General features: G+C 43.7%; 5 protein-coding genes across 11 annotated transcripts in view; 2 read left to right on the forward strand and 3 right to left on the reverse strand.

Annotated features, from left to right (window-relative positions):
- Positions 1-10,141, forward strand: part of tpst1 (tyrosylprotein sulfotransferase 1) — a 101,644-nt gene extending 91,503 nt beyond the window's left edge. For 2 of the 3 annotated variants that reach the window (XM_083637005.1, XM_083637004.1), the window contains 3 exons: positions 3,326-3,376; positions 7,165-7,232; positions 9,665-10,141. In XM_083637005.1, the coding sequence (XP_083493131.1) occupies positions 3,326-3,376; positions 7,165-7,200 (87 nt within the window). In that variant the 3' untranslated portion in view covers positions 7,201-7,232; positions 9,665-10,141. The remainder of the gene's footprint in view (positions 1-3,325; positions 3,377-7,164; positions 7,233-9,664) is intronic. The other variant, XM_083637006.1, reaches the window with a different exon arrangement.
- Positions 10,142-19,821: 9,680 nt separating this feature from the next.
- LOC310776673 (GTPase IMAP family member 8-like) lies at positions 19,822-42,874 on the reverse strand (the record flags this gene model as incomplete). Its single annotated transcript, XM_083636835.1, has 8 exons — positions 19,822-19,860; positions 20,793-21,523; positions 22,988-23,047; positions 24,899-25,007; positions 37,618-37,685; positions 40,750-40,864; positions 41,657-42,336; positions 42,817-42,874. 8 exons carry the CDS (start codon positions 42,872-42,874, stop codon positions 19,822-19,824), a joined length of 1,860 nt encoding a protein of 619 aa, XP_083492961.1.
- Positions 42,875-50,983: 8,109 nt separating this feature from the next.
- Positions 50,984-195,928, reverse strand: sgsm2 (small G protein signaling modulator 2; the record flags this gene model as incomplete). The annotated part of the gene is made up of 24 exons (XM_083637253.1): positions 195,809-195,928; positions 171,139-171,214; positions 116,773-116,941; positions 104,666-104,836; positions 101,044-101,111; positions 97,929-98,077; positions 97,657-97,791; positions 95,243-95,367; positions 93,335-93,402; positions 92,469-92,632; positions 88,450-88,585; positions 87,331-87,465; positions 81,035-81,206; positions 77,729-77,793; positions 76,866-77,011; positions 66,242-66,370; positions 63,271-63,453; positions 62,078-62,440; positions 60,101-60,225; positions 59,931-60,013; positions 57,822-57,931; positions 54,100-54,196; positions 52,318-52,485; positions 50,984-51,072 (listed from the first exon to the last, which is right to left on the reverse strand). Exons 1-24 carry the CDS (start codon positions 195,866-195,868, stop codon positions 50,984-50,986), a joined length of 3,186 nt encoding a protein of 1,061 aa, XP_083493379.1. The 5' UTR covers positions 195,869-195,928.
- Positions 122,760-155,100, forward strand: LOC310777393 (hydroxycarboxylic acid receptor 1-like; the record flags this gene model as incomplete). Its single annotated transcript, XM_083637720.1, has 3 exons — positions 122,760-122,924; positions 153,296-153,640; positions 154,408-155,100. 3 exons carry the CDS (start codon positions 122,760-122,762, stop codon positions 155,098-155,100), a joined length of 1,203 nt encoding a protein of 400 aa, XP_083493846.1.
- A 2,067-nt stretch (positions 195,929-197,995) lies between the features above and the next one.
- Positions 197,996-209,803, reverse strand: tnfaip1 (tumor necrosis factor, alpha-induced protein 1 (endothelial)). 5 transcript variants are annotated; one of them, XM_083637230.1, is made up of 9 exons: positions 209,663-209,803; positions 207,836-207,897; positions 207,362-207,720; positions 206,171-206,251; positions 205,610-205,779; positions 204,583-204,669; positions 202,227-202,279; positions 201,842-202,037; positions 197,996-200,242 (listed from the first exon to the last, which is right to left on the reverse strand). In XM_083637230.1, the coding sequence occupies exons 3-9, from the start codon at positions 207,603-207,605 to the stop codon at positions 200,006-200,008; spliced, it is 1,068 nt and encodes a 355-aa protein (XP_083493356.1). In that variant the 5' UTR covers positions 207,606-207,720; positions 207,836-207,897; positions 209,663-209,803; the 3' UTR covers positions 197,996-200,005. The 5 variants fall into 5 exon arrangements, with proteins under 5 accessions (XP_083493356.1, XP_083493354.1, XP_083493355.1 ...); XM_083637228.1 differs by having other exon boundaries at positions 197,996-200,263; XM_083637229.1 differs by having other exon boundaries at positions 197,996-200,263; positions 207,362-207,738.
- Between the last annotated feature and the right edge of the window lie 2,697 nt (positions 209,804-212,500).

A 212,500-nucleotide genomic window follows, 5' to 3' on the forward strand; every position in this document is an offset into this window, starting at 1 on the left:
ACCTCCAGATGTGGTCAGGCAGATCTGTTCACGATGCATTTTCCTTATCCAGATAACATCCAGTCAAGATAACTTATCCAGATATAGATCACATTTAAAAACCAGGTGTCAATGGGGTGATACAGACCCAGGCCCAGCTCCTCTGCACAGGAGGCCACAGCATCTGTATTAATCCTCAATGATAATAATGCTGTTATGTCCAGAATTATTCATCTCTTTTTTTACAACTTTATTTGTACGTTTTTCATCGCAAAAATACTGAAATTGGACTGTGTGCAGACTGTGCACAATCATGACATGAGTGTAACCCCACCCACCACCCCCATACCAGGTGACCAATCAGGGTTCTCAATTAGATTGCAAAAGTGGAATTATAGTACAAAGATATTCATCCAAATATAATAGTAGAAAAAAAATCGAAAATAACGTAACCTAAAAATGTATAACACAAATACATACAGAAGACAACAAACTAAAAGCAAAATAAAAAACACTTATGATATTAAATTCACAAAGTTGTAGCTCTTGTAGTCATCATATCATTGTCAGATTAACATGTGTTGTCCCTGTTTGCCTTCATCAGCCAGGGCATCTGTCACCAGTCTGGAGAATACTGGAGCAATTCATGCTAGACACGTCTTCCATATGGATGTTCTATCCCTCTGCACCACGTACAAAGTCCCTCACTTTCTCCTCATTCAGCAGTAGCATGGCCTACAGTAGGTAGGAGGAGACCTTCTCCAAAGGAGGCGTTTTGACTTCTGTGATTTTGTGACATCACAACGTAACACTCATTTAATTTGCCCACTTACAGCGCCGCCCCGCCAACTGAATGTGGAAGACCAAACCTTGTTGTCTGTAGCAGAGCTGTGTAGAGTGGAAACAAATACAGAAAACAATCAACTGCACCAACAATGGATCTATCCCAACAGATTATCTGATCTGATCTGATGTTATTTGATGTCATCTGATCTGATCTTATCAGCACATAGTTAATGAGGGGAGAAACAGAGCAAATAGAGGCTGCACATGAGTTTTTTAACCTTGTTTTAAAGACCCAGGAGACGTGTTTTATACAGTTAAAAACAGCTATGGGACCTTTAAGCAGTAGAAGACGGCGAGCGAGCAGTGATCCAAATGCAAGTGCATTTTTATGGAGCCTTTCCCGTTCTTGAGTACGGCAAAAATGGCTGTTGGTGGGTTAGAAGGTACTGTCAGTTAGTGCCGTGGGTTAGAAGCTACTGTCAGTCAGTGGGTTAGAAGGTACTGTCAGTTAGTGGGTTAGAAGCTACTGTCAGTTAGTGGGTTAGAAGCTACTGTCAGTGGGTTAGAAGCTACTGTCAGTGGGTTAGAAGCTACTGTCAGTTAGTGGGTTAGAAGCTACTGTCAGTTAGTGGGTTAGAAGCTACTGTCAGTGGGTTAGAAGCTAATGTCAGTTAGTGGGTTAGAAGCTAATGTCAGTTAGTGGGTTAGAAGCTACTGTCAGTTAGTGGGTTAGAAGCTCCTGTCAGTTAGTGGGTTAGAAGCTACTGTCAGTTAGTGGGTTAGAAGCTAATGTCAGTTAGTGGGTTAGAAGCTACTGTCAGTTAGTGGGTTAGAAGCTACTGTCAGTTAATGCGTTAGAAGCTCCTGTCAGTTAGTGGGTTAGAAGCTACTGTCAGTTAGTGGGTTAGAAGGTACTGTCAGTTAGTGGGTTAGAAGCTATTGTCAGTTAGTGCCGTGGGTTAGAAGCTACTGTCAGTCAGTGGGTTAGAAGGTACTGTCAGTTAGTGGGTTAGAAGCTACTGTCAGTTAGTGGGTTAGAAGCTACTGTCAGTGGGTTAGAAGCTACTGTCAGTGGGTTAGAAGCTACTGTCAGTTAAAAAAAAAACTCTCGTAACAGGACAAGCCCCGTCTTTTATTGTCACACGAACACCACAACACATGCATGCGGCCACAACACACTCATGCTGACAGTGGCCGGTGAAAAGTGTCCTCTGCATTTAACCCATCCAGGCATGTCCTTTCCTCCGGGGGGCAGGCCAGGAGCAGTGGTCGCTTTCTCGTACAGCGCCCGGGGACCAACTTCGGATGTTGTCGTCACTGGTCGGATGACGATGACGATCTGATCTTCTGCATGTTTTTGGTGGAGGGGTTATATACGGAGGAACCCCCTGGGGGAGCACGGGGAGAACATGCAAACTCCACACAGAGAGAAGGGCCCTTACGACGAGATACCCCACCTGGGCAGTGGGCACTGAGGATATGGGGGGGAACACAACCACAGCGCCCACAGTGTCCCAGGCGAGAATCGAACTCAGGACCTTCTGACTGTGAGGCGACAGCTCTACCACTGAGCCACCGTGCCCCCCCCCCCCCAGTTAGTGGGTTAGAAGCTACTGTCAGTGGGTTAGAAGCTACTGTCAGTTAGTGGGTTAGAAGCTACTGTCAGTGGGTTAGAAGCTACTGTCAGTGGGTTAGAAGCTACTGTCAGTTAGTGGGTTAGAAGCTACTGTCAGTTAGTGGGTTAGAAGCTACTGTCAGTTAGTGGGTTAGAAGCTAATGTCAGTTAGTGGATTAGAAGCTACTGTCAGTGGGTTAGAAGCTACTGTCAGTTAGTGGGTTAGAAGCTACTGTCAGTTAGTGGGTTAGAAGCTACTGTCAGTTAGTGGGTTAGAAGCTGCGGTCAGTTAGTGGGTTAGAAGCTACTGTCAGTTAGTGGGTTAGAAGCTAACTGCTAACATGGAGTGTTTTATTCTTTTTGTTTATCATTTTGGAAATAAATTGTAATCCCCAATCTTTCCAAGTACCCCCTGCAATCTGCTCAAGTACCACTAGGGGTACACGACATACCCCTGGTTGGGAATCACTGATCTAGGGCATTCTGTGGTGACATTAGGATATATCTTGGCTAATTAATCAGCACATTGTTTTTTTATACACAATCCAGTCTGTCTTGTAGCTTTGCAGTCCACATATTGAATGAAGGTTGATGCTATGTAGCTTTGCAGTCCACATATTGAATGAAGGTTGATGCTATGTAGCTTTGCAGTCCACATATTGAATGAAGGTTGATGCTATGTAGCTTTGCAGTCCACATATTGAATGAAGGTTGATGCTATGTAGCTTTGCAGGCCACATATTGAATGAAGGTTGATGCTATGTAGCTTTGCAGTCCACATATTGAATGAAGGTTGATGCTATGTAGCTTTGCAGGCCACATATTGAATGAAGGTTGATGCTATGTAGCTTTGCAGGCCACATATTGAATGAAGGTTGATGCTATGAAGTTGTGGAGCGCGGCCTGATGTCTGCAGCCTCTAAAACCAGTGCTTTGTTTTTCCAGGTCTTTAAAGGTGAATTTCAGCTACCAGATTTTCTAAGAGAACAGTCACAGGTACAGTAACACTCCTGCCTGTTGTTCTGGAAGCTTGGTTTAGAAACGCAGCTTTTCATTTTATTATTTTATTTTTGTACGTGTCTGATTTGAGTGTACCCATGGAAGATCAGGTTGCAAATGTCCATCTTGCTCCTAGTGGCTCATCTCTTGTTGTTTTTGGCTCTGCTGCCTTCCACCTGTTTCCTTGTCATCTTAACGTTAGCAGCCTCTCGTTGTGTTCGTTTTAGCCTTTGCGTTCATGTCTTCTGCTCTGTAGCCATTAGCTTGTGCATTAGCCTCATTTCTGTTGTCTTGTTGTCCATTTGTTTAAGAGCCTCTTTACATGCCTGTGATCTGTGATCTGTGCTGGTGCTTTCATTCATGGCATTTTCATTCATGTTCATCGAAATGGGGCCTTCAGCAAGGAAATCAGGACTATTGTGATTTGTGACGTCTTTGACCCGACTTGCTGCGAGTCACCTACTTTGGTGTTTGAACAGGGTACCCGCGGGGTCTTAAAAGTATTTAAAACGGCGTTAAATTTTATATTCTCAAATAAGGCCTTAAAAGTATTAACTTTTGTTTACAAAATACTGAATCAAATAAACAAAGGTCTTGCATTTTTCTTGTCCCTTCATAGGATTAAATAAATACTGTAATGTCATAAATAACTGTCCAATGTATACATACATACTGTAGTCTTTTGAGAGCAGTGAGTGTGCACTCGGAAGTGTTCGTCTTGTTGACTCCGTCCTCGCCTGACTGCACTCAGCTACTTTCGTCTATTCTCCGTCATCTCAAAGGAACCTTGTGATGAAGCTATGTTAGCCCTGTCGCTAATGTTAGCTTTGATTTAAGTTTTGACAGTTTGCTAACGGACTTATCTGCACAGTTTCTTGTGCGAGCTCTGCCTGCAGACCACCTCCACTGTCAGGCCAGCTCCACCTCAGGTCTCTTCTTGTCAATTATTTTGAACTCCCAGTAACGTTACCGTCTCAGACGTTCTGTCAAACTCACCACAATTTCAGCTCCAGTCTCATTAAATTAGATGTAAGCTCCAGTCTCATTAAATTACATGTAAGCTCCAGTCTCATTAAATTACATGTAAGCTCCAGTCTCATTAAATTACATGTAAGCTCCAGTCTCATTAAATTACATGTAAGCTCCAGTCTCATTAAATTACATGTAAGCTCCAGTCTCATTAAATTACATGTAAGCTCCAGTCTCATTAAATTACATGTAAGCTCCAGTCTCATTAAATTACATGTAAGCTCCAGTCTCATTAAATTACATGTAAGCTCCAGTCTCATTAAATTACATGTAAGCTCCAGTCTCATTAAATTACATGTAAGCTCCAGTCTCATTAAATTACATGTAAACTCCAGTCTCATTAAATTACATGTAAGCTCCAGTCTCATTAAATTACATGTAAACTCCAGTCTCATTAAATTACATGTAAGCTCCAGTCTCATTAAATTACATGTAAGCTCCAGTCTCATTAAATTACATGTAAGCTCCAGTCTCGTCACAGAAGTAAAGAACAGATTCAGATTCAGACAACTTTATTTATCCCAGAAGGGCAATTCAGCTTCACAGCCTACCCAACACCTTCAAAAGCTCACAGTGAGCTACAAACTTCAGACATGACATGACGTAACGTAACAGCATGACATAACATAAACAAACAAATCATGTCAGAGATAACAGGTCAGTTTAATATAAACATGAACAAGAAATAAAAAGTCTACATATATTTCTATATGTAAAGACATGAGAACATGTATAAGAAATAAAAGATATATATCTATGAACGAGCCTAACCTGTTCTTCACAGACAGGATACGTACAGCCTGTTGTGCGCTCATATAAGCGAAGGCATTCATTTAAAATGACTACCGTCTGTGTTTAACAGCCTGACAGCTGAAGGGAAGAAAGACTTGGAGTACCGGTTAGTTCCCCTAGGGGGCGCATGGTAGCGCCGGCCTGAGGGCATCAGAGCAAATTCACAGGGTTGTGAGTGGTGAAGTGTCCTCTAATTAATGATGTAGCAAAATGTTTAAAGCCCGCCTCCACTGTATCTTGTCAGTTTTAAGATATCTCATGTGTAGCTGAGTCCTGACCTGCTCTGCTGATTAGCCACAGTGCTCGTTAGTGTATTTTGGGCTCAAAGTCCTAAACATAAGCTGTTGGTAAAAACGGGTAATGACGTCAGACATTGTAGTGGTCTGAATACCGATAACCGATATTAACATTGTTGTTATGGCCGATAACCGATATTTACCGATGTCGATATGATCTGTATAAAACCACATTTTTATGATCATCACATTTTGTACATACTGAAAAACACATCTTAACACTGGATTTGAAAACGTTATGCATTTCTTTATTTGCAAAGCCTTTGGAAAAGCCCATAAATCATAGATTTACTGCATTATTTCATATCAATGTGAAGAATTTGGCTGATAATGATAACCGATATTAACATTGCAACATCTGACCTATACCGATATGACCGATATGTTAAAAAATGACTAACATCGGCCGATACCGATATGATTGCAGATATATTGTGCATCCCTAATTCAGATAATACAGTACAGTATACAGCTGGTGTTAGCTAGCTGTAGCTGCATAGCTAGCTACGTTAGTTACGTGGGTGTAAAACGCCACTGAATGACCAGTTTGATATAACTGTTTCCATAAAGCCCACCAGCTTTATATCTGTTGGCTACTTGTTGATATTATAACAATATTGGGGCTTTAAACTAACGTTTTCGGGAGATGCGGGCAGACTGTCATATCCGTGAGCGTTTCCGGTATTTCCGCTCTGGGCGCAGACAAAGAGTTGAACAGAGAGAGAACAGCGCTGAAGTCATTATGCTGCAGTGGAATAATGAGTGGAACAAGCTATTACCGGTAGCTTCTGTTCTTATCAATGTAAGTTCTTTAGTGTAAGTGATGACGTGTGTTGATACAGCACACACACAGGTACGTTTCCATAGAACATCAATGGGTGTAGCCTACACAGAGATGCAATATTAGAACAATAGAAGTTGAGGAAAAGGCACTGTGAGGTCATGGAGAGTTGGGGACTCTTAATGCAACAAATACACATTAATTTGATTTGATGTTAGATTACACACACACACACACACACACACCTCACAAAGTTATTGTGTATTAAATATGAATTTATTATAATAAAATGTTTTATTAAATTGAATTACTTGGTAAATATTTATTTTATAGGGCTTAGAATCCATAGGCTACTGACTTTCCATTATATCCTTACCTTCACACTTTTATGGCAGTGAATTTGCCATTAAATGTCATTCTAAGTGGTATTAAAAAGGTCTTAAAAAGACTTAAATGTAACTTGGAGAACCCTGGGGTGTACCCTGCTGAAGACAATCAACATGTAGTCCCAGACTTTGCTAAACAGATCCCAGATGGTCTCACCCACTAGTTCTCAGCCTTTTTCATGTCAAGGAGGCCCCCTTAACTGATACAAATTAGACTATGGACCCCTATTTAATAAGATTCTGTCCCAGGGTCCCCCATCTGATATTTTTGTTGTTGCTTTTAGATGTTGTATTACAGTGTATGAAACCCATGACCAAAATAGTCAGTCATGTATTCTGTAATTGTTTTATTTATGGATGGAATTATAGTGAAAATAAATGATTCCCCTTTTTGCTGGGGAGGCCCTGGAACCCCCCTCAAGGACCCTACTTTGACAAACACTGATCACTGATCTAACCTCTCTGCTGTCTGTGTCTTCTGTCTTCTGTTACTCCTCACAGATCCAAAAGTCTGCAGAGAGGCCAAACCCCAGTTAGGAGGAGGGACGTGCCATCACCACAACACACAGGTAAGACTGTACAATATGAACCCACTGAAGTCTTCAAATAAATCATCTATATCTAAGGCCATAAACGGTCTTAAATCCTCTTATTAGAGGTGGTTTCCCTTGTATACTCTTAGATTGTAAAAGATGATGCACGTCTCTCCATCAATACCTGTCAGTCAGCAGTCAATAAAAACACAGGAATCAAACGTCAGCAGCACACGCCCAGCTACGCATTAATCAATGTGCGCCACCACAGTTGTCTTGTAGAAATGTGGCTTTTCAGCGGTGGTTTGCAGATATGATTTGTGTTATATGGATGGAGAGACTCAGGTTCCTGAGGACCAACTCACTTGCGATATTTTTATATTTCTGGCCTACCTCGACGAGGTCAGGGACGGCGGGAGATTCGCCTGGCTGATCTCCCATGGACTTCCCCTGTGCAGGATCCCATTCATAATAACATCTATTTATTTTTTTATTTTTTTCTATTTTTACAAGCACGTTCACCATGTTGTAGTATTGGTGTGTGTGTGTGTGTGTGCACGTGTGTGTTTTTGTTTTGTTTTTGTTTTTTGTTTTTGTTTTGTTCCTGTCTGAGTTTGTTTATTTTTGTATTTTGGCGTTATAAAAAGGGGGGGGGGGGGAGAAATGTCAAGAAAGTGACTTTTTATTATTTCATAATGTTGATTCTGTGATTTGTAAAATGCTAAATCCCAATAAATATAAAAAAATAAATGTCAACATTGAACTGACAAAGCTCAGCAAGAATCCAGCCCTTCAGCAAAGTGGAATTTATGTGTCTGGAAAAACATCCAAACAGGAGGAGAATGTGACCGTGGCTAGGGAACAGGCATGGAGATGCCAATTTTGCGAGAGGTATCGTCAAACTATTAATTAGCCTCTACTAGCATTTAGCATCTATACTGATATGATCATGTAGCATTTCCATTGGTTGTTATCAGACGTCGTCATAGCTGTCTGTCACCTTAAATTTCGGACAGTCAGAATTCGTCCTAGAATATCTTTTGTCGCTTTTGTTGCTTTTTTATTTTGGGTGTCTGAAATTCAATTCCACTTTGCATTTAAATAGCCTATTTGTCATATTTAGGCAATTACCGGTAGTTGAAGTCTCGGTAGAAAGGAGATGAGAAAATGCAGAGAATAGATCTCATAGGTTACTGGTTTATAAAAATTGATCTCATAGGTTACTGGTTTATAAGAATTGATCTCATAGGTTACTGTTTTATAAGAATTGATCTCATAGGTTAGTTTTATAAGAATAGATCTCTTTGATTCTACAATTTCCTCCCCAAATACAATATGTAAATGACACACACACAAAAAAAGAAATCAGCTGTTTGTTTTAAGAAGCAGCAGGTTAGTTAGTATAGTTCTATATAGTATAGTACATTATAGTATAGTATAGTATAGTATAGTATAGTATAGTATAGTATAGTATATTATATTATAGTACAGTACGTTATAGTATAGTATAGTATAGTATAGTATAGTACAGTATAGTATAAAATCTGTGTCAGCCAGCAGAGCTCTGATCCATATTTTTACATGGATTTGTGGAATGCTCTACATAATTGTCAGTCCTGTCCTACTGTAGCAAACACTGCAACAGGAAGTGAGCTGGGGTTCAATTTAGAATGTTTATGTTAAGTTAAAACCATCTATATTCTGATTGGCCAACCTACCTGAGGTGTGTTGCTGTTGACTAACAGGGCACCGGTCCATTTTGTTGATTTGAAACCAGATGAACTGGCGCCACCTTGTGCCAAAAAGACATTACTGCACACATTCCTGTTGGATCATGTTTTTTGGCCAAAGCTCGTAAATTACTTTAGTGCGTATTAATAATAACATAATTTAATTCTTCTTTAATTCTTGAGGAAATATTCCAAAACAAATGAAGACTCACTGTAACCTTCACGCTAACACTTTCTATGAAGGTCATGTCTATAATGCATTATGAGCACATTCATAAGAATGTATTACGTTCAGCATTCATAATGCTTTATACCTCCATGCCAAAGTGACAACAGTGTTTGAAAGAGGAATATTTTTTGTTTTACACTTTACTTGCAGCCAGAAAATACTGCTCACAAATCCTCATCACTGTCTTATAGTATCATATAATTGCTAATGACCTTATAATGCTGTCATTTTACTTACAGCTCACAAGTCCTGCTATAGCATATTATTGATGTGTATTATAATACATTATGTCCACCACTTTATAAACCTTGTTATAAGTTGCTATGCATGATTATAAATGTTTATAAAGCAAATGCATTACAGACATGACTTTCACAAATTGATCATTCTAACCTTAATTTGAGTGGAAAACATCAACAAACCAGGAGAGAAGAAACCTTTTTGGTGATGGAATGACTATGACTGAACAAAAACTGTTTAATGACACAGCACATTTTGATCTGTTTCAGAACATGACTTGGTGCAACAGGAACAGAAGCTGATGGATGTGGATGTGTTTTGGACCTCCTCAGGTCCACTTTAACTGGACAACGTCCTCACCAATGTGAGCCCCTCCGCTGGGGGCTGCCACCACTCTGTCTATATGGACTCTTTGCCTTCCATGTTGTTACTGTAAATATGTTTGTCACAACGGTGACCACAGAATGTCTGCTGATTTCTATTCTTTTTTTCTCATCACATCACGCTCATCTGGACTTTTAGAAATGATTTCCTGCCTATATAATGAAAAAAACAAAAACAAATCTGTGATTCTGTTGTAAGAAACTGCAGTGAACTTAAAAATCGCAAGAAGTATTTATGGATGAAAGTTAGCTTTTTGAAGATGCAATATCTATTTTAATGTTTAATTTTTTCATGCCTTTGTATTGTGCAATGTCATGAGTACTGATGTACAAGATCAGTTTGGAGTATCGACCGTGATAAACAATGGCTTTTTTTTTAACCTTTGTGTGTCATTTTTCCTCTGCATGAAATATCTTACTTTAATCAAAGACAAATTGAGAGTTTTGTCCATACGGGCACAATTGGCCGTGTCTGCGGGTGGGAAACCATATTAAGGGTATGTGTCCTGGTTGCTCCACTTTGCTCAATGTCGCATCACTGATGATGTCATAGACATTGTGACATTAGGGGTGTCACGATACTCTCAGTTCACGATACGGTAACGATGCGATACGATATTTTAACAATATTTTTTTGCTATCGATTTGTAAGTTGAGGGGGCATCCTCCACACTAATTTGAGTAATTTCACCATTTTCATCCTCGTGTCTGTAACGTCCCTCATCTGTTCAAACAAAGCAATGAAAAGGAGAGCGAGCATGCAATCACATGCAGATCATTGCCACCATGTTCAGCTTATTTTTATCGTGATATGAGATTTCATCTCAACGATACATATTGTCACGTTTTGATATCGCGATATATTGTGGGACGATATATTGTGACATCATCAGCTACATCATTACTGACCAAAATCATCACAAATCTCACAATGTGGCACCAAAAACGTGACCAAAATCGCAGACAGATGCCACATTGTCAATTTTATGTATGACGATGACGATTACAAGCTGGTTATAAGTCAGTCGAGGTGGTCATTGTATGCTTTAAGTAATGTGAAACATTTTCAAAAAAAGAACACAAAACGTAAAATGTATTTAATTTTTCAACAGGTAGACAGACTATTTTATTTTACATGATCAACAAATGCAAATCTCTTGTAAATCTCTGTATATGTTCTTTGTAACAAAGTGCTCTTGCAAATGAGAGTTCGCTCTCAAGGACCCTCCCCTGTATAAATAAAGGTTAAAAAAAGGGGGGGTATCAACTTTCAACCTTAGAGAGATAAAGGGGAGGGGGGAGAGTATCAAATCAAATAAGCAATTTGATATATGAGCCATATACCTTCAGGCATAGACCATCATTGCTGGGGGGTGCGTGGTCAGCATGGGGGAAACCATCTGACTGTCATGACACCTTTCTGCCATTTCCCCCCACGGCCGACTGCATAGCCCATATTAAATACATATTGAAAGCCTTTAAGTTCTGCCAACAAAGTTATGCTAAAATGTAAGGTTTAGTATTACATTGCCTGAGCTTTAATGCAGTGGTGTGGACCCAGATGATATGTACAGGTGTAGTGGTGTGGACCCAGATGATATGTACAGGTGTAGTGGTGTGGACCCAGATGATATGTACAGGTGTAGTGGTGTGGACCCAGATGATATGTAGAGGTGTAGTAGTTTGAACCCTATCTTATTTCCTGTCACCTATTGCATTAGCAAACATTGCAACAGGAAGTAAGCTAGGGGCAATTTTGAATGTTTATTTTGTCAAATTAAAAGCATCTATACATTAACCCGTGAGGCACCTCATATGACATTAACCCCCGAGGCACCAGCTCATACCACATTTACCCCCGAGGCTCCAGCTCGTACAACATTATCCCCAGAGACGCCAACTTATATGACATTAACCCCAGAGGCGCCAGCTCATACCACATTAACCCTGATATGCCAGCTCATACAAATTTAACCCCCGTGGTGCCAGCTCGTACAACATTAACCCCCGAGGTGCCAGCTCATACCACATTAACCCTGATATGCCAGCTCATACAAATTTAACCCCCGTGGTGCCAGCTCGTACAACATTAACCCCCGAGGTGCCAGCTCATACCACATTAACCCCGAGGCACCGCTCATATGAAATTAATCCCGGAGGTGCCAGCTCATACGGCATTATCCCCAGAGGTGCCAGCTCATATGAAATTAACCCCAGAGGTGCCAGCTCATATGACATTAACCCCCAAGGCACCAGCTCATATGACATTAACCACTGAGCTACCAGGTCATACAACATTAACCCCCGAGGCGCCAGGTCATATGACATTAACCCCTGAGGTACCAGCACATACAACATTAACCCCCGAGGTGCCGCTCATATGAAATTAACCCCAGATGTTCCAGCTCATACGACATCAACCCCCGAGGAGCCAGCTCATATGACATTAACCCCCGAGGCGCCAACACACAGACACACAACGGGCCAACAAGAGTCCCACCAAACTAGGCTTGAAGGATGTGTAGCGGCCTGATAATCTAGTTATATTATATTTATACATATCGCCGCTGTCGTTCCAGGACCTCGAATTTCCAAAACAGATACTTTTCAGGAAGTAAAAAAAACCTGTTTGCTCTTAAACTACTGAACCAAATGTCGTCCAAGTTGGCACATGTCTTAATTATAGTTAGTTTCCCGCTGAATGTGTCATTACTTTATAAATATCTTACCTGGATAAGCTCAAATGATGTTGTTTATATTATCAGTCCGACTTGGAAGCGCTTTCTCACGGCCAGTCAAGCGGGAGAGAGTCACATACTCATGCACGAGCCCCCAAGCTCCAGGCCGCGGGGGCGCGCGCAGGGGCAGCAGAATTGCCCCTCGCCTCTCATGGCCGAATGGGGGCTTTCGCATGGGGTGAGAAATAGTCTGACATAACGTAACGTTAACGTTACTTTATTCTCGTCAGAAAGCACTCCGATTTGCATGTTAAAACAAGTTTGCAGCCTAGGAATAACTGGAAAACATTTGATTGATATATTAACGTCAGAGGAAGCCAGGATTAGTCAAAACGATATGAGAAATACACAGCGCGTCTGCCGTGTGTCTTTTCCGGGTTTATTGTCCTGCGTGGGGGGGTACACACGGAGGTAGGGGGGGAATTTCGAGGTTTGACTGACAGATTGAGGGCGAATGGCGTTACGAGATTTACTCACAAGCTCGTTTTAATGCTTTTCCATTGGTTGCATTTGTTAAAAACCACACAGAGACGTGAAGGGTGACCAATGGCATTGATTCATGACAAAAAATAAAAAAGTGAAAAAAGGCACATTCGAGGTCCTGGAACGACAGCGACGATATATTATATTAAGCATAATTGTGCTATGAACATGAGACTTCATGTCTATGTTATCATTAGTATCATATATACTGGTTTTATATAGTGATAAGCAACCAAGTGAAGGATCAAATTGAAGTTACTGTCTTTTTGCTTGGTATCACCCCTTATTATTTTGCAGACAATGCAAAGCCAGAGTAAGGTAACTTCCAAATAAGGGTCAAAGGTCAAGTTTGAGATAAAAAAAAAGTATGTAGATAAATAACTACATTAAATAAACAAATAATTAACACATTTCCAGTTTTCTTCCTACAATACATTTGGCTGGACAACAACAAAACTTTAAAGTCATTTTTCTCAGTTCTACACTCTGGCGAGTTACCCCCTTTTAGCTTTGCAGGGCAGTGTAGTGGTGTGGACCCAGATGATATGTACAGGTGTAGTGGTGTGGACCCACATGATATGTACAGGTGTAGTGGTGTGGACCCAGATGATATGTAGAGGTGTAGTGGTGTGGACCCAGATGATATGTAGAGGTGTAGTGGTGTGGACCCACATGATATGTAGAGGTGTAGTGGTGTGGACCCAGATGATATGTACAGGTGTAGTGGTGTGGACCCAGATGATATGTACAGGTGTAGTGGTGTGGACCCAGATTATATGTAGAGGTGTAGTGGTGTGGACCCAGATGATATGTACAGGTGTAGTGGTGTGGACCCAGATGATATGTAGAGGTGTAGTGGTGTGGACCCAGATGATATGTACAGGTGTAGTGGTGTGGACCCAGATGATATGTACAGGTGTAGTGGTGTGGACCCAGATGATATGTAGAGGTGTAGTGGTGTGGACCCAGATGATATGTACAGGTGTAGTGGTGTGGACCCAGATGATATGTAGAGGTGTAGTGGTGTGGACCCAGATGATATGTAGAGGTGTAGTGGTGTGGACCCAGATGATATGTAGATGTGTAGTGGTGTGGACCCAGATGATATGTAGAGGTGTAGTGGTGTGGACCCAGATGATATGTACAGGTGTAGTGGTGTGGACCCAGATGATATGTACAGGTGTAGTGGTGTGGACCCAGATGATATGTACAGGTGTAGTGGTGTGGACCCAGATGATATGTACAGGTGTAGTGGTGTGGACCCAGATGATATGTACAGGTGTAGTGGTGTGGACCCAGATGATATGTACAGGTGTAGTGGTGTGGACCCAGATGATATGTAGAGGTGTAGTGGTGTGGACCCAGATGATATGTACAGGTGTAGTGGTGTGGACCCAGATGATATGTACAGGTGTAGTGGTGTGGACCCAGATGATATGTAGAGGTGTAGTGGTGTGGACCCAGATGATATGTAGAGGTGTAGTGGTGTGGACCCACATGATATGTAGAGGTGTAGTGGTGTGGACCCACATGATATGTAGAGGTGTAGTGGTGTGGACCCACATGATATGTAGAGGTGTAGTGGTGTGGACCCAGATGATATGTACAGGTGTAGTGTTGTGGACCCACATGATATGTAGCGGTGTAGTGGTGTGGACCCAGATGCAGACAAAGGGAAGAAGCAGGCAAGGTTTCAGGAGCAACAAAGGTCTTTTACTAGAAACTTTAAATACAAAATGACAAAATACTACTAGCTCACAGCTAGGCGATAATGATTTCAGACGGGCTGCCGTCTGAAATCATTAGAGACATAGCAAATAAACCTTGATTGTTAGGTGTTTTAAAGATAGCTGCCACCACCTTTGTTAGACCGGTCTGGTCCGGTTCAAGTTCAAGTTCAAGTTCAAGTTTATTAGTGTCCCAAAGGGCAAATTGAGTTGCAGCATATAGACATACAAATAAGAACATTGACAAGAAACAACACAAGTAGCATGTTAAATGTTACATGCCTATAGTTAAAATAAATAAAAGGCTAAATAAACATCAAGGACCTTGTTTGTGGCACACAATGACCGATAATGTGCAAGGTAGCATTAAAGTGCACAGCAATCGGTAAAGTGCACAGCGATCGGTAAAGTGCACAGCGATCGGTAAAGTGCACAGTGCACAGCGATCGGTAAAGTGCACAGCGATCCGTAAAGTGCCCAGCGATCAGTAAGGTGCACAGCGATCCGTAAAGTGCACAGCGATCAGTAAAGTGCAGACACGCAGCGACCGGTAAAGTGAGGTAGTAGAATAAAGTGCACGAATGGCCAGTAAAGTGCACAAAGTAAGGAAAGATAAATCAATAGTTAAAAACAATAAAATAATAGAAACCATAAAATCAATAGAAGCAATAAAACAATACAAACAGCGGCGGAGGCTGAAAGTAAAAAATGATAATAAAACACTAAACCATCACTGCCTTCCCTCAGCAGCGTTCAATGCTCGAATGGAGACAGGGACAAAGGAGAACTTGTGCCTATTTTTTGTGGCCCGTGGGGCACACAGTCGACGACCTGAAGGAGCCTGTACTCCGAGCTTAGAGGGTGGGCTGCGTCTGAACGGATGGACAAAGCCTTCTTAAGTACTTGTCTGTTAAAGACATGGTCGAGGCTGTCCAGATGGATACCGGCTACTTTAGATGCCACCTTCACAATTTTTCAGAGGGAATTCTTATCCTTAATACACAGGTTACCATACCAACAGGCAATGGAAAAGGAAATGACTGACTCGATATAGGCACTATAAAACAGTTTCATCAGAGTCTTATCGGTGTCAGGGGAAAGAGAATGTTCAACACATTGAGTGCCAGCGACGCCATATGGCGTCAAGAGAAATTTACCGTAGACTGCCAGCGACGCCAAATGGCGTCAATAACTCCAAATTCATATTTTGACGGGGGAATGTCGATCTAAGCCTCTTACATCGCCTCTTACAATATGGGAGCTGTTGAATGTGTCTAGCCTATTTTACATAACCCTTAGGTGGCGACAGTGCCCTCCCGATTAGACAGAGGCCAGGAGAAAAGAGAGAAGAAGTCATGAGGAAACGGAAATCGCCATTGATATGCTTGAAGCATAACGTTACTTGGCTGTGCCTGTGAACAGCAGTCATCTGCTGCCACGGTTGAGCCCCATCCGTGTCCGCTGCTATGGTCCATCCATATGATTTAGTTGCCGACACGGCGACAGCGGCGTCTTTCTGAGGGGTTACATTGTTCTCGGCTGGGAGCCGAGGACACGCTGTGAAGGAGCGGGGGATGCAGGCAGCGACTTTTCAGTGCAGAATCAGATCAAACAGAGCAAACCGCAGGGGAGACACTTGACTCCTCCCACCACGGAGGAGGGGGAGGAGGGGGGTTGGGCACGCAGGGCACTAACAGCATACAACCATTGACACACACACACCCAGGCAGCAAGCAGCAGGCTCGAACTCAAAGCAGAATTCATTCTGTCACCTTTCTAACATAAAGATGTGATTATCTCAGAAACTAATTTCAGCATGCTCTTTTCGGTCGAAAACACTCTTTTTCAGAGGGGTGTATTTCCAAAATGGAACGGTTTATAAACACAGTTTTTTTTTAAATGAAACAGAAGGGTTCAAAGTTTCATTGAGGCTATTGGTTGTCCATATAAGAGCAACACAAAAAATTATATGGCTATATTAAAATGCATTGCAGCCTATGTGGCACAGTACAGCACCTTTTGCCCAAGGGCCGTGGCACTCAAAGTGTTAAGGTACAAAAGATACACGTTTTATTTGGATACAACAATTCATTAAAACAGCACCCCAGCAATAAGTCCCCTAAAAGGTCAACTCTCAGTAAACTTAGATGGCCCCCCACTTCCCTTTTCATCACAGCACTGCAAGTCAAGCGAGTTAGAATAACTTGGCAAACACACTGCCAGAAACACTGCACACTATAAAGCACAGCAATCCACTGTACACTAATGAAACAGTATGAAAACACAGCACTCTATAAGGGCCACTACAAACTATAGGTCAGTCAAACCACACAGTATGAAGATGCACAACACTCTATAAGGACCACTACAAACTATAGGTCAGTCAAACCACACAGTATGAAGATGCACAACACTCTATAAGGACCACTACAAACTATAGGCCAGTCAAACCACACAATATGAAGATGCACAACACTCTATAAGGACCACTACAAACTATAGGTCAGTCAAACCACACAATATGAAGATGCACAACACTCTATAAGGACCACTACAAACTATAGGTCAGTCAAACCACACAGTATGAAGATGCACAACACTCTATAAGGACCACTACAAACTATAGGTCAGTCAAACCACACAGTATGAAGATGCACAGCACTCTATAAGGACCACTACAAACTATAGGTCAGTCAAACCACACAGTATGAAAACACAGCACTCTATAAGGGCCAATACAAACTATAGGTCAGTTAAACCACACAGTATGAAGATGCACAGCACTCTATAAGGACCACTACAAACTATAGGTCAGTCAAAACCACACAGTATGAAAACACAGCACTCTATAAGGACCACTACAAACTATAGGTCAGTCAAACCACACAGTATGAAAACACAGCACTCTATAAGGACCACTACAAACTATAGGTCAGTTAAACCACACAGTATGAAAACACAGCACTCTATAAGGACCACTACAAACTATAGGTCAGTTAAACCACACAGTATGAAAACACAGCACTCTATAAGGACCACTACAAACTATAGGCCAGTCAAACCACACAGTATGAAGATGCACAGCACTCTATAAGGACCACTACAAACTATAGGTCAGTCAAACCACACAGTATGAAGATGCACAGCACTCTATAAGGACCACTACAAACTATAGGTCAGTCAAACCACACAGTATGAAGATGCACAGCACTCTATAAGGACCACTACAAACTATAGGTCAGTCAAACCACACAGTATGAAGATGCACAGCACTCTATAAGGACCACTACAAACTATAGGTCAGTCAAACCACACAGTATGAAGATGCACAGCACTCTATAAGGGCCACTACAACTAGGCCGGTCAAAACCAACTTTCACCAATAGGAGGCGGCAGAGGAGCCCTCTAATCACTAAGGTTGCCTCCTGGGGCTCTTGGCAGAGGGTGATGAGCATTATGATTTAGATACTGTAAATACTTCAAAAATAAATGCTATAGACTTAAGACAAAAAGACTGACAAGACAACACTCAACATGAAAGTATCTAGTGAAGAGTTTAAAACTGAACTCGCCCCGGGCAGACGAGACTCCCCCGTGGGGGTGGAGCATGGGAGTTCCCGTCACCATGGAAACAGGACGCGCCCACAGCCGCACACTCGCTGCTGTAGCCGGCATACAGACGGGACGGTCAGGCGGTTTGCTTGTAAAGGCGTGAGACCGCGTGCGGAGCTTCTCCGCTGGTCATAACATCCAGACTGCAAGGAATATTGTTCCGGACCTCTAGCTATACAGGCCGTCGGGCAATATTCGCAGCGTCCATTCAGACAAAAGCAGTCGAGACTCTTCCTCCAGAGAGAGCTCTGCAGTATACAGTAACGTAGTGTATCAGGTAAGAACTCTCGTGGCAGACTAACAGGGCACACAGGCAACAGGTGGGAGAAAAGGCAGACTAATTACGAGGGAACATGGGCAACAGGTGGAGGGAACACAGCACACAAGTATTCTACATACAGACAAGAAATAACTGCAGGTTGACTTGCATTATAGTAAAACTACACGAAACATAACCACATATACATATACATAAACATTATATATATATATATATATATATATATATATATATATATATATATATATAGAGAGAGAGAGAGAGAGAGAGAGAGAGAGAGAGAGAGAGAGAGAGAGAGAGAGATAGGCTAGATGATTTTATGATGAAGTCCATGTCACGTGTTATCAGACACCTTTTTTAATCCCAAAATGGGCTCTTAATTTTAGATTTTAGTTATTTTGTTTCTGCCCTGTGTGTGTGTGTGTGTGTGTGTGTGTGTGTGTGTGTGTGTGTGTGTGTGTGTGTGTGTGTGTGTGTGCGTGCGTGCGTGCGTGCGTGCGTGCGTGCGTGCGTGCGTGCGTGCGTGTCACTTTTTTTTTTATCTCATGATTCTGTTATGAGAGGGCTTTTTACAAGGCTGAATGAAGAGCAAACTTTTTTCATATTTTATTCATAACTTTTTCAGATAAGTCATTCATATTGTGCTTGATGAAATGTGCATGTCACCTGTTATGAGAGGACTTTTTATGAGGCTGAATAAACAGCAAAATAGTTAAAAACCAGAATCAGAATCAGAATCAGAAAGACTTTAATGATCCCCGGGGGGAAATTGGGACAAGTTACAGTAGCTCGCTCACAGAACACACATAGCATAAAATAAACAGTAGTAAATGCAATATTAAGCAAATAAGCAGAATAGGAACACAACATAGCATAGAATAACAGTAGTAAATGTGATAGAAGCAAAAATAAGTAGAATATGTCTAAGTAAGCAAAATACGTAGAGTATTCCGTGCCAATTATCATTATTGCACACTGGACTTATATTAAGTCGGCTTGCCCTATACGTTACACGTGGCTCAGCCAGGCACAGTTAACCTATAGGCTGGCTCAGTCTCAGGGAGACCGAGCGTCTCCGAGGTGCTCTTTTAAGCGAGGCATTAAATAGACCAATGGCCACAGGCAGGAATGATTTCCTGTGCCTCTCCGTATTGCATCTAGGTGGAATCAGTCTCTCACTGACGTACTCCTGTGTAAACACGGTCATGTCTTCATATTTAACATCATATGAGAGTTGCCCATCTGTGGAGGTAGAGGGGGTACATGACAGCAGGTTGAATGTTCCAGCTGGTATGACTTCAAAAAGTTTGGGAACCACTGCACTAGGACATCGGTGGGGAAACAACCATGCAAGAGACCTGGATAAATGGCAAAGAATTCTTACGTTCTTGGGAGTAAATATTTTATTTGCAATGTTGTTTTAAATTACAAGATTTTGAGTTTTTGCCAGTTAAAGTTTAAAGGGGAGGAGTGCCACCTAGTCTGACTTAACCCATGTGACTCCAGGAAGTTTTTGAGATCAAAGTACCCAGCCTGGTTTATTGATTCACACATCAAGATATTACACACTTCTTCTTCTTCTTCTCCTCCTCCGCAGCATCTTTTTCAGCCTGAATTCTGGCCTGTTTTTCCTGCCTCTTCCCCTCCCGTCTTTCGCTCTCTCTTTGTTCTCTCTCTTTGTTATCGTTTATCATTTTCTGCGTGAACTCAAACTGCCTTTGTCTCTCCATGCTCTCTCTCTCTCTCGCAGCATCTCTATCCTCCCTCTCCCTCCTCTTCTCCTCATCTCTCCTCTCCTGCTTCCTCTCCCTCTCCCTCTCCTTTTGTTCGCTCTTTTTTTCCTCCTCTCTCTCCTTCCTTTCCATCTCCCTCCCCTCTCTCATCATCCTCAACTCCTCCTGTTTATTCATCATCTCCATCATCTCCCTCATTCTCGTGTTCTTCTCATTCTTCAACCCCTCCTCCCTTTGCTCCTTGTCCCTTTTCCTTTCATCCTCCCACTCCTTCCTCTCCTTGTCCCTGTCCTCTTTCTCCCTCTTCTTCTCCTCCTCTCTCTCATTCTTTTCCCTCTCCCTATCCTCTTTCTCCCTCTCCCTCTCCTCTTTCTCCTTCTTCTTCTCCTCGTCTCTCTCCTCCCTCTCCCTCTTCCTGTCGGCCTCAGCTGCCTCATTCACTTTCCTCGTCTCTTCTTGATATTTTCCCTCTATTTTCTTCTGCAGTTCCTCTATCTGTTTGCGATGTTCCTCCTCTTTCTCTTTCAGGATTAGTTGTTTCTGTTGTTCAATCTTCCTCTCAGCTTCTTGGAACATCTCGCTGGTGTAGTGACATCCTCCGTTCTTCTCTGTTATATTTTGGATCTTCTTGATCAGTTCGGTGACCTGGGAGCCAACCGTCACCACATTATTGAAGACATGATACTGGCCATTACATTTGTCCACGAGTTCCTGCAGGTCTTCGCTTTCCTGCAAAAACTTCTCAATAGAGGTATCCCTCAGCTGGTCACCTTGAGTAAAGAGAACCATGCTGTATTTGTCGGCATCTTTACCAAAGATTTCCTGAATCTTCTGCACTGTCTGCTTCTCTTCATCTGTGTATCTTCCCAGCTTGATCACTACCAGGAACACATGGGGACCAGGGGCAGCAAATCCAATGCATTGGATCATATCTTTAATTGTCTTCCCCTGACCATACCTGGTGTCAAACAAGCCTGGAGTGTCGATAACAGCAATCTTCTGACCATCCACCTCACCGCTGACCTTAGAACAGTCGACAGTCATAGACTTAGCGCTGAACGTAGATTTAAAGGCTTCTCGCCCCACAATGGTGTTTCCAGAGGCACTCTTCCCAGCTCCAGTCCTCCCTACCAACACGATCCTGAGCACCTCATTATTATATTTGGTGCATTCTGTGGGAAAGAATGAATAAAAATATAAGTACTCATGTGATTTTGCACTTACAATTGCTTTGAGAGGGACAACATATGTATGGGTGAGCAGCCACTGAAAGAGCAGGGCCCTTCTTGATCTAACTTCTTTCTCTATCTTTCTAAAAACAACAACAACAACAACAACAACAACAACAACAACAACAACACTAACCTAAACTAAACTTGTACCACTGTTCCTTCAGAGGTTGTAGTTGTCATAGACTGTGTTGCATAGTTGATTGCTCTATTGCTGACAAAAATGTGTTATTGTAAGTCGCTTTGGATAAAGCGTCTGCCAAATGACGTAATGTAATGTATGTAATGTTATATGGTGTCACCAACATGTATTATACCATGGTCTGGATGAACAGCAGCTTCTATGAGCTGAGCGGACTACCTTCCCTGTGCCATATACCGGCTCGTATCCAAGTTTTGTCCTTTTTACTGTTTAAGGTATCCATTGCATGAGAAGCTTTAGGGTGTGAAGATTTAAGGGTGTTTTGTGCAGCCGATTCTATTTTAACTCTGACTCTAAGGGAAATCTTAACCTAAGGTGCTTTGTGCAACTGGGCCCTGGCCAACAAGTCAAAGTTATGGATTGATCTCAACTAACTACTTGAAATTAGATCTTCCTTTTGGGGGGATTCCCAAATGTATCTTTGCAAATAGGCGTTATTTTGAAAAACTGATTGCATATTGGGGGTCAACTAGTTTTTACTACTAGTTACGTTTGACTACTGAAACTATAAAGTGCCAGATTAACCATAGATAGAGCCCAAACTAAACAGAAAGTAAAACGTTGCCTTTGGGGGGGAAATGGAGCAGAGTTTTTTCTCTCTCCCGTCAATGCCGAAATGCATTCTGGGCAGTGTCAAACTATCGTACCAGACAGAGGGTCAAAATGCTATTGGTTTTGGTGGTAAATTATCATACAAATACGATAGTTATCGTACATCTGGTGTTTTGGAAAGTTTTCTGCTGTACACATTGACTGTATATTATTATTACAGTAAGTACAGTAGCCCAAGTGTCATCACAGGTGTAAATCTGCACAGATGGCTTTATAATGCCACCTTTTTCCTCCATATTTCTGCCCTGGGGGCATGTTTTAATTTTGTTTTTTGGGGGTATTTTCATAAGAATCTTGAGTCCTAACTGTAAATAATTTTATTTTCTTTACCTGCACCAGACTCTTTAACCCCTAACTGCTCCTGATGAGCTGGTTAGCACATTGCATGGCTGCTTTGTGAATGTCAGGCATTCATTGTAAAGCGCTTTGAAAAGCACTCTATAAATACAGTCCATGTAACATAAATGCCTGACAGAGGTTTGTACAGTATGTATCCAGGGGTGTAGCACTACATTCTGGTCCCTATAGGAGGTCTCTGTGGGACCCCTTCCTCTCTTGAGCTACATCTTTTAGTTGCCACTATATGAGCTCACCTTGTCTCACGTCCTCAGGAGATGTGGGACCTGTTGCTGCTCCACTCTCTTTGGTTGTTTCTGAAACAGAGGGCCATGTGTTCATGATGTTAATATGCTAGATAATGTTACATGATATTGTTGCTATGATGCTGATGAATCTGTTGAAAAATATATGCTCCAAGAAATCCTGTTTGCCTGGCCTGCCTCCAAACGAAGCATCATACCAATAGTTTTAAACCATTCTTAAACAGTGTTGGAAGTTGTACATCGTACTATACAGCAGTGGTGCTCAACCAACCAGTCAATCGTCATCTACTAGTTGATTGTTGGTTGCTTACAGGTCGATCAACAAATCATTTCTGGATAATGATTGTAACTCATTGAATTTCCTTCAATTTAGCTCCTGTAGCTGTTTCTCCCCACACAACTTTACTCAGGCTGCCCACTTATATTAACGGCCGCTATATTTGGCGACCCGTTTTAGCTTTTAGTCTCACCTCGCTCGCTCAAACTCCTTCCAGAAACCAGTGTTGGGCACGTTACTTTAAAAAGTAATATATTACTCTTTACTCGTTACTCTTTTCAAAAGTCATATTATTACTTTACTAATTACTCCCTGCCAAAAGTAATTCGTTATATTACTTGTTATCTTACTTTTCCGTTACATCCCACAAAATTGGTAGTTATGTCCTTTCTCATCAAAATGCAGATGTTTGATGTGCGTACGTGTGAATATAGGTCTAATCGTTTTGCCGGAGCGCAGGTACAGTAAAGCAAGCTTCAAACTAGCAGTTGTTTCTACAGCCTATTCATGATGTTAATAATATGATAGATAATGTTGATGTAAATCCATAAAAAAAAATCATGTTAATCTACTGATTTGAGAGAATTTGTTAATGAACAATATGAATATAATCCATTGACTTACCGTGTTCTTTACTGGCCATGTTTGGGAGTGCAGACTGCAGAGAAGATGCTGCTGGAGTGTAGGTTCAGACTGAAGTGTCCCTCTTTATATTGTTTCATGGACCATCTCATGCCCATATATGGACCAACCCATGCCCATATACGGTATGGGTGTGTTATGGACAACCAAGAGTTATCTAAAAACGCCCCATCCTGCTCCCCCCTCCCTTCAGCATTTACAAGAAATGGCTGCAATTCTTTTCAATCACAGAAAGTATTATACGCATGCTCTGTTGTCATCACCGCTGTCAAATGAAAATGGAACTACTAAACATAAACAATGTTATCATAGTTCAAGTTCAAGTTCAAGTTTATTTGTATGTCGCAGAAGGGCACTTTTGGTTGCAGCAAAGCAAGGCATAACATCAACAACATCCTGGATAAAAACATAAAAGGATAAAAACATAAACATAAAGTGCAGACAAAGTTAAACACAATGGGAGACAGCTCTCTGGATCCACCGTATGTTTATTCCAATACTCCACACATTTGTTTATTCAAAAGGATTCGCTGACGCCAAGACAACAGCTAGTCTGCCTGGGGTCCAAGACAACAATACACATTACCTGACAGACAAAAGAATAAAATAAAATGCAAAAACAGGATACTATAAAAATAAAAATAAAAGACACATTACATGCTATGCATTGCTTGCTACCATAACCCGGCTAACCATATACACCACCAACCCAGAAACATGTGTACTCTTCAATCCCGCGAGGCCCGGTTACTCTCGTCTCTTAAAGCCCCCTCGGGCAATAAGGTGAATGTCCTTCATTGTCTCTGCTGTGGAACCGCCACACAGTGAACATAAACAAGGTGATCATGAAATCATAAAATTGGTCACTCAATCAATCAATCAAAGAGCAAAACAAAAAATCATACCCAAAGGATATAAACATTGCATAGGTCATAACCCAGACACCCACGGACACAGTTATTTATGGGGACATTGGTAGTTACTCTTCAGGAACTCCTTTACATTGGTTTTAAAAGGCTCCCAGCTACGATCCTGTTTAAGGTGTTTGGGCAGTGAGTTCCACATGTCCCTGTACAGAGAGGGCTGTTTGTCCTAGGGAGGGTTCCCGGAGTGACACTTTGCAGTTCCGTGCGAGAGCAACCTCTGGTGGCTGTGCCCGAAGCCCCCAGAGGTTTTACAATATCACAGAGAACATGTGGTGCCTGTTCATGTATACATTTATAGATGAGTTTTATCTTAGCGAAATCAATTACGTCATCAAAACTTATTCATGGAAGGGGGTCACTGGAGGAAAATAGGGGAGGGTGATGCTTACATACACTGTTTGTTTGTTTAATTAATTAGAGTCCAGAAGAGGGTCATACAAATTGAAATTGATCAAATATATATTTATTTTATTTTAACTATTTATTTTTATTTTTGCTTTTCAGTATTCAGCAACTATACCCAATGACACCCCTCCTGGCCAAACTGTTTGGTATGACCCTATTGTTTCTCATGGAAAAAAAGAACACCTCAAAAAGCTGTCCAGTATATGCACACCGGGACCGACGGGGGGGAGAGGGGGTAAAACAAAGTAGGCTATAACAATATTCAACACACACACACACGCGCGTACACACACACACACACACACACACACACACACACACACACACACACACACAGAAGCACACACACAGAAGCACACACACACACACACATGCACGCACACACACACACACAGCTCGGCTCAAAAATTGTTAAATGGAAAAGTTTTTTATTTTATTTTGAATCCGCCCACAACTCCCATTGACTTCATGCCTGTCAGCTTTAAGCTTCATGCGTCGCGCTTGGAAAATAGGACTGAATCCTGAACGATCGCTTGAGCAAGGCGTGAGCGTGGCTTCAGCGTGGCTTCGGCGTGACACGCGCACGGGTGGTGTGAACGGCTTCGTCTGTTAACAAGGACGCCTAAATGAAACTTGTGGGTTCAGCGTAGGTTGAGCTTAGGTTGAGCTTGTTGAGTGTTGCTTCGGCGTATGGTGTGTGAACGGGGGCTTAGGGTTAGAGCAGGGGTGGGCAACTATTTTTAATTCGGGGCCACATGAGAAACTCAGATTGTTGCCGGGGGCATGGCAACAAATATTGCCATGCTGTAACCAATGGATGGGCAACTTTGATGATAGAGAGGGCCACAAAAAAATGTCCTCACTACCAGATTTAGCTGAGAGCCGAACGGCGCCAGCGCGAAACATTTGGGGCATTTGAAGCCAGGTTTAGAGGAATAACTCATTTTAAATTAACACTTGTGATGTCATTATTCAGTCCTAACCACCAATATTTGATCCTTTTCTCACTCACTCCTTTCACCACCTGCATGCTCTCCCTGCAGGGCTTGAAATTAACTTTTTTGACCACCTGCCAATATGGCTGCTAGATTTTAAAGTTACCAGCCAATTAGTTTTTTCCACTAGCCGAAATGTTTTTCTTGAAATAAACCAGAATATGAGTGGGGGCACGGTGGCTCAGTGGTAGAGCTGTCGCCTCGCAGTCAGAAGGTCCTGAGTTCGATTCTCGCCTGGGACACTGCGGGCGCTGTGGTTGTGTTCCCCCCATATCTTCAGTGCCTACTGCCCAGGTGGGGTATCTCGTCGTAAGGGCCTTTCTGTCTGTGTGGAGTTTGCATGTTCTCCCCGTGCTCCCCCAGGGGGGTTCCTCCGTATATAACCCCCCCCCCCCCCCCCCCCCATTAAAAACATGCAGAAGATCAGATCGTCATCGTCATCCGACCAGTGACGACAACATCCGAAGTCGGTCCCTGGGCGCTGTACGAGAAAGCGACCACTGCTCCTGGCCTGCCCCCCGGAGGAAAGGACAAAGCCAGGATGGGTTAAATGCAGAGGACAAATTTCACCGGCCACCGTCAGCATGTGTGTGTTGTGGCCCTCCGTGCATGTGTTGATGTGTGACAATAAAGACGGGCTTGTTCGTCTAAAATCGTGTTTAATCGTGTTTAATTTAAGCATGTAAGTAAGAGCAAGCAAGTATCAGTACAACTTACTGATACTTGCTACCCGGGATTCTCAAAGCCTGTGTTGCCACAAAAATGCACTCTTGAAGCTAAATAAATCCAAAACCAACGAGTTAATTATTTAAATTTCTACTTCAATGTAGAACAGTAATTTCTTACACATGAGATTACTATTAGCCTTTTAGTCATAAAGATTATTGAAAGATATTCCATATTCTAGACTGAAATGCTATAACATAAGTGGAGTATTGGGCCAGAATGACATTTGGACACTTATTCAGTGGGTATCTTGCATGTTGCGTTCAGGTGCACTGTATTTTTATTTCTTTTATTTTTTTTGCAATTCCATCGTCGGCCGTATTTTGCCCATGTGTGGGTTAGAGGGTCTGAGGTGGTCGGGAAACCACCCGGGGACCCTCTCCCTCTCCCACACCCCATACCCTAACCCCCCACGCCTAAACCTGACCTATCTCACCCCCCACGCTTAACCCAGACCCTAAACCTTACCTCCCCCATTCTCACGCCTAACCCAGACCCTAACCCTAAACCTCTCCCATCCCATCCCCACGCCTAAACCTAACCTCTCCCACCCCTCTCAAAACTGTTTCCATTTAACAATTTTAGAACCAAAATTGTGAAATACAAATGTTTTTGGCTGTGGTCCAATGTTACTATTTCACAATTTTCTAAGAGACTGTGTTGAAGATGCTGGTCCTCAGCCTAGGCATAACGCAGGTGGCAACGGAAGCTCGTTGCACGAGGCTTTGAGCTTTGAGCTTCCCCAAATCAAGTATATAATTTATGACAATGTGGAGGAACCCTGCCTTGTTATATAGCAGCTATAAAATAGATGATTCAAATGAATACTAAACACATTTCCATTTGTCTGATTTACAAGGTGCAAGTCATCCAGACGATAGCAGAGCTGACGATGTCCAAGCCCTCTGAATCATTTGCTTGTCACGTCTACATCTGCTGTTTACCCCCCACTGCAAAAGACTGGCTCCTGTGAACAATAATTCCCTTTTTTATTCAGCCTAGCTGCTAGATTGATCGTTGTTCTAAGCAAATTTGTAATGAAAATCAAAGCTACTTTATGTCCACAGCAACTATGTCTTCTTTTTATAAGTGACAATTTCTCCAGTACAGTTTTACTACAACACACACTGGTATCTCTAACTTGTCTGTCACTATAACAATGCAGACAACAATAGTTGTCAAGATAGAAAACAAGTGGACCCACGATTATGATATTTGAGATGGAGAAAAGGTGCTTTTATAGCAAACCTGTATAATAAATGTTCCATTATCTTAGATGTTTTCATATATGTTTGCTGTCTGCAATCTTCTGTACACAAATAAAGTTGATATGACTTCATCCTTGTCTCTTTGGCCACTATTCTCCATAATCTCCTATCCATTTTGACAGTTGATTGGCCTACTTTATAGCTGAGTGTGTATAGCTACAGTACCGGTATTTGTGTTTGTCTGTATATATACTTTATATAATAGACAGTGTATGTGATGTTTCACAGTACATTTCACTTCATTTATCAGAAAAAATACTTTATTTGCAGAACTAAAATATATAGGTAGATGAGCTACACCAGAATGATGTGACCAGTTCCATCCCTATGCGGTTCTTCAGGATGTCTACAAGATCTGCTAGTGTCCAGGGATCGTAGAACCCCCCCAGCCCTGTTTGAATTGCTTCAAAATGTCCCCATTCTCTCGGGTGGAAGTTTCCCTGGGGTTGTAGAGATTACTTGCAAAACCCCATTTAATGGGTAGGATTCGGGGGTTGTACAGATTACTTGCAAAACCTCATTTAATGGATAGGATTCTCCATTGGCTCTTCTCTCGACCACAGCAGGAAACGCCAGCACACAAAAAAGTATTTTTGAAGGTTTAATACCTGTAGTCTGGGTAGGGCAGCAGCACAGCACAAACAGCATGTCCATCCTCTGAAGAGAGGTGGTGACAGAGACACGGCTCTTTTACAAAGGGAAGCCTTCTGGATACACACCTTGCAAACAGAGCACCCTAAGGGTCTCAATGAAGAACTGCTACTGGGTTGTTTTCTTTAGAATGTGCTCATGTGTGATGCCTGTAATATACAGGCTTATTTTATTTTTCTATTTTTCTAATACTTATATTTTCTATATAAATGCTATGCTCCACCCTGTATTCTCCGTGTCTATAGGTCTGTTTGTGTGCTTTCCTGACCAATGTGCATTTTAAACTTACACAATATGTCCTATAATTGTAAATTGTTTGATATGGGTGTTTTCTTGTCTGTACCCATCTACGTTCAGGGGTTGATGTAAAACATATTTATATAATTGAATGTACTTCCGGTTGTGACTATATTTAACCGTCATGTCCGCCTACGGTGGCACAACACTGAGGAAAGCCTGTGTGCCGAAACTGTTTGTGCTGTGCTGCTGCCCTACCCAGACTACAGGTATTAAACCTTCAAAAATACTTTTTTGTGTGCTGGCGTTTCCTGCTGTGACTTGATAGTGTTTGTGCCCTGCACCGAAGTTATATATATATATTTTTGGAGTGTGCTCACTTTTCACTTTTTCTCTCTTCTCTCGACCACCCTGCCCACCTCTGCAGGCATGGGGAGGGTCTGCTTGGACCCCTGTGTCCTTAGGTTTAGGCTTGCGGGTGGGAGAGGTTAGGGTTAGGGGTGGGAGAGGTTAGGTTAGGTTTAGGCATGGGGGTGGGAGAGGTTAGGGGTGGGAGAGGTTAGGGTTAGGGGTGGGAGAGGTTAGGTTAAGTTTAGGCATGGGGGTGGGAGAGGTTATGGTTAGCGGTGGGAGAGGTTAGGTTTAGGCATGGGGGGTGGGAGAGGTTAGGGTCTGGGTTAGGATTAGGCATGGGGCGTGGGAGAGGCTTGGTGGCGTCTCCGGGGTCCGACCCCTGAAGGAAGGGGGGTCGGAGACGACCCTCGAGACCCCTTGAAGGGGTCTCCGACCCCCCCTTCGGCTCGGAGACCCCCAAAGCGACCCCAGGACCTCCACAGGGTCCTGGGGCCCACCCAGGCCTCGGAGACCCCAGGTTTATCCATTAAATGGGCTTTTTCTGGTAAACTGTGCAAGCTGTCCATTGAATGGGGTTTTTAAGGTAACCTGTGCAAGCTGGACATTAAATGGGGTTTTGCAAGTAATCTCTACAACCCCAGAGAAACTGGGTTGTAGAGATTGTACAACTCCACCCCAGAGAACGGGGACATTTTGAAGCAATTCCTTTCCATTGAATGAGGTGATTCATAGTGCCTGTGAAGACACGATGCATGGCTCAGGGAAGATAGTAGCAATAATAATAGTAAATGATTGCCTGTTTTAAGAGAGCCAATTAAAGTATTAAAGATTTATAACAGAGATACTTGTTTTTGCAGTTCAACCCAGAGGAAGAAAAGCTATGGAAACACCAAATCAGGAGTTCCTTGTGAAAGCGAAAGAGGGGGGGTCCAAGTCTCGATCAAGTGCCAACAGCTTCCATCAGCGCAAGCGGGATAAGACTTTGATATGACTTATTGCACAGTCACAAGCCATAAATAATTTGGACACATTTTTATATGCATGATTCAGCCTCCCATAAAAATAAACAAGATGTATGCAAGATAAAAGATACGTTATTATTGCCACGCAGCAATGTTGCTACCATGCTGTACCATTTTGTTGCCAACTTTCATTATCCAGAAAGTTCATCTTTTTCTTGTTATATTCCATTGACAATTTGAGGTCATTGTCAGAGTTTAGAAATACATGGAAAGCTTGGAGATCCTGTTCAGTTTATTGGAATAGGGCAAATATATCATCTATTATAAAACGGCTCTCTCAAATCAAGCAATCTGATTGGTTCACAGCCGTCCATATAAATCCCGTAACCCACTCTCATAACCCATGGCCACGCAACTCATAACCCATGGCCACGCAACTCTCTTACTAAAAGGCTTTGTTTACCTCAAATGACAATGTAGAAAAAACAAAATGGCGGAGACAGCTGTCAGATCCTTGTGAATCGATCTTCGCTTATAACTTTACTAATACTTCGCAGAAAATTATGTTTTGTACAAGAATAGACGCGGGCTAATGTCTTCTTTGCAAAAAAAAAGGCTGTTAACCCCGCATTTAACCCTGTAACGTTAGTTGGTGTCGGGCTTTGCAGAAAGCTCTCAGCAAGCGCTGAGAATGCAGCGCTGCGCTCGAGCTGCGTGTCGGGCTTTGCAGAAAGCTCTCAGCTTCTCAGCAAGCGCCAGGATTGGCCAATGTCAACTTCAGTCTCCAGAACGATCCAATCAAATCACCCGCACGTCTATCTTCTTGCTAGAGGTCCCGCCTTACAGTAGTGTTTCAACTGACTCTATCAGAATGCCATGCCAGTCGGACTTATAGTATTATTATTATTATTATATTATCATACTTGGAAACCGTTTCATAAAAGCAATATAGCACTCGAGCAGCGTGTGTTGTGGCATATATCCCGCTGCTCAGCAGTTATCCCACTCGGCCTGCGGCCTCGTGGGGTAACAGCTGATCAGCGGGATATATTTGCCACAACACACTGGCTCTCATGCTATATTGCTTAAATATCATCTAAGATGTTTTTGTACAGCAATCTTTTCATATAAGGGGTTTTATGTTCTGTTGAGAATGAGCCCAGCAAACATTGTCTAGACTGCGACATCACCAGACAATCTAATTTTTGGACTCGAGCAGCGTGTGTTGTGGCATATATCCCGCTGATCAGCTGTTATCCCACGAGGCCGCAGGCCGAGCATCCACGAGGCCGCAGGCCGCAGCATCCCACAGTGGGATAAGTCATCCAGCATCCCCACACAAGAAAAGCGTCCTTTCCGTTCCAAATGACTGACTGATGTTGAAATAATAGCGTGTTGACCAGCGTGCTATCACACGTGGTAAAAACAGACTCAGTTGTTCAGAGAATTTGCCAAGCTTTCAGAGACTGTGATGCTTCATTCATCATATGAAGTGGCGTGGTACTTTGCCTGTGCTAAAAAGTAGAGCCCGGCCGATATTGGGCCGATATTTTTTATTTTATTTTGTATTTTTTAAGTCATAGACAACATGTTGTATATATTTGATCTTTTTTCTTGATTCAAGTTATTTTTTTATATTTGTTCTATTTGTGTTTTTGCATTTCTAGTTATTTATAATGATTAAATTCCCAGTTCAGTTTACTGTTTCATTGCATTGATGTCATTTTAGACAATAACGTTTATTGATAAGCTGGAAAATATCCTGCATACATTATCTCAAGTCATGTCAAGTCATAGACTTGTCAAGTGTTTGATATTTGAGGGATCATTGCAAAAACATTGTGTAATATAATGTGTATATTTAATATAAGAATATCGGCCGATATATCGATATCAGACTTTTTTTACTCCCTAATATCGGTATCGGCATCGGCCTGAAAAATCCAGTATCGGTCGGGCTCTACTACAAAGCCAGGTTAGGGTTATGGTTATGGATATGGATATGGATATGGTTAAATAGCAAAAAAGTTCAATGTGACTTTGGGTTGAAATGTAGATTTTGAACATGTGGTGAAAGGTGTTTTACTCCTCCTAATACGAACAGTGTGGCTCTTTGCAGTAACACAGCCATTTTTGGGGCTCTTAGAGCCTGACTGGTTGGCCCCCCTGCTCTGTTAGCATTTAGCATCTATACTGATATGATCATTTCCATTGGTTGTTATCAGACGTCGTCATAGCTGTCTGTCACACTACATTTCGGATAGTGTCAGAATTCGTCCTAGACTAACTTTTGTTGCTGTGACAACGGCCGTCTTTGAATCTCTCGTGAGCGTTTTTGTAGCCACGACCAAAGATATCCCCACGTTTCTTTCACGTTGGTCATCTTTCATCTGGGACAGCCCAAAATCACTTTTCTTATTCTATTCTTTTATAGTTCAATCATGAGAGACTCGTTGGAAAGATGAACATACTTTATTGAACCAATAAACAGTTTAATCGTGGCGTATGACTCCATGAAATGATGACGCTCCTCTTGATGTGAGAGAGGGGGGGGGGGTGTCAGTGCCATATGGGATTATATAGTCCCGGGAGAAAGGCATTTGTGACGTCACCAGTGATGCCGTCATCACCCGGGCAATGGTGACGTCATCAGTCATGGTGACATCATCAGTGACGTCACTTGAGCAGGGAGTTACACCCCCGAATGACATGGGGCATGAACAGCATGGGGTGCACTAAATGATGCTGTAGAGGTCAGTCTTCCATGATTGAAATATAGTCAAGACAACACTTGTATAACTTTCATCAGCTGTGTCCAATCAGAATGAGGCTGTTTTTGCCAGCTTTGCTTCTTAAAGCTTCTTAAAGTCTCAGTAGAAAGGAGATGAGAAATGCACAGACCCTGCAACACAATCCTGCCATCACTTTGTGTTATTAACAAGCTTCAGCAGTGGAACATAATGGAGGATGGCTTGCTTCATTAAACTTAGTTGTTGTTGGACTAAAAGTGCAAATTAATTGTAACAAAGATCTTTGTCACGTGCTTAGTTGGCTTGTGTTCATGATGCCAGCTATGCTCTTTGTGTGCAAGTAGCCTGCTGTCTATATATGTTATGGTTGTGAGGGGAAATGTCAGATACAAAATAAGACTTCTGTCCTTTGTGCTTGTAATTCAGATTGGAGTTAGAAGCGAGCGAATAGATAGGTTACTGTTTTATAAGAATTGATCTCATAGGTTACTGGTTTATAAGAAGTGATCTCATAGGTTACTGGTTTATAAGAATAGATCTCATAGGTTACTGGTTTATAAGAAGTGATCTCATAGGTTACTGGTTTATAAGAATTGATCTCATAGGTTACTGGTTTATAAGAAGTGACCTCATAGGTTACTGGTTTATAAGAAGTGATCTCATAGGTTACTGTTTTATAAGAAGTGATCTCATAGGTTACTGGTTTATAAGAATAGATCTCATAGGTTACTGGTTTATAAGAAGTGATCTCATAGGTTACTGGTTTATAAGAATTGATCTCATAGGTTACTGGTTTATAAGAAGTGACCTCATAGGTTACTGGTTTATAAGAAGTGATCTCATAGGTTACTGGTTTATAAGAAGTGATCTCATAGGTTACTGGTTTATAAGAAGTGACCTCATAGGTTACTGGTTTATAAGAATTGATCTCATAGGTTACTGGTTTATAAGAATAGATCTCATAGGTTACTGGTTTATAAGAATAGATCTCATAGGTTACTGGTTTATAAGAATAGATCTCATAGGTTACTGGTTTATAAGAATGTATCTCAGAGGTTACTGGTTTATAAGAATAGATCTCATAGGTTATTGGTTTATAAGAAGTGATCTCATAGGTTACTGGTTTATAAGAATGTATCTCAGAGGTTACTGGTTTATAAGAATTGAAGGTTACTGGTTTATAAGAAGTGATCTCATAGGTTACTGGTTTATAAGAAGTGATCTCATAGGTTACTGGTTTATAAGAAGTGATCGCATAGGTTACTGGTTTATAAGAAGTGATCTCATAGGTTACTGGTTTATAAGAAGTGATCTCATAGGTTACTGTTTTATAAGAAGTGATCTCATAGGTTACTGGTTTATAAGAAGTGATCTTATAGGTTACTGTTTTATAAGAAGTGATCTCATAGGTTACTGGTTTATAAGAAGTGATCTCATAGGTTACTGGTTTATAAGAAGTGATCTCATAGGTTACTGTTTTATAAGAAGTGATCTCATAGGTTACTGGTTTATAAGAATAGATCTCATAGGTTAGTTTTATAAGAAGTGATCTCATAGGTTACTGGTTTATAAGAATAGATCTCATAGGTTAGTTTTATAAGAATAGATCTCATAGGTTACTGGTTTATAAGAAGTGATCTCATAGGTTACTGGTTTATAAGAATAGATCTCATAGGTTAGTTTTATAAGAATAGATCTCATAGGTTACTGGTTTATAAGAAGTGATCTCATAGGTTACTGGTTTATAAGAAGTGACCTCATAGGTTACTGGTTTATAAGAATTGATCTCATAGGTTACTGGTTTATAAGAATAGATCTCATAGGTTACTGGTTTATAAGAATAGATCTCATAGGTTACTGGTTTATAAGAAGTGATCTCATAGGTTACTGGTTTATAAGAAGTGATCTCATAGGTTACTGGTTTATAAGAATAGATCTCATAGGTTACTGGTTTATAAGAAGTGATCTCATAGGTTACTGGTTTATAAGAAGTGATCTCATAGGTTACTGGTTTATAAGAATAGATCTCATAGGTTACTGGTTTATAAGAATAGATCTCATAGGTTACTGGTTTATAAGAAGTGATCTCATAGGTTACTGGTTTATAAGAAGTGATCTCATAGGTTACTGTTTTATAAGAAGTGATCTCATAGGTTACTGGTTTATAAGAAGTGATCTCATAGGTTACTGGTTTATAAGAATAGATATCATAGGTTACTGGTTTATAAGAAGTGATTTCATAGGTTACTGGTTTATAAGAATAGATCTCATAGGTTACTGGTTTATAAGAATAGATCTGATAGGTTACTGGTTTATAAGAATAGATCTCATAGGTTACTGGTTTATAAGAATAGATCTCATAGGTTACTGGTTTATAAGAAGTGATCTCATAGGTTACTGTTTTATAAGAATAGATCTCATAGGTTACTGTTTTATAAGAATAGATCTCATAGGTTACTGTTTTATAAGAATAGATCTCATAGGTTACTGGTTTATAAGAATAGATCTGATAGGTTACTGGTTTATAAGAATAGATCTCATATGTTACTGGTTTATAAGAATAGATCTGATAGGTTACTGGTTTATAACAATAGATCTCATAGGTTACTGGTTTATAAGAAGTGATCTCATAGGTTACTGTTTTATAAGAATTTATCTCATAGGTTACTGTTTTATAAGAATAGATCTCATAGGTTACTGGTTCATAAGAAGTGATCTCATAGGTTACTGTTTTATAAGAAGTGATCTCATAGGTTACTGGTTTATAAGAAGTGATCTCATAGGTTACTGGTTTATAAGAAGTGATCTCATAGGTTACTGTTTTATAAGAATTGATCTCATAGGTTACTGGTTTATAAGAATAGATCTCATAGGTCACTGGTTTATAATTTACTGAAGTTAACATGAAGTTATTAATGTAAGTACAGATTCACATCCTCATCACACTCCTGCTGACCCACCACTTCCAAGATGATTTGATTCTACAATTTCCCCCCAAAATAAAATATGTAAATGACAAAAAAAAAAAATCAAAATAGCTTTGTAAATTATCAGCTGTTTGAAGCAGCAGGTTAGTTAGTATAGTTCTATATAGTATACTATAATATAGTACAGTACAGTACAGTACAGTATAGTATAGTATAGTATAGTACAGTACAGTACAGTACAGTACAGTATAGTATAGTATAGTATAAAGTCTGTCAGCCAGCAGAGCTCTGATCCATATTATTACATGGATTTGTGGAATGCTCTACATAATTGTCAGTCCTGTCCTACTGTAGCAAACACTGCAACAGGAAGTGAGCTGGGGTTCAATTTAGAATGTTTATGTTCTCAAGTTAAAACCATCTATATTCTGATTGGCCAACGTACCTGAGGTGTGTTACTGTTGACTAACAGGCACTGGTCCATTTTCTTGATTTGTAACCAGATGAACTGGCGCCACCTTGTGCCAACATTACTGCACACATTCCTGTTGGATCATGTTTTTTTGGCCAAAAGCTCGTAAATGATTTTAGTGCGTATTAATAATAACATAATTTAATTCTTCTTTAATTCTTGAGGAAATATTCCAAAACAAATGAAGACTCACTGTAACCTTCACGCTAACACTTTCTATGAAGGTCATGTCTATAATGCATTATGAGCACATTCATAAGACATCATGTTTTTTTATTAGGCTTTATAAAACTGTTGATAAATGTTGAGAATGATGCATGGCAACTTATAACAAGGTTTATTAAGTATTATCAGTGGTGGATATAATGTATTAAGTTCAGCATTAATAATGCTTTATACCTCCAAAGTGACAACAGTGTTTGAAAGAAGAATCTTTTTTGTTTTACACTTTACTTGCAGCCAGAAAATACTGCTCACAAATCCTCATCACTGTGTTCTCGTTAGGGCTGTCCCCGAATACCATTTTTGGGCTTTGAAGTTTCAGTGACAAGTATTCGAATACATTCGAAGCTTCGATACGGGGCACATAGAAAAATCTGACTTCAAGGATTTTCCGTTTTATTGAAACGAAAATGGATTAAAAAAAACGTCAAATAAATTACAGCTATAGGCTAATAGCCCATAAAAACAAATTTGCTCATAATGTACAGTAGGCCCTGGTGGCTGCATGGTCAAACTGTCGCAGTTTCAGTGCTGTAAGTAATGTTAGATGAGAGCTGTGAGGCACAATGTCCTTGTCTAAGAGAATAAGTAATAATAATTAATGTTGATACATAATTAATAATGTTGGATTACTATTTAAAAATTATTTTAAGTAGAAAAACCAAGCATTCGAATACTGATTTGGAAATCGATTACCAATGGCATCGATTGAAGCTTCGAAACTTCAAAGCATTTGGGTCAGCCCTAGTTATAGTAATTGCTTAATAGGACTAGATGTTACAATCCCTGATGAAATCAGCACAACACCTGAGAGATGTCTTCTTGAGTAGGGTTGGAGATGTCCTCTTTGGTGGGGTTGGAACTGGCGATGACCACTGGGAGCCACCAGCACAAAACATCGTCAGTTGTGTACCCCAGACTCACTGGGTGTTTCTGCCTTTTATCACAATACACCCTCGTCCGAGGCTGACCCACCACAGGCTGATCAGGCCTGGGTCTGTGTTGCATGGTTGCTCCATGTGGTCATTTTGCAGCACATGCTGTGTCCTTTCGTTTCAGCCACAGCCAGTGACTGCTCCTTTCAGCAACAGTGGCAAGTTCTTTAAGTTCTGTCAACAAAGTTATGCTAAAATGTAAGGTTTAGTATTACATTGCCTGGGCTGTAATGAACTCAAGGCCTTGATCAAATATTTCTTAAGCAAATACAGAGAGAAGAGGGTCAATGACACTCATGTATGTTGTACTTTCTTATGTGTATCAGGCAGCCAAGGATGCCATATGTGTGGTTTCTTCCCAACCAGTACTCCCATTCAATCACTCTGAGGTTGTCCCAATATGTAGAGGTGTTGTCATTCAATCACTCTGAGGTTGTCACAATATGTAGAGGTGTAGTGGTGTGGACCCACATGATATGTAGAGGTGTAGTGGTGTAGACCCAGATGCAGACAAAGGGAAGCAGCAGGCAAGGTTTCAGGAGCAACAAAGGTCTTTTACTAGAAACTTTAAATACAAAATGACAAAATACTACTAGCTCACAGCTAGGCGATAAACTTGAAACACTGGTAACATTAGAGACATAGCAAATAAACCTTGATTGTTAGGTGTTTTAAAGATAGTGTAATGCTGCCACCACCTTTGTTAGACCGGTCTGGTCCGGTGTCAGGGGAAAGAGAATGTTCACCACAGAGACTGTTAAGGTACAAAATATACACGTTTTATTTGGATACAACAATTCATTAAAACAGCACCCCAGCAATAAGTCCCCTAAAAGGTCAACTCTCAGTAAACTTAGATGGCCCCCCCACTTCCATTTTCATCACAGCACTGCAAGTCAAGCGAGTTAGAATAATTGGCAAACACACTGCCAGAAACACTGCACACTATAAAGCACAGCAACCCACTATACACTAATGAAACAGTATGAAAACACAGCACTCTATAAGGGCCACTACAAACTATAGGTCAGTCAAACCACACAGTATGAAAACACAGCACTCTATAAGGGCCACTACAAACTATAGGTCAGTCAAACCACACAGTATGAAGATGCACAACACTCTATAAGGACCACTACAAACTATAGGTCAGTCAAACCACACAGTATGAAGATGCACAGCACTCTATAAGGACCACTACAAACTATAGGCCAGTCAAACCACACAGTATGAAAACACAGCACTGTATAAGGACCACTACAAACTATAGGTCAGTCAAACCACACAGTATGAAGATGCACAACACTCTATAAGGACCACTACAAACTATAGGTCAGTCAAACCACACAGTATGAAGATGCACAGCACTCTATAAGGACCACTACAAACTATAGGCCAGTCAAACCACACAGTATGGAGATGCACAGCACTCTATAAGGACCACTACAAACTATAGTTCAGTCAAACCACACAGTATGAAGATGCACAGCACTCTATAAGGACCACTACAAACTATAGGTCAGTCAAACCACACAGTATGAAGATGCACAGCACTCTATAAGAACCACTACAAACTATAGGTCAGTCAAACCACACAGTATGAAGATGCACAGCACTCTATAAGGACCACTACAAACTATAGGCCAGTCAAACCACACAGTATGAAGATGCACAGCACTCTATAAGGACCACTACAAACTATAGGCCAGTCAAACCACACAGTATGAAGATGCACAGCACTCTATAAGGGCCACTAACAAACTATAGGTCAGTCAAACCACACAGTATGAAGATGCACAGCACTGTATAAGGACCACTACAAACTATAGGTCAGTCAAACCACACAGTATGAAGATGCACAGCACTCTATAAGGACCACTACAAACTATAGGTCAGTCAAACCACACAGTATGAAGATGCACAGCACTGTATAAGGACCACTACAAACTATAGGCCAGTCAAACCACACAGTATGGAGATGCACAGCACTCTATAAGGACCAGTACAAACTATAGGTCAGTCAAACCACACAGTATGGAGATGCACAGCACTCTATAAGGACCACTACAAACTATAGGTCAGTCAAACCACACAGTATGAAGATGCACAGCACTCTATAAGGACCACTACAAACTATAGGTCAGTCAAACCACACAGTATGAAGATGCACAGCACTGTATAAGGACCACTACAAACTATAGGCCAGTCAAACCACACAGTATGGAGATGCACAGCACTCTATAAGGACCAGTACAAACTATAGGTCAGTCAAACCACACAGTATGGAGATGCACAGCACTCTATAAGAACCACTACAAACTATAGGTCAGTCAAACCACACAGTATGAAGATGCACAGCACTCTATAAGGACCACTACAAACTATAGGTCAGTCAAACCACACAGTATGAAGATGCACAGCACTGTATAAGGACCACTACAAACTATAGGTCAGTCAAACCACACAGTATGAAGATGCACAGCACTCTATAAGGACCACTACAAACTATAGGTCAGTCAAACCACACAGTATGAAGATGCACAGCACTCTATAAGGACCACTACAACTAGGCCGGTCAAAACCAACTTTCACCAATAGGAGGCGGCAGAGGACCCCTCTAATTACTAATGTTGCCTCCTGGTGCTCTTGGCAGAGGGTGATGAGCATTAGGATTTAGATACTGTAAATACTTCAAAAATAAATGCTATAGACTTAAGACAAAAAGACTGACAAGACAACACTCAACATGAAAGTATCTAGTGAAGAGTTTAAAACTGAACTCGCCCCGGGCAGACGAGACCCCCCCCGTGGGGGTCGAGCATGGGAGTCTCCCGTCACCATGGAAACAGGACGCGCCCACAGCAGCACACTCGCTGCTGTAGCCGGCATACAGACGTGACGGTCAGGCGGTTTGCTTGTAAAGGCGTGAGACCGCGTGTGGAGCTTCTCCGCTGGTCATAACATCCAGACTGCAAGGAATACTGCAAGGAATACTGTTCCGGACCTGAGAGATCTCTGAGAGAGCTCTCTCTGGAGGAAGAGTCTCGACTGCTTTTGTCTGAATGGAGGCTGCGAATATTGCCCGACGGCCTGGCCGCTAGAGGTGCCACCTCTGCCACCTAGAGGCTAGAGGTCCGGAAAGAATGAGAATGAGGCTCGTTCGTTTCTGACTGTAAAATCGCCAAGCCATTTCCTTGATTTCCTTCCTTGGAGGAAGCAGCCGCGGGAGGCGGCTGCTTTTGGTTGACTTTATCTCTGTCGGGAGAGGACCGTCGCCACCTAGCTGGTCGGTAAAATAGATTATACACATTCAATACTTCCAATATCTCCATAGGAGACGCGGGGGGCATTGATCCACGTAGCACCGTCAAAAAAATATATATATATTTTTTGACGACTCAACTCGTCGGTGGCAGTGAACAGCTGGATTGTGTTTGACGACTCAACTCGTTGTTGGCAATTAACGTGTTAAATGACAAGATTTTCAGTTTTTGCCAGTTAAAGTTTAAAGGGGAGGAGTGCCACCTAGTTTTACACCATGTGACTCCAGGAATTGTTTGAGATCAAAGTACCCAGCCTGGTTTGTTTATTCACACTTCACAATATTACACATCCCCCCTTCTTCTTCTTTGTTCTCTCTCATGGTTATCGTTTATCATTTTCATCTTTGCCTCAAACTCCCTTTGTTTCTCTATGTTATCTTTCTCTCTCGCTGCCTCTCTCTCCTCCCTCTCCTTCTTCCTCTCCTCCTCTCTCTCATTATTTTCCATCTCCCTATCCATTTTCTCCCTCTCCCACTCCTCTTTCTCCTTCTGCCTCTCCTCCTCTCTCTCCTCCCTCTCCCTCTTCCTCTCTGCCTCAGCTGCCTCATTCATCTCTTCTTGATATTTTCCCTCTATTTCCTTGTGCACTTCCTCTAGCTTTTTGCGATGTTCCTCCTCTTTCTCTTTCAGGATTAGTTGTTTCTCGTCTTCAAGCTGCTTCTCAGCTTCTTGGAACATCTCGTTGGTGTAGTGACATCCTCCGTTCTTCTTTGTTATATTTTGGATCTTCTTGATCAGTTCGGTGACCTGGGAGCCACCCTTCACCTCATTATTGAAGACATGATACTGGCCGTTACATTTGTCCACAAGTTCCTGCACTTGTTCACTTTCCTGCAAGAACTCCTCAATAGAGGTATCGTTCAGCTGGTCACCATGAGTGAAGAGAACCATGCTGTATTTGTCGGCATGCTCGATTTTCTGAATCTTCTGCACTGTCTGCTTCTCTTCTTCTGTGAATCTTCCCAGCCTGATCACTACAATGAACACATGGGGTCCAGGGGCAGCAAAATTAATGCATTGGCTCATATCTTTAACTGTCTTCTCCTGGGCATACCTGGTGTCACACAAGCCTGGAGTGTCGATAACAGCAATCTTCTGACCATCCACCTCACCGCTGACCTTAGCACAGTCGATAGTCAGAGACTTAGCGCTGAACGTAGATTTAAAGGCTTCTCGCCCAACAATGGTGTTTGCAGAGGCACTCTTCCCAGCTCCAGTCTTCCCTACCAACACGATCCTGAGCACCTCATTATTATATTTGATGCATTCTGTGGGAAAGAATGAATAAAAATATAAGTACTCATGTGATTTTGCATTTACAATTGCTTTGAGAGGGACAACATATGTATGGGTCAGCAGCCACTGAAAGAGCAGGTTATGGTGTCACCAACATGTATTATACCATGGTCTGGTGAATACTCTCTTCTGATCAGCAGCTTCTATGAGCTGAGCGGACTACCTTCCCTGTGCCATACCTGCTCGTATCCAAGTTTAGTCCTTTTTACAACAACGTGAGAAGCTGAGGGGATAGTAATGATTGTTCCAGGTTTGTCCATTGTCTGTTTCCCAGGTGTTGCTAGGTAAGAGTTATGGCTTGTGGATAAACTTTAGATTTTGATTGCTAAACTTGCAACAAATATTTGCCAATGCTTTTATTTTATATTGTTGGCAAATGACCATGGTGTAAGCAGGATAATCAACTTCTATCCTAGGTGTGTAATGATTTTAATGTACTTTGCCGATTCAACCATGCTCCGGCTGCGGCGTCGGGTGGTTCTTCACCTCCACGTCGTGTATTAAAATCATTTAACGCACAACTAGGAGTTGATTATTATCCCTTACTTATATGGTGTCACCAACATATACTGTAGGTACAGAATTATGTGACCTAGAACAGAGGTGCCAAACTCAATTTCATCCTGGACCACATCAGCATTATGATTGCCCTCAAAGGGCCAGTTATAAATGTATCTAGCCTACTTGCTATCATATTACTGTACATAATTGCCTCTGACGACATTACAAGTATACAATTTATTAGAAAGAATGAATAAATATACAAGGTAGTATAAGGAGGAGTTTATATATATATATTTAGAAGAAGAAGAAAAAACACCTCCCTCATCCTCACCACTCTCACTCTCACTCTCACCTCTCTCTGCTAGAACGAGTCGTGCTTCCGACTGCTGAAGAACAAGAACCACACGGATCAGGACGAGATAGAGACCAGGGAGAACCTGAACCACCTGCTGCTGGAGAACGTTCTGCCGGCCCACGTGGCCGCGTTGTTTGTCGGGGAGAACAAAAAGAACGAGGTGGGACTCCACTCAAACTCTTTACTTAAAGGAACACTCCGCCCATTTTCAACCAGCTTTGTATCATTAGAACATCAGTAGTATATCAGAAAACTGTAAACTGTTTTGAAGTCTGTCATTTAATTTGACAGTTATTGAGTGTTAAAGTGTGGACCAGTGACATCACTGGTCCACACTAACTCCCAATTAATAACTCATTAACTCAAAAACTAGATGAATGATGAATAGTTTGACAGTTATTGAGAGTTGATTTGAGTTAATGAGTTATTAATTTGAGTTAGGACCAGTGACCAATGACATCACTGGTCCACACTTTAACACTCAATAACTGTCAAATTAAATGACAGACTTCAAAACAGTTTACAGTTTTCTGATATACTACTGATGTTCTAATGATACAAAGCTGGTTGAAAATGGGCGGAGTGTTCCTTTAAGAGAAGCACAAGGTAGGCGGCCCGGGTTACAGGTGGATTTCTGTGACCAACATGCCCCGCCTTCCCTCCCCCCTCCACGTCTCCATCACTCCACTGGCTCTCATTGGCATGTCTGGTGACTTTGACACCGGTACACACGGTTGACATGAAATTGGGCACCCGGGTAGTGCAGCAGTAGATTTCCTGTCTACCTTTTGCTTGGCGGTACCAAAAAAACTTTAATTGCCGATTTGTTGTCTGCGGGGAAGCCTTCCTGCCTGGGCGATAGTTAACACTCCGTGTGCTGTGTCCACGTAATCCTGCAATCTCTCACGTTGTAAAATCCCTTCAAACAGTTAAATAACAACACAGAGACATTTTATTAGCTAATGACTTTATTGGGAAACATTGTGCAAAATGTTTGTACCCCCGTGTGTTTTCTCACCTCTTCTCAGTTCTCAGTTTCCTGGTCTGGACTGAGGAGGCGAAACGGAGGCAGATGGGTCCAACCCATGGTCCAACCTCACTTGTAGACGGGGAGCAGTGGAACATGCCAAGTGTGATTCAGTAGGGGGGTTTAATTGATTACAGTTTTTCACAATTGCTTAAACACATTTCCTGATAGACTACCTCACTTTCTCAAAACCCGAAACACAAATCTCAAAACTCACACACAAAATGCAAAATCCTACACTTCTCTTGCAAAAGCACACTTTGCCCTCAAAACAGTGTTAACTCTTCACTAAATGGTATTTTCTTTTCAAATGACAAACACATACATCATATGAGTAGACATTTCTAAGCACCCATTGAACACTGGTGTGCAGAATGGAAAACACTATATGAATGCTTTATCAGTAGAATTATGCCTTTGCATGTTCAGTTTCAGGTTGTGCACATTGTGTCTAATGTGTTTAAACAATTGTGAAAAACTGTAAAACCAATTTTTGAGGGGTTAAACTACTTGGAGTCATTATAAATGGTGACGTATGGGAAAGTCAATGTAATAATAGTTGTGTTGAAGGGGACTCTTGTTGTATTGTGTGGTTAATTGAAAACTAATTATGTTTGTCTCTGCATAGGAGGGGCTGCATCCTTCAATGGGGGATTCATGTCCCGGCTTCTGACAGGGGAAGGCACCAGGACTGCTGCCTACATACTGTAACTGGACCCATTTGCAGGGGCTTAGCCTACTGTCTGTGTTTGGTTTAGTTCAGTTTTGTCTTGTCAAGTTTTGAATAGTGATCTGTTTATTAAAACAATAAAACCTTTTCGAGTCAAAACAAACAAAACTGCCTAGAGATCCATTGTGGGGGGTGAGAGAGAGGACAAGGCAGGAGAGAGAGAGGACAGGGAGAGAGAGGAAGGAGAGAGGCAGGAGAGAGAGGGCAAGGCAGGAGAGAGGACTTCAAGGCAGGAGAGAGAGGCAGGAGAGAGAGGACAAGGCAGGAGAGAGAGAGGACAGGGAGAGAGAGGAAGGAGAGAGGCAGGAGAGAGAGGGCAAGGCAGGAGAGAGGACTTCAAGGCAGGAGAGAGAGGCAGGAGAGAGAGGACAAGGCAGGAGAGAGAGAGGACAGGGAGAGAGAGGGCAAGGCAGGAGCAGGAGAGAGGACAAGGCAGGAGAGAGGACAAGGCAAGAGAGAGGACAAAGGCAGGAGAGAGAAGACAGGAGAAGGATAGAGAAGCGAGAGGATAAGGCAAGAGGACAGGGAGGAGAGCGAGAAGAAGGCAAGAGAGACGACAACCATCTCCCCCCTCAAAGCCCCCTGTCCTTCCAACTCCCTCCTGTCTCCCTTCCCGTCCTCCAACAAAATGCCCTCCTCTGCCATCTATCTATGTATCTCCCGGCCTCCTTCCTCTCACCCTGTTCGCACTCAACCACTCTCCTACCATCTCTGCAGGGACTGACCCGCAGAGGAGAGAGGGGAGCAGGCACAGTCCCTGCAGAGCTGGTGAGAGTGGTTGAGTGAGAACAGGGTGAAGGAAGGAGACCGGGAGATGGCAGGGGAGGGTGGGGGGAGGAGGGAGGGGGGTGGGGAGAGCAGGGTGAAGGAAGGAGGCCAGGAGATGGTGGGGGGAGGAGGAGGGAGGGGTGGGGGGGGAGAGGGAGGAAGGGGTGGGGAGAGCAGGGTGAAGGAAGGAGGCCAGGAGATGGTGGGGGGAGGAGGAGGGAGGGGTGGGGAGAGGGAGGGGAGAGGAAGGAAGGGGTGGGGAGAGCAGGGTGAAGGAAGGAGGCCAGGAGATGGCAGGGGAGGGTGGGGATGGGGGGGGGGGGAGACGACTTCAAATCCCCTGCAGGAATCGAACCTGCACTTCTCCACATACAATGCGGTTGTTAAGGTGACTGCCTTAACCCCTAGACCATCAGCTAGGTAACTTACAATGGATCTCTAGGCAGTTTTGTTATGGCTTTCCCAATGAAAGACTTGAAAAGGTTTTAGTGTCCGTACCGGGATTCAAACCACAAACCTTTGGGTTGGAAGGCATGGTATTTCACCACTGGACTACAGCCCAGCTCAAACACACAGAACATGCAGCAAGTCAAATAGATGTGGTTAAGATTAGGGTTTTCTTAACCACGACCATACCCTAACCCAAATTGGTGGTGGTGGGGGGCGGGGGGGTATATATATATTTTTTAATATTTTGTTTTCAATTATTAATATTATTATTTTCACATTTACTAATCATTAACCACTCTATTCAGGAATTGACCGACTAATCAACAACTATCTAATGATTAACTAATATATTCACGAACTGACATGTATTAATCATTAAAGAAACAGTTAACTACTCTGAGTCTGCACTGAGTGCTCATAAGTGTCAAAATAGAAAACCAGATTCAAACATAGGCAGAATGGTTCCAGGTCCATGTTTATCATACCAGAATGTTAGCACAACAATACAAAACTCACAGCAACAAGTAGACCAGTAGTGATAGTATTCTGTGACATCACCACACAGACATCTTGGTCTGATTGTAAATCAATTAACAGGTGATTACAATCTAATTACACACAGCCAATGAGCTGTGTGTAGTGTAAAGTGCCATATTGGTGGGAAATGTATGTGACATCATGGGAATACTATGAATAGACAAGTCCAAGTGAATCAGTTGTTATTAAGCTTTATACGAGGTGGACGAGTGTGTTGTGGCCTTCACCTTGTCAGTCTCACCGTGAGCATGGGCTTCACCGTTTACTTACTGTCAATCTCATCAAAGTTTCTGAAGACCATCTCCACGTGATCCCACTCCATAAAGCTGCATTTCCCAATGAAGGGCTGGGCAAACACCACATACTGATACATATTTACATTCAAATACATGTCAATCTTGTGTTAGAATGAGTAAATGGGCATTGACACTGTTTTTATATAACTCTTGATCAATTCTCATTCATCTTTTCTTTTTTATTTGTCTGTAGGCTACATACGTGCACTGCCAAGAGTAGCGGCAGCATTCTAAACCAGAGACCAGACTATATCAAAAACATAAACACACAGTGGCGTCTTTCATGCATGCTAGCAAGCGAAACTGCTGTCTGTCTGATCACAGACTGTAGAAAGAGACGCAGGATAGCCAAGCGAATGTGATTGGATGAACGTTTGACGCTAGGCCAATCACAGGCAGAGAGGGTTGTAAACAACTACGGTGACTCGTAGTGGACAAACATCGTGACATTGCGTAACGTTATAGCCCCCAGATGTCCATCAATTCTTGTGCTTGTTGACGAGCGATTTAAACACAGCGACCGAGCGATTCCAAAGGGTTGAATCGAGCGAGAGAGCGAAAAATAAATATCTCGGTGTGAACACAGCTTTACAACTTGAGTTACTTGACAAAGTAACTGGTATAATATTACTGAAATCCTACAAGTTATTATTTTCCTTATATTATACATAGTTATATTACTGGGTTACTGCTAAAAGTAATACCGTAGTGACTTGCAAACAACCCTGCTCCAAACAAATTCAATGTAAGGAAAGAGACACTAATTAACAGCCTTTTTTAATAATACGTTACATTCAAGGCAAATGATACATCTTCGACAATACATACTCAGCAATGCAGTCGTTGGCTCTAAATAAATACAAATTTGAAATCTTTTGAAGTCAGTGCACAACATTGAGAAAGAACACTTAACAGTCAATGTGTAACAAAGTCTGCACACATTCTATATTTCTGTACAGAATATATCTCTGCCTAGTGCCGCTATAACCCAACGTAAAAAAGAGATCTCAAAATAAGTTATATGTCCTTACGGGTCTTCATAGAAATATTGGGCTTTTGGTTGGTTATCTACAGCAATATAGACTTTCGACGGGTTCTCCAACGACAGAAATTGCACAGTAGTTATAGAATCCAAGATCACAATTTTCAAAAAATATTTTACACACATAGTAAACAGTCAGTCTTCAAGATGCAGTATGAAATTGCACATTGTCGTCATGCCACAAGAGGGGGCTATTTCAAGGCTTTGGTACACAATGTCCTGATTGGAAGAAAAAGCTCTCCTACACGCCGTTCTCCCCTCCTCTACCCTCCATCTTGGATGGCAGGAGAGTTTTGGAGGGGAGAGGCTGTAGCGAGGTTCCAAACACCTCCACAACACCTCCCGTTCCTGGGATCCAAAACTAGCAACTAGAGAGCCCGGATGACTACAGTACACTTCAGGATCGGGGGAAGACACTTGGCACTTGAGTCACAGGTGCAGGTCCATGCTGGATGACCAATCGTATGCAGCCATATAGGAGGGTAAAGATAAGGGGAGGATGGGGAGGGGCACACTAACAAAGGGGTGTGGGAGACTATCAAAATTTCCCCAGATTTCGTAAAAATAGAAACACAAATGCGATTTGTGCTGTTACTTCCAAGCCAAAAGTGTGACGCCTACACCTATAATCTAATACTGATCAATGGAACATTGAGCCCCTTTTAAGGTTGTGTTTGGCACTAAAATCAGCTTCTTCTCAGACGAGTTTAAAAGTGGGGCCGTGGATCCAGACCTCATGAGGAGGGGGATGGGAGGGGGATGGGTTTAAATCCACATGGTTAATTGGACTTGGGACAGGTTAAGTTAAGTTATCCTTTATTTATCCCCATGGGGAAATTCATCCTCGGCATTTGACCCATCCTCTACTAGGAACCTTCATAGAACTAGGAGCAGTGGGCAGCCACAGTGCAGGGCCTGGGGACCAACTCCAGTACCTTTTGCCATTGCCTTGGTCAGGGGCACTGACAGGAGTATTAACCCTAACATACATGTATTGATGGTGGGAGGAAACCCACACGAATACGGGGAGAACATGCAAACTCCACACAGAAAGGACCTGGGATGGACGGAGGTTCGAACCCGGGACCATCTTACTGTGAGGCAACAGTGCTAACCACTGAGCCACCGTGGGTAATGGGTTTTTAAATCCACATGGTTAATTGGACTTGGGGCAGGAGGGGAATGGGTTTAAATCCACATGGTTAAATGCAGCCACTTTTCCTGACAGAGCTGTGGAATGCTTTGTTGTAGCTGAATAGTTGGTGTGGTGCCTTCAGATCTCTGCACCTCGATCCCAAAAGCTGCTCAACTGAAGACATGGATTAATGAAAGGAAATGTTCCAACTTCTAATCCAAACCCATCTCCTTACCATCATGTTTGCACCGCTTACATCCAGGGTTAAGAAAGTGACGACCGTCGCATAACGTTGCCATAATACATTTCATCTAGTTAGTCATGAATTTACTCACTACTTGGGTCATTTTTTACAAGATACTTTTTTTTTTAACTTGTAATGAAGCAATTCTTTTAGTACTTTTAGTACTACTTTGAGTACTTTTTACTCAAGTGTACTTTTACTTGAATACCGTTTTTGTTTACTCTACCCACCACTGCTCGCTGCTCTGATGTATTGACAGTAATTGATCTGAAAATGATAAGGTGTTGTTTCAAGCTTGTGTTTTGTGTTGAAACGAGGAGCAGCTCGTGTGCTTTTGACTTGAAAGTAGAATGTGCTCTGCTGCGAGTGAACCGCCTTCCCTGCATGCTATTCATACCAACAGTGTTTTTCCCCCAAGGTTGAATGGTAACATTGTAACTTTGTGGAGCTGCAATCGACTATTTATTTATCAAAAGGTTGACACATATTTCTGTGTCAATTCATTCATTAAATGTGAGATTTTTTTTTTAAATAGATGGTGCAAAGTCAGTTGGAATGGGGATTAAACATGTCAGCTGAAAAGGTATGAACTGGAAGATACAGCGTGCCGTCGTTAAAAGTTGGCTGCAATTAATCAATTAGTCTTTCAACAGTTTGGCTCCTGCCGCGAGGCCTTCACAGGCGTCAGGAAGGAATCCCTCACAAAAAGTGCAACAAAGTCCATCGGGCTGTTACTGGTAAAGGCAACATCTGTGTGAGAATGAATTAAAAAACAACCTCCAGAGGGGGCTCAGGGGGAAACACACATGCTTGTTGTAGAAAAAAGGTAGTTGGCACAGTCCATTTGGTCACAAATGAAACGTTTTCGTGGCTAAGTCTTCTGCTCCTCTGACAATGTTGTGTGTGAGTACTGCTTACACAGTAGTGCCCTCCGGTGGCCTCCACCGACATTGCAACCCTGAAAGTCTTCCTAAGGTATTTCTCCAGTGACAAGCATAGAATACTTTTGTTTCAGGGTCCGAGGAAAAACGGAGAGTCTAGAACATGAGTATAGCGATGGAGCCAATGTTTGGTTTGGAATGTGTGTGTGTCTGTGTGTGTGTGTGTGTGTGCGCGTGCGCGTGTGTGTGTCTGTGTGCGCGCGTGCGTGTGTGTGTGTGTGTGTGTGCGCGCGTGCGTGTCTGTGTGCATGTGTGTGTGTGTGTGTGTGTGTGCGCGCACACAGGCTCTGCAGGGCGGGGCAGGCTGGAGAATGCATTGTTCACAGTGTGACCAAACTCACGAGCATGCAGACAGATGCACGTGTGTGGACGACAGCATGGGGCATTCCATGTGAAGGTGAATGTAAACAGACGGAGTTCCAGGCGAGCTCCAGACCCAGGCCGCCCGAGCAGCGCTCCTTCCCCAGCTCTCCTCACCCTCGCCTGGGCAGGGAGGAGGACGAGACCCCCTCCCTCCCCTGGACCTGCTCTGGCTAGATGGGAGGCTGGAAACTCTCTCTCTCTCTCTCTCGCTCCTCCTCTGTGGTCAGTCACTTGTTGTCCATCAGACTCTGGATCTTGTGCACCAGCTCGCGGGCGACCCTCAGGATGTGCTGGACGTCATGACGCTCAGCCATCTCTGTCAATCACACATGCAGCTGGAGTCAGGAAGGAACTGGTAACACACACAATCTGTATCAGCTCTCCTGTCTTCAATATGGACCCGAGCAGACGCAGGGCACACACTGGATGCACCACAGGCGAATAGGACCAATCAGCGTGACGTCACTTGACACCCAGAAATGCGGAACCCCGCGGCAGTAAAGTGTATGAGTTGTGCCAAACCAACGTTAATATCTCAAAAACTATACATGACATCGCTTATAGTTTTACATTCTGAGTGAGAGCAGAAGTAGCTCAAGAGTTTGATGTATATGCATGTCGTGTTAAAGTTGTGTGAACTGTCGCAGTTTTTAAAATGTAAACAGAGTTAGACGGCTAGAGTCAAACAATCAAGCCTCGTGCCACTTGGGCTCCACTGGGTTTCCACCCAGTGACGCGGTTTGTTTACCAAAATGCTGCTCGGCTGATCCCTCGTATAGGAAAAAACTAAATTCCTTTCATTTTTTACATTTTACTTTTCTTTCCTTTTTTTTTACATTGAATAAGAATACTTTGTGTGCTTTTACTTTTATTTATTTTGTTATATCAAATCAGCTATATTTTACAAAAATGTAAAAAAAATATATATACCGGTATATATATATATCGTATAACACTTTTTAATCAGTGCATAAAGTCAAAGTGCCTTTTCCTGATGGATAGTTAAATAGTTGGTAATTTGTACTTTTTTTATGTTAAATAGAAATGAACAATGATCAACATCAGAATCAGAAAAACCTTATTGATCCTGGGGGGAAACTGAGTAATACTGAGAATATGTACAGTATTTTAATAAAATGGCCATATATGAAATTTTGTCAAATATATATCTATCTCTATCTATCTCTCTATCTCTCTATCCATCCATATCTATCTATCTATCTATCTATCTATCTATCTATCTATCTATCTATCTATCTATCTATCTATCTATCTATCTATCTATCCAGCCCAAATCTCAATGTTCACTTGTAGTGCCTTGCCTCAAGGATCTAAAAAGCAGGAATAAAGTATAATTGATCATTTATCATTTATTTAATTTATAATTTACCCTATTAACGCCCCTTTATATTTGACACTACATCAACACACTATTGATTGTAATACTGATTTGACAGGATTTTGAGGTGCACACACACTCCTGTGTGTGTGTGTGTGTGTGTGTGTGTGTGTGTGTGTGTGTGTGTGTGTGTGTGTGTGTGTGTGTGTGTGTGTGTCTCACCGTTGAAGAACTTGATGATGTCGGTGAAGTCCATGTTGTTGTCTCTGATGATCTCTCTGTACACGGTGACCAGAGCCAGGGCCAGGAACAGTCCAAAGTGCTGCGACGAGATCCTGGGAGCCACCCAGATCACCTCCCACACCGAAAACACATCCTCATACAGCAGCTCTGCACGCGCACGCACACACACACACACACACACACACACACACACACACACACACACACACACACACACACACACACACACACACACACACACACACACACACACACACACAAATTATGGGTCCTTGATATGAAAAAGATTTAGACTCACTACTATGATACCAAGTAAGTAAAGGTCAAAGGTCAAAGAGCAGACCCAATGTGAAGCACACTAATCAGCTTTGGCAGTTACCTCATTAGTCCAGTTAGTCAGGTTCACTATGTTTTGTTGTTCAAATTTGTAAAACTATACATTTTTGGAATCGTCAGAGCATGTAGAAAACCAATGTTGGCATTAAATTTGCACAGACACCTGCATAGCCGCCACTTTGGATTTTCAAAATGGCCACTATAAAATACATATTTTGCACGGAACTTGGCAGAAAGGTTGGTCAAGAGCCAAGGACGAATTGCTTAACTCTCCACGCCTGCTCGCCAAAATGGGGCGTGGCAATGGCCATGGCCAATCAGAAAGAGGCATGTAACTTCCACATGGATTAACCTAACATCACAAAACTTTGTAGAAAGGCGTGGCAGAGCAGAGATATGCACTCTAGTTCAATATGCTAATCCTACTATGTTTTCTGGGTCAAGGAATCCAATAAGGGATCAGGATTATATAAAAGCAAAAATCAAAGCTAATTGAAAACCATTGTCTTTATATTTGTGATATAACTGCATTACATAATACATGATATTGCAAGTCCTTTGAAGTGACTGTATATGAATAGGTATGGGTTTATAAAGCAAGAAAGCAGCCTTGTTAGTTATCAGTTTGAACTGTGTCATATACACAGTGTCACAGGCCGGCTCTTAGGTTGTGACAAAGATGGGAGACCAGACAAATGGGCAAATTCAGATAAGCATATTTATGATAAGCATATGATAAGCAGCATTATTATGTGTACTTACATTTCAAACAGATAACTAACAAGGCTGTTTTCCTGCTTTATAAACACATACCTATAACTTCCAAGAACTTACAATATCATGTAGTGGAACTGCTACCTCCGCCACCCGATCCCAGATAAGCAGTCGAAGATGCATGGATGGAATACAGTTATATCACAAATATAAAGACAATAGTTTTCAATTACCTTTGATTTTTGCTTTTATATAATCCTGATCACTATTTTGAGGCCCTTATTGAATGCCTTGATCCAGAAAACATAGGATTAGCATGCCACACCTTTCTTCAAAGTTGTGTGGTGTTAAGTGAATCCGTGTGGACCTTAGATGCCATTTTGTGAGTGGCTACCCCCATCATCATGCCCCCTGCTGGCCAATGGGCGACTGGGCATGGAAAGTTAATCAGTTCATCCTTGGCCCATGACCGACCTTTCTACCAAGTTTCATGCAAATCCGGGTTGACTGGAAGCCGAGATAGCGCAAAATATGTATTTTATAGTGGCCATTTTGAAAATCCAAAATGGCAGCTGTACAGGTTTCCAGATGCTCCATGCTCTGACGATTCCGAAAATGAATAGTTTTGTAAATCTCAGAAAAATTTGAACGAAATTCTATTTGGTAACATAGTGAACCTGACTAAGTGAGAATACAGGTTGTGTTGCTGACCTCTCTTGAAGTCCAGCAGGAACCAGCGGTAGCAGAAGTAGAAGTGGGTGTAATCTCCATTCTGGTGCATCAGTTCAAAGAGCTCCGAGTCCAGGATCTGACATCATCAGTGTGAGACAAAAGAAAAGCTCAAGGGTTTTTCAGGCTCATTATCAATGGGGTAGGCTATGGTGCCTGCCCTCAATGACGCAGTTTAGACTATCTTCTAGATTGTTCTCTCCAAGACAACTTGGGAACGTCACAAGTATCGACTTGGCATCCTTGGATTTGATCATCAGTTTCTGTTTCAGTTTGTAGTCTGGGTCTCTGTCAGGTGACGTTTTTGTTGGGGCGGCCATCTTGAGGACTGAACACAGCACATGACTTTTTTGTTTAAGTCAAAGCATGCCCTCTTTGAACCAGGGCGGTCGAGTACTCCTTCGTAACGTCAGTACCCGAGTAACATTTTGTTAGATGATGTCAGGGCAGATGAAAAGCAGTCTCACATTAGCTTGTTTGCTAGCAGTAACAAGAAGGAGAATACTCAAGTATTTAAATGAGTTAAAATGCCCATACTCTATACTTGGAATTCTAACTACTGTTTCATACATACATGCAATACTAAATCGCAGTTTAAGTTTGATACTTTTTTCAACATTTTTAATGGGAGCTTATAGAACCAAGCCAGAGTAGTGTCATACTTCACTCTAGCTGACTGTACAGGCTGTACTTTTTTACTACATAGGGCAGCTCCGGAGCTCTGGAACTCTCTCCCCCCGGACATTAGAGAATCAGACTCCCTCACTGTCTTCCAATCCCGTCTCAAAACCCATCTCTTCTCCTCTGCCTTCTCCTAGCTCCCCCTGCCTATCCCTGTGTGCCTGTGTCGTGTTTGTCCATTGTCTGTTGCACTTACGTCGTCCCCGCCCCTTTAGTGTTTCTTTGTTTGTAAAGCGTCTTTGAGTCCTAGAAAAGCGCTATATAAAACCCATGTTTATTATTAGGGGTCCAAGCACGAAGTGCGTGGATCCCTATTGTATCTGTAATGTTTATTATTATTAGGGGTCCAAGCACGAAGTGCGTGGATCCCTATTGTATCTGTAATGTTTATTATTAGGGGTCCAAGCACGAAGTGCGTGGATCCCTATTGTATCTGTAATGTTTATTATTATTATTATTATTATTATTATTATTCTGCCCTAAAACAGCATGCACGTCAAAAACCGTAAGGGCTACAGTAGCCAGACCTTGCACATAGGTTGGAAATGTGCCCCACTGCTCAGAGACAAAAAATTAGCCATATTGGCCAGATGGTGGCGCTATAACAGACCCTTTTGCGTATTGACCCATAACTCACACCCATTTAAGCCTGCTAGATTTTCCAAAAAAAAAAACGAACTCGTCCTAGGCCATTTGCCCGAATGAGCCCAAACTTTTTCTGTGTCATCTCTGGACTTCCCTGATCTAAAGTTGTATAAAGAATTTGGATACGTGAAACCGTCTTGAAATGATACATGTTTCAACTTTGACACTTTGAAACTTTGAAACTTTGAAACTTTGAAACTTTGAAACTTTGAAACTTTCACCGGAAGCTTGGACCCCGCATCGCCGCTTGCGGCTATATTTATTATTATTATTATTATTATTCTGCCCTAAAACAGCATGCACGTCAAAAACCGTAAGGGCTACAGTAGCCAGACTTTGCACATAGGTTGGAAATGTGCCCCACTGCTCAGAGACAAAAAATTAGCCATATTGGCCAGATGGTGGCGCTATAACAGACCCTTTTGCGTATTGACCCATAACTCACACCCATTTAAGCCTGCTAGATTTTCCAAAAAAAAAAACGAACTCGTCCTAGGCCATTTGCCCGAATGAGCCCAAACTTTTTCTGTGTCATCTCTGGACTTCCCTGATCTAAAGTTGTATAAAGAATTTGGATACGTGAAACCGTCTTGAAATGATAAATGTTTAAACTTTGACACTATGTCATCATAGATGACATCATAGATGACATCATAGATGACATCATAGATGACATCATCAGTGATGTCACAAGACTGTCACCTTCTCTATGACGACGTCAGTTATGACATCATAAATGACATCATAAATGACATCAGAAATGACATCATATGATGTCATTTATGATGACATCATAAGTCACCGGAAGCTTGGACCCCGCATCGCCGCTTGCGGCTATATTTATTATTATTATTATTCTGCCCTAAAACAGCATGCACGTCAAAAACCGTAAGGGCTACAGTAGCCAGACCTTGCACATAGGTTGGAAATGTGCCCCACTGCTCAGAGACAAAAAATTAGCCATATTGGCCAGATGGTGGCGCTATAACAGACCCTTTTGCGTATTGACCCATAACTCACACCCATTTAAGCTTGCTAGATTTTCCAAAAAAAAAACGAACTCGTCCTAGGCCATTTGCCCGAATGAGCCCAAACTTTTTCTGTGTCATCTCTGGACTTCCCTGATCTAAAGTTGTATAAAGAATTTGGATACGTGAAACCGTCTTGAAATGATAAATGTTTAAACTTTGACACTATGTCATCATAGATGACATCATAGATGACATCATAGATGACATCATCAGTGATGTCACAAGACTGTCACCTTCTCTATGACGACGTCAGTTATGACATCATAAATGACATCATAAATGACATCATAAATGACATCATAAATGACATCATAAATGACATCATAAATGCCCTTCTCCTGGTACTATATAATTAGGGGTCCAAGCACAAAGTGCGTGGATCCCTATTGTATCTGTTCCGTTTATTAGGGGTCCAAGCACGAAGTGCGTGGATCCCTATTGTATCTGTAATGTTTATTATTATTCTGCCCTAAAACAGCATGCACGTCAAAAACCGTAAGGGCTACAGTAGCCAGACCTTGCACATAGGTTGGAAATGTGCCCCACTGCTCAGAGACAAAAAATTAGCCATATTGGCCAGATGGTGGCGCTATAACAGACCCTTTTGCGTATTGACCCATAACTCACACCCATTTAAGCCTGCTAGATTTTCCAAAAAAAAAAACGAACTCGTCCTAGGCCATTTGCCCGAATGAGCCCAAACTTTTTCTGTGTCATCTCTGGACTTCCCTGATCTAAAGTTGTATAAAGAATTTGGATACGTGAAACCGTCTTGAAATGATAAATGTTTAAACTTTGACACTATGTCATCATAGATGACATCATAGATGACATCATAGATGACATCATAGATGACATCATCAGTGATGTCACAAGACTGTCACCTTCTCTATGACGACGTCAGTTATGACATCATAAATGACATCATAAATGACATCATAAATGACATCATAAATGCCCTTCTCCTGGTACTATATAAAGCCCCCATCACCACAGCTTAAATCACACTTGTGCAGTCATCACTCACATATAATATATGTGCACATATCAACTCTGACTAAATGTGCAATTCAGTGTCTATATTAATATTATCTGACATATAACCCCCAAGTCACCAGAAGCTTGGACCCCGCATCGCCGCTTGCGGCTATATTTATTATTATTATTACATTGACACATTTTAAAAGTGTAAAACAACTTTTAACACTACATAAACAGTATACATCAAACCCTTCCACTTCTTCTTTTATTGTACAGAAAAGGGCATCTTGTTGTTTCAAATTGGTCCTTAAGATGGCGCCACAACAGTTGTGATGTCAACAGAAATCTATGAACACACACACACACCTGGATCAGGGACCTCATGTTGGCAAAGTGTGTGTCCATGGCTCCACCGTTAGGGAAGTTCTGGCTCATCCTCTTCATTAGCTGAGTGAAACAGCTGTATGCCAGGCACTCTGACACACACACACACACACACGTAAGCACACACACGTAAGCACACACACACACACACACACACACACACACACACACACACACCAAACAGTCATGAAACAGCCAAGAGCTAAGAGCTAAATTAAAGCAGTTGATTTGCTCATTTATCTGCGTTGAAGAAAAAAATGAAGAAATGTCCCACAGCTTTGAAGCCTCAGACTGAGACTATATCCAGACTGAGACTATATCAGACTGAGACTATATCCAGACTGAGACTATATCCAGACTGAGACTATATCCAGACTGAGACTATATCCAGACTGAGACTATATCCAGACTGAGACTATATCCAGACTGAGACTGTATCCAGACTGAGACTATATCCAGACTGAGACTATATCCAGACTGAGACTATATCAGACTGAGACTATATCCAGACTGAGACTATATCCAGACTGAGACTATATCCAGACTGAGACTATATCAGACTGAGACTATATCCAGACTGAGACTATATCCAGACTGAGACTATATCAGACTGAGACTATATCCAGACTGAGACTATATCAGACTGAGACTATATCCAGACTGAGACTATATCAGACTGAGACTATATCCAGACTGAGACTATATCAGACTGAGACTATATCCAGACTGAGACTATATCCAGCCTGAGACTATATCCAGACTGAGACTATATCCAGCCTGAGACTATATCCAGACTGAGACTATATCCAGACTGAGACCATATCCAGACTGAGACCATATCAGACTGAGACTATATCAGACTGAGACTATATCCAGCCTGAGACCATATCAGACTGAGACCATATCCAGACTGAGACCATATCAGACTGAGACTATATCAGACTGAGACTATATCCAGCCTGAGACCATATCAGACTGAGACCATATCCAGACTGAGACCATATCAGACTGAGACTATATCCAGCCTGAGACCATATCAGACTGAGACTATATCAGACTGAGACTATATCAGACTGAGACCATATCCAGACTGAGACCATATCAGACTGAGACTATATCAGACTGAGACTATATCAGACTGAGACCATATCAGACTGAGACTATATCAGACTGAGACCATATCAGACTGAGACCATATCCAGCCTGAGACCATATCAGACTGAGACTATATCAGACTGAGACCATATCAGACTGAGACTATATCCAGACTGAGACTATATCAGACTGAGACTATATCAGACTGAGACTATATCCAGACTGAGACTATATCAGACTGAGACTATATCAGACTGAGACCATATCAGACTGAGACCATATCCAGCCTGAGACCATATCAGACTGAGACCATATCCAGACTGAGACCATATCAGACTGAGACTATATCCAGACTGAGACCATATCCAGACTGAGACTATATCCAGACTGAGACCATATCCAGACTGAGACCATATCAGACTGAGACTATATCCAGCCTGAGACTATATCCAGACTGAGACCATATCCAGACTGAGACCATATCAGACTGAGACTATATCAGACTGAGACCATATCCAGACTGAGACCATATCAGACTGAGACTATATCAGACTGAGACTATATCAGACTGAGACTATATCAGACTGAGACTATATCAGACTGAGACTATATCCAGACTGAGACTATATCAGACTGAGACTATATCCAGACTGAGACCATATCAGACTGAGACTATATCCAGCCTGAGACTATATCCACTAACTGTCATATTTGCTAGAGGTTAATAACTGAGGGGCTCATCAATCAGAATAATGCTACGCGCACACAGAAACAGAAGGCCAGGAGCCTCCGAAAGCAGCCATATTGAAATCAATGCCCGTGGATTTGTTTACATGCTTAGGTAAAACAAAAGAAAAAGTGATCGCACAATGTGAGGATAAACGCACCAAATATAGGTTTTTGGCTGGCTGCTGCAGTAGGCTAGGCTAGGCTACTATCCCTTCTGTTTGGCATGTCTGCACATGGTGCCATAGAGACACGTGATGTGATTCTTACCATCATCCAGGATGACCATGAGAGGAGCGAGCAGGTCACACATGCCCTGGACGTAACCCATCTCCAGATGTTCCCACACATAGCTGCAAGCAAGGACACCAGTTTATATGAACAAGAGCAGGACTGGAGAGCAAACAAATGCTTCAAAGTGAATAGATGTGTGGCTGGACCTGCACATGATGTTGCGTAGCTTCTCCAGGTTGGCTGTGGTGAAGTAGTAGTAGTTGCGGTCGCAGCGTTGGACGTCTTTGTCGATCCTGTGCAGGTTGAGGGCCACTGTGTCCAGCAGCTCGATCTGCACAAAGAAATCAGTATTTTCAGCATTAAAGTGATCATCTAAGATTTCACTTTTGTTCTGGAACCTACAGTAACCTGCAGAGTGAGTCTATTGTGTTAGCTCCGCCCACCCTGTGAACCTACAGTAACCTACAGAGTGAGTCTATTGTGTTAGCTCCACCCACCCTGTGAACCTACAGTAACCTACAGAGTGAGTCTATTGTGTTAGCTCCGCCCACCCTGTGAACCTACAGTAACCTACAGAGTGAGTCTATTGTGTTAGCTCCACCCACCCTGTGAACCTACAGTAACCTACAGAGTGAGTCTATTGGGTTAGCTTCACCCACCCTGTGAACCTACAGTAACCTACAGAGTGAGTCTATTGTGTTAGCTCCACCCACCCTGTGAACCTACAGTAACCTACAGAGTGAGTCTATTGTGTTAGCTCCGCCCACCCTGTGAACCTACAGTAACCTACAGAGTGAGTCTATTGTGTTAGCTCCGCCCACCCTGTGAACCTACAGTAACCTACAGAGTGAGTCTATTGTGTTAGCTCCACCCACCCTGTGAACCTACAGTAACCTACAGAGTGAGTCTATTGTGTTAGCTCCACCCACCCTGTGAACCTACAGTAACCTACAGAGTGAGTCTATTGTGTTAGCTCCGCCCACCCTGTGAACCTACAGTAACCTACAGAGTGAGTCTATTGTGTTAGCTCCGCCCACCCTGTGAACCTACAGTAACCTACAGAGTGAGTCTGTTGTGTTAGCTCCGCCCACCCTGTGAACCTACAGTAACCTGCAGAGTGAGTCTATTGTGTTAGCTCCGCCCACCCTGTGAACCTACAGTAACCTGCAGAGTGAGTCTATTGTGTTAGCTCCGCCCACCCTGTGAACCTACAGTAACCTGCAGAGTGAGTCTATTGTGTTAGCTCCGCCCACCCTGTGAACCTACAGTAACCTGCAGAGTGAGTCTATTGTGTTAGCTCCGCCCACCCTGTGAACCTACAGAGTGAGTCTATTGTGTTAGCTCCGCCCACCCTGTGAACCTACAGTAACCTGCAGAGTGAGTCTATTGTGTTAGCTCCGCCCACCCTGTGAACCTACAGTAACCTACAGAGTGAGTCTCTAGTGTTAGCTCCGCCCACCCTGTGAACCTACAGTAACCTACAGAGTGAGTCTATTGTGTTAGCTCCGCCCACCCTGTGTCACCACAGACACCAAGTTCATAAATGCTACAATACTGAAAATGCAAAGGCTTCCATCAATGGGCCATATGCTCAATCATCATTGTGTTAACTCACTATCAGATAGATATTAGTGACTTAACAGATATTGACTTATATGAAAACCTTTGAGATGATCACTTTAATCAATGACTGAGTGAAGGTTAAAGATGTCTTACTTTAAAATTACTTTACTTAATTGACCAGGACTTTAAAATGAAAAATGTTTTACTTTAGGCCCGAACAGAGAGTCGACAGGAACAAATACTGCCCCTCCTCCCAAATACAGGCTGGGGGGGAACAAAGCAAAACACAATGGTGGATACTGGTAAACTCCTGGTGCCTGTTATATAATAAAACTCTAGTTGTAGTAATGTACAAGTGCCACAAGATGGCAGTAGCTACATTTGTGCAAGTGACAATGACTGAATTAGCCGGTATTAGGAAGTCTGTGTAGCATGCCGCCATCCATTACATGTACCGTAATTATCGGGAATGCATTGCAAAAACAAAACAAAGAACAAACAAACGAACTAAAAGAAGTAGATCAGAAAACAAGGAGGCTCTGTAGAAAAATATGAGCAACTATACTTCTCAAACAGAGGGAATGAGAAAATACGCCAGACATGTAGTACATGTGGTATACGGCACATACAGTATAGGAGGACAGAGAAGGCGATATCCCCTCAGCTGCTGCGTTGGTCATCAGCTTGTCCAGCTGAGTGCACAGCCTGTCCTCGCTCAGCGAGTCCTGCCTCCCGCCGAGCCCCCCGTCCTCCTCCGTGCTCTGTGCGTCCTCGATGCTGGACAGGATCTGGGAGTGACCGGAGGCCACCGAGTAGTTCCTGGAGGAAGGGAGGCCCGAGTCGGGGGAGTCGAACTCCACCAGGGGGCGCTCCTCTGGGGCCAGCGCGGCGGGCTGGGCTAGGGCGGTCATGGTGGGGGTGCTGTCCTCGCCGCTCGGGGTCTCCTGGCCCCCGGCGTCGGGCTCGTCCACCGACATGAACACCTACGGTGGAGGAGGGAAAGGAGAAGGGAGAGTGATGTACAGTAGGCTGAGCTGAAACAAGTGATCTCTCCTGTAGGGAGAGTGATGTACAGTAGGCTGAGCTGAAACAAGTGATCTCTCCTGTAGGGAGAGTGATGTACAGTAGGCTGAGCTGAAACAAGTGATCTCTCCTGTAGGGAGAGTGATGTACAGTAGGCTGAACTGAAGGGAGAGTGATGTACAGTAGGCTGAGCTGAAACAAGTGATCTCTCCTGTTCTTCACAGCCTACTGTTGACAGCTATATGTAACCACCCCTCCATTGGGAATGTGGTTTTAGCAGTTAGCATTTTCATTACAATCTGTCACAATCTGTTTAAGTTACAGAATCGCCGTCACTCTCATAGAGATTCTATTTGGATGCACCATATTATGAGGAGTAAATCTTTTTTTTTAACATTATCGTAGGAGTAACGCTAAATAAGTTGTAGTAGTGAACTATGTAGTACTATTTTCCCATTCATGAAAAAATGTCAAATGTAGGTGAATAATAATAATAATAATAATAATGGCTTTAATTTATATAGCACACTTTAAAATGTAAAACAAATCTCAAGGTGCTTTACAGTCGCTAAAATAAAGTAAATAAATAAATAAAATAAAATAAAAACAAGCTAAAAAACAGCTAAAAGCTCCGAGCTAGTAAAAAGCAGAGCGGAACAGGTGGGTTTTAAGATTGGTGACATTGAGGAGTTCATGTATATTGTCTGTAGCTGTATATTGTCTGTAGCTGTATATTGTCTGTAGCTGTATATTGTCTGTAGCTGTATATTGTGTGCTTTGTGTGGTTGACCTCGTTGCTGAGTGTGGAGTCTCTGTGAATGAGGCGCAGGACGTGGCTGTCGATGCTGCTGCCTGACGACAGCTTGGCAAAGATGGCCGACTGCATCTCCTTCTCCCTCTGTTTGACGATCACCTCGCAGGCCTTCCACTCCCTCATCACCTGCTCGTAGCGCTCGCTCACCTTCTCATCCATCTGCGCCGCCCGGGAAACACCACAACGCATCCGTTCACGTGACAAGTCATACAGAGAGTGCCGTCCATACTGCTATGTCATTGGTTCCCAAACTGTGGTCCGGGCTTTCAGAAATATTGCGATATTTGAGAAATATCACAATTTTACTTTCAGAGGCTCCAGCAGGCTCAGTTAAAGCCGGAGTGAAGTTTAAGTAATAAGTAATGAGTGAGTAAGTAAGTAATACCTTTCTGGTATCATATGACACTAGAAGACCTAAGGAATCGATTTGTCCCGATACGTAGTGGTACTTGGATGGAAAAGTTTGGGAACCCCTGTGCTATGTGAAAGGAATCATTTTCAGACCGGGAGACGGACTGTCACGGTGAGTGTTAGACACCTCACTAACGCTAGCTACCACTTTGGTTCTTATAGCCGGCCTGATGACAGCCACCACTTTACCTAACGGCCTAGTTATTGACATTTTCCATTTTCACAAACACTTGATGAATTTCCTTTCATAGAGAACAGTGCTTTGCATAGATTTTAGACTAAATCGGGCAAATAAATGTTAAACATCTCAAATAAATCAATACATTTGATTACCAAATTCAATCATTTTGTTGCACAAATGATGCACCCCACTGCATGCACACTTTACTCACAAACCACAATATCTCACAACCACACATCTGTTTTTCCATGCATGGTGGAGTGTGTGTGTCATGGATGTATTAACACTTTGAGTGCCACGGCCCTTGGGCAAAAGGTTGCTTGCTGTGCCACATAGGCCGCAATGCATTTTAAAACAGTCATATCATTTCTTTAATAATTACTGTAATGTAAACACTGAACACGCACAAATAACGATGAGACTCTCTTCTATCACCTGCAAAAAAAAGTTTATTGATCCCATTTTCCGTTCTTTAGTTATGAGCCGGAGAAGATAGCTTGATTGAACCAAAAACAGCCCTTTTTTTCTACGAGCTGAGATAATGAGCCTTTTGTGAAATTAAACATTTCAAGCACATCACTGACTCTGAAGCTAATTTTCTGATGTCTGGGTCTGTCTGGGTGAAGTGTATGCTGCTCTGCGTGCTCTGCGTGCCCCCCCCCCCCCCTCAACTGCACACGCCTCCTCCTGGGTGTGTCTGTTGGCTCTCTGCTGAGTTTGCTGTGCACACACAGTGAAGGGTGCGCGACATCCAGCTTTTTGGTTCCGCGTGTGTTTGTCACGGGCTCCCATGCTTCCAGTTGAGAATAATAAGGCTGATTATGCGAATGTGCTGTCGCAGCGGACACGGAGGTGCTCAGTTGTGACAGCGGATGCAGCTGCTGCGGGCACAGCTGGCGTTTGGCTTCATGCATGTCGATGCATACGGACGGATGCGATGCAATTTCCTTTTTCCCCAGCGACTTCTTCTGTGTGTTTGGCTCCACTTTCTCTTATCAGGAGAGTGCTGTCGCCACCTAATGGGTTTGTAAAATAGGTTATAGACCTCCAATAGCTACAATATTGTAAGAGGCGATGTGAAGCTTAGATCGACACCCCCCCCCCCCCCGTCAAAAAAACAATTTGGAGTTACTGACGCCATTTGGCGTCGCTGGCAGCCTACGGTAAATTTCTAATGACGCCATATGGCGTCGCTGGCACTCAATGTGTTAAAAGAACTGGATAGGGGACGTGCCACGCCCACCCATGCATTCGGACGGAGGTTGCTCACTGCCGCATGAAGCCATCATGGGGGCTTTTTCTTCCTGGTTTTACTTCCTGATTAGGGGTGGGAATCGCTGAGTAGCTCACGATACGATATCGTCACGATACTTGGCCCTCGATAACGATATATCACGATACTGCGATACTGCGATACTGCGATATATTGGAAGACGATACATCACGATACCTGTGTAACAAGTGAAAAAAATACCTCTGAAGGCAAAAAATCATGTATTATGCATTTATTAGCAGAATTGACATGAACTCTCTGAGTTCACTCACTCACTCATACCATTTTCGATACCACGGAGGAAAAGTTACACATTAAGTCTTTTTATTATTACTATTAAAACAAGAAAACCTATATAACCTACCTACCTACCTATATAATTTCTAAAAGTAGATATTAATGATCAAACATTTCCATTCATGTAGCCTACAGTAGTTATGTTTTTGTTTCAACTACAAACATAAATAAAGTCAACTTGAAACTATGTTTCAACTACCACACACAGCATAATATTTTAGCCTGTTTATTAAAAAAAAAAAAAAAAAAAAAAAAAAAAAAAAATTAATAAACATATCGATACTTGGCGCCAGTGTATCGATAACGTATCGCGGGTGGAAATATCGCGATAACGTGGGTATCGATATTTTGTCCCACCCCTATTCCTGATTACTTCCTGGCCATGCAGCCCAAGGCAAAGTGCGCATGTGTGCCATGACGTGTTCCATGGACCATGACGTCTCCCACCCCTCCCACCCATGGATTGTATTACAAGAAGAAAATACCCCCGTATACAGCTCTTAGTGGCTTCTGAAGAAAAAATGCCCCATAAAAAATTATTTGATAATTAAAAGAGTCGTTTTATACTTTGAGTGACACCCGGAAAAAATTCCCCTGGGTTTAACAGCTGCCGGAGTCCCCATGCAAGTGGATGGGAATTTTCCTTTCTGGGCTGCACGGCGTCGCGTGACTTGCAATACAGAGCTTCGCCACCATGTTCAAATGGCTTCACAGCCCAGCGCTATTCCTGGGGGCTTGGTGTGTGACGTGTGTGTGTGTGTGTGTGCGTGTGCGTGTGTGTGTACCTGGCTCATGTCCTTCTTGGCCATGCCAAACTTGTAGTGTCCGAGCAGGAAAGGCCACACCTCCTTTCTGATGTCATGCTGCACGCCGCCATAATACACCAGCCTCAGCAGCTCCAACTCCTTATAGTTCTACACACACACACACACACACACACACACACACACACACACACACACACACACACACACACACACACACACACACACACACACACACACACACACACACACACAAACACAGTGAAAGGAATTAAAATGCCTATTGCATTAGCAAGTTCTAAATACTGAACCAAACGACACGTTTTGGCATCCTTAAAGACCCCCTAAAGTCATGTTTTAAGATGTATGTAAAAATACTCTTTAATACTTTTAATAATAATTTGTGTCAGATGATTTTTCAAGAAAAACGTTAAGACCCCCTAAAGTCAAAAATCTGTTTTTCTTCATGTTCCTACAGTTGGATGTCTGAGCTTCTCTGTGCAGAATGATGTCTGTGCAGTTTGACAGTAGAAGGTTGTTTCCACAATCGTCTGCTGAAAGTGGAAACTTCTCAAGAGCTCACTGATGCCGTTTCCAACTTGCAAGATCCGTGACATCACGAATCTTGGAGCCAATCCCTGTCCAGTATTCAGCAGTTAAAGCCCCAACACATTCTCACTCCCAACTCATCATAGACTGCAGATCAGTCAGGAACACTTGTCATCACTTTGTCACGAGTAAGAATGTGTTGAAAGCCCCTGTTGTATGCTGTGATTGGCTAGTTATGTTTTAGATAACTCTGATTGGTTGCTTTGGATTTTTAAATGAGGGAGAAGGAGGGGCAGTCATTTTAAGGATTTTAACAAAATAATTTAACCTTTTTGTGGGGGGGAAAGGATCAGACTCAATTAATTATTATTCATAGTAGAGTATTTGATACACTTCTTGAAACATGACTTAGGGGATCTTTAAAATATCTTGTTAAAATCCTTAAAATGACATCTACTCCTTCTCCCTCATTCGGAATTCCAGAATATATGAATGTGCAAATATATTTCATCTCAAAAAGTGTTTCTGCTAGACACAAGATGTCTCCTGCTTCACTGTAAGTGTATGTGCACTGGAGACTGCACGTTTCCACATCACACTTGTGTCAGTTGAATATCGGGACAGGGATTGGCTTCCAAACTATTTGTGATGTCACAAATCATGCTCGTAGGCCCGCCCCCTAAAATGTCCTTTTCACTGAGCTCAGAGAAACGTTCCACTTTCAGCAGAGGATGGTGAAAACAGCCTTCGAGTGTCAAATTCTACACAGACATCAGTCTGCACAGTGAAGCTCAGACATCAGTCTGCACAGTGAAGCTCAGACATCAGTCTGCACAGTGAAGCTCAGACATCAGTCTGCACAGTGAAGCTCAGACATCAGTCTGCACAGTGAAGCTCAGACATCAGTCTGCACAGTGAAGCTCAGACATCAGTCTGCACAGTGAAGCTCAGACATCAGTCTGCACAGTGAAGCTCAGACATCCAACTGAAGGAACAAGAAGAAAAAACGATTTTTGTTTGTTTGTTTTTTAACTTTAGGCCAGTGGTTCATTTCATTTTCATTTATATACCAGGGACAGTGTACATTCATCAACATGTCAGTTTCCACATCCATGTAAATGCACCCGAGTTAGCGAGAGAGCTCCGTTACTCCTAAACATCGACTGAGATGCATTGTCAGTTAACAACATTACATGTTATGCTACATATGCCAACATATCAGCACAAATCCCTATCCTAATAATGAGAACATACATACACAAGATATTTGTTTCTAAAACGGAGACAACAATTTATGATTCTCCCCGGGTCCAACATACAGCGTCAGGTGCTCCACTGTCAACACAGCACAACACTTCCATTGCCTGCCTTCAAAATAAAAGCTCTGTACTGCATTGATGTCATTTGTATATGAATGACATCACTGGTCCACAACCTAACTCAACTCAACTCTCAATAACTGTAAAACTAAACAAACATCTGCAGTATATTTCCAGTTTTCGGATATGTATGAGATTATGTGCCAAATAAATCAGCATTGATCGGCGGGGTGTCCCTTTAACTCATTGAGTGCCATGGACGTCTTTCGACGTCCAATTAAATAGTGACGTAGAGTGCCACGGACGTCTTTCGACGTCCAATGCGTTTTTTGACGGTGGGACGTCGATCAAAGCCTTCCGCATTTCCTGTACAACTATTGTAGCTATTGGAGGTCTATAACCTATTTTACAGAACCCTTAGGTGGCGACAGTGCTCTCCAGGTTAACAGAAAGGCAGAGAAAAACAGAGAATAAGTCGTTGGGGAAACGGAAATCGCATCGCATCCGTATGCATCGATATGCATGAAGCGTTTTAACGTTAGATGTGCCCGCAGCAGCCAATCTGCTCCCACAATTGAGCTCCTCCATGTCCGCTGCGACAGCCCAGGCCATTCGCATGATCAGCCGTGGAGTTATTATTCTCAACTGGAAGCATAGGAGCCGGTGACAAGCACACGCGGAAGGCTGTAAAAATCTGGATGTCGCGCACCCTTCACAGTGCAGAGCAAATTCAGCAGAGAGCCACCTCCCATACAGGAGGAGTGTGCAGTTGAGGCGGGGCGGGGCGGGGGGGGGGGGGGGGGGGGGGGGGGCACGCAGAGCAGCACACAACACTGACCCAGACAGACCCAGGCAGCAGGACAGGGTTGGCAAACGCAAGCCAGAATATCCGATGCCCACCAGCAGCAAATCAAGATCAGCAAGAAGCTGCAACCAGCAGCGCACGCAGGGGCCAGCGCTGCTGGTTGCAGCTAAAAATATTATTCTGCCAAACAAAATTCCCTGGCCTTCACTGTTTTATTGAAGGAAATTATTTTTGAGGTGTGACTACATCGGAAAATTAGCTTCAGAGTCAGTGATGTGTTTGAAATGTTTAATTTCACAAAAGGGCCATTATCTCAGCTTCTAGAAAAAAACTGCTCTTTTTTGTTAAATCAAGCTATCTTCTCCGGCTGATAACTAAAGAACGGAAAATGATATCAATAAACCTGTTTTTGCTGATGATAGAAAAGAGTCTCATCGTTCTTTTTGCGTGTTCATTGTTTACATAGTAATATCACACAATATTCTGTGGGCCTCGAGAAATCACTGAAAAAAGCTCTGAAACTCTGGCACTGGGAGCGTCCGTTCTCCAAAAGTGGCTGGCACTCAATGAGTTAAGAAAGGAAGTGATACAAAGTCATCACAGTATGTTGTGTTCTTGTAGAAACAGTGGTAGAGATTGAGGTTGGAAGGAAGTGAGGGATGGAGAAGGGGGAGGAGGGCGGGAAAAAGAGGAGAGCAGGAAGCTCATGAAAAAGTAAAGAGAGAGATGGAGAGAGAGGCGGGGCAGAGGAGAGCAGGGGCTAAAGATAGAACAGAGATATGAACAGAGTGAGAGAGGCGGGACAGAGGAGAGGAGGGGCTAAAGATAGAACAGAGATATGAACAGAGTGAGAGAGGCGGGGCAGAGGAGAGCAGGGGCTAAATATAGAACAGAGATATGAACAGAGTGAGAGAGGCGGGGCAGAGGAGAGCAGGGGCTAAATATAGAACAGAGATATGAACAGAGTGAGAGAGGCGGGGCAGAGGAGAGCAGGGGCTAAATATAGAACAGAGATATGAACAGAGTGAGAGAGGCGGGGCAGAGGAGAGCAGGGGCTAAATATAGAACAGAGATATGAACAGAGTGAGAGAGGCGGGGCAGAGGAGAGCAGGGGCTAAAGATAGAACAGAGATATGAACAGAGTGAGAGAGGTGGGGCAGAGGAGAGCAGGGGCTAAATATAGAACAGAGATATGAACAGAGTGAGAGAGGCGGGGCAGAGGAGAGCAGGGGCTAAAGATAGAACAGAGATATGAACAGAGTGAGAGAGGCGGGGCAGAGTAGAGGAGGGGCTAAAGATAGAACAGAGATATGAACAGAGTGAGAGAGGCGGGGCAGAGGAGAGCAGGGGCTAAATATAGAACAGAGATATGAACAGAGTGAGAGAGGCGGGGCAGAGGAGAGCAGGGGCTAAAGATAGAACAGAGATATGAACAGAGTGAGAGAGGCGGGGCAGAGGAGAGCAGGGGCTAACTATAGAACAGAGATATGAACAGAGTGAGAGAGGCGGGGCAGAGGAGAGCAGGGGCTAACTATAGAACAGAGATATGAACAGAGTGAGAGAGGCGGGGCAGAGGAGAGCAGGGGCTAAAGATAGAACAGAGATATGAACAGAGTGAGAGAGGCAGGCCAGAGGAGAGCAGGGGCTAAAGATAGAACAGAGATATGAACAGAGTGAGAGAGGCAGGCCAGAGGAGAGCAGGGGCTAAAGATAGAACAGAGATATGAACAGAGTGAGAGAGGCAGGCCAGAGGAGAGCAGGGGCTAAATATAGAACAGAGATATGAACAGAGTGAGAGAGGCGGGGCAGAGGAGAGCAGGGGCTAAATATAGAACAGAGATATGAACAGAGTGAGAGAGGCGGGGCAGAGGAGAGCAGGGGCTAAAGATAGAACAGAGATATGAACAGAGTGAGAGAGGCAGGCCAGAGGAGAGCAGGGGCTAAAGATAGAACAGAGATATGAACAGAGTGAGAGAGGCGGGGCAGAGGAGAGCAGGGGCTAACTATAGAACAGAGATATGAACAGAGTGAGAGAGGCGGGGCAGAGGAGAGCAGGGGCTAAAGATAGAACAGAGATATGAACAGAGTGAGAGAGGCAGGCCAGAGGAGAGCAGGGGCTAAATATAGAACAGAGATATGAACAGAGTGAGAGAGGCAGGCCAGAGGAGAGCAGGGGCTAAAGATAGAACAGAGATATGAACAGAGTGAGAGAGGCAGGCCAGAGGAGAGCAGGGGCTAAATATAGAACAGAGATATGAACAGAGTGAGAGAGGCAGGGCAGAGGAGAGCAGGGGCTAAATATAGAACAGAGATATGAACAGAGTGAGAGAGGCAGGCCAGAGGAGAGCAGGGGCTAAAGATAGAACAGAGATATGAACAGAGTGAGAGAGGCAGGCCAGAGGAGAGCAGGGGCTAAATATAGAACAGAGATATGAACAGAGTGAGAGAGGCGGGGCAGAGGAGAGCAGGGGCTAAATATAGAACAGAGATATGAACAGAGTGAGAGAGGCGGGGCAGAGGAGAGCAGGGGCTAAATATAGAACAGAGATATGAACAGAGTGAGAGAGGCGGGGCAGAGGAGAGCAGGGGCTAAAGATAGAACAGAGATATGAACAGAGTGTAAATTAGTAAGTACATTGTTGGAATTGAGGAATGATTATAATGGCTGGGCTAATAGCTACGGCGGTGTCATATTACACTCTGTAATGAGCCCCAAAGCCATTAGAAATTCATTAGAGTGGAGTGAGATAGATTGGAGGTGGGGCTAGGAGAAAGACATGATACATGATGTACATTTAATATACACACACATCAAAGGGTGAAGTATCATACAGTATATGGGTTAGTGGCTCTCTCTCTCTCTCCCGCACATAAAGGACTCCAAACTCCAAAGTGAAAATCCCAGAAATTTAAAATCATTACCTTTGATTGACAGGTGATGAAAACACAATTGACACAAGGAATGAACAATCAGGCTCCAGTCATTTGAATGGCAGAAATCAGCTTTCATGATTACTTACGGGAGATCCATGTTTACCGTGCCTGTCTGTGCGTTCCTGCGCCATGGTGCAGAAGAGAGGAGCAGAGAATCAATCCTCTCTTAATGCCAACATGGAATCAGGATTTTGGGGTGGCACCTGGGCTGGCCAATCAGATTTCAGGGGGGGGGATGGGGTTGTGGGGGGGGGGGGGCAGTGCCACCCCTGGCCACTCCCTAGAAATGCCCCAACAGCCACAATAACAGCCGTGGAGGTGCATTCGTTTCTTGCCAGTCATGGGCACTGTTTTATTTGATGATGATGAGGACGATGATGATGAGGATGTGGAACAGATTATATACAGTAGGTGTTCTGTGCAATCTGCAAACCATTCGTTGCCATTCATTCTGAATGATATAGCCTGTTTATATTTGAGACTTTGTAACATGTTTTAGCAACACTGTACTTTACTGTGTGTTCATCTTGTGTGTGTGTGTGTGTGTGTGTGTGTGTGCTCCCCTCACGTGTAAGCTCAAGCTGCAGACTGTTTTGAAGCCTGATGGTGAATAGAGTCCAAATATGAGCACGCCATTTTGCACGTACGTGTGATTAAACCCGTGGCATCAAAATCTCACTCCAGCCAAAGATACATAAGGATTAAAAAAAAAAAAGCTGTCGATGGCTTCGTTTTGGACCCTGGAAAGAGAGGAACTCTTGGTAGAGCTGTGGGAATCAAAATGAGAGTTGTACGATGTGTCATCTCAACGATTTTTCAACCGAAACAGCCGGGCGAAAGCAATAGAAGAGATTCCTGAAAGACTCGGCACTACTGGTGAGTTTATAGTGGGCTAACGTTAAGTAGCTAATGCTAGCGTAAGGGGCTTTAACATTAGCTTGAACTGTGAGCTGCACAAGCTTGTTGCAACCAAATAAGCTACAGAAACATACAAATAATAGTTAATGTTACATAATGTGCGAGTGAAAGATTGGCTACAATATGTGTTATGTCCAAAGTGTCGGGGTAAGTTGTCAGCATTGCCAGATGCACGCACATTTGTATGCATTAACTGTGTCTTGTCAGCATCAGCAGTGAAGGTCGTAAAGTGTAGTGTAAGTAAACACGGAAGTTATTTGGTCAGCTTCTTCTTCTTTGGTGTTTTACGGCAGTTGGCATAGTTATTGTTGCATTACCGCCACCATTTGGCTGAAATTAGAACAACTGTTGTGCTGAATATGTTTGGTCGGTGTGCCATGCTTTCAAACAATCTCCAACATCTGCCAACATTCACAGACAATTGTCTGTTGGTGTTTGTTGGCGTTTGTTGGAGAATGTTTGATTGGTGTGCCATGGGCTTAAGTCTGCCACTGGGTTTGGGTTAGGCTTAAAGCCCCATTGAGCAACTTTTCCAAGTTTTGCTATTGGGGAAACTGCGCCCTCTGGGTGCAATAGCATCGGTATCGATATCGCCGTTCAAAGTCAACAAAACACAGCGCCAGAAAGCTCTATGTACATGTTGTGACATCGGGTACTCACCACGTGATGAAATAATAATCCATAGTTACGTGAAACGTCATTTTCATAGCAAATCCGCACCGAGTTATTTCCTTGTTTTACTGAACACAGCGCTTCAGCTGTACAGCGCATGCACAGTATGTGCCTCCAGGCGGCCTCCGGGACGCAGGCATGAAATTGCTTAGTCCCAGGAGAGGCCTTTAGAGGGCGCTGTGTGACCAATACAGGTGACATTCTCTCTGTTATAAGTCACTGTACCATCTCCAATGACTAAAAAGCTGTTATATTAAGGTGAAAAAATGCTTATTGGGGCTTTAAATAACGTTAAATGTGACTCATGGTTGAAATGTAGACTTTGGAAACACTGTGACCATGACTGGGGATTGAACACACGGCTCTCCAGTGTGAAAGACAAGTGTTTACACACCTTATTGGCCACCGTGCTGTTTCCATAACAGACCCTATGACGTGTGTAACGTTGATATTCACGTATCTTTGTGATATTCTACATATCCGTGGACTGCAGAAATGTGCAATGCTGACACTTTATTCTGGCACATCTTATAACAATATTGCAGTTCAGCAGCAAGCACAAGTTTTGACAAAGTGCTATAAAAATGTAGTCAGCATGAATGTGCTCTCTGCGCCCCACAGATGTACCACAGGGCAACAATCCCTCACCATAAGTCTCTGGAGCTGCGCTCCTAATGTCAGCGTTAAGGTACTGTACACACCTCATATATCACAGAGCACAGACACACCTCATATATCACAGAGCCCAGACACACCTCATATATCACAGAGCCCAGACACACCTCATATATCACAGAGCCCAGACACACATCATATATCACAGAGCACAGACACACCTCATATATCACAGAGCACAGACACACCTCATATATCACAGAGCACAGACACACCTCATATATCACAGAGCCCAGACACACTCATGTCTCACGGCTCACTCTCTGTCTCTCACAACTCACTCTCTGTCTCTCACAACTCACTCTCTGTCTCTCACAACTCACTCTCTGTCTCTCACAACTCACTCTCTGCCTCTCACAACTCACTCTCTGTCTCTCACAACTCACTCTCTGCCTCTCACAACTCACTCTCTGTCTCTCACAACTCACTCTCTGTCTCTCACAACTCACTCTCTGCCTCTCACAACTCACTCTCTGTCTCTCACAACTCACTCTCTGCCTCTCACAACTCACTCTCTGTCTCTCACAACTCACTCTCTGCCTCTCACAACTCACTCTCTGCCTCTCACAACTCACTCTCTGCCTCTCACAACTCACTCTCTGCCTCTCACAACTCACTCTCTGTCTCTCACAACTCACTCTCTGCCTCTCACAACTCACTCTCTGTCTCTCACAACTCACTCTCTGCCTCTCACAACTCACTCTCTGTCTCTCACAACTCACTCTCTGCCTCTCACAACTCACTCTCTGTCTCTCACAACTCACTCTCTGTCTCTCACAACTCACTCTCTGTCTCTCACAACTCACTCTCTGTCTCTCACAACTCACTCTCTGCCTCTCACAACTCACTCTGTCTCTCACAACTCACTCTTTGCCTCTCACAACTCACTCTCTGCCTCTCACAACTCACTCTCTGCCTCTCACAACTCACTCTGTCTCTCACAACTCACTCTCTGCCTCTCACAACTCACTCTCTGTCTCTCACAACTCACTCTCTGCCTCTCACAACTCACTCTGTCTCTCACAACTCACTCTCTGCCTCTCACAACTCACTCTCTGTCTCTCACAACTCACTCTCTGCCTCTCACAACTCACTCTGTCTCTCACAACTCACTCTCTGCCTCTCACAACTCACTCTCTGACTCTTACAACTCACTCTCTGCCTCTCACAACTCACTCTCTGACTCTTACAACTCACTCTCTGTCTCTCACAACTCACTCTCTGTCTCTCACAACTCACTCTCTGCCTCTCACAACTCACTCTCTGCCTCTCACAACTCACTCTGTCTCTCACAACTCACTCTCTGCCTCTCACAACTCACTCTCTGTCTCTCACAACTCACTCTCTGCCTCTCACAACTCACTCTGTCTCTCACAACTCACTCTCTGCCTCTCACAACTCACTCTCTGTCTCTCACAACTCACTCTCTGCCTCTCACAACTCACTCTGTCTCTCACAACTCACTCTCTGCCTCTCACAACTCACTCTCTGACTCTTACAACTCACTCTCTGCCTCTCACAACTCACTCTCTGACTCTTACAACTCACTCTCTGTCTCTCACAACTCACTCTCTGTCTCTCACAACTCACTCTTTGCCTCTCACAACTCACTCTCTGCCTCTCACAACTCACTCTGTCTCTCACAACTCACTCTCTGCCTCTCACAACTCACTCTGTCTCTCACAACTCACTCTCTGCCTCTCACAACTCACTCTCTGCCTCTCACAACTCACTCTCTGGCTCTCACAACTCACTCTCTGGCTCTTACAACTCACTCTCTGGCTCTTACAACTCACTCTCTGGCTCTTACAACTCACTCTCTGGCTCTCACAACCAAGACCTGTAGACCCCCAGAGTCAGGAAAAGGGCAGGAAAGGTCATCACTGACAGCCTGGACATGATCTGTTTGAACTCCTCCCCTCCGGCAGGCGCTACAGAGCATTTGCGTGTATATCCCTCCTTTGTGTGTGTATCCCTTTAAGACCACGAACCGCGTGTCGGGGTTCGCGGTCTTAAAGGGATACACACAAATGCTGCATCAGGTATCAATTAGGGGTGTCAAAAATGATCGATTATAAGATGCATCGCAATGCGGACGTGCACGATTCTGCATCGATTCACAAATGTCAAAAATCGATTATTTAAAAAAAAAAATATATATATATATTTTTAATAATCAAATAAAATATAATGGAAGTACATGCAGTTGTTTATTTTAATTATGGATCACAATACAATGCAATTCCAAATGCACTTTTATTTTAAAAGTAGCCACACAGTGAGAAAAAAGAAAGTGAGAAAAAATAAATCATGTATTGCGGAAAAAAGTGATGCATCGATTTAAGATGCATCGAGATGCATCGATAATCGTAATCGAATCGAATCGTAGCCCTCTGAATCGTAATCGAATCGAATCGTGAGGCCAGTGAAGATTCACAGCCCTAGTATCAATGGGTTAAACCAGCCACTTGAACACTTAGCTGAAACACTGGAAAACACTGCTTTCACACTGCAATTATGCAAGCGGACCAAAGGACTGTACATGACATACTGTTACTGTACCTGCGTGGGCTGCGTCTCCTCCTGGCGTCGGAATGTTGAGATTGTGAATGGGATTTTTTTTATGTTGATTGTTTGAATGTTAATCAATGTACATTGTCCCTTTACAAATAAATACATTGATTGATTGATTGATCAAAAGATTGATTGATTAAATCGAGTCCTATCGTGAGGTAACCGTATGGTCCCGTCATAGTGCTGGCCAGCCACCTACCTTGCAGTCCTTCTGGTATTTGCTCCACACCTCCTTGCTGAGGCCTCCAGAGGCGTCGCAGGGCCTGTCTGGGGGGACGATGTTGTGGTTGACCAGGGCTGACAGGTGAGTGCGCACAGTGGACAGGTGTCGACAGTAGGCCAGCCCTGCATGGAGAGGTGGACACATACCCCCAAACCTTTAGCCTACAGCTGACAGTCAAGAATGTCAAATATGTTAATATCTCAAAAACTATATTTTGTATCGTTTATATTTTGACACTGTGAGTGAGAGTAGAAGTAATATGTGTGTAGTGTGAAAGTTGTGTGAACTGTCTCAGTTTTAAAATGTGTGAATTTAGTAAAGAAGTTCAGCCTGGAAAGTCAACTAGAGTGAATTGTGACATCACACACTCTAGCCTGGCTTCATAGGCTGATACAAGCTTGCTCAACTGTTATTGGAGCACAGCACAAAAAGAGGCAGGACTTAGGGAACGTCAATTGGTCCAAATGTGATACAATATACTTCCAAGTGGTTATTAGTACTGATAGTATTTTAGAAATAATTGAATAAATAATCTGTTTATTATCTGCTACCTCACATGACATCACTACTGTAGAGTAACTACATAAAATGTAATACCCACCTAATTATTGTTATATTCTTAATATAATAGTTATATAATATTAGCTATAGCTAAGAGTTTCTACCCATTTACAATTCTAATGGTATATTTTATGTCATTCCGTAACCTGTAGACATTTATCACACTATACTCTGTTGACTAGAGTAATCTCCAAGTATTACTGAAACAATATTGATTTTGTGATCATGTCACGATCACAATATTGAGGCGGGGAAAAGCATTAACATGATGTACTTACATCCATAAAATGCTCTGGAAACGATTTGCCTCTTCATGTTCTGGCAAAGCATCTTCAGAGGAATACTGGTGACAAGGAAGAACCAACATCATCCATTATCACCAACACACAGACATGATCATTAACACCATTATCACCATCTTTGGCTGTTCTGAATCTTCTCTGCTCCTCCAACAACTGTCGCCAAGAGAATCATTCTGAAGGAGTGGAAGTCCCACTCTCTACCTTCTTTTCAGCTGTGGCTGGCGGACATGCATGGTTTCGGTTGTGCGTATGGAGAGACTCAGGTTCCTGAGTGTCTGTGTGTGTGTGTGTGTGTGTGTGTGTGTGTGTGTGTGTGTGTGTGTGTGTGTGTCTGAGTTTGTTTTTGTTTTTGCTTTTGTCTGTTCTGAAATTGAAAAATAAGATATTGGAAAAAATACTGAAGTAAAAATTATTCTTTAATATTTTAAATTACTCAAAAAAGTACAAGTACTCAAAAAAGCTACTCAATTACAGCAATTTGAGTACTTGTAATTAGTTACTTCCACCTCTGAAACCAGCTGATGCTAATTTCCGCTGCAGTTACAAAAGAGATTTTTCTAGTTCACATTTCTCTACAATTCAAACTGCTGCTGGTTTGAATTGGCTACTGTAGCAGTAGAATATTCATTTCTAGTTCCCTGGTTTCCTGGTGTCACTTTACATTAGAACATTTGATTTTGGTTTTGCATATTGTTTTTTGGACTTCTCCATTGTAAATAGGCTTAACCCTTAACTTGCAAAGTTCCAAATTGATAAGACTCTGATGAAACTGTTTTATAGTGCCTATATCGAGTCAGTAATTTCCTTTTCCATTGCCTGTTGGTATGGTAACCTGTGTATTAAGGATAAGAATTCCCTCGGGACAATTGTGAAGGTGGCCTCTAAGGTAGCCGGTATCCATCTGGACAGCCTCGACCATGTCTTTAACAGACAGGTACTTAAGAAGGCTTTGTCCATCCGTTCAGACGCAGCCCACCCTCTAAGCTCGGAGTACAGGCTCCTTCCTTCTGGTCGTCGACTGTGTGCCCCACGGGCCACAAAAAATAGGCACAAGTTCTCCTTTGTCCCTGTCTCCATTCGAGCATTGAACGCTGCTGAGGGAAGGCACTGATGGTTTAGTGTTTTATTATCATTTTTTACTTTCAGCCTCCGCCGCTGTTTGTATTGTTTTATTGTTTCTATTGATTTTATGGTTTCTATTGTTTTATTGCTTTTATTGTTTTTAACTATTGATTTACCTTTCATTACTTTGTGCACTTTACTGGCCATTTGTGCACTTTATTCTACTACCTCACTTTACCGGTCGCTGCGTGTCTGCACTTTACTGATCGCTGTGCACTTTACCGATCGCTGTGCACTTTACCGATCGCTGTGCACTTTACCGATCGCTGTGCACTTTACCGATCGCTGTGCACTTTACTAATCGCTGTGCACTTTACCGATCGCTGTGCACTTTACTGATCGCTGTGCACTTTACCGATCGCTGTGCACTTTACCGATCGCTGTGCACTTTACCGATCGCTGTGCACTTTACCGATTGCTGTGCACTTTAATGCTACCTTGCACATTATCGGTCATTGTGTGCCACAAACAAGGTCCTTGATGTTTTATTTAGCCTTTTATTTATTTTAACTATATGCATGTAACATGTTTAACATGCTACTTGTGTTGTTCCTTGTCAATGTTCTTATTTGTATGTCTATATGCTGCAACTCAATTTGCCCTTTGGGACACTAATAAACTTGAACTTGAACTTGAACCCTTTGTTGTGGATGCCCGTTAGCATAGTAGGCCTTGCTAAATTGGAGTTGGAATGAAATTAAAAATAATGATAATGATAATAATAACGAATTCGATTAAGTTCCACTTCTTATAGAGGTGGTCTTGACTTGCTCTTTATAAATCAAATCGTTCTAAATCAAAGATTGTGAATTAAATAAAAGACAATTAAACAAGTTAAACAGATCATCAAATGCATTCACTCATAATGTATAACAATGACGTGTTATGGATCAAATAGTCTCGCTGGCCAGCCTCCTCTCCCTTCCGCCCGAGGAGTCTGGCGCCGTAGGTCTCCATGTAAGGGATAATGTATATTGAGGCGGTGATTACGGGGGAAATAATGACCGACAGGTGGATTGAGCCCAACGCGTAGCGGAGGGCTTAATCGTTCACCTGAAGGTCATTATTTCCCAGTAATCACCGGCTCACTATACATTATCCCGCTTAGAACACGGCCTACAACTAAATCATTCAATAATCTGACAAAAATAATTATTCAAATATATTTTTTAATAGCGTTTTCAACGACAAATCGGTTTAATTCGTAATTGGCACACAAGACACCACAGCTGCAACTGGTTGGCCTAATTAGTAGTGGCTTGCTGACAAAAGGCTCTTATCAACTGATTAATCCAGGTGTGGCAGAGCAGCGGTCGGTTGTCGAGAAATAATGACCGGTGAATATTGTTGATTGACCAATCAGAATCGAGTATTCGAGAGAGCCGTGTTCTAAAACTGGGATAAACCCTCCCCTGCTCTACTCTGCTCTCCCATTCGAGCGACTGTTTCGGTGGCAGCTGGATGTCCGCTCCCCGCTTATTACAAGCTCTGTCATTGGCTCCGACCATGTCAATCAGAGCGGCTTCTGCTCCCTCCTCCCTGTGTGTCGCTGTAAATAGTGCCCTGCCGCCTCAGTGAAAACAACAACGCTAACTAGCTAACAAGCTAACAGCAGAAACCTACACACTAGCTCGTTGCTACACACTGAAAACGGCAAATTGGATTGTTGGAAACTATTTTCCAAGGGCACTGCCGCTAAGCGCCTCCTATCGCAGACCTGCGGCGCCAGACTCCTCAGACGGAAGGGAGAGGAGGCTGGCCAGCGAGACTATGCATCAAATGACATTTTATGATACTCAGTAGTGATGATATATAACACTACAAAGAAAACGTGGAATTTCCCACACTTAAATTCAAATTCATGATTTCAATTGAATTCCAATTGTGTTTGCTGTAGGTTTCTTCAAATCCCAGTTCCTCAGTTGGATTTGATGAGTTCATTCATGAATTGAGTCCAACGCTGGTAATGTTAAACCGTAGCAGGCTACTGATGTGCCAAGGCTCAGGCACAGTACTGCTAAACTAGGTTTCACTTGCCACTTGTACCATTTCATGAGAATGGACATAAAACCACCTCTGGAAGCTTCTTGTTGCTTAAGCTTTTGCAAAACCACACGTACTGCGGCACACACGGTGGTGAAGCACACACGTGTTACATACGTGTGGATGTCGGCCGGGTCGTGCATGCAGGTGCAGCCTTGTGGGTAGTTAAACGACACGTTGCTGCCCCCGGTGGAGCAGGACAGGCAAGACACGTGACTGGTTAACTCAGCCTGTTGCCACGACGACGGGCTGCCTCCGAAACCTTGCATCTCCATCAACTCCGCGTGGTCTAGACCAGAGAGAGAGAGAGAGAGAGAGACAGAGAGAGAGAGAGACAGACAGACAGACAGAGAGAGACAGACAGACAGACAGACAGAGAGAGAGAGAGAGACAGACAGAGAGAGAGACAGACAGACAGAGAGAGACAGACAGACAGACAGACAGACAGACAGAGAGAGAGAGAGAGAGAGAGAGAGAGAGAGAGAGAGAGAGAGAGGTCTCATTGCTTGGAGACAAAATGGTTGTTGCTGCTGTACTCTGACCATAGGTCCCTCAGCTCAACCACAAACACATCTTTCACTGATCAAATGATCAGTTGACTCAACAGCACATTCTTGGTTGTCACACACAACACCAACAGATGAGTAGAAAGATCAAAGTTACACACTTTTGTGAATGTGGGAGAGTGAGTAAAACACAGGTGTGTCGAGGACAACTCAAAGTGGAAGTGATGATTCTTTTTTGGTGGGGGGGGGGGGCATTCCGGGGAAAGAGACAGGCAGAGAGGATGCAGCTAGAGAAGCCATGCTGGTTCAGTCCATTGAGGGGGGGGGGGGGTAGCAGAGACCAGGAGGGGGCCCCACCGAGCAGAGCAGCGGAGAGGAGAGGAGAGAGGAAGAGGAGAGAGAGACAAGGCTGACGCATCAGGCCGTGCAGGATGCAAAAAAGCCAGAACAAGACAAGAGAAAAGAGAAACCCGAAAAAAACACAAATTATCGACCAAAACCAAAAGAAACCAAAAGAGAAGAAAAACAAATGGACAGCAGTAAAAAAGAGACACAAAGAGGAAAAGGGGGAGATCATAACAAAATGTGAAGGAAATGCTCTTCACCTTAATTCTTCAGGTTGGAGCTGATGACCTGTCATAAATATGTAGCTGCGCTTTGGTCACTTCAAGAAGCCCCAAAACACAAATAATAAGAACGCAAAAAACGCGACCCCCCAAAAGACAAATAATAAGAACGCAAAACGGGAACAGAAAAATGGCTGGAGGGAGAGCGACATTTGGAAGGCCCTCCCCTCCCCTCGTTACTTTAGGATTAGATGTGATGGACAAACTGCTGAGCGTTTCAGAAGGACTCCACATCTCGACTACTGCGGAACCGCACAGGACCAAATAGTCATCATGAGAGAGGGGGGTGGGGGTGGGAGGAGGGGGGTGGAGGGGGAGGGGCATGGGGGTTAGTGAAGAATTACAGTGAACAGCATTGCAGCAGAGAAACAACACAATCTTCAAAACATTGTCTAATAGCAACTTTGGTCCTTTTGGCTCTAATGCTGCATCTCGGCAGTCGAGATTTTCCGACCTCCTACTAGAAAAAGTACACTATTGTACGCTATTCAAAGTCGGAGTTGCCACTTGTAAACTTGAGTGGGGGGGGGGGGGGATCTACCCCTATCTTTGGAATGATTTCAAATGGGAAATTTCGACCTCCGAGTTGTCTGGAATACAGCATTTCATTGTTGAATCTCAACGTCTAATTGTAGACTCGTAAACGTAAATTTGAAAAAATGTCAGTTAATTTGATGTCCTCACGCAAATACAACAACTTTTGTTATGTTTAAGCAACTAAAACAACTAAAACAACCAAAACAACTAAAACAATCAAAACTAAAACAACCAAAACAACTAAAACAAACAAAACCACCAAAACAACTAAAACAACCAAATCTAAAACAACTAAAACAACCAAAACAACTAAAACCAAAACAACTAAAACAACTAAAACTGGGCACATTGGGAGGCGAACCGGGTCTCTCGCTTCAAAGACAAGAAAGTTACTGGTTTCCTTCACCCTTACTTGTCAACGAGTTATTTCAAGATCAGACTGTCGGCGACCTCTAGAGGCCAAACAAACGTTACGTTACCGTCTAACAACTTCAAAGCCATTTTTGTGAAAGTACAACGTTTTTTGGGCTGTGGACCAACGTTGCTATGTCACAATGTTTTGAAGACTGGGCTGAAAAAACTGCATGAACAGAGGAACAACTGAGGAAACCAGAGCAGAGAGAGAGAGAGAGAGAGAGACAAAGAGAACTCAAAACAGACAGAGGAGACTGGAGGATATTTCCCCTCACAAATAAGCAGGAACACATTCTCGTCCTTTATAAGAAAAACAAAACAAAACAAAACAGAAACGGGTGCATATTTCCCATGCAAAATTGTCAAGCATGTTGCAAGTGAGAAATGAAAGGGGGACATTTTGAAAACAAAGAAACAGAATTAAGTAAAAAAGAGGAGAGCAAAAAACTGATATATTATCAAAGCAATTCTCGAAGACCTGCCCAACAGTGCCGAGGGGCATTTGGAAAAGATAGGAATCTGCCCCGTGTCCGCAAGCACCCAAAACCCCCACAATGCAATGCTGCAATTACTGGAGCCAGAAAGAGGGTGACCTGTTAACCCATTGATACCTGATGCAGCATTTGCGTGTATATCCCTCATTTGTGTGTGTATCCTTCATTGGAGCGGAGCGGAGCGGTGAGTGGGAGCGGGTGAAAACTGTATGGAGCGGGGAGCGCTCTGGAGCGGAGCGGCCGGGAGAGCTGGAGCGGGTGGAAAGGGCCGCTCCGTGAGCGAGGAGCGGTAATTATCACCGCTCCACTCCGCTCACATGCTCTGCTCCCTTCACACACAGAACAGCATGCTGCCTCCCTACACACACAGAACAGCATGCACATTTGATCATGGATAATGTGCGTCACTGAGCCGTGGAGGAGGTGTGGGCTTAAAGCTTTGGTGAAGGTGAAGTGGCAGTCAGGCTGGGTAGAAAGACCATGTAGCATAATTGGCGCATCACTGTGATACATTAGATTTAAACAAATGAGACCACATTTCCCATAAACCCTGTCGCTTCTTATTCCCCCTGCCCCCCCCACCCTGAAGAGGATCAACTTGTTGGAAGTGATTTTTCTATTCTTCCTTTCACTTCTTTGGTCAAAAGTTTTCTTCCACCACTCTGCCGTTGCCACTAACTCTGAAAGCTTGAGCTGTGTTTGCTCTGGAAGAACAACTTCCTGTTTTGTGCTGTAAAGCAATCCAGCAGATTTCCCTCCAAATCTGACTCGGCTGCTCAATGTACAGTCAAATGATGCTGACAGCATTCTCAGTGCTGATCTCAATTACTCACAGTAATTATACTGTCTCATAATGAATGTGGTAATGATTTGATGTGAAAATGCTACGTGTAGCGACTTCGTGTCAACAAAATAATAATAATCACATAGTGTCCGATAAAGCAGTCGTGTTTAACTCATTGAGTGCCAGCCACTTTTGGAAAACGGATGCTCCCAGTGCCAGAGTTTCAGAGCGTTTTCAGTGATTTCTCGAGGCCCACAGAATATTGTGTGATATTACTATGTAAACACCGAACACGCCCAAAGAACGATGAGACTCTCTTCTATCATCAGCAAAAAAAAGTTTATTGATATCATTTTCCGTTCTTTAGTTATCAGCCGGAGAAGATAGGTTGATTTCACCAAAAACAGACGTTTCCACCTAGAAGCTGAGATAATGAGCCTTTTGTGAAATGAAGCATTTCAAGCAAATCACTGACTCTGAAGCTAATATTTTCTGACCTGAAACATCTGAACAGTAATTTCCTTCAATAAAACAGCACCCCCACCCCCCTCAACTCCAAACTCCTCCTCCGTGGGAGTGTCTCTGATGGCTCTGCTCGCTCTGCTGCGTGTGTCAGGCGAGTTTCTGCTGCCTGCTATGGCAGGCTCTGCTGCCTGCGGATCCACGTTCGGATGGCGGCCGCTCGTCGGGGGAGTCTGGATCGGGCTCGCTGAGTTCGTCCTTGTTTCTGGGGTTTCGGTTGTGAGCTGGGATGAAGCTGCGTCCGATTCTAGGCTTTCTGCTGCGCGTTTCAAAGTGCGCTGCACCCAGTCTATTTTCGGAGAGCTCCGCCTTGTGCGCCGGCTCCCAGCGCGACACCGAAAAGCCAAACCATTCTCATGAGAATGGTTTGGCTTTGGTTTTCTTTTCTGGCGGCTAATCGTGTGGAGAAACTATCGCAGCAGAGACAGAGGGGCTCAGTTGTGGGAGCGGATTGGCTGCTGTTCGCAGCTAACGTTAGCTCCAGCCAGAGCAATCTGTGCCGCTCTGGCTCATGCATCGGTTTCTCTTTCATCACGGCTTTTTCTGCTGTTTTTCCTCAACTTTCTCTAATCTGGAGAGCACTGTCGCCACCTAATGGGTCCGTAAAATAGGTTATACACCTTCAATAGCTCCAATATTTTTACAGGAGATGCATGAGGCTTTGAGCCACGTACCACCGTCAAAAAAACGCATTTGACGTTGTTCGACGTCATTGGCACTCTACGTTACTATTTGATTTGACACCGATCGACGTCATTGGCACTCAATGAGTTAAGATCGACCTGAACTTCCTCCATAACTCTCTGTCAGCATAGCCAACCCTCCAGCCTCCATATCCCTCTGTCAGCATCAACCCTCTAGCCTCCATATCCCTCTGTCAACACCAATCTCTAGTCTCCATATCCCTCTGTCAACATCAACCATCTAGCCTCCATATCCCTCTGTCAGCATCAACCCTCTAGCCTCCATATCCCTCTGTCAACACCAATCTCTAGTCTCCATATCCCTCTGTCAACATCAACCCTCTAGCCTCCATATCCCTCTGTCAACATCAACCCTAGTCTCCATATCTCTCTGTCAGCATCAACCCTCTAGTCTCCATATCCCTCTGTCAACATCAACCCTCTAGTCTCCATATCCCTCTGTCAACATCAACCCTCTAGTCTCCATATCCCTCTGTCAACATCAACCCTCTAGCCTCCATATCTCTCTGTCAACATCAACCCTCTATCCTCCATATCCCTCTGTCAACATCAACCCTCTAGCCTCCATATCTCTCTGTCAACATCAACCCTCTAGCCTCCATATCCCTCTGTCAACATCAACCCTCTAGTCTCCATATCCCTCTGTCAACATCAACCCTCTAGCCTCCATATCTCTCTGTCAACATCAACCCTCTATCCTCCATATCCCTCTGTCAACATCAACCCTCTAGCCTCCATATCCCTCTGTCAACATCAACCCTCTAGTCTCCATATCCCTCTGTCAACATCAACCCTCTAGCCTCCATATCTCTCTGTCAACATCAACCCTCTATCCTCCATATCCCTCTGTCAACATCAACCCTCTAGCCTCCATATCCCTCTGTCAACATCAACCCTCTAGTCTCCATATCCCTCTGTCAACATCAACCCTCTAGCCTCCATATCTCTCTGTCAACATCAACCCTCTATCCTCCATATCCCTCTGTCAACATCAACCCTCTAGCCTCCATATCCCTCTGTCAACATCAACCCTCTAGCCTCCATATCCCTCTGTCAGCATCAACCCTCTAGTCTCCATATCTCTCTGTCAACATCAACCCTCTAGCCTCCATATCTCTCTGTCAACATCAACCCTCTAGCCTCCATATCCCTCTGTCAACATCAACCCTCTAGCCTCCATATCTCTCTGTCAACATCAACCCTCTAGTCTCCATATCCCTCTGTCAACATCAACCCTCTAGTCTCCATATCTCTCTGTCAACATCAACCCTCTAGTCTCCATATCCCTCTGTCAGCATCAACCCTCTAGTCTCCATATCTCTCTGTCAACATCAACCCTCTAACCTCCATATCTCTCTGTCAACATCAACCCTCTAGTCTCCATATCTCTCTGTCAACATCAACCCTCTAGCCTCCATATCTCTCTGTCAACATCAACCCTCTAGTCTCCATATCCCTCTGTCAACATCAACCCTCTAGTCTCCATATCTCTCTGTCAACATCAACCCTCTAGCCTCCATATCTCTCTGTCAACATCAACCCTCTAGTCTCCATATCTCTCTGTCAACATCAACCCTCTAGCCTCCATATCTCTCTGTCAACATCAACCCTCTAGTCTCCATATCCCTCTGTCAGCATCAACCCTACTCCACACTGTTGGGCTGCAGGCCTCGAGGCAGCAGACACACGGGTAAGAGGAGGCTGGGAGGGGGAGGTGGGGGGTGCACAGGGCGTAATGGGGCAGGCGGTGGGGGGAGGGATGCCTGAAGCCAGGGGTGAGGTCTCGGGGGGGAGAGAGGGTGAGGGTGTGTTAAGGTGATAAAAACCTTTCATGACATTAGGGTCTGTGAGGTTCCGCGAGCAGATCATTGAGAGCATAGCGTGGAGCCTATCTTCCTCTTCCTCGTCATCGTCCAGCGAAGGTGCGCGGCTGCCCGTGGTGTGGTGGTAGTTTATAGTGACTGCTTGCATCGATGGGGAACAACAGAGAACACGGTTAGAACGGCACCTCCCAGCGGGCCTTTGGGGAAGACGAGTGACGGGGGAGGGCGGGGAGACAGGAAACTTGCACCCCCAAATGTGTCAAGACGTCAGGGTAATACAGAATGCAAACATACTTACATACTGAGTATTCATACGGTGTAGGTACCAGATGTGTGGTACATACTGAGTATTCATATGGTGTAGGTACCAGATGTGTGGTACATACTGAGTATTCATACGGTGTAGGTACCAGATGTGTGGTACATACTGAGTATTCATACGGTGTAGGTACCAGATGTGTGGTACATACTGAGTATTCATACGGTGTAGGTACCAGATGTGTGGTACATACTGAGTATTCATACGGTGTAGGTACCAGATGTGTGGTACATACTGAGTATTCATACGGTGTAGGCACCAGATGTGTGGTACATACTGAGTATTCATATGGTGTAGGTACCAGATATGTGGTACATACTGAGTATTCATATGGTGTAGGTACCAGATATGTGGTACATACTGAGTATTCATACGGTGTAGGTACCAGATGTGTGGTACATACTGAGTATTCATATGGTGTAGGCACCAGATGTGTGGTACATACTGAGTATTCATATGGTGTAGGTACCAGATATGTGGTACATACTGAGTATTCATACGGTGTAGGGTAGGGTATATAGGTAGGGTATATAGCTAGCATAGCTAGCCGATTTACGAAGCCAGATCAACTCCAGGGAATGTGACCGACGTTATGGGAAAACTATTGTCAACATCAGTCGTGCTATGGAGTGACCTTCGTCTTAGCTTGTAGCTTGTTGTGTTAGCTTTTTAACACAGATCTGGCAGGCCCAACACATCCGGTACCCACAACAGCGCATGCATTCAGTACAGAGATGGCTTTGAACTCTGAAGAATAATGTTTTTGAGCCTATAAAGTGCAGGTGTGTGGATGATGTCCTTACTGGCGTCTTGTGGGTGTCCGGGGTAAACAATACGAAACACATAGTCAGCAGCCGTCTGCTCCTCCGTCTCGTTCCCGTCCTGGTCCACCAGCCTGGCCGTGCTGGTCCTCTTCCTCAGTTTGGGGAACACCTTTCCCTGCAGGACACACACATGTATGGAAGTGCTCATGCACAAATACTACACACATACAGATGCAGCCCCTGAGAATTACCAGTGTTCTATCAATCTCTGCTACCTATCAAGATGATCATGTGATACAGTACCTATGGTTCTATCAATCTCTGCTACCTATCGAGATGATCGAGTGATATAGTACCTATGGTTCTATCAATCTCTGCTACCTATCGAGATGATCGAGTGATACAGTACCTATGGTTCTATCAATCTCTGCTACCTATCAAGATGATCATGTGATACAGTACCTATGGTTCTATCAATCTCTGCTACCTATCAAGATGATCGAGTGATACAGTACCTATGGTTCTATCAATCTCTGCTACCTATCAAGATGATCGAGTGATACAGTACCTATGGTTCATCAATCTCTGCTACCTATCAAGATGATCATGTGTTACAGTACCTATGGTTCTATCAATCTCTGCTACCTATCAAGATGATCGAGTGATACAGTACCTATGGTTCATCAATCTCTGCTACCTATCAAGATGATCGAGTGATATAGTACCTATGGTTCTATCAATCTCTGCTACCTATCAAGATGATCGAGTGATATAGTACCTATGGTTCTATCAATCTCTGTTACCTATCAAGATGATCGAGTGATACAGTACCTATGGTTCTATCAATCTCTGCTACCTATCAAGATGATCGAGTGATATAGTACCTATGGTTCTATCAATCTCTGTTACCTATCAAGATGATCATGTGATACAGTACCTATGGTTCTATCAATCTCTGCTACCTATCAAGATGATCATGTGATACAGTACCTATGGTTCTATCAATCTCTGCTACCTATCAAGATGATCATGTGATACAGTACCTATGGTTCTATCAATCTCTGCTACCTATCAAGATGATCATGTGATACAGTACCTATGGTTCTATCAATCTCTGCTACCTATCAAGATGATCATGTGATACAGTACCTATGGTTCTATCAATCTCTGCTACCTATCAAGATGATCATGTGATACAGTACCTATGGTTCTATCAATCTCTGCTACCTATTAAGATGATCAAGTGATACAGTACCTATGGTTCTATCAATCTCTGCTACCTATCGAGATGATCATGTGATATAGTACCTATGGTTCTATCAATCTCTGCTACCTATCGAGATGATCAAGTGATATAGTACCTATGGTTCTATCAATCTCTGCTACCTATCGAGATGATCGAGTGATACAGTACCTATGGTTCTATCAATCTCTGCTACCTATCAAGATGATCATGTGATACAGTACCTATGGTTCTATCAATCTCTGCTACCTATCAAGATGATCGAGTGATACAGTACCTATGGTTCTATCAATCTCTGCTACCTATCAAGATGATCGAGTGATACAGTACCTATGGTTCATCAATCTCTGCTACCTATCAAGATGATCATGTGTTACAGTACCTATGGTTCTATCAATCTCTGCTACCTATCAAGATGATCGAGTGATACAGTACCTATGGTTCATCAATCTCTGCTACCTATCAAGATGATCGAGTGATATAGTACCTATGGTTCTATCAATCTCTGCTACCTATCAAGATGATCGAGTGATATAGTACCTATGGTTCTATCAATCTCTGTTACCTATCAAGATGATCGAGTGATACAGTACCTATGGTTCTATCAATCTCTGCTACCTATCAAGATGATCGAGTGATATAGTACCTATGGTTCTATCAATCTCTGTTACCTATCAAGATGATCATGTGATACAGTACCTATGGTTCTATCAATCTCTGCTACCTATCAAGATGATCATGTGATACAGTACCTATGGTTCTATCAATCTCTGCTACCTATCAAGATGATCATGTGATACAGTACCTATGGTTCTATCAATCTCTGCTACCTATCAAGATGATCATGTGATACAGTACCTATGGTTCTATCAATCTCTGCTACCTATCAAGATGATCATGTGATACAGTACCTATGGTTCTATCAATCTCTGCTACCTATCAAGATGATCATGTGATACAGTACCTATGGTTCTATCAATCTCTGCTACCTATCAAGATGATCATGTGATACAGTACCTATGGTTCTATCAATCTCTGCTACCTATCAAGATGATCATGTGATACAGTACCTATGGTTCTATCAATCTCTGCTACCTATCAAAATGATCGAGTGATATAGTACCTATGGTTCTATCAATCTCTGCTACCTATCGAGATGATCGAGTGATACAGTACCTATGGTTCTATCAATCTCTGCTACCTATCGAGATGATCATGTGATATAGTACCTATGGTTCTATCAATCTCTGCTACCTATCGAGATGATCATGTGATACAGTACCTATGGTTCTATCAATCTCTGCTACCTATCAAGATGATCATGTGATACAGTACCTATGGTTCTATCAATCTCTGCTACCTATCAAGATGATCGAGTGATATAGTACCTATGGTTCTATCAATCTCTGCTACCTATCGAGATGATCGAGTGATACAGTACCTATGGTTCTATCAATCTCTGCTACCTATCGAGATGATCATGTGATATAGTACCTATGGTTCTATCAATCTCTGCTACCTATCGAGATGATCATGTGATACAGTACCTATGGTTCTATCAATCTCTGCTACCTATCGAGATGATCGAGTGATACAGTACCTATGGTTCATCAATCTCTGCTACCTATCGAGATGATCGAGTGATACAGTACCTATGGTTCTATCAATCTCTGCTACCTATCAAGATGATTATGTGATATAGTACCTATGGTTCTATCAATCTCTGCTACCTATCAAGATGATTATGTGATACAGTACCTATGGTTCTATCAATCTCTGCTACCTATCGAGATGATCATGTGATACAGTACCTATGGTTCTATCGTTCTCTGCTACCTATCGAGATGATCATGTGATACAGTACCTATGGTTCCGCAGTGGCGTAGCCAGAAATGAAATTGCAGGTGGGCTTGAACAAAAGTGGATGGGCCACACAACTTAGCCTAAATTTGGAGCGTTACTTAGCCACCGGTTCCCGACAAGCTGATGATATGGGACCTGGTACCAAATTACAATGGATGCCTTGGTCTTCTAGTTTCATATACCACTATCTTCACTCTAGCTCTAAGAATGAGCCCAATACAGCCTCTGAAAGGGAGGAGAAGAGGATTTAAGTCTCGCGACTGGATGGGCCTCGGCAAGAAATGGGTTGGCCTAGGCCAAACTAGGCCTATAGCCCCTGTTGCGCCTGCAAAATAGCACATCTCGATCACATCTTGATAGGTAGCATAAGGCATCCCTGTTTTTCAGACGATGTAGCAGGCTCAGTTGTAAAGTCAGCGTGGTATCACATGAAACAAGATGACCTAAGACATCTATTGGTAACATGGTGCCATGTCATGCTGGCTTGTCGGCCATGGGGGCTAAATAATTGTAAAGCTAAATATGGCAAGGGAAAATATATTTTCAAAGGGGTCCCTTTACCTCTCACTTCAAGATACAGGTATCTGAATGAAAATGGGTTCTACAGTATGTGTATCCACGAGTCTCCCCTTTACAGATGAGGTAGCATTTTTCGATAGGGTAGCGTGGATTGATGGACTCTGCTATTGCTTTGCGCTACGTTAGCATTTTTCAACAAGGCAGCATAGATTGATAGAACACCGGCTGATCCATGACAGGTCTGTGACAGGGCCCGTCCAGATCTGTGGCAGATTAAACGGAAATAAAACAGAAACTTAACTTGCATGTAACTATTTACACTTAATTTAACTTAACATAACTTAAACCAATGCAACCTCTTACTAAACCAGGGTATGAGCAATAACAGAAGCCAGTATTTAGGTATAAATCCAGCCTTAACAGGGTGACGGACCTTGCCTTTCTGGGACCAGAGGGGGGGTTCGAGCTGACCCCGCGGCAGGAGCCCGTTCTCCAGGCAGGACAGGAAGGCCAGGAGGTGACCGCCGGGGGGGAAGAGGAGGGGCGGCCGCTGGATCCCGTCCTGACTGACCAGAACCAGCGTCCCACCAGAGTCCGCTGAGACAAGACAACAGAGACAAACACGGCAGAGTGGCTCCTTAGTTTACATTGGGACAGACGGAGAGGGAGGGGGGGGGGGGGGGGGGGGGGTGGAGGTGAAGAAGGGATTTGCGAGAAAAATGAGAAAAACTGAAGCACCAAATACTGGTCTGACCTATTCCGTTTATAAAGTTAACCAATCAATATGTTGATGTGGCAACAGCAATCATTAGCTTTGTGTGTGTGTGTGTGTGTGTGTGTGTGTGTGTGTGTGTGTGCGTGCGTGCGTGTGTGCGTGTGTGTGTGTGTGTGTGTGTGTGTGTGCGTGTGTGCGTGCGTGCGTGTGTGCGTGTGTGTGTGTGTGTGTGTGTGTGCGTGTGTGCGTGCGTGCGTGTGTGTGTGTGTGTGTGTATGTGCGTGCACGTGCATGCCATGTAATAGGCGCTGTGTAACATGTAACCCAATCACCAGAATACAATGTTGGCATTGTAGGTTTCTGCACTACATAATGTGTATATAACGGGTGTTGATATACACGTATCTCAAAACATGATGCAGCGTATCATATATATATATATATATATATATATATATATATACGGTATATATAATATATATATACATAACTGTGTGTTGATATGAGAGGCTGCTAACATAACTGTGTGTTGATATGAGTCGACCTTGGCTGTAATGTGGGAGGTACAGAGGTAATATACTCACATCGCTGGTGACAGTGGATGCAGACTATCTGGCGCAAAGGCACAGTCAACGCATAGTCCCAGTAGATGCTAGCAGAGAGGGAGAAGTGGCCAGTGCAGTCAGACAAGGTAGAATATGAAGGTAAAGACAGGGCACTAAGGCAGAGGGTTTGGCAGTCTATCTCAGGAAAAAAGATAGGATGAATCTGCCAATGTTGAGGAGCCACAGACCCAAAGAAGTTGTTTAATTTCAAGTCTTAACATCAATTAATAATTTACCACGAAAAACACTCGCACTAATAATATCAATGGTGTGACATGGAGGCTGCCAATCATCTCCACCATTTGTTAGAGTGACGTTAATTATACAGAATCAGAATAACTTTATTGATCCCGAGGGGGGAAATCATGTCATGCTACACTTGCTCACACTCGGATAGGGAATAAAATAAACATCGAGACATAATACGAAGCATAGAATAGCCCAAAAAAAAACCACACAATAAAAATAGAATAGAATAGGAGTTAGGTAGACTATATACACAAAGGTGTCACCAATGCCTCTGTAACGGTGTTGTGTTTGACGGTATTGCAGCAACCCATGTTAAGGGCTTGCCCAGGGGTGGATTCAAACTGCCGACCTTTGGCTTGTGAGGCGGACACGCTAACCACTGCACCAAGAGAGCTAGCTGCATTAGCGGAGCTGATTAACGTGAGCACCGACCTCCTTTTGCGGAGGGGCTGACGCGCAAGAGACTCCTTTTGTACTGATTAACGTGTCTTTATACTGGGGGAGTGAGTTTAACCAACCTACTCGCTGCCACTCAGGACTCACAAGGAATCACATTCATTCGGTTCCACCTCCTCCTACAATCCTTGTCAAGTACCATTGGATAGACGGTGGAGTGAGTCCATGGCGAAACTGTTGACTGGCTCAAAGTGTCTGATGCCCTGAGGGAGGAGTTAAAGAGTTTGATGCCCTGAGGGAGGAGTTAAAGAGTTTGATGCCCTGAGGGAGGAGTTAAAGAGTTTGATGCCCTGAGGGAGGAGTTAAAGAGTTTGATGCCCTGAGGGAGGAGTTAAAGAGTTTGATGCCCTGAGGGAGGAGTTAAAGAGTTTGATGGCCACAGGCAGGAATTACTTCCTGTGCCATTCTGATTCTGATGCCCTGATGCACCCTACTGCCCAGGTGGGCTATCTTGTCAAAAGGGCCTTTCTGTGTGGAGTTTGCATGTTCTCCCCGTGCTCCCCTGGGGCTCCTCCATACAACATCGATATGGACCCCATCCTTAAAAACATGCAGAAGATTGTCATCTGACCAGTGACGACAACGTCTGAAGTTGGTCCCCGGGCGCTGTACACAAGAAAGCTGCCCACTGCTCCTGGCTGCCCCCCGGAGGAAGGACAAGCCTGGATGGATTAAATGCAGAGACTGAGTGTTTCAGCGGCCACCGTCAGCATGTGTGTGTGTGTGGCTGGCCGCACGCATGTGTTGGGTGTGTTCGTGTGACAAATCAAGACGGGTTTGTCCGTCCAGTTCTTCTTCTACTGAAAGTGCTCCTGTGTTCGACTAGCTCGTCATGGAGTGGGTGGGAGATGTTGTCCAGGATGGAACGTAACTTCCTCATCTCTGACACCGCTGTCAGAGGCCAGCTCCAGCCCCACAACGTCCCTGGCCTTGCAGATCAGTTTGTTGATACCGAGGTATCACAATTAGTTTGAAGACATATTGATGTTTAAAAATGTTAAATAATAGTGCCTTTGAAGGAGAATACTTGTGTCATTTCGAGTTATAGCCTATTTCCTTCTGTCCACATGTAGTTTACATTTCCCCCAGACACTTTGCAATGCATGCCATATGTTATTATTTTTTGTAGTTCTAATTTTTTTTTTTTTTTTTTAACGTGTTGTGTGTCATGGGCGTGGCTACCTCTTCTCCAGATCGCAGTCTCCCAGTGTGCCGTTGATGAGCTGGTTGGGTGTCCACTTCAGGGTGAGGCTCTCTCCCGCCTGGTGCAGCGACAGGTAGCCCCGCAACACCTCCATGTCCTTCTTCTGCCCGGAGGAGAGGAGACATCATGTGGGAGGAGGAGGAGGTGGAAGACAGCACAGGAGTAAGCAATGAGAGAACATTCAATTGTGTGTTTAGAATCAAGAAGATTGTGGGTCAGAAACTAGAAACTTACTGAACAGTTTAAACAAGATCCTTATAGAGGATAGATAGATAGATGGACCTGCTGCTCTTTTCTTTTTACCTCAATAAGTAATGCACAATTTACAGTAAAATAATAGAAATAACTAAAACAACAACAGCAACAACAATATTCATATTTTTCTTATTTGAATAGCACTTTTCTCAACAAAGTTAAATGTTCTTCGCACACAGGGTAAAGTACAATAAACAACAAACAACAACAATAATAATAATAATAATAATAATAATAATAATAATAATAATAATAATAATACTACACATAAAACAATGCATAGAAAACCCTAGAATGAAACAAAAGTCATACAGAGATAAAAGCTTTTCCAAAAAAGCATGTTTTAAGAAGGTATCTAAAAGCAGTGACAGATTTAGCAGACCTAATCTCAACAGGTAAGTCATTCCAGAGTGTGGGGGCCCGGAATGCAAAGGCACGATTGCCTTTGGTCACCAGCCGGGTTCTAGGGAGAACCAGAAGGCCACGCTCAGCTGACGGCCAGGCACACAGGGGATTAGAAGGTCTCTGATGTAGCTAGGGGCCAGGTCGTGTAAAGCCTTGAAGGTCAACAATAACATTTTAAAATCAATACGAAAGGAAACAGGGAGCCAATGCAAGGAGGCCAGAATTGGTGTAATATTCTCTTGTTTTTTGTTTTGTTTTTTTGAACCAGTGATAAGCCTAGCAAGAGCGTTTTGCACAAGCTGAAGGCTTGTCCTCTAGGATCTAATTTGAGAAATGATCTAAAGTTGATAAAAGCAAGAATGGACCATCCTCTTAACTTGGCTATCAAAACAAAGGCCAGAATGAAATAAAGCAGCCATGTTTCTTGCAGTGCCCTTAATGTTGTGTGATAGAGCTCCAGGGTTGCAGGCAAACAGGATAATCTCTGTTTTATCATTGTTACGTTTGAGGACATTTTGAGAAGTGCAGCTATTGATATCGGAGAGTGGTATATTGGGTTAAAGGAGAATTCTGCTTTTTTTACACGCTACACCTTATTTCCAGCTTTAAACATGATGTTTAAGTCACCCTGACAACTTGGGTTTGATTAGCATCAGCAGAAACGATCATCAGTTTGAACTGCAACCTGAAAACGAGGAAGACGGGGCATCTGAAATGATTGTATTTATGTCTTGTCAAAAGTTTATTTTCCGACACACAGCGGCTCATTATGCTTATTATATAATAGAGAGAACATAACTTAGCGATGTAACGTACCTCCGTGCTGCCAACAGCCTGCTCTGTTTTCTGTCCGTCACATAGATAGCAGCTCCCGCTTTATCTCCCACTGCTCTTTGTAATCCATATACAGTGTTGGGGGTAACTCATTAAAAAAGTAACATATTACATGTAATATATTACTTTTAGCAGTAACTCAGTAATATAACTTATTACTTATAGGATTTCAGTAATATTATACCAGTTACTTTGTCAAGTTACTCAAGTAACTGTGTTTTTATGCAAATAACCACTATAGATGACAATAATAAAGGAAAAGGATAACATTTCGAATTTTGGATTGTTTACACTGACTTCAAGACGGTTAAAATTATTTTTCGGGATAGTTCCGGGGTGGCGATGTCATTCTGCTGCTGCTGTTATTACAGTGAAAGTAATGCAAAAGTAGTGTAATAAGTAACGCATTACTCTACACAGACAGTAATATTGTAAAGTAACTTATTACTTTCAAATGAAAGTAACTAGTAATATGTAGTATATTACATTTTGAAAGTAACTTGCCCAACACTGTCCATATACAGTATGACGTTATTCCATACGAGTGCCAATTGAATTCAAATGAATCCTCCATAATCTTGAAATCACATATCTCTAGGCTACGCTAGGCTGCTACGCCATAGCACAACAAAATGAGTCAACTTTGACCTGCCCTGGATCTGCTTGTCTTCTTCTTCTGTTTGGTAACAGAAGAAGAGAAGCACTTCTGTTTGGTTTACACTTCCTGTGACTCATAAAGCTAGTCTGATGCATATGTGAGACAAACTAGGTTTGACCAGGTGAGTCAGACTAGTTTGAGCAGGTAAAACAGCCGGCGTTTTGAACAGGAAGTCGTGACACCATGGGTCAAGTGGGCGGGGCTACATCAGGTGAATAAAAGGTGATGAGAGAGTCGTACCGGTTGCACCAGGACATTGTTTTTGCCGTAGAGGAGGTGCGTCCGGGAGTTCTGGTGAAGCGACTCCACGTACTCCCTGGCCGATGCAGCAAAGCGGTCCTCTGACATGCTCCCACTGGACTGCCTCTTGCGGATCTACACACCAAAGACAACATCAGATTGTGAATGAATCCTGCTAGCCTACAGGATATGCATCCAATACAAAACGCATGTCCAGCTTTTATGAAAACCCTTACCAGACGCCTGCACGTCTGAAAACACCCTCCACTCACCCCCAGAGCGGGCCTGCGGCCGGGCGACGCCTCCTGGCCACGGTGGGCGCCATGGATGCGGTGGCGTTGGACCAGCTCGTTGGCCGAGGGGTCCGTCCAGAAATGATCTGAAGTCTTCAGCTTGGTGTACTCCAGAGCACACGGCCCCACTATAGACACAAACACACACACCCACACAATCACCCCCTCACACACACACACAAACCATCACACACCCACACACAAACACACACACACACACCCACACGCACACCATCACCCCCTCACACACACCCACAAACCATCACACACCCACACACAAACACACCATCACACACCCACAAACCATCACACCATCACACACACACACACACACACACACACACACACACACACACACACACAAACCATCACACACCCACACACAAACACACCATCACACACCCACAAACCATCACACCATCACACACACACACACACACACACACACACACACACACACACACACACACAAACCATCACACACCCACACACACACACCATCACACACACACACACACAAACCATCACACACCCACACACAGGGAGTATGGAAGAGACGGGGCGATGAGTGTAATTCTTAAACTTTTATCCATTTTGGGAAAAATCGCTTCCCTCAAATGTGATTACCGTAAATTCCGGACTATAAGCCGCGGCTTTTTTCCCGTTTTTTGGCCTTTTTTGCCCCCTGCGGCTTATATAACGGTGCGGCTTATCTATGGATTTTTCCAGCAAACGGCCACTCGGGAACCTCCAAAATCTATGGATGTTGGTATGAGGCAGAACGAGAGCAAGACAGACATTATGAGAGCGAGACCCTGATTGGATGATGTTGCAAAAAATGTGCCTCGCGACCTGATTGGAGCACTGTGCCACTACTCTCTCTCAGCCACTACGGTAAAACACCCTCCCTCCTCCCTCGCTCCGGGGGGAAAAAGGCAGCGATTGAGCCTGAAAGACAGTCTGAATGAAATTGAATGTAACATTCCCAATTCTATGTATTACATTCTAAAAAACTAACAGCAACATTTTGGAAGGCTAAGCCACACAACTAGCTCGTTGTAATCTAACATCATGCTTCAAAAGATGGAGAACTGGCTGTGTTACGACGATGGCGGCGATTGAGCCTGAAAGCCATGTCTGAGACAGTAGCGAGACAGGAACAACAACAGCAGCAGCAGCAAAGGATCATGCACAAACCCGAGACGAAAGGGACTGTCCGTCAGGGCGCGGACGACTGTGTCAGCAACTCCCTCCCGACTACCAGGAGAAAATTACAAACTTCGGCGAATTCACACAAAGAAAGATCAAGGAATATTCCATCGGACCGGAGCAGATCATAAATATGGATGAAGTGCCTTTGACGTTCGACCTGCCTCTCACTAGGACTGTTAACAAGAAAGGTGAATCGTCCATCACGTTGAGAACCACAGGTCACGAGAGAACGAATTTCACTTGTGTTCTTGGCTGCACAGCATCTGGAGTAAAGCTCCCGCCGATGGTGATTTTTAAGCATCTCACAATGTGTGATTTTGTCTGGGGATTAGTGACCTGACTTTTGTTTTGTTGAAATGTTAATAAATGGGAGCTTCCCCAAACAGCCATCTCTTTCCCGACAATCCCCTCTGTGCACGAAGCCTTACATATGGTAATTAAACATCAAAACACCCGCGGCTTATAGACCGGTGCGGCTTATATAAGAAAAAAATAGTCAACTTTGAAGGTGCGGCTTATAGACCGGTGCGCCTTATAGTCCGGAATTTACGGTATATTAAATGAGATTATATCTCCACGCTACCGACTTTAATCAAGGAGGTAACAATGAAAAAACAAAAGCATCTGTGGCTTCTATGGATGCTGCCGTTGTCACTCTTTGCTATTAGGGGTGGGAATGGCGGGGTCACTCATGATACGATACGGTCATGATACTTGGCCCTCCATAACGATATTATCATGATACAGCGATTCTGCGATAATCGATATATTGGAAGAAATTTCCTCTACGATACATCAAGGTTCAAGGTTACTTTATTTGTACCTGTAGGTATCTGTGTAACTGAAGAGAAAAAAATACCCCTAAAAAGGTAAAAAGCAGGTATTATGCATTTATTAGCAGAATTAACATGAACTCACTCATAGTTCACTCACTCACTCATGACATGAACTCACTCACCCACTCACTCACTTTACCCTCGTTCATTGATATGCGCCACCACAAGGTCTCTGTTTATCAAAATGGCTGCTTCAAGTTTCAGTTTCAAGATCCTGCATATTTTAATAAAATGTTGATACTTGGCGCCAGTGTATCGATAACGTATCGCAGGTGGAAATATTGCTATATCGCAAGTATCGATATTTTCTCCCACCCCTATTTGCTATTGGCTGTTTGTACTTTTGGCAATTTAGGAGTTTAAAGGGACAGTTCGACCCTAAATCAAAAAGACACTGTATTTTTCATCTTACCTGTCGTACTATTTATCCATCTTTAGATCATTTTGGTGTAAGTTGTAGAGTTTTGGAGATATTGGCCCTAGAGATTTCTGCCTTCACTTGAATGCAATGGAACTGGATGGCACTCGGCTTTTGGTGCTCAAATCGCAAAATAAATAAATAAACAACAACAACAACAATAACAATAATAATAATAATAATAATAATATATTTTTTGTGTGTGGAAAAACTCAACAGCAATGTCTCCAGAAATCATGACCCGGTTACTTACTGTAAGTAAGATAATCAACAGAGCTTGTTGTGAGCAGTTTCATGTAGGAACTATTTTCTTTCGACCGGACTACACACGCCAACCGTCTCACGGTGCAGCAGAAGGAACCGTGCATCTAACATTAGCTCAGTTTAATGTTAGCTTGGTGGCAATGTTAGTTTAACATTAGCTTAGCGTAGCTTCAATGTTAGTTCAATGTTAGCTTAGCTGTAATGTTAGCATGCTACCTTCTGCACTCAGATGGTTGGCGGGTGTAGTTCGGTCGAAAAACAAATAGCCGAGTGCCATCCAGTTCCATTGCATGTATGGCGTGAACTGTCCTTAAGCTTATTCTATTATTGCACTTACTGTAATAAATGTAACGTGTATACTCACCCAGTAGAGCAGCTAAGATGGGCCCGAAGACTGCATCATGCATCAGGGCTTCCCTCTCATAATATTTACTGCATTGATAAACAGAAAGACAGACACCATGAGAAAGCCCAAAGGAAGAGGAATGGAAAAACCTTCTGCACATACATACTGTATTATCAGGCTGTTACATTCATACATACTGTATCATCAGTCTGTTACATTCATACATACTGTATTATCAGTCAGTTACATTCATACATACTGTATCATCAGTCTGTTACATTCATACATACTGTATTATCAGTCTGTTACATTCATACATACTGTATCATCAGTCTGTTACATTCATACATACTGTATTATCAGTCAGTTACATTCATACATACTGTATCATCAGTCTGTTACATTCATACATACTGTATCATCAGTCTGTTACATTCATACATACTGTATCATCAGTCAGTTACATTCATACATACTGTATCATCAGTCTGTTACATTCATACATACTGTATCATCAGTCTGTTACATTCATACATACTGTATTATCAGTCAGTTACATTCATACATACTGTATCATCAGTCAGTTACATTCATACATACTGTATCATCAGTCTGTTACATTCATACATACTGTATAATCAGTCTGTTACATTCATACATACTGTATCATCAGGCTGTTACATTCATATATACTGTATCATCAGGCTGTTACATTCATACATACTGTATCATCAGTCTGTTACATTCATACATACTGTATCATCAGTCTGTTACATTCATACATACTGTATCATCAGTCTGTTACATTCATACATACTGTATCATCAGTCTGTTACATTCATACATACTGTATCATCAGTCTGTTACATTCATACATACTGTATCATCAGGCTGTTACATTCATACATACTGTATCATCATTCTGTTACATTCATACATACTGTATCATCAGTCTGTTACATTCATACATACTGTATCATCAGTCTGTTACATTCATACATACTGTATCATCAGGCTGTTACATTCATACATACTGTATCATCAGTCAGTTACATTCATACATACTGTATCATCAGTCAGTTACATTCATACATACTGTATCATCAGTCTGTTACATTCATACATACTGTATAATCAGTCTGTTACATTCATACATACTGTATCATCAGTCTGTTACATTCATACATACGGTATCATCAGTCTGTTACATTCATACATACTGTATAATCAGTCTGTTACATTCATACATACTGTATCATCAGTCTGTTACATTCATACATACTGTATCATCAGTCTGTTACATTCATACATACTGTATCATCAGTCTGTTACATTCATACATACTGTATCATCAGTCTGTTACATTCATACATACTGTATCATCAGTCTGTTACATTCATACATACTGTATTATCAGGCTGTTACATTCATACATACTGTATCATCAGTCAGTTACATTCATACATACTGTATCATCAGTCTGTGACAGGTCTCCATACACTGCATCCACAACATGAGATCTCTGCCCAACACTTTTCTCCACTACTCCATAACACACATGTCTCACTGCCAAGTTCCCCATGCATTCTGACACATTCAGGCGATAACGTGGGGTGGCAATGTGCCAAAAAGTGAGCGCTTGCCTTGTTACATCGCCCAAAAGCCTCAAAATAGTGGTCGCACTAACGTTAAACGGTGGATGATTTTACAAGTGGCATTCGACATATCATTGATCAATTTATCGTCAATTTATTTCTCCCCACAAAAGTTAGTCTATATCATGTCTCGAATATATAATACAACACTATCACCCTCTTGCATCGGGAGGAAAATAAACCATTCAAGCCGTTTGCAGCACTTGAGGAAACAGTGAGTTTGCTCGTTTATTTCATTGCACTTATCACCTAATAACCTTGTTGCATTTTTAAACTGGCAAATGGGGGGAAAAGAAACGATTCAACTTGTACTTGTTTACTCACCTATTTGGCTCTCTTCCAAATAATCCAGCCACGTAACTACGTCCATTCATGAAATTATTAAATAGCATGGGGACATGAATGGTTTGTAAAAGTGCCATTTATTTAACCACCCGCCCACTCACAGCATGTCCCGGATAATGAGCTGGGAGCTTCTAAACTACAGCCGCTCTGCCAGCGATCCGCACCCTGTACTACTGTAGGGGCTCAGATGGTAATGATCTGCACATAAAGCGGATAATTGTTTCTAAACATGCAGGCCGACCGGCTAGCATCTGGTAATGGTCAGGAGTTCACTGCATGTTTAAAAGGGGCATACACGTGCATGCTATGTCTCCCTCGAGGGCAAAACAACGAGTTACGGTAGAAATCAGTGCTACCAGTTGAGCAGGAGAGCGAGGGACGCTAGAGAGGAGTGCGCTCAATTTCTAGTATATTATAATATAACTCTCCAAAGATACAAATGGCTGTGTGAGGTGTATGTGTAATATACTGTATGTGGGCTGTGTGTGAATCATCAGGGAGATTCTAAGTTCAGATGTTAACCCTCAAAGTGGGTATAGACATTTAATTACAACACCTCATCACAAAATAACTGCTGGAAAGCATTGGAACATCACAGACTGATGATACAGTACAGCCCAGTGATACCCAACCCGAGGCTCTAGAGCCACATGCGGCTCCTTTATGGGTAGTTGTGGCTCTTTTAAGTCCTACTTAAAATAAATACATCAGATTTAACAGTGAGGAAAGCCCCAGGCTGAAACGCGTCTGTATGTGCTGCTGCTGCTGTGCAGATTCAAATACTCTTGAAAGTTAACCTGCGAGTGCTGCCAGTTCCATTGAACTGTCATTGTTCACCAGCGCCAATCAGCACAGAATCAGGACTGGGGCTGCAACAAATGATGATTTCCATTACTGATTAATCTCTTGATTATTTTCTCCACTAATCGATTAGTCGTTTGGTCTATAAAATGTCACAAAATGGTGAAAAATGTCAATCACGTTTTCCACAAAGCACAAGATGATATCCTCAAACGTCTTCTTTTGTCCTGACCAACAGTCCACAACCCGAAAAGTAGATATTATCTACTTTTCATAGAAGACTAAAGTAATATATATATATATATATATATATATATATATATATATATATATATATATATATATAACATTTATATATATAAATATATATATAAATAAATAAATAAATATATATAAATATATATAAATAAATAAATTCATATATATATATATATATATATTTATATATATATATATATAAATTCACATTTTAAGAAGCTGGAATGAGATAATTTTAGTATTCTTTTCTTCAAAATTAGTCTAAATGATTTAATCGATTATAAAAATAGTTGGCGATTCATTTTCTGTCAATCGACTAATCGATGAATCGACTAGTCGTTGCAGCTCTAAAGCCCACGGCACACAAATCAAACATTCTACAACAGACACAGACAAACACAGATGTTTGTGTGGTGTGCCATGGTTTTCTGTCCTTGCCTGGAGATGTTTGGTCAGATTCCACTTCCTTGTTTGTTTGTGTTGAGCCCATAGCACACCAATCAAACACAGTTGTTGGATCATGTTTTGATTGGTGTGCCACGGGCATAACCAGGAGCATGAAATCAAAATGGAGGACTCACTTGGAGTTGTCTACGATGTACTGCACTATCTTGTCCAGGACCTTGTGGAAGAGGGCGGTGCGGACCCAGATGTGTTTGATGGCCTGGGGGGAGAGGGGCTGCGGGGGGCGGCTGCTGCTGCTGGTTGAGCCCTGCCTCCTCACCGGCTCATGACCCACGCTCTGGCTCCTCCTGGAGGCCACAGGGGGAAGGACTCGTAAACAAAACACCAAAGTCCAAAGAATGTGGAGAGGTTAGTACATACATAGAAGAGACTAATAATCACTATTTATAACATATAACAGCTGACCACAAATCAGTTTTTACAAATCTATGCCATGTCCATCCAGCATGTTGATGGTACAGACCATCCTCACAAGGAAAACTGCAACATTGGTCCATTTTCAAGGGGTTAAAATGACAGAATTGGTCGTTTATGAATGTGCATGCGTACAGTGCCTATGCCAAAGTCGGACGCTGGAAGCAGGAAGTAGCGGGGATTTATTCTGTGGTTTGGGTATGAGGACATGTTAGATGGTCTGTGTTTAGGATGTGTTAGGTGGTCTGTTCAGTCTGTGGTTTGGTATGAGGACGTGTTAGATGGTCTGTGTTTAGGATGTGTTAGGTGGTCTGTTCAGTCTGTGGTTTGGTATGAGGACGTGTTAGATGGTCTGTGTTTAGGATGTGTTAGGTGGTCTGTTCAGTCTGTGGTTTGGTATGAGGACGTGTTAGATGGTCTGTGTTTAGGATGTGTTAGGTGGTCTGTTCAGTCTGTGGTTTGGTGAGGACGTGTTAGATGGTCTGTGATTAGGATGTGTTAGGTGGTCTGTTCAGTCTGTGGTTTGGGTATGAGAATGTGTTAGATGGTCTGTGTTTAGGATGTGTTACATGGTCTGTTCAGTCTGTGGTTTGGGTATGAGAATGTGTTAGATGGTCTGTTCAGTCTGTGGTTTGGTTTGGGTATGAGAATGTGTTAGATGGTCTGTTCAGTCTGTGGTTTGGTATGAGGATGTGTTAGATGGTCTGTGTTTAGGATGTGTTAGATGGTCTGTTCAGTCTGTGGTTTGGGTATGAGAATGTGTTAGATGGTCTGTGTTTAGGATGTGTTAGATGGTCTGTTCAGTCTGTGGTTTGGGTATGAGAATGTGTTAGATGGTCTGTTCAGTCTGTGGTTTGGTTTGGGTATGAGAATGTGTTAGATGGTCTGTGTTTAGGATGTGTTGGCTGATCTGTTCAGTCTGTGGTTTGGGTATGAGATTGAGAAGATTGAGAACATGTTGGATGGTGTGTGTGTGTATGAAGGCAGGGGGTGCTACCGCACAGTCACGATGTCTGCAATCCCCCAGCCTTTTCGAAGTGTGTGTGTGTGTGTGTATGTGTGTGTGTGTGTGTGTGTGTGTGTGTGTGTGTACACGTGGAGGGGGATCTGCTACCAACAGTCACGATGTTCGCAATCCCGATTTCCCGATTCAAGAAGGTTCAGTGTGTGTATGTATGTGTGTGTGTGTGAGAGTTAGAGAGAGAGAGAGAGAGAGAGAGAGAGAGAGTGAGAGTGTATGTGTGTGTAGTGCCAGCAGCAAGTCCAGAGGTGCATCAGGATGAAGTGAGAGAGAGAACAGAAGAGAGAAAGAGAGGGATGAGCTGTTCCAAAATAAACCTGCTATTACCTGCTGCAGGGTACCTGCTGCAGGGTACCTGCTGCAGGGTACCTGCTGCAGGGTACCTGCTGCAAGGTACCTGCTGCAGGGTACCTGCTGCAGGGTACCTGCTGCAGGGTACCTGTTGCAGGGTACCTGCTGCAGGGTACCTGCTGCAGGGTACCTATAGAGTGAGTCCTAAAACCCCAAAATGCGTTAGCATGGGTTCTCTCGTCTCAAAGTCAATGGGTTAGATGCCTGAAATAATGTCTGTGGTTAAACACATGTCTATGATACTTAGATCGTTGTGTTCAGCAGGATAATCTTCACAAATAAACATCACTTTTTGGGTTGTTTTCTGGCAATCGCAATTTTGGTGATCGCAGTTACGCTTAAAAAAAATCATAAAAGTGGTGTGACCTGCAATAAATTTGATTATTGCATAAATTGCAGTATGTAGCAGTTATTGCACATTAACTCATTCACTGCCAATATCTGACTGGCATTTTTGGCACAGGCCAAGTATTTCCATAATGTTTGGTCATCTTTCAAGACCCACAGTAAATTCTGTACTAGGACTACAGTGATGTCCAATACCTCGAAATGAAGATCTAAGTCTCTACTTTCACCCCCAAAAAGAAAGTTAGCTTTTAGCATGTTCTGTACTCTACTTATAACCCTTTTTATACACCCCATGTTCACCAAAAAAGCCTGTCTGGGAAGAGAAAAGGGAGAAAAAAGCATTTTTGTAAAAGGGCACAATCTCAGGCATAACTCACTCTCAATTCTTTTATTTTGAACTGTATTGACATCAGACATGTAAATATTATTCGTTAGGACACAAATGACAAAAAAAAAATATATATATATATATATATATACCAGAGATGGGGACTCGAGTCTGCGACTCGGACTCGAGTCGCACTTAAGTCGCACATGCAGAGACTTGAGACTTGACTTGAGACTCGTCCTCAAAAGACTTGAGACTTGACTCGGACTCGAGGTTTGGGACTCGTGAGCAATAAGGGGGAAAAAGTACGGAAATGTCCTCCTTCCGGCCGATCCATTATTTAGCCGTGCGCGCACGGGGCTACAGAGCTGCAAGCTAGCCAAGCAATATGCCATCATTGCCTACGGCGAGCCGGGCGAGCACACTTGCAGCAGCAGCCGGTGTACCATTTATTATCAGCTTTGGCTATAAAGACTTTGCACAAGGGGGCAACAAAAGAATCGCTAAATGCAACGCCTGTGGTATGACGATCAAGGATGCTGGATCGACGACAAGTAACTTTATCGGGCACCTGAAAACGCACCCTGAAAGGTCAGTGAATGGCTTGGTGGATAATTTAACGTTAGCTTAGCTTGCTAACCCAGTGTAATGTAGCTACGTTAACCCAATAAGCCTGTAACGTTAACGCTAACGTTACATGGTCAGAAACAAACCTCTAAACCTGCCTGTAGCCGACCTAATAACGAGGTGTTTAGCCAGCACATAACCGCGACACACAACTATAAAGGTTGATTATAAAGGCTTATAGTTGTGCGTCGTGGCTAGCCTTGTTTGCTATCGTTAGCTTCCCTCCAACAGATAGCAGCAGAATAATGCTAACATTACTAGCGTTAGCTTTGTAGTTTTTCTCGTTCCCTTGTATTTTAGAAAGATGAATGTTTGCTACCACACTTGTTAAAACGATCGGGTAACCGTTCTGCTGCTACAATCTACTGGTTAACGACAGTTATGAGAGAAACACCTCACTAGTTAATTGTTATGTCGGCTACAGCCAGGCTATTGTGGACCACGTAGCGTTAACATTACAGTCCGACCTAGGGTAACAGCATTACACTGGGTTTGAGAGGCTAGAGATGTGTTCATTTAGTAGATTATAAACTGTTAGTTGAGACCCAGTATAATTATACAACATTGATGTTACTCTTGTTTTGCTAATTCATTTCCAATGTTGTTCATCTACAGGTTTACTGAATTTGGAAAAGCGAAGACTGTCGCCAGTGGAGAGGGACAGAGCACCATTGATTCCTTCTTTAGTAGGGGTGTCACAATATATCGTCCCACGAAATTTCGCGATAGTAAAACGTCACGATATGTATCGTTGAGATGAAATCTCATATCGTGAAAAAAAAAAAAAAAAAAAAAAAAAAAAAAAAAAAAAAATTCCAAAAGTAGACAAAGAAACGTCTTTGTTTGTTGAAGTTCAATGTGTGGAAAGTAGTTCAGTTGAACAAGTCTCTGAAGAGACACATGAGAAGTTATACAGGAGAGAAACCATTCAATTGAGTTTCTGACAAAACTGTTTACTTGACAGGAAAAACTGAAGATGCATAAAAAATAGACTAAGAAAAGTCTTGTTGTTTGAGTTTGAAGAAAAACTGAAGATGCATAATGAGAATTTATACTGCTGAGAAACCTTTTAGTTCAAAGTAAATCTAAGTGACGGTGTAACTCATTCTATTTCAAGATAAGCCTTATCTCCAATCTCATGTTTTTTCTAGTTGTTATTGTAATAACAATTTCCCACAACAGCATGTTTTGTATTTGTGCATTTCAAATAAAATACTACTTTTCCAGTCATATATTGTCATTATTCAAGTTTAAAAAAATATTGTTAAAATCGTATCGTATCGTTATCGTGAACCCAGTATCGTGATACGTATCGTATCGTGAACTGAGTGTATCGTGACACCCCTATTCTTTAGTCAGGCAAAGGTTGTACAACTATACAACCACAGCCATCCCAGACAGAAGGCCATCACTGAATCCATAATACAGGACCTCATCATTTGCTGCAACCTGCCTCTGTCTTTGCTTGACAAGCCTAGCTTCTTTGTTTGATTTCAGGCTTGCCACAAACCACTCCTGGAACAGAGACTCAAGGATGAGCAGACAAACTCCATGTTTTAATACAACTTTTTTTCCTCCTTTTTGAATAATTTGGCAGCAATAGTGTTAGCAATAGTTGCATGTTTTGCATGTGTTGTGTAATAACAGAGTTTGTAAAATACAGTTATTGACTTTAAAGGAAAGCGTTCATTGTGATTTTTTCATATTCCATTGCAATAGCCTGTCTATATACCTTTAGTTAATGATTTGATATGCAGATATGATACTGTATGCAGATAAAGAGTGATGAATGATACATGCTTTGATTTCCATAGCTATACAGTGTTCTAATCTAAGCAGACCGAATGGCATGCAGCAGATGGTAAAACTCATTACAACCGTAAGCGACTTGAAACTTGACTTGGACTTGTGACCAAAGACTTGAGACTTGACTTGGACTTGCCCCTCAAAGACTTGAGACTTGACTTGGACTTGTGACCAAAGACTTGAGACTTGACTTGGACTTGCAAAAAATGACTTGTGAGCATCTCTGATATATACACACATGAAGTGCTTTTTTTTTTACATTCAACAATACAGTTTACTCGGTGTGAGTGTGCAGACAGACAGACAGACAGACAGACAGACAGACACACCGACAGACAGACAGACAGACAGACAGACAGACAGACAGACAGACACACACACACACACACACACACACACACACGATCCCCCTTTTAGATTTCTAACCCAACATAGGATAAGCAATAACCACGCCCTGTGGCGCTGGGATTGGCCAGGAGCAACACTGGAGGGCACGCAGCCCAGCGATTTCATGAACCAACTGAAGAGCTCTTGAGAAGGACAGCGGGCTGCTGTGAGTGCCTTCTGCCCGCTGCTGCCTAGCTGTTCCTGTGTTTATTTTTGATTTGTTCTGGTACACCCGTCCTCGTCCATGTCTCCCTGTCATATCAACTCTGCTATTTGATCGTTCCCGTTTTCCCCTCGGCTATTCAACACGTCCTCACCGCCCTCGCAAACTGATCGATCATTTCCTCATTCCTCCGATGATCAAACACATCTCTTGATTACTTTCTCCCGTTTTCTCCTGGCTGGCACAGAGGAAGGCGACTCCAGCTCGTGCAGCGCGCCGAGGGCGTTTCAATGGCGTTTCTCCTGTCTGCACAAAGAAGCGTTACCCGTTCTCTGCTTTTCCTCTTGCTCAATTTCAAAACAACAGCTGCGGTATGTGTTTGATCGCGTGCTGTCGGCTACCCTTTGAAGGCAGGGACCTGTGTCTGTGTCACAGGCTGGGCAAGTGTTTGCTGCAGGCGCTGCACCAATAAAAACAAAAACACGTCAAACACGTCCTTGGCGGGGAGGGCTATTTCTGATAACACGTCAAAGACGTCATTGGCGGTGAATGAGTTAAGTTTTATTGCACAGAACAGATCTGCATTATTAAAAGTGGGGTTTTGATTTGTATATGGGTGGAGTACGTCCAAGGCTAATTATTTGCACTGCCACTGCCAGTTCTCCAGTGGCTCCAAGGAACGGAAAGCTTTTTGAGAAGCTTGGAGTTGAACCCATGCAGGCTGTAGATGTAGTAGTGCTTCTGACTGCGGTGAACATTACGCCTGGAGCACACCACATGCCTGCTCGTCTCGCTTATCAGACTCTCTCCCTACAATGGGGGAGAGTCTGGGTGCAGTGGCTGGCACTCCGGTATAGCGGGGGGGGGGGGGGAAGGCTCTGTTTTACCTTTACAACCAAACACCGAAAGTACCAAGCAAGCACATTCCATCGTTTTCAGCGTGTAGCAACAAGCTAGCATTATTGATGATGTTGTTTCACAACAGGCATTTGAGATCGACAGATTCGACACGCACAGCGGCAGAAGTATTTAAGACGGACAGATTTGTCACGGACGGAGCAGAAAGGAAATCCATATATGGTCGCAGCCGGTCAGTCAGAGCGGGTCGGAGCCAATGGCAGAGCTTGCATGGAGCGGAAAAGGATTTTCTTCCGTTGCCGACTGAAATGCCACCAATGACAGAGCTGATAGCAGCAGCCTGTTTCCATGCAGCCAGACTCTCTCCCAGGCAGGGAGGGAAGTCTGGCAAGCAAGACTACATGCCTGCTATTACATGTGATATGGTGACATTAAAGCTGCAGGTTGTAGATAAATGAAGGCATTGAAATGAATGAAATTCCCCAAGATGAAAATGAGTTTTAGGAGCTAAAAACAGAGAGAGACAGAGAAAGCATACTCTAGGTCCACTGTTGGTTGTCTTGGCAAAGTCAAGAAATCTCAGGGAATGATGCTTCATTATTCTTGCTATCATGCATTGTCCTTAAGCATCTGTCCATATCAATATATACATGTATCTATAATCTACTTGTAATTATGTACGCTATTCATCAAATGTGCAAATCACTTCAGCAACATCCTCCGCCATGTTGGCCTGCCTCCCGAGCGGAGCTCCGCCATGTTGGCCTGCCTCCCGAGCGGAGCTCTGCCATGTTGGCCTGCCTCCTGACCGGAGCTCTGCCATGTTGGCCTGCCTCCCGAGCGGAGCTCTGCCATGTTGGCCTGCCTCCCGACCGGAGCTCTGCCATGTTGGCCTGCCTCCCGAGCAGAGCTCTGCCATGTTGGCCTGCCTCCCGACCGGAGCTCTGCCATGTTGGCCTGCCTCCCGACCGGAGCTCTGCCATGTTGGCCTGCCTCCCGAGCGGAGCTCCGCCATGTTGGCCTGCCTCCCGAGCAGAGCTCTGCCATGTTGGCCTGCCTCCCCAGCGGAGCTCCGCCATGTTGGCCTGCCTCCCGAGCGGAGCTCTGCCATGTTGGCCTGCCTCCCGAGCGGAGCTCCGCCATGTTGGCCTGCCTCCCGAGCGCCATGTTGGCCTGCCTCCCGAGCGGAGCTCCGCCATGTTGGCCTGCCTCCCGAGCGGAGCTCCGCCATGTTGGCCTGCCTCCCGAGCGGAGCTCCGTCATGTTGGCCTGCCTCCCGAGCGGAGCTCTGCCATGTTGGCCTGCCTCCCCAGCAGAGCTCCGCCATGTTGGCCTGCCTCCCGAGCGAAGCTCTGCCATGTTGGCCTGCCTCCCGAGCGAAGCTCTGCCATGTTGGCCTGCCTCCCCAGCAGAGCTCCGCCATGTTGGCCTGCCTCCCGAGCAGAGCTCTGCCATGTTGGCCTGCCTCCCCAGCAGAGCTCTGTCATTGGTCTTTACAAATTCAAAATGTCAACAAATGTCAACATGTAGCTGACTGAATGTGCAGCATTGATTACAACCAGATAGCATCCTGAGTGAATATGAATACGACAAGGAGTATGCCATGCTGATTTATCCTGCATTATGACAGAAATGGAGTGGAGGAGAGATAGACTTTTGTTCAATCAGCCTGCTAGAGGCTAGAGGGGTGCAACGGGATGGGACTCCCGTGGGACCCAACACAAACAGGAACAGATGGTCAGGTTGGCGCGGGTGGTAACGGGCGGTCAGGTTGGCGCGGGCGGTCAAAATATAAACAGCGAGTCCCGCAATTTCAGTCTCTCCTCGTTTACTGGCGGAGACAGACAATCTTTTGCAGTGTGCGCACTGGCCTGCCTGTCAGGCTGCTTTCGTGCTCCTTCAGTGCCGAAATGCATTCTGGGCAGTGTCGAATTATCGTACCAGGGGGTCAAAATGATCGTTTCTGGTGGTAAATTATCATACAAATACAATAATTATGATACAAATACGACAATTATCGTACGTCTGGCCGATTCTGGGTGTTTTGGAAAGTTTTATGCTGTACACATTGACTGTATATAATCATTATTACAGTAATTAGCTACAGTAGCCCGAGTGACATCACAGGCGTTTATTTTTTTAGCACGTGCATCATAATGCCACATTTTTATCCATATTTCTGCCCTGGGCGCATGTTTTAACTTTGTTTTTGGGGGTATTTTTTTCATAAGAATCTTGAGTACCAACTGTACATTTAAAAAACAAAAAAACCCAGCACCACGCTCTGTGCTAATTTCTTCTCAAGCTGTGGCTCTGAGCTGCGCTGGACACACACACACACACACACACACACACACACACACACACACACACACACACACACACACACACACACACACACACACACACACACAGTCCCCTCCCCGCTGCTGCTCTCTCTAGTACTGTATCTCTCCTCTCCTTTTCAACTTCAACACCGGTTCCTATTCGCACACACTTTGAATTGTACTTTACAGGTGAATTAGTTATAAATTAGACCATTAAATGAGCAATATAAAAAGGACAAAAATCACCGCCCAAAATTGTCCAAACAAATCAAACGTTGGTGGACTCAGCCAATCACCAATAGTCGATATATTCGTCCTATCGCCCAAACCTACCCTGCCTGCGGTGTGAAAGACAAGTGTTTACGCCCTCCATTCACCAAGACCACAATGCCCTTAAAGGCCGGCTTTTCCGTGGGGGATATGAATATATATTAAATCTCACGCCCCTAAGGTTTTCAAATCCGTTGAAATTTTTCAAATTGGTTGTTTACAGCCTGAGATATCACCAGAAATCCACTCTGTGTGTGTGTGTGTGGGGGGGGGGGGGGGGTGGTGGGGGGGAGGTGCGGGTGCGGGGACTCGAAATACTACATTTCCCACAATGCACTGGGCTCGCGTGGCCTTCGTTTCCATGCCCACCCCTCAGGCGTTTGGCTGATATCAAACTCCAGTAGGTGGCGGTAATGCACATATATGTTTGCCAACCGCCATAAAACTCAAAGAAGAAGAAGAAGAAGAAGGCTTCGACAATATTACATGGAGAGAAGAAGAAATAAATCGAAAAGTATATCGTCGGGAGATGTCTTCATAAAAAAAATTTCATGCATTTTAAGGCATTTTCGTAGGAGTTACGCGCATCTGATGTTGTAACTATTTTCTGTAAAAATGTGTAAAAACGGGTACATTGCTCAGCGTTGATTTCGTTACTTCAACCCACCTACTACTAGATGTAAAATTTGACGAGCTTTCCAATGCCGCCAGTCACATGTCTGTCCGTGCTTCCGTTCCCGAGAAAATCGTCTCTTTGCAAGGAGCTATGGAAAGCTAACCTAGCTACAGCAGGCTAGGTGGTTGAAAAAGATGGCTGCCTTTTTGTTTTTCTTCAGACCTCTGAAGGGGCGTGGATGACCTCTAGAGGCGGGACCATGGCCAACAACAGTTGTAGTTCATAGGTGCTCGACTTCCGCAAGGCTGGACTTGTCGCTCTGACGCGTTTTGCGTCAGAGCGACATGCAAATAATGTGAGAGATGGATGATAGGTCAGGCAGGGAACAACCAATTTCAAAAATTTCAACGGATTCGAAAACCTTAGGGGCGTGAGATTTAATATATATTCATATTCCCCACGGTAAAGCCGTCCTTTAATGGCCACCATGCTGATATATCTAGAAATGTGATATGCAACGTATTTTGGTTCAGAAATATTGTATATAGATATTATAGATAATAGATATTCTATGCATCCGTGGATTGCAGAAAGGTACATCGTCAACATTTTATTCTACTGATCAGGCTGCACAGTGCGCGCACACACACACTCTCTCTCTCTCTCTCTCTCGCTCTCTCGTCGTGCTCTCCGCCCCTCTCGCCGCCAGTGGTGCAACCACATTGCCATGGCAACCAGAGTAAATGAGCGATGGAGCTCTGAGGTGGGGTAACAGGGAGGGGGAGGGCGAAGGCACACCAGCGTGTGTGTGTGTGTGTGTGCGTGTGTGTCTGCATACAGTGTATACTATGCAGACATGTGTGTGTTAGAGTGTGTTAGTGTGTGTTAGTGTGTTAGAGTATGTGTGTTATGAATGCATGTATCCATTAGCGATGCAAGATGATATCGGCAGGTCATCGTTATCGGCCGATAAAACTTTTCAATTAAATATCAAATAATTTCTGACGATATGACGGGCTGAAATCATCCAAGCCTGTTTAATAAGTCATAATGAATCGTACGGGTTTTTTGTTAAAGAAAATGTTACATAAATAAAATAATATGGCATGTTTTACACACAACTTACGTTGAAGTAGTTTTCTTATTTTGCCCGGTGAATGTGTACATTTTGAAAAGCATTGTATTTATCTCTGCATATCTGCCGGTGGGCCATCATCATGATAAGAGTATAGGCAAAAATATCATGTGTTCATTCCACATGATGGTAGAGTTTGGGATTCAATATTAACCCATTCATACCTGATGCAGCATTTGTGTGTGTATCCCTTTAAGACCGCGAACCGCGTTAACGCAGGTCTTAAAGGGATACGCACACAAATGAGGGATATACACACAAATGCTGCATCAGGTATCAATGGGTTAAACAACAGGCTGTAATGTAGCGTGCAGCGGTGAGTCCGTCTGGGCAAATAAACACAGATGAGATACTACTGTACATCTTCTGTCTATTTCAGCCTGGATATGTAGATCTGTGTGTGTGTGTGTGTGTGTGTGTGTGTGTGTGTGTGTGTGTGTGTGTGTGTGTGTGAGCGTGTGCGTGCGCGTGCGCGCGTGCATGTGTGCGTGTGTGTGGAAACCTTTCTGTTAGCCTTGGAGAGAGCTGTGGTAGCCATGTGGCTTAGGCTAATGGACAATTAATGGGGCTGGCAAACAGCTCGGCTAGTACCTAGGCGCCTGCAGACACAGCAGTGTATCATAGCCGGCCTGCACACTCTCTCTCTCCCACATATACACACACATGCAAACTTTAGGCATGCACGCACGCACACACACACACACACACACACACACACACACACACACACACACACGAACACACCCACACACACACACACACACAAACACACGAACACACCCACACACACACAAACACACGAACACACCCACACACACACAAACACACACACGAACACACACACACACACACACACACTGAAGGAACACAAAATGCGTTTGTTTAATCACATGCCATTAGTCTTGGGCTATGTAGTGGGAGTGTGAGAAGTAGCTGCTTGGTAGCTGAGAACAGAGACCTCTGCTCTGTGTAAACACAGCAGTTCCGTCTGTGGCTGCGGTGAAAACACAGGCCGGTGATGGAAGATGCAGCAGTAACGTGAACATTAATGAGCAGCGACGCTTTCATGTTTGCCTCCTTTGCGCATGGCTGGTTCATTCTGCCTCTCTCATGTTCAAAATATCAAACATGTTGCCACAACACAACCTGCATGTTGCTAGTCCCGGGGGGGGGGTCGGTCCGTTGCGTTCGTTGCCCTTGACATGATGTAGGCTACTTCTCCATAGAGCGGCTGCTAGCCCCGCCCGCCCACATGGAGCTAGGCTTCACTCCAGGCAGCCAACTATAGTTTTCCGGTAACATGAGTGAGCACGGCTTATATTGTGAACGTTACGTTATTTCTTAGCACATTCATTATTTTAAACTCAGCGCAAATGAACATGAAAATATTTATGAAACATATTTCCATGACTTTTCCAAGTCCATTTTATTTTTTTCCATAACTTTTCCAGGACCTGGAAATTGTACTTTTCCAGGTTTTTCATGACCGTACGATCCCTCAAATGTGTCTGGTTTTGTGGGAGAGTAGGGGATGGGTGGGAGTGGGGTGTTGGTGGGTGATTACTGGGATACCTGCTGGTCTCGGCCTGTAGCTGCAGCTGCTCCTGCACCTTGCGGCAGACCTCTCCAGCCGTGTCGTCGACCTTGCCGATCTTGGTGAAGAGAGCGGCGATCTTGTCGCTGCGCAGGAAGCCCGCCGCACGTCTCTTCAGCAGGTGGCCCAGACACGCCTCGATGGCGGCTGGGGGGGGGAAGAGGGAGACGATGTGTCAGAGAGCAGAGTGCCATGAGAAGGTGACAGGAGGACATGATGGATACAGAGGAGATTTGTGTGAGATCATTCAGAGATTCAGAGAAGAGGGGAGATAGACAGTTACTATAGAGAGGAACCCACCAACATCCACACAGTGAGATGATTCTTCTGCTGGGATACAGTCCATCTGGATATGGAGATATGTCCCACTATTCAAATTAGGGCTGCACAATATATCGTTTCAGCATCGTCATCGCAATGTGCACATGCGCAATAGTCACATCGCAGAGCGTGCAATGTCAAGTAAGGTAAATGAACTGATAACATACAGTAATGCATGCCCTCTCTGTGACATTCTAAGCTCTTTTCCTACTAACTATAGTACTTTTACTTACTTAGGATCCTGCAACTCACCCTGTCTGTGGCTAAAAACACACTAACTTCCTACTACGTCAACCACGCACGTTACCCACTAGGCCACCTTCTTAAATGAGCAAGGCCTGATAGACCTATTCAAGACTTTTGGTGAAAATTCCTGTATTTTTTCATATCGCAATATATATCGCAGAATAAAAAAATATTGCAATGTCAGTTTTTTCCAATATCGTGCAGCCCTAATTCAAATGAACATTTCTACTGGTATGCCCTTTTCAAAATCCAGATTGTGCCCCCCCCCACACACACACAGACACACACACACGCGCGCACGCACGCACGCACGCACGCACGCACGCACGCACACACACACACACACACACACACACACACACACACACACACACACACACACACCTTTTTAACGGTGTTCACCTAATCCACGGCTGACATCACTGTTTTCAGAGGCTGTGCAGGATCATTTTGAAAGCTAGAGTGATGATATTTCAATTTGCTTTCCTTATTGTGATCGCATTATTTAGGACCAAAATAAAGAGGAAATGTCAACGTGCCAGTCGCTATTTATGTATTTATTTATTCATTCATTTGTTTACGTCACATCAGGGGCCTGTACTACAAAGCAAGATTAGTGGTTTAGCGAGGTAACTTCAGGTTTAAACCTGGTTTAGCCATACTACAAAGCAAGTTAACTTCTTACCGACATATATTTCCATAGCAACTTATGCTTCACACTTAACCTGGTCCGCAGCAGGTTAAGTTGCAAGGATAAGATTAGACCTTAAATACACCGCCCACAAACCAATCAAATCAGCAGTTTGGAAAAATGGCCAACCCCTTTCTGGATGAGTTTCCCATCTAGGAAGGAGCACGAATTGTCCTTGAATTAATCAAGTTGTTGATTGTTTTAATGTTTTTATATATTCATTTTAATGCTCTCAAGTAGCCTAGATACATTGTTTGACCCCGCTGATCGATTGCAGCTGAATAGTGAGTGGAGAAATATCACTAAACCGGCATAAAAAGGTTACATAAACGTCTCCAAAGCGCACGGTGCCGTGTGCGCAACGGAGCTGAGACTGACGTTGGGTTGGAATTGAAATGGTCATAGCCTACATGCTAGAATAGCCTACTACATCTAAGCAATTTAACTCATTGAGTGCCATGGACGTCTTTCGACGTCCAATTAAATAGTGACGTAGAGTGCCACGGACGTCTTTCGACGTCCAATGCGTTTTTTGACGGTGGGACGTCGATCAAAGCCTTCCGCATCTCCTGTACAACTATTATAGCTATTGGAGGTCTATAACCTATTTTACAGAACCCTTAGGTGGCGACAGTGCTCTCCAGGTTAACAGAAAGGCAGAGAAAAACAGAGAATAAGTCGTTGGGGAAACGGAAATCGCATCGCATCCGTATGCATCGATATGCATGAAGCGTTTTAACGTTAGATGTGCCTGCAGCAGCAGCAGCCAATCTGCTCCCACAATTGAGCTCCTCCATGTCCGCTGCGACAGCCCATTCGCATGATCAGCCGTGGAGTTTTTATTATTCTCAACTGGAAGCATAGGAGCCGGTGACAAACACACGCGGAAGCTGTAAAAAAGCTGGATGTCGCGCATCCTTCACAGTGCAGAGCAAACTCAGCAGAGAGCCACCTCCCATAAGGAGGAGTGTGCAGTTGAGGGGTGGGAGGGGGGGGGGGGGGGGGGCACGCAGAGCAGCACACAACGCCCAGACAGACCCAGGCAGCAGGACAGGGTTGGCAAACGCAAGCCAGAATATCCGATGCCCACCAGCAGCAAATCAAGACCAGCAAGAAACTGCAACCAGCAGCGCACGCAGGGGCCAGCGCTGCTGGTTGCAGCTAAAAATATTATTCTGCCAAACAAAATTCCCTGGCCTTCACTGTTTTATTGAAGGAAATTATTTTTGAGGTGTGACTACATCAGAAAATTAGCTTCAGAGTCAGTGATGTGTTTGAAATGTTTAATTTCACAAAAGGGCCATTATCTCAGCTTCTAGAAAAAAAAGGCTCTTTTTTGTTAAATCAAGCTATCTTCTCCGGCTGATAACTAAAGAACGGAAAATGATATCAATAAACCTGTTTTTGCTGATGATAGAAAAGAGTCTCATCGTTCTTTTTGCGTGTTCATTGTTTACATAGTAATATCACACAATATTCTGTGGGCCTCGAGAAATCACTGAAAAAAGCTCTGAAACTCTGGCACTGGGAGCGTCCGTTCTCCAAAAGTGGCTGGCACTCAATGAGTTAATATGGGATCACCTGCACATATCATCATCATGATGATTAATCATCTTAATCATATTAAGATGATTCATATCTAGGCTACTCCTGCATTTTGCAGCTGCAACTGTGTTGCTTTTGGCCTGTATGATGTGATTGAACTTCATATTTCCAGCATCATTATATGAAATATGGAGATATGCGACTCTGCTGACAATAGCCTAGCCTATATATGTGACCACAAAATAGGCTATTTTTTATAAATGAAATCTATGCCCGCACGTACCGTGTCGATTCAGTTCAGAAGCATTTTTTTATTTTATTATCATTCTTTTTTTTATTGATTAGCCTATAGGAATTATGCAATCAAATAATAATGATCTCATGTGTTTAGTTGCACAGTGCGACTAAACACATCATGAGATCATTATTATTCATTGAGCCTAAATGGTCTATACATACGGATTTTGGACTGAGATAGATTACACATTGCTTCCACAAAAGACTGTAGATAGAGAGCTGTAGATAGCCTACGAAACCGCTCTTCAAAGAAATTACTGGTGTGGATAAAAGTGGTCACTTTAGACAGTCATTCGGGAACAGTAATAATATCCAACGCAGATTTGTATTTGCGGGTTCATTCAATGAGGAAATAGGCGTGTCTGGCGCTGTCAGAGTTGGAGCAGTCCATATTGCTTGGCAGTTGTTAAAAACCACGCCTCTTTTGCAGGCACGAGCTCCAGTGCACGGGCATTTTCATGTGCACGAGCTGTGAGCTTGATTAGAAAAACCTGGTTCGAGTTAACGAGTGGCAATCGACGTTCGTAGTACAAGTTAACTACAATCGAGCTGATCTGGTTTAGACAAACCAGATCAAGGGACAGATCCTGGATCTTCTTATCCAACATTCGTAGTACAGGCCCCTGGGATTCCAAAATATAGCAAAGAAGAATGGAATACAAACAACAAGCCAAATGTTCTTTTTTAAACACACAACTGACAAATGCATTCATTCATTCAAAAGCAGGAGGCAACTATGGATTACAGCGGACGAACATGCCGAGACAAAGAAAACCCCAAAAAACAATATATATGCAAATGAGATGCGACATGAGAGTATGAAGAAAACAATTATCTGAATTTACAACACATTACAGTATATTCCTCCATCTCTTCATTCAGCTCGCCAGAATAAAATATTGGGGTTTTACATTTATGTAATCCACAGATAGGTAGAATATCACGTTTCTGAACCACAATACGTTGCATATCACGTGTTCGATCCCCAGCTTGCTCAAAGTCCTTCAACTGTAAGTCACATTTAACATTTACCCACAGAGATGGGAAGAGTACACACATTCTTTACTTAAGTAGAAGTAGTTACTTTTGTAAAAAAAAAAAAAAAAAAAGACTGGTAAAAGTATAACTACTGATTCAACTTGTTTACTCAAGTAAAAGTAAAAGTAAAAAAAAGTACAGGTTCTGAAATGTAATCAAGTATCCTTTATTATATAAAAGGGAGCAAGTGGGCAATATCCGTTTGCTGTTTGTTTCAATTTTTGTCACAATGTCTATGACATCAGTGACGCTATTGACCAAAATCATCTTGTGACATCACTGATGATGTCATAGGCACTGATGTCATAGGCATGGTGACATCATCAGTGACAGTGATGTCATCAGTGATGCGAAGTTGAGCAATTGTGCACTGCGCATGCCAATAGAGCAGGCGAGGCCACACAGCAGGCGAGCCTAGCTGGGTTTCGGCCCGAAGGGTGGCTAAGTGGTGTCTGTGGCTTGTCATCAGTGATGTCACTCGAGCAATTGTGATGTCGTCAGTGATGTAATAAATCCTTCCTTGTATGAGCCGATAGCGCAGTTGCACGATGGCGGCTAGGTGGGTGGGCGGTGTCTGTCTGTCTATCAGTCCAGTCTCCACCCTAGTAAAAGTCAAAAGTATTTCTACTGGCTGTTTCTGTGCAAAGCTAACTGAACCTCACATCATATTAAGATAACTAGAATTTTTTGCGTGCTCAATTGGGGACTCTGGATGATGAACGGAGCACACAGACATACAGCTCTCCAATGCTACAGGTGATGTATGCTGATGGCATTTAATCTATGGTCCTGGATTTGTTTCAAACACAGTCACTGAAAAACTAAAGCTAGGAAATGAAAATAAATAAACGGACAGTCATTCAAGTCAGTTCTGGTGGAGCACAAAGTCCTTCATTACTTGTGTTAGTGGTAGGGAGTGGACTTGATCCAGGCGATGTCTGCCCAGCGCTTGACGGATCCGGATCCGACACACGTGGGCCAGACTGCGAGGACATCTCTTGGCCTCCAGAAAGACCTTGAGTGCCTCGGGATCTGCCGTGAACTCCACCCGTGCCTGCTTCCTCACCAGGGCCGGGTCGGCGCCGTGGTCCAGGAGGAGCTGGACGAAGGCCGTGTTGCACCTGAACGTCAGCACCAGCTCCAGCATGCGAGAAGCCACATCACGGGTCAGAACGCCAAGGGCCTGGAGCAGCAGGCGGAAGGAGTCCAGGCAGTTGCGTTCAGCACTCTGGTAGAGAGCAGAGTCCTTGAGGGTGTGAACACTGTCTATGTCAAGAGGAACAGCACCGAACCTCAGGAGTTCCTGCAGTATAAAAAAACTCTCGTAACGGGACAAGCCCCGTCTTTTATTGTCACACGAACACCACAATATGCATGCGGCCACAACACACTCATGCTGACGGTGGCCGGTGAAAAGTGTCCTCTGCATTTAACCCATCCAGGCATGTCCTTTCCTCCGGGGGGGCAGGCCAGGAGCAGTGGTCGCTTTCTCGTACAGCGCACGGGGACCAACTTCGGATGTTGTCGTCACTGGTCGGATGACGATGACGATCTGATCTTCTGCATGTTTTTAGTGGGGGGGTTATATACGGAGGAACCCCCTGGGGGAGCACGGGGAGAACATGCAAACTCCACACAGAGAGAAAGGCCCTTACGACGAGATACCCCACCTGGGCAGTAGGCACTGAAGATATGGGGGGGAACACAACCACAGTGCCCACAGTGTCCCAGGCGAGAATCGAACTCAGGACCTTCTGACTGTGAGGCGACAGCTCTACCACTGAGCCACCGTGCCCCCAGTATGTCCAGCCTTCCATAAAAGGCAGCATGGTAGAGCGGGGTGGTTTCTGGCCAGTGTCTGCTTCCGTTGGGGTCGGCCCCGGCTTCCAGCAGGATCCGGATGCAGTCCAGGTGACGGAAGCGCACAGCACAGGAGAGAGCCGTGCGGGCTCTTTCACCAGCTATGTCTATCTGGGCTCCCTGGCTGATCAGGTAGGCCACACAGGCACCGTGACCGCGATAGGCTGTGAACCCCAGAGGGGTGAGCCTATACCACCATGAACACTGATCGTTGAGCCGCCTTCTGAAGCGCTCTTCCTGCAGATGGGTCCTCAATTTGTCCAGGTTTCCTGCCCAGGCAAGATGGTGGAGGAGCTGGTGGTCATTAGGCTCTTCTGGTCGAGCAGCCATTCTTCCAGGTCTGCCTCACTGACCATGTGTGTGTGTGCTGCTCCTCACATGGAAGGCTTTATGAAGGGTGACATCACTGATGACATCATTCACTGATGATGTAACCCACCGTATTCTAAGGCAAGAATGTCCAATCACAGTGGTACATCAATTCTACATGTAGGTTATGAAGGAGACTGGCTGTACTTTTAAAACTATGATGGGAGGAATAGAGCAAGGACGCAATGAGCCACGTTTGACCTTTTATCTAAACGATGAATGGTGATATGCAGGAGAAAATGAATAACAACACTGGACCCAAAAGAGGCCCACAAGCAAAATAATAAACAAATAAAATAGATAAGAGTTGTCTTTTCTTTGTTTGTCTTTTGAGTGCACTCAGTTCAATAAAAGCAAAAGGTTCCACTCCTACCACTGCTACCCGGGATCAAACGTTCATGGGCAGGAAAGGGGGGGGGGGGGTTTGGGGGTGACGACAAGTAGTTGTAGTTGTAGTTTGGCGTGGATCCGTGCTCTCTCAGTTTAGAATGGGAGTAGTTGTCGTTGTAGTTTGCCGTGGATCCGTGCTCTCTCAGTTTAGAATGGGAGTAGTTGTCGTTGTAGTTTGGCGTGGATCCGTGCTCTCTCAGTTTAGAATGGATCCGTGCTCTCTCAGTTTAGAATGGATCCGTGCTCTCTCAGTTTAGAATGGATCCGTGCTCTCTCAGTTTAGAATGGGAGTGTACGAAAAACCAGTCTGCACAGAAATGTACAGAACGACCAAATCATCATGAGTTAAGAATAATAACAGCAATAACACTTTTAAACTATGTTAACATTCAATAAAGAAGCATGGATTTACATTAGCTGCATCTCCTACAGAAGTGTACAGAACAACCAATAAATCAATGACTTTAAAAAAAAATCTGTTATTCAGCAACATTCAATAGAGCACCATAACATTACTGTAACTGTAGTCTCACTGGCCAGCCTCCTCTCCCTTCCGTCCGAGGAGTCTGGCGCCGCAGGTCTCCATAACTGGGATTATCCCTCCCCTGCTCTACTCTGTTCTCCTGTTGGAGCGATTGTTTCGGTGGCAGCTGGATGTCCGCTCCCGGCTTATTACAAGCTCTGTCATTGGCTCCGACCATGTCAATCAGAGTGGTGGAAAATGGAGAAAATCACACCACCCTGAAGACCTCTCTTCCTACCATCTTATCCACTCCAACTTCACCTCTGCTGTGGAAAATGGAGAAAATCACACCACCCTGAAGACCTCTCTTCCTACCATCTTATCCACTCCAACTTCACCTCTGCTGCGGAAAATGGAGAAAATCACACCACCCTGAAGACCTCTCTTCCTACCATCTTATCTACTCCAACTTCACCTCTGCTGTCTCCAAAGCAAAAACCTCCTTCTTCATCTCTGAAATCCAGTCCTCTGCATCCAACCCCAGTAAACTGTTCGCCACCTTCTCCACGCTCCTCAACCCTCCCTCCCCTCCCCCTCCCTCCTCCCTCTCTGCTGATGATTTTGTAACCTTCTTTACTAAAAAGGTGGATGACATCAGCTCCTCCTTCCATCCTCCAACCACCCTCACTAACACTCCCGACTCCAATCCTGCTCCTCGGCCCCCTGTCCCTGGTTTTCCTTCCTTCTCTCCCCTCTCTCCCGATGAAGTGCTTAAACTCATCAGCTCGAACCGAGCCACTTACTGCCCCCTCGATCCTATCCCTTCCTCTCTCCTCCAAACCATCTCACCTAACATATCTCCCTTCCTCACTACCTTCATTAACTCCTCTCTGTCCTCTGGTCTTGTTCCGCCTGATCTAAAGGCTGCAAGAGTCAAGCCTCTGCTTAAGAAACCCTCCCTTGACCCTACTGCTATTCAGAACTACAGACCTGTCTCTCTTCTCTCATTCCTTTCCAAAACCCTTGAACGAGCAGCGTCCGAACAACTTTCTCTATCTCTCCCAGAATGACCTCTTGGACCCTCTGCAGTCCGGTTTCAAGGCTTCTCACTCCACTGAGACAGCTCTTCTTGCTGTCACAGAGGCCCTTCACACTGCTAAGGCCTCATCCCTCATCCCTCTCCTCTGTCCTTGTCCTCCTTGACCTGTCTGCTGCCTTCGATACAGTCAATCACCAAATCCTTCTTTCCACTCTGTCTGACCTCTGCATTTCAGGTTCTGCACTCTCCTGGTTTGCTTCCTATCTCTCGAACCGCTCATACCAGGTCTTATGGAGAGGGTCCCTCTCCAGATCCTGCCCTCTTACCACTGGTGTCCCCCAGGGCTCAGTCCTGGGCCCCTTACTTTTCCTTCTCTATATCAGATCTCTTGCCTATGTGATCTCTTCTCATGGCTTCTCTTATCACTGCTATGCTGATGACACCCAACTTTTCCTTTCCTTCCCCCCCTCCGACACTCAAATCGAGGCTCGCATCTCTGCATGTCTCAAGGACATTGGCGACTGGATGTCTGCCCACCACCTCAAGCTCAACCTTGGTAAGACAGAGCTACTCTTCCTCCCAGGGAAAGACTGTCCTCTCACAGATCTCTCCATCTCCATCGACAACACCACTGTACTGCCCTCCCAAACAGCTAAGAACCTTGGGGTGATCCTCGACAACCAGCTGTCTTGCTCAGCCAACATAGCTGCTACAGCACGCTCCTGTAGGTTCTCCCTCTACAACATCCGCAAAATCCGTCCCTTCCTCACAAGAGAAGCGACTCAACTCCTGGTCCAGTCACTTATCGTCCCTCGCCTGGACTACTGCAACGTGCTCCTGGCTGGCCTACCTGCCACCGACATCCGACCGCTTCAGCTCATTCAGAACGCTGCAGCCCGTCTGGTATTCAACCAACCCAAATTCTCTCATGTCACTCCCCTCTTCCGGGACCTCCACTGGCTTCCCATCTCAGCTCGCATCAAATTCAAGACACTGGTACTGGCCTACAGGGCAGTACACCAGTCAGCTCCCCTGTACCTGCAATCTATGGTCAGGTTCCAAACCTCTCACTGCTCCCTTCGCTCCTCCACCAGTGCAGGGCGCCCCGCTCCTCCTTCGCTACGGGCGCTCAAAAGTCGCTCATCCCGATCTCGACTCTTCTCCTCCCTGGCACCCCAATGGTGGAGCGAGCTGCCACCTTCGGTCAGGACTGCTGAATCACTGCCGATCTTTCGGAAAAGACTCACCTTTTCAGGCTCCACCTGGGCCCTTCTTGATCTAACTTCTTTCTCTCTCTTTCTTAAAAATAAATAAATAAATAAAAATAAAAAAATCCTAAACTAAACTTGTACCACTGTTCCTTCAGGATTTATAGTTGTCATAGACTGTGCTCCATAGTTGATTGCTCTATTGCTGACAAAAAGTGTGTTATTGTAAGTCGCTTTGGATAAAAGCGTCTGCCAAATGACGTAATGTAATGTAATGTAATGGCTTCCGCTCCCTCCTCCCTGTGTGTCGCTGTAAATAGGGCCCTGCCGCAGTGAAAACAACAATGCTAACTAGCTAGCAAGCTAAAAGCAGAAACCTACACGCTAGCTCGTTGCTACACGCTGAAAACGGCAAGTTGGATTGTTTGAAACTATTTTCCAAGGGCACTGCCGCTAAGCGCCGCCCATCGCAATCCCACTATGGAGACCTGCGGCGCCAGACTCCTCGGACGGAAGGGAGAGGAGGCTGGCCAGCGAGACTACTGTAACTGTATCTGCTGTAATACAACTGTGTAATTTCAATGTATATACACATACTGATATTGTGTAGCCTACCTCGTGGATTGCATTCATATTGTCATATCACTCCCCACCATATGTACACTATAGAGAGGCAAAGTGAACGTCACTTCCTGCTTCAGCACAGTAGTAGCCTACCAGAGATTTTCATCCGCCCTTTATTTTCCCATAGACATTTCGTAAAAAGGCTTGTAAAAATAGTTTTACTTCGTCAAACCAAACGGTTCAGCTATATTTAGAATCGGGAGAGACGATAGAACATTTCACTCGGACCAAGACTTAAAAAAAAAAAACATCGAAAAAATATTTTCTTTAAACCTGCGATTTTTTTTCCCGTTTTGGTCTGAGTGAAATGTTATGCGGTCTCTCCTGTTTCTAAATATATCTGTACCGTTTGGTTTGAACCAGTAAAACTCTTTTTTATAAGCATTTTACGAAATGTCTATGGGAAAATAAATGGCGGATGAAAATCTCTGGTACAGTGCTGAAGCAGGAAGTGACGTTCCACTTTGGCTCTCTATTGAACAATTCATGAATGCATCAAGTTATATTAATTGTGATGGAGCTATTTATTAGGTGCTAACTCACCAGGACTCTTCTCTCTCTCCTCTCATACCAAGAGATGAGTGGTGTTCTCCAGTTTCCACCTCGAAGCTACGTGGCAAACACAATTCCAATATCCTGACTGGTTTATTTGCACTTGCAGTTTCACCCAGCGCTCAATACTTTTGACAATAGTAGCTGCGACGACTGACACACCGGAATCCTCTCTTTCCCCTGTCAGTAAACTTGCGTCAATTCTCCTTTGTATCTTCTTTCTGTATCTTGGTCCGGATCTTCCTCCCGTATCTGAGTCTTATCATTCTCTCCTGATATCCTTCGTTTCTCTTCTCCAGCATCTATATTTACTTTCAAATGATTTCTCTCTCCTGTCTACGTTGAGTCTCGGTTGAGCTTTACTGTGCATGCAGCATGCCAGCCGACCAAAACAAATGGACTTCTTCTTCTTCTTCTCCCTTTGAGTTTCATGGCAGTTGGCAAACAGTTTGTAGTGCATTACCGCCACCTACTGGATTTAGTAATTTTGTAATTCAGCTATTTACAGTGAAAAAAGTAAGTGACACACCCAAAGTAGGCCTACTTCAGATCATAATCATTGTCCATACTACTACTCAGACACAGTTGTCTGAGTTTGCGCAAATGCGTCCCGCAGTATTCTGTCTATCTCTGCTCCAGATACATCCATCAGATCCAGGAACCTCTTAGCAGCATCAACCACCATTTCTGTCCTCTGTCCTCCCAGTCATGCTAGTAGCACAGTTTATGACCATTGCTATGAAGGCCAGGAACCGTCTCTTGTCCACGCAAATAACGTCACTCTGTTTTGTTTTGACCTTTTGCTTCTCTGGATCCTTTGACATAACCACCCTGTCCTCATTCCTTTCCTCTCTCCACCTCTTAGCAGCTTCAGCATGAGACAATCCATCCCTGTTCCTCTCTGATCCTACTCACCTCCCCTTCTTTCTTTCTTCTCGGACACTGAGCGTCCCCCACATCATGGTTACCCTCGCAATGTAAGCACTTAGCTTGCTCCTTACTTACGTCAAAACTTTCAATATCACAACCCCTTTTTCCACATCTCTTACATATTTTGTTTTTCCGACACACACACAAACACCTGAGGGGAGCTCTCTCGAATGGTCTCACTCAGTAAGACACATAATCCATATACACTCTCGATGGCAAATTTCCTTCAAAAGTCAAGCATACACTCCTACTCATCTCCTTCCTCCCGTCCCTAAATCTCATCAATCTTCTCGCCTCACACACTCCTTCCACGTCCAAAACTTCTTCGGCATCTACCCACCGCCATATCGACATCACTCACCACTCCTTTCTTCCTGGCTACCGACAAAAGTGGGAAACATTTCACACTCACACGATCCTTATACCATATATTCATCTCCAAAGCTTTTTCCATCTGACTCCTAGACACACACTCAATCATAACCATACCACTGTTAGTAACCCTTACTGCCTGAATCTTCCCAATTTTCCCTCGAACAGCCATCAATTATAGTCAGAAGATAAAAATACAGAAAGACAAAATCACAAAAACATCTACAGTGCAGTCCAATATACACAACACACACAAATCAGAAGGACCTGAGTGACAAACAGGAACCCACAATTCAAAAGGTGCACGGTGAAGTCAAAGAGAATCATATAAAGTATGAGGATCAATGTTCTGGCAAGAGAAGCAACCATACGGACAGAAGGCTTCCGTCCCTATCGGTATATATTATAATCTATACAGATAGGTATATATTATAATCTATACAGATAGGTATATATTATAATCTATACAGATAGGTATATATTATAATCTATACAGATAGGTATATATTGTAATCTATACAGATAGGGACAGAACCTCTCCGTATAGATTATAATCTATACAGATAGTATATATTATAATCTATACAGATAGATATATATTATAATCTATACAGATAGTATATATTATAATCTATACAGATTAGGGACGGAACCTTCTGTGGCTGCTTCTCTTGCCAGAACATTTGGTCCCATTCATCACAATGTTGAGGCTTAAGGCTGCTGCTTTATGGTGCTAAAAGTCGGATTTTTATTGCGGGGCTTGGAGCGTTTAAAAGGAAGAGCTGAGCTTGAGAGGCTTACGGCTGTCTGCACCCAGCCTGCATAGTGGCAGATTAAAGGTATTCTAGGTATGGAACACGCAGGCACGGACACACATGCACGCACGGACGCACACACGCACACGCACACGCACATACACACACACACACACACACACACACACACACACACACACACACACACACATAGGTGAAAACAATACTAGTAGTAGTAGGGGGGAACCCCTCCTGTATCCCTGTGGAAGCAGGTAGGGGGGAGTGAACCCCTCCTGTATCCCTGTGGAAGCAGGTAGGGGGGAGTAAACCCCTCCTGTATCCCTGTGGAAGCAGGTAGGGGGGAGTGAACCCCTCCTGTATCCCTGTGGAAGCAGGTAGGGGGGAGTGAACCCCTCCTGTATCCCTGTGGAAGCAGGTAGGGGGGAGTGAACCCCTCCTGTATCCCTGTGGAAGCAGGTAGGGGGGAGTGAACCCCTCCTGTATCCCTGTGGAAGCAGGTAGGGGGGAGTAAACCCCTCCTGTATCCCTGTGGAAGCAGGTAGGGGGGAGTGAACCCCTCCTGTATCCCTGTGGAAGCAGGTAGGGGGGAGTGAACCCCTCCTGTATCCATGTGGAAGCAGGTAGGGGGGAGTGAACCCCTCCTGTATCCCTGTGGAAGCAGGTAGGGGGAGTGAACCCCTCCTGTATCCCTGTGGAAGCAGGTAGGGGGGAGTGAACCCCTCCTGTATCCCTGTGGAAGCAGGTAGGGGGGAGTGAACCCCTCCTGTATCCCTGTGGAAGCAGGTAGGGGGGAGTGAACCCCTCCTGTATCCCTGTGGAAGCAGGTAGGGGGAGTGAACCCCTCCTGTATCCATGTGGAAGCAGGTAGGGGGGAGTGAACCCCTCCTGTATCCCTGTGGAAGCAGGTAGGGGGGAGTGAACCCCTCCTGTATCCCTGTGGAAGCAGGTAGGGGGGAGTGAACCCCTCCTGTATCCCTGTGGAAGCAGGTAGGGGGGATCAGCAGCTATAAAGTTGGTGCCGGTTGGCAGCGGTGGTCTTGCAATAAAAAACGGATGCACGCTTGTTTCCATGGAAACGCAAAATCAAAACAGACAAGACGAGCAGCTCTCCCACGGGAGAGACCATAGACCCTGACCCCGCCCCCCAGTGCTCCAACCCCGCCCCCCAGCGCTCCAACCCCGCCCCCCAGCGCTCCAACCCCCCTCCCCTCCTCAGTGTTGCCGCCCTCGCTCACGACCGGCTGGTCATTCATGTTCTGCTGAATCAAGTCATCTTCCATTATGCTCATAATTACGTTCCTCTGGGGATTGAGAGGATACGCAGAAATAAAGCTTTCATTTTGATGTGAGAGAGCACGTACACGGTTACCACGACAACCACGATATCATGTCAGAAATACAACCACGATACCATGTCAGAAATACAACCACAATACCATGTCAGAAATACAACCATGATACCATATCAGAAATACAACCATGATACCACGTCAGAAATACAACCACGATACCATGTCAGAAATACAACCATGATACCATATCAGAAATACAACCATGATACCACGTCAGAAATACAACCACGATACCATGTCAGAAATACAACCACAATACCATGTCAGAAATACAACCACGATACCATGTCAGAAATACAACCATGAAACCATGTCAGAAACACAACCATGATACCATGTCAGAAATACAACCATGAAACCATGTCAGAAACACAACCATGATACCATGTCAGAAATACAACCCAGCTCCCCGGTACCTGCAATCCATGGTCAGGTTCCAAACCTCTCACCGCTCCCTTCGCTCCTCCACCAGTGCAGGTCGCCTCGCCCCTCCTTCGCTACGGGGGCTCAAAAGTCGCTCATCCCGATCTCGACTCTTCTCGTCCCTGGCACCTCAATGGTGGAACGAGCTTCCACCTTCGGTCAGGACTGCTGAATCACTGCCGATCTTTCGGAAAAGACTAAAGACACACCTTTTCAGGCTCCATCTGGGCCCTTCTTGATCTAACTTGGTCTCTCTCTTTCCTTATAAAAAAAAAAAAAAAAAAAAAACCTAACCAACCTTGTACCACTAACCTAAACTTGTACCACTGTTCCTTCAGAAGTTGTAGTTGTCATAGACTGTGCTCCATAGTTGATTGTTCTATTGCTGACAAAAAATGTGTTATTGTAAGTCGCTTTGGATAAAAGCGTCTGCCAAATGACGTAATGTAATGTAATGTACAACCACGATACCATGTCAGAAATACAACCATGATACCACGTCAGAAATACAACCATGATACCACGTCAGAAATACAACCACGATACCATGTCAGAAATACAACCACGATACCATGTCAGAAATACAACCATTATACCACGTCAGAAATACAACCATGATACCATGTCAGAAATACAACCACGATACCATGTCAGAAATACAACCACGATACCATGTCAGAAATACAACCACGATACCATGTCAGAAATACAACCATGATACCATGTCAGAAATACAACCACGATACCATGTCAGAAATACAACCATGATACCATGTCAGAAATACAACCATGATACCATGTCAGAAATACAACCACGATACCATGTCAGAAATACAACCACGATACCATGTCAGAAATACAACCACGATACCATGTCAGAAATACAACCATGATACCACGTCAGAAATACAACCACGATACCATGTCAGAAATACAACCACGATACCATGTCAGAAATACAACCACGATACCATGTCAGAAATACAACCATTATACCACGTCAGAAATACAAGCGCAATGAGTCTGACTGCGCAGAATCATGTTTATTTCAGAGCCACAGATCTTTCATGTTGGCATGTGCTGTGAAAGTGCTACTGCGTCAATGTCAATATAAACCCTAACTCATTTTCAGCTGCATGCACATCCTGCTCAGTGGGAGTATGCATATATTTAGTTTCAATGTATCAATGTAGCAATACACGTGTTTCAATGTGAATGTCTTTGTTTGATATAGGTGGTAATGTATCAATCAATGGGTGTGATCATGTCCACACGGAGACGAGTTTAGGTGTATCCGCTAAAGTTTTTTGTCATATAGACGTTTCGTCCAGATGGAACCGCGTTCTGGGACTATACGTTCTGGGAGTATACGCTAATTTTTCAAAACGGGTCCCAGAGTGATTAAATCTGAAGACGCCACCCTTGCATTTCCCTGTTTACAACCCATACGCATCTTTCCTGAAACGATGACGCCATAGCCCCACCTCTCTCCACCAGCAACAATAACAATCATGGCAGTAACGTTCGTGCTACAGCAGTGGGGATCTTGCAGCAAAATATAATGCTCCTCTATTTACCACCGTCAGCAACAAGTGGACACGGAGAACAGTGTGTAGCCTACAACATCCTCAGGGCTCCACACAGCTGACTCTTCCCAACCACCCCTCCCCTCCCTTCATCGGATATTTCCCAGAAGGCTTAGCGGCGGCTACATTTTTACAATAACACAAACAAAATCAGGCTTAACGTGTTAGATAGAAATTATATTTATTTTTAATACAACATGCAATTCTGGAATATTTTAATATTGGACAAAATGAAATTAAATGAAATGGAAACCCTGAGTGTAACCGACATACTCTCTTGCCCTATATATAGCCCTCGTAAATACAACGTGAATAGGGAAGTGAGAGGTTTGAGGAACACGCGGTTGCACTGTGATGTCTGTGATATCCACTCGTGTCCACTCCAACAAGACTTTAGCTTACTTGACGCGACTTTTTCCAATAAAAACACATTTATGCCATGAGTTTATATAATGTATATTTATGTTGCATCATTTAGCCTGTGCTGTGATATGCAGGAGCGGCCAATACGCTGGGATGTGTTTGCAACATGTCTAAAGATCATGGAAGTGGATGATATCAGGAATGTCACCTATAGTTAACGTTCTATATTGTAGGCTACAGGGAGACCATCAGCCCTGCTGAACAGCTCTGCATTTGCCTGTATACTGTAGGTTTCATCATTTTATTCATCGACATGGCAAACCTCCCCGCAAAGCCAAGGGTTTAAGCTGCTGCTACAGTGAGATACACATTATAGACTGTGCGCCCCTAGAGGTTGTATGCCATTATTGACGAGATTGTCTTTCTCTGTTATTCTACAGCGGTTTCAGTGGTTTCATGTGGATACACACATTTCTTGAAACGTTTCCATGTTTATGGAAAACTTTTCTAAAACGAAAAAAAAAAAGATAGCTTCCGTCTCCGTGTGGACATGGCCTAAATGTCAATGTCTTCGTTTGATATAGGTGGTGGGGAGGTGGGCGATTAATGTCATCTTTTTTATTATTGAGTACAGCAGATGTTTGCAAATTACACTGAATTTGCACGCACGAGAGAGAGAGAGAGAGAGAGAGAGAGAGAGAGAGAGAGAGACAGACAGACACACACATACAGACAGAGAGAGAGAGCGAGAGAGAGAGAAAGAGACAGACAGACATACAGAGAGAGAGACACAGAGAGAGAGACACACACAGAGTGAGTGAGTGAGTGAGTGTGAGAGAGAGAGAGAGAAAGAGACAGACAGAAATACAGAGAGAGAGACACAGAGAGAGAGACACACACACAGAGTGAGTGAGTGAGTGAGTGAGTGTGAGAGAGAGAGAGAGAGAGAGAGAGATGCTGGAAAGCAGATGTGATATATTCCTGCTCTTTTTGTATTTCATATCACTGTAATCTATTTTTAAAGCATGTTGTAGTTTTGTACGACTGTATATGTTTACATTTTGCATGATGCGTCAACTCTATATGCCTTGATTTAGAAAGAAAGTGAAAAATGAGGTTTTAAAGAAACACAGAGGCTTTTAGCAGGTGGATCTGGCCTCGTCTCCACTGAGATCATCAGCAGATCTAATTAAGACCCAGCTAATTAGGGAGTGCTGCACTGCTGCCTAATTAGCGGGTGGACTGTCTGCCTGCCATCACAATCTCAAGTCTCCTGTCTGCCTGTCTGTCTGTCTGTCTGTCTGTCTGTCTGTCTGTCTGTCTGCCTGTCTGTCTGTCTGTCTGTCTGCCTGTCTGCCTGTCTGTCTGCCTGCCTGCCTGCCTGTCTGTCTGTCTGCCTGTCTGCCTGTCTGCCTGTCTGTCTGTCTGTCTGTCTGTCTGCCTGTCTGCCTGTCTGCCTGTCTGTCTGTCTGTCTGTCTGTCTGTCTGTCTGTCTGCCTGTCTGCCTGTCTGTCTGTCTGTCTGCCTGTCGTTTCAGTGGAAGCTTAGGCTGCTTGGAACAGTCTTTTTTGCTTATAATAACTGTGTGAAATGACCCGGAAGTACTCAAATGGCAGCCATGATAAAGAGCTATAAATTCTCTAAACTCTTCCTGACTTACGGTACGGTAGTTGTACGGTTGGGAGAAAAAGCAGTGCCGAATGAAACTGCTGTTTTGCGGAAAAGAAAAGCGCTGAAAATTGTCAAAATAGAGCGTGCATGTACACAGATATCGATTTGTTTAGGTGGGCGTTGTTTTAGGTGCTAAATTACATTTTAGTTGTTGACCCCCAGGATTTACAGAGAAAAAGCTGGTGAGGCTGCTGCTCTGGGTGCCGGATCTCGTTCGACGCTGCGCCCCACTTCAAGACCACTGTACCTACTTCAGTTAGTGTATCTTACTAGCTGATACGACCCCACTTCAAACAAACCGAACTATCCCTTTAAGACCGCAAGACCGCGAACTGCGTGACGCGGTTCGCAGTCTTAAAGGGATACACACACAAATGCTGCATCAGGTATCAATGGGTTAAAGGTCCCATTCCGTGCAAAAGCTGTTTTTACTTGTAAATGCATATATACTGCTGTCAGCCCTCCCTGTAATGAGTGGTCACAAGCTCAGAACTGCCACAGTTGGATTTGTCCCTATACAGCTCTCTCAAGCAGTCTCCTTCAAGCCACACCCCCAAACGCTTCGTTTGCCCAGACGGGGGATCGGGACGTCACGAGCTTCCTCATGCATACTGTGCGGGTCTCTCTCACACAAGCTACCTGCACCATTTTGTCTATAGCCACAAAATTAACACTTCTAGCTGGAGCGACGGCAACTGTACGTGATCCAGCAACTGCAGAGGTGCATTCGGTAAGTCTAGGCATTTTGAGATGTCCTCTTTAGCGTAGTAACCGTTAAGTTAACGATAACTCGCAACCTAGCGTGCTGGTCCACAGACGCTAATCTGATTGGCCGCTGGGAGCCTGGGGCGGGCTCTCCCTCAGCGGCCAATGGGAACTGTTAGTTCTGAATATATTATAGAAACAGACCGTTCTTGGGAAGCGACGAGATGAGGAAGTGAGAACTCCGTCACAACAAACGGGGTTGCTATATTTTCGACAAATTAATCCAGAATCATGTTTTATGGACCAGAGACACACGTTTTTAAGAGGTTACAGCTGCACGAATTGGGACCTTTAAAGGTATTTATTGGCCTTCGAAAGCCATACTCGCTAAAACCTCAGACTCACACAGTGTGTGTATGTGTGTCTGAGTGTGTGTGTGTGTGTGTGTGTGTGTGTGTGTGTGTGTGTGTGTGTGTATGTGTGTGTGTGTGTGTGTGTGTGTGTGTGTGTGTGTGTGAGAGAGAGAGAGAGAGAGAGAGAGTGAGCGAGTGCTATGATGGATTACTGTAATAATCCCTGTAGCTTTAGGCCATGAGGTCTGACACGGTGTCTGTGTGTGTTTATGAGGGAGCACCTACAGTACGCCTGTGCACTGCACTCGAAATGGACTGGGGTTGTGTGTGTCAGACGTTCACAGACCTTCCCTGTGTGTGTGTGTGTGTGTGTGTGTGTGTGTGTGTGTGTGTGTGTGCGTGTGTGTGTGTGCGCGCGCGTGCTTGTGTGTGCGTGTGTGTATGTGTGTGTGTGTGTGTTTGTGTGTGTTTTGTGTGTCAGACATTCGACAATCACACTGAGAGAAATCCATCGTTTCACAGCCCTTCCCTGGGGGGGTTGTCAAAAGGCATTCTGGGAAATTGAGAACCAAGCCCCAACGTGGAAGTGGCAAAGACTGCAGTTCCTCGAATGGTCACTTGAGGTTGGCTGCAAAAGGGAGTCAATCCCCATACAGTATACAGTATACCCCCATGTTAAAATGCCCAACTTTACAGCAGAAATAAAAAGCTATTTTCACCCGTTTGTACAAAAGAGTCAGATTGTATAGAAGTCAATGGGACAATGGCCCTGCTTCTCACCTGATGTATGACCTCAGTAAACACTTTCCTAATGAGTTGATGATCTCAATCACCAGTTTCAAGTCTTCTTCAATACGACACGATGTTCATTATGTAAATGATGGCCCCATAGTAAAGTAAGCAGACTATGGGGCTTTGGGGCATGATTGACAGGTTGCCTGTCCAGTGATCTCGCAACTCAGAGATCAATAGACGGTTTTAACTTGACAACATAAACATTTTAAATTGAACCTCAGCTCACTTCCTGTTGCAGTGTTTGCTAGTACAATAGGGCAGGACTGACAGGACTGCTAGTCAGGAGGAGGACTGCCAATTTCGTGAAAACCGTCCAGCAGGGGGCGGTGTCTGCCTATGATTCAACATTATAAAACGGATAGCTCCGGTCCTTGATTATGATTGGCTGAGGCACGCTGAAAGCCGTTCACAGTATTACTGAGCCAAACAGTGTCTCTGTGTTTCTGCATCTGTGTGTTTTGCGTGGCAACCATTCTGCTTATGTCGCGGCTGAAGAACTACATTGTTTGGGGGATGTTATATTGCATTTTTTTGTTGTTGCTCAAAACCTTACCAAGTAGGCTATATGTAGTAACCGTTTTATAAAAACCATAAGTGTTCTGCGTGGCGTGCCTTTAACACTTCTTCCAGAAAATCTAAATATGAAATGTTCTATATCAGGGTCTCTGATATAGAACAGTTTCTAATCTAAACTTGCCTTAAAGGACGGCTTTACCAGTAATCAACCCACTTTGTATCATTAATAATCTCTGTAATATAATCACATGGGCAGTGTTTACCTTCTCTCTGTGTTTTCCTCACGGAGATCTCCCATTTCCTCCTCTGCCAAAGCAGTTCCGTTGTGACGCGTTTTACGTCAGAACGGAGCTGCGGAAGTTCTGCTGGAGAGGCAGAATCTGCTCCGAGGGCGGCTGTTATTGTTGATTTTTATTTTTTAAGTATGTGCACAGGGAGAGCCTTAACAAGCCTTAATGACTTGTTGGTGGGGGCGGAGTTTCTGCAGGCAGCAGCAGGAGCATTTTTCTCTGTGAGGTAAACAGAGAGAGAAGGTAAAACACTGCCCATGTGCTTATATTACCAAGATCATATACGATACAAAGTGGGTTGATTACCAGTTAAAGCCATCTTTCATTGAAATAATGTGTCAAACCAGGATTCAGTTGAATTGTGTAGAAGTGATCCGCCTCATTGACTTTGATGTTGGCAATCAGCTACCTTTCATTTGCAGACGTATTCCACATTTGTTCCAATCATTATTTTGAGAGACAATCTCACATTTAGTCTAAAACAGTGGCTAAAAAAATCTTTGAAGAATATATGTGTCAAACTCTCAGCTATTAAGCTAGACAAAGAGTCTACGATAAAAGCAATGTGGAGTATTTTTTATTCGTTGTTGCTGAGTGTACCTTTTCTGACTTTATGACTCATGCTGCCGCCCTACCTCAGAGAGAGAGAGGGAGAGAGAGAGGGAGAGAGAGAGAGGGAGAGCAAGAGAGATAGAGGTAGAGGGAGAGCAAGAGAGAGAGAGAGAGAGAGATAGAGAGAGAGAGAGAGAGAGAGAGAGAGAGAGAGAGAGAGAGAGAGAGAGAGCAGGGACATTGGTTAGAAAACCGAAACACCCATTAAAGACTATTGGAAAGAAGAGCTGCCCCACACATTGTGGGTAGTGAAGTGACCATAACCTCAATCTATTGTTCTACTGCAGCCCCACTTTGTTCCATATGAGGCCTGTGTATTTTTCCATAAAGATCTGGCCTAGTGAAGTTTTAATGAACAGCCTGTGAGGGATTCTTCTCTCTGGCAGCTTTAAAGAAGGCCGGCCTCCTCCCACTAGCTGCTCCTCCATATTCTACAAGGACAGACGAGCTTAGCCACTGTGTAGAGTGCTGCAGTACAGACGAGCTGAACCACTGTGTGCAGAGTGCTGCAGTACAGACAAGCTGAACCACTGTGCAGAGTGCTGCAGTACAGACGAGCTTAGCCACTGTGCAGAGTGCTGCAGTACAGACGAGCTTAGCCACTGTGCAGAGTGCTGCAGTACAGACGAGCTGAGCCACTGTGCAGAGTGCTGCAGTACAGACGAGCTGAACCACTGTGCAGAGTGCTGCAGTACAGACGAGCTGAGCCACTGTGCAGACAGAGTGTGCTGCAGTGGGCAGTGCATGATATTCAGAATTCATCGTCTACTCATAAACTAATTTCCTCTTCTGGTCTGAGATTGCTTCACAGTCACTTCAGAGTATTTCTATGAGGGGGCGGGGCTTCGGGCTTCCCTAACCGATCACTAGAGACCAAGGTGTCCACGGCAACCGGCCTGCACGGCAGGCAGCCGCAGCAGTGTTGCTCTGCCTGCTGGAGCTGAATCTCTCTAACTGGCTAACACACCAGTCTCATCCAGGCTAAAGCTGCGTTCACACCGACCTATTAAAGTTTTTCGCTGCCATCGAGTTTACATACAAAGTCAATGCAAACGAGCGATTGAGCGTATATTCGAGAAAGCGGAGAAAAATCGCTGGGCGTCCGAGCGGCAGAGACAGAGCGATAGGGAGAAAATACGCTCGTCGCCCCAGATGAAATATCCCAACTCGAGCGAAAATACGCTGGCATCAGTCGCTCGCTGTTCAACGCTGATTGGCTGCCGTGTGAGAGCGAGTGAAGGATCACACTGGCTTGGAACAAACCGCTGGTTTATTGTGTGGCAACAAACCACATTGACAGGCTGACAGCTGACATGAAGTGAAGTCTGTACTACCGGTATGGAGCTCGCATTAGGAGCACGCTGATAGGCTTAGCTTGTAAACATCTATGGTGGCTCGTAGCGGACAAACATCATGACATTGCGTAACGTTATAGGCCCCACATGTCCGTCAATTCGTGTGCCTGTTGATGAGCGATTTAAACAGAGCGACAGAGCGATTCCAAAGGGTTGAATCAAGCGACAGAGCGAAAAATAAATATCTCGGTGTGAACACAGCTTAACACATTTACTGCCAGCCTTTTTTTTTTACTGTAGGTAGGTTCTGCCAGAGGGTTTTTTTGAGAATTCTGGCTCATTTTACAAGAGCCGAGGATTATTTTCTGCTTCGACTTTGTGAACACAAAGTTCACAAAAGTACTAATAGAATGTGTGCTTTCTCTGTCTAAAAGAGTTAGTTTGTAGAGTTAGTAGTTATGTAGATATTAGCCGTTGAGTACAGCATGGTTTCAGCGTCTGAGAGTGAAAGCTGAGATAATCGCAGTTTTGTGAAATTCAATCAAACAGGCAGAACAGTCACTTTAACCATTTATTTTTGGCATCAGTGAGAGATCAGACATCTAAACAATATAGTTCTGAACGCCCTCTCCTTCAAACTCCTCCCTCCGTGGGCGTGTCTGGTGGCTTTCAGCCTGCGTTTGTCACAAGCGAGTGTTCTGCTGCTGCTGCTGCTGCTGCGAGTTTGAGCAGCCTCCCTCCCTGGCAGCGAGTGTGGATAGGGCTCACTTGTTTCTTGGGTTTGAGAGCTTTGATGAAGCTTTGTGCGATTCTAGGCTTTATGCTGCGTGTTTCAAAGTGTGTTTTCCATCCAGTCTATTTTTGGAATCCCCCACCGCCAGCTCCCAGCGCGATAATGCGCGAAAGTGAAAGCGTTTTCGCCAATCCATTTTACAGTAGAGAATGGTTTCGTCACACTGCTTTTTGCTTGCCTTCCTCTAGTCAGGAAAGCACTGTCGCCACTTAGTGGGTCGGTGGAATGGGTTGTACACGTTGTACACGTCCAATACTTATATAAGAGATGTAAAAGGGTTAGATGCACATCCCACCGTCAAAAAAACAAAATCGATTTTTTTTTTACGTAAAAACACGTAATTGGCAGTGAACGGTTGGATTTTGTTTGACGTAAAAACACGTCATTGGCAGTGAACGTGTTAACACACCAGTCTCATCCTGGCTAACACACCAGTCTCATGGAGTAACGGACCGCAATAAAAGATGAGATGACTTGGAAGTGAGCAAGGATGTAGCACTGAAGTGGTAAGTTCTGAAAATGTGTCTCATTCCAGCATCGGTTGTACTGCGGTTGTAAAGTGCTAATCTTAGTGCTCGCTAATGCTAACGTTAGCCGAGCACAGCTGCCTTTCTTTGACAATATGAACAACCAATACCGTTTAGCTGGAATAAGTAATGAAGGCACACATTCTCGGGACTTGTAATGTTAGTCCAACTTACTTGCTGACTTCTCCAAGTCCTCATTTTTGTTTGGTCCGTATAGCCTTTGCTAGAAGACGTGTTTCATACAACTCCTCTGGCCCACCTACTAGTCACAAGGACAAGCTAACGTAGCTAGCTAATGCTAGCCAGCTTCTCCAGCTTCAAAGTCGGTCCGACTTTGTACTTTTCGTTTTCACAAACGTCTAATCGTACACTGCAGTAACTAATAAGACGTTCGTTAAAACCAAAGTCTCAAAGTACAAAGTCGGCCGGCTTTGGCTGCCTAACTTTAACGCTACGGCGCGTGGTAGGCTGTGTGTTAAACTGCTATCTGCTTCAGGCAATCTCTGCTTTGGCCACAGCTGTGTCTGTTTCTGTTGTGCATGACTGACAACAGCGTTAGCCAATCAGTGCCCGTGATTGGATTTTCAACCGGAGAAAAGGCATTTTGCACATGGCGATGTTCGAAGGTCTGGAGCCAGGCTAGACATAATGGTGCTTTCCATGATCAAACTTCACACGTTTTACATAGCATCATAACACCGCTATCAACGGTATCACGTACTAAAATACTCTGCATCTCGCCCACAACCAAATGCAAACGAAATGCACAGTAAACTCCAGCACACTTTTGCTATTCAAAATGTTATGGTAAACATCAAACTCAAGGACTTTCCAGGCTCAATTCCCTCAAATTCAAGGACACAACACGGCATAGTTTGAGACACGGATCAAAGTTAACCCATTGATACCTGATGCAGCATTTGTGTGTGTATCCCTTTAAGACCGTGATTCGCGGTCTTAAAGGGATACACACACAAATGAGGGATATACACGCAAATGCTGCATCAGGTATCAATGGGTTAATTACTGTTACAAGACTGATCGTTTTTATAATGATAAGTAGCAGCTTGACAGAAGCTCAGCTGAAGTGGGGGATGTCTCTGCTAGGCTGCTGTCTGTATCTGTTCATGTAGCGAGCTTTCCACCAGAGTGGCGCTGTTGAGCGCTGTGACGGCTGGGCTCGAACCCGGAAAAAAATAATATCACCAGCACAGACTTGGGATGAAAAGAGGCATTTATGAGCAGCGTCGTCGAGCTTTCTAACCCCGACGTCGAGAAGCTATGAACCCTTCTTCTCAAGTAGGTGGCTTTGAAATGTTTCAGTGACACTTGTAAATACGTGCATATCACTGATTTAGACGGCTTGGGAGCCAGAGTCGCAGGCAAGTCTATGTACGGAGACGGGACTCTTGTAGGGTATGTATGTCATAGCCGGAAAGAGGAGTAACGGGGCTAGTGACGCAGCTGCTCTGTTTCTCCAAACTGGAAGCGCATCGACTGCAATCCACTCATACAACCCCACGTCAAATAGCCTCACCTATCACTTTAATCTCTCTGACACACACACACACACACACACACACACACACACACACACACACACACACACACACACACTCCAAGCACAAGTGTATGTGTGTGTGTGTGTGTGTTGATGTTATCGCCTTGTGATTCGCACCTTAGCTTTACACCATTTCCTCTCTCTCTCTCTCACGCTGCCTCTGTTCACCTTGTGACTTCAACACCTCTCCTCTCTCCATGCTTTCTGCTTTCTGTTACTCACACGTCTTTCAATTACTGTCTCTGTGACAGCAACACACACTAAGCTTAGACTCAATATTAATGTGTGCAGACTCAGAAGCCATTTTCACACATGCGCTTTTTACCGGTAAATGACCGGAAAACGGTCTAATGCCTTCATGTGTGAAAGTTGTTTTCCGGTATAAGCGCGACCCCGTCATCGCGGACATTTCACCAGTTTCTAGGTTGTCAGAAGAGCGGTATGTGGCTGCTTCATGTGTGGGCGTGCTCCCCCCCCCCTCCCCTCTCTGCTCGCACTCTGGCCAGAGTCCTTCAGTCCAGCCCGACAGGGACACAGACAGCGGCGAAAATGGCATCGGCTTGAGTCCTGCAAGCCGCCCAACGCTTGTTGAGAAAGCAAATGCACGAAGCGAAATGTGGAAGTATTTTGCTTACGTTGCTGACAGCGAAGGCAAGCCCCCTGGACACATCAAACGAAGCCAGTCTGTAAAAAGTGCTTCAACGCGACGCAGGTGAACGGATAAACATCGAACCAGCCAGGCTATTTCTCTCTGACAGGGATCCCTACTTCTTCAAATATTTCAGTTCAAAGACTGGTTAGCGAATGTGAAGGATACAACATACATGCCCTCTTAAGTCAAACGAGTGTGATTTATTGTGTGACAAGCAAACTTATTTCACCATCGGAGTTTTGCCGACCCCCAAAATAAGGAGGATTCCCCATCCAAGTGCACACGTCACTCCCCACCCGCTCTGCAGTGCCCCCCCCCCCCCCCCCCCCCCCAAAAAAAAATACAGGCAATTTTGCTGCTATATTCACACATGTGAGCTCTCAGGTATGAAGGGAAATTCCGGGAAATGGCCGATATTGATTTACAGGCAATTTTCCTGTACGCATGTGTGAAAACGGCTAAAGTGTCTGTGACAGCAACACACATAAGCTTAGACTCAGTATGAACGTGTGCAGACTCAGAGTGTCGTTTCTATAAGCAGGGTTTATGGAAGATGACATCCTGAAAACTTTAATGCCACATTTGCACTGCATGGGAGGAGAGGACAATATCATGGAAGCACCTAACTCCTCACAAGGAAAACAACATTGGTTGATTTTCCCCCCGCTCTTGTGGTCGCATGAGTAAGTGCATGTAAGCGTGAAGGGTGGGATTGGTGGACTGGTAACTTCCTCGGCGCAAGAGACCCGGTTTGCCGTTTGCCTCTGTTCTGTTTTTAACCACAACCCAAACCTTAAAGGAACACTCCGCCCATTTGCAACCAGCTTTGTATCATTAGAACATCAGTAATATGTCAGAAAACTGTAAACGGTTTTGAAGTCTGTCACTTAATTTGATGTCAGTGATGTCACTGGTCCACACTTTAACACCCAATAACTGTCAAATTAAATGACAGACTTCAAAACCGTTTACAGTTTTCTGATATACTACTGATGTTCTAATGATACAAAGCTGGTTGAAAATGGGCAGTGTTCCTTTAAATAACTGAAATAACAAAAGAAAGGTTACTTATGGAGTGTTGAAATGTTAACTTTGGAAATGGTCAGATTCAAACATGATTCAGATTCAAACATGTCTCTCCAATGTGAAAGGCAAGTTTTCAAGAGCAGACTGATGTTATTATTATTATTTACACGACCACTAGAGGGCTGCTTCATCCTGAGACGTTACTACAGGTTGTAAAAGTTGCTTGTACAAACAATGTATTATTTTTGGGGGTAGGACAGGCTCCACTTGCAACTGTTCCTCTTTGCCGCTGCAGCTTGTCTGTGTTCTGCTTATATTACGATTTTCAAAACTGTTAATATGACTCCATTGTCATTGTGATTTACTTCCTTCAAAGTTCAAGTCCTTTTTCAAGCGATGAGTCTGTTACTCTGTCCGCGCACTGTGCGTAAGAGAGTGTTGTTTGCGTGGGAGTGAGAGAGGTCGCAGCCAGTGGCCACCAGCAGCGAGGGAGAGAACAGAGGGAGGGAGGGAGGGATTAAACAGACAGAGAGGTGGGAGTGGTTATTGGTTCTCACAACCCCTCCCTCTCTCGGGGCCTTTAGGTGTCCTTCCTGATGCCCGTCTCATCTCTGCAGGCGGTCAGGACCCCTGGGACCACTCTCTGCCCACTAGCATGTCTTTAACTAAAGCCCATGTCTTAGCAGCTGAAAGGTAGACACACACACTACAGGAACTCGGTGAGAGCCACGGTTACCATCGGAGCCCAACATCTGGACGAAGAAAGCATTTGTGAAAAGCTGGGAGAAGAACAGAATAGGCACATTGTCAGTGGAATTGACAAAAGCTTAAAAACACATATCAACATGGAGAAAGGAAATGGCCTTTCACCCAAAGAATGAGTTGTTCTGCTCAAACGAATCATCTGAGCTCTATTCCAGGAAAAGCTGTCTGCTCAACTGGTGCTTTGAGCAGAGAGAGTGTGACTGAATGGAGAGATGAGGACTGAACAGAACACCTTGTAACTCCATTCAAATCATCTCTCCTGTTAGTCACCCTCTCTGAGACACACACACACACATGTTTGTATTGCTAAACTTGCGAGGACCTGCCATTGACTACATTCATTCTCGTAACCTCTAACAGGGCTTTTACACCAGAAAGCGCTCCACTCTGGAGCTCTCCATGGTGCTGACATGTGTTGAGGCATTTTTACCCATTTGGTCGGCCCTAATTACTTAATTCAAAAGTCCAGCTCCGTCAGGTCACCTGCAGGGGTGCTCTTTACACCTGAAAGATTCAGCTCACTCACTCACTCACAGACACTTCACATTCTTATAGGATAGGATTATAAAGAAAAATGATGAGAATAGGTCGGCCAGAGTTAAGCTTTGAAAGAATAGTTCACCTCAAAAAGCGAGTTAACCCCCATAGTTCCAGCTCATAAAAAAACCAAGCTAAATAAAAACCAATCAATCAATCAACCAACCAACCAACATCTGGTCTATAGGTGGAGGAAAAAGGTGGGTCCATCCATCGAGACACAGTTCAACGGAAGATTTCTACTCGTTCTGACTGGCTTAAACATTTAATTAAATGATGTAAGGTGGCAATGAATGCCCCTGACTAGCATGGCTCTCAGGGCGAAGGAGCCAGACGTTTAGACGACACTGACTGAGTGCATTTCAGCTACAAAGGCTAAAAAGCAGCATTCTCCTCATGTGCGTGTGCGTGTGTGTGTGTGCGTGTGCGTGTGTGTGTGTGTGTGTGTGTGCAGCACTCTGGGACGGTGAGATACACTTCTCCTATAGAGGATTCAGACCACTCAGCCATAGATCAGCCTGCCTCAGCCTGCTCAAAGTCCCATCAGTCACACCAGATTCAACTCAACACTGTTGTCTTTTCTGCTGTGGCAGTGGAAGAAGTGCAGTTTGTTACTTAAATATTTTCTTTGTCTCCCCCCCCCCCCCCCCGGCTGCTACAGCAGTGCAGCTACACCTTGGAAACCCAGCAGTAAACGAAATGAGCAACAACTGAGCAGTTGAGGAGGTGATGGGTAGACTGACTGACTGACTGAATCAATATTTAATCAGTGTGTGCTGAGTAGACCTGGCCTGAGACCAGAGCACATGGACATTAGAGAAGAGGAAGGTGAGGAGGGAGAAGCAGGGAGGAGAGTAGAGAGCTAATAACCCGTTCAAGACAACTCGGAACACTGGAAAAAACGAGTTCCAATGGTTGTCGAGGTCAGAATTACAGGTCGGAAATTCGAGTATCATTTCAGAGCTCCAGTTTGTCTGAGTTGACTATGTAGGAGGTCAGAAAATCTGAGTTGAAACTTCGGAGTTCCGAGTTGTCTATTGGTGCTCGAGGCGGCACATGAGGGGTGTGTCATATGACGTGCCATGCCACATGACGTGTGTCATATGACGCGCATAATCTCTCTGGGCAACGCTGGCTTAATCAAACGCGAACCAGTGTTTAGTAATATCATCTTCACACGAGGACCACTTTTATGAGTTTTGAAGCTTTTACGTGCCGTTAAAAGGGCGGCTAGCTAGCAAACGGCTAAATGAGACTACACTGTTGAGTCGACAGGGATATATACATCAATAACGTCACCACTTCAAAGGACGAACACGGAAATTCTCTTTCCCTCACCTGGTTCAGCCCATTCAGCCCGGGGTAATCAGTGCACATCAACAACAGTCCAGGTTGAGTGCTGACGTGACGTGGAAGCCTATGCGACACTGTGTGTAGTTCTGGATTAGCTTAGCTCGAGCTTTTTACTTCTAGGGCTCGCATTTACGCTACAAAACTCATGAAAGTCGTCCTCATGTGTGAAGATTATCCGACTGAACTCTGGTTCGCGTTTGATTAATCTTGCCTTGCCCAGAGACCTTATTTGAAGCATTGCGGCAAAAACCCATTCAAAAATCCCATAGACAGAAACAGTGAAGAACCAGGAAGTCCGGGACTTCCGCGTTCTGACTACAAAAATACGTCATCCCTGCGGCTCTCTAGTCTATAGCATCAACAGGAAGATGATCGACCATTCACAGCACAGGATGCAAATGTCCAAAATGCAAGGTAGCGAGGGGGGGACAAGCCCTACTCTACCTCTGACTGGCTTACTCTTGATATTTTACTCTAACCTTAAGCAAGCATCGCTCCTGATGCGTAAATCCAACCAATCCTCACTACTCATGCCTTAACCCAACCCAATCAGAGGCAGAGTAGGGCGGGCCCTCCCCCTGCCACCCCGCATTTCAGAAATGTGCGCACGGGAAAACGGGACAACAAAACAAAATGCCATGGGTGAGTTTTGGATGCATGTTTGGAATAGACCTTATTCAATAACCCCGGACGGCGCCATATTGTTGACAACCCGCAGCCGTAACGTAGTCTGGCCGAGCGTATAGCAACAGTTATGGCTTCGTCAAAGAGAAGTGATGAAAAAATAAGTTTGGTCAGAGGTGTGGACCCCTATAAAAAACTGAGTAAATAGAGTATAATAGAGTAAATATAACTCATTATATTGCCAGGTATAACGTACCGGACATTGTGAATACAGTATTGGCATAGGCTACACGTCTCAGGAGCTGAAGGCTTTCAAATCCCTTGAGTCCAGCTATAACTATTTCATCTGTGGCAGTCTGACATTTTTACTTTTGTGCCACCAAAGACATCATCATCATCATCATCAAACATTGTCGTGACAGCAAAGGTAAATAACCTTAACGTTAAATGTTTGTTTGATCTGATCTGACGCTTGCTTGCATGTTAGCCCAATGTTTGCTACTAACATTAGCCTCTAGTCTCTTTCCCTTCACGTTTGTGGACAGTAGCTAGTAGCTAACACCCGGGCTTTTATTGCTGCTATTACTACAGCCGTGTATTATTACACAGCACACTATCGCTATTGTGAAATAGCTCCTGACGCAGTAAAAACGGCATTAAATAGGCTAGTAAGTAACGTTGGCTAGCGTCTAAGCTATGACAGCTGTCAGTCACTTTTAAACAGCGCGCTGCGGCATGTCCACAATATGGCGGCGGTGGGCGTGCCCGTACGTGAGTGACGTCAATCGAATAAGGTCTATATTTCTCAACCTCAGCAACTAGTCTCTCCTCATCCATTAGTAGTAATTATTATGGCAGAACACTTTATTTTACAGTAATAAGACATATCGAGCAAATTAAATTATACAAAAATGATACATAAACTAAATAATAATGGTGTTCTTTATTAGACAGTAAACAAACAGTTACTCCCTAATTATTAGACACTACACGTAAATGCTGTAATTACAAGCCGCATCAGACTCATCAGGTGTGCGTTAGTCCCAGTGTGCGGAGGAGGAGGCACCATATCCAGTGAGAATGTCTTGCCCCTTTGCTCCTGGATCTTTCTGCCTTATTTTGTGATAATAAATAAAACACAAGCACATAGTCCTCTTGGCTCTGCAAACCTTCTGTTGCCTCAGAAAAAGTGAGCCCGGTACTTTGCAGATCCATAACAACCATCGATCACAAATTCCAATACTTAGCTGCCTGCCTACAGATGGCCAGGTCCAACACGTTTGATGCCAGCCACAGATCTCACAGGAGGAAGAAACACACCTTCTAACAGTGGCAAAAAGCGCTATGTTCATGTTGTCACTCGTGTATTCACCACAAGATGAAATATGAATCCATGAAATGGTCATCTTCGAAGTAAAACCCACACGGGACCGAGATCTAACAAAGATGAACCAAACTAAGCAAGAGTAACTGCAGGGTGCAAGTCCTTTTGAACAAGCAAACAAAACACGCGTTTAATGACTTTGCAGTTTGCAGTACGCTATACAAAGATTCCCCTGACCCTTTGAACAAATGGAATGACCCTGATATTGCGTTGCTGTGGAAAATCACATTGCTGACGCATCACACGTCACAGTCATGTCATCGGGGTAAACCAGTGATTTCAGAACTTCCTGAATCTCTTTCTTCTGAATCTCTATATGGTCCCAGACAGGAAGGCTGTTTCTAAATCACAGGGTGAGGACAGTTCAGTGCCGCGTGACGTTTGACTGCTCGTGAACTGCTGAACTCCTGAGCTGTGGACCGAGGCTCCGAGACAATTTGACAAGAAGTGCTTTTACTTTGTCCCTTCCAAGATGATCTCACAGCATTTGAGGTCAAATTGTATGACTGAATTGTTTCATGATAATGCTCTCGCTCAGAGATGGTTACAGAACATGAAGAAATGCAAACATTAATTTATCCTATTGAGTTTTTACCTGCTGGTTTAGCTGTAAAGCCTGTAACTGATGCCATGGGTTGTGCTTAGACATCTGAAAAGCACCTCTTAGTGCAAAAAAAACACGCCGTGCTCCAGCGCAGTGCAGGGGAAATCCTTGGATACGTCATTACGCACGGATGTCCCATTAAAATACAAACGCCAGGACATCAAATTCTGCTGCTAAAATTGTGGAACAGCAGATTATTCAGTGAGGCAATCAACTATTATTCACTGAAAAACTTTTATCACATGTCGAGCCACAAACATGCTGATATTGTTTCTCTACACCCTCTCTCCAAAACCTCACGCACGCACACACACACACATGCACACGCACACGCACGCACACACACACACACACACACACACACCATACTAATAGTCTACTATAATATTAGTCTACAATTAGTTTCCCCCTTTGAGTAGCCTACATTCAACTGTCAGCTCTCTGTCAGCTCTAATCTTCCTCTCTCTCCAAACCCCCCCTCTATGTCACTCACTCGTCCTCGCTCTCAGTGATAAAGAAAATAAATAAATTATACTGAAACTAATTATCTAACCAGACCTGTCGGGTTTCATGTGGAAAAATAAACCAGAACAAATAGGCTACAAACAGAGGTTCATGAGAAATGGGTCCAAATTACATATGGAGAGAATTACAGCATGCAGTGGACAAACCGTACCCTTTTAAAGGGAATGCGAGACGGGAATCTGATTGGTTTGATTGATGTAACGCCCAGGGATTGCCGGGCCACACAATAATGCAGGTGGTTAAGACCGCCCAAATCCCGTTTGCGTCACGTGCAAGTGGCATTTTGCGGGGCACGGAGAATAGCAGATGACTTGGCACATCTCCAATTGCGCCCAGCATTAAACACGCGCAAGCACTAAATTACCGCTTTTGCCAAGATAGGGCCCAAGATACCTTGTTTAGGTCAAGCCTGTTTCTCAAGTCTCTATATTTGTAAACTCAGAGATTCTGTGGTAACAGGGTTAATGTTGACACAGGATGTCTTGAGTTCACATTAATTTTTTGACACTGTGCCGGTGCTGGTGTGTGGTAACAGCTGACAGGCAGGGCAGGCAGGCTGGAACAGAAAGTCAGCATTTCTGACAGAGATAAATACATGGCTAGAGGTTGTCCGTAGAGCCATTTTCTTCTCCAGTACCTTCTGTAGGAGATCCATTCAACAACTGACTGGTGAGTGGTGGATATTAGCCAAATAACTTATATTAAACCTATATTTAAATGTATATATATACATGTGTATATTTGAATAGATAAGAATATATATTATGTATCATAAGTGGGGAACTCTTCAATATGAGTTGTATATTAAACTAGATTCACAAATGTTTGAAAACCACGGAGTGTAGGTTTCAAATTGTTTGTCTGATGTTTGTCTAGATATATAATTTGGTATATATTGTACATATTATTACATGTATTTCATACACTATGTTTTCAGACTTTTCTAATAAAACTATCCACGTTAAGTTTGGGTAATGTTTGTTTAATTTGACTGAGAATCTTGTATAGAGTATTAACTTATTCAGAAGCTGTTTCATGGCTTTGGGGTCACACTGGGGAAATTCTACAGCTTGTCGTATGAATGTTTGGAGTTTGGACAGTATTTGAATATGTTAAATTAAATGTTGACAGCTGAGAAATCATCCAATTGTCATTCAGCAAGCACAAATGTCTGGGAACAACACTGAAGTATCTGTAACATTCAAAATAGACAAGTATTAATTTTTGTTTAGTTTTCATTTATCTTTTATTTTTATTTTTTTTACAAAATACACTACATTTCAATGCAGGTGTGATTACATGAAAGCCTTGTTGTCATTCTCTTATTGAAATACAATCTCCAACGCTTTGGACATGCTCAACATACAAACAACTCTATCTTTCTTTTCAACAGATTTCACCCTCCTGAAATAAGGAAGGTGAAAAGAGGAAGGCAAAAGTCGAAATTTCCATTTCCAAACGTTCCTCGTGTGCTGACACAGTGTTTGATGCCTACAGTAGAACACGTAGATACCAAATCCACAACTGATTTTTATAGAAAAGATTTTTAAAAGCAATCACATTTTGGTTGTTTTGCCAGAAAATAACCCACCAAACTGGGTGACCTGTTAGCCTATAGTTCAACTAAACAATACTGGCTAGAGAACTGACCAACACAACATTTTTATAAGTGCTAAAGCTAACACCATTACTTTGCCAAAATGCTGCCAGAGTTGAGCAACATCACCACCATGATGCCAAAATTCATGAGCCAGAGTCCAGGTGGCAGAGGTGGGTACATTTACTCAGTTACATGTACTTGAGTATTATTATTATTATTATTATTAATTGTACTTCTAAGAGTACTTTTTCTGAATACATTTTACTTGCAATAAAATATATGTACTTTTACTGTTACATTGGGCCATTAACACATTGAGTGCCACAGCGCTTCAGTAAAATTGTCTGGAGCCTGTGCCAGATTCACTTCCATTCAGTTGAAAACAGCTATAGAATTTTTTCTATTAGGGCTATATTGACAGGGCTGGACTCTAATGAAACATTGGACACTCCTGCTTCTTCCAAAGAAGAAATGTTGTTTCTAGACAGTTCCATTATGAAATGACAGCCTCTGAAAGAAGAGCACTTTCAAGGGTTTTCTGCTTTTTTTTTTTACTTTTCAAGATAAAGTCACTTTTATGAATACTTTTTGCACTCTAATTTCAAGCACATTCACTGACTCTGGCTGGTGTTTTCTGATGTGGTGGCGTGGTGTGGTTCTGTGCAGCCTGCGTGCCCCACCCCCCTCTCCCCCCTCCCCCCCCCCTGAGCTGCGGGCTCCTCCCCACACGCACACAGTCTGTTTTCGCTTCCTCCGTTTTTGCCCCGGGTGGATCCCAGCGCAACAAGGAAATGGCAAACGGGAGTTACGGGACTGAAGGAAAAGGTTCGGCCGTTCGGCTTCGGGTGCTGCCTTTCTGGCAGGGAATCGTGTGGAGAAACTATATGCAGACAGATAGACAGAAGCAGAAGAGCTCAGTTGTGGGCGTGGATGCAGCCAACTGTCAGCTGCAGACAGAGCAATCTATATGGCTCTGGCTGCAGCATGCATCGGTTTCCCCTTTGATCACGGCTTTTTCCGCTTTCTCCTGCACAAAGTAAAGGATCTGAGGTGGGTGGCGCAGCTCCCGTGTAGATGTTTAAGGTGCCGCCATGTGATCCCTTGAAGGGATTCATGCTCACTGGCTAGGTACGACCTTAAACAGCAGAATTATGGAATAATATGAATTATGATTTTAGGACGTCCACAGACGTCCTTGGCACTCCTCGTTACTTTTTTTTAGGACGTGCACAGACGTCCTTGGCACTCAATGTGTTAACAGGTACATTGAAAGACAATGGGACATCCCAACACCTCTCCACAGCTGGCCACCTCAGAGCCCCTCCCCTTCCCTTGTCTGTCCCTTGCTCATATAAAAAGTCCTTGGATCTATCCCAGCATTGCCATGGCATGTGTGAGAAGCTTGGTGCAGGATGGAAATGTCCCTGATTGTGGCACAGGGGTCAAAAGTGAACATCACTAGTGGTCCCTGAAAGGTTATCCCAGTCATTTACTGGAAACGATGTCTGAAAGGGGCTTACAGTAATATTGGATGAGTCTATGAGCCTACCAATTAAACAAGTTCATGTTAACTAGCTCTCTCTACGTTATAGAGTCTTTCTAGAGTTAATCCAAACCCATCTCTTAACCAAATGTCTGCACCATGATCCAGGGTTAAGAAAACGACGACAGTGACCGTCGTATAACATTACCGTAATAAACTGCATCCAGCTACTCACAAAGTTACTCAGAGTAGTTTTTTTTACGAGATACTTTGTTTTACTCTTACTCAAGTAATTATTTTTACGAGTACTGTTTTTTACTTCTACTTGGGTAAATATATTATAAAGTAACTGTACGTTTACTGTTTGTGTTTACTCTACCCACCACTACCAGGTGGGGGCTGTCCGCCAGCCGGTCTGTACCTGGAGGCCCTGATCCTGCCGCCCATCCTCACCCTGGACGTGGTCCTGGGGCTGCTGGGGAACATTGTGGCCCTCTGGATCTTCTGCTTCCGTCTCAAGACCTGGAATCCAAACACCTTGTTCCTCTTCAACCTGGTCATCGCAGACTTCCTCGTCCTCGTGAGTCTGCCGCTGAGGATCGATGCCTTGCTCAGGCGCCACTGGGTGTTTGGAGACGGCTTGTGCCGCATGAACCTCTTCCTGATGTTCACCAACCGCTCAGCCAGCATCGGCCTCATGACGGTGGTGGCCATCTACCGTTACTTTAAGGTGGAGAATTATTGTTTCTATTATATTCCGTTTATTTCTGGAGTGTCTGGAATGAGTTTTCTACCTTTGGAAGGTACCTTCCACCAAACTCCACTAAGTATTAATTATTTTATTACAGTTTGTTGGGAGTCGGACTCCAATCTGGCATTAGTATGATTCATCAAGCTTAGATAACCTTAGGGTAGGAACTTCCACTTCCTGGAACATTTGGCAGAGCTGTTGGTGACACAAAACACATTTTGCTTAAACGCTATATAGGTTAAAGTTGCGCGCGCACACACACAGGAAGCGTTCACTCTTAACCACAGCCATCATCAATGCGTGCACGCATGGTGTCAATGGGGGTGCATTTAACACCATCAATTTAACATTTCCTGTTAAAGTTCAGTTTGTCAAAGCTGTCAGAGTGGGAGTGCTGCTTATCTGATGTGCTGGTCGAGATGACCTGGATTTAACAGCTATTTGAAACACTACAGGAGTAAACAGCACTCTCAAAAACGATGATTGGAGAATCCATCGTTGGGGTCAATGTTAATATAATAACCTCTAAAGTTATTTTATTTCACTTTTTCTGATCATTTTCCATTAATGCCACCTAATTAGCAATTGCTCGCTAGTTTTAACTCATCAAAAAAATGCAACATTATCACAGGCAATAGCAAAGCAGGGGAAAATACAAAAGACAAATATTTCCCTCTTCAAAACGTTGTAGCTGCACTATTAGCCTGAGTAAACCCCAACTCTTTGTCATTCTGCTCTTCTTCCAGGTCGTCCACCCGCATCACCGCTTCAACCGCATGAACAAGCAGCAGGCTGGCTACGTAGCGGCGTTCCTCTGGCTGCTGGTGATTGGTCCTCGGGTCCCCATGCTGGCCTACAGCCACATCAAGGACAGCGGCAACGCCACCCAGTGCTTCTTCTTCACCTCCTACAGTGAGGCGTCGCGGGCCATCCTCATCCTGGTGGGGATGCACAGGATCCTGTCGGTGCTGGAGTTCCTCCTGCCATTAGCCCTGCTGCTGTTCTGCTCCGCCCGCATCTTCTCCATCCTGCGGCGCCGGCAGATGGACAAGGCCCAGCAGGTGCGCAGGGCGATGCGGGTGTGCGCCGTGATCGTCGGCGTGTTCGTCGTGTGTTTCCTGCCGGGGACGCTAGCCACCATCGGGCTGTGGGTCATCAAGTCGTACCGGCCGTGGGACTGCGCCTCCTTCTACACCTTCACCCAGCTCACCATCGCGTCGTTCGGCCTGAACTTCCTGAACTCTGCCCTGGACCCCGTCATCTACTGCTTCTCCAGCTCCATGTTCAGGGAGGCGCTCTGCAGCTCGCTGCCCGGCGCCCTGTGCTGCGGTGGGGCCAGACATGGTGAGGCGGCGGCCTCCTCGTCTGGAAGTCAGTCCACCACGCAGCAGGAACTGAGAGCCATGAAGGCCAATAGAGGGAGTGAGGCAGTGGAATAAGCCATTCCACTAGATTATTTTACAGTGGTTCCCAAACTGCGGTACGCGTACCCCTAGGGTTACCTGGAGGTACTACAGGTACTTGAGAGAAAGGGAAATATGTTTTTATGTTTTTAAATTTTAAGAACACACTATGAAAATAAAAGAAACATTAAAACAAATCTGCTCAGGAGGCACTAATTAATTGCAACTCTTTCACCCAATTTCTTATTTTGTAATGTTATATTCTTCAAAAGGTGGGTTATCATTCATTCATTGCATCATAAGCTATAGTTTCCTTTTGCAGTTTTTCTAAGCAAATTTTTTTTGTAGTCGGGTAAAGGTGGTTCGATTCAGAAATCAGGGACAGCGGGTACTGAAGCCAAAAAAGTTTGAGAACCACTGCACTAGAATTATAGATCTTAAAATGGGTGAAATAATGTCAGCAGAAATGCCATGAAGTGTTTACAGATTTTAACATGTGACTGAATGTTTTAAAAACTATTTTTCTAACAGCCATGGTGTGGATGTTGTGTCTCATGTTTCATGAAAGGGGTTCATCATTTTTACTGTGTATTGTTTCTATAATCCTATGAATGTATTGTTTCTATAATCCTATGAATGTATTGTTTCTATAATCCTATGAATGTATTGTTTTTATAATCCTATGAATGTATTGTTTTTATAATCCTATGAATGTATTGTTTTTATAATCCTATGAATGTATTGTTTTTATAATCCTATGAATGTATTGTTTTTATAATCCTATGAATGTATTGTTTCTATAATCCTATGAATGTATTGTTTCTATAATCCTATGAATGTATTGTTTTTATAATCCTATGAATGTATTGTTTTTATAATCCTATGAATGTATTGTTTCTATAATCCTATGAATGTATTGTTTCTATAATCCTATGAATGTATTGTTTTTATAATCCTATGAATGTATTGTTTTTATAATCCTATGAATGTATTGTTTTTATAATCCTATGAATGTATTGTTTTTATAATCCTATGAATGTATTGTTTTTATAATCCTATGAATGTATTGTTTTTATAATCCTATGAATGTATTGTTTCTATAATCCTATGAATGTATTGTTTCTATAATCCTATGAATGTATTGTTTTTATAATCCTATGAATGTATTGTTTTTATAATCCTATGAATGTATTGTTTTTATAATCCTATGAATGTATTGTTTCTATAATCCTATGAATGTATTGTTTTTATAATCCTATGAATGTATTGTTTTTATAATCCTATGAATGTATTGTTTTTATAATCCTATGAATGTATTGTTTTTATAATCCTATGAATGTATTGTTTCTATAATCCTATGAATGTATTGTTTCTATAATCCTATGAATGTATTGTTTTTATAATCCTATGAATGTATTGTTTTTATAATCCTATGAATGTATTGTTTTTATAATCCTATGAATGTATTGTTTCTATAATCCTATGAATGTATTGTTTTTATAATCCTATGAATGTATTGTTTCTATAATCCTATGAATGTATTGTTTTTATAATCCTATGAATGTATTGTTTTTATAATCCTATGAATGTATTGTTTTTATAATCCTATGAATGTATTGTTTTTATAATCCTATGAATGTATTGTTTTTATAATCCTATGAATGTATTGTTTCTATAATCCTATGAATGTATTGTTTTTATAATCCTATGAATGTATTGTTTCTATAATCCTATGAATGTATTGTTTTTATAATCCTATGAATGTATTGTTTCTATAATCCTATGAATGTATTGTTTTTATAATCCTATGAATGTATTGTTTCTATAATCCTATGAATGTATTGTTTTTATAATCCTATGAATGTATTGTTTCTATAATCCTATGAATGTATTGTTTTTATAATCCTATGAATGTATTGTTTTTATAATCCTATGAATGTATTGTTTTTATAATCCTATGAATGTATTGTTTTTATAATCCTATGAATGTATTGTTTTTATAATCCTATGAATGTATTGTTTTTATAATCCTATGAATGTATTGTTTTTATAATCCTATGAATGTATTGTTTTTATAATCCTATGAATGTATTGTTTCTATAATCCTATGAATGTATTGTTTTTATAATCCTATGAATGTATTGTTTTTATAATCCTATGAATGTATTGTTTCTATAATCCTATGAATGTATTGTTTTTATAATCCTATGAATGTATTGTTTCTATAATCCTATGAATGTATTGTTTCTATAATCCTATGAATGTATTGTTTTTATAATCCTATGAATGTATTGTTTCTATAATCCTATGAATGTATTGTTTCTATAATCCTATGAATGTATTGTTTCTATAATCCTATGAATGTATTGTTTTTATAATCCTATGAATGTATTGTTTCTATAATCCTATGAATGTATTGTTTTTATAATCCTATGAATGTATTGTTTTTATAATCCTATGAATGTATTGTTTTTATAATCCTATGAATGTATTGTTTCTATAATCCTATGAATGTATTGTTTTTATAATCCTATGAATGTATTGTTTCTATAATCCTATGAATGTATTGTTTTTATAATCCTATGAATGTATTGTTTCTATAATCCTATGAATGTATTGTTTTTATAATCCTATGAATGTATTGTTTCTATAATCCTATGAATGTATTGTTTTTATAATCCTATGAATGTATTGTTTCTATAATCCTATGAATGTATTGTTTTTATAATCCTATGAATGTATTGTTTTTATAATCCTATGAATGTATTGTTTCTATAATCCTATGAATGTATTGTTTTTATAATCCTATGAATGTATTGTTTCTATAATCCTATGAATGTATTGTTTCTATAATCCTATGAATGTATTGTTTTTATAATCCTATGAATGTATTGTTTCTATAATCCTATGAATGTATTGTTTCTATAATCCTATGAATGTATTGTTTCTATAATCCTATGAATGTATTGTTTCTATAATCCTATGAATGTATTGTTTCTATAATCCTATGAATGTATTGTTTTTATAATCCTATGAATGTATTGTTTCTATAATCCTATGAATGTATTGTTTCTATAATCCTATGAATGTATTGTTTTTATAATCCTATGAATGTATTGTTTTTATAATCCTATGAATGTATTGTTTTTATAATCCTATGAATGTATTGTTTCTATAATCCTATGAATGTATTGTTTCTATAATCCTATGAATGTATTGTTTTTATAATCCTATGAATGTATTGTTTCTATAATCCTATGAATGTATTGTTTCTATAATCCTATGAATGTATTGTTTCTATAATCCTATGAATGTATTGTTTCTATAATCCTATGAATGTATTGTTTCTATAATCCTATGAATGTATTGTTTTTATAATCCTATGAATGTATTGTTTCTATAATCCTATGAATGTATTGTTTCTATAATCCTATGAATGTATTGTTTTTATAATCCTATGAATGTATTGTTTTTATAATCCTATGAATGTATTGTTTTTATAATCCTATGAATGTATTGTTTTTATAATCCTATTAATGTATTGTTTTTATAATCCTATGAATGTATTGTTTTTATAATCCTATGAATGTATTGTTTTTATAATCCTATGAATGTATTGTTTTTATAATCCTATGAATGTATTGTTTTTATAATCCTATGAATGTATTGTTTCTATAATCCTATGAATGTATTGTTTCTATAATCCTATGAATGTATTGTTTCTATAATCCTATGAATGTATTGTTTCTATAATCCTATGAATGTATTGTTTTTATAATCCTATGAATGTATTGTTTCTATAATCCTATGAATGTATTGTTTCTATAATCCTATGAATGTACAGCAACACGAGCGATCAGTGCGCCTGTCCAAGCCCCTCACGTTGAATTCCAAAGGTTGGTTCTTATGGTTATGGTTAGGCCAGTAAAACAACCTGGTTAAGGTTAGGGTTAAAACTCAAATATCTCAAAAACTGTCAAATGTATTGCATCGAAAAGTAATAGTGCATTTCACCACAATGCACAGAATGATTTGCTGTATAATGTGGAGACAATGATGAAATCTGTCACCTTCTTCGTGATCGGCCTGCGTCTGTTAGGCGTGGAAATACAATATTTTGACTTTTGTGTGTATCTAAACCAAATAAAGAAAGAAAATTCAATATAATATGATCTCATTATTTATTGCGGCAAAATTTCATTTTCCAGATTGAAACTTACAAATTAATTTTGACCACCTTTTTTCCCCTGAAGATGTTCTGCAGCCTGGCTTGTTGTCTGTCTTGTCTATGTAAAAGTAAGGTTGTGCCAGGAGATTTCTGGTCGAAGCCACTGACTGAAGCAGGGTGGGGGGGGGGCGACTTAAAATGGTTGATGCATGGCTCAGTCCTAACTAAGATAAATAACAAAAACTCTAAAGAAAAAAAAACTCAAACTAGCTGCAGCCTGTCTGCCGCTGCTCTGCTGTAAACACTTCCACTAGCCTAGCTGATGTTCCGTTAGCAAACAGGCTAATGATGTGTAGCCCGAGAGACAGGCGACTGGCGGAGGAGCATTTCCTGTGTTGTTATGGTGTGAATGCTGCTTTTCTCTTCAGTATCTTCATGTCTTCTTATCTCCACCTCATGTGCTCTTTGCTATGATGACCCAGTTTCCAGCTTCATCATCTAATTGCTTATTTTGTTGGGGTTAGCTTGAAGGGCCAGTAAGTGATGCATGTCTTTTATCGCCCTCTACCGGCAGCCAGTAGGAACTACAATAAAATCAACAGATCTCTGCCACAGTTTACTCATGTTTCCACAATCACAGTTTTTTCCTCAATTGCTTAGATGCATTTCCTGAAACTCAAACCTCCTTCTCAAAACTCTGGTGGCTCCCATACACTGTACAATTTGAGAAATGTTCTCCTACTGTAGGCTACGAGTCAATCGTCTGCAATGTAAAACCAAAGCACACTGTAGCCTACGTGTAAAATAGGTAGAAAGGAAGGCTTGGGAATATAGAGCTTGGTGAATGGCCTCGTGGCTCAGCTGTGCGAGAGCCTGACCAACCTTTCTGACAGAAATTCATCTGAGCGCCCGACGGCCGCGCGGGACCATCAAGTCAGTTCATTTATTTTTCCAAAAGTATGCTCCTTGAAGATGCTCCATGTGAAAAATTTAGTTCAATTCTGAGATTATTCTGAGATTAAGCTCAGATTTCTGAGAATTAAGTCAGAATTCTGACTCCAAATTCAGAATTCTGACCTGGGAGAACCTATCTACATCCTTCCTAAATGCCGCACTCAGTGCCACCCTTGCTTGCATCTGTACCCCCCCTATAGGCCACCCCAGTCAAAACGGCCTGGACATGCCACTGGACTCAATTACTATGCCCTAATGACAAATTAATTGGTTGTGGAGTCATCTATATAATTACCTATTACTCTAGTAATTACAGACAGTGCATTTAATTGAAGACCAGCAGGTATCTTTGGGGCACAGTTGCTGGCACATAATACATGTGCGTGGGTGAAAATGTGGAATAGAGAGGAAATGACTACTCATGGTGGTGGTGGCACATTGAGCAGATGGATGGCTATTCTATTTCTATCTGAATATTTGAGTGTTTCTGTGTTCAGAGCAATCTGGGAACCCTATTTTTATATATAAGTCTATTTTTATTTGAAAAATAGACTCTGGGACAGCCCTACCGTTTTTTCCCAGCTTCCTGTACAGCGCGCCTCTAGTCTCCTGCCTCCTGGAAAAGGAAAGCGCAAGTGACAGAAAGCCACCGTCACTTCCTTTTCCACGTATTTGCTAATAACGTTAACGCATAAACACACTGCATAGAAGAAGACATCAAGTCGTCTTATAACAACAGTGGAAAATGACTGGAAAGTCGCGGTTGCAAGTTGCTATTCAGACTGTAAACAGTGGAGCACGGACACGGAGGAAAGGAAGTGACGGTGGCAGGAGAGGCGCTCTGTACAGGAAGCTGTACAGGAAGCTGTACAGGAAGCTGGGGAAAACGGTAGGGCTGTCCCAGAGTCTATTTTTCAAATAAAAATAGACTCTGGGTTCCCAGATTGTGTTGAGAGTGACTAGTTTGATGTGAAGGGGGGGGGGGCAGTATGGAGAGGGTCGTTCTTTAAAAACACTATTATCATCTCTTACTCTGTGATTAAGATCTTCTGGGAAACGGTTTTGGTACAAAGATGTGTGCACTGTGTACAGATTTTCTTTTGCCTTTGGGTCCAACACATATTATGCAAGACTCCTGCATATGAATGCTAACAGTTAATGCTTTACACACACAAGATAAACACCCAAACATTAAACATGTTCTGGATTCTTCACTCCCACATTTGTGAGGCTAACGAGGCAGTTATGTGACCATTTAAAATATTGTGGAGGGCCTCCTACACACAGACACACAGTTATACACACACAGCACACACACACACACACACACACACACACACACACACACACACACACACACACACACACAGACACACACACACACACACACAGACACACACACACAGACACACACACACACACACACACACACAGCACACACACACACAGACACACACACACACACACACACACACACACACACAGTTATACAACAGTGAAGTCCAACCACGCAAAATGTGAGCGGCCAACAAACATCCTGAGAACAGCACAAGTAAACGCTAAGCCTGCTTCTCCACTTTGTCTCTTTGTTAAGATGATGTTTTAGGGTCTTTCTGCTTTAGCAAAGAATGAAGCTCGACAACAGTAAACACTGGTGAGCTCAATTCAAACCCATGCATTTAACTGAAATCCCCATACAAAAATGACATTGACATTCACACATAGGAACATACAGTAGTGCTCACATCCAGGTCTTCCGGACTCATTCTTGCGGTACTCTATTCCCCACGCCCACTTTTTCTCTCTTCCGCGTTACACGCAACGTATTTGTTCTTCCGGTTCAGCGCTAGTTGGCGGCCAATTTCAAAACAAAACGTCACTATGAATGATGTTTGGCAACATTCAGAAGCTACACTGCGGTCAACTTCAGTGACATGTTCATAGCGTTACTGCTGCGAGGAGCCGATGGCTGTACCCGGTCGGCATTTAACGTTAGTTACAAAAGCACGTCGACAGTGTTTTCTCACTGCCAGTACAGTAGGGGTTGACAGATACTAGCTAGTCCGACTGCGACTGGTCGCACAGCCACCGCTCCCAGTCCTCACTGCTCGTTAAATATTTCCAAATAGGCGTTATTCTGATAAACTGGTCACATATTTGTTACGTTCTCACCCGAAAAAATATTAAAACTTTAAAACAGTTTGTTTTTTTGCCCTAAAACACCTTTTTGGCAAGTCTAAAAATTATTACGGTAGACTTCCGGGTCTAAAACGGAAAGACGATTACAAAATGACGTTATGAATAATGTGAATAGCTCCACGCTAATGTTCACTGTTCAAATATAAAGATGAACATGTGCACAAGGAAGGATTCATACCTCAACAAAGTGCTACAGTGAAAGTCTGAACATATTATCCCTTTCTTTCATCTCATTCCCTCGCTTTGTGCAGAACCCCTGAATATGAATGTCTCAATGAATAAGCCCAAATGAGCTGTGCCCCTGCTTTCTGCTCGCCCAGTGCTGCTGACGAAACATTGGTATAAATTTAGCCTTCATTAGCAGACGTTGCACAAATGAACAGGCATTAGGAGAGACGCCCGTGGGGAGTGGGGCCTTCGGTGAGTCAACCCCTGCCGTGACATCATCACCGCTCATTAGCGCCTTGACCTTTCACCTTTCTCGAGAGTCCCCGGCCGCGCCTGGAGAGGTTGATTAGCCTGCGATACAGTGACGTCACGGCTAGCTCGGCCTGGCTGAGTGTATAGGACTAATGAGAAACCAGGAAATATACTGTAAGATCTCATCACATCTAGTCACATTACCTATGAGGTGGGTAACCATAATTGAACAAACATTTATATTACTCGACCAGTGAATCTCAACCTTTTTCATATCGAGGACCCCTCATTTAGTCCACATTAAGCCTCAGACCCCATTAAATTAATAACTCATTAACTCAAATCAACTCTGAATAACTGTCAAACTATTCATCATTCATCTAGTTTGACAGTTATTGAGAGTTGATTTGAGTTAATGAGTTATTAATTTGAGTTAGTGTGGACCAGTGATGTCACTGGTCCACACTTTAACACTCAATAACTGTCAAATTAAATGACAGACTTCAAAACCGTTTACAGTTTTCTGATATACTACTGATGTTCTAATGATACAAAGCTGGTTGAAAATGGGCGGAGCGTTCCTTTAAGCATGTAGCTATTACAGAATTATTGTAGTAGAAGTGACTGAGGCAGAATAAAATATGAAAATATGAGGGAAAAAAGTAAATTTACAACAAATACACCGCAAAATGTGTTGTATTTGCATGAGCAGAAAGCCTATGTACAGATAGGTGACTACTGTAGATGTGCAAATATCAAATATATTCACTTCACAGATGTAAATAGAACATATATAGTCTACATACATGTGCATAGCTGCCTAGTGGCATTCACCAGCTTATGCCATCAAGTTCTGAGCGCAAGTGACGTGTTAGCCTTCTAAATTTAGCCCAAAATGGAGTGGATCCATTTGTGGACGCAGATGATCAGATGGTGACGGTGAATATGAAGAAGAGTGCAGCTCAGATTGGTACATGAGAGGAAGTCAGCGAGGAGCCGGGGAACTGAAGCCCAATCCAACACGTGGCTTTGGTGTGTGAACATATTTCACGCCTGTGACTTTCATATCATTTGTTATTCTCTCTGTCTCTGTCTCTCTCATACACACACACACACACACCCACACTGCAGCTGCACGATATTGAAAATAAAGAAGACAAAAACTGATATTGCAATATATATTTTGTTTTGCATATATGAAAAATACTGACATTTTTTCACCAAATGCCTTTAATAGCTTTATCAAGCCTTGCGCATTTAAAGTGGCCTCGTGGGTAACCTGCACGGGTGATGCAGTAGAAAGTGAGTTTGTTTTTAGTCGCAGCCAGACTGTTAAAAGTAAAGTTAGCATAGTTAGCGGGAAAACAGCTTAGAACGTCACTGAGAGGCCATGCATTATGTTAACTTCTGTACTGAAATAAAGTTCTGACTCCACTGCAGAGTTGGTCTGGACTCTTAAGCTGCGTTCACACCGACCTATTAAAGTTTTTCGCTGGCATCGAGTTTACATACAAAGTCAATGCAAACGAGCGATTGAGCGTATATGCGCCCGGGAGAAAAATCGCTGGGCGTCCGAGCGACAGAGACGATAGGGCGAAAATACGCTCATCGCCCGAGATGAAATATCCCAAGTCGAGCGAAAATACGCTGGCATCAGTCACTCGCTGTTCAACACTGATTGGCTGACGTGTGAGAACGAGTCAAGGATCACACTGGCTTGGAACAAACCGCTGGTTTATTGTGTGGCAACAAACCACATTGACAGCTGATTGACAGGCTGACATGAAGTGAAGTCTGTCCTACCGGTATAGAGCTCGCGTTAGGAGCACGCTGATAGGCTTAGCTTGTAAACAATGACGGTGGCTCGTAGTGGACAAACATCATGACATTGCGTAACGTTATAGCCCCCAGATGTCCGTCAATTTGTGTGCCTGTTGACGAGCGATTTAAACACAGCGACAGAGTGATTCCAATGGGTTGAATCGAGCGACAGAGCGAAAAATAAATATCTCGGTGTGAACACAGCTTTAGTAAAAAGCTTGATAGCAGCTACGAGACAGGCTAAGCTAAAATAGACTAGCACAACAAGCAGCAACAAAGTTGTAGCACGACGTGTTGGAGTTAATCTGCCTTCCTGCACGTCCTGCGATGTGACTATTGCGCATCCGCAAATTGTAATGACCAAACGATATATTGTGCAGCCCTACTGAAATTTGCACACACACACAAGCATGCACCTACGATACACACACGCGGGCGCGCGCAGACACACACACATACACACACACACACACACACACACACACACACACACACACACACACACACACAGTTCAAGAGGGTCAGCTTGTAATTTCCTTGAGGGGCTCATAAGGTCGTACGGGGTCACATGGTCATATAGGATTCATACACGACTCACAGCTATTTGCTCCAGTAAAGTGACCTAATGCAAATGTCATGGGTGTCATAATGTATCATAGAACACATTTCCTCGGGGAAACGCTGAGCTAATAACGCTAATAACCAATCATCCCAATATTGCTGTATTCCCTTCACCCTGAGATGTCTCCGTGTCCTGTACGGGGGGGATAGGCGTATTCTCAAATGTCATCAAAGCGTCCGGAAATTGATTTCAAGCAAGCAAACAGAACTGTCCAGCAGACTGCTGCTGTAGATTTATGATGTGTGGCATCCCCCGTGTCTTCTAGCATTACCATCATTAAGGAGGCGCTGCCAGGAACAATCATGTCCGTGCTGCGGGGAAGACGTGGGTCTGGTTCTGGTTCTCCTGGGTCTAGTTTGGCTCAACTTTTCCACACAATGTAATAGTAAGAACCAGCATTGTGTCGTTTTTCTCACTCAACATGATTGGCTGAGTCCATCGGCGCTTGATCTTTTGCGGCAATCTTTTGCGCGATTTTTGTCACGTTATTTTGAGAATTGAATGGTCTAATAATTGAATGGTAAATAATTAACCCGTGAAGCGCAATTCAAAGTGTGTGTGAATAGGAATTGGCAGTTGGAGTTGGGACATATTATGCGTGCTCTTGATGCACTGATTTCACAAAACAGTCTCTCACAAAAACAGGGCAGTAAAGTGACTAAATGACAGTAAAGCCCAATTTATGCTTTGTCTGCAGACACTTTTGAAACGGTCGGCGACAGAAATGAGGACTTGACTCGACACTTTCAAGTGTCGGCGAGCAGTGTCTGCTACCTAGGGAAATGTCTAGTGTCGCTGACTATGTCATAGTATTGCGCAAGTCTGATTGGCTATATAGACGGCACGCGCTTTACTTCCTTGTTTTGGTTTTCGATCGATTGAAATGAATGAACGTGTATCAGCCTGTCCTTGATGTATGACTTCATGAAAATCACAAAGAACATCATGACCAACTTCCCAGAGAGAGAGGAGGTGAGTTGTGTGGTTGTGTGTTGTTTATATGCGGCTGCAGCCAAGTACGTTACATCTTGCCTCCGAGGTGGTTTCACTGTGCATTTCATTCCCTCTCTTGCCTTGGCTGTCTGCACTTGATAGCGTTCGAGTGTCACGTGACGGTTGAACCGAGGCGAACGTTCACTGAAGTATAAATGCAACACCATGAGCGACACTTTCTTTTTCGTCTGCGACCATGTGCTGAGCGACACTTTGTAATAAGTATAAATTAAGCTTAAGCCGTCTTTAGTGGTTGCTGTCCGATCGATTGGTGCTGAAAAGCAACGTCAATTCATAAATCAGAAAAAGAATACATATTTTGGACCACAAAATAGTAATAATAATAATCATACTAATACTACTAGTACTACTACTAATAATAATAATAATAACTTGCCATAGCTTGCATGTTCATTGCATGTTAACATGTTCTTGTGTTGAAATTGTTTAACAACCCCCCCATCTGAAATATTTCCTTTTATTTTTATTTTCTTTACCCGAATACAACCTGCTGAACTATCCACACAGGGTTGGTTAAAGTGTCATCATGGCTTATATTGTTATTAATAAACATTGTGTTGAAAATGACCCGTCTTTTCACAGCAGTATAGCTGCAGCTCTACCGCGGCATTGGGAAGGGCGAGAGACCTTGTCTCTGGATGGCAGCGTATCGAACAGCTATAATTAAAACCTGAGACTGACAGTTTAATTTCGGCACTACTGTTTCCAGGTCAGCCGTCCGGAGGGCCGTGTCCTGTGAGCTGAGGGGGATGGAAGAGGAGCGGCTGATCTGGGGACAGACGATGACGGACGAGGACCCTCTGCTCTCGTCTCTGGTGGCTTTAATGTGTCTGATCACGGGGGCCTGCAGGGCTCCGCTCAATCTAAACTCTCATATCTGTACAGGGGCTGAGACATAATTGGCTATTATAATGTGATGGAAATCACCATTACCGCCTTGGCACACTCCGTGGTTAAAAGAAGGGTTTAATAATTTACAGCTTGAAAGAATCTCATATACATCAGAAGCCTCTTCCACGACGTTAAGAAGATGTGGGGGCTTTATTTGCCGATGTAGAGAGAAATACCTTCCCAGTTATCCCCAGATAAGATGTTTATATTATTTATCAAGAGGTCATGATTTAGAGTGATTTTACAACAGCTAAGAGCTGTAAAAACACAGTAAAACACAGCCTCACAGGGCTTATTGCTTTTAGAAAACCGTTACATGTACCCTACCTGTTAAGGTTTGAGCAACAAAAAAATGCAAGATTGATAGAAAATAATCATTTTTCCACCAGGCAATGCAACCGCCCCCTCCAGTCAGTTCAACATTCGCACATCATGTGATCCTGTGCTGTGTGATTCTGTGCTAAACACTACTGTGTATATATATATATATATATATATATATATATAAAATAATCGCTATAGGAAGAGCGTGACTCGAAATGGTTAACAAGCTATGCTTTTGGTCACTCAGTGGCGTTTTGAGGCTGCCAAACGTTGTTACAACCAGCAGGCAGCGGGCTTAGTTAACGTAGCTCACATGGCGCAGTAACGCTGTGATGTGGTCACAGGTGTATTTTACAATGGCTTTGAACACGGCTCAGCCAATCATAATCAAGGACCGGAACGATCTGTTTTATAATAATACTTATTTTGTATATTTTCTTTTATATTAGCAGCAGGGTGTCTCAGAGTTATGATCGGGATTTGCCTGAAAAGCAGGTCATGGGCCAACGTGCTGTAGAACTCCACGCCCACTGGTCAAAAGGGGGCGTGGTAACGGGTGTGTCCAATCACGAAAAGGCACCTAACTTCACTCAACACCACGAGAATATATTACAAATGACATTTTAGGGCATCTACTGTATTCAGTCATCTGAGTGTAGTGGAATACGTTTTAAAAGTAAGCATCCCCAACACAGATGGGATATTCTTGCAGAACCACACTGATAATGTAATGAGTACACTGCACGTCACGTCAGTGATTTACACCTACCATGCAAAGTATTTATGGTCATTTATAAATCAGGTACCATCAATCCAGAATCTGAATTAACAGAGTATGAAGTATATGAAGACACTTCAGTGAAAACAGTACAGGATGGAATATAATGCTATGCTATATGATTGTAATTATTGTTTTGCCATAGGCTGTCTGGAATTGGACGACCTGACGCTAGTGTGTCCTCATCTTAAAGATGTCCTTGCGAGACACCTTGAGAAAACATTTCTCACTGAGTGTGTGTGTGTGTGTGTGTGTGTGTCCTCTGACATGTTCTAACCCAATGGCACGGACAGAGGTCTCAGCTAGGTCAGTAGTCACCTGCTCTGACGTGTGTCTGACTCACACACCGTCACAAAACTCCACCGACCATCCGCTCGGGCACGGCAACCCACATGCACACACACATGCACACACAGACACACACACACACACAAGCACACACACACACACACACACACACACACACACATACCAGAGACCGTTTATTAGAGCAAGACGGCTCAACTGCGAGTCATTTCCTGTATCTGTGTGTGTGTGGGTTTCACCACTGACACGCCCCCTGAGGAGACTAGCGGCAGGTGACAGGTCTATTCACTCCAATATGAGAAGTGAACGTGATCTCAGATTATGACAGATTCTTTCAAAGTAAATAATGGACACGTTTTTCACAAGCCACATATCATCTGAGCATTCTGACACTAAAATGGCATTTTTCAGACAGACAAACCAGGAGAAAACTGACTTTCTTCAAGACCTCTGTCTCAACAACTTACTCTCGTGACATCTGGCAACATATCTCGTATCGGATCTTGTTCTGCGTTCCATTTGCACTGGGAACTGGGAATTTCCCAGTGCAAAGACGTGAATGCCCCGCCCCCGTGACGTCACATGAACTCGGATTATCTACTTCGAAAGTCGGGGGGGGGGGGGACCTCACCAACCCCGATGTCAAAATCCAAGATGGCAGCTCCCACATCCAAAGAAATGGAAGCTGTAGAAATACACTGTTTATTAGCACTTCTGTCTTATTTGTGTCTCATTAAATCAGTCACACACACAGTACTGTCTAACTTCTATCTGTGGACACGTTGCTACAGTGTTTGTATGTGCAAAATAACACATAATACGTTATTGCTGACAATGGCTGCCTGGCTAGAGCTCACCCTGGCTGGTTTTACTGGAACACGGTCAACTCGGGTGTGACATCCTTCAACTGGGAAATTCCTAGTTACATTACATTACATTACATTATGTCATTCAGCAGATACTTTTATCCAAAGCGACTTACAGTAGTTCCCAGTGCAAATGGAACGCAGAATTGTACTGGGTTAATATCAGAGAAAACCCAGCAGGAAAATAAGGCACAAAAATTAAAAGTCCATCAGTAATGTGTTAAAGTTAAAAATGGCCAAGCTTTGTGCAGCAATAGGCTGTAACAACAACAACAACAACAACAAGTTATCTGTTACCATAGAGATAGATGGTATAACTATCTGGACGTAGCCTCCGTGACTTCACCCATTGGTTTTTGGACTCGCGTTTTGAAGCCTCGAGTTTGGCATCGTGACCGTCGCCATCTTGGTTATTTGAAGTGACGTGAATTTAAACGAGAAGAGCCGCAGCGCCGCCTGCTATTGGTCCACGATCGGCACGCTGCGCGATCACTGGACAGGTAACCTGTCAATCACGCCCCAAAGCATAGTCTGCAAAATGAACACCATGCTGTATAGATACAGTCGGTCTGTGTGGGAACGCCCACAAAATGTTACTACGGCTGGTGCGCGAGTGGGGTAGAAGAAGATATATCTCAATGGGCTGACTCACCAAAGGACAAAGCTGCGGATCTACACTACAGGATTGGGGATTCTAGAGCAGGTACATACATAGACGTCTGTTCAGATGTGCGTTTACTGCGGTGGTTGAATCACCGCTCCTGTCTGCCTGGGCTGGGCTAGCAGCTAAATGCTAACTATGCTGAATGGGGAGGACGGGAGGATTTACCCCACCCTGACCCCAGCCAGCTACCCAAGCGTCTACTGTATGATAGTTGAAACTAGCGATTGAGACTAAACTCACTAGGAAAGTGTTTACTGGGGCCATAAATCAACTTAATCTAGTGAGATTTACGGTCATTTTCCCATTCACTTCCATGTAACCGGACTTCTTTTGCAGCCAGTGGAGTCGCCCCCTGCAGGCCATTCGAAAGAATGCAGCTTTAAGTTACTTCCGCATTAGCTTCACAAACGGCACTACGAGCTGTGTTCCAAACGAGGTGGAGGAGACAGGAAGTGTATACGTAGATACGTCATCTTGTTGGTGTATTGAGTATCTTAGCGCACAGTCACACACACACACACACACACACACACACACACACACACACACACACACACACACACGTATAGGGCTTAGAAAGCCTGTGTTTTGTACAGGCTGTCTCTTCCATGAGCTCCTCTGTGATTATTAACTTTCCATTGATGAGCAGCACAGTCACAGGCACCATGACGTCAAGCCAAGCACACTGTGTGTGTGTGTGTGTGTGTGTGTGTGTGTGTGTGTGTGTGTGTGTGTGTGTGTGTGCGTGCGTGCGTGCGTGCGTGCGTGTGTGTGTGTCTGTGTGTGTGTGCGTGTGTGCGTGTGTGTGTGTGTGTGTGTGTGTGTGCGTGCGTGTGTGCGTGTGTGTGTGTGTCTGTGTGTGTGTGCGTGTGTGTGTGTGTGTGTGCGTGCGTGCGCGCGTGCGTGCGCGTGCGTGTGTGTGTGTGTGCGTGCGTGCGTGCGTGAGAGACAGAGAGAGAGAGAGAGAGAGAGAGAGAGAGAGAGACACAGAGAGACAGAGAGAGAGAGAGAGAGAGACAGTGTGTCCAGATGAAAAGAGACACTTACTGCACAGGGCGATGATGTGGCTGCTGTCTTCGTGGACAAACTTCTTGGTCACAGCTTCCTCCATAATCTGCTTGACCTGAAATGACAGTAAGGAAGTCATGTCACCATACTGGGATTTCTACTTTCATACTGATAGCCGGTAATGTATCGATACTCTATACCACACATAGGCAACATACGGCCCGCGGGCCGCATACGGCGCCCCCTGTGTGGCCCGCGATGGAATTGCAAAAATTATTATTTTTTACTTTTTTATTTTTTTTACAGTGCACCTGAACGCAACATGCAAGATACCCGCTGAATAAGTGTCCAAATGTTCATGTCATTCTGGCCAATACTCTTCTGTTATAGCATTTCAGTCTGGAATATGGAATATCTTTCAATAATATTTATGACTAAAAGCCTAAAAGTAATCTCATGTGTAAGAAATGACTGTTCTACATTGAAGTAGAAATTTAAATAATTAACTTTATTAAAGCTAAATAATAATTTATTTAGCTTCAAGAGTGCATTTTTGTTCTTGTGTGACCCTCAACACAGGCTTTGAGAATCCCGGGCCACTTACTGATACTTATGCTTAAATTAACCCACTCATATTCTGGTTTATTTCAAGAAAAACATTTCGGCTAGTGGAAATTCTAATTGGCTGGTAACTTTAAAATCTAGCAGCCATATTGGTAGGTGGTGAAAAAAGTTTATTTCAAGCCCTGCAGGGAGAGCAGGTGGTGACATAGGAGTGAAAAAGGATCAAATGTTGGTGGTTAAGACTGAATAATGACATCACAATTGTTAATTTAAAATGAGTTATTCCTCTAAACCTGGCTTCAAATGCCCCAAATGTTTTCGCGCTGCCGCCGTTCAGCCCTCAGCAAAATCTGGTAGCGAGGACATTTTTTTGTGGCCCTCTCTATCATCAAAGTTACCCATCCATGGGTTACGGCATGACAATTATTTGTTCGGCCCCCGGCAACAATCTGGGTTTCTCATGTGGCCCCCCATGAAAAATAGTTGCCCACCCCTGCTCTATACCATTTCTCATACCACGAGGGGGGGGGGGGGGGGGGGTAGGGGGGTGATGACAACACATCAAGAGGCATCAAAATAAAGCAAGACAGATGGACGGACAGACACACGCTTCTCCATAATGTAGGCCCGATAAAACTCATTAAAAACTTTGACCTTACACAGCAGATTACCCCTGCTCTAGTCATCAGCCTATCACAACACAGCAGATTACCCCTGCTCTAGTCATCAGCCTATCACAACACAGCAGATTACCCCTGTTCTAGTCATCAGCCTATCACAACACAGCAGATTACCCCTGTTCTAGTCATCAGCCTATCACAACACAGCAGATTACCCCTGCCCTAGTCATCAGCCTATCACAACACAGCAGATTACACCTGCTCTAGTCATCAGCCTATCACAACACAGCAGATTACACCTGCTCTAGTCATCAGCCTATCACAACACAGCAGATTACCCCTGTTCTAGTGATCAGCCTATCACAACACAGCAGATTACACCTGCTCTAGTCATCAGCCTATCACAACACAGCAGATTACCCCTGCTCTAGTCATCAGCCTATCACAACACAGCAGATTACACCTGCTCTAGTCATCAGCCTATCACAACACAGCAGATTACACCTGCTCTAGTCATCAGCCTATCACAACACAGCAGATTACCCCTGCTCTAGTCATCAGCCTATCACAACACAGCAGATTACCCCTGCTCTAGTCATCAGCCTATCACAACACAGCAGATTACCCCTGCTCTAGTCATCAGCCTATCACAACACAGCAGATTACCCCTGCTCTAGTCATCAGCCTATCACAACACAGCATATTACCCCTGCTCTAGTCATCAACCTATCACAACACAACAGATTACCCCTGCTCTAGTCATCAGCCTATCACAACACAGCAGATTACCCCTGCTCTAGTCATCAGCCTATCAGAGCACTTTGAGTTGTTGAAGCAACAGATACCCACCAATAATAGGGAGGGGAAGATCTGTAGTTTGCTTGATTTTTCCCTTTAAAAAAGTACTGCTGGGTATTCATACTGTTGCAAAAGAGTATTGTATCCATTAAAAAAAAAAATGATACTTGGCGATACTACCGTTACTTTTGACAAGCCTAAACGACAGAGGCCAGGGCTCGTTACTGTGCCTGACAGAGGCCAGGGCTCGTTACTGTGCCTGACAGAGGCCAGGGCTTGTTACTGTGCCTGACTCACTGCTCTCAGAGGCCAGGGCTCGTTACTGTGCCTGACTCACTGCTCTCAGAGGCCAGGGCTCGTTACTGTGCCTGACTCACTGCTCTCAGAGGCCAGGGCTCGTTACTGTGCCTGACTCACTGCTCTCAGAGGCCAGGGCTTGTTACTGTGCCTGACTGAGACCAGGGCTTGTTACTGTGCCTGACTCACTGCTCGTTACTGTGCCTGACTCACTGCTCTCAGCTCCACGTCTGCTGTCTGTCACCACCGTGAGGAAGAGCTGTACAGCACAGAGGCAGTCAGCATGGTCATCATCATGATCACTGTCAAGTTCATCCACATCTGTCTTGCTTCATACTGAGTCTGAGATCTCAGCATAAAACATGTGATAGATGATAACAAGGTGTCATAACAACCATAAGGGGGGTCTGGGTAGTGTTAAGGGGGTCTGGGTAGTGTTAAGGGGGGTCTGGGTAGTGTTAAGGGGGGTCTGGGTAGTGTTAAGGGGGGTCTGGGTAGTGTTAAGGGGGTCTGGGTAGTGTTAAGGGGGGTCTGGGTAGTGTTAAGGGGGGTCTGGGTAGTGTTAAGGGGGGTCTGGGTAGTGTTAAGGGGGTCTGGGTAGTGTTAAGGGGGGTCTGGGTAGTGTTAAGGGGGGTCTGGGTAGTGTTAAGGGGGTCTGGGTAGTGTTAAGGGGGGTCTGGGTAGTGTTAAGGGGGTCTGGGTAGTGTTAAGGGGGTCTGGGTAGTGTTAAGGGGGGTCTGGGTAGTGTTAAGGGGGGTCTGGGTAGTGTTAAGGGGGGTCTGGGTAGTGTTAAGGGGGGTCTGGGTAGTGTTAAGGGGGGTCTGGGTAGTGTTAAGGGGGGTCTGGGTAGTGTTAAGGGGGTCTGGGTAGTGTTAAGGGGGGTCTGGGTAGTGTTAAGGGGGGTCTGGGTAGTGTTAAGGGGGGTCTGGGTAGTGTTAAGGGGGGTCTGGGTAGTGTTAAGGGGGGTCTGGGTAGTGTTAAGGGGGTCTGGGTAGTGTTAAGGGGGTCTGGGTAGTGTTAAGGGGGTCTGGACTCTGGGTAGTGTTAAGGGGGTCTGGGTAGTGTCGAGGTAAAAGCTCTCGCCTACGAGACCCAGGTTCAATTCCCGGCAGTGGCACCTCCGGCTTGGTCAGACGTTCCTACAGATACAATTGACCGTTATTGTGGGTGGGCAGCCAGTGGGGTATGAGTCGCTGCACCAGTGCCTCCTCTGGTCGAGGGGGGAGGGGAACTGGGGGGAATAGTATGATCCTCCCACGTGCTACGTCCAGCTGGTGAAACTCCTCACTGTCAGGTGAAAGGAAGCGGCTGGCGACAGCTATGTAATATCGGAGGAAGCATGTGCTCGTCTACAGCTCTCCCCAGATCAGCAGAGGGGGTGGAGCAACGACTGGACGTGCTCCTCCCATCCTTCAGAACGGCGTGCAGAGCAGTGCTCTGTTATACAGAAATAAATAACACACTAGAGAGAATGCTGTGATTGGCTCACAGATCCTCTGCCGCGCACAGGAGGTGATGGGTTTTCCCGTTTGTTTGGAGTAAACAGAAGAACTAGCTAGTTAGCATGCACAATGACAGAGAGACAAAGAGAAGAGCGCCACCTACAGAAAGTCAAACTGCACAAACTACTTGGATGGCTGAGGAAAGTATGATCCATCATCACTTGAATGCAGGGCTCACTTAGATGGCCACTTTAAGACCAAACAAATCGATAGGCGATTAGGCGTGACCACGATCACATCTGTACAACCTGGACTGATGGATCATTGCATGACTTCCAACTCGCGGCCTCTGTCATCCCTATTCACCTTATTCCTGGACTTACGTTTCCCATGATTCTCAGCGGTTGCCGGTTGTCGACTTCCTGTTTAAAAAAATGTCAGTAGCAAGGACGTGCGCGCCGCTGTCAAGGAGTGGGAACGTTTGGCTTATTTCATCCGAAATGGCTAAAAATAGTAACGTTGTGTGGTTGCATAGCGGCGATATTTTACAAAAACAAGGTGAATGTCAATTCACTCGTACTGTATGGGCTTAGTTTAGCCGGAATTGCTAAAAAATAGTACGTGGTTGCATAGCGGCAGCTTTTATTTTGAAGGCTAAACGTCCAAACTGGAACTCTTATTATTTGGTCATTGAACATAGCTTTAGCGGTCTCTCTCTTTCAAGATTCAAGATATTGTCACTTCGTTGTACAATTATGCACGTGTGAAATTATTGTGCTGGGGGGCTCCATTACAAGACATAGGTAGGTACAAAGTCACAACAATTATTATGATTATTTTCAGTCTCTTTCTCTATGAACGGTCCTGGGCGGAAACAGGCAACCGGCAGCTGGAAACAGGGAGGGAGGGTGTCATGGAAGCACCCACGGTCTCACCAGGAAACTCGTGATTGAATTTTAGCCTTATTTTTCTTTGCTGGGTGCTTATTGTATGAAAAACAGTTGCTTAATAATCACCCAGCAACGTGACGAAAATGCTTATTCAGAAAGCATTTCTCACTAAAGCCTAGAACAACTCCTGACAAGGCCACCAATGATTCTGTAGTGAAGAGTCAGTATGGCAACTTTCTTGCCACAGTGTGGGAAGCGTACGTGACGAAGGAAAAATAACAGATCATAAAATAAGTATTGCGGTCCTTTTTAACATTGTGACAGCTGTTAACCAACAGCTCCTCCCGTCTCACCCAAACGCTACCTCCACACCACTGTCTTCCAATTAACATCACAGCACCCAGGAACATGCAGAGGAGTCCCAGCTAACCCGCTGTGTCTCTGTGGGGAGGAGAGGCTGGGCGACTTCAGATAGATTGATGCTGGCTTGTCTGACTTCTCCTCTCGCCTGTAGAATTAATTGTGGACAGTAATTAATCTAGGCCCTGTCTGGCTGACACCTCTGCCTTGTTTGGGACTCATTGATAAACAGGACACATTTAATTGGTCTGGTGTGTGATAATGAAGCGCTGGTGCGTGTGTAATTTGGTCCTGACTTCTTCTCCTTCTTCGTATTGGGGCGTGGGAGGTGGTGCACGTGGGAGGTGGTGCACGTGGGAGGTGGTGCACGTGGGAGGTGGTGGGCGTGGGAGGTTGTGCACGTGGGAGGTGGTGCACGTGGGAGGTGGTGGGCGTGGGAGGTGGTGCACGTGGGAGGTGGTGGGCGTGGGAGGTGGTGGGCGTGGGAGGTGGTGCGCGTGGGAGGTGGTGCACGTGGGAGGTGGTGGGCGTGGGAGGTGGTGGGCGTGGGAGGTGGTGCGCGTGGCAGGTGGTGCACGTGGGAGGTGGTGGGCGTGGGAGGTGGTGCACGTGGGAGGTGGTGGGCGTGGGAGGTGGTGGGCGTGGGAGGTGGTGCGCGTGGGAGGTGGTGGGCGTGGGAGGTGGTGGGCGTGGGAGGTGGTGCGCGTGGGAGGTGGTGCACGTGGGAGGTGGTGGGCGTGGGAGGTGGTGCACGTGGGAGGTGGTGCGCGTGGGAGGTGGTGCACGTGGGAGGTGGTGCACGTGGGAGGTGGTGCACGTGGGAGGTGGTGCACGTGGGAGGTGGTGCGCGTGGGAGGTGGTGCACGTGGGAGGTGGTGCACGTGGGAGGTGGTGCACGTGGGAGGTGGTGCACGTGGGAGGTGGTGCACGTGGGAGGTGGTGCACGTGGGAGGTGGTGCACGTGGGAGGTGGTGGGCGTGGGAGGTGGTGCACGTGTCATGTCTGTGATAGACGGATGGAGCTTCACATCCCTCGTCACCCAGATGAGGTTCAGCTGTCATGAAGGAGTTATTGGCCGTCACTGTCTATCAAAGTTGGCCGGTGGAAGTTTCTTAGGAATAAAGCATAGCAGCAGCGGGGGCCTCAGGCTAAAGCTACAACTCACCTGGCCCCAGGCTGTAAATCAATATTGCTTCAGGTCTTAATTCTTAATTGTTTGTTTGTTTCTCTCTATTTAGCAGTTATTCCACTTAGAATTTGGCCGTTTCTTATACGAGGGAAGCGAGTCAAGAGACACGACTCCTCCTGGTCCAGGCACTTGTCATCTCCCGCCTGGAGTACTGCATCGTTCTTCTGGCTGCGGCTACCTGCCTCTGCTATTCAACGGCTACAGATCATTCAGAACGCTGCAGCCCGTCTGGTGTTCAACCAACCTCAATTCTCTCATGTCACTCCCCTCTTCCCGGGACCTTCACTGTGCTTCCCATCTCGGCACGCATCAAATTTAAGACACTGGTACTCCCCTACAGGGCAGCGCACCAGACTGCCCTCTACAGGGCAGCACACCAGACTGATCGTCACTATCTCCAATCTATGGTCAGGTTCCAAACCTCCGCACCTCCGCCCTTACAGATTGCCTCACGCCCGTCCATCGCTACGTGGGCTCTTCTCGTCCCATGACAGCTTCAAAATATCATTTTTACATTTACATTTTTACATTTTCTCCCTACAGCCTATGAATGAATGAATCCATAAAAGTTGCATGCTCGATGAAGAGCACACCTGGCTCAAAGTAACAACGAGACACAACTCTTTTAAACAGGCAGCTTCTGTTTTTAATAACGCAGTTGTCAAATCTGCAACAGGGGCAAACAGATGTGCAAATAGATTGACATTATGTGGGTGGGTGGTCAGATGGGTCAATACCTGCACCTCGGTGGAACTCAGACTAGGAGATACCTGCACCTCGGTGTAACTCAGACTAGGAGATACCTGCACCTCGGTGTAACTCAGACTAGGAGATACCTGCACCTCGGTGTAACTCAGACTAGGAGATACCTGCACCTCGGTGGAACTCAGACTAGGAGATACCTGCACCTCGGTGTGACTCAGACTAGGAGATACCTGCACCTCGGTGTGACTCAGACTAGGAGATACCTGCACCTCGGTGTGACTCAGACTAGGAGATACCTGCACCTCGGTGTAACTCAGACTAGGAGATACCTGCACCTCGAGGTGGGCAATGCCCACCCAGACATGAGTCTTGCCCACCCAATCAAAAGTCAAAAGTGAAAATAAACATATTTTCCTCCCCCGCCAATGGAAAAATTGCACAGAAAATACCAGTAGCAATTCTAGCTTCTGATTGGGTGGGCACTGAGCTTCAGCCCGCCTCCAAAGTCCTCTTGACTCATGTTTTGAGAACGAGAAATACAGAGCTGTGACAGACTCGACTGTCGCCCTCCGCTGCCCAGCGAAATCGCCGGCGCTGACTGCGCCGAGGGGGGCGCCGCAGCTGGCCTTCCTATCGGCGCAGCTCGGCATAGGGTGCCGTCTAGCACCGTCAACTCTTTGTTGTGAGGAATGAGGAAATGGCATTTCCTCATTTAACAGTGCTTGTCCCTCATCTAGCAAAGCGTTCTGCAGGCTCACCGGAATGAGTTTTGAAATGGAGGGGCAATAAAATGTTGTGTTTATAACAGCAACAAAATGCATTAAAAAACAGTTTGTGCTTCCCAGCTCTAATCTTATTTCATACGCTCTCTCTTCAAAAGTGTTTGATTTTCATCATAATCTGGTTTTCCATAATAATAATAATAAGTTCAGTGTTTATGTCTGTGTTGCTGTCTGTTGTAGTGTAAAACGACTAAAGGGAGAGCAGGTGCTTACATGAAAGTGAGTGAGAAAAGGAGAAGATACTGAATAATGACATCACAACAGTATAATCCTAATGTTAATTTAAAATTAAATATTCTTGGATGAAAGTCCAAAAAACGTAAAAAAAAATTCGCCGCTGCCCTTGCAGGCAGCACCGAGAGTCCATTCCTTACAGCTCCCCCTACCTAAAAGTACTTCCAGCGCCACTGAATATAATGCAATTTAATCCCCATCCCCAAACCCACAATTAGGGATGCACCGATTGCCATTTTCTTGGCCGATTCCGATTTCTGAATAGTCTGACTTGCCGATACCGATTTTTGCCGATTCCGATTTTTTTTCTCTAAAAACAACAATTGACAGCTTACACAAACGTTTTTGTAACTGTGTTACAAAAAAACTAAGATTCAAAGAACAATTCTTACATCTAATGGGGATCCAAATAAACAAATAAACAATTCTTATCATTTGCATGAAGTAGGATCTCACTCAAACACATCTCAAAATAAAAGTGTTCCAGGTTACTGGACAGAGCTTTTTTGTGCAAATACAATGAATACAAAAATTAAATTAAATCCAATAGCCTATATCCCACAGCTATCATGCATTTACTTTTCCAAAAGAAAACAGGTGCAACAGAACATCAAAATGATCCATGGACAAGGAGTTTATAGACTGGCCCCAGACCAGTCCTCTTGAGTAGAGAGGAAATGAGTTTATGAGTTACAGTAACGATCTTCAGTCTGAATATCAGGCGGAGTTTACACACAGTCCGAAGTTTGGTATGCGTATTTTTATCTGCCATCCGAAAAAATATCGTCACGCACAGAAAACCTGGCACACTTGTGAGTCCGATGCATTTTTATTATTATGTCCGTCGTTCTCATGTCGTTCTATTTGCAATACGAAACAAATAGTCTCTCCTGTTTCCACGTTACAACATGAGTGACAGGCTGAGGCAGCAGCGCTGATGTGGAATGGAGAATGCAGGTCGGGGAATGGTTATACTGGACACAATGCTCACGTTCACCTCGCCAAGCCGGCTGTGCGCGGTGGCGGGTTGCTGGAGCACCGCTTCCCGGGAAGAGAGAGCAGAGAGAGGGGGGCCAGTGAGGTGAAGCGAGCCGCTCAGACTGGACTCCAGCCGAGCGGGACTCGGCCGCACCTCTGTCTCCACGGCTTATTTTCGACTTGCATGTGTGACAAACTGCGAGCTTTGTCTACTTCACTGACGGTGAAAAAAATCCACAACGAGGAAGGTATGCTGGCGTGTGTGGTGTGGTGGCTGGGTGCCTGTCTCGGTGCTTTGGGGTGCGCGCACGTCTTGTGAAAATCGGCTCACAGAATCGGCTATTTAGAGTGACCGGCGCAGATCACCGATCGAGGCCGATCACGTGAAAATCGGCCATTTCCGGTCACGTGCCGATCGATCGGTGCATCCCTACCCACAACCTCTGGCAACCTACTGCCAAAGTTGCCCCCTACCAGCCCACCCTAATGTAGCAGGCTAGATACGGGCCTGACTCTGGGAGATACTGTACCTGCACCTCGGTGTGACTCTGGGAGATACCTGCACCTCGGTGTGACTCTGGGAGATACCTGCACCTCGGTGTGACTCTGGGAGATACCTACAGTACACCTCGGTGTGACTCTGGGAGATACCTGCACCTCGGTGTGACTCTGGGAGATACCTGCACCTCGGTGTGACTCTGGGAGATACCTGCACCTCGGTGTGACTCTGGGAGATACCTACACCTCGGTGTGACTCTGGGAGATACCTACAGTACACCTCGGTGTGACTCTGGGAGATACCTGCACCTCGGTGTGACTCTGGGAGATACCTGCACCTCGGTGTGACTCTGGGAGATACCTACACCTCGGTGTGACTCTGGGAGATACCTACACCTCGGTGTGACTCTGGGAGATACCTGCACCTCGGTGTGACTCTGGGAGATACCTGCACCTCGGTGTGACTCTGGGAGATACCTACAGTACACCTCGGTGTGACTCTGGGAGATACCTACACCTCGGTGTGACTCTGGGAGATACCTACACCTCGGTGTGACTCTGGGAGATACCTACACCTCGGTGTGACTCTGGGAGATACCTGCACCTCGGTGTGACTCTGGGAGATACCTGCACCTCGGTGTGACTCTGGGAGATACCTACACCTCGGTGTGACTCTGGGAGATACCTGCACCTCGGTGTGACTCTGGGAGATACCTACAGTACACCTCGGTGTGACTCTGGGAGATACCTACACCTCGGTGTGACTCTGGGAGATACCTGCACCTCGGTGTGACTCTGGGAGATACCTGCACCTCGGTGTGACTCTGGGAGATACCTGTACCTCGGTGTGACTCTGGGAGATACCTACAGTACACCTCGGTGTGACTCTGGGAGATACCTACACCTCGGTGTGACTCTGGGAGATACCTACACCTCGGTGTGACTCTGGGAGATACCTACACCTCGGTGTGACTCTGGGAGATACCTGCACCTCGGTGTGACTCTGGGAGATACCTACAGTACACCTCGGTGTGACTCTGGGAGATACCTACACCTCGGTGTGACTCTGGGAGATACCTACACCTCGGTGTGACTCTGGGAGATACCTGCACCTCGGTGTGACTCTGGGAGATACCTGCACCTCGGTGTGACTCTGGGAGATACCTACACCTCGGTGTGACTCTGGGAGATACCTGCACCTCGGTGTGACTCTGGGAGATACCTACACCTCGGCGTGACTCTGGGAGATACCTGCACCTCGGTGTGACTCTGAGTCTGGGAGATGGAACTCTTTGGGAAGCAGTTTGACGAGAGCTGGCTGCATGTTTAGACCTCAAAGTCGATGTTATCAGGCCTTACCAATAGGGTTTACACTTTGGTTTCTCAGGATAGTAAACAGGATTTAGTCTTACAATTGTGTTTTTGAATGATCTTGATCTATCCTCCTTATTTTTGTGAGGCTCCCGGCCGCTGTAAAAGAATTCTGGGAGCAATATCCGGTCTAGAACATGAGCAGCTGTGTTTACACTGGCTTGACGCTGCCTGGATAGTACCTACTCTGCACTGCAGCCCATGACTGCAGCGCGTGCCTCCTCGCATCGCATTTCCTTGTCGAACTCCGACGTTAAAAGTTTGCTCGTCACAAAATAACACTCGTTTTGGGAATGTAGCCTAATGATGTTATCTATCACATCCGCTAACCTGTTGCTCGTTGAACAAGTTGGCATTTATCAGCTCAGCTGCACCGTTTACAGACGGGTACATTAGACGCGCTGTGTTGTGTCAAGCTAGACGTAACGGGGGAAGAGGACAGCAGAAGGAAGCAGCACCCATGGTGCATCATGGCCGCCAAAAAGAAGGTGGATACATTAAGTTGTAGAAGCTAGCTGTTATTATACCATATCTGTTTTGATGTATTAGCACTGTATACATTATATCTGGAGAATGTAGTTTTAATGATACAAAAATGTTCTTGGAGGCAGAGCTGCTCTGGAGGCATAAATAATCTGATAGGGTTGAAAAGAGAGTCATAAAGGTTTGGCCACAAGCCTGCATCCATGACTGATTCATTGATGTCATTTCTCGCCCAAACCCATTGGTTGGTGTTAAGCTGCCGGCTATCAAAATCTTTCACCAATCACAGCAGAGCAGATTGATGGGCTTGTGGCGAAACCCCTGTGAATCGCCATGCAAATCCAACAAGTGCAAACGATTTGCAATTCATGCGAGCTGGAAAGAAAAAAACTATCTAAACAATATAGCCATGCCTACTAAGTTATCTAGGCTAGCTCGTTAGCCTAGCTGACCTTCCAAGTTCAAATGAGTCCATACACAAGGGGCAACCGCCGGTTCTTAAAGATGAAGCCTCTGCGGAAGTGCCTTAAACATGCATTCTTTTGAATGGCCTGCGACTCCACTGGGTGCAAAAAGAAGTGGGATTGGATGGAAGTCAATGGGAAAATGACTGTAATCCTCACTTGATTGATGACCCCAGTAAACACGTTGCTAACAAGTCTTCTTCAACACAAGCATGCTGTTCATTTGGTCAATTATGGTCCAATTTAGAGTTATCTCTCTCAAGACACATTTTTGATTTGCATGAAAATCTGTCAGCATGGTTGAAGGAAATCCAGTTAATAGCGCTCCTACTAGTGTAAGTGCTCGGTAAAATTACCATATATATATATATATATACGTATATAAATAAAAGAGGACATCTGTTTATCATGTAACAGCCATCTACAGCTCCAAGGTGACACTAACCTAACAAGAAAATGTGTTATGTCAAACGGCCGAGTGGAGCAGGCTAACTTCTCTACACTTCTGAGAATCCTGAAGCTCATGGTCTGAGCTAGGAGCAGAGGGAAGAGCTCGTTAGCTGAAGCTCATGGTCTGAGCTAGGAGGAGAGGGACGAGCTCGTTAGCTGAAGCTCATGGTCTGAGCTAGGAGCAGAGGGACGAGCTCGTTAGCTGAAGCTCATGGTCTGAGCTAGGAGCAGAGGGAAGAGCTCGTTAGCTGAAGCTCATGGTCTGAGCTAGGAGCAGAGGGACGAGCTCGTTAGCTGAAGCTCATGGTCTGAGCTAGGAGCAGAGGGACGAGCTCGTTAGCTGAAGCTCATGGTCTGAGCTAGGAGCAGAGGGACGAGCTCGTTAGCTGAAGCTCATGGTCTGAGCTAGGAGCAGAGGGAAGAGCTCGTTAGCTGAAGCTCATGGTCTGAGCTAGGAGCAGAGGGACGAGCTCGTTAGCTGAAGCTCATGGTCTGAGCTAGGAGCAGAGGGACGAGCTCGTTAGCTGAAGCTCATGGTCTGAGCTAGGAGCAGAGGGACGAGCTCGTTAGCTGAAGCTCATGGTCTGAGCTAGAAGCAGAGGGAAGAGCTCGTTAGCTGACTGTTACATAAGCACATTTACTCTGCCCTCTGTGCAGCACGCGTGACTGGCCCAAACATCAGAACATCAACAATATGCTTCCTCTAGCCGCTAAGCACGAGCTCTTTCCCCACCATGCTCTTCCTGGAAGAGAAGATACGGAGAATACGGGGGTGCGACAACACATTATGTAATAACACGACAAAATGTCATACATTTTCACTTCATTATGTAATAACGCCCACATTTTGTAATAACACCCACATTTTGTAATAACACCCACATTTTGTAATAACACCCACATTTTGTGTTAATCTGCTGCATTTTGTCATAAACAGGCTGAACGCCTGTTTACTGAGCTGTAGAGGAGGGGGGGCGCTGGTACAGTGGTGACAGCAGGTTCTGAGCTCTAGAGCAGTGGTTCTCAACCTTTTTGAGCCACGACCCCCAAACAACTTGGGATTCGCGACCCCAGCTCCCGCTGCTGCCCAACCCAACCCGACCATTGACTTCCCAGTGTGTACACATTCACACTGATTTCACTCACTGATTTCACTCACTCACTGAAATCTTTTGTACACAGTACAGTTTATATACAGTTTATAGTTTTTATAGCTGTATATATAATACAGTACAATACCCCGGGGGGTCCCGACCCCCAGGTTGAGAACCACTGGAGAACCATTGCTCTAGAGGACGAATGGCTGGAATCCATCTATCTTTGCTCGCCTGGAACTTGTTGACGTCTTGTCGCAACTTTAACACACACAAAAAAGATAGTACAATACTGCAATTAAGGATGCAATCAATCATAGCCTACAATATGTCACATTCACCCCTCCCCCCCGCCCCTCAGAGGACATCAAGTCTCTCCTGTAGTGGAATTAACACATTATTAGTATGTCTACTCTTATCCTGATGGCCCACTGGCAGATGCACACAAATACAATGCTTTTCAAAATGTACACATTCACCAGGCAAAATAAGAAAACTACTTCAACTTAGCTAATATGTAAAACATGCCACATTTTTTATTTTTTATTATTATTATTATTATTATTATTATTATTATTATTATTATTATTATTATTATTCATGTAAGCATTGAGCATTTGGGCATAATTAAAGCATCATTTTATGGGCCTGCCATATGGACAGTTATGTCCTTACTGTACAGTAAGCCTACTATGACCATTTAACCCCGAGCATACAAAATATCCAGTGGATAATATCAATGTGGTTTCTAGAGAGTTGAGCTGGCCTTTCAAGCTGCTGGAGCAGCAGTGATCAAATGAGAGTGTGGCAGGGAGAAATGATTGTGTCCTGGAGGAGGTGTCGGTGGTCGGTGTGAGGGAGACGTTACCCAAAGCTGGGCTGCATAATGACAGAATATTTCTTCTGGGAAGAGGCAGGTTAATGTTGTTTAGCTGCGGACTGCAATATGGCAACCAAGCCAGCTCGTATTAGAAACTCTCAGGCTATGGCGGAGGCATCCAACACCCTGGTCTGGTCTGGATGTTGACTGGACAAAAAGAGATTTTTTACTGAGTACCTTATATTCCTAGCGCCACATGTATTCAAGTTGACTTAGAGGTGTGCACATAAATTAGGGCCATGTGATTTCCGCAAAACGAAAAAAACGGAGGGAATCATGGAATTTGGTAATAAAAATTCTTCTTCTTATTTTGATAATTAGGCCTAATTTTAACTCATTGAGTGCCAGCCACTTTTGGAGAACGGACGCTCCCAGTGCCAGAGTTTCAGAGCGTTTTCAGTGATTTCTCGAGGCCCACAGAATATTGTGTGATATTACTATGTAAACACCGAACACGCACAAAGAACGAGGAGACTCTATTGTATCATCAGCAAAAAAAAGTTTATTGATACCATTTTCCGCAAAAACAGACGTTTCAAATTAGAAGCTGAGATATTTAGCCTTTTGTGAAATGAAGCATTTCAAGCACATTCACTGACTCTGAAGCTAATATTTTCTGATGTAGTGACGTGGTGTAGTTGTGTGGTGCCCTGCGTGCCCCACCCCCCTCTCCCCCCCCTCATCTGCAAACTCCTCCCCACACTAACACACAGCCTAAGCACCCAGCGTCTATTTTCTATTTTTTGACTGCTGTTCGCAGCTAACGTTAGCTGCAGCCAGAGCAATCTATACGGCTCTGGCTCTGGCTCTCATCGGTTTCCGTTTCATCACGGGGCTTCTTCTGCTGTTTTTCCCCACCTTTCTCTAATCTGGAGAGCACTGTCGCCACCTAATGAGTCCGTAAAATAGGTTGTACACCTTCAATAGCTACAATATTTGTACAGGAGATGCAGGAGGCTTTGATCCACGTCCCACCGTCAAAAAACACATTTGACGCCGATCGACGTCATTGGCACTCAACGTTACTATTTACTTTGACGCCGATCGACGTCATTGGCACTCAATGAGTTAATAAAAGTAGGCCTAATTATCAAAATGAGAAGTAGATCTGATTATCGTAGTAACCTAAATGATTTCATAATTGTAAAATAGGCCTAGAGAAATGATTCAGTTTTCGATTGGGGTGTTTTGAGAGGGGGGTCGGTCTTGCGTGGGACCCTTATTGCACCTCACAACTTAGTTTTCACCTTGAGGAACATGTTGAAGAGGCTGTCTGAGAGAGCCAAGTCGTCGAAAAAAGAAAAAATATCACTACTAACCTCTAAATTAAAATTAAAATGAAAAAAACGGAATTCAGGAAAAGATCAAACAGAATTTGGGGAGAAAAAAAAATGATTTCATATGGCTCTAACATAAATAAAACAAAATGTGATATAACAACAATAAGGCTTTACATTCTTTATCACAGCGATATACTCTGTGTGCACATGAAGATGTACAGTATGCAGCACTTCACCTGAAGGCGAATTGTACTTCGGATATTTTAAAGATTTGGATGATTTTAAAGACATCAAAGTCACCCAACAGGGTTTTGTTACGCCGGCGTCCACACCAACCATTACACCCTTCACGGCGCCTGGCTTATTTCAATTTCACGCTACTTCCTGGTTGCAGCCAAGGACCCTAAAACATGAGGATAAGACAACACTCACGCGGCACATTGGGGCCAGATTTTGGGGCCAGTTCTGTTGAAGTGAATGGGATCGGGCATGAGAAGTCCCACTATTACACATGACATGACATGTGTCAGGATGTAGTTAGCTAATCTAGCGGTGTTTTGGAAGCAAACAGCGGGTTGAGTTGAGCTATATGCAGCTGCTGGACAGAGACATGGGGCCCTATCTTGGTACAGGGGGCGCTATCCGCTTTTTGCGCTTGTGCACCTGTTTGCGTGCTTCAACGCCTGCCTTATGCTATCATCCCTGCAGGGACGAAAGCAGTCCACCTCGCGCAAGTGTCCAGGTGTTATGCCGAGTTTTAAACCCCCGCCGCCGAGTTTTATGTCACGTGACTGTTTAGCTCTATTTAAGTGTCATTTTATCGGCCTGTCATATCAGCAGAAATGTTCGTTGTGGGCTGCTGCCGATGTTCGGCCGATACGATGACGTGCCGATATCATCGTACAGTACATCCCTACAAAGACGTATTTCCTTGTACTCGTTGTTTGGCTGAAGAAATATTAACGTAAACATTTCATCTTTGTGCGGTCGCCTGATCTAACCAGCACCTGAGAAAAGCAGCTACACAAATCAGGACCACGAAAGATCTGGACTTAATAGGAGCAGGTGAAAACAGAAAGCCACGTTCTGTTTGTGTTTAGATCCCAGCTGACCTCACTGCTGCCATATTCATCATATTCATCATATTCATCATATTCATCACCAAATTGATGCAATTTAACTTCTTAGAGAGCCGCTGAAGCTTTCTGTTGCCAGGCAATGCCAAGCTAGCTGACGGTATCTTAAAGAGACAGGCACCTTCAAAAGCTTTGCTCGACTAAGGCCTTGGCCACACTGATCCGTCAGAAACTGGACAGAACGGATAGACAGATAGATTTATGTCCGTTGCATGTACAAGTAACCTACTTGTACAGCAGGTGGCGGTAAGCACCTTGAAGGTGTCAGCGAACCGAGAGAAGAAGAAAGCTGGCGTTAGCTAGCTGTTAGCTCTGTGTGCTACGTTACTTTTGTGGCAATAAAATGCCACCGAATGACCAGATTAGATGGTGAAATCTGACGGTGACACTGACTATCACGTTGTACAACAGCGGGATGGTGTACACAGCATTAATTATAGCCTCCTTCACCGCCTCGGCCGCCATCTTCTTTGAAAAGTTGAAACAAATCTCGGGACGCCTCCTCTCGAGACCTCGACTCTGATTGGCTAAACGGACAGTGACTATCCGACCATCCGATACGTCCATCCAGAAAAAGTTCATCCCTCTTCAACTTTCTGTCCATCAAAACGTATGCAAATTTTCTGGATACGTACGCTTCTGAGTACTCCACGGACAGTCAGACAGCTGTCATTGAAAATGAATGGAAGTGAACAGAGAAATGAACGCACACGGACAGACACCACGGATCAGTGTGGCCCCGGCCTAAGCCTTCCACACAGCGCTGTTTGCTGGGTTTAGGCCTAAGCCTTCCACACAGCGCTGTTTGCTGGGTTTAGGCCTAAGCCTTCCACACAGCGCTGTTTGCTGGGTTTAGGCCTAAGCCTTCCACACAGCGCTGTTTGCTGGGTTTATTAGGCCTAAGCCTTCCACACAGCGCTGTTTGCTGGGTTTAGGCCTAAGCCTTCCACACAGCGCTGTTTGCTGGGTTTAGGCCTAAGCCTTCCACACAGCGCTGTTTGCTGGGTTTAAAAGGCATTGACTTGTATCCCACGAGTGAATTGTGCTCTATCATAGCATTGATTTTTAGACAGGTAACACACAAAGAATACAATAACTGTCCAAACAAATTGGACAAAAAATGACATCTTTGGATTCCCCATATTAGCAACAATAATGGATCGATATGGTTCCCTAACATTTACTTCAATTAAGGACAAAGTGATCTCAGCTTAGAACAAATCAGGTAACTCCCATTATGGTTGGACATATATAGCACCGATATTTCTCATCTTATCTCATGTACAGCAAACACTGATATTTATCCAAGTGTCTCTAAAATGGCAAACTGAAATAAATCTGCCTGGGCAGGACTCGTCCAAGGGAATGAGAACTTTGTCAAGCTACCTCAACATCTACTTGGCCAAACAAACGAGAATGAAAATCCAATGTTATTCATAAGACAGAAAACAGACTGATTAACTTTGTGAACACGAACTCTTTCCTAAAGCCAGAAATCAGATTCAGAAAACTTAAGACTTTCAATTCAATTTCAAAAACTTTTAAATTGGGTTGTTTGGTTGTTGTTTTTGCATGTTTATTTCTCTTCACATTTTCACTTTCATTACATATGACGATATGTGTTTCACCAGAAAAGTTAATATGTGCAAAGAGAAAATTCACAGGTAAATCATATTTTAATTTGGAAAATGTCACCTGTTCACGCAGTGTCCGAGTGTCCAAAATGCACATGTGCAAAACTCAATCATATACAGAGCTATGGAGACGGTGCAGATGCACAAAACAAATCAGTGTTCATTAAACGTTGACCAACAGGAAGCAGGAAACATTAGGAATGTATCTGTGGTGCTACTGGAACACAAAGCACTATGACCGCCCGGGGGGAGGTGTTCAAAGATGCAGCGCAGCTCTGAATACGAATACTGAAGACGGATACTGACAAACACTATTGATTAAATATTGAATTTAAAATGTTGATTAGCTGGGCATACTGGGCAATATGGGTGCACATTTCTCAGTAAATAGCCGAATAACCATCAAGTATTCAGCCAAGCCAATAGTATTTCATATTTGAAAATATGAGGAAATCTGGAGGAGCCAGTTTGAATGGGCCTGATGCCGCTGATCAAATTAATAATAGTCATAATTTACAGGTGCTATATGCTTAACCCTTTCCGCGCCATTGACGTGATATCACATGAATCCGTGTTTTCATCATCATGTGATAGATGGCGCTGTTGGCCACCTTATGGAATGCTACAGTACTGCACTTCCAGAGGTGCCCAGAAGCAACAGTTACTGTCCACCAAAACCAGCAAGCAGAGAAAAGTAACAATCTCCCTTCAGCAAAAAGCTCCATAAAACAGCTCCAGCCTGGTGCCTCAAAGTGTTGCAACAAGCAGCTTTGCCCAAGCTCGGCACAGTGTAAGACGCACTCGTGACAGTCACTCAAAGCTGAAGGATCTTTTTCACCAGACCCTGGTTAACGTACACAAGTCACTTCTCCTGTCAAGTAGACTAGTAATCGGCTTTGTGAGCCCTCACACCGGGTACATTTCAGCCGTCATATGCCCCCAGAACTCCAGACATCGAGCACCAGAAGCCTGTGCCGCGTACCACAGAGGCTCGGTCCTTCACACGGTCGACGCGGGTTCGAATCCGACCCAAGTTCCTTTGTCACATGTCGTCCCCTCTCTCTCTCCCCACCCCCCCCCCCCCCCCCTCGTCCGTGTCTGCCCACCATCCTATCCAATACAGGCAAAAATGCCCCCCAAAATAATAATCTTTATTAAAAAGGAGCACCAGAAGCCTCCGCCCCCTGGGCAAGATGAGAGTGCGACCCGGCACGTCCCCCCTCGCGTAGCGAATCTCTCCCTCGCTCCGCTGGTACAAAAATGCATTTTTCTTGGCTTTCTGGCGACAGACGGGCGTTTTTCGGTGAACACTACCTACATTCATGTGTCGATAACTAAAGAACGGATGAAGGTAAAATCTAACTTTTTTTAACCTATGAATGAAAGTCGAGGCTCTCGTCTTTCTTTTGGGATATTCTGTGTTTACATAATCATAGAAGAAAATATTCTGTGGGTCTTGGAAGATTAGTGAAAATGGTCAGAAACCCTGGCGGGGAAAGAGTTAAGTGTGTCAGAGGAAATGCTGTTCTGTATAGGTCTACTTAGTGTCCTCTAGAGAGAGAGTGGCATCAGCGGAGGACCAAAATGCGAGACTCATTAGCCAATGAACAGCCAGGAATGGGTCTCGCGCTACTTTTGCATGCTAAAATAAAGCTGATAATGTACAATTGAAAAAAAAATAAAATAAATCAAAGTACAACACAAACTGTCCATTTTGCTGCAACTCTACAGTGTTGCTTAATCCAGGACCTTACTTCCTGGAACTCTTGAGAGTAAAAAACTGGTCCATTGGCGTGAATGGAGATGTCGCGACTCTTCTATATACAAGGCTCTGGGTCTACTTATTGTTAGAGCGACAGATGGAGGGAGGATTGTAGTGGGAGCACTGGGGTGTCAGGTGTGACTGTGTGGCTCATGGGTCAGGTAGGACGGCCCCTTAGTAGAGTTTTGCTTCGGGCCACTGGGAGGTCAGCACCGACCCTGCTCTTTCACCTTTAACCTCATTTGGAGAAGGTACCTAATGAATGTGCTGACACAGGACAGGGGTTATGATTGATTAGGGATGCACAGATATGAAAATTTCGTCCGATACCGATAACCGATATTAACATTGCTGTTATGGCCGATAACCGTTATTTACCGATGTCGATATGATCTGTATAAAAACAAGTTTCTATCATAATCAAATGTACTGAAAAACATGTAAACTGTGAATTTGAAAAAGAGTCTTTCTTTATTTCCAGAACATTTGGAAAAGCCCATAAATCATAGATTTACTGGATTGTTTTTTCTCAGTATGATATTGTTGGTCTATAAGATAACCGATATTAACGTTGCTGTTATTTTGCTCATCGGACCGATAGCGATATTAACACGTTCACTGCCAAGGACGTGTTAACACGTTTTCAGAATCCAGCTGTTGACTGCCAAGGACGTGTTAACACGTTCTCAGAATCGATTTTTTTTTTTTGACGGTGGGACGTTGATCTAACCCTTTTACGTCTCCTACACCAGAATTGGAGGTATTTAATGTGTATAATCTATTTTACCGACCCACTGAGTGTCGACATGTCTCTCCACAGTAGAAAGAGGCGACCCAAAACTGGAGGGAAAAGCGCGACGAAGCCGTTCTCATACTGTAAAATTGATGGCGAAAACGCTTTCACTTTCGCGCTGATGCACAGCGGTGGCAACGGTGGGGGGTTCCAAGAATAGATTGGATGCACACTTTGAAACACGCAGCATAAATATGACCAGAATCGCATCAAAGCTCTCAACCAAAACTCCACGAAACGAGCGAGTCCACCCAGACTTCCTCAAACAGCGGCCGCTCAAACAGGCAGCAGCCAGGCAGCAGCAACTTCGTTGTGACACGCCCGCTGGAGAGCCAGGGAGGCAGGAGGAGAACACACACGGAGGGAGGAGTTGGAAGCAGAGGGGGGTTTCCTGCTGTTATGGAGGAAATTACTGTTCAAAACTATTGTTTAGATGTCTGACTCTTACTGATGCCAAAAATGAATGGTTAAAGTGACTGTTCTATCGAATTTCACAAAAAGCCGTTTATCTCTGAATAATTTTTCTGACGCTGAAACCATGCTGTATTCAACTGCTAATGCTTACATAACTACTAACTCTACAAACTAACTCTTTTAGACAGAGAAAGCACACATTCTATTAGTTCTTTTGAGATATTGTGTGTTCACAAAATCTTAGCAGAAAAGAATCCTCGGGTCTTGAAAGATGAGCCAGAATCCTCAAAAAAAACCTCTGGCAGAAGCTAACTACAGTAAAAAAAAACGTCTGGCAGTGAATGTGTTAAAAAAATTACCAACATCGGTCGATACTAGGGGTGTCACAATATATCGTCCCACGAAATTTCGCGATAGTAAAACGTCACGATATGTATCGTTGAGATGAAATCTCATATCGTGAAAAAAAAAAAAAAAAAAAAAAATTTTTTTTTTTTAAATAGACAAAGAAACGTCTTTGTTTGTTGAAGTTCAATGTGTGGAAAGTAGTTCAGTTGAACAAGTCTCTGAAGAGACACATGAGAAGTTATACAGGAGAGAAACCATTCAATTGAGTTTCTGGCAAAACTGTTTACTTGACAGGAAAAATTGAAGATGCATAAAAAATAGACTAAGAAAAGTCTTGTTGTTTGAGTTTGAAGAAAAACTGAAGATGCATAATGAGAATTTATACTGCTGAGAAACCTTTTAGTTCAAAGTAAATCTAAGTGACGGTGTAACTCATTCTATTTCAAGATAAGCCTTATCTCCAATCTCATGTTTTTTCTAGTTGTTATTGTAATAACAATTTCCCACAACAGCATGTTTTGTATTTGTGCATTTCAAATAAAATACTACTTTTCCAGTCATATATTGTCATTATTCAAGTTTAAAAAAATATTGTTAAAATCGTATCGTATCGTATCGTTATCGTGAACCCAGTATCGTGATACGTATCGTATCGTGAACTGAGTGTATCGTGACACCCCTAGTCGATACCGATATGATTGCAGATATACAGTATTGTGCATCCCTGTTTGTGATCCCCAGAGCTGTTCGCTACAACAGTAAGTGACGTGCAAATCAATGCAATGCTCCTCATTGCCCTGATGGCCACCTATGTTTAGGAGAAAGATCTCCACATACCGCTTTCAGACAGACACGTTTCTGGTTCTGGCTCTGGCTCCGTTCTGGAGTCTCAGAACCTTGGTGCTTTCTGGCGAACCAGCCCGTGTTCACACCAGTTTAAGCGGAACCAAAGTGGGAGGACATTATTCGGTAGTCCTTCTTCATTTATTTTTATTTTTTTAAGTTTATTAATTATTTGGTCTGGCGTTCGAGTGAACCCAGCCTTGGCCATCTCTTCTGCAAGTTCGGCATATGACTTGCTCTTTCTTGTACTGCTTTCTAGCTTTTCTTGAGATTCGGTAGATGCCCAAATCGCCACTAAACATTTGGTTTCCTCAGCAGACCACTGCAAATTATTTTTCTCCATGTTGTCACTGCCTTCTTCTCCTTCCTGCTCGTTTTCACAGCCTAGAATGAGACACGCCCACTGATGATGTCACGGTTCCCAAGGAAAACCAACTATTTTTTGGTTCCGCTGAGAACCAACTTTTCAGGTTCCGAACCAATTATTTTTTCGGTCTGAACGCGCCGGCCAGTTCAGATTAGGGTTCTGGAACCGGAGCCCTGCCGGTGTGAAAGCCCTAACAGATCTCCACTGCCTGCACACATCCTCCTGACGACTGTCCCTACTCCTAGTTCACTCCTATCGGCCTAAACCTGTGGGGGTTGTTATGGATACAAGGTGGGTTAGTCGGAGAGGAGGAGGTCAAATCAGGTTTAGAAAAGAAGACTGAGTTGTTGGATTTAAAGATGGACTCAGCTGTTTGGGCCGAAGGATGAGTGTATGTCGTAGCTAACTAGCGTGTAGCCTACTAGGGCCCGGTCAAAATGTCTTGCACTGGCATGACTACCCTACACCACTGCCTCCTGTAGACTGTAAAGGAGTGGTTTATTCCACTAGAGGGAGTTGGAGGGTGATCGGCCGTTTTCAGTGTGTCTTGGTGCTGTCACAGAGGTGACACTTTAGACTGGAGGCTTTCTGAAGGCTCCAAGCTGGATTATTCATCAACCCTTATGAAAGAGAACTAGCCCCCAGTCAACCTACAAGACATTTGAGCTGGAGACCAACAAATATCATAGCAAAAGTAAATGCATATGAATGTTCTAGAATATTATAGTGACACCAGGAGATCAAATACACAACAACACTGTCTGCACAGACACTATAAATGCCGATAGGAATATTAAAATGATATTATAGAGATAGGATATAGCCTAAAAAAAGTAGACTCACTACAATTACGTCAGATAAATTCACTATTGAGTTTAGTTTAGTTTATTAGGATCCCCATTAGCCGCAGCAGGATGCTACGGCTATTCTTCCCGGGGTCCGAGTAGTAGCCTACCACAGACACTCCTTATAGGAATATTATAGAGATAGCCTGTTATAGAGCTAATATGACAATATCATAGGCGATGAGAGAAAAATGATTAGGTCATTCTGAACTTCTTGAGTAGCAGGACAGTGGTTCTCAACCTGTGGTAAGGGTACCACTGGTGGTACGCCATACGCGGGGCTTCCTCCCTCTCATACGTTTATGTGGTGGTCATTTCTGAGGTGGTACTTGGTGTAAAAAGGTTGAGATCAGGGCACACTCTCAGTCCCTATAGGAACATGATAGTGATTTTCTGTTAGAGGAGCACCAAGCGTTTCTGATCTTCATAATGAAGCCAACGAAAGCTAATTTCAGATCTACAGAGAGGAAACGTTAAAAATCACATCACAAGAATATAGCCTAAAGCATAGCCTACAGCATAGATTGGCTGGCTCTCATCACTGTCAGTTTGGTAAACTTATACAGCATCAACTGATCACAATCACGATTAGACGCTCGACCACAGTAGGCTACATTATGACATCCAATATAAACAAGCAACAGATAGATATATAGATAGATAGATAGATAGATATATAGATAGATAGATAGATAGATAGATAGATAGATAGATAGATAGATAGATAGATAGATAGATAGCCTATTTTATTCGACAATCAAAAAAATATATAGGCTATAGGACATGCTCCACGTAGGCTATAATTATGTAAAAGTTGTCAAGGATAACAGAAGAAAACTAGTAGCTTATGCTTATTTCCATCGTGGACCTTGCTGGAGGGGGTAGAGATGATCGCCAGCAAATTACGAACTTGACAGCTAATTAAAATACACTAAAATAAAATAGCCTAGACTACAACAATGACACAACAACACAACAAGGGACTAACATTTGGCAATAAAAGACTCGCAATAATAATCTAACGCTTGCAAAGCGGCTGTCGTGATTGTTTCCCCGGGCGGCAGGCAGGCATGCTGTTACAGAAGGATGGAGCGTTAAATGTGAATGAACAGCCTGGAGGCTGAGACAATATTGAGCGGGTGATAGATAGTGGAAACAGGACCGTCTGACAGACAGACAGATGCTTACCTCGCGTTTCACATTCCATAATAATTTCTCTTTATAGTCTTCCTCCGTGGAGCCCTCCATGTCTGCAGCTCTCTCTCTCGCTCTCTCTCTCCGCCCTGCCTGTTCGTGCAAACCGGTTTGTTGTCTTTGATCCAGCCTGGTTCTTCCTCCTTCCTCCCCTGCTCTGCTCTGCTCAGCTGAGCTGGACGGTGACGCAGCCAGAGGAGACGTCAGAGGATCCGCCTTCAGCCCACTCCTGCTCAATGGAGGAAAATCACTGAGTAGACTACACACAGAGCATCCAGTCACACCAACACCAACCTGTAGCACAGCACCCAGTCTCTCCACTATCGCTCCACTCCCCACCTGCACTACAGCAGCGCCATCACAGCCTGTGAGAGGCACCAGGAGCCTCCTAGTGGCGCTGGCAGGTAGTGTCACCTGGCTGCTTGTGACAACTCACAGTGGCTAATGCAAGTGGCAGTGGCACACTGTGACATCTAGTAGAAAATAATGTTAAGACGAATTTTCAGAGAATCGGCAAAAGAAAATGCGAAATGATGTGCATTTCCATCCACTGCTGTTAAGCGAATGTTAGTGCCTTGCAGGCAGATGTGTGCCCGTTGACTCGCATGCTGCCTGTAAACTTAAAGTTTCTTGATGATCCACAAAAGCTACACCATAGAAAGGACAAGTCACCACTCTTCAATTCGACATACATATAAGCCACCCAGCATTTACCGTAAGTGAATACTGTCTATTCTAGAAGTGAGTCACCTGTTAACCACAGGCTTCAGTTAAAACACAGCAGGCGGTCTAAACCTAATACAAATTGTGCCTATGTGCTGTGTATTTATGTAGTGTATGCCCCACATGTAACGTGCATCCTAGTACTGATTCGTAACAAGCTTTCGTCATGTTTTATGTAATTAATTACATAAAATGGAGTAAAAACAAAAAAGAGGAATGTGGTTGCTCAACAACCAGGAAATTTGGCCAAGCCCTAATTGACAGCAACTGCCGACAAGAGTGCTACATGCTTCCACTGCATTCCACTAGCTGCCACTGACTAGCCACTCAGATTGATACCACAAACTTCCACGAGCTGACACTACCTGCCAGTGCCACTAGGAGGATCCTGGCCTTACAGCACAGCCTAGAGCAGAGGTGCCCAAATTCTTTCCGTTCCTTTCTGTTCAGGGGGCCACATTGTCAGAAAGCTAAGGGCCCGGGGGCCGGACATTTCCATGAGCTATTATCATCATCAGCACCACCACATCTTACATTTTTTTTATTTTACTACATCTTAAAAGTAGCCTAATCATAGCCTCATGATCCACGTTTTTGATTTTGTTTTGTAATTTTCTTTTCTTTTCAGATACAGAAATTAAAAAAGTTACACATTAAAATCAATCCACAGATGAAAAACAGAAACAGGACTTGATTTGTATCCGATGATGTGTCATCGAGAGACAGAGAGGTGAGACGGTGAGAAAGAGGAGATTCCCCCTTCCCCCAGAACTGGTCCGCGGGCCGGTGTGACTAGATTGGCGGGCCGGATTTGGCCCCCAGGCGGTCAGTTGAATAGGCCTGGCCTAATATAATGTATCGTACAAATAAACTGTCTCTGAGCATCCAGGATCGCTCCAACTGTAGCACACCACCTCCCAACATCCAGTAGCCCACCAGGCAGTCCCGGCTCTAAACTGCTGGAGGTCCCTTTTGAGACCAATTCTACCCACCATCTAGCAATAAAGACTGAAGAAAACATTTGTCTTTTAAGCTTTGTATGTTTGTTACCTGTTATGATCTGGACTAGCTCGCAGTTCTGAAGCAATGATTTTGATTGGTTTTATGATCACAGGCACTTTTTTAACACATTAAAGGATGAGTGGCCTAAGCATTGGCCTTCAACCGGCTATGCTGTCCAGTACCACCCCAACCCTGTAGCCCAGTGGTTCTCAAAGAGGGGTCCGGGGACCCCCAGGGGTCCTTCCAGGGGGACCCCAGCAAAAAGGGGGATAATTAAGTCTCACTATAATACCATCCATAAGTAACACAATGACAGAATGTACAGTATGACTATTTTGGTCATGACTTTCATACACTTTCTGTAATAAAACCTCTAAAAGGAAAAAATCATGTCAGATGGTGGACGCTGGGACAATCTTTATTTATTTATTTTTAATCAAATGAGGGTCCGTGAGGTGGTTAACCTGGTAGAGCACATACTACAAAGGCTTAGTCTAATGAACAGATGACAAAGTAGAATTTCATTATTGGAAACTTTTATATTCAAGACTGGAAAAAAACCCATTAAAGGTAAAACTGCATAAAAACATATTAAAGCCACACTTTGATTCTGGGGCAGAAGAAAAACACTTTTTGATGAAAACCTGGTGCAAATAACATACATCATGAAAGTGTTGGTCCATTTCATGATTTATCTTTGGCAAACAATCACAACTGCTTCTAAATGGTAGGCTATATCAAAAATGCAATCAAAAACTATAAATATTAAAACACGCTCTCCTGCTGATTCAGTAAGTGGTAAGTGCTATGATTGTATTGATTGAAGTTTTTCCTTTTACATTTCTAAGATACAGTAGTGCATATTACTGATTTTTTTTCCACCACTACTAAACTACCGTATATTTACTACAGTCCAAAAACGGAAGAAAAAACAATACAACTCTCTAGATATTTGAAGGCTTTTTTCGGATTGCTCTGATATAAATTCATACATTATGAGGACAATGTTGACACCACAACTATCTGGAAAAATATGTCAAATGCAATTACATCAAGGCCACAATTTGTTCTTTTTGAAGATAATAAAAAGGTCACATGGTGGTCGAGATATGACCAAATCTGAGAGGAGAGATGAGCAGAAAGAGACTTCATAGTCAGTTGTGTCAACACAGCGGGGCATCGGAGAAGCTCAAACGTGTCCACCATGCTGTGCCAAAGTCACGCCCTCTTCCACGTTCAGCATACAAACCAAGGGATTTCATCCGCCATTGATTTTTCCATAGACATTTTGTAAAATGCTTATAGAAATACTTTTACTGGGTCAAACCAAGCGATTCAGCTATTTAGAATCAGGAGAGTCACTTGGACCAAAACTAAAATAAATCAATCAATAAATAGTGGATTAGAAAAATTCTGTTCGGAGTGAAATGCTGATTCTAAATATAGCTGAATAACTTGATTCTAAATATAGCTGAATCACTGGCATAGCCAGACTTGGTACATTGGGTGTGCCACAGAAAGACAGGGTGTGCCAGGGGGCGAACTACTAAAGATTTGTTGGGCCTTTTCAAGCCAGATTGAGAGGAATATTGAGATAGGACCATATGACCATAACCATCAATGTTTGCTCCTTTTCGCACTCATTATTAGCAGGTAGAAGCAGTCAATTAAATTGTATTTTTTGGCAACATGTAAAACCACTTTGGTATCTCAAAAAAGTCTCACCTACTTTTTCCAAAGAGTGTTGTAGTCGGGAAAGAACGCAAGTTTGGTTGGCATGCAGGTTCGTCTACTGCAGAGAGATCTGCAGCGTTAGTGTCCTGCTGCTAGTGTTTTTGGCTGCGTCCCCCGCTGTTATTAACGTTAAAGCTAATTGTTTCGGCTGCATCATCTTCATCATCGTCTGTCTCTCCGCTGTCCACCACCAATACAGGTGCGGGAACGGGTGCACTACAAGCCGCACTTGTTGAGGGGGAGGGCGACGAGTCATCTTCTTCCTCGTCAATGTGACGTTTCTTGCCTTTGTCGAAAAAGCTTAAAAGCGAGCTGTTTCATGTCTTCTTGATTTGGCACTGCGGCTGCATTTGTTTACTTTACTAGACAACTTAGCTAGTTTCCCATGATGCTCTGGGGCACAGAGGCATAGCGGACAGTTGGACGCATGACAGCTGATGTGTTTTGCAGACAAACAAACAAAAAACTTAATTTTTTCCCACTTTTTTGGGGGGTGTGCCAGCTGCCTGTGTGGGTGGCACTGGCACACCCAGGCACACCCATAGCTACGCCATTGAGCTGAATCACTTGGTTTGACCAAGTAAAACTATTTTTTACAAGCATTTTATGAAATGTCTATGGGAAATAAGATGGTGGATTAGATGCCTTGGTTCGTATGCTTAACCTGGAAGTAGGTGAGACTTTGGCTCTCTAGTCTGTGCCGGGTGGGGGGGCGGGAGTCTATTTTGTGCCTTAGTGTCCCAGGGGCCGCTCGTCGTAGGTGCTGTACCTCTTGACGTGGATGCGGCGGACGCCCCCCGGCCCCTCCTCCTCCTCGCTGTGGGAGCCTGTGCAGTGGGCGTGGCTTGTGCAGTGGGCGTGGCTCCGGCCCCGGGTGGCCTCCAGCAGCGAGACGTCGGGCGCCGGCACCGTCTCGTACAGCAGGCCGTTCAGCGTCTCCTCGTAGATGCGAGCCTCGGGGAACTCCACCTGACGAGACCGGAGAGACTTCTGACATTTCCTAAACTTTATCTCGTTCTTCTGTCCTTTATTGTGTTTGGTTATAGGTCTGGACGATATGGTTGGAATCAATATGTTTTATTGGTTTCATGCTTCTAAGTTTTTGTGATTTTATGGTTCTATGCTTTTATTTATTTTATTATTTTATTATCTTATTATTTACATGATAGTGCAATAAGGGTCAGTGTAATATGGGCGGGTGCAATTTTTCTTGCCTAAACAGGCACCGCCTGTTCAACCCGGGTTCTGTGCAATGTCTTTGTTCAAATGCTACTGTTGTCTTGCTGTCATGTTGTTTTCTTTTGTTCGTATATGTTACTGCCGATGGATATGCTGTCCTCGGGGACAATAACGTTTATCTGATCTGATCTGATATCATGATAAGCATAAGGATTTTTCTCGATAACAATATACTGTACATCACAATATGGTTCATGTATGCAAAATCACATTGAATAATCAAATTATTGTTCATCTCATTGAATTATTCAAGTAATTGTTTTGCACATCATCATTTCCTTTATTTGACCAGGTGGATTAAAGGAAATGAGGATGTATAAAACAATTACTTCAATAATTCAATGAGATTTATTCAAGTAATTGTTTTACACATCATCTCTGTCCAGAAGTTATTTTAGTTTTTCGTTTGGCAAGTGGAAAAACGACAATGTCACGTCCGCAATGCAATGAATTGTGGGTACTTAAATCAATGAAATCTGAAGTCTGCTCCCCAAAACTGCATCAAGACTTCCCGGGAACGCGCCCGCACAGTCCGCTAAAGCTGCCTTCACATGATAAGAGGCCTCACAGCAGCTGTTGCTAGGAGACATTGGTTGCGCTCATGAAAGGGCAGCGGTAACTTAGGTCCAAGTTCAAATCATTTGAACTTTGAGCGCTGCACTCGGTGGCAAATTCGAGTGGTGGGGGACGCCAAGGGAGAGCGGTGCCGCCTAGTTTGGTGGCACTGCTCTCCCCATAGGAAAACACTGGCACAGCGGGCGCAGAGCAGTTTTATTGTGGATTATGTGTAGGGGCCTTAAAGTTTAACTGAACCCGTATCGTCACGGGTTAGGGTTAGGGTTAACCCTAACTACCTGTAGTTGGCCAGCCAAAAGGAAAGTATCGCAGGACTTGACGAGACTTGGTGACCGAGATCACGAATGAGGTAATTTGATCCCTGGGAGACTCCAGGAAACAGCCCGGGGGGAAATATCAGTCTGGTGGTTGTTGAGGGATGAGATTATGACGATATGTGGCGAAAACGGGAATAAAACTGGCTATTTAGATGCAGGAAAGACAGGCTGCCACTTGGCCCCCACGGAGCTCTATTTTACGACTGGATTGGAGAGTATTGAGCTCAAAACAACGCGTAGGACGGCCAGAAACGCTGCGGAGATCACTGGGTAAGTCGTCAGATCATAATTAATGTGAGGAGAGGGGTCCGGGTTCAAAAAAAACGAAATTCTCCTTTAAGAGTCTGCAACTGCAAGTGCGGTGAAGTCGGCACATTTGGATCGGGGGTCTTTCTGTCCCGCCGACAGACCTCGTGTTGTTGCTGCTGCTCCTCACCTTGGTGTGCTTCTTCTCGGTGGCGTAGACGATGGAGGTGCAGCACACCTCGGCCAGCTTGCGGCCCTGACCGTAGAAGGACCAGCAGCAGATCTCGTCTCCGATCACGTCCTTGATGAAGAGGACCCGGCCGTTGTAGCTCAGCGACAGCCTGTCGAACAGCTCCATGTTCTTCAGCAGGTTGTCGTCAGAGTTGCTGCCGGGCCAAAAATGCAAACACAGCCACAGAGATAAGTGCTTCATCATCGACTCCGCCGTGGGGGCCTGGGGCTAATTAAGACTTGATTAGCTTTGCACCATATGAGCTAACAGAGTACTTAGAAAAACATCAATTAACTTTGTAATGATCAGTGGAAGCCAGCGGGACCTTTGGAGGCTTGCTTACCTGGTGTAGGAGTATTTGTTATTGCTTCTGTTGTACACCAGCTTCACCACCGGCTAGCAGAGACAGAGAGACAGAGAGAGAGAGAGAGAGCAATATCAATTCACAAATGACTCCACTATGGATTCAGATAAAGGAGGCATTAGCCATTTCGCAAGAACACCAATTCATAGCTTTCAAGGGGCGTTACGTGCTGCCGGGAACACCCACCTGACGGTCAAAAAAAAAACTTGTTCATTCCGCTGCCAGCCGAGTCGACTAGTTTATCATGCTGTGTTTGTTCAGCCGTTTGTACACACGTCTTTGCGGCCAACATTTCATCAAAGGTAAGCTCAAGTAACGTTACAATAATGATTAAAATACCCCGTTAACGTTACTTGAGCTTACCTTTGATGAAATGTTGGCCGCAAAAACGTGTGTACTTTGATGGTAGAAAAAAAGCCATTTGCCCTCCCCAGCGACTGAACCACGTCTAATCGCACAAATCCACAACCTCCTCCTGTCTGAGTTTTCTTTCTCCGACGGGATTCTGTAAAAGCACAAGCCAGGCGTGTCTCCTCGTCGGTTAGTGCAACCGATAGCACAACAGGTATCCGGCATTTTGGCTGAACAAACCCAGCGTGAGAAACTAGTCGACTCGGCGGGCAGCGGAATGAACAAGTTTTTTTTTGACCGTCGGGTGGGCGTTCCCGGCAGCACGTAACGCCCCTTGAAAGCTATGAATACAAGGCAAGAGAGCCTCTATGAATAAACACGTGCATTCCCTTGAAGAAGTAAAACAAAAGTTATCTTTTACTTTGAAAAGCTGTGAAAGAGGTTTTTACTGGGAATAGTTGCCAGCTTAAAGCCACAAGGAAAAGAGCATTTTGCCGATGGGCTGCTCCTGTAATCAAGACGGATTTCCAGTTGAAGCAGGATGTCAGGACATCACGCAGCACGGCCAGCGAGGCACGCATCAAAAGTCTGCAAAACCTCTAAATGCTTTGTGCATCATCTCCAGACTCGTAAATTCCCGATTCTTCAAAAGAAATAGATTCCACCTGGACTCAAACAGGCCAGGGTATCTTAGGAAAAGGAAAGAGCGTTTTCACCATTGTATCATGTTGCCACTCTGGAACTTTGAAAGCTGTTGGCAGGTTTAATGTAATAGCTGATTACTAATAGGAGGGTTGGAGAAAGGACTGGGTCTGCGGTCTCAGCAGCGGTACCTCCAGCTTGGTCAGATGTTCACAGGTTTGTGGGTGGAAAGCTCGTGGGGTACAGTACAGTATGTGTCCCGGTCTCCTCCGCTCGGTCAAGGTTGCCCCTTTGTGGGGAGGGGAACTGGGGGGAATAGCGTGATCTTCCCGCGCTACGTCCTGCTGGTGAAACTCCTCACCATCAGGTGAAAAGAAGCGGCTGGCGAGTGCACATGTATCGGAGGAAGGATGTGAAGATATTATTGGTTGAATTTGTATCTATGCCTACTGGTATGCCATGATGTATTACTACAAAAAATGTTTTCTAGGAAGTATGAAGCGGGCGAGACCTCGAGGGCAAAAAGGATGAGGCACGGTAGGAGGGACCCTAGAAAGGAAGAAAGGAACCCGCTCTGTGTAAATGTATGTATATATACATTATCATGGAAATACCATGGATGACCGTGGGCTTCAGCGGATTGTCAAGCAAAGACAATTCAAAACATTGGCGGAGATTCAGAGGGAGTGGACTGAGGCTGGAGTCAGTCATAACTGAGAAGTAACTGCTGATTTTCTTCACACTATTCTAATTTCTTGAAATACTGTTTTGGGGGTTTTCTGGAGCTGTAGGCCAAAATTATGAAAAATGAAACAAATAAAGGCTAGAAATATTTCACTTTGTGTGTAATGAATCTATAATCTATGAAAGTTTCACTTTTTGAAAGGAATTATGGAAAAAAACAACTTGATATTCAGATTTTTGGGAAAGGATACAGTATATATATATATATATATATATATATATATATACACACACACACACTGTACATATGTGTGTGTGTGTGTGTGTATACAGTATATATATATATATATATATATATATATATATAATCGCTATAGGAAGAGCATGACTCAAAATGTGTGTATATATATATATATATATATATATATATATATATATATATATATATATATATATATATATATATATATATACTGTATATGTGTGTGTATATACTGTATATATATATGCATATATACAGTATATATATATATTCCATTTATTGTTAAACGGGTGTATGTAATGATATAGGAAATTAGCTAAAAAGGTGAAATTGTCATTTTTCATTTGTGAAATTGAAGCATTGTAGTAACAATCATCAGACTTTGGTCTCCGTCACCTTGGCACAAGCCTGGATCAGCCTCTCCTCTTCCTGGATGGAGGTGACCACAGGTATAACACACAGGGCCTGCTGCTCCTCATTGTCCTGTCAATCAGAGAGAGAAGGTCCATACAGAGCTGAAGCACAGCCAGCATGTCTACAAGTGTTACTATGTCTCTCTGGGGCTTCAACTTAACAGCAGAGTTTGTCCTGCATAGAGAATTTGGAGGTGGCCACCTCCATCAAATGTTGTGCCACCTCCAGCTCTTGACAAAACTCTGTCTTCATGGAAAACACTCTTTTCTAACAAGCGCTGCACTCTTTTGGATTTCTGTCATTTGTAATTGCGGCATTACTGTACGTCAATGTGTTGACAATTTAATGTTAAATATTCTTTAATAAAGTTATTTGTTTAAAAAAGCAGCCTCCTGAGTACCTTTGCATAGACAGATCGGTGCACAATCCACATAAAAAAATCTCTATCATTAAAGAAACACTATATTATTGTCCACCCATCGGTAATCGGTGAATTTTCCACCTTCGGACAGGACGGCCGAATCACTGTCGATCTTTCGGCAAAAACTAAAAACACACCTTTTCAGGCTCCATCTGGGCACTTCTTGAACTAACATCTTTCTCTCTCTCTCTAAAAAAAACTTTACCACTCTATTCCTTCAGAGGTTGTAGTTGTCATAGACTGTGTTGCATAGTTGATTTCTCTAATGTTGACAAAAATGTGTTATTGTAAGTCGCTTTGGATAAAAGCGTCTGCCAAATGACGTAATGTATCTGAAAATAGGTGAGTAAACTCTCTGCCTCATTTCAACCAGGTGGGTAAACTGTGTTTACTTGTGTTTATCCTCCACTGCACCTCTGAAGGGGAGGGATTTAAAAGTGTAAACCAATGGAATATCAGTTATGATGGAAGGGGTGGGAATCTGTGATGACACCATCGGTTGGAATTTTCATGTACGCATAATCGCCTCCGGAGAGGACTTTACATTCCCCCCTACTCTGAACAACAGTCACTGTGGGGGCAACTGACCTGGAGGCTGTCTTGGCAGAGCTCCACCAGGCCTTGGATGAGGTAATACTTGGCCTCGGCCATCAGCTCCAGGACAGCCTGACGGCCTTTGGGCAAGGCGACGGTGCCCTCCCGCAGGTAACCCAGGATGCTGGCAAAGTGTTTCCCACTGCGGTCGATCAGGATCCAACCTGGATGGAAACAACAACACTAAAGTTAGAGCAGTGGTTCTCAGAGTGGGGTCCGGGGATCCCCAGGGGTCCTTGAAGGGGGTTCCAGGGGGTCCTCGGCAAATTCCATCCATAAGTAACGCAATGACAGAATGTATGACTATTTTGGTCATGGGTTTCATACACTTTCTGTAATGAAACATCTTAAAGGGGGAAATGTTATCAGATGGGGGACCCTGGGACAAAATGGTGGTCTAGTTTGTGTCCGTTTAGGGTCCTTCTTGACGTGAGAAAGGTTGAGAAGCACTGAGTTAGGGAGGGAGTGCACGTTCAACCAACGTTTCCTCTAATCCAGTGATCCGCTTCATATCAACTAAGGACTACTAATTCAGTCCACAATAGAGCTACGCACCCCATTTGATGATATTTTGTCCCTCAGATCCAAATAAGAGAATATTTTTCTTGTGAGATATGATTTTGTCCAGAATTCCATCTGTATTGCAGGTAGAGATAACAGAGAAATATGATCAAAACAGTCATTCCTCTACATTCCCTAATTGTGGGGAGCCCCTGGAACCCCCTCAAGGACCCCTGGTGGTCCCTGGACCGTATGTTGAGAGAAGCACTGCTCTAAGCCACTGGTGGCCAGTCCTGTGCGATGGAGGAACCTATAGGTTTTTACTCCAACCAAACACTAAACAACATGTGGTGAAAACATAACCACAAAAGCAACATCAAGACATCCATGAGTGGTAATAATGGCTCTGTGTAATGGTGTGAGATACTTCATCCGTGGCAAAGAAATATAGGATGAATGAATCATCTTGAATCAAATTTGCGCTGGCTAAATGTTGCGTTGGTCATTTGCTGTCTCTACTCAGACAACAGTAGCCCACCCAGCTGCTGATTCAGAGAACATCCAATAGGTACAGTAGTAACATTACTATACGGCCATAACAGCCTGGGCACGACTCTGGCATCACATATGAGGGCAATGGGTGCTGTGTGCACATGGTTTGTTTTCAAATAAAAGTGAAACTAAATATGGGCTGTTGTGTGGGAGTATTTCACTCTCTTGGAGAGAGATCAGCGATATTATGCAGTTTATAAGACATTACATTCTAGTGACACATCAAGTACTACAAGCAAGAATTTTGACACATCAAATCGCATCAGCCATTTCAAAAGCAGACATGATGAAGTGTACATTACGTACACTCAAATTGTTATTTTAAACAGCGCTATTGGCCAAGAATTTCGCAATCAGTGAAATCATCCCTAGTTGTTATTTAGCCATTCTGATGCTATTGCATGGTTAAATCAGCCAATTGTATTTGATGGTACCTGCAGTGGGAAGAGGTGGTACTTGAACATGTGGTTTGTACACACTGGCACCTGGTCTGAAAAGCTTGGGAACCTCTGCTTTACACTGGTTCTCAATTCCACCTTGTGCTAATCAGTGAAATGGTCTGGTGTTGATGTTGTGTTTTAGTTGGAGTGAAAACCTGCAGGCCCTCGGTTCATCTCGGGCTCCATTCCCCGTCCCTGTTCTAAGTGATGGCTTAACTTGAATCATGTCCACCACACCACACCACACACCCACCTTCTCTGTCAGTGAACACTTCCTGCCTCCCACTGAACATGGCTTTCAGCATGGAGTCCTGCCGGGTCAGCACCTGCAGTGTGCTGTAAAAGAGGGTCCCCCCCACGTTGAGCCGGACATACTTGTTGCCCGGGCCCACCGCTCCTCGGTAGCTGCAGGGCTTGGTCTTGGGACAGGCCAGGGGAGGAGGGGAGGTGGAGCCAGGCGGGGCGTGCAGGCGGGGCAGGCAGCTGTCTCCGGACATGTCCCGTTGGAGGTAGATGACCACCCTGCAAACGGAGGTCCGCAGGTCCCCCGCCGTGGTGACGGCTACTGGGGAGGCCACAGCCACAGCCTCTCGCTAGTGTCCCAGCTCATTCCTGCCAACATACAGAGGCCTGCATGAGGATGGAGGACACATTGTTGATATACACACGGCTCCACTGGTAAAGCAGGACGCCCAGTGGCCGAGGTATGCACCACAATGCCACTTACCCCACAGTTATCTTCCTCTCCGGTTTCCCTTCCTCTGGAATGGAATGTGGCTGGACAGGAAGCTAGAGGAGAAGGGAGGAGGGGCACACTGCAGTGGGTAGCTAAAAAGCACAAACTAGGATACTAACCTGGTATTGACCATATTCCTCTTTCTTCTAGAGGAGGTGACAGACAGAGATTACTTAACCAATGTGAGAGCCACTGGATCCATAGACTCCAAGCTATGGCCTCTCCTGGTCTAAATGATTCAATTGACATGGTCGCTTTTCGATGATGTTTTTCTTTGATTCATGTATTGTATTGTATTGTTGTTGACATGATGTGTCTGCGTTCTAGGATACTGCCCTCTGGTGGTGCTGTATATGTCTGTGAAGACAATCAGATAATTGTTCCCTTCACACCTCACCACCTGTTCCAGATTATCAGCCTTTCTATTTTCTGTATGAATGTGTTGACTGGTTTCACATCTCATTGTGTCCTGACGAAGGCCCATGTTGGGCTGAAACATGTTGGCTAGTTTTTATTGTTCTATTATGAACTAAGAATTTTATATTAAAGCTTTTTTAACCTTTGGAAGAGTGCCTTGCTGCCTGCTTTTTGCAGATCTTCTCTCTTTATACCAAAGGGCATCTTCCTTCAGCTACTTTTTAACTTTCAAGAACGCCGCTGCCCTCCTGCGTTGTTTCATTAGGATACTAACCTAATTAGCCCTTTTCACTTCCCACTCAATTCACCCATTTTGTGTCTGAAAGGCAGGAAGTAACATAACACAGGAGCAAGCAAAACCGTAACGAGGCCCCGGCACTAGACAACCTCAATGGATTGGAAGTTGGAAACCCTCATTAATGTTTTGCTTGCACCCGTGTTACTTCCTGCCTTTTAGACACAAAATGGGTGAATTGGGTGGGAACTGGGAAGTGAAAAAGGTAAATAGTGGCATGGCATCTCTCAAACTAGCACTACTTGCTGTCCAACCCCCACTTTGGTGGTGCTCTTCTTCAGTGGTGTGAGCTAGAGTAGGCTGTTAGAAGGCTTAAACCTGCTGGCTAACAAGTTGGGGTAAATCTAAAAACGTGTTAATTAAATGTAATTGGTTAATTTATAGCTTTATTACTTAGTTATGAAATAGATAAAAGTACTTGCTAGCTAACTGGCTAGATAACAGTGTATCTTTAGTTAGTTGTGATTTTCTCTCTGAGATACAGGCCATGTCAATATGCACGCAAACGTTCCCTATCACTTATAGGGTTATTAGCTATTAGTATTTATATGCTGGTTAAATACATCTCGGGTGTAGGTTTACAACACTGCCTGCGTGCCGTTTGCTGGCATAGCGACGCTCTGTTCTCTCATTATGTAGCGATGTCACGCCAAATTCATTAGAATGCGGTATATCCGTTGTCTTTTGCCTTGCTTATAAGAACATAACGCTACTTAACGAATCAATAGAAGGACTCAATAGCAACTTCTGGTAAATTCGGCCTGAAGACAATCCAACTGCAATACTTACTACTTATCACTGCAATAAAATTAACTTTTAAAAGTAAGTTGACATGCTCGCTGGATCGCTAACGTTGCCGCCTTCGACACATTTTTAGCTGGAGAAAGTTGAAATTTTATTGGAAGAATGATGCGTGGTGTGTTGAATGTATTCCGAATTTAACAGCAGACCACTGAGAGATTCAGAAACGTTCTGGTGGTGTTGTAACGAGGTGTGTCGTATTCTCTTAATCAAGGCCACGTTAAATCGCCAGATTTTTTAATAGAGCTTGACATGAAGTTCCACCAGGAGCTAACGTTAGCTAGCCAAGTTTCGCGTTTACTCACCGACCCCACGCGTTGTCTTTTCGTGTTGTCAGATAACCATACAACGTATGGCTAACAATGTTTGTGTTGTTATATTCAATAAGGATACGCTACAGTATCATCAAGCTGTAAGTTGCAAAAAACAATCTGCTTCTTTCAAGTTTCCGGGCAGTCTTCCTCGGGTTGATTTTCCAGCGGACTGTCTGGAGGTAGTAGTGGAGGATTACTGCCCTCCACAGGACAAATGTAGTAGTAGTAGTAGTAGTAGTAGTAGTAGTATTAGTGGTAGCTAGTAATCATAATAATAATAATAATAATAATAATAATAATAATAATAATAAATATAGCCGCAAGCGGCGATGCGGGGTCCAAGCTTCCGGTGAAAGTTTCAAAGTTTCAAAGTTTCAAAGTTTCAAAGTTTCAAAGTGTCAAAGTTTAAACATTTATCATTTCAAGACGGTTTCACGTATCCAAATTCTTTATACAACTTTAGATCAGGGAAGTCCAGAGATGACACAGAAAAAGTTTGGGCTCATTCGGGCAAATGGCCTAGGACGAGTTCGTTTTTTTTTTTGGAAAATCTAGCAGGCTTAAATGGGTGTGAGTTATGGGTCAATACGCAAAAGGGTCTGTTATAGCGCCACCATCTGGCCAATATGGCTAATTTTTTGTCTCTGAGCAGTGGGGCACATTTCCAACCTATGTGCAAGGTCTGGCTACTGTAGCCCTTACGGTTTTTGACGTGCATGCTGTTTTAGGGCAGAATAATAATAATAATAATAAATATAGCCGCAAGCGGCGATGCGGGGTCCAAGCTTCTGGTGACTTGGGGGTTATATGTCAGATAATATTAATATAGACACTGAATTGCACATTTAGTCAGAGTTGATATGTGCACATATATGATATGTGAGTGATGACTGCACAAGTGTGATTTAAGCTGTGGTGATGGGGGCTTTATATAGTACCAGGAGAAGGGCATTTATGATGTCATTTATGATGTAATTTATGATGTCATTTATGATGTCATTTATGATGTCATAACTGACGTCGTCATAGAGAAGGTGACAGTCTTGTGACATCACTGATGATGTCATCTATGATGTCATCTATGATGTCATCTATGATGTCATCTATGATGACATAGTGTCAAAGTTTAAACATTTATCATTTCAAGACGGTTTCACGTATCCAAATTCTTTATACAACTTTAGATCAGGGAAGTCCAGAGATGACACAGAAAAAGTTTGGGCTCATTCGGGCAAATGGCCTAGGACGAGTTCGTTTTTTTTTTTGGAAAATCTAGCAGGCTTAAATGGGTGTGAGTTATGGGTCAATACGCAAAAGGGTCTGTTATAGCGCCACCATCTGGCCAATATGGCTAATTTTTTGTCTCTGAGCAGTGGGGCACATTTCCAACCTATGTGCAAGGTCTGGCTACTGTAGCCCTTACGGTTTTTGACGTGCATGCTGTTTTAGGGCAGAATAATAATAATAAACATTACAGATACAATAGGGATCCACGCACTTCGTGCTTGGACCCCTAATAAACATTACAGATACAATAGGGATCCACGCACTTCGTGCTTAAGTTTCTGCTTCAAAGCTTCAAGCTTTATATAGTACCAGGAGAAGGGCATTTATGATGTCATTTATGATGTCATTTATGATGTCATTTATGATGTCATAACTGACGTCGTCATAGAGAAGGTGACAGTCTTGTGACATCACTGATGATGTCATCTATGATGTCATCTATGATGTCATCTATGATGTCATAACTGACGTCGTCATAGAGAAGGTGACAGTCTTGTGACATCACTGATGATGTCATCTATGATGTCATCTATGATGTCATCTATGATGTCATCTATGATGACATAGTGTCAAAGTTTAAACATTTATCATTTCAAGACGGTTTCACGTATCCAAATTCTTTATACAACTTTAGATCAGGGAAGTCCAGAGATGACACAGAAAAAGTTTGGGCTCATTCGGGCAAATGGCCTAGGACGAGTTCGTTTTTTTTTTTGGAAAATCTAGCAGGCTTAAATGGGTGTGAGTTATGGGTCAATACGCAAAAGGGTCTGTTATAGCGCCACCATCTGGCCAATATGGCTAATTTTTTGTCTCTGAGCAGTGGGGCACATTTCCAACCTATGTGCAAGGTCTGGCTACTGTAGCCCTTACGGTTTTTGACGTGCATGCTGTTTTAGGGCAGAATAATAATAATAATAATAAATATAGCCGCAAGCGGCGATGCGGGGTCCAAGCTTCTGCTTCAAAGCTTCAAGCTTTATATAGTACCAGGAGAAGGGCATTTATGATGTCATTTATGATGTAATTTATGATGTCATTTATGATGTCATAACTGACGTCGTCATAGAGAAGGTGACAGTCTTGTGACATCACTGATGATGTCATCTATGATGTCATCTATGATGTCATAACTGACGTCGTCATAGAGAATGTGACAGTCTTGTGACATCACTGATGATGTCATCTATGATGTCATCTATGATGTCATCTATGATGTCATCTATGATGACATAGTGTCAAAGTTTAAACATTTATCATTTCAAGACGGTTTCACGTATCCAAATTCTTTATACAACTTTAGATCAGGGAAGTCCAGAGATGACACAGAAAAAGTTTGGGCTCATTCGGGCAAATGGCCTAGGACGAGTTCGTTTTTTTTTTTGGAAAATCTAGCAGGCTTAAATGGGTGTGAGTTATGGGTCAATACGCAAAAGGGTCTGTTATAGCGCCACCATCTGGCCAATATGGCTAATTTTTTGTCTCTGAGCAGTGGGGCACATTTCCAACCTATGTGCAAGGTCTGGCTACTGTAGCCCTTAC

This window comes from Poromitra crassiceps, assembly GCF_964638095.1.
Source record: "Poromitra crassiceps genome assembly, chromosome: 5".
Classification (NCBI taxonomy): Eukaryota; Metazoa; Chordata; class Actinopteri; order Beryciformes; family Melamphaidae; genus Poromitra; species Poromitra crassiceps.

What these genes read in the sequence shown, in the direction of transcription:
- tnfaip1 (XM_083637228.1), bottom strand. Translation starts at nt 207,605, where the DNA reads ATGTCCGGAGACAGCTGCCTGCCCCGCCTGCACGCCCCGCCTGGCTCC. An exon ending in TGATCCAGGCTTGTGCCAAG is followed by an intron (nt 202,280 to 204,582) that starts GTGACGGAGACC and finishes TGTCTCTGCTAG; the next exon opens with CCGGTGGTGAAGCTGGTGTA. An exon ending in CCGAGAAGAAGCACACCAAG is followed by an intron (nt 200,264 to 201,841) that starts GTGAGGAGCAGC and finishes AGGAAATGTCAG; the next exon opens with AAGTCTCTCCGGTCTCGTCA.